The sequence below is a fragment of the Cnephaeus nilssonii genome (genome assembly GCF_951640355.1).
Source record: "Cnephaeus nilssonii genome assembly, chromosome: 9".
Lineage (NCBI taxonomy): Eukaryota > Metazoa > Chordata > Mammalia > Chiroptera > Vespertilionidae > Cnephaeus > Cnephaeus nilssonii.
The window spans coordinates 76,966,927-77,193,455 of NC_137080.1; the positions used below are offsets into that span (position 1 = coordinate 76,966,927).

At 45.0% G+C, this 226,529-nt stretch overlaps 2 protein-coding genes across 6 annotated transcripts; one reads left to right on the top strand and one right to left on the bottom strand.

Annotated features, from left to right (window-relative positions):
• Nucleotides 1-71,503: 71,503 nt before the first annotated feature.
• Nucleotides 71,504-149,369, top strand: TRAM2 (translocation associated membrane protein 2). Of its 2 annotated transcripts, none has more exons than XM_079780978.1 (11): nucleotides 71,504-71,758; nucleotides 113,071-113,134; nucleotides 130,540-130,649; nucleotides 131,142-131,258; nucleotides 136,760-136,818; nucleotides 138,355-138,430; nucleotides 139,073-139,143; nucleotides 141,827-141,931; nucleotides 142,184-142,327; nucleotides 143,109-143,272; nucleotides 144,456-149,369. In XM_079780978.1, the coding sequence occupies exons 1-11, from the start codon at nucleotides 71,639-71,641 to the stop codon at nucleotides 144,527-144,529; spliced, it is 1,104 nt and encodes a 367-aa protein (XP_079637104.1). In that variant the 5' UTR covers nucleotides 71,504-71,638; the 3' UTR covers nucleotides 144,530-149,369. The 2 variants fall into 2 exon arrangements, with proteins under 2 accessions (XP_079637104.1, XP_079637103.1); XM_079780977.1 differs by having other exon boundaries at nucleotides 138,355-138,439; nucleotides 144,456-149,365.
• A 318-nt stretch (nucleotides 149,370-149,687) lies between these two features.
• EFHC1 (EF-hand domain containing 1) lies at nucleotides 149,688-218,118 on the bottom strand. 4 transcript variants are annotated; one of them, XM_079780974.1, is made up of 12 exons: nucleotides 217,841-218,118; nucleotides 207,409-207,630; nucleotides 191,495-191,782; nucleotides 186,862-187,011; nucleotides 185,560-185,749; nucleotides 180,095-180,315; nucleotides 171,160-171,300; nucleotides 165,560-165,773; nucleotides 165,043-165,190; nucleotides 153,475-153,685; nucleotides 151,862-151,967; nucleotides 149,688-151,389 (listed from the first exon to the last, which is right to left on the bottom strand). In XM_079780974.1, exons 1-11 carry the CDS (start codon nucleotides 217,997-217,999, stop codon nucleotides 151,896-151,898), a joined length of 2,016 nt encoding a protein of 671 aa, XP_079637100.1. In that variant the 5' UTR covers nucleotides 218,000-218,118; the 3' UTR covers nucleotides 149,688-151,389; nucleotides 151,862-151,895. The 4 variants fall into 4 exon arrangements, with proteins under 4 accessions (XP_079637100.1, XP_079637099.1, XP_079637101.1 ...); XM_079780973.1 differs by having other exon boundaries at nucleotides 149,688-151,967; XM_079780975.1 differs by lacking the exon at nucleotides 171,160-171,300 and having other exon boundaries at nucleotides 149,688-151,967.
• Nucleotides 218,119-226,529: the final 8,411 nt, after the last annotated feature.

The window sequence follows — 226,529 nt, forward strand, 5'->3', positions numbered from 1 at the left end:
GTATCTGGTTGAAACTGTAGTCTTACTTCCCCACTCAGACTGACCTGGGTGGAGTTGCAGAGCCTAACCCCAGGGCACCCGCCACAGCTGACTTGGGCAGAGCTACAGGGACCCTCAGGGGCCCACCACAGGAGAAGATATATAAGTCAGAGCCTCCCCATGAGTTCAGTTCAGGCTTTGGAATTCCGCTGGACTAGCAGATCTGTGAAAGAAAGGTTAAACTTTCCTCCTTCAGAGTGCTGGCTGATCATTCTCCCGTGCATTCTGCCACAACACCACCACATTTGAGAACTAGCAAAAAAAGGGGGGAACATAAAATATTTAGAGAAACTTCAGTCAGTAAAACTCAAGCTAACTATATGGGACATTTAGTTACTGATAAAGGTCTCCTCTTGGATTCTTATAGGATCCAGAGCATTTTGACTTATCCTAAACCCAAGACCAAAAGACAACTCAGGGGGTGCTTAGATTTGGTCAGATATTGTAGAAATTGTCTTTCTAATTTTTCTGTCATGGCTCAAATTTTATATTTTCTTCTCAAGGCTGACAAGACAGAGCCCCTCACATGGACAGAGGAATCCCATGTCCTTCCTCTTCAATGAAATAAAAGGCAGTGTTTTATCATCTGCCTGCTTTAGAACATCCTAATTATCAATTGCTGTTTTTCCTTTGTGTCCATGAAAGAGAGGGAAATGCCTTAGCTGTCTCAACCCAAAGACATGAAAGCCAACACAGACCCATTGGATACTATAGTCAACAATTAGATCTGGTGCCTAAAGGTCCCCCTCCCTTTGGTGAGAGCCTTGTGTCCCCTGCCAATCTACTACAGCAAGTAGAAGAGCTAATAATGGGCTTCCCACTGACTCTTTATGAGCCTCATTAAATGGAAGCTTTTCTTAACTCTCATCATACTCAGCACCTCTCTGTTAGCAGACTGACCTCCTATGAAGTTGTTTTATTATCGTTGTCTAAAGTGACTATTGCTCACTGTTAGACTCTACTACTCTCCTTCCTGTGCCCTTCCCAGAAACCCCTTACAGCTGCCTGACATGAACACACTACTAACTCCTCAGATTGATTTACAGGAAACATTTCTCGAAAATGCTGAATTAGTTTGTTTTACTGATGTTTTTCCCCTAAAATATGAAACGGGTCACTATCAAACAGGCTATGCAGTTGCCTCTCTAAATAAAACCATTGAGTCCAGTCCAATGCCCTGGGCAACTTCTGCTCAACATGCAGAGCTCTGTGTATTACTTCAAACGTGCAATTTGGCGAAAGGTAAAACAGCTTACATTTTACTAATAGTGGGTACACCTTTGATGTGGCCCATGACTTTGGTATACTCTGGAAACAGAGAGGATACTTGACTTCTTTCAGACAAAAGATAAAAAACAGTTCTTATGATTTAGAACTCTTAAAGGCTAGTCAGCTACGTAAGTCCTTAGGAATCACAAAAATCCCTGGACATTTGATAGCAAACATGGAGAAATTAGAATTAACCATTTGGCCGATACTACTGCTAAGTTAGCAGCATTAAAACAGTCTGAGCGCCTAATGGAAGTACCTGTGCTATAAGCTAAAGCAACTGGGGATTTAGAAGATAATGTTATGTTGGGCGATCACTTTGTAAGTTATACAGACATCTAATCATTGTTGTACACCTGAAACTAATGTAATATTGTATGTCAACTGTAAATGAAAAATTAAAGAAGTATTTAAAGAAAAAAGAGCCCAACCAGCATGGCTCAGTGGTATGAATCAGGAGGTCACGGCCTGATTCCCGATCAGTGTACATGTTCAGGTTGCAAGCTGGATCCCCAGTGTGGGGTGTGCAGGAGGCAGACAATTAATGATTCTCTCTCATCATTGATGTTTCTATCTCTATCTCCCTCTCCCTTTCTCTCTGAAATCAATAAAAATATTTTAAAAAGAAAAAACAACAACAAGAAAAACGCAGGTATATTCTTCAGACTCTCTCTTTTCCCAGGTTGCAAATACTCTTGGTGATAATGCCGAAATTTCATAAAATGTGTGTATCTCTCAATATAATTTTTCCTGGCCTGTGTTATACAGGAAAAGTTTATTTTACATCAAGCTAAAAACAAGATTTTAAATAAGAGAAAACGTGTCCCAAGTGACAACAAAAAACCCCACAAATAAATAATAAAAGATAACATTATGGAAGCATAGCATTTAGCTGTTCAACAAATTAGCAAGAAATGGTTAGAACAAGGCTGTAAGTTTGACCCTAGAAGAAACTTATATGTGGGTCCAAATGTTCGACCACTTCTCCTTGATTGCATGCAACATCATATATCACAATATGTATATGACTTAACTCATTGGAACACTGACAAAATGGTTTTATGGGGCAAACAATACTACTGGAAACTATCTCCAAAGATAACTTCTCAGGTACATCCAAAATGCCAAACCTGTCCAAAGCACAATCCTGGAAGGCCCATCATACTTCTGTGGGGCATTTTCCCCTGCCTTTCATCCCCTTGAGGTCTGCAAAATGGTCTTCATTCACCGCCTCCTTCTCCAGGATACAAATATGTGTTGGTAATGATTTGTATGTTTTCTCACAGGATGGCAACATTTCTATGTTACAGAGCCCCAGCTTCAGCAGTAAGTAAAATACTCTTGGGAACGATCTGCCCCACTTAGAGAATCAATCCCCTCAGAGCTCCACAGTGACCAAGAAACTCATTTCACAGTTTCCTGGTTTATTTAAAATCTTGTTTTTAGCTTGATGTAAAATAAACTTTTCCTGTATAACACAGAACCAGTTATACTAGTACAATCTGTAAGATCCAGTCGATATTGCAACATTTCCATTGTGCTTATCATTCCCTGTCCTCCGGGTTTTTTGTTCTAATGTTTTTTTCTTTATTGATTAAGGTATTACATATGTGTCCTTATCCTCCGGTGTTTTAAAACTGACTAATGTGGTAATCAAAATTCAGTTTGCAAAACTGATGCAGTCTGTTAATCTGCCTTGGCCTCAGGCTCTTCCTTGGCATTGCTCACCCTAAGATATATTCTCTCCAAGTGATGGCTCAGTGATCTAGGTCCCTTCCATCTTGTTGCATGGCCCTTCAACACATGGCCTCTAAGGTCAATGTGAATGGGAAGAGAGTTCAGGAAAGGCACCTGAATACTTTAGACTGCCAAGCCCTGAGTGTTTCATGCGTCACTTTCACTCACATCCATTAAGCAGGATTGATCACATAGCCAATCTAGTTTCAAGGGAGGCTGGGAAACAGAAGCCCAGACAGGTATCAGTGCACACCCATAGTTTCTGCCACAAAAAACAAAAAAAAACAAAAAACAAACAAACAAACAAAAAAAAACACACAAGACCCAAAGGAGTGCCATATCTCATTATGACCAATGTGTTAATGTTGATAGAATTAAGACCAGATTCTAGATAAGATGACCTATTGGGTTAATGTGGTCTGTGGCGGTATTGGAAGCCTTCCACGGCCTGGGCATTCCGCCATCCTTTTCTGCTACTCCCCACCTGGCAGTTACCACCCCAATAAAACAAAGCTATTTATAGTTCCCCGTGCCCACTTAGCCTACATCTTTGCTCTTGCTGCCCCTTACATAGGCATGAATTTATTCTTCGACTTCTTCACTCTTTGTCTACTATTCTTTCAGTCTTAACGGAAACATCTGTTCTTCCAGGGAGCCAATCCCAAGTTCCTGATGCCTCACTCCCCAAATTGGGTTAGGTAGCTTTCTGCGCTCCCACATTGTCCCCTCTGTATCTCTAACATCATAAGTGCTAAAGGTTATGTCATTATTCATTTGTGGTTCTATCTCCTGCTCTAGACTGGGTACTTCTTGTAAGCAAAGGACATCATTTAAAATTTTTAAATTAGCATACAGTAAATCTGACTTTTTGTGTACAGTTAATGAAGTTTAACAACTGTATATTTATATTAGAATTCTGATTTTCCTGGTTCATGGTATGCTGAATAATTTAAGATTATGTTATGAGACTCTGGGTCTTGTTTAAATCCTGTGGAATGTTGAGACTTTTGTTTTAGCACAAAGCCTGGTACACAGAAGGGACATAATAGATGCTCATTGACTAAACAAAGTGAATGAATGAATGAAGGAGTGAACAAATCAAAATTGTGTGATTTATTTACAAATAACACAGGAATCAATACTATGTTTCCAAAGAATAAACTTCTGAAAACCATGGCATGGTGGTTTCCTCTCTTCTCTTCCTGAAAGAGTGAAGAATACTACACAGATAGGATCTAACCAAAGTTAATAAAAAATTATTTTTCTTGTTGAATCTTTTAAGTCATGTAAGCATTTTCAATACTCAGAGTTGTTATGTCTCTGGAAAGGGTCTGAATGGCACAGGTATGAACAGACTCTGTACCTCCCTTGTTTGTTCCGGGATTAAAACAAAATAAAATGAAACTGACAAAGTACTTCCTTTACTTGCACATGTTTACAGTCTAGTTACCACCCAAAGGGACTGAATTGTATGTTGAAAAAGAACACATGTGGGCCTCTGTTGTTCCTTCATCTCCTTCTAAATAGTCTGCGTATAAATTATTGGATGCATTTACAACCTGAATGCTAGAAACCCCCAAGTATGTGTGGATTTTGTTGTTGTTGTTTTTAAATGTATCTATATTGTTGACAGTATTACAGATGTCCCTTCCCCTCGTCCCCCTTGACTCTCTCCTTCCTGCTCCCTTCCCCTCCTCAGGCCTTCCCCAAACTATTGTCTGTCCATGAGTCATGCATATATGCACATAAATTCATTGGTTAATCTCTTCCTGCTCCCCCTCTTTCACTCTGAAATACATCAGTCTTTTTCATGCTTCAATATCTCTGGATCTTTTTTTGATCATCAGTTTATTATTAGATTCCACATATAACTGAAATCATGTGATATTTGTCTTTCTCTGACTAGCTTATTTTGCTTAGCATAATACTCTCCAGGTCTCTACTTGCTGTCTCAAAGGGTAAGAGATTCTTCTTTTTTTGCAGCTTCATAGTATTCCGTTGTGTAAATGTACCACAGTTTTTTAATCCATTCATCTACTGATGGGCACTTGGGCTGTTTCCAGATCTTAGCTATTATAAATCTTGTTGTGAACATAGGGGTGCATATATTCTTTCTGATTGGTGTTTCTGACTTCTTAGAGGATATATTCCTAGAAGTGGAATCACTGGGTCAAATGGCAGTTCCATTTTTAATTTTTTGAGGAAACTGTACACTATTTTTCATAGTGGTTGTACCAGTCTGCATTCCCACTAATAATGTACTTTTTTCTCCACATCCTTGCCAGCACTTGTTGTTTGCTGATTTATTGGTGATAGGAATTCTAGCAGATGTGAGGTGGTACCTCATTTATGTTTTAATTTGCATCTCTGATGATTAGTGACGTTGAGCATTTTTTTATATGTCTCCTGGCCATTTGTATGTCCTTTTTGGAGAAGTGTCTGTTCAGGTTCTGTGCCCACTTTTTAATTGGATTGTTTGTCTTCCTTTTGTTGAGTTGTATAAGGACTTTATATATTTTTGAAATTAGCCCCTTATCAGATGTATCATTGGCAAATATGTTCTCCCATACAATGGGTTCCCTTTTCATTTTTACTCTGATTTCTTTTGCTGTGCAGAAGCTTTTAATTTTGATGTAGTTCCATTTGTTTATTTTTTTCCTTTGTTAAAGAACCCCTATGTATTTGAATAGCAGGCTCTTTGATCTCTGCCTCTTTAATCCTAGGCCACTCTGACCCCTGCCTGCAGAACTTAGCTGATGAGTCCAAAGTGAAATTGACTCTAGCTCATCTTCTCCATTCTTGAATTTGGCTTTGACAGGGAACACAGGAGTCAATGGGAACTCTGTATGTGGATGGCATTCCCGGGAGAATCAGGAAGGGACTGATGATTCCTGATATAACACATCCCAAAGGGACTCAGCATCCCTTTTAATTTTGTAGCCAAGTGAGGAATTTTGAAAACTGATGCTGATGAGGACAAAATTCCCATCATGAGCTAAACAGGGTCCCTGACACGGAGGAAACATGAGCTTCTGAGAACCAGGATACCATTCTCTTTACATAGAGACCATGCTGACCGAGAAGGGCACCAGGCCAAGAAGATTGCTCACCCTTTTGAGTGCGCTCTCATGTGCACCTGACCCCCTGTCTGAAGAACCTTTTCACTCGGTCTGATTCCATAAGAAGGAGTCGGCTGTCTGCTCTGAGTTATCAAATGCCATTTCTCTCGGAGGCTGCTTTTCTCTGCTTCCTTTTTGTTCTCCCTGGGAGCTTTAGCTTTTTGAATGGCTTTTTCTGTCCCAGTTTAACACAGGTATGAATTGCATCCATATCAAGAGTTCTCACTTATGGCAAGTTTGGCACCAAATGGAGAAGTTAAAACCCTCTACAAGTCAAACTCAGGTCCAGGGGGATTCAGGGAACCATTCACGCACTTTGACGCAGTGGTTTTGGTTTTATCCAAGCTTTGTATTACTTACTACAACCTGGCATGTATTGGGGTATGCAAGAATTTTTATTGACATGGGACTGGTCTGGCCACAGAATCCACTCCCTGCACCCTCCCATGCAATCCCAAAGGCCAGTAACCTGTATGCCCCCTGGATCAGCTATTACTTGGCCTGAGGTAACTACCAGAGATGGCTCCTGTGGGGGCATGTTGGCCCTCTAAAGACCTGGTCTCCTTTGGAGGAGCGCCCTCCTTCTTTTCGTTCCAGTTGCTCCTGGGAGTGTTTGTTCTTTCATTTACATCTGGATTCAGCTAATGGGAAAGAGAATGACACTATCTATGTTGGGGTTTTTATTCTTCCTTTATTCCTTCTCTCCTCCCCAATGCAGAGAAAGGCAGATGAGCATCACAAATGCATCTTCACTACAAGTACTGTGAGTCCCAAAATGTCCTTTCATTGTAGAGGTGTCCCCCTTGTAAAAACTGCACAAGGACAGCATTTTGGGGTAGGAAATTAGAATAGAGAGATAAAAAGAAACACCCCAAAAGTGTTTCCTAATAAAAAGGTCAGGCTTCTCAGTCACTTCCCTCTGTTCGGCCTCTCTGAGACTCAGTTCCTGCTCACTTTCATCAAGTATTGCTCCCTGGGTCCCAACAGTGCCCCTAGCAACCAGCATATGTTGCTTTAAGGAAAGTGTTCTCCCAAATAAAGTTCAAAAGGAACATGTATCCCAAATAGAGTAAAATATTCTAATGGACAATTTAAGCAGCTCTCTTAAAGGGAAGTATACCTTGCTACTGCTTCTTAGGGTGGCGTCCTCTGACCAGCCTGGATGCGTATGTTTCGTGATCCCTGGATAATTAGGTTTTCGTGAGTGATTTTCAGAGTTCCCTTCTCAGACCCTCTGAACAGTGGTTCCTTGCCAGGCAGGCCAGTCTCTCCCAGTGCTCAACCCTGTAAGCAAAGTCCTTTCCTTGTATGTTCTTAACCCCATGCCTCTACAAACTTTTTCCCATTTTGGGGGGCAAGTGTAGCAGTTATAAACCTCAATCCACAAATTCAGGAATAAAGGAAATTTAATACTTTTTCTATAAGTCACCTTATTTCCTACTTCAACCTCCTCCATTTCATCTGATGGCAGGAGTTGAATCTGTCAATGTGGGATTTACACACACACACACACACACACACACACACACACACACATCCCTAGTTGGGGTCACTGCCTCTCCATGCTTGTGTCCCCTTAAAGCAATGCCTGCTCCTGTGCAGGTCACTGCCCAGTCACCCCAGAACCAAGGCTCCTCTAGTTCTGGCTTGTTCTCAGCTCACTTCTTTACTACTTTGAGGTGCAAAGAATGGGTCTTCTCTTCCCACACTGCTGGGAAGGTGGAAACCTCCATGGGGCTGTCTGGGGCACGTCTTTACATCTCTGCTTTTCTGGGGTGTAGAGTTCTCTGGGGCTGTTTCAGGCCTGTATGCAGGACCAGTTACATCATTCGCTGGACCCAATACAAAATGGAAATACAGAGGTGGGCGGAGGTTGAGGGGTCAACTCTCCCTCCCACAGGCCCCAAGTGCCAACAGCAGATGACGATCCCCAAGAGGTTGCAAGCTTCACACAGCTACACTCAGTCCCTGAGTTGAGGGTGAGCGTAGACCCCTCAGAGTTGCACACCTGCAGCCTGAGGCCAAAAGGGGGCTGCCTTGAATGCCACCCCCAGATGCCATGGGGTGTGTGCACCAGGCCCTGACACTCCTACCACCGCCACTACACCCAGGCCCATGCCAGCTGTGGAAGGCCAGGTGGGGCCCATGGCACCAGGGGACAGGGGAGGGAGTGGTGGACAACCCAACCCAGGAGACAGTGGGAGGCAGGACTGGGCAGGAGCCATGCCTCCAGGCCCTGGTGCACACTCCATTGTCCTGTCAAACTCTACTCTGCTTTACAAATCCCGGATTCACAGATAAAACAATGAAGAATATCAGGACAGCCACAGCAGAGCATTAAACCCATGTGCCGGGCCCTTCTGGGCGTAGTGCCCTGTGCCACAGCACTGGCCGCACACCATGAAACTGTCTTGCCTTGTACCCATATACATGAGGCCCACGACAGAGATCTCATTTCTTGTCCTACATCATCCCTTCCCTGGTGCCATGAAAATAGACCGGTTCTGGCTCTTACCTGGAATGGAGTTGGGGCAGCAGGGTAGACAGAGGAAGTTAGTTCCTGGTGTAATAGGAATTATTGGGGGGGGGGGGGGTGGAGGGGGGGGGCAACTACCCTATAATTGTATTTTTTAAATGTTTTACCAGCCCCAGTTGGGTGCCTCAGTCAGTTGGAGCGTCATCCCCTGCACCAAAAAGGTTGCGGGTTTGATTCTCAGGGCACAGACCTACGGTAGGTCGCGGGTTTGATTCCTGGTTGGTTACATATGGGAGGCAACCCGTTGATGTTTTTCTCTCACATCAATGTCTCTCTCTCTCTCTCTCTCTCAAATCAATAAACATCCTCAGGTGAGGATTTTTTAAAAATGTTTTCCCACCCCACAAGCATCAGCAGATTCAAGCACTCATGAACTCCTGGCTGTGGCCCCACATCTGATTCACAAGTGGGCTCCCTGCGGGACACCAGGGGCCCCTCCTACCATTGCCCAAGCTGCCCCTCAAGCTTAGCAGGCCTCTCTGCTGGTGCGTGGGTGAGGGTGCTTAACTCCTAGGACTAGGGCAGAGCAATGTTGAGGTTTATGTCACCTGGCCGTGCGCTCTCAGAGTTAGACTCTTCAATCTAAACACGCTCTTCAACACTGACGTCGCCTTGCCATACTAGCAGTCAGCAGCTGTGCGTCACTGCAGGTGGCCCAGGACCAAACCAGAGAGGGTCGGACCTGCATTACCACCATTTGCCCACCATCCAGAACTGAAATATCATTGCTGACATGTACACATAAGGAACTGTTTGACATTGAAATTGGGACTCAAAAGAACTGTTGGCCCAAAAAGAAACTCACTACAGACTGATTCATTTGCCTCTCAGCATAACCATTATTGCTTGTCTCATTTTCGGTTCTTATAAGTGTATTTCTAGTAGCACATGATCTCACTCATCTAGGGGAAATGATGAACAACATAGACTGATGAACAAGAACAGACCCGGAGACAAGGAAGCACAGATCAGACTTTCGGACCTCACAGGGAAGGTAGGGGAGGGTAGGGGGAAGGGGGAGAGATCAACCAAAGGACTTATGTGCATGCATATGAGCCTAACCAGTGGTCACGGACAACAGGGGGGTGGGGGCATACGTGGGGAGGGGTTTGGGATGGGAATGGGGGGATGAGGACAAATATGTGATACCTTAATAAAGAAATTAAATAAATAAATAAATAAATAAATAAATAAAAACCATAAGAGGTTGTAGATGACAGTCTAATAACTTTGGTGTAACACCTTAAATAAAAAAAATTTAATTAAAAAATAATAAAAAAAATAAACACGCTCTTCAAAGGACACTGTTGTCCAGACCTGCAGCATCAACGTCACTTGTAATCTTGTTAGAGATGCAAATTCTTAAGCCCCACACCAGACCCACTGTAGCTGAGACTGTGGGAGGGGACCCAGCAGTCTTTTTTAACGAGCTCTCCAGTGGATCTAATGCACAATGAAGTTTGTTGGGTGGGGGACATTTCTCAGGATCTTCAGTAAGTTTTCACTCCTAGTGCTCACTGGCAGTTCAGAGAATTCTGAGAAGGTTCAGCAACCCTGAAGTGTGTCCTTTAACCACATGCTACAAAGTTTGGGAATCCCTGCGTTAGAAATGTACTCCTTTGGGATCTTTTATTGTTCTTTTTGAGAAAGTAAAGGTTCTATTTGGTAAGTTCACATAAAAGTATCCGTGACATCTGTCATATTCTGCTTTCCGTGGCTAGGAAGGGAGAGATGGGACATCATAGGGGAAATGGCTGAGCAAAAGTAAACATTGCCCAGGGCTGGCACTTTTGTTTAGGGCTGGCATTTCTAAAGCTTATGAAGTCACTGGGATCAAAACATTTATTTTAAATAGGCTCTACAGCTTAGCAAGGGTGGGAAACCTTTTTCTGCCAAGGGCCATTTTGGATATTTATAACATCATTCTCGAGCCATACAAACTTATCAACTTAAAAATTAGCCTGCTATATTTGGTCAAACGTTTAATTAACTCACCCCTAATGCCTTGGCAGGACCAGACCTAATGATTTCATAGGCTTTATATGGCCGGGAGGTGGGATGTTCCCCACCCCTGGCTTAGAACATCATCCCAATACGCCAAGGTTGTAGGTTTGATCCCTGGTCAGGGCACATACAAGAATCAACCAGTGAATGCTTAAATAAGTGGAACAAGAAGTCTCTCTCTATCTGTCTATCTCTCTCTCTCTCTCTCTCTCTCTCTCAAATCAATAAATTTTTTAAAGAACTTAAAATTAAATAAGTAAATAAATAAATAAAATAAGGGGAGATAATGAAAGAGTTCGGATGAGTACATGTTAGCTGAAAGCTCAGTTCATATGCTGCCACCAACTGGCTAAAATCTTCAGTTACTTAAACTCAGTTTCTGTAGAATGTGGTGACAGAACATCTCCAAGACATTATTTCAATTAGGATTTGGTTGCAAGTGCAGAAAACCTAACTCGAAGTGGTTTAAGCCATTCAAGAAAAAGGTAATCTGTTGGCTTTTGCAAATGAAAAGCCTAGAGATAGTTCTGACTTCAGGAACAGCATGGTCAGTGTTCAGAAGAGCCCACAAGAACCCATTGCTCTGCACTTTACTCCCCTCTGCTCTGTGTGTTGGCTTCATGTTCAGACTTTGCATGTTGGCGAGATAGCAGCCCTAGCTCCAGCCAACATGTCTCCATGGTTCAAGTCTGTGTCCACGGGCACACCCAGGAGCCCAGACAAACCCGCAGAGTGAGATTGATTGGCTCTGATTTGCCTCCCTTGAGTTATGTGTCTGTCCCTGAACCCGTCACCGACCACAGGAGAAACTGATGCTTTGGCTCATATGCCAAGCCTGGGTCACACACACACACAGTCCCTGGAAGGGGGTGGTGGGGAGGTACTGTCAGTGCCATAAAAACCACGGGGACTGAAGGCGGGGAAGGCTGGTTCCCCCACAAACATTGGAGGCTGTTACTGGAAATGGGGTAAATGGATGGCCAAGAAACCACACGCGTCCACCACTAGGATCTTAATTCCAACTTCTGTAATTCTGTGAGGTCCTCCCGTGGCCTGGAGTGCTGGCATAGAAAGCCACCTTCCCCCTGCCTCCAGATGGAGCACAGACTGGGCTTGGGAGGAAGGAATCCTGCTTCTATTCAGGATGACTAAACTCATGCCCTTCAGCAGCCCTGACTAGAAAGGCTGCCCCTTCTGGTAAACCAGTCAGGCTTCTCCTTTCTCTATGAGAATACACAAACTTTCCACACTCCTCTATGCGCACCATCTCCCTACTCACCTCCACCTGTCCTTCATGCTCCTCTCAACATGTCTGTTCCTCCCTCCCTCCCTTCTTTCCTTCCTCCCTCTTCCTTTCTTTCTGCCTTTCTTTCTTTCTTTCTTTCTTTCTTTCTTTCTTTCTTTCTTTCTTTCTTTCTTTCTTTCTTTCTTTATTTTTTTCTTCCTTCCTCCCTCCCTCCCTCCCTCCCTCCCTCCCTCCCTCCCTCCCTCCCTCCCTCCCTCCCTCCCTTCCTTCCTTCCTTCCTTCCTTCCTTCCTTCCTTCCTTCCTTCCTTCCTTTCTCCCTTCATCTCTCTGTCTCCTATCAGATTTTCTTTGCTGCCTCTCTCTGTTTCTCCCCCCCCCAATCTCTCCCCACTCCCTGCCTTAGCTCTCTTTGTGTGTCTGTTTCTCTCTATTCTCTCTCTCCCAGTTTCTCTTCGTCTCATTCATTGTTTGTCTTATGTTGTTTCTTCTTTTTTATTTCTAAATACTTGCCTGTCACTTTCTCTACCTGCCAATTTTATTCTTAGTGTCTACTTCGCTTTCTCATCTGCATTTGTTACTATTTATCTTGCTGTCTGAAATTGACAGTTCTTACTGCTCCAGACAGGACTTCAAAATGTTCAGTAATATTGCTTATCCCATATGTTCCCTAGCCAATAGACAAATAGTTCACAAGGAGAAAGAGTGACCTTGAAAGGAGAGAGATTTAGAGAGAAAAATGAAGCATTGATGGGACACTTGAGGTATAGCACTTACTAGTAGAATAAAGGGTTATTCAAGTCAAACACACACACACACACACACACACACACACACAGACACACACACATTAAAGTCACAAGCTACCTTCAAGCAGACACTGGGCTTTTCCATCACAGTTACAGTTGGGTTTGGTTGAAGGTTTGTTTTCTTAGTTAATGTATCTTAACTGAATAGCTGCTTCCTGGATTTCTAAGCCGTTTGAATATCTGTAACCGATGCACAATCTCAGCGCCATAGCCTGCTAGTTTATAACTGGCAATGAAGGAACTGACCTTGCCTTAGAGTTTCTATATGCTTCCCACCCCATGGAGAGCTCAGCCCCTATTTTCTTTCTTTTTAAAAAAAATTTAAATTCTTTATTGTTGAAAGTATTACATATGTCTCCTTTTTCCCCCATTGACCTCTCCCCAGCCACCCCCCCCCCCCCCCGCCCCAACCCAGCACATGTCCCCACCTCCCTACTGCCTTCGTCCTTTGGTTATGCTTATATGCATGCAAACGAATCCTTTGGTTGATCTCTTACCCGCCCCCCACACGAACCATCCCACACCTTCCCTTCGTGGTGGTCACCCAGGTCCTGCTCCTCATCTCTGATGCCAAACTCAATAAGGGCTGACATTGACCCTTCTTAACATTAATCTGGTTTTGAAAGCTTCCCAGGACATTCTAATTCAATAGGCGACATTGCTGGGTTTTGAAGAATAGAATGTGGCATTTAAAGGAAATACTTATCCAACAGTCTTTGTACCCAGATTTATTTCCATACACATTTTTAAAATTTGCTTCACATAGCATAGCAACTACATTCTAATCTTCTAAAGAGTGTGTGTCTTCATTTAGTTGTGCCTTCATTTTTAGAGGTTGATGCATTACATTGGCTTCTGTAGTCACTAGCATAGCCTTTAGACTTCTACAATGTAAATGGCAAAAAGGGTAGAAGGTCATAGGACTTTTGATTTGGTGCTGCTTTCCAATTTTAATACTCAACTGCTCTATAATGGTAAGCAAGTCATCAGCCTCTGTGAATCCCACTTTCCACATTAGTAAAATAAAGAGTAACGGGTGCCTAGCACAGTGTCTGGTACTCCGTAGGTACTGGGTAAATGCCTTCATTTGTATCAGAGAGTGATGCTCAGCTCTGGCTGCCCATTAGAACTGGGAAGCTTTCAAAACCCTGAAGCCTGGCCTGTACATTAGGCCAATTATATGAAAATTTCCAGGTCTGAGCCCTGGCAGTAGCATTTAAAATAACCCTACGACACATTTCCAACCCAGGTGATTCCAATGTGTAGTCAAGCCTGATAACCAGTGATTTAAAAAGAGGTTTACATTAGCTGGGTGCTTGTTTTATATACTTAATAAAGGATCAAAGGCTCCATTTTTAAAAGTGTGCTCGAGGACTCAGAATTTAAACTTGGACCACAGTCCTCATAAATTATTTCCTCCAATGTCCAAAGATTGCCTATTCCTATAAGCTCATCTAAAATGAAAAATGACCCATAAAATGTTCTTTATTTGGTCAAGGAGAAGTACATGTGAAACATTCACTTTAACAACATGTATTGAATATTTTTCAGGTACTGGGAGCTGTGCTAAACCAAAAGTCTCTATTTCAAAAAGTAATCTCTAACATCCAAAGGCACACCACAAATAAAAAGCAATGTTTTGTAAAGCAAAATAAAATACAATGCAATGCAATAAACTTCCTTCCCTTAGAAGTTGATACATTTAGGTACACACCCTGCCCAGTTAATTCTCTGCTGAATATCAGCTCTCTTTCTGCCTGACTTGAGGGCCTACAAGGACCCGCAGTTGAGAACAGGAAGTTTGTAATGATGTGGGAGGTTTACTGAAAAATTCTCTGCTGAGAAAATAATTTCAATGGTCAACATGACAAAAATACATTGGGCTGACAAAAAATCAAACAAGCTTTGTTCTTAGCGAGGCACCGTGTTTTTAATCTAAAAAAAGTTATGTGTGTACGTTCCTGAATTTCTTCCTCATTTTGATGATACTCTTGGCACACTCCAGATATGATATGTGCTTCTGTTTTCCTTTGTTCTTCACACTGCATTGGTTCACAGTCTGGAAAGGAGATGTAACCTCGGTATGGAGATGTATGAAAGGGGATCAAATCCAAGAGAGGCCATCGAAGGCTCCTCTCAAATCTTCATCATTAAGCCACTGCTGTGAGGTTCAGTGCAGCCTCTCGTGTCCGGTTCCACATCCTGTTCTTGCCCCGCTACTCTCTGGATCCCCGCTATCACAGTCTGTGCTTGAGGGAAGATTACCCCAAAGTTTGTTTTCTGATGGCCCATTTAACCAATGCTACCCTCAAAGAATTGAGCCTTAGCCGGTTTGGCTCAGTGGATGGAGCATTGGCCCCTCGGACTGAAGGGTCTTGGGTTCTATTCGGGTCAAGGGCATGTACCTTGGTTGCAGACTCAATCCCTGGCCCTGGTCAGAGCACATGCGGGAGGCAACCAATCGATGTGTCTCTCTTCCTCTGTCTCTCCCCTCCCTTCCACTCTCTCTAAAAATCAATGGAAAAAATATTCTTGGATGAGGATTAACCAACCAACCAACAAAAAATTAGAAATTGGAGAGATGTGGGCCAAAGGATACAATTTTTAGTTAAAGACGAATAAATTCTGAGGCTTTACAACAACAAAAAACAACAACAAAACACAAAAAAGAATTGAAACTGGGATCTAACACTAATGACCTGTCTAATGGGAAGAGATTTAGAGCCAGAAGGCCAGGGTCCAGACTTAGCTTTATTCTTTACTTCTATGTGAGACCAAGTAAGCATATAACTTCTTGGACTTTTCATTTCCTCATTTATAAAATGAGAGATACTAATATTGTTGTAAATCAGAGAGCTGAACATAAGACGCCTTAATAAGCCAAATTAATTAGGAGTCTTTATTACACTAGCAGGCTCAGAGGAATATTGTTTCCAGAGTCTGAGCAAAGCAACATGGAAGTAGGTTTCCCTTTATACTTTTCTAATGTCTTTGTCTCCTAAATATGGGGCTTCCGGTCCCTTTTGCAAGTTTTCAAAAGAGCCCTATGCTTAGCAGATAGCTCGCAGGAAGCCTCTAACCTTGAGTACAATACAGTTCAGTAGCCTCGAGTACAGATAACTAAAAGACACCTGGTGCGGGGGTAGCTAGATACGGCAGTGGAGCAGCTTGCAAGGTCAGACAGTTGAGCTTATTTTCCCAATCATTAGAGCAAGCATGTTATACAGAAGCCAATAATAGCAGAATTAATTTACAGAACAAAGGACTATTTATGTCTAGTGGAAATTTCAAACAGCAGTTTTTACAAAATAGAGGTTACTGTGCTTCAATATGACCTATCTTGAAGATTATTGTAGATTTAGTCAACTACGTGGGCTTACATCATGTACAAATGTCCAGTGCTATTTTGTAACATTCTGAACCTGTTTTATTTTTTTATTCTTTTAAAGTTTGGAAGCATTTCACTTTTAATATGAAAAAAACTTTAAACGATGACTTAAAAGAACTAACTAAACTTTTTCTACAAACTAACTTGCAAACCTCCCAGCACACACCTTAGTGCAACCCTGCCCTTTCTAATAGGTAACCCTGAACACTCCTGGAAGAAAGTCAGATTTCAAAACACTTTACTTCGTTCTCTTCTCTTTTCCCAGGTAATTTATTACAGGGATCTGGCTGGCTCTGCAGTGGTGACGGGGCAGAAACAGATCTTGCCTTTACTAGTAAACAAAACTTAGGGAAGGGCAGAGAGTTGGCCTTTGAGACCTCTGAGTGCCGGCCTCCCTGCCCACACACGGAGCAGGAGGAGCGCTGTTCAGGATTTGACCCGAGTCTCCACTGTCAGCGAAGGGACCCAGCACACACAGCAGCTGGGATCCAGATCAGTGCTTCCCAGGGGCCAATAAAAGCAAAGGCCACCACAAAAACAAGGAGAAATGGCTTTCCAGGTAGTCTTTCATAGAGAAGAATAGAAACTGCAAACAATATTTTCATCACTAGTTATCATAAAGTGTTCATGATGCGCCAGGGAGATAAAAGGTGAAGAAGTCTCAGCCCTCCCACCCCACCCACCCCACCCACCATGATCTACCCATAGTCTCATATAAATTCCCCAAAGAATGTATCTGCCTCTGAAATGTGGAAGAAGCAGTATTCTTTATCCTTGTCTTCTACTGAGGAGTTAAGGGAAGACAGTAATATTTATTGAGCTTCTGGCATCTGTCAAGGCTTTTTCATAGTATTTAATCTTCATCATGACACTTTGGGGATGCTATTCTTATGGCTATTGATGTAGAGACCGAGGGTCAGAATGATTAAGGAATTTATTCAAGCCCTGGCCAGTGTGGCTCAGTTGATTGGGCATTGTCCAATGCACTAAAAGGTTGCTGATTGGATTCCAGTCAGGCACATGCCTGGGTTGTGGGCTGATTCCCGGTAGGGGGCGTGCAGGAGGCAGTGGATCAATGTCTCTCCCTCTCCCTTCATCTCTTTCTAAAAATCAATAAAAAATCTTTTAAAAAAAGAAATGTATTCAAGTTCATGTAGCAAATAATTGTTCAAAAAATAGCACTTTAATCCTAACCTACCTCATTTTTCCCATTAATTCATCTTCTAAAACATGAATGGAGAGAAGTATAGCATGAACTATCACTATAGTTCTTCAGTTGGTGAAACAGCAAAAAATATTGAGCCTATTTTAAAACCAATCAATCATTCCTGGTTGTTTCCTCCTAAAAGGCATTGTTGACTAGTAAAAATCTCTAAAAAATGAAGCCTTGCTGGTATTTGAAAGTGACCACATTTTTCCGTGGGTGTCAATGGGTCAAACTCTGACATTCCATTGAAATCCCCGGGAAGGCTAGAAAATATTACCATTTCTCAAACCATAAGACTTGTCAGTGGGGAAAATACAGCCTTTCATTAGGAAATGAACACACAATCATTCTTGGCTTGCGAACATGTCAGTTATGATGTGTGTCTTAAGCAATTTACTGCCAGTAACTGGAGTTAGCAAATGATTACTCAAATATGATAGCATGTTCATTCTACTATATTTTCTACATTTTTTGTGTTTGAATATTTACATGAACAAAAATATTTGTTGTTTCTTTTTCATTTTTCCCATTTTTATTAAATCATAACTTATATACAGTGACATGACAGACATTAAGTATACGGTTCGATGAGTTTCAACAGTTGCATACATCTGTGTAACCCATACCTCTTCATGATACAGAATACTGCCATAACCCCCAAAATATCCCCTGAGTCCCATCGCAGTCAATCTCCACCTGCCCCCACCTCCACAGGCAACCACTGTCCTGATTTCTTTTGCCATAGATTGGTTTTGGCGATTTCAGAACTTCACATAAATGGCACCATACAGATGTACCCTTTTATATCTGGCATCTTTCACTCACTATAATGATACTGAGGCCCATGCATGTGTTGTGTATATCAGAAACTGTTTTTTTGCTGAGTGGTATTGCTTATTCATTCTCCTGCTGATGGAGTTGTTTCTAGTTTATTGCTTTTCTAGTTGTTGAGGCCAAGACTGGGAAAAGAGAAAAGAACAAGTTAAAATTTTTTGAAATCTGATTTTCTTTCTGGAGTGTTATGAATAAAGCTGCTATGAACATTCATACACAAGTCTTTCCTATGTCCAATGTTTTCATTTCTCCAGGTAAATACCTAAAAGGGCATTTGCTGGGTCATAGGGTAGGTGCGTATTTAACTTTATGAGAAACTGCCAGACCAATGTTCAGAGCGGTTGCACAGTTTCCCACTCCTGCCAGTCATAGATGAGCCTTCTCATTTCTACATCCTTGCCAGCGTGCAGTGCTATCAGTGGTGGGATCTCGCTGTGGCTTTCGTTTGCATCTCCTGCATGACGAGGGAGCTGAACACATTTTTCATGTGCTTATTGGCAGTCTCCTTTGTGAAGTGCCTGTTCTGGTCTTTTGCTCAATTATTTGTTTCTTTAACTTAAAAATCATGTAATCTCAATAGCCAGAGTAACCATCATTAACATTTTAGGCTTTTTTCTATGAACTTACTTGTTTACCCAAATATATTCTTTACAAAAATGGGTTGACATTGTATAAACTGTTCTGTAATTTTTTTAAAAAAACAGTTGGTCATGAAAATCTTTCCCTATCAATAAATACACTTCTATGCCATCTTTTTTCTTTTACGTGAATGGTCATTTCAGCTTTATTCATAATAGCCCAAACAGGTTACTACCCAAATATCGAATTTCACCTGGTGAGTGGATAAACAAAATGTAGTGTGTATCTGTACAATGGAACACTACTCAGCAAAAAAGGAACAAACTACAGGTAAACACGACATACATATAAAACCATTATGCTGAGTAAGGAAAGTCAGACCCAAAAGTATAAATACAAATTATAGTGAAAATGAAAATATAAAAACACATGGGGCTGAGGGATGTCCTACCCAGAGGCAAGATGGAACTTTTTAGGGTGATGAAAATGTTATATAAACTGATTGTAGTTAGTTTTCCTGGTATATGCATGTGTCAGAATTCATCAAATTGTACATTTTATTTTTTGTTGATTTCAGAGAGGAAGGGAGAGAGAAAGAGAAAGAGATAGAAACATCAATGACAGAGAGAATCATTGATCAGCTGCTTCCTGCACGTCCCCTACTGGGGATCGAGCCCGAAACCTGGGCATGTGACCTGACCGGGAATTGAACTGTGACCTCCTGGTTTATAGGTCAACGCTCAACCACTGAGCAATACCAGCTGGACTCAAATTGTATATTTTAAATGGATGCCTGCTACAGCCAACTTTTAACTCGATAAAATTGGTTGCCACAAACAGTATTGTTGAGTAGATGCAATATAGGAAGCTGCCTGGGCCCTGAGGGAAGTGGGGAAGCATGGTCGACACAATTGAAGGAAAGAAAAGAATTATGGTAAGCCTGGAAGGATAGGAAGTTGAGATAAGAATATAGTTTAGAGCTCAGAAAAGAAAAAAATTTAAGTATATTTTTATTGATTTCAGAGTGGAAGAGAGAGGAAAAGAAAGATAGAAAATCAATGATGAGAGAAAAATCATTGATCAGCCACCCCCACCAGCCCCCCACTGGGGATCAAGCCCGCAACCTGGGCATGTGCCCAAACCAAGAATCAAACCATGACCTCCTGGTTCACAGGTTGATGCTCAACCACTGGGTAACACTGGCTGGGTGGGAAAAAAATTTTTTTAAGTTAAATTAGTGCTCTTAGTTAAACCCCACTAAGTAGTTTAGACCAAAAGGGAGAATCATTGCCTCATAGCATACAAAAAAGGTTGAACCACTGGAATCAGAGTCTCAAGTAGAGTCAGGACTTCATCTCCACATGCTGGGTTAGGGTGCCTCCTTCTAACCTCACGGGGGTGGAGGTCTGGCTTCCTACTTGGCCTTTTAGGGATAGGGTTATGTTTTTTTTCTGTGATGTTGGGCTGGAATAGAATAGTTATTGTCTAACAGTTTTCTGTCTTTTTAGGCTGCCCCCTTTTGGTCCTTTAGCTAGAGCCAGCAGGCCTTTCTGGGGGCATGGGCACGCCCATTGGCATTTCCAGGTTGCTGGCTTCTCCAGCATCCAGCCTGGGATGTGGGAGGCAAAATGAGAACCCAGGAACTCACCATCTGTTCCTCAGTTCTGTATCTGGTCTGTCTTCTCTCCACCTTTCAGAGTCTTCTGACCTTTATGTAAAAAGTCCAGAGTTTTAGCTGTACAGAGCAGAAATAAGGGAAAAGTATATCTACTTCATCCTTCTGGAAACAGGAGTCTTCTTGACTACTTTTTAAAATTGATTGGTTTATAAAAAAGAAGGAATTCTCATCATTTGCAGCAACCTGGATGGAATTGGAGAATATTATACTAAGTGAAATAAGCCAGTCAATGAAAGAAAAATACCACATGATCTCACTCATTTATGGATAATAAAGAACATTATAAACTGATGAACAAAAAGATAGATACAGAGACAGTAAAGCAACAAACAGACTTTCAAATTACAGGGGGAAAGTTAGGGAGGGGGGGGGAGAAAAGAAATCAAACGAAGGACTTGTATGCATGCATATAAGCATAAACAATGGACGCAAAACTCGGGGGGGTGAGGGCATGTGTGGGTGTGGGGTGGGGGGTAGTAATGGTAAGATATGTACACATATAATACCTCAATAAAAAATAAAATAAATAAAAAATAAAAAAAATAAAATCGATTGGTTTGTCTTTTTATCATTAAGTCATAGGAGTTGTTTATTTATTCTGGATACAAGTCATGTGTCAGACATGTATGTTGTGACTATTTTCTCCCATATGTAGCTTGCTTATTCAATGTCCTAACAGTCTTTTGATGAACAGAAGTTTTAATTTTTCATAAGCCCATTTTATCAATTTGTTGCTTTCATGATTAGGGCTCTGTGGGTCCTGACAAAGAAATATTTGCCTAAATCTAAGTTGCAAAATACCCCCCCTTTTTTAGAGGCTTTATGGTTTCTGCTTTTACATTAAAACTATGATCCATCTCAAATTAATTATTTTTTTCTTGTTTTTGTATATTTGATTGTTGATAGTATTATAGATATCCCCCCCTTATTCTCCTCCTCCAAGTCCCTACCAACACACCCCCAGATCTTCACTACCCTATTGCCCATGTCCATGGGCTCAAATTAATTTTTGTGTTTGGTGTGAGGTATGAATTGCAATTGATATTTTTCTGCATAGTTAACCAGTTGTTTCAGCACTGTTTGTTGGAAATACTTCCTTTCTCCATTGAATTTCCTTTGTGCCTTGGTCAAAAATCAATATGTGTGGGTCTACTCTTTTACTATATTCTAATCCAGTAATCAGTTTGTATTTATGCTAATACTGTACTCTCTTGATTACCATAGCGTTATAGTAATCTTAAAGTAGTGTACATCCACCAACTTGATTTTTTTTTCAGAATTACTTCATCTATTTTAAGCCCTTTAAATTTTTATAAAAATCTTATTGTCCATTTGTTAATTTCTACAAGAAATCTTCTGGTATTCTGATTTGGTTTGTATCAGAAATTTAGATCAGTTCTTGGAGAATTGACATAATAAGAAATAGTCTTTTCATTTGTTTATCTTCTTTGATTCTCAGCAATATTTTGTAGTTTTCAGCATATATATTTCATATGTATTTTATTAAGTGCATACTTAAGTATTTTGAATTTCTTATATTATTCTAAATGATACTGAGTTTAATTTTTCAAATGTTTATTTCCTAATATGTAGAGATACAATTGAGTTTTGTATATTCACCTTATATCCTGAAACCTTCCTAAACTTACTTACTAGCTCCGGTAGCTTTTGTTAAGTTGTTTAAGATTTTCTATGTACATGATCATGTCATCTGCCAGTAAGGACAGTTTTATTCCTTCCTTTACAGTTTTATGTCTTTTATTTCTTTTTCTTGTCTTATTACATGATTGAAGACCTCTGGTAAAAGTATCTAAAACCTTTACTAGGAGAGGTGAGTGTGCATATTTGTTCTGATCTTGATCTTATGGGAAAGTGTTTTAATCTTTCACCATTAAGTATGTTGCTGGCTATAGATATCTTTTATAAAGTTGAAGAAGTTTCCTTTTATTGTGTATGCTGAGAGGTTTTATCATGAATGAGTGCTGAATTTTGTCAGATGCATGTATGGAGCTGATCACATGATTTCTCTTCTTATTCTGTTACTCACATTAATTTGTTTTCAAGTGTTAAACCAACATTGCAATATTCTAATAAAACCCATTTGATCATGAGGATCATTCAAATTGCTGGATTCAATTTGCTAAAATTTTGTTAAGGATGTTTACATCTGTGCTCATGATCATATTGATCAGTAGTTCTCCTTTTTATATTTTTATGGTTTTGGTATCAGAGTAACTGTGGTCTCATAAAACACATTTATAAGTGTTCCCCCTCCTCTGTTTTCTAAAAAGAGGTGTGTAGGATTATTATTTCTTCCTTAAATTATTGAGATAATTAATCAGTGATGTCTTTTTTGTGTGTGTGCAGGAATTTTCCCTTCTTGTAGGAATTACAGTCTTCCCTGACGGTTGTTCAGGGCCTGAAAACAGTTGCTTTATGTGTTTTACCTAGTTTTGTGGTTGCTTCTAGTGGTAAGACTGTGTGGTACCAGTTATTCCATTATGGCCAGGACAGAAATATCTAGTAAGAAGTTTGTTTAAATAGAATTTATTATTAGGATAATTCTAAATTCAATATATCTATATTACCTCAATATTGAACCTACTTCAGTAGGTTGTACTAATTGCATTTCTATTGGATCTACCCCCAAATTAAATATTAATGTAATCACTATAATTCAATATTAGCAAAGACTAGTACAATGAGCAGCAGTCTAGATCAAATAATTAGTAGCATTACTTGTACTTACTTCAATTCTGATATGCTCTCTTGTATGAAATACAAAGTAGTAAACTTACAGGTAGAGTTATTCTGCATAACTCTGACATGCTCCAAGAGGGTATGTTCCATTTCATCCATTATGCTTATTATAAGAGATCAGAAGTTTGAAAGCCTTACATTTTTCAGAAAGGTTATTGCATAAATGTGCCAAACTTTTCTAATAAAAAAAAATGTGCATATGATCCTGATATCTTGGCAGAAATGAGGTATTTCCCAGTAGGGGATACAAGAGCTTTGCCATTGCATCTGTACCTTCCGTACGGCTTCATCCTGTTGCTTCTCGTCGTGGGATTAGACCATGTAGAAAACAGTCATTCTCCAAAGTGACACAGAATATCCAGGTTAAGTGGGGTAATTATTAGGCTCATCTCTCTCTGCATAAGAAGCCATCCTGGACACTAACACTTTGCTTATCAGGACTGCTCTGGGCCTAAACTACTTTCTTCGACAAACAATCAAATTGCTTCAACTTCCCTTTTGGAATTAAGTGGGAATATTAAACAAATGATGAAGTAGAATTGAAAACCACTGGGCCTGTGCTTCTTAGGTAGGTGAACTAGTTTAGCCTATGCCCCCTTGAAGCACCCCACCTCACCCTTTGGACCACCCAAGATCGGAAGGCTGCATCCCACTCCTGGGTTCAAAGGGAGACCTCCTCAGAGCTAGGGATTACCGTGGCTATCCCAGTGTCAACTCTGAAGGAGGAACAGATTTTTTAAAAACAAAAAACTCCTCCTGGCATTACAGATTGTAATATTGACACTGTAATTAAGGGTAAGTTACATCCTTCAAAAAATCTTAAATGATATTACAAGGTGGAGGACATGTAAAAACATGCCAGCTGATTAGCACTGGGAAAAACTGTCTTTTTAAAAAACATTATAGCCCTAGCCAGTTTGGTTCAGTGGATAGAGCGTCGGCCTGCAGACCCAGGTTTGATTCCAGCATGTACCCTGGTTGCAGGCTCCTCCCTGGCCCTGGCCCTGGCCCTGAACCCCGGGTCAGGGTTCATGCAGGAGGCAACCAATCAATGTGTTTTTCTCACACCAATGTTTCTCTCTGTCTTTCCCTCTCTTTTCTACTCTCCCTAAAGATCAATGGAAAAACATCCTCGGGTGAGGATTAATAACAACAACAACAAAAAAAACACACAACAACATTATAATATAACTAGAGGCCTGGTGCACGAAATTTATACATGGGGCAGGGGGGCGGCTCAGCCTGACCTGCACCCTCTCCAATCTGGGAGCCCTCGGGGGATGTCCAACTGGCAGTTAGACATCCATCTCGCAATCCGGGACCTCTGGCTCCTAACTGCTCACCTGCCTACCTGCCCTAACCGCTCACTTGCCTGCCTGCCAGATCCCCCTAACTGCCCTCCCCTGGCAGCCTGATTCCCCTTACTGCTCTCCCCTGCTGGCCTGGTCACCCCTAACTGCCCCTATTAACTTTTTTTTTTTTTAATCTTATCCCCTTCACACACAATTGTATTTGACTTCCTTATTGGCTTCTCCCTCTCACACAATTTTTCTTCCTCCTTTATGTAACACTTTTTCCTACTGACTCATCATTTATAAACTTTTCTTTCCTCATTTCCTATTTCTGTTCCATCATCCTTCTTCCCATCTTTCTCCTACCCTCCCTCCCCCCCACATTCCTCCTTTCCTTTATCTTTACCCCATCCCTCCCTCCCCTTTTCCTTCCTTCCCACCTTAATTTTTTTTCACTTCCTCCCTCAGACCTGCTTTGCTCCCTCCCCCATTTCTTCCTTCTTCCCATTCTCCTTTTAAGCTCTACCGGCTCCCCTTTAAAACTTTTCTTCCCTCCCTCTTTCTCTCTCATCCTACCTTTCCCATACATTCTTTTCTACTTATTTTCACTGTTTTAATATCTATCTATCTACCTGCCTAATTATTCACTATCATTTATCTTTTTTCTTTTCTGACTCCTACTTTTAAAATCTGTCCCCAGTACACAGCTATACTTGATTTTCATTATAGCTCCTACAGTTCACTCGTACATCCTCTTTCATTCTTTAACCCTGCTATCTACTGACTCCTTTATAAAGTTCTTCCCTTCCTCCTTTCCTTCTCCCCCATCTTCCCCCCTCCTCCCTCCCTCTTTTACTCTTTTACAGGCTAATTAAAAATTCTATGCTTTTCGTCCTGTCTTAGTACTGACTGCTTTCATCTCTGGGACCTGGAGCTGCCTCTGTTTGGGCACTCGGGCCCCTCTCGCACTGGCTTTGAGGGGCCGGGCAACCATGCAGTTGTGTCTTGCCTACCATGGCCCGTGCCTCCCCCCTCCGATTCAGGGAAGGTTCCTGCCAAGCCGGGGCCAGCATCCATCGAGGGGACCGCTGTGTTACGTGCACGCACATATGCATCCGTGCACGCATGAGGCTTTTCTCCCATTGCGTGCCAAAGTGGGGGAACACGGAGGCCTTTCCCGACCCCCGGCATGCCCGCTCCCACGCCTCAAGCGGCTCTCCATCTGCTGCCCTCCCGAATTCGCAGGCGACTAGAGTGCTTGCGCAGGCACAGTCTGGGCTCGGCTTGTCCTTGGGGGGCGTTCCGCCCAGAATGCGAGTCCCCATCCAGGTTGGACCCGGCAGATGAGTGGATGGACGGCTGGAGAAAGCTGCCGCGGCTTCCCTGTGATGTGAGGGTCGCCTGTGGTCTCCACGGTGGCGGGGCCGGGTCTGTGCGGGAGGAGGCTTCGAGGTTGTGCGCTTGGGAGGATCTACCAGCATCCTGGGCGTCGCGGGGCCGCCCTGTGTGTCTGTGGTGGTGGGATCCCGTGTTGTTTACCCAGTGGCCTGTCCAAGTCCGGTGCCTTACCTCGACGTCATCGCACCCAGGCCCTTGCTTCATGTTGGGTCCACACCCTCTCGGTTTGCGTGGGGGACCCCTCCCGGGGGGTCACCGCCAACTCTCGTACCCCCTGGTTGGTGTCTGCTGACCACACCCCAAGAACCAGCCTTCTGCTGTGCGGGTGTTGCCCCTTGGCCCCTCCCACCTCAGGGTGGGGGGTTGGTGGCGTCCCCAGGCAGAGTGCTCTCAGACAGGGCACAGTGTCGCAGGGGTATTTGTCAGGCATGTGCACTGGGGAGAAACAGAGGACTCCTGCACTGGGCGGGGGACACAGCCTCACTTTCCCGGCCCAGCACCAGGGGCAGGGAAGCGAGCCTCATGCAAGTCCCCCTGCTGCACGTGCAGCCTGTTGAATGGTCATTACTGTGATGCCGTATTGGACAATTTGCATATTACCTCTTTATTATATAGATGAACAAGTTAATATGTTTCATTATCAACACTGGTGAATTTTAGCTATGATTACTCTAGACCTTTTCCTAACATTAGAACAGTAGAGGGTCAAAGAATCTTGTTAATCTCTGCCTACAAATTCACAATAGAAGAAATTGATGGTTTATTTAATGCAGTGGATAACTAACCCATGATGCTTCAAAATCACCCAGGAGCCTTCAGAAATTCAAATGCCCAGGCTTCATCCCCAGATATTTAGATTTGATTGATCTCAGTAGACACTAGTATCAACATTTTTCTATAACATTTAAAAATTGAGATACAATTTGCATACCATAAAATTCACTCAGTTAAAAATATAAAATTCAGTAGTTTTTATTGTATTCACAGAGTTGTACAGCCATCACCACTCCCTAATTCCAGAACATTTTCATCTCCCCAGAAAGAAACCTGTACTGTTTAACAGTCACTCCCCATTCTTTCCTCCTTCCAGCCCCTGGCAACCACTGATCTACTACTTTCTGTCTGTATGGATTTGCCTATTCTGGGCATTTTACAACAATGGAATCATTCAGTATGTGACTTTTGGTGACTGATTCTTTCACTTAGCATAACGTTTTCAAGGCCATATTTACTGTAGCATGAATCAGTACAACCTTTTTATGACTGAATAATATTTCGTTGTGTAGCTATAGCACATTTTGTTTATCTGTTCATCAGTTGGTGGACATTTGGACTGTTTTCATTCTGGCTATTATAAATACTGCTGTTATGGATATATGTATTCAATTCTCTTGGGTATATGTCTATGAGTCAAATTACTGAGTCATATGTTAACTTTTTGAAGAACTGTTAAACTGTTTTTTCTAAGTGTCTACACCTTTTTACATTCCCACCAGCAATGTATGAATGTTCCAGTTTCCTCACTTTCTCCCCAATAACACTTGTTATTATCAGTCTTTTTTATTATCCTAGTGGGTACAAGTGGTATCTCATTATATTTTCCTAGTGACTAATAATGTTGAGCATCTTTTCATGTTTATTATACTTTTGTATATCTTCTTTGGAGAAATGTCTGTTCAAATTCTTTGCCCATTTTTAAATTGGGTCTTTTTATTGTTGAGTTGTAAGTCTTTATATATTCTGGATACTATAATACAGATTTATTAATATACTAGAGGCACGATGCACGAAATTTGTGCATGGGGGACGTCCCCTCAGCCCAGCCTGCATCCTCTCCAATCCAGGACCCCTCAGGGGATGTCTGACTGCTGGTTTAGGCCTGATCCTGGGGATTGGGCCTAAACCGGCCGTCGAACATCCCTCTCACAATCCTGTACCGCTGGCTCCTAATCACTCACCTGCCTGCCTGCCTGATTGCCACTAACTGCCTCTATGTGCCAGCCTGATCGCCTCTAACTGCCACCCCTGACAGCCTGGTTGCCCCTAACTTCCTCCCGCTGCAGGCCAGGTCGCCCCCAACTGCCACCCCGCTGCCAGGTTGGTTGCTCCTAACTGGCCCCCCCCACTGGCCTGGGCACCCCTTCCCCCTCCCCCCCCCGGCCTGGTCGCCCTCAACTGCCTCCCCCCATCCAGTCTAGTTGCCCCTCACTGCCCCCCTGCCAGCCTAATCACCCACAACTACCCCCCGCCCCCGCTGGCCTGGTCACCCCCAACTGCACCCCACCCCTGCTGGCCTGGTTGCCCCTAACTGTCCCCCTCCCCCCCGCCAACCTGGTCACCTCTTACTCCCCCCCCCTGCTGGCCTGGTTGCCCCTAACTGTCCCCCCCTGCTGGCCTGGTCACCCCCAACTACCCCCCCCTGGCCTGGTTGCCCCCAACTGCCTCCCCTGACGGCCTGGTCGTTTCTCACTAACCTCCCTGCAGACCTGGTCGCCCCACGCAGCCTGCTTGTTCAGTCATTTGGTCATTGCTCACTAACCCCCCTGCCGGCCTGGTCGCTCCACGCAGCCTACTTGTTCATTCATTTGGTCATCCCTCACTAACCCCCCTGCTGGCCTGGTCGTAGGCAGCCATCTTGTGAGGATGTGATAGTCAATTTGCATATTACCTCTTTATTATATAAGACTAGAGGCCCGGTGCATGAAATTCGTGCACTCGGGAGGATCCCTCAGCCAGGCCTGTGCCCTTTCCCAGTCCAGGAGTCCTCGGGGGATGTCTGACTGACGGCTTAGGCCAGATTCCTGTGAGGATTGGGGCTAAGCTGTCAGTTGGACATCCTTAGTGCTGCCACTGAGGCAGGAGAGGCTCCTGCCACCACCACTGTGCTTGCCAGCCATGAGCCTGGCTTCTGGCTGAGCAACACTCCCCCTGTGAGAACGCACTGACCACCCGGGGGCAGCTCCTGCATTAAGCATCTGCCCCCTGGTGGTCAGTGCACATCATAACGACCAGTCGTTCCACTGTTCGGCCGATTTGCATATTAGCCTTTTATTATATAGGATGGTATCTGATATATCACCTGCGGATATGGTTTGCAAATATTTTCTCCTATGGGTTATCTTTTTGCTTTCTTTTTTTTTTAATTTAGTGATTTGAGAGAAAGAGAAAAACATCAATTTGTTGTTCCACTTATTTATGTATTCATTGGTTGATTGTTGTATGTGCTTTGTCCGGGAATTGAACCCACAACCTTGGTGTATTGGGACGACACTCTAACCACCTGAGTACCTGGCCAGGGCATCTTTTCACTTTCTTATAGTGCTCTCTGGTGCACAAAAGTTTAAAACTTTGATAAAGTCTAATTTTTCTTTTTTCTCCTTATTGCTCGTGTTTTTGTTATAAAATCTAAGAAACTATTGCCTGGTCAGAAGTCACAAAGATTTAAACCTACATTTTATTCTAGTTTTATAGTTTTGCCCCTACATTTATATCTTTGATGTATTTTGGATTAATTTTTGTATATGGTATTATATAAGAGCCCAACTTTATTCTTTCGCATGTGGATATCCAGTCATCCTATAATTCTGTTTCTGATTTCACTTTTGATCACCAGCTACGATTCTGCACCCAATTCCAATGTGTGGTTCTTTCCCCACACCAACAACCAATTCTCTGACACCAACTGGGTGTCCTACAATTCAGTTCAGTTCTGACACTGTCCACCTGAATATAGCATCAGATTCCATAGTCCCACAGTCCCATACCCACCCCTCCACTCACTTGGTTCCCATGGCCTCTCTCCTGGGGTTCTGTTAATTTGCTGAAATGGCTCATAGAACTCAGGAAAACATTTGCTTATATAACTCTTAAACAGCCAGGTGGAAGAGATGCACAATGTTATCACCTGCTTTTTCATATAATTTTAGGTTCACTTGTCAATTTCTACAAAATAGCTAGGACTTTGGTTGATTCAGTATATAAATTTAAAGTATTGTTAACAATTCTTTAACAATAAGTCTTCCAACTCATTAATATTAGATGTTTCTGTTTATTTAGGTCTTTTTATTTCTTCTAATGATGTTTTATAATTTTCATGTACAAGTCTTAGGACATCAATATTTTTTAAAGCTCTTCAGATAATTATAATATGCAGCCATTGCTTCATGTCCCGACAGTTGTCCCCAAAATCACAAATCTTAACTTATCTGTCCATGTATGGCCCTCATAGGGACAGGGAAGTGGGCTTTACCTTGATCAGTGTGAACCACTTCTGAGAGATGTTCATTTCATGACATTTCATAGGACAAATCTGGTCATAAAATTTAATTATACCTTACAGAGAGTCCTAGCATTGCAAACTCTTGAGAGGCCTGAGAATTAATTTGTGCTGGCCCAGAGGAGTGATATTCTATCCTATTTTAATATCTGCTGAAACTCAATGTTCTTTGAGCAACCTCCATCAGTAACCCATTCCCATGTTAACTCACTTTCTTCTCTGAAAATATTCTCATCCCCACCTCTGCCTTCCTATTTATAACCAGATATTTAATGCCTTGGGCTTTCTATCCCATATGTACCAAAATTATGATATGTCTAAATTCTGATTATTACAACTTAAGGTCATTTCTCAGTGGATCTCAGTAACATCTGTTCACCATTTCTAGTACAAAGACTAGGAAGCCTTTGTTGTTTGCTTTTGTGTTGTTTGTTTAATTTGGTTTAGTTCATTTTTTTCCCCCTTTTGGCTTTTGACTTTGCCCTAACCCTGCTTTAGAAAATAGCCTTTAAAATCAAAAAATAAATTTTAATCACAATACCTATGTAGGAACTGAGAGTGATAATATTGAATTTGCTCTGATTTTTAAAAATCCCAAACTTATATAGAATTTCACTATTATCAATAAAACATGTTTCACAGTTAATTGAAACTGAGATCCTCTTGTCTAGATTGATGGTCTCCAATTATTATTTTTTGCATGCTCCCTTACCATTAAAAAATGTGGGCATGAACATCCCAATATATGTATATATAGTTATATTTATAGTATACACACCTACTACTGTGCTGATATATTCTGTACACAGCTGAAAATTTTTTAAAGGTGACATGAAAATAAATATAAATTTAAGCTCTGATATTTTCTTGCTCTGTCCATACGGATTGTATTTATTGGCAAGTTTATTTTCCCCTCCAACTTCCAACAAAAATAAAACAGGGAGTTATTTAAGGGTCCATCAGGGAATAATACAGTTTCTGGCCTCAAATTTTGCTCTGTGGTAAAGAACCTTAAAACTACTAAGGAGAGGGGCAGATGTTTGCTTATGTGTGTAATCTATGCTATGTGGGTGTTAAGACTGTTGGTTCCCTGCAGAAGGTTAGATTGGATTGATGTTGACCTCTCCTGTGAACTCTGGGAAGAAGATGAAAATAAGTCATATAGAGGCTTGGGCTTTTTCTTTTATTTCCTCCTTTCTTGGCATTGAAGGGACAGCACAGAATTTTATGCAGCTCTCAAGGTGTTTTCCTTTTAACAAAACACTGAAATGATGGGCCTTTATCAATTGTCTGTAACACAAGGTGTGTCATGAGAGTCTTCATAGAAGTATCCATTTGACTTTTGATCTGTTCTGTGCTTTGTTGTTTTTATTATTTAAGTTTCCAGTTTAAAGTGAAGGGAAATTGCAGTCAACCACAGGAAGGCTTTTATTTCATTCTCAAAGGAACAGAACCAATGACAATGCGTTTACTTTCCTTGCTTGCTTTTTAAGAATAAGGTTTTCTTCTCATTATAAAAGACATATGTGTGATTATAAAAAAATTTGGAAAATACAAAAAGCAAAAGAAAATTACAATTTCCCATGTTCCTATTAACTAGAGAGAGATAATACCAAGCTAGTCTTTTCTTTCCATAAAAGTAATGCTTTTCAAAATTAAAATCATATTGAATTTCCCATTTTATTTTATCCTTCCTAATACCTAAGCATTATGAGTATTTTTTCATTTAGATTTTTAAAAAACCATAGTTTTAGTGACTGCCAGTATTTCAAGTTATATTATAATCCAACAATTCTCTTATGATCTATACTTAAGCTATTTCTAGTTTTTTTGTATGTGCTTTATTTTTTCTCCAACTTTATTGAGAATTAAGTAACAAATATAATTATACATATTTAAAGTACACAATATGATATTATATACATTTTGGAATGATTACCTAGATCAAAATAATTAAACATCCATCACCTTACATAGTTAACTTTTGGAGTGTGTGGTGAGAATACTTAAGATGTACTCCCAGCAACCTTCAAGCATACAATAGTGTGTTAACTGCAGTCACCATGCTATGCATTAGATCCTCAGAACTTATTCTTCTTTAACTGAAAATTGTATCATTTGTCCCACATCTCCCCCAATTTCTATTTTATATTTAATATCTGAGGATATTTTTTCCATTGATTTTTAGAGAAAGTGGAAGGGAGGGGGAGAGAGACAGAGAGAAAGAAACTTCTGTGTGAGAGAGACACATCGATTGGTTGCCTCCTGCATGTGCCCTAACTGGGGCTGGGGATCGAGCCTGCAACCAAGGTATGTGCCCTTGATCAGAATCGAACTCAGGACCCTTCAGTCCGAGGGCCAACATTCCAACCACTCAGCCAAACTGGTTAGGGCAATTTCTAATTTTTTGAGGATAATGTAGCAGTAATGAGCATCCTTGTATGTACATTTTATTACTTCTCATTTTTTTTGCTTAGGATAGATCCAAAAAATCCAAATTCCTTCCTCAATAAAGAAATTGAGCATTATCACTAGTTTTGATAATATCATAAAATTGCTTTATAGAAAGCATTCACTGATTACAATCATTCACATGATTACGAGTATTAGCTCTTAACATTCTCTCGAGGAATTGACTGGGAAGGGTCATGAGAGAGTCTTCTGTAGTTTTGGAAGTGTTCTATAACTTGATTTGTGTGGTTTCATTTTGTGTGTGTGTACACATGCCTACCTGCGCATGTCATCAAAATTCATTGAATGTTACATGTAAGATTTCAGTCCTTTACTGTATGTATATTACTTCTTAATATGTTTTTTATGTTGTATTTATGTTTTATATTTAACAACTTGATAGATGGGAATAGTATATCTGTTTGTTTGTTTGTTTGTTTGTCTGTTTGTTTTCATCTTACCAGGCGGGTCATTATGCCTGAAAGAGGGATCACCAAATTTCTTTGATTAACCATCAATACGTTTTGGGGGGTTTTTAACAGTTGAAATTTTCCACTCTGGTTGATGAGTGAAAGCCTTATTGGCATTGTGCATGTAAATCAACATTAAATCTCCTTTGGGGAATGCTACTTTTGAAAGTTGTAATCATTTTCTCTTTTCATCTTATTCATCGCTTTGTTCAAATGTTTTGTTATATTCTCCAGATAACATCTATAAAATATTTCAAGAGTATCAAAGCTTTGAAACTCTAGCTGCAATGTCAAGTTTTGGTAGAATAGTGCATCTCAAACTTGAATGCATGTACCAATCCACCTGGGATTCCTTTTTTTTTTTTTTTTTTGTAAAAGACACAACATAAAATTTACCATTTTAACCATTTTTAGTGTGCAGTTCGTAGTGTTAAGTATAGTCTCATTGTTGTACATCGGATTTCTAGAATGTTCTTAATCTTGCAAAACTGAAACTATATGCTCATTGGACAACTTCCCATCTCCCCTCCTCCCAGCTCCTGGCAACCACCATTCTGCTTTCCAATTCTGTGAGTTTGACTATTTTAGATGCTTCATATAAGTGGAGTAATATAATACAGCATTTGTCTTTTGTGACTGGCTTATTTCACTTAGCTCAATGTCCTCAAGAATCATCATATTGTCTCATGTGCCAGGATTTCCTTTTTAAAAGCAGAATAATATGAAATTGTATGTATATGCCACACTTTGTTTACCCATTTATCTGTTGATGAACACTTGGGTTGCTTCCACCTCTTGGCTATTGTGAATAATGCTGTAATGAATATAGGTGTGTAAAGATCTCTTGGAGATTCTGCTTTAAAAAATTATTTTTTCTAAGACAATCTTTTTTTTTTCTCCTTTGTTTTTGTTTTCAAATTGATTTTGACAGAAAGAGAGAGATTTTGTTGTTCCACTTATTTATTCATTCATTGGTTGCTTCTCCTATGTGCATGCTCAAACCAACTGAGTTACCCAACCAGGGCCACCGCTTTTAATTCTTTTGGATGTATACTCAGAAATGGGGTTGCTGGATCATGTGGTAATTCTATTTTTAATTTTTTGAGAAACCTCCATATTATTTTCCATAGCAGCTATACCATTTCACATTCCCACCTATAGTTTACAAAAGTTCCAATTTCTCCATACCCACACTAACACTTCTTATTTTTCTGTTTTGTTTTGTTTTGTTTTTATAGTGGCGATTCTAATGGGTATAAGGTTTTGATTTGCATTTTTCTAATGATTAGTGATGTTGAGCATCTTTTCATATGCTTGTTGGCCATTTGTATAGCTTCTTTGAAAAAAAATGTCTAAGTCCTTTGTCTATTTTTAAATTGTCATTTTTTATTGTTGAGTTGTAGAAATTTTTTATGTATTCTGGATGTTGATTCCTTGTCAGATATATGGTTTGCAAATATTTCTCCCATTCTGTACATTGCTTATTCATTATGTGAATTGCTTACTTTGATGGACCAAAGTTTTAAAGTTTGATGTAGTCCCATTTGTCTATTTTGTGCTTTTATTGCCTATGCTTTTGGTGCCATATCCAAGAAATCATTGCAAAATGCAATGTCATAAAGGGTTTTCTTCTGGGAGTTTTATAGTTTTAGGTCTTACATTTAGGTCTTTAATCCATTTTGAGTTGACTTTTGTATATGGTGTAAAGTAAGGGTCCAACTTCATTATTTTGCATGTGATATTCAACTTTGCCAGCATTATTTGTTGAAAGAACAGTCCTTTTTTCTTTGAATGGTTTTGGCACCCTTGTTGAAAATTCTCTGATCATATATGTGAGGGTTTATTTCTGGGCTCTCTATTCTGAAATTCCACTGGTCTACATGTCCTTCTTTAGGCCAATAACATACTGTTTCGATTATTGTAGTTTTGTAATAAGTTTTAAAATCATGAAACATGAGACTTTCAACTTTGTTCTTTTTTTCAAGATTGTTTTGGGTACATGTGCTCCCTTGAAATTCCATATGAATCTTAGGATGGACTTTTCAATTTCTGCAAAATGCACCATTGAGATTTTAATAAGAATTGTATTAAATCTGTATATTACTTATGGATAGTACTGACATATTAACAACATTATTTCTTCCAATCCATGAACATGGATGTCTTCCCAAGCTTTCTCTCATTTATAAGTTTTTTCATATCCTTTGTCTTCTATAGGCAGTGTTAATATCTTTCATTTTCAATGTTTATGATCTTTTTATATATTAAGGACATTAAGTTACTATCACATTGTGGCAAATATTTTCCCCAGAAATCTGCCATCATTTTATAGACGTTTGGACTATAAATAAGGTAAAATCCTTTTTAAAGTAGATTAGACAATTGTATTCCCTTTTTTGAAAATTATCTGTTCATATCTTTTACATTAAAAATTTTTTTTTTAATTTCAGAGAGGAAGGGAGAGGGAGAGAGAGATAGAAACATCAATGATGAGAGAGAATCATTGATTGGCTGCCTCCTGCATGCCCCCCACTGGGGATTGAGCCCGCAACCCAGGCATGTGCCCTCAACCAGAATCGAACCTGGGACTCCTCAGTCTGCAGGTCGATGCTCTAGCCACTGAGCCAAACCAGCTAGGGCTTACATTTTTGACTAGTTGACCTGCAAGAGTTAACTTTATGTTGTAGTATGGGCTTATCCGCCTAGCACCCCTGGTTAGAAATTGCCCTTTCCTCCATCCTTATGGTTGCACCAGGGCAGCCATGGTTTCCCAGTGAGCTTCTGACCCTCACCTCCATCCTGTTCTTTTTCAAGTTAACTTATTATGATTTATTTGGTCATTGTTACTAATTTATAATTACACAACTGAGCATGAGTATATCTGCTTATAAAAGTTAAATAATATGAATAAAACTGAAGGCCTCACTTTGCCCTCATCCCCTATCCTGCCCTCATCTCCAGCAGTGACCACTTTTATCAATTTGCTATGTATCTTTTCAGGGCTTTCCCCAATATATTTACTCTCAGAAAAGATAGAGAAGTTAGTTTTATTTTCTACTTATTAATACTTAAGTATTGTCAAACTGTACACATTATTCTGCAGTTTACTTTTTTCACTCAGCTGGATGACAAGAGCCAGCCCTCCGAGTACTTATTAGTACTTATTAATGCTTCCCTCTTTCTTATGCCACAGTAGGATTACACTATTGTATTAGCCATCGCCATTAATGGATATTTAGGTTGTTTCTGGGCTTTTGCAATCACAAACAATGTTGCGATAAGCATATGTGTTTATTTCCTAGGGTGGGTGGTAAATAGTAGAATATCAGCCAAAATATTCTGATTTCTCATTGAGTTCTTAACCTGTTGGCAATATCTTGGATCATGTTCATTCTTTCTTTCCACTATTAAATAATAAAAGAGCATTAAGACTCAGAGTTATCCTCTCAGACTTGCATTGGTTAACAAGCAGGTTTGGGTCGTTGTTTTCTTTACTGGGCAGGATGATTCCTGGAAACCTCATGCGAGGGAGCTGCTGCTGTTTGTTTGTTACCCGGTGCCATTTGGTTTGGAACATTTCTGAAGCTGTTCAGTTCCTGCCGTCTAAATGAATGACTGTTTCTGGGTACAGGTTGGTTGGTGGTTTTTAAATCCTGGGCATGGGCCTGTTTTTGGAGGACTCAGTTCTGTGTCCTTGTGTTCCTCTGTACAAGGGAGCCTTGTGTAAGGAACCATTCATTACATCTCTCACATGGGCCATAGGGGAGAAGCCGTTTTACTCCAGCCCACTAGTTATTACTCAGGCAAGGACCTGAGTTGAAGTCAGTGAGAGAAACATTGATCCTACTCATTTTGCTCTCCCATATTTCATCGGTACAAATCACTCTAAAACATCCTTCTCCCTCTGACCTGGGGATCCCTCCTTTACTCCTCATTTCTATCCAATGCTTTCTGTGTTTGTTAGGTGCCTACCACTCTAGGCAAAACATGCAGTAGCCTATACATCTGGACTTACCAGAAAGGAAGGTGGAAATATTCTAAAATATTCCTAATTAATGCCGAGTAAATTTCAACTTAATGAAACTTTAAAACTACCTGTGCTTTGGAGTCAGATAGTTCTGGGTTCAAATTCCAGCTTTAGTTGTTTATAATAAGCAAATATTTGCAATTAACCCTGAGACCTCAAGCCAGTTACATAAACCATGAGAGTCTCCGCTTTCTCATTGCCAACATGGGTATAATAATAGGTATCTCACACAAAGTCAAATGAGTATATGAACATGCACTGAGCACTCAACCAGTGGTAGCTATTGTCTTTAAGACAAGTTTTTGATATGAAATACCACGAGGTGATATACTTGTCTCTATGTTGATTTAGACAAATCTCTTATATCATTCTTCTAAGGCCCTGCAGGAGCCTAAATTCTCAAAGAATGGTTCAGTTGGATTTCTCATACTTTCAGGACAAATGCAGGAAAATTGATCAAACATCTTAACAAGATCATTAACAGTAATCCTGAAAAGAAGAGACATTACTTACTAATACTCTCAAACACTCCCTGATTTATGGGACTGGAGTATGGCATTCTCTAGATGATAGCCAAATCTAGTCATGACACTCTGTGCTTAAGCCTGTCCAGTCTAAAACTGTTTTCCTGGTTGTGAGATTTCAGAAGATCTGGGCTTGTTACACACACACACACACACACACACACACACACACACACACACATTTATTTGTATCCATTCAGATTCTCTCAGTTACTCAAACTCAACATGTCTGCATCACCAGGCCATTGAATACACTGCTTTTTCTGTCTGGTACACACTTTCTTCAACGGATTGCCTAACTTCTATTCACTTTAGATGTCTCTTTCTCTGAGCAACATTCTTTGCCTCTGCAAGGCTGGATTAGGTGTGATTCTGTGTGCTCCCATCACAGCCAGTGCTCCTCTGCCATTGTCATTGCCATGGTCATTTCACGTGTCTGTATCCTTGACTACACAATAAGCTCCGTGAATGCAGAAACTTTGTTCACCATCTCTTCTCACAGCACTGCCATATGGGAGACAACCAACCATTCTTGAATATATGAACAAGTAGATTGGATTGGAGAAAGGATGTATACTCTTAGTATAGTAACCTGACCATCTTTCCAAAGAGAACATTTATAATGAGGAATTGTGGGAAGTAAGATCAAGAAATAAGTCCATTCAAGATTTTAGAAGCTCCCAAACCTAAGAGTCATTAAGAGTTTGATCTTTATACTATGAGCAGTGAGGTTATTGTAAGTTTTCACACCACAAGATGATATGTTGAAATGCATATTTAAGAATATTAATGTGGCATTGGAGTGCTTGATGGAGAAAATGAGTAAGAGATTGCAAATGAGAAATTAGACTTGGAACTTCTATTTCTCACATATGAGGAAAAGAGCTGCCAAATAGATGATAATTATGACCCCCAAGAAACTTTCTTAATGGTGAGGACTGTCTGTTTCCTATTTCTATACATCTCTTAATGGTGAGAACCATCTTATTTCTCATTTCTGTACATTTCTTAGACTTATTTCTATCCATTGCAACCAATGGGAACAGTGAGTCCAGGAATCCACAGTTTTTGTGTTCCATTTTCTTAGAAGTACAGACAAAGGCAATTCATTCTCATAATATTCTTAATCCTGAGAAGCAGTTCTTAATATCCCCACTCTTCCTTCTTACCTTTAACGGCAGGAAGAAAATTGCCAGATGGCCGAATGAGTCACCGTAGTCATAAAGCCAGGCGGGAATGTCCTAAGAACAGAAGCCTAACCCCCTCCTGACATGGTTATCCAGGGCTGAAAACACGCGCTTTCTACGTGCACTAAAAAGCAAATCCTGTCTTTGAATAGAGCATGATGGCACTCTGTATATCCACTCTTCAGCTTGTCATCTAGGTGGAAGGAGATGAAACCCTAATTGCCTGCAGTCTGGGTAAATGGCAGTAGTTGAAAGGAAATAAAAAACCATGCTGCTGTTAGTAGAATCCTCTGGTGGGTTCTTTTCTGGGAATGCTCTCTTTGGTAAAGAGGTAAAACATGGTAAATATGGTTATCTTACAACTAAAGGGAAGGGTGCAAGTGAAAAATGGTGATATGTAGCCCAAGCTGGGGTTAAGTACATGGTAATCACCCTTCATGCAGGCTTCATGGGGGACCCTTTTTTAAGGCATAAAGATGTTTACTTTCACATGTACTTGGCCTGGGCTCTGTGGACGTTGCCAGCCAGCTGTGAACCATATGCAGCCCACCCAGACTGCCTCTGGCTGGGTCACCCTCATGTCAGTGAAACTGGCTGCACATTACATTGGGCAGGCCATGGGTATTCATTCACACACAAATATTTATAGAACGCCTACTTGTATGACACTGTGCAAAGTCGACTGGAGGTGGGAGAGTGACCATGAATACCAATGGGGGCAAAGCATTCCCGGAGCCTGAAAGGAGCTTACAATCTACTCTGGTAGACAAAGGGCAACACCCGGGAAGAAAGACAGGATACAATATTAGTAAAACATTATAAGAGGTGGAGGTGTCCCAAGATACCGTGCTAGTACTTTGCCATGTGTAAAAAATTGAGAGGTGATGGGAGTTTGTAGGACAAAGACAGGGCTCACTTTTTGTTGGAGGGAAGATCTTAGGGAGGAGAAGAAAAGCTGAGCTGGACTGTTTGCTGTTATTATGAAACCTGGCCTGAGGCTGAGGCTAAAAGATGTTGAATGAGTCACTGAGAGATAAAGCAGTGAAACAACAGACTGCCTGGCTTGCACAACTCAACATCCGGTCTGAAAACCTTTTCCTCTGAATGACCAGTTGTTCTGATATTGCATAGCGTCAGCCTACTGCTGCACCCTTTACTGTGCTGGGACTTTAAAGTCACTGAATTTACTGTTGCAGGACTGGTATGGGCTTTTAGTTGTCACTATGAATGATTGGTCAAGTGCCTGGAATCTTAACCAGCAAATGGAAGCCATCTTACTCTAGAATTCTGGATTGTCAAGGCACATCGGGGGAAATGCCAGAGACCAACAGAACATGCCTGACTTGATGGGTGACCCCAGTCTAAGACTCTGAAACCAGGCAGGTCAAAGGCTGCTGCCGCCTCTTCTGTGCAGAGCCTTGGTAAGGAGGAAACACTCTGAGGTGGGAAACAAAGAATGTTCTCTGCTCAGTCCTTCCTTCTCTAAGCCAGGGAAAGGCCAGTTGGGGTAGAGAATTGTGTAAAATTGGTCATCTTCTATTCCAACCCAGAAATTGTGAGAAATTAAAAGCCAATACAAGCTTTCTAACACCATGGTTGTTATAGAACCTGGGAGAATCATCAGGACCTTCCTATTTAGGCCTAGGATGTTGATTCAGCATACTGAGAAAGGGCATCTCATCTAGACAGTGTGTGACTGAGATGGGCAGGGTGAAGGGAGTGATTGCAGATGGCAAGGGCAAGACCTCTGAGACAGGTATCACTGAGTGTCTTGTTCATCAGCAAACTTCTTTTCATTCCAGCTTCTGCTTCACTTGAAGTCCTCCCTACCTGTGTTCCCTTTGAGCCACCATGCTTCCCTGCTCAGCCCTCTGTAATTGCCCATCAGATGGCAATGCAGTGAGTCATTCACCCATATGAGTTTCTCCTTACACGGGGATTCATGTCTAAATCGCTTTCATATTCTCAATGCCTACTTTATGCCTGACTCATCAGAAGGATTTAATAAAAGTTCATTGAAAGAAGGAGCCCTTGGGAATAACAATTTGCAAAGTTGTGGCCTGGGGACATGTTTCTCAAACTGGGATTTTCAGAATCCTTGTCTCCAGAGAGTTGTCTTGGGACCCCCTTGGGAATGTGGAGAAGGGTGCTCCCAATTGTCCCTTCTTCTACAACTGTCTTTGATCCAAATAGTTCTGCTTTTGTCTGTTTTATATATTAAGGGTCTACATCTTGTTCTGGCTGAAAACAGTTTGAAAACTGCTAGAATCATCTGTAGGTGGAAGGAAGAAGAGCCTTTAGGAGTATATCGTACAATATTAGCAGGATATTGTTACAGGATAAAGAGGAGGCAGGCCACTCAGGCGTGTCCAAGCATGGCCATAGTCTCAAGACTGATTGCAGGCCAGCTGAGCGGAAACCTGAAGGAGAAGAAGAAAGGTGGCCAAAGGGATGTTCCAAGTCACTTCTCAAGGGCGTCCCTTTGGTCATTGACTCTGTATTAAACTCCTTAATGTAGCAGACGAGGCCCCACTTCCTCCTCTTGCTCTTCCCACTCTCTCCCTCTAGCTACTCTTCCCTCAAATGCAACCTGATCTTTCTTACCTCAGGGTGTTTGCATAGCTCTTCTCTCTGCCTGGAAAACTTCTTCCCTCTTTTTCTCTTCTGGCCCAGTCCTTCTTCAAGTCTCCATTGAAATGTCCTGCCTGACATCCTACCTCCCTCACCCTAGACCAGGATGGCTCCTTTATTCCCTGTATTTCTAGTTTAGTGTGCTTATCACAAATGCAATCATCTGTCTAATGTCTGCCCCGTCCCCCCCCCCCCCCCCCCAGATAGATTGTGGTTTCTGATGCAAGTGGAATGTCTATTGCTATATTCCCAGCACCTAGTAGAGTGTCTAGCAGCTAGGAGGTGCTCTATAAATTCTTAACAAATGTGATTGGCAACCTCTAAGGTGGCCCCCAATTATCCCCACCTCCTAGTATTCATAGCCTTTGGTCATTTTCTTTCATCCTTAGAATATGACAATGTTGAGGGTATGTTAAGTTACAAAAGAGTGTAACTTTCATCTTACTATTTACCTTTTCAACTTACATGCTTTGACGAAGCAAGCTGCCATGTCAGAAAAGCACATGTAGCAAGCAAATGAGAGAGGCCTCAGAAAGAGCGGAGGCCCTTAGTTCAACAACCTGCAGGGAAATGAATCCTACCAACAACCACATGAGCTTGGGAGTAGATGCTTTCCAGTCATCTTGAGATGAAACCGCAGCCTTGGCCAACACTTTGGTTACAGCCTTGGGAGAACCCCTAATGCAGAGGACTCAGCTAAGTCAAGGCCAGACTCTTGACCCTCAGAAACAAAGAGACAGTAAATGTGTATAGTTTGTTTTCTTTTTTTAACCCTCACCCCTGGATATTTTTTCTATTGATTTTTAGAGAGAGTGGAAGGGAGGGAGGGGAGAAAGAGAAAGAGAGAGAGAGAGATACATCGATTGGTTGCCTCCCGCTTGTGCCCCGACCAGGGCTGGGGATCAAACCTGCAACCCAGTCCATTCCCTTGATTGGGAATTAAACCTGAGACCCTTTGGTGCACAGGCCAACACTCTAACCACTGAGCACACCAGCCACGGCAAATGTGTGCTGTTTTAAGCCACTAAGTCTTGGGGTAATTTTAAAGGTGAGTGAATGAATGAATGAATGAATGAATGAAAGCAAAGACCTCACCAAAGAAGGAGAACTTAAGACTTGGGAGAAGTGGACTGAGGTGCTAAGACAAAGACAATTGTTAAAGCTTTCTGTTTGGTTATGTTTCCCCCAGCTGCAGAATCTGATGGGGGTTGGGGGAAAACCCTTCCAGAGTTTTCAGAATCAAATTCCCAGATCAGCAGACATTTTATATGCCCAGGCACTATCTGACATCACCCATAAGAATTTGTGTGTTTGTAAATAAATACCAAAAATACATCCTCAGTGATGCCAATTTGGGTCCAATTTATGTCAAAATATATAGTCTGGCTTGGGAGGCCTTTATTTTAAATGGCTGCATTTTAAATCTTGGTCCAAATGACTCTCTCAGAGCGTCTCTGTCTCATGTCTGTTTGGCTGCAACAGAGTCTCATGTGACTTTGAAAATGGAAACAAATCTTAATAAATTGGAATGGGTTCGTGGACTTTGACTGTGTCTATAGTCCAGACGTAAATAACATAAAATCTTAATAGATCTGTAAATATCAGCTTTATGAATAGCTCTCATAACTTATAATTTCCCAATTCATCTTAAAATGCCAACTCTCACCTTTTCCCTAGATTGATTTCCTTGCTCTGGAGTGATGAAAGGGTGCAAAAAATAATAATGTGCATCAGAGAGCATTTGTGTCCCAGCATCCAACTGTAATGAAGGTCTAAAAGGAAGTTCCTCTCCTACCTTCTTAAATCTCATGTATTTTTCTGCCCAGTTACACATGCAAAATGTAATTGGTTATGGAGTTTCCTCTGGGTTAAGCTTCAATAAGAACTACTAGTTGCTTTAGCACTGGAGCATTGTAACCTGTTCTAACATTTAAACTTTATTTGCTCTCAAATAAAGGGCATTTGTTCTTCCTGTCATTTATAATCATTTTCTTAATCTTCTCCTAGCAGCCAAATCCCATTCCAATTGCTCATTATACAAAGCTCATGTTTGCTCTGTGGAAATGCATTAATGGCATGATGTACCTTTCTGTATATCCAAAAAAGAAAGAGAGAGGCCCACTTGAAGAACTCTGAATGGTAAAGTCCTAAACTTAAAGATGAGTTATGAAGTACCTATCTGAGTTACAAACTTTTTAAAAAGAGGTTAGATATTTATAAAACTTAGGAAGTGTTCAACCCAATAAGTCTAGTACTTACCTGGCACCATACATAGTTATTACAATACTAGAGGCCTGGTGCATGAAATTTGTGCAGGGGGGCTGGGGAGGATGTGTCCCTCAGCCCAGCCTGCACCCTCTCCAATCTGGGATCCCTTGAGGGCAGTCGGACATCCCTCTCACAATCCAGGACTGCTGGCTCCCAATCGCTCGCCTGCCTGCCTGCCAGCCTAATCACCCCCTAATCACTCCCCTGCCAGCCTGATCGACGCCTAACTGCTCCTCTGCTGGCCCAATTGCCCCTAACTGCCCTCCCCGGCCAGCCTGGTCACCTCTAATTGCCCTCCCCTGCCAGCCTGGTCGCCCCCAACTGCCCTCCCCTGCTCGCCTGGTCACCCCCAAACTGCTCTCCCCTGCAGGCCTGGTCCCCCCAACTGCCCTCCCCTGCTGGCCTGGTACCCCCTAACTGCCCTCCTCTGCCGGCCTGGTCACCCCTAACTGCCCTCCCCTGCTGGCCTGATCGCCCACAACTGTCCTCCCTTGCAGGCCTGGTCCCTCCCAACTGCCCTCCCCTACTGGCCTGGTCACCCCTAACTGCCCTCCTCTGCTGGCCTGGTCACCCCTAACTGCCCTCCCCTGCAGGCCATCTTGTGGTAGCCAGCTTGTGTCCACATGAGGGCAGCCATCTCTGACCACATGGGGGCGGCCATTTGTGTGCTGGAATGATGGTCAATTTGGATATTACTCTTTTATTAGATAGGGTTACTGACTGTATTCCCTATGCTGTACTTTACACCCTGTGATGAGATATGAACTTTTAAAAATCATTTGCAGAGTGATGAATTGCACTATTCCTTAAAATGTCCAGCTTCTGCAGAAGTTGCAAGACCAAGATTCTTAAAGCTGTAGTATTAGGGGCCACTGTCAAGAGGTAATAATTTATTAATCAAAAATTAAGATAAAGCAGTTGTGAAGTTGTAATGGGAGTGTACTGGGGTTGGAGATTTGCACCCATCATGCTCAGATGGGCTGAGAAAACAGCTTTGACTCTCTCACAAATCCTCACCCACTGAGTCACCTTAGTCTGCTGCAATAATTCAAACAGGAGTGAGGGAAATGCTTAGTCTTCCCAATTTTTTATTTCATTGCCCTCTCTCTGCTTCCATAAGATGGGATTGGGGGGAAGAGAGTGTCAGTTAAGCCATCATGGAACTGGACTAGAGGGTTCTACAATACAAAAGTGTCCCTCTATCCCCACCATTGGCCACCGCCCTCCCTGCTGACCTTTGCATAGAGAAAAGTTGATTGTAGGTGTGCTTCAACATCTGGCCTTTTGGCCAGGGTTTGGGGGTGACTCCTAGCTGCCTGCATCCCCCCAGCTTCTTGCTCATGTTTAACCCCTCTAAGCCATGCCTTCTATCTAGCCCCTGGTATAGATAATTAGCCCATGCTCTCTGCTGTAGGGTCCTCTCCCCTTGTCACAGCAGACCACTCTCCATTAGCTGTCTCTTCTCACTCTAGGAGGGAACTTCAGGGGCCCTCCATACAATATTGCGATTGAGACAGTCACTGTGCCACCAAGTTTACTTAGGAGTGGTCATCTCCTAGGTGTGGTACAGGGCAGGCTGCAAGGCAGTCTGATCCCAGAGTCCAGGCCATGAATTGGAAAAAACAAAACAAAGTGTCACACCCTTGGCATTTCTCTCCACAACTCTCCCTGACTTCCCTAAGAATGGAGAGATGGAGAACATTTAATCACGTCCAGCCTCACAGGACTCTGTCTCCTCTTCCCACTATCCATTCAGGAAAGAAGGGGAAGTTTCTGTTCTTTCCCCTTTCTGAATACTCAAGTTCCTCTATGCTCTATCCTCTTCCCTGCCAACCCCAGCCTCAAGGTTGAGACTTAATGAAATGACACCTGCATATGAGGAATAGCCACTTACCCAAAAAGGCACTAATTCAGGAGGCATTTCAAAAATAGTATACATTATCTTTAAGTCAACAGGAACTATATTATCTGATTTGGAATGAAAATTGTAACTTGATTCTTTAAATACAGTTAGAAATTTATTGGATGCCAAATGTATGTCAGCCTTTGAAAAAAATTAACTTTCTGCTCCGTACTATATGGTTCAGTTTCTATGACATTCAGGAAAAGGCAAAACTGTAGGGACAGAAAACAGACTAGTGGTTGCCTGGGGCTAAGGTGGGGAGAGGGGGATGTGGGTGATGGAACTGTTCTGCATTTAATTGTGGTGGTGGAGATACGATTATGTGTTTGTTAAAACTTGAAGAAGTATACACCTAAAGGGGTGGATTTATTATATATAAATTAGACCTAAATAAACCTGACTTTTTAAGTGATAAACTTTTACATTCCCCAAATTATAACTGACACTTGTTGAGCACTCACTAAATAATTCAGGATTCTACCACTTTAATTGCATGAGTTCATTCTGTCCTCACAATAACTCTATTTGGAAGGTACTCTAATTATCATTATCTCCAGCTTGTTAATAAGGGAACTGAGCCCTAGCCAGTTTAGCTCAGTAGATAGAACATGGACCCTCAGCCTTAATGGTCCCAGGTTCAGTTCTAATCAAGGGCACGTACCTTGGTTGCAGGCTCGATCCCATGCCCCAGGTGTGTGCAAGAGTCAATCAATGTGTCTCTCTCACATCAATGTTTTCTCTCTCTGTCTCTGTGTCTCCCCCTTACTTCCACTCTCTCTCTAAAAAAAAAAAAAAGGAAAAAAATATCCTCAGGTGAGGATTAATAAAATATAAATTAAAAAAACAAGGGAACTGAGACCTAGAAAAGTCAAGTAGCTTGCCCAAGACCACACAATGAATACTGCTGGAATTCGAAGCCAGATCTGTTTGATGCCAAAGTCTGTGGGATTTATCACTATGTTAAGGTATCTATGTATATATATGACCTCTCATGATAAAAATTGAAGAGATAAATTGGTAACATTTATGTTTGTCTGTAACTTACCCTTCGTAGAGTCTCTTTTGGTTTAATCACATTTACTCCCAGATCAGAAAGTAAGTGGTACACCATGCCCCAATTTTTCACAACCCAGGAACATAGTTCTCCAATTGCCCTAGTTGAACATCCTCAGTTTGACTGAGAGACCCATTTTTGTCAATAATCTTCAGTGAGGTAAGAATGAGTCAGGTCTGGGTGACTGGTGTCTAGAGGGGTCCCCTGGAAAGTTCCAGGGAGTTGTGTGGCTCAAACTCCTGGCCCTTACCATATAATCTAAACTGGGAGTCTTACATATCCAACCCAGATACCCCACAGCCTGGCATAACTGAGATGGCAGACTTCTCTCCTGTTTACAGACAATTCCTTCTCAAGTCTGTACTCACTTGCCTCAGGTCTGAGAACTCCTTCTCATGCTGCCTCCAACAGCAAATGAGTGAAGCGTTGTGTCCATTAGCTGCTGATGCTAGCACACCTCAGAAGTCAGGATGCCGAGAGTCTGCCCAGCTGCTTTCTGTCCGGTCAATTATGGAGCTTGGTGTACGACAGCGGTAATATATCAAACTTTCTGGAACTCTGGTTGTCGCTGAGGGAAAGGAGTGCTGGGCCCCACACCTGGTCTCTGGCTCTCTCGACGTGGAATGTAGCCACAGAGCCCACTTCATTGGCAAGGAGGTCTGAGCATGCACTTCACCACCACAGAGGCTTTGGGCAGGTGCTGAATCCACTGCTGGGGAAATGTAACTGGTCTTGTCTCAATTTGCTAGCCAGGACCTTGGCTCAGAAGTAGACAATGCAAACACACCGGAAGAGCCATGATCCAGCCCAGCAAATCCCACCGGTGTTTTTGTTTGATCCGCTTCACTTAGGGAGCAATGAGGTGCTCCCTCATTGCTGATGAGTCACTGATGTCCATTGGGCCTTGGCGAAGGTGCTTTGGAATTGAGGGAAGACCTCCGAGGCCACGGCTGAACTCATCAGTCATCATCCTTTATCGGGCCCCTGGACCAGAGGGCAGGGTTGCTTTGACGGGGTGATTTGAAGGTCTTTCATCTCAAATATGCATTTGCTCCTTATTCTCACTATCAAGGGGACCTATTGGTACAGCTGCTCCATTTATAATAAAGACGCTCATGAGTGGGACAAGTTTGGGTAAGCTTTGATGGGATGGTGAGAAGGGCAGAGGAAAGGGAGTCAGGACAAGGTTGTAGATAGGGAGTCTTCGTGAGCTGATAGAGAGCCTCAGAGAGGAGCCTTTGAAGTGGGGGCATCTTGACACTGAAAACAGAGGATCAAAAATAGTCAAGTGGATCCTTAGAAGACACATTCTGTCTGCTCACCATTTGGCCTGGAGTAGGCCTATCTGTGCTACTCCAAACTGTTACCAGTTGTTCGTAGCTCTGTATAAAGAAGTTGTTCCTTTTCAATAGAGGAAGCCATGAAAATACTGGACACCTGATGGGAAAGGTCACAGTCAAATGAATAAAGAACATAGAGGAAGGAAGAGACAAAAAGCGCAAACGTTATTTATTTTTACCTTTGCAGTCAGAACATGAAGATAAAGATTATTCAAAACTGACTGGGACTGGCTGAAAAGCAGCAGAGATCAGCCAAGATAGTAACAGAAGGCAGAATTCATTCCCAAACAGGGGGGAGGGACCTAAGAAGGGAGCCCTCCTGTAATTTTATTTCCTCAAACATTAGAAATCACATGTTTGAAACCTGCAAAGCCATCTTATATCTTTACATATAAAAAGTTGCAGGCAGCCCAGCCTAGGCTCTCCTGTTGCTTCTTCTACCTGTGCCCTTTCTTGTTTTACTCTCCTAAGCATATTTTTGCTATAGTCAATAAATTCCTGCTTGCTTTTCTTAAATAAAAAAAAAGCAAGACCTGGCTGGTTTTGCTCAGTGGTTAAAGTGTCGGCATGCAAACTGAAGGGTGGAGAGTTCAATACCGGTCAAGGGCATGTACCCCCATTGCAGGCTCAATCTCCGGCTCCAGGGACCACGTGCTGGAGGCCACCAATCAATGTGTCTCTCTCACATCAATGTTTCTCTCTGTGTGTCTCTCCCCCTCACTTCCATTCTCTCTAAAAAAATCAATGGAAAAAAAATAAAAGAAGAAAAGAAAGACAGAAACAGAAAAAAACGTAACAAAATAAAAAAGCAGTGGAAAAAAATATCCTGGGGTGAGGATTAACAGCAACAACAAAAAATTGGTACCTTTAGAGTTGTCCCTTCTATGTTTCTGTTTTGTTGTTTCAATCCTTCTAAATCTCATTGTTTCGATATCCTTTTATTCTGTTTAACAAATCGTTACTGCATAACCCCATATGCAGAACTTATTGCTACCTGTGGGAAAGATGGCAATTTCCTAAAATTTCTCCATGCTCTATGCTGAGGCCATGATGAAAGAAACAGAAGTGTACAGGGTGGGGGCAGAGCAGGTTGACTGTGTGCAGGCCCAGTGCTGAGGAGAGAGGCCTGTGCTGACCGGAAGCTGAGCTGCACCAGCACTTCTGAAGATCGGGACTCCCTGGTGCAAAGGACCTGCCATAGATGCAAAACTGACTTACGCAAGTGCCATTTCCGTCATTACTCCTCCCTCTCCAACCCCCTCCCCCAACTTGCCTTTTCTCATCTGCAAGATGCACAAGATCACAGTTCATTGATTTAGATCACCTGCTCAATGATTGATAAACATAGATCGAGAAGTCATAGATCAAGGACATCATTGCTGCAAAGTGGCCTTGCTCACAGACATAGAAAGTAAAATAAACCAGGCCGTGTTTGGAGCAGCCAGCGGTCAGCGTGACCTCCAGAGGCAGAGACCGGGTGATGCTCACCAACCTGCTCTATCCTTCCTTCAGTGCCAAAAAGCGACTCAACACTGACCTGCCCTGTGGGCTTGGTCTGCTTAACCCCAGATTGGCCATCCCCTAGGGCTCAGTTACCTACAGAGTGTACCTGTATATACAGTATCAGCCCTTAGATGTGAAAGATTCATTCGGGTTTGAGCACCAGGCAAAGGGCCTGTGGATGTTCACAGTATAGGATGTTTCAAATTTAACCTTTAAAAAATAAAAGCAACGTAGGTTCTTTTGTAGAAAAATTGGGAAATACAGAAAAGCACAAAGAACAAATAAAAATTGGCTTTAACCACCTAGTAATTGTATATATACCAGTAAAAGCCACCTTTAAGAATATATTTTTAGAGCAAAATCAACATGCAGTTTTAATGCTATTGTTCTGTAAGATTGCCCAAGACTGCATGGACTCTTCTTCATCTGTTGCCCTACCCTAACCCAGACAAGCATGAGACCATTCTTGGTGGGGGTTGGGGGACAGATTCTAAATACAGTATCACAGTCCCTTCCCAATTATTTGGGGTTATGCAAGCCACTTCCAGGAAATGCAGTTTCCCTGTTTTGTTGTATTTGATGTTTTTGGTGGGGAGAGAGATGTGTGGAGGAGGCTGACAAGAAAGGCCCAGGAGTGTCACTCAGTCCAGAGTGATCTCGCGAAAGTCGGCAGGGGCAGGTCGGAAGCACAGACTCTGGACCCCACCCCAGACCTACTGATTGAGGATCTGCATTTTCTCGAGACCCCAGGCGCTTCCAAACTGTGCACCGTAAGTGCGAGAAGCACCGGCCTGTGGAGCCCCTTCCTGGCCTTCCTCAGGTGGTATTGATTGTCAGGATTTGTGCATAACATTCACACCTCCTTGATGTTGAAACCAGCAGTAAAAATCCCACCTCCAAGGGAGTAAACACCTTTTGCTCAAGCCACAGATCCCGTTCTTTTGGGAAAACTCTCAATGTGTTACCTTCTAAATGCCCTGAGAGTTGCAGGGAGCTCCAAATGGAAGTCAAGGCAGGAGGTCAACCCTTAACATTGCCCCCCCTCAAAGCCCATTCCAGGGTCAGAGTTGCTGTGTTTGCAGCCCCTTAAAGTCATAGTAAATCATTCACCCGATGGGGGCCCAGAGGGATCCACAACTGAGATCCTTCAATTCTGTTGGGAAAAATCAACAATCATCTTACCCCCCTTCTCCACCACACCTGCTTTTATTCCCTGCCTCAAATGATTCCTTTAACCTTCCCTGTCCGCCAGGGGGCCCCAGGAGGCACAGGCAGGCACGGGGATTGGTGAGGACCCTGACAGAGGGGCTGGGATCAAAGACTTTGGGTGCACTGCGGCCCAAATCCTAGCTGTCAGCCACAGTCGTGTGTATGCCTCAGGATGTATGTCACTCCAGCCTGGGCAAAGCCCCCCAAAGGGCTGCTAACATTAGGCCTTCGCTTGAAATCACAACCAGGAAGGGGTTCCCAGACAGCCATCAGTGAAAAGCAGCATTCCCCTTTCCAGGACTAGTGGCCCCATGTGAAGTATCATTCCTGTCCTCTCTTCTCTTCACAAACTTGATCAGTATCACAGAGCCTTTGTGCCTGGGGCACCGTGGCTCCCTCTGGGCTCTAGCACTGTTCTCTCTCTCTCTCTCTCTCTCTCTCTCTCTCTCTCTCTCTCTCTCTGATAGCATCAGACAATTCCCCTGGCGCCCAGCCTTTGCCTTGGCTATCGAGCACTCATCTGGCGCCTCTTGCCTCTCCACTCCTGGTCTGCCTTTTTAAGATCTGCACAGCCTCCCATGGGAGCATATGGGGCACCTATGGGGCTCCAGTGCCTGAAGTTAACAGGATAAAAGCTGAAGGATGGTTCAGAGTGGCTCCTTCCTGGCCCTCTGGGAACTTACAAATGTCACTCAATTCATCCTGGCAACCCTTAGTTGTTTACAAGGCAAGCAACTACAGTGGTCTTTCCCCCTCAGAGATCCTGGAGTGTAAGTGGTTAAAAAAATGCAGGCCCTGGGATTGGCGAGACCTTCGTTGGAAGCCTGGCTTCCTGTCACTAGCTGGGTGATCCAGCTTTGCCTTCTGAGTTTTTAGGCCTCAATTTGCACTTCGCTAAAATCGAGAAAAGAATACCTGCCTCCTATGTAGATAAGATGGTGTTCGTAAAGCACTTAGCACAGGGCCTGGCATTCGGTGAGAGCTTGGTGAACGGTAGTCATTATTATGATTAGCTAAAACTGGACAGCAAGTCACGCCAGATAACCTGACAAGTCAGTGTCCTAACCCAGAAGGCCTGGGTTTTAGTTCTCCATCTGCCCTGAATTAGCCTGTGCTAATCTGTGTGCCTCAGTTTCTTCATCTGTAAAATGTAGGTGACACTATCTGGTGTTTTGTCCTTGCAGCTAACGTTTATCAAATGCTCACTGTGTGCTGGACACTGTGGTAAGGGCTTCCTGTGTTCATTCATCTGTTCCTCACCACATCCCTGTTTGACAGATGCGGCACAGCGGCAATGTGCCCAGGGTCGAGCAGCTGGGACAGTTGAAGCTGGGATTCCTACCCAGGCAGTCTGGCCCCCGAGCTTACATGTCTGCCTTTCTTACTGTGAAGAATCAAACGGATAATGGTTATGAAAGTGCTTTGGGAGCGGGAAGTACTCTACAAATTTAAGAGATTATTGCTATGTGTCCAAGTCTTTTGGTGTTTGGTCTTCAACTGGAATCCTTAACCTTTCCTGTCAGGGCATAGATTTGGGGGCTACTTTAAGCTTTCCTAAAACCTTTTAATCATTGTCTGTTATGAGTTGAATTGTGTCTCCCCAAAAATATATGTTGAAGTCCTTGACCCTAGTGCCTCAGAATGTGACCTTATTTGGAAACAGGTCATCAAGTTAAAATGAGGTCATTGGGATGAGCCCTAATCCAATGACGGGTGTCCTTATGAAAAGGGAGAACCTGGACACAGACACACGCAGAGGAAGACCATGTGAAATCACAGGAGACACCACAAAAGGATGGAGGATTGAAGTGATCCTCTCCAAGCCAGGGAGCACCGAGGCCACCGGCAGCCAGGAGAGGGGCTGGGCAGGAGCCTCAGTGCCTTCACAGGGAGCGTGGCCCTGCCAACACCCTGGCCTCGGACTGCTCTCCTCCAGAATTGTGACACAGAAAGTTTCTGCTGTACTGAGCCATCAGTCTGTGGCACTTTGTGGCAGCCCTAGGAAATGTATACACTGACGTCAAGGAAGGGGGAGATGAAGGTGAAGAAGGAGGTGCATGGAGAGTCAAGGCTGATGATAATAAGAGGGTGCTGAGAAGGCAAATACTCCTTGGTTTATGTGTGTGTGTGTGCATATGGGAGGGGGCATATGTGTGTGTGTGTGTGTGTGTGTGTGTGTGTGCATATGGGAGGGGGGCACATTTTGACAGATCTCTCCTCTCTAAGGAGGTCCCATGAGAGGCAAATGAACACTAAATCATCTTCCATCTCCCCTGAAACAGGTGGGAAAGAGGAATCTTCTCTCGGATCATGTCATTGAACCCAACCCCTTTGTTCTGGGGCAGGAAAGCGAGAAGCAGGGGAGCTAAGTTCCCAGACCCGCGGGCCAGTGAGGAGGAGAAGTGGGATTGGAAATCGGGCTCTCTGACTCGCAGCCTGTGGTGCGGCCATCCTGCGGCACCCGCCCGCAGAGGCTTGTTTTGGGTTGGCACACAGGAATTCACTCTTCCTGTCACAGCTCATTTCACAAGATGACATTCTGTTCTGCTTTTTCTTAAGGAAACTTTTGATTGAAATATGATATACAGAAATGTGCATAGATCATAAGAGCACAGGCTCAATGTGCCTACATCTGTGGAAGCAGCACCCGGACGAACCCGCACCCCGAAGCCCTCCTGCCCCTCCCTGTCACCAGGGCCAACAAAGGAGCCACTATCCTGACTTCTAACATCACAGATTGATTTTGCTTGGTTTTGATATAAATGGGATTTCACAGTACTCTTTTGTGTCTGCCTTCTCTCGCTCCACAGTATGTTTGTGAGATTTGTGTGTGTGTTTTGCATATGGAACAGTTGGTTCTCACTGCGGTAGAGTATTCCATGGTTCTGGTCTTTTGAACCAAATCAAGAGGTCTGCAGAGAGAGAAGTGTCCTGAAATCATTCAGGCTGTTCCTTAAAAAAAAAAAAAAAGTGAAAGCAACCAAATAGCTGAGACAACAACAAAAAGAGGCTGGTTAATCTTTACAAATTAGATCCAGTTTATTAGCCATCTATTAAAAGCCACTTTTTCAGATCACTCCCCAACCGCCTTCCTTCTCTGTGGCCTGGATTCCCACAGCCCCAGCTGGGTCACACTGGCTGACCCAGTCTGGACTGATAAGACGGGGTTGGAGGTTAACTAGCTGTGTTCTACCTGGGTGAACCCATCTTGACCTCAGAATCACTCAGAGCCTGGACTGCCCCTCACGTGGCCAGGAGGGTTTCTGTGCCTTCAGCAGCATCTCGTATCTGAAAATTTAGAGTTATTCCCCTTGTCTCAATCGCCCTGGGGATAACTCCTGAAGCCCCAGGCCAGCCAGAGGCAGAACAGCCTCTGCAGAAGGAGGCTGGCCCTCCTGCTGAGTCCCTCCCCTCGCAACCACTGCTGGGAGTCACTCCCACAGCTTTCTCAGGCCCTGGCCTGCATTCCCAAGAGCAGCTTGGCTGGAAAGGGGCTGCACCCTCTCCTCTCATCTTTTCCTTGCCAGACCACAGTTGGCCGTGATTTCTTCATGCTGACCAACCTTCCTGGGGTCTCCCTTTTGCTGGTAACAATGACCTAATCCCAAAATGCAATTGATGGGAGCCCCGATGCAAATCAGCAGGGCTGTGGGTCTGAGCCTGAGTCCATATATGGTGCAGTCCCTGAACCAGGACAGGGATAGTGCTGAGTGCAACACAGCTGATTCACCAGCTGTTCGCTTCCCTTCCTAAGCTGTGCCTGCCCACTCCAGTTTCCAGTGACGTCAGCACTGCACCCATAACAAAAGGTTAAGATAGCCAAAGTGCAGGACTTGTTTGAGCCTTTGGGAGGCTGCAATTTACTTGCAATTTACTGCAATTTTTACTTAGTTCTCAGCTCCCCAATTCCTGGGAGGCTGTCCTTTCTGGAATGTAACAGGATAATAATACAACTGGTCCTTTTTCTTCAGTACTTCTCCTGTTTGGGGGAGGCAGGGAGAGAAGTCAGTTATAGCTCAGAGGTTTGCTCAAGCCCTATCGCAGAGGACTGTTTTGAACAGGAAGCAGTCGTAGGGCCCCACCCCCGCACACAGCCCTGAGTTGGAGCCTAGGCTATCCTTTGGTCTCCACCCTTAAACAGTGTTTATTTGTTTGGCCTTCTTTTAAGTATGAGTAATGAAACTAAGACATTCTCAGACATAAAAAAAAAAAAAAGAATATTGAAACCTGGGTTACCAGCTCTATTCACAGTTCAATAGTGAATAATCATATTCCTTTTATTAGCATCCTCACTCACCACTCCAGTGCCTATTGCAAGCAAAGCCTTAGAACAGACTCGTGTACTGGAGCCAGCTCAAACCAGTCATGTACAAATGCAGGGGTCCTCAAACTTTTTAAACAGGGGCCAGGTCACTGTCCCTCAGACCGTTGGAGGGCCCAACTATAGTTTAAAAAAAACTATGAACAAATTCCTATGCACACTGCACATATCTTATTTTGAAGTAAAAAAACAAAACAGCAAAAACACCCTCATGTGGCCCGCGGGCCGTAGTTTGAGGACGCCTGACTAATAGTTCAATTTTCAGGAAATTTGCAAGCCCGTTGTTAAACACAATAATTATTAAAGATTAAGTTACATAAGATTTAAAGGGAATAGATTTGATTTAAAACAAAGGTAATAATCAAAGCTCATTCACCTCCTAATTAGTTCACTACATTTTACTATTAATCTGTGCTCTCGAGGTTACTCACTTCTATTGTATCCGTAAGGTGGAAATATCATAGAACAGGGTGCTTCTACACATCTCTCCCCAGCTCCTTCTTCCGTAATCGCACACTGGGAGCTCGAAATCAGGCATGATGGTGAGACAAGCTGTAAGCCAGGACAAGTGGAATAGGGAAACTGAGCTAGATCACTGAACAAACTAGCAGAGCAATTTACAGCAGATCCAGAAGGTCACCTCCCTAGAGATTACATCTAGGCCTCAGTTGTATTTCAGCTCCAGGCCCAGAAAAGCAGTAAAACCAGGTGGCCAAGGCCAGGACCAGATGCAATGACTAATGACCCCCTGCCCCAACACTGGCCAATCAGTGGTGACAAAGGACCCAGTGCTTAAAAACAAAACTAAACAAACTAAGGACCCAGTGCTTGCTCTCCTTCTGGGGAACAGCTTCCTCCATTCCCTCTCCCTTCTTCACTCTCTTCTTCCCCCACAGGCATGCATCTCCTGAACTCTAAAGGACCCCACACAGCTTGCAACCAGGGGAGCACTGGGCAGTGGCAGCTCATCCCAGGCTAATCCCCTGAACCTCTTCAAGGCCCCCTTTTCTCTGACTTCCCAGTGAGCCAAGGCAGCCCAGCCTAGGCTCTCCTGTTGCTGCTTCTATGCTAAGCCCTTTCCTGTTTTACTGTGCCCAGCTTTAATAAACATCCCCTCACTCATTTTGTGAAATTTTTCCTGCACCAAGTCAAGAACCCACATACTGTCCTAGCTGGTATGGCTTAGTGGATAGAGAGTCGGACCTTCAGATGGATGGGTCCCGGGTTCGATTCTGGTCAAGGGCTCGTACCTTAGTTGCAGGCTCCTTCCCAGCCAGGGCCCTGGTCAGGGCACGTGCAGGAGACAACCAATCGATGTGTTTTTCTTACATCGATGTTTCTCTCAGTCTTTCCCTCTCTTTTCCACTCTCTCTAAAATTAATGGGAAAATATCCTTGAGTGAGGATTAAAAAAACAAAAAGAAACCCCACATACTACCAGCTGGCCCGAGGCAGACACGCTCAGGGCCAGGTCCCCTGTCCAGTAACAATGGCAGTATTTACATGGAAAACACTACAAATCAGGGCTTTCCCCCTCCATGCTCCCAGAGCCAGTGGTGAACATTAACCAGCACCTATAGACTCAGAGATGGGGGAGGTCAATAAAGAATGACTCACAGCTCCCTGCCTCAGGTGCTTAACATGCAGTGTGGGAGGCAGGTCCTTCAAGACTTGAGCTGGGCAGTGTCTCCTCTAAGATGTCAAATGGGGAAGTTACAGGGCATGGGCTTTGAGGTCAGAGAGACCTACATTACATTAGCATCCCAGTTTTGCCACTTATTGGCCACGTCACTCCAGCCAGGGTGTGGATCGGTCAGCTCCAGGACAGACATGCCAGTTGTTTCCAGCTGCCTTCTGTTTTGATTGGTCTGGTCATTGAACATTTTAAATATCAGCCATGGTTACAACCAGGGCGCTCTACAGACCCCCATAAATCACCCCCATTACACCAGGACCCAGGCCTGGTCGGGAGGGAGAGACTCAGAGAATGGCACATAGGTTCCCAGCCTCTGGCTGAGCTTCTAGAGCTCAAATCTGGAAAATGCTAACTTGCCATACTTCCTCAGACCTCAGGTGCCTTTACTTGTAAGGTACACCATTATTTCATGAACCACTATTAAAGAAAGGTGCTGCTAAGTAAACCATGGCATGCCATCGATTGTAGGATCAATGTTAAATGAGTAAGATGTTATTAAATGAGAAAAAGTGTGCACCTTAGAGTCAACCAAATATGATACACTATAAATCTTCCACCAAAGGTCAAGGTTGCCTCTTCAGATGCTGCTAGATCAGTCCAGGTCGGCAGAGGAGTTTCCAAGGAAGACAGAAGCCAAGGTGGGAAGGAGAGAGTGAGCTTGTGGAGCTCCTCGAAGCCCAGCTAAAGGATGCAGCCTTCCTCCTGCAGGCCGTGGGCAGTCACTATGGCTCCTGGCAGAGGCGTATGACCTCTCCGATCATATGGCCCCTGGTATCTGAAATAGTATTTATGAATCCATCTGTCAGTATAAGAAAGTCCAAACCTGTAGAGAATTTTTACAAGAGTTTATTTGAGCCAAACTGATGACACACTGGGAAGCAAGATCTCAAATGCTCCGGAGAACGATAGTCTTGCAGTTTCTTTTTTGCATTTGAAATGAAGGAAGTAAGAAAGATGACATGAAGGTGGGAGAAAGCAAGGTTCAGGGGTGTTAACCAGATTATGTGCTCTCTTGAAGGTGATTATGCCTCGGGAGCATCTGAAAAGGAGGATTACAAGTGATATTCAAAGGTGTGTTAGCCTAGATCAGTGATGGCGAACCTATGACACGCGTGTCAGCACTGACACGCGTAGCCATTTCTGATGACACGTGGCCGCTGAGGCGGCCACATGCCGAGGATGAAACATTTGCTGCTCCTGAGGATGAAACATTTGCGAAATAATGTTTTTTTCCTCAAAGTGACACACTACCCGAGTTATGCTCTGTTTTTTGGCGAAGTTTGACACACCAAGCTCAAAAGGTTGCCCATCACTGGCCTAGATGCACAAGAACAATGGACAGGGCTTGCTTACGGCAAAGATAAACCCTTTACTAAAGAAGTTGTAGGTTTGGGGTGTGACTACCTACCATGCCGTTAGGAATTGATGATCCGATCATACTGTGAAGTTACTCTCTGCCACTGAACTTGTCGGGTGTGTTACAGAGCCCCTTTTGCATTCACACTCCTCATATCAGAGCATGAACTCCCCTATTACTCAAGAGAGTTGTACTGGAGCAACTGCTGAGCTCAACGTTGACTAGCACTGGTCAGTGCCTTCACCCCTCTTACCAATGAGGGTGCACTTGAAGGACAACTCTCTTTTAAGAAGGAGCTCAGCTATAATCCAGGAACTGCACTTCTGGGTATTCCTCCCAAGAAAATCAAAACACTAACTCAAGGAGATATCTGCACCGCCTTTTCATTGCAGCATTATTTGCAATAGCCAAGACGTGGAAACACCCTAAATGTCCATCAGTGGGTGAATGGGTAAAGAAAATATGCTATATGTTATTCAGCCATAAAAAAAGCATGAAATCTTGCTATTTGCAATAGTATGGATGGACCTTGAAGGCATTATGCTAGATTAAATAAGTCAGACAGAAAAGGATAAATACTACAAGATCTAACTTATATGTGAAATATAACACAGAATAAAAAATAAAAAAAAAACAACAAGCTGATGGATACAGAGAACAGATTGTGGTTGCCTAAGGCAGGTGGTGGGATATGGAGGAAATTAGTGAAAGGGGTCAAAAACTACAAATTTCCAGTTATAAAATGAATAAGTCATGGGGATGTAATAACTATAGTTAATAATGATTGTATATTTGAAAGTACCTAGGAGAGTGGATCTTGAAAGCTCTCATCATGAGAAAATAATTCTGTAACTATGTATGGTAATGTACGTTACATGGACTTATTGTGGTGGTCATTTTGCAACATGTACACATATCATTGTTGTACACCTGAAACTAATACAATGTTATGTCTATTATACCTCAATTTTTTAAAAGTTCTATTGAGATATATATATATATATATATATATATATATATATATATATATATATATATACATATAAACTTAGGGGCTTAGATTTACCCATCCTGATGTGCAGGGCCTGCCTTGTGTCCTCTAAGTCATTGACTGATGGACAAACCCTCTTTGCACCCACCCGGAACTCTGCCTGGGACCCCAGAGAGATACTTTGCACAGATGGAGCCTTAAGGGTCACTGAAGGTCAATAGTGCTGCCCATTTCATCCCAGGAACTAGGATTGGCCCAAGCCCAGAAACTGTAGCGATCTTTCTGAGTACCTTTATACTGTAATTAGGAAGAGAGAAAAAAAATCACAGCATCACCTTATGGAAGCGCCCCAAGAAATCACCTCGTTGCATAATTTTTCTGATTAGGAAATGGAGACTTGAAGAATGAGCATGGCTGGCAGAAAGTAACCCGCCCAAGGAGTGGCAGAGAAACCCAAATCTGCTACCCTGGGGCATGCCACGCGAGGTATCCCCCAGGCACGCCTTGGGTCTGCCTTTTCTGAGCCTGAGGCCTTGGCAAGTTACTTACCATCTCTGGGCTTCCATTTCCTCCTCTGTCAAATGGGGCTGGTAATAGTGTCCACTGCCGAGGGCTGCTGGCAGGATTCAATGCGTAAATCCAGAAGAAAGACGTAGACCAGCCTTTCCAATCAGTGTGCTGTATATTTGCAAGTGCCTAGGAGTATGCTGCAAGAAAAACATTTAAAATATGTTTTTATTTATTTCAGATAGAGGAAGGGAGAGGGAGAGAGAGAGAGAGAGAAACATCGATGAGAGAGAAACATCTATCAACTGCCTTCTGCATGCCCCCCACTGGGGATTGGGCCCGCAACCCAGGCCTGTTGCATGTGCCCTGACCGGGAATCGAACTGGTGACCTCCAGATGAATGGAACGACACTCAACCAACTGATCCACACTGTCAGGGCAGAATTTTTAAAACATTAAATACCCAACTATTTAGTTAGGGGCACTGACCTCTTTTGTCAAATTAAAAAAAAAAAAAAAAGACAACAGCCAACACAATAGCCATCCACTGTGAATGAATTAAAATCACACCTTTTTTTTGTCAAATCAGCAAAAAATATAATACATTTTTTGGTGTGCCACAGAATTTTAGTAATTAGTTTTATGTGTGCCATGAGATGAGGAAGGTTGAAAATCGCTGGCTTAGACAATTGCCTGCCAGCCAGTAATTGCTCCATAAAGAGTGACTTTCTGCAGTTGTCGTTGTTTCTGTAGTTACTCCACACAATCTTAGGCTGCCTCCCTCACCTCACTCCTGCTATCAAGCTGGAGGGCTGAACTTTGAGACTTGGGGACAGAGGCATCTGTGGAATTTGCTCCCCTTGCTAATCTGGCAAAGTCAACAAATCATTTCTGTCCAACCCAGAGGTGCCTGTGGAGATGTTAGGTCACGACACAGACCAGCTTCATGTGAGAGGCACCGGGCGCTGATGGAGGGAGCGTCCGCAGCCCCGCTGGGGACAGGAGGAGGCTTTCTGAGGGCTGGGGAAGCCAGCCGCGTGTGGAGGGCAAGGAGAAGGTGCAGGAGCCGTGAGGAGCCTGGGTGGGGGGCGCTTGGCATGTGAACAGCATGCAGAGGGCCAGGACAGGGGATGTGATGGGGGCCTTCACGGCTGGAAAGGAAGGGGACTCGGAGCCCATGAAAAGAACCATTTTCTGTGGTGCTCAGGAAGGGCCTCTCACGGGGGATTTCCTACGCAGGGCTCCAGGCCTTGGCTGCCTTCCCGGGGAAAGGTGGTGGTTTGTCGTGAGGATCTTGCACACTGCCCGGCTTTAGCTCCGGACTGCCGGTGCCCACTCCTGTCTCTGGCACTGCCGGTCTCCCTGAGCCCTGTTCAGCCGGGAACAAAATGCCCTTTGCTTGAATCACACACTTCAGACGTCTTAGTGCAAGACAGGGACACTGAGGTCACGGCAGGAGGGGAATAGAAACTATGAATAATGCTATGGAACAGAGGGGCCTATTTCAAAGACATAGGCCCTTGGCACGGGGCTTTAGTGTGGCCCGAGGACTCCTGGCAGGCCCCAGACCATGGCTCATGCTGACTTAGCTATTCAAAGGAGCTCAGTGTGGTCTAAGGCGAAACCCACTTGGAGAGAAGAATTTCAAAATGATTTTTTTTTTTATAAAAGCACAATCAATGCCCTTTTCCTCTTTCTCCCAACCCCAATCAAAAAGTACAGTCTACACTATTAAAAATCACATCTCAGAAGCAGCGTGGGCCTTCTGACAGCTTCTGCCAAGATTTCCGAGGAGGCCGGTAGAAATGCGTGCCATGTTCATGTTGTTTAATGAGTAGATGGAGTCCTTGCACACCTGTTCAGGCAAGATGATGATGATACTATTACTAGAGGCATTTGGCTGCAAACACAATCGACCTCCTGCCCATATTCAGCCTCATTTCCTCTTTTTTCTCTCTTCGCTCTTCACTGTCCTGTGTCTCCCTTCTTCTCGTGCTAACATTCTTGCTATCACTTTTCCTCTTCCCTCTTCATTTCTTTCCCCTTCTCAGGGCCCTCCCCAGCTGACAGAAACCTGTGGGACAAAGTGAGGAAGTCCCATCGTGTCAGGAGGAGAGGCTGCTGCGAAGGTGGTGTGGCCAGGGGCCAGCTGCCAAGGTTAGGAGAGAGGAGAGTCTGGGACCCTCCTCACAACCCTGGTGCGTCCTACTGTAAAAGCCCTTTCTAACTCCAGCCCAGTCACAGAAACATCTGGACCTGTCCCATGTCCAACCTCATCAGCAAAGAATCAAGAGAAAGCAATGTGGCCAGCTAATTCCCACTAAAGAAACAACAGATGGAAAAGGTTTAATGCATTTAACATCCAGGAATAATTTGCATCATAACTGGACACTCTCTGAGTACATAACTGATTTATGAAGGAATGAAATTTTAATGTTGGAATATAAGCACCAAAAATCAGAATGAGGGGGTCAATTCCAGGGTCAAGGAGACCCTTCCTTGTGTTTTAAAAATCATTCATTCGTTCATTCATTCATTCATTCACTTTTATCAATAAATATTCACTCAGCACCTACTGTGTAGCACACAATGAAATTATTACTAAGGCATATAGATGAGAAGCTATGATTCTAGTCCTTAAAATCTACCCCAAGACAAAGTTCTATCCAACTTAAATATAGATATGATCATGAACTTATCTACTGTGTGAAGCAGAATCCTTCACTGTGGAATTAATTACCTTGGGCACCAATATAAAGATGAGATGGTAAAGATTCCTGCATATTTTAATTCTCACCAGAGGATATATTTTTATATATTTGATTTGAGGGTGCGAGAGAGAGAAACATTGATATGAGAAAGAAACATTGATCAGTTGACCAGGGATCAAACCTGCAACCTAGGTATTTGCCCAGACTGGGAATAAAACCTGCAACTTTTTGGTGTACAGGACGATGCTCCAACTAACTGAGCCACCTGGCCAGGGTGAGATTCCTGCATATTGATGCATTAGTCCATCCATGCATCCATTCTTCCAACATCCAACCATCCCCTTTCCAACCCTCCATTCACCCATCTATTCATCTGCCTATCTATTGAACCATCTATCCATCCCATACCTACCTACTCATTCCACTATTTACCCATCTACCCTCCCATCCATTCACCTACCTACCACCCATTCATTTATTTACCCACCGATCCATCATCCTTCCAAGCATGTGGTAGGAGGTCAAGTATAGCTTAATAGGGAACATTATTATGATAAGAAGCCATGCAAAGACAGAACCCAGTAGTTGCCTATAGTGTCCACACCTGACAATTCACATGTGAATGGCTCCTGACAATTCACATGTGAATGGCTGTGATCTGAGAAACAGACAGGATGAATTTCAAGGGCTGGTAACAAAGGTTCACAGAGAGGTGCTTAAATTTAATCAAGATGGTGTCTACCTTTCTCCCCTGTCTAGGAGAGCTGCCCAGGGACCGCAGTCAAGAAACAGTACGTCATTAAAACCTTTCTCCTTTTTTTCTTCTTTAATTTTTTTTCCATCTCCATTTATCCCCCCTACACCCTCCTCTACCTTCTCCACCCCCCTACCCAAAAAACCTTCTTTCCACCACGGTCTTGCTGTAGAGATTTTCCTCCATGTGATGGCCATTGAATCACACAGATGTCATTCTGGAAACCGTTGCTTTCTTCTTGAACATAGAAAACCAAGGATAAGCTTTTCTGTGGGCGGCTGAAGTTCCCAATATACCATCCATTAACAGATACCCCCAAAATTGGAGGACTCAGTGGAAATGGGTGCCTGAAATTGTTCCCTTGTTCCCCAAATGTGGTATTTCAGTATTTTTTTTTTTCTGGTTGTGGGAACTCTGACTGAAGTTTACTCATTTCTAATGTTAGTTTGAGCTGCGTCTCCTTTTAAAAATGCTTCCCTCTTCCCATCTGAATGTCAGGTGGCACAGTCTTCTGGAAGGAATCTGCCTCTAGCTAAAAGACAGCTGGAAAGAGGAAGCAGGGGCAGTGGTTAGAGCCCTCCACCGTCTGGTTCCCATGTCTTACGCTGTCACTGAGTCACCAGCTGACATGGGACAGGGGACTTGGTTTACTGAGCTACTGCCTGTTTGCTGAAGGAGAGCAGGCATGGGATCTAGAGCTGGTGCTGGGAGCACTGGGCGTGGAGGAAGAGGCCTTTGTTCTCACCCCCACTCACCAAACCCTTATTAACTGCAGCAAGTTTTTGAACTTCGCTTTCTCTGTCACTAAAATGAGGGGAGAGGATATATGATCTTTAAGGTAGTTTATAATACCTGGAATCTTAATTCCACTCACTCTGGTACTTAATTTAATACATGGAGCTGATCATTTAAAATATTTTTTTAATTTATTTGAGAGAGAGAGAGAGAGAGAGAGAGAGAGAGAGAGAGAGAGAGAGAGATATCAGTTTGTTGTTTTCCTTATTTATGCATTCATTGGTTGATTCTTGTATGTGCTCTGACCAGGGATTGAACTCACAACTGTGGAGTATTGGAACAACACTCTAACCAACTGAACTACCTGGCCAGGGCGTGGAGCCAATCATTTTTAACATCTTGCTCCTCTAGATGAAAAAAATTTACCTCCCCAAATCATCATGACACATGATATTATGGCAGTTTGCTCTCGGTTTCACTGTTTTAAAATGTAAATACAATAGAAGCTACAAGTGGTCACTAGAATGACAAGATTAAAGTAACAAGTTTGGTTCTTCATCTTTAAAATCACTGTGCTAACATTACTTCAAATTTTTGGTTCAAATGCAGGGTTCTGCAGTACCTTTGGGTTGGAGACATGACTGTGCTGGGAATTCCAGTTGGATATGAACTTGCTCAAAATAAATGTGTGCATCTGAGACCACACATATCAGGGTCACCTGTATATATAAGAGTTCTTAGGATTAACTTGCATGTAAAATGCTGCAATATCTATTTAAAAAATATATGATAAAAATGTGCTAAGTTAAACCTTACATATATATTAGGATTCAACAGTAACTACAATTGCTTTGGGGGAGGGGAAAGTGTTTTTTATCACTAACATTGTTTAGATTGTCATGGTGATGATAAAAAAGCAGACCATTAGTCAGTTTTATCATCTAAAAACCTTTTCAATTGTGAAATAATTTTAGATTTACAGAAGAGTTGCAAAAATAGCATAGACTGTCCCCCAATACCTTTCACACAGCTTATATAACTATAGTATATTTATTAAAACACAGAAATTAACATAGATACAATGAACCAAACTATAGACTTTATTTGGGTTTTAGCAGTATTTCCACTATTGTCCATTTTTCTGTTCCAGGGTTCAATCTAGGATACTGCATTGTCTTTAGTGGTTTATTATTGCTTTACATTTTCTTACAGATCATGCAAGCCCTTGGTGCCTGCTCCCACAGCTGCCACGCCCACCACCCTGCCCTGGGTGCACCGCTGATTCCACCAAAGGCTGTGGTACTGGGAGCAAGAAGATCTGATGCTGTGATGTTTCATCCTTTGGCGAAAGATGCTACTGAGCCTGACAGAGCATGCTGGCCTGCCAGCGCACCGACACTCCACTTTGTCACGTTGGCCATCCTTCAGCCAGGCACTCCAACAGTGACTGTTGGGTTTGTGACCTTGGCAAGGCTCATGTGCCTAATGTATAGAAACCAGAAAGCAAGGCTTGTTTGGGGGGGAAAAGGTTGGTTTTTTGGTCTCCTGTGAGACAAAAAAGCAAAAATATAGAGTAAAAAGCCTTGGCAAAAGCACAGCGCAGATGCTTCTGGATGCCTCTCCACGCCAATGCTCCTCTTTTTTCCTGCCAGCGGAATTTCTTTAAGTTGATAAATACTTATTGAACTTTACTGTATTCCAGGTGCTGTTCTAGGGACTGTTGATTGAAACGAAACAAAGATCCCTATGTTTGGAGCTTGAGTTCTGTCAGGATAGAGATGAACAAGGTTTCATCATAGGTTGTGTTGAACATGGGATCTATTGATGCACGGGGACAAGTTCACATTTAAGCCTCCAGGGTGCTTCCAGAATCCACCGTTGGCACTTGTTGCAGATATTAATTACATATATTCACCCATGAGAATTCTTACAGCAATTGCACCATTGGAATTTTAATTTTGTTCTGGCAAGGAGTAGCCAGGATCTTCAAAAAAGGTTGGAACTCTCTTCAGTGCCTCCGAGGATGCCTTCCTGGCGAAATTAATCCAATCACACCCGTTTCACTCACCTTGCCAATGACTGGTTTAGGAATGGTCATGTGATGGAATCCTAGCCAATGAGGCATGAGGAGATTCCAGGGTTTCTGGGAGCGATTTCTTCACACTTCAAAATGCTCCTCTTCTTCTTATCTGAATTTTGGGTATTGAATGCAGAATAGAATGCCTGGAGCTGCTGCAGCCACTTTGTAACCGTGAGGGAAGAGCCTGAGACAAAAGCAAACACAGTGGCAAAGTGGGAGGATATGAAGACGCTGCTAGTCTTTGACGATTCACTTATCTCTGGAAATGAAGTAATGCAGGACATCTTGTTATGTGAGAAAATGCATTTTCCACTTTTGGGGATAGAGGTCACGTTTATGCCAACCAAGGCACCTTTGCACTTATGGGTTATATATTTCAAGTTGTTCTTAGATCTTATTTAATCTCTCATTCAGCCAACACTTGATGAGAATACACCATGGGGACACTCAGTGCTGTTGGACTATGAGGGCGAGTGGCTGGATTCCTGTCCTGAACGGCCACGCCATCCAAGGGGGTAAAATTCATAGACAAACACTGATTGCAGGAGAACCTGCTGCTACCTGAGAGGTGGCACAAGGTGCCGTGTGCACGCCTCCAGCCTGGTGCCTTGAAGACAGCTTTGGGAAACAAGAGGTACCTGCTCTTTCCTTGAAGGATGGTTACCTTTTAGGCAAAGGGCTGTGGAACAAGGGAATGCAGACACAGAGAGGGGCAGATGGCGCCCGCCTGTTCAGGGCCATGCTGTAGGGAGCCTGAAAGGCTACAGTATGTTCTGGCAAAGGGAGCCCCGTGCTGACCTGCTGGTCTGCGTCCTGGTTCAGCTACCCGCTCATTATGTGGCCCTGGGTCATTCCTGTGTCTCAGAACAGCTACAAGAAGGGGTTGGTAATGACTGTCTTGCCTCCCTCACATGGCAACCAGAAAGTGCAAAATAAATAAACGTGAGAGGTTATTATCTCCTCCATCTCTAGACATGACAGTGTACTCACCCATTCCTAGGTCCCGGCCAGTCTCTGAGGAGTTTTCCTTCTGCCTGTTGTTGGAGACACCCTCTAGTCGCCTCCTTAGTCTCACCAGTGACCTCCTATATTTCTAATGCTTTCAGTATTTCAAATCCTCTCTCTCTTTTTTTAAAGTTTTAAATATATTTTTATTGATTTCAGAGAGGAAGGGAGAGGGAGAGAGAGAGAGAGAGAAACATCAATGATAAGAGAGTAACACACTGGGGATGGAGCCCACACCCATGCTTGTGCCTTGACTGGGAATCTAACCATGACCTCCTGGTTCATAGGTCAATGCTCAACCACTAAGCCACACCCACACCAGCTGGGCTCTCTCTCTCTCTCTCTCTCTCTCTCTCTCTCTCTCTCTCTCTCTCTCTCTCTCTCTCATGTTTCTTCTCTGTCTCCAAACATGATCCAATCTCAAAAAATAAATATAATTTAAAGATCCTTCCTTAGATCTTCTATAACCTCCAAACATCATCCACTTTCCTTTTTCTCACCAAACTTCTTAAAAGAATAGACTACTTTCTCTCCTCCTTTCCTCACCTTCTACCCAGTGTGAAGCCCATTCTGATGTCCAATTAAGAGTGGACTCTCAGCATTCTCCCTCCAGGAACAAGCTTGTAGCCTTCCACTCCCCTTTGTCTTTCTCCCGGGAACTTTACCTTTACGTTCCTCTCTCCTAAACTCCAAGGGCCCTTCTCTTGCCTCTGTAACTTGTTTACTGAACCCATTTCTTCTACTACTCACTTCTTCTACCTCCGTAACGTTCTAAAGAAACTTTCTATTATTTATATATATATATATATAAAAGAGTGGGCTCTCAAGGGCCACGATGCCTGCCTCTGGAGGCTTCGTCTTAGTCTCATCCTGCCTGACTTAACCTGCTTTGTGAAATGCATGTGTCATGGTTTCCTCCACCCCGCCCTTTTCCTCCTCTTTCCCTTCTCAGTGTTGGGGTTCCCTAGGATTATGTTGACCTAGGGTTTTTTTGTTCATTCAACACACTCACCAGGGAACACTTAAGCTCATGGCTTCAACAGTCCCTTGTAGATGGACCACAAATACCTTTCATTCTGGTTTTCCCTCCCTAAATCCAATCCCACAGCTTCCAACTGACCTGTGAAAGTGTTGATTTGGATGTCCTGTGACTCCTCAAGCCCAGCTTATTCAAGCATGTCATCATCTTCTCTCTTATGGCTACTCTTTCTCTGTCATTCCATTTTTTTTTTTCATGGTTGCACCATCTTTTATGTCATGCTGGCCTAAAAATTTGGCTCCTCCAACCCCTATGTCCTATATAATAAAAGCCTAATATGCAAATCAACCAAATGGTGGGAACTGGGAAAGACCAGTGGAACGACAGGTCGCTATGACACGCACTGACCACCGGGGGGCAGACACTCAACACAGGAGCTTCCCCCAGCCCCCAGGCCTCATGCCAGCCAAGGCGGGTGCCAGTGGGCACCCCCCCACACCCCCCACCCATTGCCCTGCCGGTTACCCTGCAGAGGGAGGTAACAGCGGCAGGGGGCGGGGGGTGCCAGCAGGGGCTCCCTGCCCCCATCACCCTGCCAGTTGCCCCACAGATTGGCCCTGATCACTGGCCAGGCCTAGGGACTCTACCCATGCATGTCACCAAATCCAATAAATTAACCCTTGAAATGCCTCTGAAATAATTGATCTCCCTTTGATTCTTATCGAACCGTTTTTTGTGAAGTGTTCATTTTTTCCCTGGACTGTTAATTTCCATTTGGGATTGGAGATGGTTTTGGAACTAGGATGTTGAGATGGCTGTGATGGCTGAAGTAGGCATTTAATACTTCCTCCATGGGGTTTCAGGTAGTGAAATATCAAACCATGTATCTGAGAAACCTATGTCTAACTGTTCAATAATATTTGAAAGGGCCTAGGGCTGACAGTCAGCAGTATGAGCACAGACTAAGCCATCCCCTTTACTTCACGTTTCTCATTTATGAACTTGGAGGTGTAATACCCGTCTCCCAGGACTTTCAGCCTAAACTCTTAATCTTAAGAGGTTGACAACATCCCATCTTTTGCAAGAAATTCCCACTACAACATCCTTTACAAATAATTATTGGGTAACACTCGGTAACTGTTAGGTTGAATCATCTAAAATGTTGGTATTCCAGTATTGATCTGTAATGAAACCAATTTCATAGGTTTCAGCCTAATAGATGTGGCTGCAGTTTGAAAATTTAAATACCGAGGAATAGAGTGGAGAAATAAAATGGAGTCAATCTGCTAAGTTACTAAAATGAAGTAGTTTGAGGTATGAGAAACCGATTCTATTTTTGTTTTAACAAGCCTGAGAACTTAACCTGTTGATCATTCCAGTACTGCATCAATGCCTGGATATACATGAAACCTGCTGATAACCCTCTGATCACCCCCTAGAGGACTAAGGAAAGAATATTCACATATCCAGACCACTCTACATCCATCATCCAGACCACCCATCATGTAGAGCAGTGATTTTCAAATGGTAGCCGCAATAATTTTTAAACATGCAATACCTGACTATTTAGTCAGGGGCATTGGCCTTTTTATACCTTAGATTATCAAATTAAAAATGACAATGAGGGTTGCCGGTTCAATTCCCTTGTCAGGGCACATACCTAGATTTCGGCCTTCATTCCCAGTGGGGGTCACGTAGGAGGCAGCCAGTTGATGTTTGTTTTGCTCTCACATTGATGTTTCTCTCTCTGTATCTCCCTTCTTCTCTCTCTAAAAATCAATTTTTAAAAATGACAACAGCCAACACAACAATAGCCATCTGGTGTAAATGAATCAAAATTATACTTTTTTTTGGTCAGATTAGCAGAAAATACATTTTTTTTGGTGTGCCGCAGAATTTTAGTAATTAGTTTATGTGTGCTAGAGATGAAAAAGGTTGGAAATCGCTGATCTAGGGGATGACCATTCCAGAGGCTAAGAATGCAGGGCTGATTCTTCTCAACAGTGTATTGTTTAGCCCCGCCGGTGTGGCTCAGGGGTTGAGTGTTGACCTATGAATTAGGAGGTCATTGTTTGATTCCCGGTCAGGGCACATGATTGGTGGTTTTTGCTCATCATTGATGTTTCTCTCTCTCTCTCCCTCTTCCTTCCTCTCTGAAATCAATAAAAATACGTTGTTAAAAATGTATTTTTTACTATAAAAACCCTCAGCTTTTCTTTCCTTTTCAGGAACACTCTGGATATTGCTCAATTATGTGTCTAGTTTGCAAACCCTAAGGCCCTTGAATAAATCTTTATCATTTATTTTGAGCCAAAGCCTCCTGATTGATTTAAGCTCAGATAGAAAATTGAGAGATGCTCCAGAGTTCTTGATCTTTCTATTCTTGATAACACTAAGGTCCAACTGTAAGAAAGGTCAATCTTGAAGTTAAATGAAGTTTAGTCCAATACAAGCTTTACACTCCCATTCCCTTAAGTTAGAGACCAAAGGCAGTATGCTAATTATTGAGGAGTCAAGAAACTTAAGATGTAAGATTTATCTAGGAACCCCAGTCTCAATCACATTTCATACTGTACCGTTTTTAAGAAATCATATTTACTTAGAAGTGCAATAACTATAGACTTTAATAAAAGAATGAATAAGGATTTAATAGTTCTTTTTCATATTGTGTTTTTATACATCTAAAAAGTGATTAGTTGACTCCATTACTGGTGGGAATAAATCCAATATTTGCCAATATATGTTCATTTATTAAAATACTTTTTGTGCTTTCCCAGAGGGCTTTTAAAAACACTATTAAATAGAGACTTTCAATGAGAAAGTTCTTCACTGTTTATTTATTCTTCCACTTCTGCAGACCAGTTAATATGGAAGACTTTGGCTAAGACGTGTAAAACTAATTTACCTGAGTGCAAGGGTCTCAAAAGTGAGAGCAAAACTGCACCCACCCATTCACTCGCCCTATCTGGAACCTAGGCTCCCCCAGGGCAGAGTCTTTTTTGTTTGCTGCCTAATCCCAGCCCCAGGAACCGTGCCCAGCCCACTGCCTGCTCTCCATAAACACTTGATCAACTGTCCATTCATTTATTTTCCGTGCAGAGCGCTTTGGCCAGCGAGAAGGCCGGCATTGCAGCTTCCCTCTCTCCACCGAACCCGCGCCGCTCTCAGCGCCCAGGGCTACGGCCCACAACCCCGGGACTACCCGGCGGCCCGCGGCCTCCCGGGCCTTCCCTTCCCGGGAGGAAGGAGCGGGCGCCGGGCGCTGGGAAACCCAGGCCCACTTCCTGTCGGCTCAGGACAGGCCGGGCGTCCGCGTCCCTCGCGGCCTGCTGCGTGCGCGCGGGGCCGGCGGGGCCGCAGCACCGAGGATGCGGCGGAGCGCGGGGCGCGGGGCGCGGGGCGAGGGCGGCCTGCGGCGAGGCGGGCCGGGGGCGAGGGGAACCCAGGCCTCGCTCGCCGGCTCCGCCCCCGGAGCGTCCGCGGCGGCGCGAGGGTTAAGCGCGCGGGGGCGGGGCCGCCTGGAGCCCGGCGCGCCGAGAGCGGCCGCGAGTGGGGAGGGGGCTGCGGCCGGGGGCGGTTCCGGGCGGCGGGGCGGGGGCGGGCGGAGGAAGGGGGCGGGCCCCAGAAGTTGTTGGGCGCTAGGCCGGCTGGCGGGAGGGCGGACGGGCTGCGGGCCGGCGGGCGGAGCGGGCCGGGGCTGGGCAAGTTTGCGCGGCGGCTCGTGAGCGCAGGGTGCGGGGCCCGCCGGCCGCTGCGCGCCCGCTGCCATGGCTTTCCGCAGGAGGACGAAAAGTTACCCGCTCTTCAGCCAGGAGTTCGTCATCCACAACCATGCGGACATCGGCTTCTGCCTGGTGCTCTGCGTCCTCATAGGGCTGATGTTCGAGGTGAGCGAGACTGGGGAGGGGGTGCCCTTTCTCGTGCGCCGCCCGTGGACCCCTGCAGGTCCCCGGGGTCCCCGTCAGAGCTGGGGCGCGGGGTTGCCAGGACGTTATCGGCACCCCCGGCTTTGTACACTGTACCCCCCCCTTGGTCTCCGAGTCAGCCCAGACCGTCCCCCCCCCCCCCCCCCGCCAGCTCTGCGCCTTGCCAGCCATGCCTTACTTTGCCGACCCCCTCGGGCACCCACCGTCTCCTGCAGCTCTCTCTGCAGCCCTGAATCCTAAGCCTGGCCTCGAACCAACCGCAGTGCTGCCACCCTGGCCCAAACAGTGGGGTTTCCTTTCTGGTGTCCGGGAGCCAAGCCCGGAGACTCCCAGACCCGGAGTCATTGCACAACTAACTCCTTCTCCCAAGCTGCGGCTGCCAGCTCTTCTGGGCTTTTCCAGTGGGAGGGACCCCGACCCTTTCCACCTCCCACCTGCTTTTCTGGGTCTTTTGCCTCTTCACGTGTGGCCGTGACCCCATCCCAGCAGTGCCCATCTGCTGTCCTCCTGCCCGCCTCCTACCCCCCCCCTTTTTTTTTTGCCCCTTGCCTAAAAGGCCAGTTTTCATATACCCACTATCACTCTGGATTATTCCTCAGCTCCATCTGTGGTGAACCCAGAGTTTCTCCCTATTACACGGCCAAGAAGAGGGATGGGATACCCTGTGCTTTTAGGGGCAAGATGATTCTCTCAATGCTATGGGGGGTGGGGGGATGGGGCCCTATAACTCTCACTCCTCCCCACCCCCTACTCCTACTCCCACCCCCAGCAATGTGTTGGTGCTAGCCTCACAGAGCAGGGGCTTGTACTAAGCCGGGAGGGGTCAGATCCAGGGGGTCTGGTGGGAAAGACCTAAGAGAGAATGAGAAAAATGTGATACTCAAAAGTGAGAATAACTGGAGGAAAGTGAGCATAATAGGGCATGCTGTGATCTCTCTTGTCACTATCGAGTGACACTCCCCTCACTCTCAGTGTGGTCTCCAATGAGGCAGGGCCTTGTCCTCCTTTCTGGGGAGGGTTGCTTATCTGCTTTCTCGGGAATGGGTTAGGAAGCTGTAACCATTTGTAAACTGCCTTGGAGATGGAGGATTCCTAACGGGCTCATTTCCCCCCATCTCTGTCTCTCGGTCTCGGTGCCCATCCTCTCCACTGTGAGATGACAAGGGTCCTACTTGGCCAGTGGGGCTGCCCTCAAGCTGGGGACATTCTTGTGGTGGCTGAGTCAGGGTTAGCTGTGTGAATGTGCGCTTGGAGGGTCTGTAGGAAATAAACCCGAGGCTCGGGTGGGTCTGCACACCAGCTTTTGGTAGTACTCCTTGACTTCAACCCCTCCTCCCCTCCCTCCCTCCCTCCTACCCCCATAGGTCTCATTGGTATATTGGAAAGGGCTGTATCTATTAGGGTGGTCCCTGGGTCCCGGCCCTTTCTTTGTCACTAGTCTGACTAAAAAAACTAAGCGCAGCCTCAGTTTCCCCATCATTAAAGAGGTTAGCCAAACCTCTTTCTCACTGGGGTTGTTGTAACATCTAACTGAGATCATGTAAGCAACAAAAGCCATGACAGATTCTACAAATATGAAAACAAGTCGCTTGCTCCATGAAGCCCTGTTATTATTTATCCTGATAATAGCTTAACGAGAAATAAGAGAATTTGTTTTGTCCCGCCAATACCCTCTGTCCTGTTTGTATCTATTTGCTGGCCTCCATTCTAAGCGGCCTCCTAGTGCCATGTCACCAGCCTTGGAGGGCGTGGTTGGAAAGACACACGTGACAGCTGTAGACCTCATAGCAGCACGCTCTGCAGCCGGCGGAGTCTCCTGCATGGCCTCTTGGAGGCTGTGCTTCTGGCACTGGTTAAGGTCCATGGTTCTACCTGCTTTATCTTTGCTCAGAAAGAGCTGCCTCGTGTTGGAGCTTGGTACCTCCTGCCGTCCCTGCCTCTAGTCTTGGAAAGTCCTATGGATTAACCTGGCACTCTGTGGGAGTTGAAAAGTGCTAGGAGCCCTTACTCCCAGTACCTCCCAGAAGAGAGAGAGAAAAAAAAACAAAAAACTACAAGAACACTTCCCTCCTCCCCCTCCTGGGATTGGACTGGGGAGTGTGGAAGGGACCTTGGCTGAAGTGCAGGCTTCCTACCTCCCTCATCCTGGAGAACCTTAGACCTACCCCTCTGGGCGTACAGGGCAGGAGCCTCCTTCTCCGGAAGGTGCATTGTGGGATTGCCGGTGTATGCTGGTCCGGGAGAAGGAGGGCTGTGCTGACCCCCCCCTGATGGAGAATGTGCTGGGCACTTAGTAGATCCTCATTGTCTACACCTACCAACTGACTCTCCACCGAGAGAGGTATTTTGAGGGACGTCAGATTTTCGGAACTCTGGTCTCCCGACCAGGTGAGAGCAGACACAGCTCAGTTACTTTTGGGGACCTCAGAGGAACACATGTGGGCATCTTCACATGTGGAGGACAACCAGGGTGGCACCTCATAACCCAGCACAGGACTTACTGGAGGACACTTGGGGTCTTCTGGGTTCTCCCCTGGAGGTGTGGGGTGTGTGTGTCTGTATGTAGGGATTCCTATGGGGGAGGTAACTCCAGCACGTCACACTTATTCCCAGAAGTGAGGACAGAAGGAGGTGGAAAGGGAAGGGGAGACGAGGGAGGAGAGGACAGCAGGCTCTTGGGTTTCTAACTTGGGCACGGCTAGGATTCCTCCATTCAGAAGCCGAGTCAAGAAAACTCATTTATAATTCCTCCCACAAAGAGTCAGTCCCCTGTCCAGTCTCTGCCGGTGAGCTGGGCCCCTCTCCCACCCCGGGCAGCCCAGCCCATGTGTCCTAACTGGTCTCCATGTCATTCCTGCCTGGCCCCTTCCTTCCCCAGCTCACTAGTTAGCGCGCCATCATGTAGAGGGGCTTTCGTTTCTCCCTAGGGACTCCAGGACTTCAGTTCTGTTCCTTGGGAGATGATGACTCCAAAATTCCTTCCCTTGCCATCACTTCCTTTTGGGAACACATACGAAAGGGTGACTTTCCCTCCTCCTTTGGTGTAGTTTTGGGCCATCCTAAGGTTCCTCCCCTTTCCAAGGCTGAGGGTAGGTTCTTTCCCCAGAATTCAGGTTTTCTTTCTGTCCTGCAGGCTGTTTGGAATAGAGCTGTTCTGTGCAGCCACAGCACTTGGCTAAAAAATGTCAGGAATGTGGAGCTTTATTTTCCCCTTCCTTCTCTTCCAGCTTTCTCTTTCTTAACTCTGCTTTCCTGAGAGGTGGTGCAAGGGGAGTTTTCCACTCCACAATTCAGGCCTTCAGTCCTGTCCTAGGGGCAGTGGGGCCTGACAGTCCGTCGGGGTGTGGGCGGCCAGTGGGGTGTGTATGGTGTGTGTCAGATTTAAAAGCAGTCTCTTTCCCCCACCCCCTTTCCCTTGGCTTTCCAATGTCCCTTTGAGTGCCACGTTTCAAACTGAAGCAGGCAGGGAAAGAGAGAAAACTCTCATCAGGGAATGGAGAATGAGCGAGAGGGGGTGCATGGAGCCGGGAGAAAGCCACTAATACATTATCTCTAAACCGTCCTTGTGAGACCCACACGTTGTTTGTTTATTTTAAAGCTCATTTGCAGGCTCTGCTGGCCCTGCAGCAAGGAAATGTTTCTAAAATTCTGGGCCCCGTCATTTGTTTGGTCTGTGATGACTTCAGGGTTTGGGACTGAGAGGAATTTTGGGGTAGTGGCTGGCGTTCGGTTTTTGCTTTGGCGCCAGGTGTGGTCGAGCTACCTTCCTCCAGGAACTACCTTCTTCCCCGCACCAGACTGGCTTGCAGGATGATGTGTTTGCAGCGTGTACAGTGGGAGCCCATTGCGTCACGCCTGTTAGCACGTGGCTTCTGTACACATCCTCCCAGGCATGCCTCTGGGTTTCATAACCCGGAGTGAGGCTGCTGGTCCTTTCTCATCATGTTTGTGTTAAAATGGTCCCGCTTACGTTGTGTTAATACGGGCATCTGTGGACCTGTGTTGTCTATCTTTGACTAAACCTCTAGTGCACTTTTAAAGATGCTCCTTTGCCAGCCTTTGTCGTTCCTGGCTTTATGCATCTTCCCCGCCAACCTCTGACTTGGTCCATTAGTAATGTTCTGGAGAAATTAGTCAGGGGAAACCGGGAAGGGTCGCTGATTCTCCTGGGTGCCCTTGTTCTGTGGTTAGATTTCTGCGTGCATCGCTCGGTGATCTGAGGGAGCAGCAGAGCAGAACTTGGGAACTAGTTTCTCTCCCGGTCAGGCCTCAAGCGTCGCCCTGTCCTGTGGGGTGTAGGGCACATCGGGTTATCCCCAGTTCTCCCCTTGGTACAATGTGCTGTGCAGAGAGGTGGTGGTGTTAATCAGTTAGTGGTGTTTTGACCCAGACTGCAGGATGAAGACCGACACCTGTCTGAATGCCGTGCCCCGTGCCGGCACACAGACACTCAATCAAAGGTCTCCTCAACCATGGTGGTTGTTACTGGCTTCGTTGTTGGGTCTGTGAGTGCACCGTCTACCACCAGAGCGGCTGGTGGGGGGCCCCGGCTGTATTTCATGTTAGATGTGACCTGCTTTGCCATGAGGCCTGCCCCCCCGCCCCCCGCCCCCCCGCCCCTCCAGTTCCCCAGTGCTAACCCTCTGCTTTCCGAAGGGTGCAGTTGTTCTACGCTGGGCCCCTCTTTTCCCCAGGGAGCCCGTGGTGTGGTTGCTCCCCATCTGTTTCCTCTGCCATCGTCTTATTTGAACCCCGGCTGTGGACGCTGGAGGGTCTTAGTGTGGCCACTGTCAGCTGTGCAGAGGAAGAAACACCACGAGGAGGCTGCCTCGCAAGCTGAACAAGGGCCACTTTTCTCCTGCTCCCTCTGTTGTCTGAACCCTCCATGCTCGGTTCTCGGGGGCACTGTCCAGACGGGTCGCAACAGAGCGCCTCAGTCCTGACTGTTTGCAGAGGAGCGTGTGTTGCTATGGTGAAAACTTCACTCTGGCAGGCATGCGCTCCTTTTTGATCTGCTTCGTCGTGGGCAGGGGCCCCAGAAATCACTCTGTGGCATAGCTGATGTACCTCCCGTTCCCACCCTGATAAATGACGAAGCCAGAGGGTTGATAAGACTGGATTAGAGTTTCCAAACTACAGAAGTGCTTTCTAATGAGTGAGCGCACTATTAGCAGGCTTTGGTGGGAAACTTTCCTGATGTTATCTCTCAACCTTTTTATCCAGCGCTGTGTATCTGGTATCCATTGGTACCTAATGGTTAAAGAAAGGAAAAGAAAACGGTAAAACGACTAACGTGGCTCCGGACACAGCTTCTTATTTCACGAGCAGACCTTTATCTGTTATACAGGCTAATGCTTCGCCTTGATTTACCTCCGCTGTCTCAAATGTTCCCCTATAGAAGAGAAGCAAACCTAACTTAGTCACAGCTGGTTAATGTTGTGAGTTAACTGTGTGGCTTAAAGAGCTTTGCAAGAGGCTTTTCTGGGTAATGGAGGTTCCTTTGATTTTCAGCAGAGGAAGTGTAGCAGATTGTGAGTGGGGGGCTCTGAGTCCTCTAGAGCCCCCCCCCCCGCCGCCCCCCAGAGAGTCTATGGGAGCCCAGGGTTAGGTGAGGCGCCGTTCTGTGGCTCTCCACCCAAGCCACGTTGCCTCTTGACAGCTTCCCTCGTTTGTCTTACGGGGTTGGCAACACTTCACATCTGCGAAATGCTTTACTAGCTTCACCCTGTAATCTGGATGGTTTATGGGGGTTGTCATACCCATCCAGAGCCTGGCTTCTAGAGGAGAGACTTGGCTAAGGACCATCCGCTCTGAGTTAGAGTCGGAGCCAAAATAAGAATTCAGCTACGTCTGGCTCACATTTACAGCTCAGCCCTGGTGCTTCCCCGAATGGGGCGTCTACGGAATGTAGCCACAGGCTGCTTTATTTTTCTTTGTCTGAGTGGATACTGTTTATTACCTGGAAGTAATGTCTGCGGGTCATTGTTCCACTTGGAGGCTTTTCTGCCTGGAACAGTCATTGAAATTTGCATCTCCCTGAAAGGGACTACAGGGAATGACCCAAGTGTGTGTATCACATGTGAACATAGGCAAATGGGCAGAGGCTTTACCAACTGTTAAAGTTACCCTGTTATTAGTCAACATCTGTGTGGGAATGGCTGCCTCTGGCTGTTTTATTTTCACTGCCCTTATCATCAAGATACTATTGTGGATAGCTCAAGAGCATAATATGGTCCTCCTAGTTTTACATGTTTAAGGGAAACCTAGAAGAGAAAAATACGACCTCCCTCCCCCCGCCCCCCCTGCTCCCCAGGTTGAGAGATTTGCCCAGGACAGTAGAATGAGTTTTTTGCAAACATGGGGCTTGAACCCACATCTTCAGTGCATTTTCTACACACCTGCCCACTGGAATTCTAGACTCTATCTTTAAATGCCAGTGTAAGTGTAGAAGCCTCGAAAATGAATTATCTTCCTTAAGTGTGCTGCGTTCATTTATTTGGCTGCTGTTCATTGATTGCCTGCTGTGTGCCTGTGTTGATCTCAGAATGCAGATGAATAAGGTGGGGTCCTTGTTCTCGAAGAGGTCACAGTGTGGTAGCTTAAAGCTAATAAACTATTTGTGGATGGGAATCAGGTCTTGATGTAAGTGGCAGGTGCAACTTACAGACTTACAGACCATTGGGCCTTAACCTCAAGCTATTGCTATTGGAGGAAAGGGGGTGGTTTATAGAACTGAGACCTAACACCCTGAATGTGGGGTTGTCAGTAGTCAGAGGACAAGAGTGGTGGTCACTCCTAGAAGTTTAGTGAAGCACAGCTGGTACTCTTGTACTTGACAGCTTTGTGAATAAGTGAACTGACCAAAGGCAGTGTGTGTGTGTGTGTGTGTGTGTGTGTGCGTGCGTGTGCGTGCATGTGTGTGCTCCTGCACACAGGTGCAATTTCTAGTATTTAGGAGGCCTTCATTGCTTCAAACCTTGGTTGAAGGTAGGAGAACTCTTAAGATTGTTGCCATCAAACTCCAGCATGATCTGTAATGTTCCTTTTGGGCTGGTGGAGGTGACGATCGCACCTGGGGTGAGAAGGACAGAATCCTCTGAGCCTAATTGCCCTGCCTTTGAAGTAGGGAGAGAGTTTCTTAATAAAGCTCCTGAATTTTGCAAGGGCAGAGTATTATTAGTTTAATGAGTTTGTTCCTTCATGTTTATTATAAATGTGTAGATACTCTCTTTTTATAGAGACTTTTTAGTGACTCACCCCCCTTTGGAAGACTTCTGTGGCTTTTGGGGAGGGAGAAGGGTGTGCCTACCTCAGGATGAAGGGTAGAGATCTCGTTTTTACAAACTTCCCCTCCCTCCTCTGTTGACCTCCCTGCTTGCTTTGAGGAAGGCCTAGGACCATGTTAGTTAGTTAACACGTGTTTGCAGTCTGGTTTGTGTGCCCGCAAAGACAGCCTTGAGAGTCCGTGAGAATGTAGAATGTGGCCCCGGGTTTAGCGATGCCAGGGGTGTCTTATCAGCTTCTTTTCCGGAAGGTTAAGCACAGTCTGGGAGCTCCTGACCTGGAGGAGCATTCCTTGGATAAACAGGCCTTCCCTCCACAATTCTTGGAGTCCTGCAGGAAATCACACAGGCCTGCCTCACAATGCCTGGTTTCCTGCTGAGAATTCCTCTGAATTGGGAGCTGAATTGAACTTTTTAGCCCTAACACTTCTAGAGTTTTGAGTGTGTTTAGTTTGTATTCTGACTTTGTTCTGGAATAACTTTTTTTTTTTTTAGAGAGCGGCGGGGGGGGGGGGGGGGGCGGGGGGGGGGCGGGGGGGGGGGAGAGAGAAACATCAATGATGAGAGAGAATCATTGATCGGCTGCCTCCTGCATGCCCCAAACTGGGGATGGAGCTTGCAACCCAGGTATATGCCCTGACCGGGAATCAAACTGTGACCTCCTGGTTCATAAGTTGACACTCTACCACTGAGCCATGTTGGCTGGGCTGTATTGGACCAACTTTTGACCTCAATGGGCAAGGACTAACTAGTTTGTATGGATTTTCTGACTGTTGTTTGGAAGAGGGATGTTGAGGTGGAAAGGGATGATGGATAGCTAATTTTTTATTTAATTGCAGTTTGAACTCTGGTTTGGCATGAAGTGTGAACTTGTGCTCCTCACCAGGGTCTTCGAGGCATGAGCTGCGGCCTGGGCAGGGAGGCGTGTGGTGGCCGGAGCGAGGGCGGGGGCTTGGGAGACTTTGTTCTGCCCCAGGCTCTGCCACTAAGTAACTGTGTGTCTCACACCAGCCTCTGTACCTCTTGCCCCCATTTGCTTCCTAAGGGTGTCAGTGTCCTGTGGCTCAGTTACGCCTTCTTAGCCTGGGTGTGCAGACCAGGGCTGGACAATGGATATAACACTTAAGTTGCTACTCTGAAGTTGGGAGCAAAGGGAAGGAGGCACCCTCCCCCCAGCCACAGAGATTTAGGCTGAGTCAGAAGAAAGCTGCACCTCTATTGGGTTCGTGTCTCAACTTCAACTTTTGGTTTCATTTCTTATTTGAGTTGAAGTCAGTTTCTAGCCTAAATTTGGGTTTGACATACAATACAGCTCAGCGGAACCAGTGATGGGGAAGGGGGAAAAATCATATAATTAGAAAGGAACCGTCGAGGGTGGGCGAGGGGGTCGGCTCGGTTTGTGGCTTCCATGTCGGAGGCCCTATGGCCTCTGCAGGGCTGACCAGGGGACCCAGGATGAGCCAGAAGAGGTCACTGCCCTGGGCACCATGGCCCATGCTTTCTGCTCTGCCCAGTCAGGTTTTATCATACCAGTTCTCTGAATGTGGTCTGGGGCCCTGGGTTTGAGCATAGTTCCATATTCAACGATATATATTCCCATCACACACACATGCTTTTATCTGTGGCTTATTATTTTCATTTTCCAGATCAATAGGGTGAATCCAGTGTCTGAAACCTGACCTGTGACCTGCCATCCCCAAGCCCCACACTCAACAGTGCTCCTAAGGCTTTGCCTGGCCAACTCATACTGTGGCTTCTACAAGCTCCCACTTCATCTGGAAGGCCTCTTTAACCGACCAAATGGCATGCTTTCTTCCTCAACATTGTGAGAATGAATTTAAAACAGTACATGCTGAGAGGAGATGCATCAGTTCTTAATTACATTTTTCCAAAGCCTAGTTTCAAGTGGGAGTTATCCATTATGTTGAACACGCCACAGTTTCGACTCACCCAGAGCAGTCTTCACCTGTGCCATCGAATAGGCAGCTACTAGCCACATTTGACTATTTAAATGTAAATGCATTAAAATGAAATGGAATTAGAAATCCAGTTCCTCAGTCACACTAGCCACATTTCAGGTGCTCAGTAGCGTAGATAATAGAATACTTCCATCAACACAGAAAGTTCCATTGGACCCTGCTGGTCTACACATTGCTTTCTGAGTTAGGGATCCTTGCGGCATGGTTCTGTCGGGGAACCATTAGAGGCCATGGATCACAGTGGCAAAGGCTGTGGCCCTGGAGCCAAGTTTAGATTCTGGTTTGCCATGTCCTAGCAGTGTCATCTTGGTCAATTATGTAACCTCTCTATGCCACAGTTTCCTCATCAGTAAAGTGGGGATCATAATATGTCATAGAGTAGTTGAGAGGATTAGAAAGGTTAATACAAAACATGTTAGAAGTGTTCGTACAAATACAGCATTTCAAAGAAGGCCTGGTACAGGTTCAGAGCCCAGGACCTATTGTTCTTACTGCATTTGAAAGGGTTGGAGTGACTCCTCGACTACATGAACCGCCCTTTGTGGCTGCCCATCCATTTGGAACATAACTGAGAAACGGATGCAAAGGGGAGGTTCCGGAGCAGCCAGACAATGGCCCTAAACCTGTGCCCTGATGCTGTGAGGCCACACCTAGGTTAGTCTCCCACACCTTTGCTCAAAGCCCACCTACATTTCCTTATGTGGTGTTATATGAGGCTTGGTTATCTGGTTCCCAAGGTTACAGAAGAAAGAATAAGTTAATACAGAAGTAGTGCTGGGGTAGGTAGATGGGTGGTAGCTGACAGCTGGGAGGGCTATTCATTATTAAATACTTAAAAATCGTAAGAAATGAAAAAGCAGGAAAGCAGGTGTCAGAATATGAGCAAACAGTGTCAGTAGATTTTGAGGTTATTATGATAGACTAGTACAGTGTTTGATTTTTATGTTTCATGAAAAAGTAAAGGTATGCAGTATACTCAGAAAGATTTTTAGGAAGATTTCCATCCATAGTGATTAATGTTAAAGTTTTAAAACCTTTAAATATCCAGCCCCAGAAATTTATGGCAGGCCACCATTACAGAGCCCCCGAAAAGAAGGTAAAGTTGGTCTGCTATGCATTGTACCCAAGAAATGTGAAAGAAACATTTTTTTTTTTACTTTCTTATCCAGTCTGGGAAATATATTCATTCAACACTATTCAGACACTCGGCCATTCAATTTTCTTCTTTTAAAATCATTCAGTAAATATAGGTGCTCCGTGCAAGTGTATTTCAGACTCTAAAATCTGAAATGGAAGCCAGCTACCATGTTTGTCAACATGAGTTGTATTGCTGTGGTCATTTTTGGAGTTCCAAAACAAAGATAATGAGGCATTTCTCAACCAGTGTTCCTTGAGTGTCTTTGGGTTCATGTACTTCAGATCGTCACTGACCACTGACGACACCTTTAGCCTACAGCTGTGGCTCAAGGGATACGAGTCTGAGTTGATTCTAATCTTTTGCCTCCTCATTCTATAAATATTGATTAAACAGTGCTTTTGTGCGAGGCATTGTTCTAGCTTCTGGGAACATAGGAAAAGGAAACGGTCCCCAATTACAGGGAACAACCTTACCAACTAGCAAGGGAGACATACAGCAGGACACAGGAGAGTGACTTGACGATGAGTACTCCAGTTGGGCTGCCAGGCTGGTGTTCTGGGTCCAGCACACAGTGGTGCTCACTGAGTAGCTGTCTGCTGGAGCGGGTGCTTTGGGAACGTGGCGGAGGGGCTCCTAGCTCAGAGTAGGGGTGTGATGGATGCTGGCTAAGGCCAGGGAGAGAAGAGGGTGCGGGATGGCTCTAGACAGAGTGTCAGCTGGTCCTTGTGAAAACAGAGAGGTGAAGGGGGCTGGGGCTGGTGTGCAGCACTAGGGTACTCAGCGGGCTGGGTCATAGGAGGCTCTGGAGGTGGGCGAAGGGGGAGGAGAGGGAAAGAAGAGGAAGGGCCAGGTCACGGAGGGCCTTGCAGGTCGTGCCAAGGAGTTGGGCTTTATCCTGGAGGTAATGGGGAGGGAATTTTGGACAGAAAAGTGACATGACAAGTTTGCTCTGGAGACCGTGAGATGGGACAGCAGTGTGGTCGGGAAACTGTGGCGAGGATCCACATAACTCTCCCCACTCCCAATTTTAGTTTCTACCCCCCAACCAGAAAGTACGCCCAGAGACCCCATCCAGGAATTCTCCGGTGTGGATTCAGAGACTGCTGGCACTGCAAGGCCTCCTCCCCACGCCGACAAGGCAGGCGGCACAGCCGAGCAGCAAGGCAAGTTAACGCTGGAGAGAGAAAGAGCTTTTCCTCAGACCTGTGGTCACTCTGAGGGTGTGTAGTGAGGCAGTGTTGCCCTTGCACATGCATATCATTTTGTTTTACCATGTTGTGTTGCCTTTGTGTGACTTTAGCCTTTGAACGTATTTAAAATGTATTTTTTGCATCTAATATGATTTTACATTTTTTAATAAGTAGGGCCTCAGCTAGATGGAATATCTTTTTCTCCACCTTTTAAAAAATCATCATCCAAGGATACGTTTTCATTGATTTTAGGGAGACTGGGTGTTGGGGGAGAGAAAGAGAGAGAGAAAGAAAGAAACATCGATCGGTTGCCTCCTGTATGCACCGCAACCAGGGATCGAACCTGAAACCTAGGTATGTGCCCTTACTTGGAATTGAACCTGTAACCGTCTTGGTGTATGGGATGCTGCTCCAGCCAACTGAGCCACACTAGCCAGGGCTTCACCTTTTGTATATATATATGCCATATAGAGGCTTGTATCCAAGTACCGTGGTCTTACCAGAGGAAGCTGGTTTGGTTTCAGTGTTCAGAGGAGGTCGGGGGGTGGGAGTGGGGGGCTTCTTTCCTGGAGGCCTTTCTAGGGATAGGTGGGGATGAGGAGGGACCCCAGGGACTGGCTGGTGGACAGAGTCATGTAGATGGTTCCTGAACCTTCCCTCCTCTTTCTTGCCTCCCTGCTATGGCCTGTGTAGCAATTATTACATAGTTAGCAAGCCCTCACTATGTGCTAGGGACTGCCCATATTTCGTCAGGGAGTGCCTGACTGGGGTGTCCGTAAAGAATTCTTTGAGGTGTGCTTGACAAAATGTGGACTAGCTGATCTCTCATGTGCTTTCGTCTCTAAACTTCTGGCAAATCCCTGGAAACAGATGCAGTGAGGTTTCCCCTTGGCTGATTTCTAGCACCCTTGCTGGACACCCAGGGGGTCTTTTTTAAATATATATATATATATATATATATTTATTGATTTCAGAGAGGAAGGGAGATGGAGAGAGAGAGAGAAACATCAATGATGAAAGAGAATCATTGATTGGCTGCTTTCTGCATGCTCCCTACTGGGGTTCGAGCCCGCAACCTGGCATGTGCCCTTGACTGGAATCAAATCCGGGACCCTTCAGTCTGCAGGCTGACACTCTGTCCCCTGAGCAAAACGAGCTGGGGCGAGGGGGTCTTCATACCAAGTCCTGCTGGTGATCAGCCACGATTTCATTAGACACCCTCTGCCCTGTGAGTGGCTGTAGTTTACATCGCCTCCAGAAGAAGGAATAAAACAAGTGCACAGTCAGCACAGAAACCCACAGTCTCCCTTGCCTCGTCCCTCACATCTGGTTGCTGTGCCCCACCTGAACGGTTATGGTGGATCGGAGCCTGGTCCTCAGCCTCTTGCCGCTCTCTAGTCCCTCTTTCCCATCGCTACCCCTGACGGCCCTCAGACACAGAGCTGAGCATGGGTCTCCCTGACTTCAAATCCTTCCAAGCTGCCCTCCTACAGTCTGGGCTGCTCAGCATGGCATTCAAGGCTCCCCTCAGCCTGACCAGGCTTGGTCATCTGCACCTGACTCAGGCCCTGCCCCTTGTCCTGACCCCTCATCACACACCATCTACCTGTGGTTCCTGAACCTTCCCTCCTCTTTCTTGCCTCCTGCTATTGTTCCTGCCCCACCCCCAAGGCTTTCCCTTTTCCATCTAACTTCTCGTTTCATGCCCACCTCTGCTACTATATAGTCACCCCCTGCTCAGAATGCTTTCCCTGGCTCTTCTTCCCAAACAGAGCTCATTCCTGCTTTCTGCCTGTCTCTGTGTGTCTCTTGTTTATTCATTCAGCCAGACTTAGACTGAGCATTTGCTCTCTGCCAAGCACTGTTCTTGGGGCTAGGGTAAAGGACGAAAAGGGGAAGGTTCTACCATCACGGAGCCCAGAGTCCCTGGGGCGGTGACAGTGCCATTACTGCTCTTCTGTGTAGGAGGTGCAGTGTGAGGGTCGGGGAAGGGAGCATAACCCCCCTGGGGCCTCAGGGGCAGTTCATTTTAAAAAGGAGATGGTTGGGCTGGGACTGGACCTGAGGGGCATTGGCCAGGCCGATGTGCAGTGAGAGGACATGTGTAAAGGACAGAGATGTGTGTGTGGTGTGTGTGCAGTACGTGGCTCCGTGTTGTCAAAGTAGAGGGGGGCAGGGGGGATAGGTTTAAGGAAGAAAGCGATGGAACTTGAATCCTGAATGTCAGGAAGGGTTGGGGCCACGGAGGCCCAATTTCAAAAGTTTGGATTTGTTCCTAAGCTGAGGCAGTCAGGAGCCCTTGAAAATGTCTGAGCACAGGCGTGACTCGATTAGGTTTGTACTAGGAAGGCCACAGGCACTAGGGCCGAGGCTGGCTCCTTTGCACTTGCTGTGAGCCCTCCCAAAGGAAGGGTGCTTCCCATTTTCTTGGTGTCATCCTCTCGGTGCCTGACACATAGTTGGTATGAACTGATTGAGGATAGTCCAGTGAACACACAGGATAGTGTCTTGAGTCACCTTTCTGCTGCTGCTGCTGGCCATTTGCAGGTTCTCTATGCACATCTCTTCTGGGCTCTCAGGTAACCGGGAAGAGATGCGTGTGAGCACATTAGGAATGCTGGCCCCTTTAGCATGTGCATGCAGATAGAGAACCCATTATCACAGCCTTTTAAAGCTTAAAGAAGTAGTTTTTTGAATAGGTAATCTTTGGCAGTACAGTCACATTGTTCAAAAAATCAAAATCATATAAAAAGAACACACTGAGAATTGTTCCCTCCCCAGCTCTTCTCATCCAGCTCCCCTCTCCTGCCCCCCATAACCACTTTTATGAACTTTTTTTCCAACCTTCTTGGGCTTATTTATGAAAATACAAGCAGCTATAAATATATGATGGATTTTATATATATACGCGCGCGCGTGTGTGTGTGTGTGTGTGTGTGTGTGTGTGTGTGTGTGTATTCCTGCCCCCTTTCTTAGCCAAATGAAGTATTAGCTACACTGTTCAGCACCTTGCCTTTTTCGGTTAACAAAGCATCCCAGAGATCTTTCCATGTCAGTACACAGAATGTCCTCATTTGTGTCAAGGTTGCATAGTCTCCCATTGTGCAGGTTCACTGTGATTCGCTTAAACAGTCCCCTTCGATGAGCTCTTGGGCTGGTTCAGTGTTTTGCTCTTACAAACAACGCCACGATGAATAGCTTGGTGTGCGCGTCACTTTGTACCTATGCAGGCGTACCTTGTAGCATATTTTCCCAAAAGGTCAGGATGGTTGGGTCCAAGGGTAAGCGCCTTTGTATTTTTGATAGATACTGACAAATTGTCTTTGTCCTTTTAAAATGCCATGTTGAAACCAAGCAGTCAGTTAGCCGTGGACTATGTCACGCATCCACGAAGATACACACTTGTATACTGAGAGCTGTACCATCGTCTGCATCGAGCCGTTGGGTTCTCAGCATCTAGCACGGTGCCCCATGCAGTAGGAGTCCAATACTTGTTGGATGTTTAAAATGACATTGTTGGCACGTTTGGATAACTGGGCTCTTCCCCACTGAGTGGTCATCTTTCAGCCCCTCCATGATGTTTCTCTCATACAAATCCTTCCTTCGGGACACTCTCCTGTTTTTCACTTGGTCGCTGCTCCTTGTTCCTCGGGTCACAGACCAGTTTTTCTGGAAAGCCTTCCTTTGCCACTGGACAGTACTGACTCTGCCTCAGCACCCCAAATTCCCTGTGCTTCCCTGACACAATGCTTAGTGCCCCCACCTCAGTGGAGTGTGGCCGTGCCACTCTTCACGGCTTGACCCTAGGGCAGGGAAGGTCTTGCTCACCATGTGTCTCCAGCACCCAGCACAGCACTTGGCCTTCTGGTGGTTCTCATGTTGTATTCTTTCAGTAAATAAGCGGTAAAGTAGAATTGCTAGTTGACAATTTTTCCATATTTAACTGAGAAATAATTCATCCATCATAAAATCCACTTAGATTATACATTTCAGTGGTTTTTAATATAATTCCAGAATATTTCCATCATCCCCCCCCCAAAAGCAGTCAGCAGTCACTTCCCATTGCTCCCCCACTCCCCAACCACTAATCTCCTTTCTGTCTCTTTGGATCTGCCTATTATGGACAGTTCAGGTAAATAGAATCATAAAATATGTGGACTTTTGTGACTGCCTTCTTTCACTTGGCATAATGTTTTCAAGGGTCATCTGTGTCGTAGCATATACAGTACTTCATTCCTTTTTATGACTGAGTAATATTCCACTGCATGCCAGTGCCCCGGTTTGTTTATCCGTTCACCAGCTGACGGACATTCGGGTTGCTTCCACCACACTACATGGATGACACAGCTGTGAACATTCACGTGCACACTTTTGTGTGGACATCATATTTTCAATTCTACCTGTGAGTAGAATTGCGGGGCCACCAAACATTTTTCATATGGGAAAGGAGCCAGCATCGAAACAATATCGAACAGTTTGTCTTTTTGATCTGAGACTTATATCTCAGGGCCAGCAACGCCAATATTGCTCTTTATTATCCAGGCTTCACACAATAGTGCTGGCTCTGGAGACTGTGGCCTCATAATCATCTGTGACTTAGAGGTCAACATTGTCAGAGTTTATGCAACAGAATTTACTGAATTTTTACCACGGGCACTATACTAGCTCTGTGGAGATGCCAAAATATCCAGGACACAGCTCTTGCCCTGAAGTTGTCATTCCTTTGAAACAGCCTAAATAGCCATCTGTATTGAACCAATTAAGTATGGTACAGCCACACAGTAGAATACTTTAGAGCAGTTGAAAAGAGGATCAAGTCAATATGTATTGACATAGACTGATGTCTGAGAGAAAAATAGGTTATAGATTAGTATGTATGGGACGAGCCCATTTTAATAAAAACATTTGTTTGTATATGCTCAGGCAAAACCTGGGAAGATCACAACAGCCTGTCAACATTGTTTCTAGGAGGTAGGCATGGAAGGCTTTAGCTTTCAACATATGTTCCCCTTAAACATTTTTACGCTAGGTCTGCATAGCATTTAAATTCCCTTAGGTCCCCCAATTCTGTTTCAGAAAAAAAGGAATGTGAGATAAGAATTGTATCTGAATCACTAGATACCAACATGAGATATAATACTACATATCAGCACATGACTAAATGCCAAATAAGTTTATGGTTAATGTAGAAATCTTCCAAGCTGTGTAAGCCCAGCGGTGAGAGAGCTTTTGGGGAAGCTCATGAAAGAAGAGTGCGTCTTGGCTTGGACCTTAAGGGATTGTAACATTTATACTGCACTTCAGAGTTTATAGAGTGAAAGATGACACGTGTATTGCGTTCTTACCTGGTGCAGAGCACTGTAATAAACACCTTACCTATATTCTCTCTTTCAGTCCTCACAGCGGGATAGATATGATGATTTCTCCCATTTTACAGCTGAGAGAGCTGAGATTTAGAAAGACTAATCTGACCAGTCTCCCCTCGCTCTTAAATGCCAGTGGCAGGACTCAAAGCCTTTCTGACGTCAGAGTCCGAGTCCTATACTCCATTTTAATGGGAGGAAGACTAAGGCCTGAAGAATTCAAATATCTTGCCCGAGACCACACCACTAGTAAATTGGGGAGCCAGAATCTGAACTCAGGATATTCCAAGTAATCCGTCATGTCCGTTACACTGTTTCCTGACCCGAGTTCCAGGCAGTGGACATCCCGGGGGTGGTAATGGGAGGCTGGGAAGCTCTGGGTCAGAGCGGTATGTGAAACTTCCTACCACACCCCCTTTCTTGAAGATCATGTAAATTTACCAGGGTAGTGTCCAGTGTTTCTCAGATTTACCTGACCATCTCTTTCAAGGGTATTAGTAACATCCCACAGATCTCACTTTGTGAAATGCAACCTCCGTGCTTATATAAGGAGGCGCGAGTGAAGGTGGGTTCCCGAACAGCTTCCTGTCTCTCCTTAGTAGGTAAGAGTGTAAGAGTGTGGGCCCTAAGGCTCAGGTTGGAAGACTGTGAGGAAGGTTGTACTTGTTGGAACTATTGAGTGGAGTTTCCTGGATGGATTTGGGGCCTCATGTCTAACCATCTGCACATTTTTCTGGCTCTTCCTGGAAGAGACTTTCTGGAGGTCACTTTGCTAAGTTCTACCTGGAAAAACCTACTATCATATTCGCCATCTCTGTGACTTGTCTCAGTGAGTCATGGTTCTCTATTGATAACAGTTTCATAATTCAGCCCTTCCCCACACTTGTTTTTTTTTTTTAAATATGATGTTATTGATCTTTAGAGAGAGGAATGGAGAGGGATAGAGAAATTGAAATATCAATGAGAGAGAAACATCATGGATAGGCTGCCTCCTGCACACCCCCTGCTGAGGATTAAGCCTGAAATCCCGGCATGTGCCCTGACCAGAAATCAAACCAATGACCTCTTGGTTCATGGGCTGATGTGCTCAACCACTGAGCCACACCAGCTGGGCCCCCACAGCCCTTACATGCAAATTACTCAACCCATACTTCACCAAATTTCACATAGTGAACATTAGAAGTTTCCAAGTGTCACCACCTTTTTTCCCCCTGTAATATGTGCTATTTTTTTGAGTGTCGTAAAATATACATAACATCAAATTTAGTATCTTAACCATTTTTAAGTGTACAGTTCAGTACTATCAAGTACATTCACATTATTCCTGCGATCAATCTTCAGAACTCTTTTAAATTCATTCCATAAACATTTATTGAACACCTCCTCCATGGGACCTGGAGATGATTAATGTATGCTCCCTGCTCAGGCTGACAGGGAAGATGGATAAGAAAATCAGTGGTTACGTCAGTGTGGCCTGAGTTGTGAGGTGCCCCTTACGGGACTGGATCTGGATCCCAGGGGGACTTCTGCCCTCCGGATGGGACACCATCCCCACCCATGCTGGGGCTCCTTCTCTTTTGGCTTCTTGCTGCTTGTTCCTCACCCTGTCACTCCCTGGAGTAGCTGTGCCACCTCTGCTCTCCAGCCCAGGGAGAAGTCTGGATTTTGCCCACGTGAGAGCCAAGCTCTGTAGCTGCTCCCACGTGGCCTGGGGCGGGGGCAGGGTGGGAAACGGGCGCTGCTGCCAAACCCAGGACTTCACCAAACCCCAAATCAACCGTTTGCCCAAATATAGTATCCTAGACCTTCCACTCGTCATGTTTAAGCTAAATATACTGTCCCTGAGCCTGCAAGCTCAGCTTCCTCCAGGAATGCCTGCCTTCTGTGATTCTTCCTAAGTGCCTTTGGTCCGTTTTACTTCTAAAAAAATGACCACGGTGACGTGGCCGAAGTCCCAGACTAGGGGCATATGTAAAACTAAACAGCTTGGAGAGGACTGGCTCCCTGTCTCACTTGGTTTTCTGCATTTCCATGGAGATCTCTTGAAAGTGAAAGACAGCGTGGCATTCTTGTGTAGTACATAGAGCTCCTTATAGAGAAGACGGTTTATTATGATGATTAACTCGCAGGACCTCTTTCTCCTGAAAAACAGACTGCAGACTTGAGGCCTTAGTCATCTGGATGTGTACCCTGATTCTCCATCTCCCGGTGCCAGAGTGTGCTGGGCTTATAAATCCTGGGAAGCGTGTAAGGGCTGGGAGCAGGCTTGGAATTCAGATTGCCTGGTTGCAGACATATATCTTATAGATCCTTACTAGATAACCGTGTCCCAAGTTTTTTGCTCAGCAAAATGGGAATGAAAACAGTTGTGCCTTTTTCATTGCATTTTTGGAAGGATCCAGTGATAATGCATGTACATCACTTTCCACAGAGCTCGGCATCCCGTAAGGACTCCATCGATGTTAGTTACTCATGAATGTTAATGAATTAATTGCATGACTATTGCAGCCATCATTGGGCTGCCATTTTTTCTGTGCCTCTCATTTTCATGCTGTAGTTCTATGGAGTCTGTATATCCATCTCGCACCAGGTACACCTTTTACACTCACACATTGTGTCTGGGCCACCAAGACCATTAAGCGAAGTGCAGGTGGAGTTCATTTGCTGAAAGCTTCTCCTTGGGGAGCTCCGAGCCTGAGCCCCGCCCACGGTTCTCCCCATGAATGCCCACCCTCAGGGGCCTCTCACCCGTTCCCTGTCTCAAAGACCAAGTGGCTTCAGTACTGCTGTCTTCCTTCCCCACTTGGAAGAAAACTATGACATTAAAATAAGTGAAGATCAACCGCTTGAAATGTTTTACCCTGACCTCATTGTCATTGCATTTTTTAAAATAATGGGGATTTTTGCATTTTACAGGTTATTTTTTGTTGAAGGACTTCCTTTGCTGTTTGAACGCCACTTTTATAAATAGACTTCTTTCAGGCTCTTCCGCTTAGCACTGGTTTAATGTCTACTCTGTTCTTATGCCTGGTCATTATGGTTTTTCATGATTGTAATAAACATGCACAGACCAAATTCTGCTTTTTCTCCCCACTCAGTATTACATCCAAATATTTTGAGGTGCTAGTATTTTAAAAAGATGAGGTTGTTCCTAAATGACTACTGTTAGAGAATTTTTTAGGTCAATTTAAAGTGGTGACATAATTCCGTATGCACTGTCATAGATGACGTCCAAATCAGATGGTTGTAGTTTTGGTTTTTTTGTGTTTTTTTTTTTTTTAAAAAAAAGCAGATTACAGAATGACATATTGTGGTGGCCTTTTTCTGTAAAAGTTTGGATTTGCTTTGTTTTTATAAAAAGGTATCTCTGAGGATAATCAACATATAAATCAGTGGTTTTCTCTGTGGTAGAATTTCAAATAATTTTTTTCTCCATGCATTTATCACGTGTGTGTGTGTGTGTGTGTGTGTGTGTGTGTGTGTGTTGTATTCAATAAAATGTACAGCATTTAATGATCAGAAAAGGCACGTTAAAGCTGTTTTCATTTGGAAATGGAAAGAGGGAAGGTTTGGGGTAGTGACAGGCTGTTTGGAGAGCAGGAGAGGTGGATGGAGTGAGGGGGAGAAGCTGGAGCATGGAGTGGAGTTGGGATGCAGGAGAGAGGGAGAGAGGACACAGGAGCAGGAGGAGGGGTGCGGCAGAGCGGCCGGGAGATGCTGGTGAGGTAAGTCCTCGCCCTTGGTGCTAGAGATGTCACTCCCACCTACGACACATAAAAGCTTTTCAGAAAAGCCTTTTGAAGAGTATAGCTCACAGGGTGAAATGGGTATATTTTAAACCAGAGAAGGCTATACAAAAAGCATCAAGAAAAACGCAAGTCAGGATTGACTAGAAGTGGAAATGAAACTTCTCAGTTCCAGATAGAAACTGAACAAGTCACATGAAGGAAATGGCCTGTGGTAAAAATGTAAGCTTTAGAAACAGCAGCTGGAAATGTCAAGTGTCAGTCCTGACACAGCAGCCCATGGTTGCCCCGTTGTGGGGCTGTGGAAATGTGCCACCCAGCCCGCTTTTGGGTGAGACCTGTTCACTTGGGACTCCACAGGGCCTCCCTACCCTTCCAGGGGTGCAGTAAGCAGGGGTGGGGATAGGGCAGGATGGTAACATTTGGAAACTTCTGTGAAGTTATGGGACTTGACTGCCGTGAATCGTCTCGGGACCGACAGCCTGCTGCTCAGGGCTGATGAGTTGGGCAGGTGGCTCTGCTTTCCTGCCCAGGCTGTGCATTTGCCTGCTGTCTGGTGGAAGGTGAAGCTGTTGCTCCTGGATTTATGTAGGTGGAGAGGGGAGGGATGGGACAGTGGGGCCTCCAGTGGCTTCTCACCTGGAAGATACACAGGAAATGATATATTAACAAAGCCAAGATTGAAAATAAGAAGAAAAATGACCGATTGTTACTTATTGAGTACTGGGAGGTGCCAGGCCTTGTGCTAGACTTGACCTTCTAATCCCCTCAATAGCCTTCTTTTAATAGGCTGTTATGTGTCTCTATACCGAGCAAGCTGAGCAACTCCATCTCAGATTTAGTGAGGGCAGAATTGGGATTTTAACACAGGTCTTTCTGCATTCAAAATCTAGGCTCTTAGCCATTGTACTCTCCTGCCTCTCAGCAAGGAGGTACAAGTAGTTGGTGCTTCAGGTGTGAGGGAAGGAAGCCGCATGAGCGCAGGTGATGGGATGGGGAGAAGGCTTCCAGAGGAGTAAGGTCAGGGCTGGCCCTTGAAGGAAAGTCAAGTTAGAGACACAAATGAAGGCAGAGCAGAGGGCTGTTGTTCCAGGCAAGAAAAGGTGTTCAGAAGTTCTAAGGAAGTAGTTAATAGATGAAATGCTACAAAAGTTCTTGGGCCCTATCTGCTTGGGAAATAGGTTTCTTTACTGCAGGACTTGTCAGAGCCTTTAATATGGTAGTAATGTATATTGTATATCTGCACCAAACGTATTTGTTGACCTTGGAGAGTATTTCATGGGATAATATTCTAGAATATCCTTTAGAACATCTGGGCTGTGGTACTGAGTTTCTTTGGGAGTTGTGATAATCATGGGTGGAGAGGGTGGAGGTTCAGTAATGTCAGATTAAAGAGAGAGTATCCTATAAGCAGTGTGGATCCATTAAGGGGGTGTCTGCTTATTTTACCAATAACCTGGCTATCCTATCTAGGATGGTTGGAGGGGAGGAAGGAGAGTTGACTTCCGAGGCAGAGAATCTAGCTAGAAGCCTCTTCATGGGCTGCTGAGAGACAATGGTGTGAAGCTCTATAATAGCACTGAGAGTGGAAATAATGGATTTAGTAACATAATAAAGGAAAAAGCCAACAGGTGGCTATACAGGAAGGTGGGGAGTCCTTGACTGCAGCCTGGGACATGGGCAAAAATAGGGATGTCTCCTGGACCCAGTTTTTGGAATAAAGACACAAGGTTTGCTTATATAATGATACTGAAGTCCTGGTGCACGAAATTCGTGCACTCAGCGGGGAGCGCGGGGGGGGGAAGGAAGAGTCCCTCAGCCCAGCCTGTGCCTTCTTACAGTCCAGGAGCCCTTGGGGGATGTCCGACTGATGGCTTAGGCCCACTCCCCACGCTTGCCAGCCATGAGCCCATCTTCTGGCTGAGCTGCGCTCGCCCTGTGAGAGCGCACTGACCACCAGGGGGCAGCTCCTGCGCTGAGCATCTGCCCCCTGGTGGTCAGTGCACGTCATAGAGACTGGTTGTTCTACAGTTTGGTCAATTTGCATATTAGCCTTTTATTATGTAGGATAGGATAGGAGGATTAGCTAGTGTTACCCCCAAAATGTAATTTTTTAAATGATGCAAAGTGATTTTTGGCATGTGGAATGGGAGTTGATGATGTGCTATCTAGGTGAAGATGCAGGACTGACCACCAGGACAAAGCCGTGAGTAAGAAGAATAGATCTGAATGTCACAGAAATACACACCCATTGTGGCAGGGATTTCTAAGAGGAGAGAAGGGCCAGACTTGAACCCTGCACCTATAGGTGAATCCCTGTCCTGGAAGCGTGTGGAAGACTCATGGAGGCAAAGGGACTTGAGAAGACCCTCTGAAAAGGTGAGGCCTAGTGACAGAGACGGCAGGAGGCTGAGGCTCCACATCTGGTTTGTGGCTGAGCTGCCCAAGGACAGGTCTCCTGCCCCCACCAGTGCTTTTTTCCATTTGCTCCTCAGCTGCCTGCTTCCTCTTCTCAGTAGTATATATAGCATCTGGGGTTCAGGTATTGCAGGTGCTTCCATAGGGCTTCAGGTGGCTTTCCTAGCAGGTGTGGCCACCAGTGCCCTTCAGGACTTTTGACTTCTTTCTGTTCTTGTCCCCCAACCCCCTCCCACCCTAATCCTGTCCCTGTGCCCTCTGCAGGGGGGCCTAATGGTTGGTGGTCTTGTCCAATGGGCTGTCTCCTCTGAATCCTTGCCCTCTGGGCTTTGCCTGGGGAGCCTGAAGTCTGTCTGTAGGGCTGGAGGCCAGGATGGCTGCCTGGGACTGCTGGCTATCTGTGCTCTCCCCGCCCTTGGCCTCCGTCTGGGGCTGAACGTGGCCCAGGGCCTGCTTGTCAGCACGTGGCTTGGGTTTCCGTGTTAACGTTCCCAAATTGGGATTGCAGAGGATTGAGTGTCCGTGCCGTCTGATCACGCTGAGCCTTCTCAAGCAGCCAGCTGCGAAACTTTCAAAGGGCTGTGTGTAATTGCTTTGGGGGATGTGGGGGTGGGAGTGCAGGGGGACTGAGATGGGGACAAAGAAGTCAGTTTTTTAAAGGAAAAAAATAAATGAGCTTAACAGCCTTGGGCCATTTGGGTGGGGCGTGGTGCTTGGGCACATTGAAACTCTTTCCTCTTCCCTTCATATTTTTCCACTTCCAGAGGCCAGAGCCTTACTGACCCCTGCAGACCCCCCTCTGTGTAAATACAGCCTCTGTCTCCCACCCCCTCCCTCATTACGCATGCCTTTAATCTGACCCATCTCCAGGTCCCCAGCTGGCAGAGACTCAGCAGATTCCAAACCCCAGCTGGTGCCGGAGTGTTTACACGGGCGGGGAGGCTTGGCAGACAACCCGCCCCCAGGCTACTCAGCTGTAGGAAAAGGTAGAAAGACATCCCAGAGATAAGTGGCCCGTTTGTTTTTGGACTCTCCCCCTCCCTCATTCACTCTCCCCCTCATGCCCACCCTCACTCCAATTCCTGCTCCATCCTGAAAAAATAGAAGGTAAAAGAATCGCTTTGTGTCCCAGGAGAACTGGGCTAGGGACTCCCTGGCTCATCCCTTCCACCCAAGTAACCCTTTCTGCAGCGCTTCGAGCACACAGAACAAGGGCATTCCGCTTCACTAGAACAGATTAGATATTATTTAAAAACATTATTTATCAGTATAAAGTTAGACCCTATTCATAGTGGGTGTTGCTCTTTCAAAATCAGAACTAAAAGCTGTGTGGCTGGATGTTCATGAGGCCATGCCTGGGACTCATTACTGCAGCCTCAGGTCCCTGGTGTCCTCAAGGGTCTGTGTCTCCCAACTGTGTCCTCACCAGAGGCTCCTGAGACACTGGGACAGGTAGTCACTAGCCTGTAGTGGGTGTGTTTGTCTTGGTCTGAGTTTGTGAGAAGCCAGTCCCAAGGTATCCTGCACAAAGCAAGCCTGTTCTGATCCTAGTTGTCAGCACCGTGGGTCATTTGGAACTTAGCGGGCCCTTAGGAAGTAGCTGTCTGTCCGACTCCCACTGGTTCCCCAGTATGTAAGGGAGGACCTTTACCGACGTGGAGTGGCCTGTTGCCAGTGGTTGTATAGACCAGGTTAATCATTTTCAGGTGGTGGTAGTATTAAGCTTTGTATTTGAGGAGCACAACTGCATGAGTCAGGGTCCCACAAGAGACAGATGGGGTCATTCAGGAAAGGTTGCTGAAGGCAGTACTAACAGGGGTGGAGACAGGAGCAGAGGAAACAGACCCGGGGCCCCCACCTCTTGCAAAACTGGGGCGATAGCCCGAAGCCTGAAGGGATGGGGATGGAGTAGATAAAGAACTTCTTAAGAGGTCATGGAGAGAGAGGATGAGGGAGAGAGGATGATGGTGAGATAATGCAAGCGAGCTGCAGCCAAAGGAGAGGAGAGGACCCTCGGTAGGATGCAGTCCCTGCCACATCTGCCCAGCAGGGAGGCGCCGGTGAGAACACCCTCCTCTGCTGTCGAACCGCCATCGGATTCAGGTGGAGCCAGGGTCAGGAAGCCCATTGATGTACTCCATAAAGGACATCCGTAAAGGTCATCCACTCTGTGCTCTGGGACACAGAGCAGGGCAGAGAATGGGCTTGGAGGGGCAAGTGGAGAGTCATCCAGCCCAGTAGCCTTATAGCTTCTGTTCTGTCTCCTCTTTGAATCCTGCCTCATTCACACCCACAGGCCATCGGAAAGGGTGGCACAGTGAGAGTGGTGCTTCTGAAATTCTACAAACTTGCTTTTTAGACAGATGTTTCCTGATTGCAATGAGCCAAATAGTGTAACACAGCTGCTTTAAGCTACTTATTGCCTTGATCTCTGGTGAGATAAGGATCACCCTGGATTCTTAAAAGTGACAGCACATTAAATGCCTCCACTTCCATCTTTTGGGGCTAGTTCACATCATACTCAAGTACCACTTAAACCCATTTCCTTCTCCTACCCTAGTGCTTTGCACACTCAGCCCTCAGGGACCAAGCGGTTTTTAGTGTAGCATAAATGGGATTCTAATCACCGTGTCCAGTTACCACTAGTCTTTGAATGTCTGTATCCAACAGGAAATTACTTTCTTGACAGTTTCTCTTGAAGGAGCTTAGACTGACTTGTCCAGTAGGTAATGATAAAATTTAATTGGTAAGTTATGAAATATGGGGCAGCTTTTAGAGTTTTGTGGCTAGATACAAAAACTTTGAATTTTTATAGCAGTAGCAATAACAGAATTGCCCCTTATATTCGCAGGAAGCAATTGTTTCTTTATCTGGGCTCCAATCGTTTTGGGAGCAGGTTTGAAATGCACACTATGCTGGAATTGAGGACATCTCCATGAACACAGGAGACAAAGACAGTTGACTTTGGGGCCCAGTAGCTTTTAGAACAATCGAATGAATGGATGAATGAATAAAAGCTTTAAGGGGTCTGAAGGCTGGATTTGGTTTCCTCTTCCCATTTTAGACTAGCTTGTTTGAAACAAATGGAGACAGCTGGGATCTAAAGTTGGCCCACACAGTGGATGGCCCCCCAAAGTTGCCATGACTTCATTAAGCTAGACCAGGGATTTTCAACCTATGTGCCGAGAGAACTTTTAAAACATGCGATATCTGATTATTTAGCGAGGGGCACTGACCTCTTTTCCCTTATCAGGGGTGGGGAACCTTTTTTCGGCCAAGGGCCATTTGGATATTTATAACATTCGCTTAATATAATTCACTTAATAAAATTTACATTGCTATGGAAGAAGCTCCTAAATTTATTGAATTTCGAGTTCCGCCTGCCGTTGGCTTGGCAAGGCCAGACCACATAATTTCATGGGCCAATGGGTTGTGAGGTCACCCCACTTCTGAGGCCCTTTAGCTGTGTGCCTCTGGGCAAGTGTCTTAAGCTTCCTGAACCTTATTTGTTCCGTACGGTGGGCCTATGGAAGGATTAAATGAGGTAGTTTCCATAAGTATTTAGAGCAATTCCTGGCACATGGTAGGAGTCAGTAAATAGCAGTAGTAGTTGCTTCTAGAGTTGGAGGTTAAACGAGGTCATCTTATTTGGTGTTTAGCACAGTGCCTGGCAATTAATAAGATCGCTCACATTAGTTGTTCCTTACAGGGTCATTGGGGTCCCATGAGTTAATCATGTGAAGTGCCTCAGCCTTGCCTGGCCTGCAGTCAGTGTTCAATAAAGGGTGTTAGTTTTATCACTTCTGAAATAAGGAAGCTGGACTGCATGGATGGCTTAGCTCCTGAATTTGGTGTTTGAGCCTTTGAGGGAAGGAAGTGGATTTTATAATTTTGGGCATGTCCTGTAGCTTTGTGCCTTGCCCAGAGCATGTGCTCAGTAACTATTTTGTGATTGAAGAATTTATTTTATATATTTTTAAAATTGTTTTTCCAGAGACAGTGCAAAATGAAGACATGTTTCTGGGGTGTGAAAGTGTCTTACCAGCCAGCTTTGTACACTCGCATCCACACATGTGCATGTACACATACACGTGCGCGCACACACACACACACACACACACACGAATACACACACACACATCTAATGCTTTCCTTGACACATCTGTTTGAAACCCAGTGTGGCCACTGTAAGATCCCAGAGGGAACCGTGGAACCACCCCTGTGGCTCGATGGCAGTCCCTGCAGGCCTTAACCGTGCACCCTGGCCCATGGCCAGGTGCTTATCCGTATGTCTGCAGGTTCTGATTCTGAACCCCATCAGTTCGACCAGAGACAGGAAAGACTGATAGACTGACAGGAAGCTGGCAGTCTTCTGGTGATCTTCTGGCTGGCACTCAGACAGCGTCCCGCCTTGGAACCTGCAGAATAGCCATCCTCTTGTCAGTCCCTCTTGGGACGTGAATGGGGGTAAAGTCGTGCTGAGGGTGGCAGCGTGGCACTGGTTCAGAAGAATTCATTCAATAGGTAACAGAAACATTTCCTAGCCCTGTTTCGAATAGAAGAGGGGCAGGGAGGATGTTAATTTTGTTTTTTTCCTCTCTCCCCAAGTCCTTCCTTTTCCTCTTCAACTTCCTGTTTTTCTCCTCGGAATCACATCAATTCCAGAGGGATGAATGGAGCATCTTCTCTGTATCTGGACAAGTGTCAGAACGTCGGAGGGAGCAGAGACTTTGTGGAGCGGGAGGCAGGGGGCCCTACAGGGAGCTGCCAGGGCCAGTGTGTCCCCTTCCCCCGGGCACCCCTCTCCTGTGGTCCTGGATCTCACTTCCTGTGGTCCTGGATACCCCTTAACTCGATGTATTTCTCTCTGGTTCCCGTCTTACTTTCCTTTATACCCAACCATTTTTCTCCCTCACCTCCCACCCCCTCAAGATCTCGGCCACCCAAACCGGCAGTCCAGTCCTCGGTCTCCACTCTGCCATGCCCAGTTCACCGAGTCCACCAGCTTCTGCTTTCTCCTTTCCTCCAGTGTTCACTTAGCAAGGTCCCCGGGGACCTTTGGTTCCTGAATCTGGTGGACTCTTCATGCCGCCATTCATTCCACAAATACTTACTGAGGCCCCACTGTGTGCTAAGCACCCTTCCAGCCACGTGGGACCCATCGGAAAAAATAATCTTAAGACCACTGCCCCTGTGCAGCCCACGTGCTGGTCCCAGGTTGACTGGTCCTCCCCGGAGTGCTCTTCCCCTGGCTGCCTGGGGGGAGGGGGGGGGGACTCTGCTCCTTTTCAGTCTTCTCTCCCCCCCCATTCCCAGGCCCTGGGCTGCTGCTCTTTTCTCTCTCGGGTTGATGACGCCACCATCCACACCACTCCCTGGGTAGCCATCACCGCACCTAGCACATTTTATTTCCCTTGTGTGCTCGTGCATCTGCTTCCTGAACAAGGCCAGAGCACCGCCCTTGACCACCCCTCACCTTCACTGATCGTGCCACTGAGTCTGCTGAGACCCGCCCAGCGCTGTCCTGTGCTGTTGCTGCCTTTGCCTCCGTCCAGGCCTGGTTATGCCTTCTTGCAGCAGCCTCCTTCCTAACGGGTCTGCACGCGGCCCGACTCACCTCTCCTTCCCCAGCCCGTCCCCTACACCCGTCGCAGAACGAGCTCTGCCGTGGAAACCTCGTGCTAGTCCTGCCTAAAGTCGTGAGTGGCCACCTCCCACATGTAGGATCAAGTCCAATTTTTATACCTGCCATAAAGGGCCCTTCATAGACCTGGTTCCTGGCAGCCTCTGGCCTCATCACCTTTCACACACACAGACCATTCCTTTTCCCTGGGAGTCATATTTCTCCTACTTCTTACCTTGGTGCATGCAGCTCCCTTCCTGCCCTCTTTTGCCCTGTCTGTACCTTTGGGACACAGGTCAGGCAGAACCTCCTTGCGGGCGGGGGTGGGGTGGGGTGTGCCGGGGACTCCGTCATTGTCTCGGTCAAGGAGATCCCTCTGGTCTTCTGAACTGCCTGCATGTACACTCTAGCAATGACAGTTTGCTTACTGGCTTGAGTGACTGGCTCTGAAGTTTTGTGGTGCCTTTCTTGCCTGGGATGGTGTTTGGAGTGGAAGGGTAGAGGCATTTCTGTGCCTGGGAGTTGAGGGGGCAGAGCTTGGAAAGCATGGCTGGGTACCTGTGGCGTCCCGGGATGCCAGGCAGGGGTCCTGCTTCTCTCCCAGGCACTAGGGAGTCATGCAGGACTGTGGAGCAGGGTCTCTGGTGTTTTAGGAAGGTGGTTCTGTAGTCTCTCCCAGGGCAGTCAGGGAAGATGGCAGAAACAGGACTTGAGCATAGTGCTTTAATCTACCCTCTGCAGGCCCTGGCCTTCGTTCCTGCATGTCCAGTAGGGGACAGAGCAGTGGCCGCACAGTGAAAGGAACAGATCCATGCTCCCTCTACAAGGCTTTGGCAGGGAGAGCCTTTCCTCTTTCCCTCCTCCTCTGTGTGTGTTTACGTGTGTCCTCCCACTTTTCTGCATAAAGATGATGTGTGCTTCATAGCCGAAGCCTAATATCACTGGTGTCCCAGGCAGTTCCTCTTGTTCAGCAGGCCTGGGGTGGAGGACACCTGGCCTCCAGGCTCTTGCTCCGAGGCCTGGATTCATCAGGAAGTGGGTTGTTGCACATTGAGCCTCGGGTGAGGGTGCCTAGACACTCTGGGGATCCTCAGAGAACCAGCCGTGAGTTCAGACTGAGGTCTAGCCCCTCCTCTGATGTTTGGTTTTCTTCCCGGGCTGCATTTCCCCTGTGTGAGGCCACATCCAGCCTCCTGGGGTGCTGAGAGGCTGACAAAAGCACCATGCATTTTCACATGGTGTTTGAAATACCACTTTCAATTAGTAAAGTGAAATTTTGTAGTAATGTATATTGCCATTTCTCTCTCTCTCTCTCTCTCTCTGAGAGAGAGAGAGAGAGAGAGAGAGAGAGATATCTTGGCATACGGCATTTAACAAATCTCGACATTTGACTGATTTGACTGGACTGTTTATTGGGTTTAGGGGTATGGGGGGACTGGTTTGTGGCAGAGTGTGGATTGTGTTCATCTCAGGTCGTGCCTTTGGGGCTAGAGTTGTATTTTCTGTTTATCTGTAGCACATTTTTTCTGGCAACTCTTGCCTTTTATGTTGTTGTTTTCCTTCTCCACTTTGAAGACGATTCGAAATATTCCCTTGTGAATAGTATTTGCTGACAAACAGGGGTATTTGAGTGCTGGATGTTTTTCATTAACCTTCCTGGCCTTGGTTTAAGTCAACTGAACCAAATCGTCATCATTAAGTCCTGCTTATCAGGTGCCCTCATGCAGGTGGTCCTTGGCAGGTCTTTGTGGACTCACCCAGCCTGGGCCGGATGCCAGCCCAGAATGGGGTTCAATGCCTGGCCCCTAGGAGCAGGATGCATTGGGTGACGCAAGGTGGTAGGAAATAAAGGTGAGTCAGACTCAAGATGCACATGGCCGTGTCCCTGGGCCTGACCCCACCTTCCTGCTGTGTGTGGAAGAGGAGGGCTCTTGGTGGTATTAGGATGGCACCACGGAGGCGATTTCTGGGACCCATCACCCAATCTCTTTCATTAACACCCGTTAGTGGAGTAAGGGGGTGTAGAAAGGGGCCAACAGAGATTACACATCTAAACTTCCTACAGAATGGCTTATTTTCAGAACTCGTTTATTTGCCTTCCAGCCCTGTTTGCGCAGTTTAAATAAGGGCGGAGGTGGACACTGGGTTAGGACCTGACACAAACACCAGAGGATCTGAAGGCTCCCTGTGCAAACAGGCCTGGTTTATGGCCTCCAGAGGCAGCGTTGCTTTGCTCCGACTCTGTGAACTCAAAGTTCATTTTTCTAGCAAGCTCTAATCCACATGCCTGGTTCTTCTGTCCAAATGTGGGCATCGACATGCTGATGTTTTGAGTAGGAAACATTCCAGATGGTAGAGAATAATTAAAAGTGGTTGCAGTAGATCACTGTCTGCCTACTCTTTCTTTCCCTGAGCGTAAACAGGCAAATTTAGGCAAATGCACCCTGCCTGGTCCAGTCTTCCAAGCCCCTGAATAATCCTTTCATTTCCCCAAGTACCAGGACATGCTGAGTTCCTTGGGGCCCCGGCACCCATTCTTGCCGACGGCCAGTGATTAGTGACTGGCCGTCATAGACACATCCATGATAATGAAATCCCCCCTCTCTCTTTGTTTCCTGCCTTATGGAGCTAAAGCATCTTTAAAGACAGCAGCCAAGATGATTGATGTATTGGTGCAGTGGTTCCTTTTCTGAAATCAAGTCTAAAATGTTATCTAATCTTAACTTTCCAAAAACCACTTGCAAACTAAAACTCTACACTCTGAAACCCCTTTTCCCCCCTGTTTATTTTATTATTATTAATTTATTTATTTTGTTAATCCTCACATGATATTTTTTCCATTGATTTTCTTTTTTTTATTACTCCTCACTCGAGGATATTTTTCCATTGATTTTTAGAGAGAGTGGAAGAGAAAGGGAAAGACAGAGAAATATCAATATGAGAGAAACATGGATTGGTTGCCTCCTGCACTCGCCCTGACCAGGGCCTGGGCCGGGGAGGAGCCTGCAACCGAGGTACGTGCCCTTGACCGAAATCAAACCCAGGACCCTTTGGTTCGAAAGCTGACACTCTATCCACTGAGCTAAACCGGCTAGGGCTCCATTGATTTTTAAAGAGAGAAAGCAAGGGATGGGGAGAGACAGAAAACTTCAATGCAAGAGAGACACATTGACTGGTTGCCTCTCGCACGGCCCAACTGGGGCAGAGATCGAGCCTGCAACGGAGGTATGTGTCCTTGACCGGAATCGAACCCACAACCCTTCAGTCCCAGGGCTGACACTCTAACCTCTGAGCAAGCTGGCTAGGGCTGATTTTTATTGTTAAGATAATGCATCTGAACAGGTGGCTTTTGGCCAAAAGTAAAAATTATTTGTCCTGATCAATGTGTGTGTTTTATGAATATCCACAAAGCAACCAGTACTCTAAACTTTGCCATGTGGTACAGGAGAAATACATTTAAAAAACATCAATAGACTTAACGGTTATTTTCTGTGAGCACTTCTTCATTTTTATTTCATTTTTAGCTTCCATGAGGACTGGTTTATGAGTGTGCTGTGCTATAAATAAGGGGAAAGCTATTGGGGGGAGGTGAAGAAGAATGAAGTATATAGTCAAGTAAGGGTACTGGATATATTGATCCAGGGCTCTTTTTTTGAGGGAGAAGATGAGATATATATATATAGTTCTTTAGAGAGTAAATGTATTTTATGAGAATACATATATATATATATATATATATATATATATATATATATATATTTAAATAGGTTTTTATTGATTTTTTAAGAGAGAGAAAAAGGGAGAGAGAAAGAGAGAGATAGAAACATCAATAAGAGAGAAATATCGATTGGCTGCCTCCTGCACGCCCCCCACTGGGAAATGAACCCACAACCTGGGCATGTGCCCTGACTGAGAATCAAACCGGCAGCCTCTTGGTGCATGGAACGATGATCAATCCACTTAGCCACACCAGCCAGGCAAGAGAATGTATATGTTTTATTAAAGTTGTCTGTAAGGCACATAGTAGGTCAAGTTCAATCTATGCAAGTATAGATTGCATAGATATGCAGTCTTCTGAAGTTATAATTAAGTTGTGGGTATGTACGAAGTGGGGAAGGGTGTCCCTAGGCCACCTCCTGATTGTCGGTACCTCATTTACATCCCAAATTGGGATGAATAGAATTGCAAGTTCAATCTTCAGATGTATCTTTAAAGCCTAAGTTCAAAGATGTTCAAAACTCTGTAAGTGGCTCTTTCTAAATTTCTCTTTATCGCAATATAAAGTTTAGACTTTGGGATCGATAAATATAATAAAGCAAGTAATATTTTATTGTGGCTATTCTGATTACGGGTTTTTCTCATAAATACATGTTCCTTTTTAATCTAATGTAAAACGGCGATCGTGGCATTAATAGTGAGACTATTCAGCATTGTGAACATCTTGTAGAGAATCTGTTGTGTGTGTGTTTAGCTTTGCTTGATTCTTATAGCAAGGCCGGTTTTCAAGTGAGGAAACCAGAATCTCTAGGCATTGCTAAAAGCCACACAGAAAGGTACTGTCAGCACTCAGCCCCCTGGTTTCAGGCCCACGGCCCTCCCAGCAGCTTCTGGTCATCCCAAACAGAGAATTTCAGAAAGTAAGAGTGAAAAGCATTTTTGTTTCAGCTGTATCTGCCTTTTGTTTGGAGACGGACAGGCTGCAAACCACGTACATCAAGTCCCTGCCATGGACGCGCTGGTGCAGGTGATGAGTGGGCTCCTGCCTGGGCTTCCCATGAAGCAAGAACTCAGGGAGCAAACACGCCAGGAAAGAAGGGCTCAAAGACTCTTCTATTAAAACACACACGCGCGCACACACACACACACAGCCTCTTCCCCACCAATTGGGCGTAACTTTCAAATGTTTTCCTGTCTGACCGAAATTTTCCTATCCACCACCTCAGCAGAAAGATGCAAAATCAATTTGGGGAAAGCCGGAGTCGAGACTGCTTGGCTTCCTGAGACTAGGCTGAGCGGGGAGAGGAGCTTTCAATGGGCTGCTAAGGGGGAAGGAAACGGACGTCCTCGCTGTCCGTCAGGGGGTCTGGGTCGGCCACATGCTACTCACTGTGTTTCAGCCCTTAGGTCCTGTTCATGGGACAGTCACGGCTTGGAGCAGAGCTGCTTCTGTGAAAGCAAGGTCCCGTTTCTATGCTACCCTGTTCTGGGTGGCTTGTCTGCCAACACAGCCCTTCCCAAGTGCCAGTTCGTGGCTGTGTCTGCCAGGAAATAAACAGAATAAACCAAACCAAAGGATTGGATACGATCTCAAAGGAAAGCGATGAGACTGCCTTCATCGCCGCTCTTATCTTTTCTCTTTGGTGCCCAGGTATCACCTTGCAGTGGAGAGAGAACAGATGGGGCATTGGAACCCTAGGTGTGCGCAGTGTCCGTGGCTGGCGGGCTGGTGGTTAACACAGGCGGTGGTTGACTTACTTTCTCCGTCTGTCAGACGCAGGTGATACCAGACCTCGTCTTCACAAGGTGAAGCAGTAACAGTTGAAACTCTTGGGAAGACCTCTGCGGAAGGCTGTGTTTTAGTTGTTGACAAATAAATGGAATGAGAGCCTTTTGCAGCTGAGGCTGAAGAGGCCCTTTAAGGACATCCATTCTGACCACTCCGGTCGGCCTTGTCCTTCCCATGTATCTGTAGTGGGATGTTAGTACCTACCGTGTAGGGTCACTGTGAGAGCTACATGGGACAATTTATATAAAGCACTCAGAGCCATGCCTGGCACCGTGTGAGCACTTGATAACGTTGACTGCCGTGATTGTAGTTGTTGTTAATGGATGAAAAAACAGGTCCAGAGAAGTACGATACTTGCCTTAGGTCACCCAGCTGCCCTGCAGCTGAACTGGGCCTGGAGTCCAAGTTCACCACGCTTTGCTGAAAGCCGCTGTTTCAGTGCATCCTTGCTCTCCTGTAGCAAGAGCTCAGATGCATGCACTCCTAATAGAACACAGTGTTATGGCTTTACAAGCATGCTCAGTGTCACTGCCTTTGTGCTGGATGCCCTGTTTTAGTTAAAAGTTCAGTGAAGCTGTGTGTGTGTGTGTGTGTGTGTGTGTGTGAGCGAGAGAGAGAGAGAGAGGGGGGGGGGGAGGTGGCCCCTTCTACATGATTTAGTGTTCTCCCTTTGCATTAGTGTATTAGCACATTGTCACTTTTAACCTTTCACCCACTGAGTCTGGCATTTAAAATGCTATTAAACTCAATAATGTTTCCTATAAACAGCCTTAGAGGGGTGGGAAATAATTGGAATGACATTTTTAATAGGCTTCTGTTTCTCAGCCCTCTGTGCGTGCAGAGAGGAGCTTATTCAGTGCTTTGTCCCTGGTCTGAGGTTGGGAGAGGGTTATGGAGTGAATTTCTGGGGTGCAAAGGGCCTTTTAAAGCACAGAGAGTGGATTTATGCTGGAAAAGTAGTGTTGCTTTTTCTGATAGTCGTTTTGTTTTTTTAACTAATGGACATAGTGAATCCGGGAGCTGATCACTCCCTCCTCCTTCAGGTGGCTTCCAGACAGCTTAGAGGCAACTTCCTGGCCACCTTAGCCAATGAGCCAATCTTATTCCTTGCTTCTTCTCTTTGCCTTCATAAATATTTTTTGGTCCTCTCCTGCCCCTCTTTTATTTTGCCGTTCAATTTTATGTGCCGTGCTGTATGTATCCTATGTTTATTTTTGGAACAAACTTAAAAAAAATCAAATTGAATATTGTAAAATTGTGAGGTCTTAGTAAGCCAGTTCACCTCTCTCTACCCCCAGGTTTAGCTTCTTCATCTGTAAAACATGGGAGCTGACAGCATCTTGCTCTGAGACATAGTAAAGTGGAGCGGGCACGGCTCCTACAAAGAAAGATGCACAGTTGGGAATGGTTTCTGCTGCTACTACCAGGGGTAGGGCTGGAAAAATACTGGAATCTAGTACTTTTGCCTTAATCAGAGTCTTCGATCCTCTTCTCTCAGGATCATGTTAAGAAAACATGTGTTAACCATTCATCTGTGTTTACTAAGTACTATAGTTGCTTGTGGTATTAGTTCATCAAATATGTATTATTGAGCCCTGACCGGGAGGCTCAGTTGGTTGGAGAGTCGTCCCGTGCACCATACCTAGGTTGCGGGTTCAATCCCTGGTTGGGGCGAGTATGGAGGCAACCGATTAATGTTTCTCTCACTTTGATGTTTCTCTCTCTCTCTTCCTCTCTTGAAAAAAAAAAATACCCTTCAGTGAGGATTGAAAATAAACACATATTGTTGAGATACCTACTATATGCTCAACACAGGTATGGAGCCCAGGGAGAGGGAGAGAGGACATGCACAGGAGGGTAAATGTGGGCTGAGGGTCAGGAGAGTGAACACACTCCTGGCTTTGTTACTTAATCACTCTATTCAGTTAACAAGTGCTTGCTGAGTGCTGGCCATGGACTAGGCCCTGTTTCAGGCTGTGATTGAAGATAATCAAGGCAAGTAAGATTCTTACTTTCTTAAAACTTATATTCTAATGAAGAGAGAGTTTCAAAACAAGTAAAGATACATCCCCTGAAGCTGTGTACTCACAATGGGTGAACTTTATGGTGTGTAAATTATACCACCGTAAAGGTGTTAGGAAGAAAGCTTGGCCCCAATGCATTTGATCCTCATTTTTTTGCAGATCAGGTATCTCCCAGGGTTCCTCTTCCCTAAATTTTGTAACTCCCAAACCAACACGCCCAGTGATTTTGGGGTCTCTCATGGACATGCACAGAGCAGTGAAAAGTAGTCACTCGATGCACATGTTCATAGCCAAGGTCCAGCAAGATGACGCTCTGCCTTCTTGCCTCAGCTCTCCTGTTAGTAAGTGTCCTTTCTGTGGTCCATTTAGTGCCACTTTGTGTGTGTGCACGTGTGTGTGCGCTCGCATGCATTTCTGTGCTTTCTGTTGGTGAGTTTGCTGTTTAAAACGGCCCTCACACCTGGTACTGAAGTGCTGTCTTGTGTTCCTAAGCACATGGCTGTGATGTGTCTTACAGAGAACCACACGTGTTAGCAAGCATTCTTCAGGCATCAGTTACAGCGCTGTTGCCATGAGTTGAGTGTTCACGCTTCGACAGTGTGTATTCAGTGCAGCACCTTAAAACAGAGACACACCCAAAGCACGGCTGCGCATTGATCCACTCAGGGAAGTGTGACCAGAGACTGGCAGGAGCCTAACCCTGGTTTCCCCTAGGAGCCATGGGGCAGTGTTTGCTCATTCAGTGTTCACAGTGACTTCCTGGAACAGAACTACTGTGAATGCCAAAGTTGGCTGTCTGTGCAGGACTGGGACAAGAATGTATATACAGCCTGTATAACAAATGTCTGTCTTCCTTTAAAGAAAAAGCGGGATTCTTCTTTCGATCATTGGAATAGCGGACTCCATCCATTTATATACACTCTCACAGAGGGCCTGTTTTAGTTGGCTGAGCTTTTCAATATTAAGCATTAGGGGTAACCCTGTGGTGAGTAGTAATGAAAAGCACTAGTATGTATGACAAAGATTTTATTATATAGCCACTCATTTACATGTTGGCTTTAGTAAACAACAGGTGGGCCTACACATTTTCCATGTGACTGTACTTTGAATACTGTCATGTACGTGACAGATCTGTACCTGGGTCTCTGACACTGCAACAACCACGTGCTAAAAGGGAGATTTAAATATTTAATAAGTTGTAGCTTTGTAAAAATTTTTTAGTCTTTAATTCCTTGGGTTATGTTGTGTAGTCACAGTTCAAGCTGTGATGTCAAAATAAAATGAAATAAATCTCAAAAGGATAAATAAATGCATAGGAAATTGAGAGATCTGCGCCTAGGGCATCAGAGATTGCCCCAAACATGTGGAGGGAGACATGAATATGGGCTGGGGAAAGGAAGGAAATCAAAGAATGTAGAGTGAATATTAGGTTTTTCTTTACATATTTATGAATTGTTTCACTTTTTTAAAAAATCCTCACATGAGGATTTGTTTTTTTAGAGAGAGTGGAAGAGGGTAGGAGGGGAGAGAGAGAGAGAGAGAGAGAGAGAGAGAGAGAGAGAGAGAGAAACATCTTGTGAGAGAGACTAGATTGGTTGCCTCCCACATGCACCTTAGTGGGGTACATGCCCTTGACTGGGAATTGAAGCCAATACTCTTTGGTGTGCGGGCTGATGCTCTAACCACTGAGCATCTCGGCCAGGGCTGTTTTCATTGATTTTAGAGAGAAAGGAAGGGGGGTGGGGGAGAGAAACTTTGATGTGATAGAGAAACATCTATTGGTTGCCTACATGCACACCGTGAACTCTCCAGAGAACTTCCTTACGTTGACCAGAGTCCATTTCTAAGACACATTATGATTCCATGTGTAGAGAGCGGGCATTCAACCCTGATTGCACATTTGAATCCCTGGGGGAGCTTTTAAGATCTCTATGCCTGGGACACCCCCAACCAATTAAGCCTGACCCTTCGGGGCATCAGCACGACGGCAGGCTCCCCAGAGCACTCTAACGTGCAGCCAAGTCTGAGCAGCTCGCACACAGGGCCTGTCCCTCCTCACCCCCTCAAAGCAGACTGCTCTGCCCAGTCTCTCTCAGAACCTTTTCTGTGTCTCCCATAGAATTCATTTAATCTATGTTTTAAGTAAATGTTTATTTCATCTTAAAAAAAAACACACATCCTCTTAAAAAGTGAAACAATTCATCCCTGGCCAGGTGGCTCGGTTGGTTGGAGCATCATCCCACACACCATATCGGTTCAATCAGCAGTCCACATGGTTGATGGGGGTCTGGGGCGCTCCAGCAGCACGGCTGTGGGAGCCACAGCAGAGCAATCTGGGTAGGCACACAACACTGACCAGCGCTTTCTTCATCATTGCTCAAGGTTCAGAGCCCAGGAGAGGAGTCTGATTGGCTGGTTTCCTGCCCTGGGGAGAGGCTCTGGCCCCTTCATTCTTCCAGGAGGAATGTGGTGACCAGAGTGGCCCCACACACCCCGCTCTCACAGCAGGGGAGAGGGGTTTCCTCAGGAAACCCTGATGCCATCAAGAAGGGGGATGGATGCTGGTGAGCAGACCCCACGAGGTCCACTCCACTCTACTCCAGCACCTCAAAGATGTGTGTCTTTCCTGCATGAAACTGAGTGAGAGATCTGCGCCCAGGGCATGGAGAGTGTTAGGTATTTTTTTCTTGCCCGCCTACTTGCCCTTCTCCCCTCTTCTTCCTTTCTCTCGTTTTGTCCAGCTTCCTCTGATCTCCCCTCACAGGGGTTTCAGCCTGAGAAGACCAGGTTTACCCTCCAAGGAGTCCTGGCAGACAGATGGACAGGTAGACAGGCCAGGATGACCAGTGTGAGCAGAGTGCAGTTGGGGAGAGACCACACGGCTGGGGTGGCGGCCGCAGTGAGGTGCAGGTGTTTATCAGCTAGACAGCTCTCAAGGAGAAGGCTGTGTGTGACAGGTGACCAGGGACAGCTTGAGTGACAGCATGGGGGAAACAAATATAGTCGCGTGAAGCAGCCTGGCACATACTCAGCTTCTGATTTTTTATCCTATTCAGTGAGCAGTGACTGAGCACCTACTGTGTGCATGCGGTTGGTTACTTGAGAAGGGTATGGGGACAGGTGAGATGGCACAGCCCCTGCCTCACGGAGTGCCACTGAGAATGATAAAGGAGTGCAGGAGGTGATGCCCAGTGGCGCATGCCACAGAGCACTTCCTGAAGAAGGAGACTCACACCCTGTTGCAGGCGGGGAAGGCTTCCAGGGGTTACGGTTGAACTGGGTTACAAAGATGAATGAGCCCAGCTGGGTGTTGACCCAGGAACCAAGGTTACCCGTTTGATTCTGGTCAGGGCTTATGGCCCAGCTCGATCCCCAGTGGGGTGTGCAGGAGGCAGCCGATCGATGACTCTCTCTCATCATTGATGTTTCTATCTCTCTCTGCCTCTCTCTTCCTCTCTGAAAAGAAAAAAAAAAGGATGAATGAGATTTTCTTGGGGGTGGGATACAAAGTGAGGGGGACTAAAAACTCCCAAAGAAAAGAGTGAGGAGTAGTTTTTGCTGAAATACACGTAACATACATCTGTTCTAAAGAAGTGGAGGTGCTTGGACTGGAAGGGAGGCAGGGCACCCTGAGGAAGGTCTCGGGGCAGCAGTAATGAGATTTGGGGTGGGGGTAGGAAACGCCTGCATATACGGATAGTGCTTTGTGTTTCCCAGAGTGCCATCCCACCCCTCGTCTGATTGGACTTTTCCCTGCGAGCTTGACAGAACATGTCCACGACAATAGCACCCACGAGGAGGCTCCTGCCTCATTGCACACAAAGACAGATGACACCCTGGAGAGAATCGGGGCTGGTGGGTGGGGAGAGTCTTGTTCTTCAATAGACAGAGAAGGCCGAGGACAGAGCCTGCGTCTGGGCAGCCAGGAGTCCCAGTGATGCACCGATGGGCCGTGATACATCATTTCTGCTTCCCACGTTGCTTTTGCTACACCCAGTGTTTCCCCCACACCCATGGTGCACGCTTTAGACACTTTTGTTCAGAGGAGAAGCAGTAACTCTTCATTGATGAGGTGTCTCCGGAGGCCTCTTGGGACAGGCCTGGGTCTCGCCTCCTCCCCTGGCCTCCCACGTGCTCCAGGACAGTGTGGGTGGTGCTTCTCGCCCCAGCGGCACCTCAGAAACATCTGGGGAGCTGTAGACAGAGCAGCAGGGGTGCTACAGATATCCTTCATCTTACAGGCAGGGGAAGGGAGGCTCGCGGTGTCCGATGACTCGCTGTGGTTACACAGCCAGCAAATGGCTGGGGCAGATTGGAGCTCAGGCAGCCGGTTCTCAAGTCCAAGCTTCAAATCCTCACATTGGATCATCTCTCCCCTGCAGGCTAAATTGCCAGAGCACTGATTTGCCAGGTGGCAACCAGAGTTTCTTTTTCACAGCACCACTGAGATTTTAAAGGCAGCTTTTGAAATAAATAAACCAGAGAGTGGGGTTTTATGCCTTGCCCCATGCCCCACAGTAGGGCAGATGCTTCTGATGCTCAGGTGTGGACTCAGGGCTGCTGTCCGCTGTGTAGTTAACATGCTTGGGGAGGCTGGGACCTCATCTTCTATTAGTTTCCGTCTTCCACAATGCAGGATACCCAACACTAATTGAATGAATGAATGGATTCTTGAATGGATGAAAGAATGGCAGACAGATTTGTACCCTTAGCTTGTGAGCTGTCAGCTGGCCAAGCACAGCTCATTTCATTCCATCTGCAGTGAGTACAAGTCTAGATACCACACAGGGCCCAGGATTGCTTTGTTTGTTTTTAGTGCAGGTATTAGGAGGGCTGTCATTGAATGGAAGAGGAAAAAAGCCAGTGCTAACTGTGCATTAGGTAAAACCCTTCATTGGAGAGGCCTGTGGTCTGAGAAGGAAAAGGGCTGGGGGCTGGTCGCAGGCTCCACATGACTCTTTTGATGTGACCAAGAGACTAAATTCTTTTTCTTTATTTTACAGGTCACTGCCAAGACTGCCTTCCTATTTATTTTACCTCAGTATAATGTTAGCGTGCCTACAGCAGGTAAGCAAAGCACTAGTCTCCGTCTTTCGCTGGTCCTGCTAACTCTGAAGTTCTCGCGTAACTTCCTTTTCCTGTGTACATGTATGGTCCTTTCAGATTGTTAACCTCAGCATCCAACATCCTAGGTCTGTTAAAGATACAGCTGCAGCCACATTCAGCCCTCACCACGGCTCTGCAGGTGGGGCTCTCAGGTCTCAGCACCAGGAACCAGGCACGCTCCTTTCTCATTGCCAAGCGCTGGGTGCCCTCTTGATGATAAAGAGTTTTTGTTAGCTGAATCTAATTTTCTCCTCTTCACTCTGTAGTAGAGAGTTGAGTTGTCTGCACTTTAAGGTGAGATTCCTTTCTTTGCCTGGCTCCACTGATGCCTAGATAAAGGGCTTTGGGGGCAAATCCCTTAACCCATGGCCTACGGGAGATGTAGTTTCAAATCTTTACTGGACTTGCCTACCGCCTGCAGTCTCTGCAGCCAGGCCCTGGGGAAGCCATGCTTCTGGGGCAGCCAGATCAGTTCCTTCTTATGAGAATCAACTAAGGGATGCTGGCAAGTGAGGACATAGACTCCATGCTCATGAGAGAAGAGACAAGATACTCCATGGCCAGCCCCAGTAGACAGGGAACCAGGCAGACGCCTGCCCATCCCAAGGCGCATGCCAGCCCTGGTGGGCACAGTGGACTCTCTTGCTCAGTGCCATGCAGTCCAAGGTCAAAGTCAGGCTTCTTCCTCCTAGCTCTTCCTCCTAGTTAAAATCCTAGTAACTAGGACACCTCTAGACCTAGTTCAACTTATTATTTACTGACTTTTAAGTTTCTAAAAATTGTGGTGAAATACAGATAAGGTAAAATTTAACTGTCTTAACCATTTTTTTAAGTGTACAGTTCAGTGGCTTTAAGTACATTCATGGTGTTTTACAGTCATCACCACCATCCATCTTTAGAACTCTTCATCTTGCAAAAACAAAACTTTGCACCTGTTAAATAATAACTCACAGTCCCCACCCCGGCAACCACCCCTCTCCTTTCTGTCTCTGTGAATTTGACTATTTGAGGTGCCTCATATAAGTCGAACCATATAGTATTTGTCCTTTTGTGACTGCTTAAAATTTAATTTTAAATAAACGTTTTTCCAAAATATATTTACATGATTGCTGCATGTCTTTTGGGAGAAATTTACAAAATACAGATAAACACAAGAAGGGAAAAAATCACAGATGACCCCACCACCCAGTCAAAACTGCAGTTTATATATTTTTTTTAAAATTGATTTCTTACAGAGAGGAAGGGAGAGAGAGAGTTAGAAACATCGATGTGAGAGAAACATCGATCAGCTGCCTCGTGCACACCCCCTACTGGGGATATACCCGCAACCAAGGTACATGCCCTTGACGGGAATCAAATCTGGGACCTTTCATTCTGCAGGCTGACCCTCTATCCACTGAGCCAAACCGGTTTCGGCTGCAGTTTACTTTTTAAGAGTGTGGATTCATGACCTGCTTCTTTTACTGTTAGCATGCTGTGACCCTTTTTTTCCATGCCATTAATTGTTATTCCACTCAGTAAGACATTTTGAAAAGCTATAAAGTATTTTTAATAGGGATTACCACAAGTTATCTATTCCATCTCATACTATTGGATATTTAAGTTTCTAGTTTTTATTGTAAACAGTGCTGTAGTAAAATTCTTGTGGCTAAATTTTTGCATGTATTCATGGTTATTTTCTTCATTTTTCATGATTATTTTCTAAGGATAAATTCCTATTACTGGAATTTCTGGGTCAAGTAGTTTGTACATTTTAAAGGTTTTATATATGTATAGCCAAAATATCCTCTGCCATCTAATTCTTAGAACCCATAAATCCTAAGTTTTTTTGTAAATATAAGGCTTTTTTTATGTGAGAATGCCAGTTTATTAATTTATAAAGAGATATTCAGTTATCAAATGTTTTCATTACATTTCTCCCTAAAGTCAATTTACATAGGACGCCAGATCATGACCCCACACAGCTTTATGAATTTACCGTGAGAGAGTGGGGACCACAGCATCTCATGTGCGTGTGACCCAGGCAAGCCTTTATCTGTTTGTAAAACCAGATCACAATCAGAGGGTTGGTTTTTAAGTTTGAAAACTTTCTCAGAGAAATTAGCAGACAAGTGATACCCGACACGCATCCCTTTCACAGCCAGGATGAGAAGTGTAGACTTTATGCTCCAGAGTTGAACTCAGAGCCTCTGAGCATAGAGGGCATCCCACCGTGTTTTTTGTGTGGGTTTTTAAAAATATATATATTTGATTGATTTTTTACAGAGAGGAAGGGAGAGGGAAAGTTAGAAACATCGATGAGAGAGAAACATCGATCAGCTGCCTCCTGCACACTCTCTCCTGGGTATGTGCCTGCAACCAAGGTACATGCCCTTGACCAGAATCGAACCTGGGACCTTTAGTCCACAGGCCGACGCTCTATCCACTGAGCCAAACCCGTTAGGGCATCCCACTGTGTTTTGGGCGTGTGCCAGTATTGGTCATATTATACCTTCATTTGTTTGTTTTAAATAATTAACTGATCAAGCCAGACACATATTTGTGTGCCTCCTGTGTACCAGGCCCTGGGTGTAATGTATAAAACACGTCTGCTCTCTGACTCACGGAGCTTACCATTTGGTTAGGGAGGGATCGATAATAAACAAGCGAACAACAAATAATTATAGTCGCAATAAGGGTGGAGAAGGAAATACTCAAGGTTACATGGTCAGGAAAAATAAAAGGGTGATGATGGAAGATGGTTCTCAGAGTTGACGTCTGAGCTGCGTGTGTAGGGAGTTGTGCTGAGGGTATAGGGAGGCGGGTCTGTGTAGAAGAAAGTACATTCCAGGCTGAGGGCTCAGTATGTGCAAAGGCCTCAGGAGTGAAACAGATACCTTGGCACATTGAGTAAATGAAGGCCCGTGTGACTGGAGCCAGCTAGGTGTGGCATTTTCCTAGGGGTGGGGCTGCTCAGTCCTCCTCCAGGCTACAAGGCCTGGGGAAAGGTGAAGATACATTAAAATGTATACTGAATTGAGTTTTCAGTTACTGTAGAAAGGGAGGATGAAGTATTGTTAAATAGTCTATCTTTTGTTTAAATCTTGCCATTTGGGGCCATTTGAAATATGACCAGCAAATAATCAAGAGAGACAATGAAATCAGAACAGCCTGCTTAGTTTTGTTCCTTGAGCTCTTTAGACACCAACCCAGTAATGTTTGGTTTGTATGTACCGGAGGAAAGCAGACTTCTCGTGGGAAAAAACCTGTTCACAGTAACTGGTCTGTTGAGGTTGCGAATTTTAAAACCCTCCCCCCCCATATCTCTCTAAGGCCGATGTGCTTTGTGTAACGGGGTGAATTGTGATCTCATGTTCCTCATGTATATAACATGTAACTGGTTCAACTCGATGTTTAGAGCTTGAGTTTTAGCAGGGCGGTGAGTTTTCATACACAGCTTTCCGCACTCGGCTGAGGTTCTCACGCTCTGTGGAGAATAGCCCATGGTGATGTTGAGGACCTCTCCTGCTTGTTGGGTTTTGTTCCCTCTCCTCCTCTCCTGTCTTCTTCCCAGCTCCCAGCATTTGTTTATAGGGCTGCCGTCACCCAAGTACCACAAACTGAGTGTCTTAAACAGCAGAAATATATTGTCTCACAGCTCTGGAGGCTGGGAATCCAAGATCAAAGTCAGCAGGGCCACGCTCGCTTGCAGGCTTTAGGGAAGGGTCTGTCCAGGCCGCAGTCCTGGCTTCTCTGGTAGTTGCGTGGCTTGTGGCAGCACAAGTCCAATCTTCACGTGGCCTTCCCTCTGCCTGCACGTTGGTCTCTGTGTCCAAAGTTCCCCTATGCAAGGACATCAGTCACATTGGATCCAGAGCCCATTCTGCTCCCCTGTGACCTCATCTCAACTGACGACTTCAGCAACAACCCTGTTTCCATATTAGGTCACGTTCTGGGATGCTGGGGTGGTAGGGCTTCAACATATGAATCTTTTGGGGACACAATTCAACTCAAAACAGCAGCTATAAATGCAGAGACCCTCCATTCAGAGAGATGACTGAAGGGGGAGCTGGCACAGTCGTGGCAGTAATAAGCTGTGCCTCCTGGTGGGGCGCCTGCCACGCCAGCATCCTCGCGGTTTTCTTTAAGGTCAGCAGTAATGAAGCAGGAAATGTTCCTTGTTACCAAATTCCTTTTCTCCTTATTCCCACTTGCAGCCCTGTTAGGGTTGCCAGACTTAGGAAATAAAAATCCAAGATCACCAGTTAAATTTGAATTTCAGATAAACAACAAATACTTTCTTTTATTGTAAGTACATCTCAAATTATGCATGGGACATAATTACACTAGAAAATGATTCTTTATGTGAAAGTGAAGTTTCACTGGCTGTCCTGTATTTTGTCTGCCTGCCATACACCCTGCTCAGCTCTGGCAGGGACTAAAATGTCAGGTTTCTGGTCTTGCCATTAGACATTGAGTCTTCTTTCTGATTAAAATATCACACAGCATCTGGTATTATGGCAAGCAACCTATAGCCTGTAAAAGGTCAGCAAAGACCAGCGGTTCGATTCTTCGCGCAGACGGACTCAAGGCCTGCCTGGCCGCCCTTCTGACATAGACCAGGTGACTTCAAGCAGGCTAAGTGTTTACAAGGTTGCTTGGCATTGTGCCACTGATACGCTGATTGGTCTTGGGCAAACCACTTAACATCTGGGTCTCCATCTCTCATCTGCAAAATTAAAGGTGACAGTCCCTGCCTCAACCCGTGTTTCCTGAAGACGGAAGCCCTAGGAGGCCTCCCAAACACTTGCCACTCACATTGTTCACAGACCCACTCTACAGGCCTCCCCTGGGCACTTGTTAGAAACTCAGCCTCTCAGGCCCCACCTCAGGCCTGCTGTGTCAGAACTTCCCTGTAGGCCATTCTGGTTCAAGCCTGAGAGGCAGTGCTCTAAGCGTCCTGTGCACAAAGCTCCAATAGGCTTTCAGTTGACCCCATCTTCGACCCCAAAGGTATGACAGGGCAACCCACCAAATCCTGTGACTCATTTGCATCTCTCTGTTCTCTTTGAATCTTGGTGTTTCTGTGTTTGGTCTAGGGGTGAGGGGAGGAGGGGGAACCACTGGGTGGGTGTGGTTTCAGGCTGGGGCTGCAAACCCTCACCAGAAGTCACAGACATTCCTGCAAGGCAGTGCGGGTAGGAGTCGTGGCGGCTCTGGCATTCCTGACCTGCCTGCGCTGCACACCTAGAACAGAAGGATGAGGGTGGGGGCCTCTTCCAGGGGAGGGCTTGTTTTGCAGGAATGAAAGGTGACAAGGACCCATCCCTGGCTCTGTTGGTCCCAATGGGCTTTATAGCCACCAGCTGCTGTGTGGCATTGTGTAGCTAGAGATGAAAGCCCGGTAACCACCGTACCTAGCTTGGCCATTGTTCTCACAGCTCCTTCTAGGATGAGACATACTGCCCCATAAAACAACCTCAGACAGATGGTTTTAAAGCCTCATTCAGCCGAAGGCCTTTGTCCAAGGCCCAGAGTGTGGCTTTGTTCCCTGTGCTGGCTGGCAGGAATTAGTCTTGTCTTGTGCTTGTATCATGTACTTGAAAGATTGACATCATATATCCAACTGAGCCCCTCTTTGTAAGATGAGCTTGTGAGGGACAAAAAAGGAAGAACAGGTGGGCAACAGTGACCCCGGAGGTGGAAGCCTTACTTGATGACAGACGACACTACCCAACCCAGACCCGGGGCCTGTCCGGCTGGAGGAGACTTGAGACTCGCATAGACTGGCCTGATCCTTTTACAGCAAAGGGAACTGAGGTGCGGAGCGTTGATTGACAGTCCCAAGGATGCACCAGTGAGGCAGGGGAAAGGCTGGGCTGCTCACACCTCCTGCAGCACCAGTCCCCAGGGAAGCTGTGGGAAGATTGGGTTTGCCAGATAGGCTGGTGGGCAGAGGGGGAAACCCAATCAGGGAGGCAGAGATCTGGCTCTGCCCTGGTCTCTCAGGCCAAACAGCCACCAAGATGCCCTTTGGCCCCAAGTCCTATCTACAAATAAGAGAAAGCACAGGCCTGCATTACTGGAGGCCCTCTGAGAAAGAGTGGGAGCCTCGGACCCAGGACTCCCAGCAGCTCTGGATTTGATGCTTTGTGTTCAGTAAACTTACTGTCTTAGTGCATTCAGCCTGCTATAATGCAAAGCCACAGACTGGATGGCTGATGAACAACAAAATTATTTCTTGCAGTTCTAGGGGCTGGACGTCTGAGAGGGTGCCAGCGTGGTTAGGTGGGGCTCTTTCAGATCACAGGCTTCTTGTTCTATCCTCACATGGTGGAAGGGGCCAGGAGCTCCATGGGGCCTCTTATGAGGGTACTAATCCCACTCACCAGGGCTCCACCCCATGGCCTATGCGCCTCCCGAAGGACCTACCTCTGACACCATTACATTGGGCACTAGGATGCCAACATGTGAATTTGGTGGGTGGAGCACAACCATTCAGACCACAGCACTTATTACTTAAGTCTAGCAATTGTGCAGAAAAGGGGACAAGCCCTGAGAGGTCAGCTCCATGACTTTTCACGAAGTGAACACATCTCTGTTCGTGTAGCCAGCACCTCAGAAGTCACGGCTTGCAGCCTTGATTCTGTCCAGTTCCCTGTTACAGCCCAGAGAGTTTATCCCGTTCAGCGTGGAACTTCCAGAGGTTTGAGAAGGGAGAACCACTGAGTTATTGTGGCTCATTGTTAACCAGACCCAAGTGCTGGGACAGAACCAGAAGCCCGGTGGCGACATCTTTGACCTGTGGCCTCGGTGGCCTCTGCTCCTTCCCTTCCCTCACACCCCTCTGACCTGGACCCCACCCACATTCTTACTTCTTCCCATTCCCATCCCCCCATCATCCCTTTTCTTCTATCTAGGTAGGACAATTTTTCTTCCTCAGTTGTTTTTTCTGAAATAATTTTTGTCCTTAATTTAGCAATGGGCTGTTTATATTACTTTTATCCAAGTTAAAAACACACACACATAATTTTAGACTTGTTTGGTATATGATCTTCAGGAATTATTTTTTCTTTATGACTTTCTTGATTAAAAAACAAAATTCACACCTTCCCCAGCTGTAGGCATGGTCTGCCCAGGCCGACTGTGTGTAGAAGCCTCAGGTGTGTAAACTGCAGTGGGGGCTGAGTGTGTGCCTGGCTCCTAGGAGTTGTAATTTTTGATTTTATTTTTTCTGAATGCCAAAGGGAGGTTTAAAACCTCTTACAAAGGAATGGTACTTCAAGAAAACAATTCAGAAGCGAGGCACTTTTATTTCTAAATTCTTTTTAATGCTTCTCTTACTTTTGCTATATCTTTTTGCATCATAAAAATATACTTGTCTTCCTTTAAAACTGTAGGAAATACATTTCGTTCATGCAGTGTGGGGTTAAAATGGTATCTTTGAAGATTCCTCAGCTATATCTTTAATTCTCTGAACAGCCTGAAAGGGGCGGAACGGGGGACTGGGTATGTGTGTGTGTGTGAGTTTGCTGGGGCTGCCACGACCGAAGAGGATCTTCAACTACAGGAATCTACTGTCCCATGTTTATGGAGGCTGGAAGTCCAAAATCAAGGGGTTGGCAGGGTTGGTTCCTTTGAGAGCTGTGAGGGAGGGAGCGGTGCCAGGCCTTTCTCCTTGGCTTGGGAATGGCTGTCTTTCCTCTAAGTGTGTCTGTCTCTGTGTCCAAATTTCCCCCTTTTATGAAGACACCGGTTGTGTTGGATTAGGGCCCTCTCTAAAGGCCTTATTTTAACCTGATGACCTGTCTCCAAGTAAGGCCATACCGAGGTACCGGACTTCCTTTTGTCTTTTTCTTTGTCGGGCGGAGGGAACCACAGTTCAGCCCCTAACAGTGTGTATGTGAAAACCACAGTGGGGCTTGTCATTCAGAAGCCACTGGCCACGTCGTCCAGGTTGGGAGGTCAGAGCGGATGTGGCCTGGCAGCCCGGGCAGACGGGGCCACGGGGGAGGGCAGAATGCTACTGTGTGCCCAGTGCCTGTCCTCAGTCCCTCTTTTTTCTCTGACACCCCTGGGAGCGGGCAGGCAGTGGGGTGGGTTTAATGAATGCACTCTGTGATTTGGAGGGGAGTCAGGAAGCAGAGAGGCCTGGCTGGGAGACGGTGGGCCATGGTCCCTGCCATCAGTGGCGAGATTAGATTCCTGGGCACAGTTACTGCTGCCACCGTCTGAACGGGGCTAACACTCAGGATCACTGTGAGGAGTAAATGATGTCACTTACAAGACGTGGCCACTGCAGTGCCTGGCACAGGGCAGGTGCTCAGCAAATGGCTTATAGTTGTCTGTTTTGCCCTACACGAGCCCTGATGGGAGTGTTGGTGTGTGTGCTGGATAGTGCCTGTTCTGTTCCTTTAGCTTCTGGTTCTCTCTGTTGATCTCATCTATTGATGCAGCACTTACTTTACAGTTCCTAAGTCCGCTACCTGTGTTACCCTTAGAGCTTTGTGAGAGAGGTAGATGGTACTATCCCCACTGTTCAGAAAGGGTCACTGAGGCAGAGCGGCCCTGGATCACATGAGGGGCAACTGGCCGCTCCAGGCATGAGCTTCAGGCCTTCTCATGTCGGGCCTGGGCCACTACGGGAAAACCAAACCGAACAAAAAAAACAGCAACGAAGTAGGGAAGACAGCACTGTTAAATTTCTATTTGTACAAATCAGGAAAAATTTGAAGATTTTTTTTTTTTTTAGGTTTTTGACTAGAAAATAGAATCTGTACAAGAAGTTAGCGTGTTCTCCCTTCGACACCCCATCCTGCGGGCAGTTGCGTCATTCCCTGTGTGTCCTTCAGAATTTCCATTGCACCGTCCAGTGTTTCTTTTTGCAAAAACAAGTCCGTCGTTTTCTTTTCTCCCCTTTTTTCACATGACAAGTAGAATATCATATGTTCTGTACCTTGCTTTTTTCTTCCACTAAGTATGTATTCTGGGTGTCATTTCAGATCACTATGCAGGGAGCATCAATATTTCTCCCGAAGTGTTACTGAAGTACATAGAACATGTGCAGTAAAGCACACATATTTCTCAAGAGTACCGCATGATGAATTTTTACACACGTGCACGCCCATGTAACTAACCATCTTCTAGATGGAGGTACAGCCTCCCAGCTTCCTGGTGCTCCTTCTAGTCAGTAACCCCCTCAAAGCAACCACCGTTTTGCTTCTGTCTCCCAGTGTCTTTTACCTGCTCTTGGTCTTCACTTCTCTCTGATTTTGGAAAGCAGCTTGCTTCCTTGCTTAAATGCAGTGTGCCTGCGGAGCACCGGAGATGTGGAAACACAGATCCCCGGGCTCCTCTTCGAGTTTCTGGCTTAGTGGGCCTGGGTAGGTGTGCAGGAATGTACGTCTCTGCGCTCCCGGTGACGCTGGCGCGGTTGGTCCACAGCCACACTTTGCGATGTGTTATGACGGTGGCTCGTTTAACCGGTCCCCTATAGATGAAAACAACTTGGGTTGTTTCCATTCGTTTATTGGTTAACACAGGGCTGCCGTGCATAACCTTGTACGCATGTTATTTGAACATAGCGGGTACTAACAATAAGATCAACTCCCAGAAGTGGAATTTCTGCATAAAAGGGCCGATGCATTTGTAATCTCGATGGAAACAGCCACGTTGCCCTTCCTGCGAGGTGGCGCATTTTGCATTCCCACTAGCAGAGAGCCTGTTTCTCTACAGCCTCAGCAAGAGGGCATTGTCAAGCTCCAGATTTTTGCCAATCTGATAGGTATAAAATGGTATCTCCTTGTAGCTTTCATTTGCATTTCTCTCTTCTGTATAAGGCTGTGCATCTTTTTAAATGTATAAGGGCCATCTGTGTGTGTTTTTCTGTCTGTGAATTATCTGTTCATATCCTTTGCCCATTCTCTGTCTTTTTATCCTCAAGTTCTAGGAGCTGTTTACATATTAGCAAGATTAGCCTTTTGTGTATGATCTGAATTGGAAATATTTCCTCCTAGGTAATCATTTGCCCCTTGATTTTGCTTAAGGTGGCTTTTTTCCTACTTAAATTTGGATTCATATATATGTATGTATGTATACATGTGTGTATATGTATATATTGTAAAAGATTCGAAATAATGTGAAAACAAGAGTTAGAGTTGGCTGTAGCACAGAAACCACTCAAAAATAAGTTTTACAATCGCAGATTTGCAGTGGTGAGGGAGGACACTGGGCAGGAGAGAAGCCTCTAATTTGTGCATTGATGCTGTTTAAACAGCTAGTTTTTCAGACAAAGGCAGAGCCAGCCTCATGGGTTTGGACTCTAAGGAGGTATGAAAAACACAACAAGTGGCCGCCAACCAGCTCCGGTCACAGGAAGGAGGTCAGAACGTGCACAGTGGTATCAAGATAAGATCGGAACCTGTCAAGGCAGGCAGGAGAAGCGCTTACAGGTGACACCAAATGAAACAGAAAACCATCTTGTAGTCATAGGAAGCAAAACAGGAGGTCAATGAGAATGTCAGTCCCACCCCGCCGGCGTGGAGTGGTTTGATTCCCGTTCAGGGCACATGCCCGGGCTGTGGGCTCGATCCCCAGTGTGGGGTGTGCAGGAGGCAGTTGATCAATGATTATCTCTCATTGATGTTTCTATCTCTCTCTTCCTCTCCCTTCATCTCTGAAATCAATTAAAAAATAATAATAATAATAATAAAGAATGTTACTCCGGAAAAGGGACAGAGGTCGTCAAAAGGACCAAGGCTCTTACTGATTTTTTTTAGCTGTCTTTTAAAATTATGATCAGAGATAAGCAAAGTAAGCAGTGTCACTTTTGATGGCAAATGGGATAACTCCTCTATAGTTGGAAGATCATTATTGAAATTGAAGGTGCTCTCTTTCAAACCTAGATTAATTTCCACAGCAGGGCATATTGATATACTCCGGGGGGGGGGGGGGGTGTAGGAAGAAGACTCATAGAATATTGGTGTTGGAAAGCTGCCAGCGGTCATCTAGGCTAGAGAGTGCAAATTGGTGGCCTGCGGTCAGAATTGGCTTCAGATGTATTTTCTTTGGCCAGCTTGGTGTTGGTCCATAACGTGTTTTTAAAATTTTTGGATTAGTCACCAATATTTTTAAATTTTTGGATTAGTCATCAATATCTCCCTCTTTGCTTTTGAAATATCGAGAATCTGGCCACACGGGGCTGGTACCCCTCCCGGGGCGACCGCGGCCGAAGCCCCTTCCCAGCCCCGTGGGACACTTGCTCTGCAGTTTTCCACAGTCAAACCAATGCATCCTCTCTAGTGCACCCTGCCATTGAGACTGTCACCATTTATCCCCGTTTTAACTGGTTTTTGTTTTAGTGAGATTAAAGGAGAGTGGATATTCCTTCTGTTGTTGTTGTTGTTTGTTTGTTAATCCTCACCCGAGGATATTTTTTTCCCATTGATTTTTAGAGAAAAGGGAGGGGGAGAGACAGAAAGAGAGAGAAACATCAATGTAAGAGAGACAAACCGATTGGTTGCCTCCTGCATGCACCCAAACCTGGGCCAGGGACGAGCCTGCCAGCAAGGAATGTGCCCTTGACCGGAATCAAAACTGGGACGGGACCCTTCAGTTCGAGGGCTGACGCTCTGTCCACTGAGACAAACCAGCTAGAGCGAAAGTGGATATTTCCTACACGTGTTCCTCTGTCCTGGTGGAAATGGGAAAGATAGGCCAAGAGGGTGGCACGTTGAAGGAAAAGCAGTGGAAAGTGTGCTGTGGAAGGGACCTCTGTGTACTCTGCATGGAAAGGATTTATCTTCAGACACCTGGACCACTTTGCTGGTTTGTGCTGCCCACCTGGTCCCTGTAGGCCTTTTGCTGTGACTTGTGACCAGAATCACCTCTCTGGTCTGAGAGCTCAGAGACATGCCGACACTTGCTCTTCTAAAGAATTATTCAGGTTCCTGCCAAACCACTGCCGTTCTTTTCGCGAGCTCATGGGACGGGGGAGTGGGAGCTGGAACTGGGGTAGGGAGGGGGTTTTTATAAGAATTCGTGAGCAACCAAAAGTTGAAAAAGAAAAGAATCAAAACCATCAGTTTGTGTATAGCCTCCTAGAAGAACACAGAGTTCCAGCCTCCATAACTCTGTGGAAAGAGAGCAGACGGGGTCAAACCAATTTACTTTCCTGCTCTGATCAGAAGGAAGACGGCACATAAGGGGAAGCAGAGAGAGAACGCGTATGAATCAGAGCACAACTTTAGGGTGTTTGCATGTGATACTGCTTGTTAGGATTGTAGGAGACAGAGATCAAAGGGGCGGCTTCTTACCAGTAAGTATTCAGGGCCTGGGGAGGGCATGAGGGGGCCGGGTTGACCCCAAGATGGCTTTTGGACAGTGGGAGACCTGAGAAATGGCCCATGTCCCTTAACTCTCTGGATCCTGTTTCTTCATTCGCTTTCCTTGCTTATCTTATGAGATGGTTCTGAGGATCAAGCAAGACAGCACACGTTGAAGAATTGTGAAAGCATGGAGGCCTCCCGGGTACAGATGAGATGGCAGAAGGAGCTTTGGGATCCTTCTCCACAGCCAGTCCATCAGCTGCTGCTTTTGATTCCGTCACCCACATCTCTCCGAACTTGTCTTCTCTCCACTGCTCTGCCGCCTTCCTAGTGCAGGCCCCCAGCGCCACCCCGGCCCAGGATCCCTGCAGGCGCCTTCTAACCTCTCCCTGCCTCTCTAACCCATTCAACATATGGCAGGAGAGGGATCGTTATAAATATGTGTGTAACTAATATCCTCCAGTAGCTTTCCACGTAAGCGGGCCCTTGGTCCCAGGGCCTGTACCTCTGCAGCCTGCCCCCCTCCCCCCCCCCCGCCCTGCTCTCTACCTTCACCTCATTCCTCAGCCCACCCGCCCTCCCGAGCTCTCCCCCCTGCACTCCTCGGCTTCTCTGTCCTCTTCACCCTCCGTGAGGCTTCTGCTCCTTGTTATTTCCCCCTCAGGCTTCACTCTATGTCAAAGCATTTATCACACCAGGCAGCTGGTGTCTGTTTTAAATTGTGGTGAAATGCATCCTATATAATAAAAGGCTAACATGCAAATTGTCCCCTCAACCCGGGTTCAACCAGGGGGCAGGGCCTGCTGGCCAACTGCCCGCGGCCCCTCCCCCCGGCAGACCCAACTCAATCAGCACCAATCAGAGCAGGCTGGCTGGACCCCACCCGTGCACAAATTTGTGCACCGGGCCTCTAGTATACCATACTTTCCGGTGTATAAAACGACTGGGCGTATAAGAGTTTCCTGGGTTAAAAAGTCGTTTTATACGCCGGAAAATATGATATATTGGACTATATTGGTGGGATTAGACGTAATGGATTAGATATATTGGACTACCGTATTTTCCGGCATATAAGATGACTTTTTAACCCAGGAAAATCTTATATGTCCATTCGTCTTATACGCCGGAAAATACGGTAATATAAAATTTACAGTCTTTGCCATTTCTAAGTGTCCATTTCAGTAGTGTTAAGTACATTCATATTGTTGGGCAAAGAATCTTGCAAAACTGAAACTTTGTACCCATTAAACAGCAATTCTCCATTCCCCTTTTCCCATCCCCTAGCAACCATCATTCTACTTTATTTTTTCTTGAATTAATCCTCACCCGAGGATATTTTCCCATTGATTTTTAGAGTGAGTGGAAGGGAGCAGGAGAGATAGAAAAAGAGAGAAACATTGATGTGATAGAGATACATCAATTGGTTGCCTCCCATACACACTCCGACCAGGGCCGGGATTAAGCCTGCAACCCATGTACATGCCCTTGACTGGAATTGAACCTGGGACCTTTCAGTCCATGGTCCGACACTCTATCCACTGAGCCAAACCGGCTAGGGCCATTCTACTTTCTGTGTCTATGAATTTGACTACTTTAGGAACTTCATATGATGGAATCATACAGTATTTATCTCTTCATGACTGGCTTGTTTAGCGTAGTGTCCTTTAGCTTCATCTATGCTGTTATGTGACAGGATTTCCTTCCTTTTTAAGGTGAATCATATTCTTTTATGTGTATAACCACATTTTGTTTCTCCACTCATCTGTTGATAGACACTTGGTTGTTCCCACCCTTGGCTGTTGAATAATGCTGCTATGAACAAGGGTGTGCAAATGTCTCTTCAAGACCCTGATCCCAGTTCTTTGGAGTATACATCCAGAAGTTGGATTGCTGGATCATGTGATAGTTCTGTTTTAAACTTTGAGGAACCACCATACTGTTTTCCACAGTGACTGTACCATTTTATATTCCCACAAACAATGCACAGATTCTAATTTATACACATCCTCGCCAACACTTGTTATTTTCTGTTTGTTTTTACCCCCCACCACCCGCGTTATGGCCATTCTAATGCATGTGAGGTGGTGTCTCACTGTCGTTTCAGTTTGCATTTTCCTAATGATAGTGATGTTGAGCACCTTTTCGTGTACCTGTTGCCCATTGGTATGTCTTATTTAGAGAAATACCTATTAAAGCCCATTGAATAGATATTTTTAGAGTAATTGCTTGTTTTTGTTGCTGTAGAATTCTTTGGCCTCCGGTTTTTCAGTATAGGAGAGTTGGATGCGACCTGCTAAGCTCCAAAAGGGCAGGGTCATGCCCGCCTTGCTCGTTGCCATCTCCTCAGTGCCCAGCATGGAGCCTTGGACATGGTTGATTGGTTGATGAGCAAACATGCATGTAGCTCTCAACAGCGAAGGAACAAAGTAATGTACTAATCATACATTCATTCTTGTTTCAAGAAGGATTTAGGGCTATAGTCACATCTCTTTGCAGCCATCTCTTTGGGCACTTGGGGTGGAGAATGGCGTGACCCTGAATAGATTTTAAAATGGATAATTCAAAGTCTTGAAATGTGTGATTTCACTGCTTTTGGACTGTGCTTTTTTTGGTGTTTAGCATGACTCCCATTTTGCCTAATTATGCTGGTCTTGATGATTAAACTTCGCTTGTGGCTAGTGATTTTACAATTCCAAAATATGCTGCCATCTAATTAATTAGTCTCCTTTGATCCTCCCTTCTGAAGGAGGTGGGGAAAATGTCATCGAGCTTTACAGATGGATGACAGGAAGGAGGCTAGCCCCACACCCATCTTTCCTCCCTCTGCTGGTCTTCTCCTCCATCCTCAGTGCCTGACTCACCACCCCGCCCCCCAGATCTCAGGCCCTTCGGAGGGTCACCAGCTAATCTTATTAGTTCTGTCCCTGGCAGCCTCCCCTCTCCCGCCCTCTCTTTCCTGCTCTCTGAGCTACTCACTTGGACCACTCCTCACCTGGACCACTCCTGCGACAGCTCCCTGTGGTGTCTTTACCTCCTGGCTCCATGCTGTTCACTGCTACCAGAGTAAACTTTCCAAAACCCCCATTTTATCATTTTCTTGTTGAATTTGAATTCTTCAATGTCTCCATCTAGCCTTCAGGATAAAGCCCACACCCTTTCACGTGGCACCCAGGCCACTCTCAGCGGCCCCATCACCTGCCATGACCACCTCCCCATTCCTGTCGCATTCCAACCTCATTCCCTGCATTCTTTGCTGATGCCACCTCCTCTGCCTGGGATGACCCCTACTTACTCCCGGGATTCTGTTCACCCTGACCTGCTACCTCACTGCTTCACCAGCCGGAGTCAGGCCTGGCCTGCCTTGGCTCCCTGTGTTTCTGTGTTTACCTCTTGGTACCATGTGCCTGTCTGTAGGTAGCGGGACATTTATTTCAGTCTCCTTGTGGGTCTGTGCATCCTGCGGCCCGGGCAGTCTTCTGTCCCTATTTCAACAGCTAGCCCAGTGCCTCTCACAGAGTACGTCTCTGTGGAAAGGAGCAGGGAGAGGAAAAAGGAAAGTGTGTCTGGTTTCAGAGTTCATGTGCTCCCTGTCCTTGCCATCCCCCTCACCCCTGCCCGCTGTCACAGTCCCCCAGCCCAGGGTGTCGGAGGCTGCGGTTGACTCTCAGTGACCTAACGGGCTCTGCTTTGAGGCCACCCTGAAACTCACCTTCCTGCTGGTGACTGCATCCCAGCAGGGCGATGACTCATGCGTGTGACTCAGCGAGAATGCAGCACAGCTGGAAGGGCGGCCAGTGTGTCTGCTGGTGGGAGGGCAGTTACCGAGCAGCAGCCATCCAGGCCCAAGTTCACAAACTCTGGCAGCCCTGCGCCTGCTACTCAGACGTGGGTGTAAGTCCTCTGTCCACGGAGAAAGAGACTGTACTAGCCGAGCTTCGGAAGACTTACTATATCTAGGATTCCAGTTGATTACTATTAAATAATATTTTCATAAACCATTTATTGCATGTTCACCATCGTCATAGGCACTGTGATAACCATCTTGCCTGCAAATTATCTCATTTTATTCTCATAACCAGAGGCCCGGGGGGCGGGTTCCTCAGCCCTGCACCCTCTCACAGTCTGGCAGCCCTTGGGGAATATCCGACTGATGGCTTAGGCCCGCTCCCCCTGGGCCTAAGCCGGCAGTCGGACATTCTTAGCGCTGCTGTGGAGGCAGGAGAGGCTACCGCCACCGCTGCTGTGCTCACCAGCTGTGAGCCTGGCTTCTGGCTGAGTGGTGCTCCCCCTGTGGGAACGCACTCACCACCAGGGAGCAGCCCCTGCATTAAGCGTCTGCCCCCTGGTGGTCAGTGCCCGTCATAGTGACTGGTCGTTCTGCTGTTTGGTTGATTTGCATATTAGCCTTTTATTATATAGAATAGTGTACTTCTCCTAACATCAACAACACAAATAGTAGCAAATACATATGTAGCAGATACTATTCTAAGCACTTTGCATTAAGTCATCTAATTCTCACAATAACCTTACGATACAGAAACTGCTGTTACCTTCATTTTACAGATGAGGAAACTGAGGCACAGAAAGGCCACACATTAGAGGTGCCCCAGAGTCACATAGGAAGTAAATGGCAGCTGTGATACCAACTCGGGCTTCTCAGTCCACACTCTGAACCCCTGTGCTGTGCCTCCCTGATGAAGTGTAACTACAGTCCTGTTCACAGGGGAAGAAACTGCAGCTCAGAGAGGGTGGTCACTTCTCCGTAGACACACAGCCCGGGAGTGATCGTGATGGGCTGTCTCCAGCCCCTGGCTTGTGACCACTGTGCTCTCCTGCCCAGGCTCAGGAGGTGGAGCCATCACACATTGGCGTGTGTTTGGTTCCCCTGAGCCCTCCCCGTGGGCACTTTCCCAGGGTCAAGGCCAGAGGTAGGATTCTAGGGAAGAAACTCTTTCTTCAAAAGGAAAGCACTGATGACGCATCCAGGTCTGCTTTCAGTTTGGGGTGCCAGAGCGCTTCCTCGCCCCAGGAATGCTGACGTGCCTCTTCTTACCTCCTCAGACAGCGAGACCGTGCACTACCACTACGGGCCGAAGGACCTGGTCACAATCCTGTTCTACATCTTCATCACCATCATCTTGCACGCTGTGGTTCAGGAGTACATTTTAGACGTAAGTGAGGCGTCTAGATTCCGAAACCAGAAACGGGGGAGATGCGTGGGCCGCAGGAGCTCACCCGGGAGGAGCTCTGGACCTCGTCACCCCCAATTTCATGCCCCGGTGGGTCCTGTTGACTGGCCGTCTCTCACACACTTTGGTCTCTGTCCCTCTCACAGGCTTCTTTAGCCAGCGCACGAAACAGCAGTGCTTATTGTGCGGAGAGAACTGCCTGAAATAAGACAGGACAGCGTCCCTGTGGTCTGTCCTGCACAGGCTGGTTGGGTTGCTTTCTTTACATCTAGGCTGCGGACACTAATCTCGCTGCTTCCTCTAAATGCTCGCTTCACGTAGCACTCTGTGCACACAGTAGTCCTACACTGAACAACGTGGATTATGGCTGGCTTCCAACTTTAACCTTCTTTTGTGGGAAGAAGCAGGAGTTTGAAAGCTGCCCATTACCAATACACTTGCATATTAATATGTGGGATTCTCTTTATTCTTTAGAAAATCAGCAAAAGGCTTCATCTCTCCAAGGTCAAACACAGCAAGTTCAACGAATCTGGACAGCTGGTTGTCTTTCATCTCAGCTCGGTGATCTGGTGCTTCTACGTGGCGGTGACGGTGAGTGGTCCTCGCGGCTTCTCTCCTGGGGAAGGAAATGAGGAAGGAGCTGTATGGAAAACCTGGGGCCGTTCCTTAGAACTGAAGCCATCTTTCCGTCCTCACGGTACCGTGAGAGAGGGCCAAAGTGAGACAAATGCCATCTTTACAGCTGGAGAGAGTCATCTTGTCCAAGGTGAACACTTGTTGTAGTTACTGTGTGAGGTTACAGTAATGGTACTGTGTCTCTGGATGGCCCTGTATCATGTTACGGGGCGCCCTGCAAAAACAGTCCCACCAGACAAATTTATGTTCCTTCGGGCGCCCGCCCATGTTAAGAATTGCAGAAACCCAAGCTCAGGTTCCAAAGCGTGCCCACAGTCACGTGCTTCCGGAGTATCCGGGGTGGGGTTCTAAGTCGAGCGTGCTTTCTGTTTTACTGCATTGGCCTCCTGCAGGCAAGTCCAGCGGCCCTCTGTCCGCACATCAAGTCCTGTGAGGGTCAGTGCCGTTCTCACAGATGCCTGGCGGGCCAGTTACCCACCTCCCCTTCCAACCAGGGGACTCTTATTTCAAACAGCCTTTGATACAGCAGAATTCCTTCGAGCAAAAGAATGTGGACAGCCCTTTGGGGTTCACTGTAACGAGACCCAGCCTGTGCTGCTAGGAAGTGTTTAATTAGCATCCCCCACCCCACTTCCCAGCCTGGAGCACCACCTGCCTGCAACCTGGCCATTTCTCAGGGGCTGCATTGTCCCGTGAGAAGCCCAGCAGCCCCGTGGCGTTTTAGACATTTCCTTTGCTGCGTCCTGCTTCCTGCACTGACGGTGATGAGCACTCACTCCCTGCGGGCGCTCTGCCCCAGAGCGGACCGCTCACGTCATCTTCTCTAAGAAGTGGACCAGTCTTCTGTGCGTTGCTTTTATTTCCGTTATCGTTCAATCACAGAACGGTTCTCCTGAACAGAACGCGGGGGATGTGAAATGCGGGACCTGAGATGCCTGTCCTCCTGAGCAGGGCTGTCCTGTGCTCTGTCCAGGGCCGGACTTCCAGGCAGCCGTGTGAGCAGCGCCCCCTGCTGTTGTGCGGCACACATCCTGGCCCCAGGAAGTCTAGGTGCTTCTGATTGCAGACTCCCCCGGCCCCGGTGGTTGGCTCATGCCTGTCTCTGGAGACCCTGAGCTTCTAGGAGGCAGAACAGCTCGGGGGCCACGTGTAACTGGTCTTTCAGCAGCAGCATTGCCTCATCTCCGAGTGAATCACTCTTACCCTTTCTGCCTCCCCTGACGCCGCACAGCACAGCTGTGACACATCGAGGCCAGATTGGAGGCCCACAGCCAAGTTACTTAGCACCCTTCCAGGGTGTGAAATGCGGCTGCTCTGTCTGCTTCTCTCTGCCTTCAAGGGCTTGAAAATGATGATGCTAATTAGTCTGGGAGAATATAGCACTTTGAGGGGGAAAGCTCATAACAGGCTTTTATTACGGTGACAGCCGGTTCCCCACTCAACATGTCGACAGGAAATGGAGACCTGGGGGACCCTGGACTACAGTGACTCCACCCCCTAACACCCGTAGCTCCTGGCCCTACCCACCCTGCCTTTCTCACAGGACAGTTCTGGCTGGAATGAGAGTGGCTGAGGAAGAAGAGAGGGCAGTTTTGTAAAAGGAGTGAAAACAGCTAGTTTCGTTTAAAAATCACATTTTTATGTTACGACACACATCTTTCTGGATTCTTCTCTTTCTTTTACCCTCCACAGTCAGTTCATCAGCAGGTCCCCACCCCACCCCCAGAACACACCGAGGTTCTGTCAGCTGCCCTCCACCTGCGCACGCGCGCGCATACACACACACACACACACACACACACCCTCCCTCCCTCCCTCCCTCCCTCCCTCCCTGGCCAGCATTCTCTTCAGGGGAGACTCTGCCCCAGGGCACGGTTGGCAACATGCTAGTGGCATCTCGTGGGTACAGGCCAGGGATGCTGCTGAATATCCTACTGTGCACAGGACAGTCCCCACAACGAAGAATGACCCAGTCCCAGATGTCAGTGCCCAGGTTGGGGAGGCCACCTGTAGTCCCGGCCACCATCATCTCTTGCCTGGATCACCGCACCTCCTCCTTCTAGAAGGAGGCTGTTTCCACGCCTGTACTCTCCCACCCCTTTCTGCTCAGCCAGACAGATCTTTTCAGAATGCAAAGCAAACCATGCATTTTCTTGCTTAAAAGTCCCGTCCTTCTTGCAGTGAAACCATTTTCTTCCCGACTCCTGTGCTCTGGGCCCTGCCGGCCCTCCCATCTCATCTCACTGGCCCCATCTCATCCCACTGCCCTTCCCTGGCTCCTCCATCCCGCCACCCCTGCTGGCTCCTTTCTGCTATCGAGTCTCCACCTAATGGCACCTCCTCAGAGACCCCCCATTTGTGTTTTCTGCACTGTGCCCATTGCTGGGGTGTTTGTCTTGTTCATATGTGTATTCTCTGCTGTCTGTCTCTCCCCCTGGACCTCGAGCTGCTCCCTAACTATTGGTTATGAGAATGAATGAACTACAAAATGCATCTTCTTGCTCCAAACTTCAATGGTTTTTATTTTTTCCCCAAGAGGTTTTAAAATAATGAATTATTTTTATAAACATCATAGACGATTACTTTTTTAAAAAAGTATGAAAAATGAAAGCAAAAATTTACCCTCAAATTCCTCCCTCCAGAAAGAACCAGTTTTATTTCAGTGTTTGACTCAGATGATTCTTTCTGCATTTATTTATACAGGCAGAGTGATAGGAGCGTGGCTGGGCCAACCAACCGTTTTATAAGAATCTCACCTCCGACTTTTAACTTACCTTTGAACGCCTCTTCATTGGTCAGGGCAAAACACACACACACAGCCCCGAGGAAAGCGGGGTGGGTGGGCATTTGGCCTCCCTGCCTGCTTCCTGGGGATGCCTCACTTCACATTGTGAACCTCAGGTCCAGCTCTCAGGGCGAACCTGGTAGAGGGGAGACCTGTAGTGCTGGCGCTTGGGTCAGAGCTGGCATTCGCTGAGAGTGGCGCTTTCGTGCGCGGTTGTTCCGAGGACAGATGTTACAGGGTATGTCGAGTCTAGGGAGCTGACTGTGTTACACGGGATCCCGCTGTTTCTGTGGTTCTTTTTCACAAGCCAAAAAGGAAGGCTGCGGGAAAGGCAGCGATTGTCCCCGCTTGCTCAGGCCTCCCTTAGCTCACAGGTGGAACTAAAGAGGACGCGGGATTGCAGAAGCTCCCAGACCCTCTGCCGGTGGCCCTGTGGAGGGCGGGGCTCGGGGTGGATTGCAGGTGCTCCCTCTGCCACACTCGGCCCCAGGGCTCTCGGTACTTGGATGCCTGAGCTCTGAGGGTGCCCCAGCCCAGGGCCCCCCCTCCCCCCCCCCCCCCCCCCCCCCCCGCAGGCAGCTGCCTGGCCTGAGGTCTGGAAAAGGCTGTTCCCAAGGTGGTGAGTCATTGGTCCCAGGCTCCTCCTGCTCTCCTGCCCCAGCCCCTCCTACAGTCCCCAGGGACTGGCCATTTGCAAGCAGGCAGCATTTTTCTTTGCTTGTTGGCTTCAAAGTGCTGACCTCCTTGTCTCCTGAGTGAAGGGGCCAAGCCAAGGAGGGTTCCTGTCTAAAATCACATGATCAGCTGGGCTTTCATTTCTCCCAGTGCTGTCTCTCTCGGCCCGTCCTTTTGGGGCAGACACTCCTCTCCCACCTCCCTTCCCTCCTTACATCGGTGGCTGCTTCCTCTAGAAAGCAGCATTCTCGCCTCTGTGATTTCCATGGAACGAGGTGGAGAGAGTGGGTCTGATGTTCTGGTGAAGGCAGGCGAGCGAACGGCAGGGGGATAGCAGCCGTGTGGGTGTCGGAAGGCGTCCCTACCACCCCCGAATGCCCAGAACCCCCCACCTCTGTGCCCCAGTCTGTGTGTGACTGAGGAGGAAAGGACGGTGGTCGTGAGAAGAGGCTAGAAATGAAACCATGAGGGTTTGGGGTGAGACCCTTTCCTTCACATCTGCGTTACCATGGCTACACTGGTGCGTGCACCTGATCAGACTTGTCAGTTAGGTCGCTGTGCTATTGAGGCCCCAGGTTGTGGGGCTGGGGCTGAGGAATACTCCCGGGCATTTAGCGCCACGGAGGTGGGTGGATCGGCCCTCACTTGGGAATAAACTGAGGATCCAGTAGACAGGGGTGGGAACCTTTTTGCTGCCAAGGGCCATTTGGATATTTGTAACATCATTTAATGTAACTCACTTACTATAAATTAATGTTGCTATGAGAAAAGCTCCTAGGTGTGTTGAATTTTGAGTTGTGCGGCACACACAAGGCCTGCGGTTGCCTTGGCGGGGCCCGACCACATGATTTCTCGGTCTCATATGGCCCACAGGCCGGACGTTCCCCACTCCTGCCATAGACAGGATGCTGCCTCCTCCTCCTCCTCCTCCTCTTCCTCCTCCTCCATTTATGCTCCGACTTACTGAAGCAGCTGGGCCTGAGGCCATCCGACCACGAGGTTGGTGGCTCAGCTCAGGTTTTCATTGTGCTACTGAGAAAGCACCTTGTTTCAGGAGATCCTTCCTGCCTGGCCCTCCGCTTCCCTGCTTCTGAAATGCAGTCATGCTAGCATAGCCCCTCTGCCCTCCTAGTGCAGGGTCAGCCAGCATGCTCGTGGTGGATTGATGCCTCCATGCTTTGTAACCTGGGATTATAAACGCATCGTTAGCCAGGGTTTATGTATGAGAGTCCTGCACGGCCGTGGATGAGAGGATGTCCCGATGGTATCTCTGGCCCACAATATTGTTGCTGCTTCCTTAGCCAGGGGGTTTACGGACCACACAGGTGGTATAGATTTGAACGCCAAACCCCTATGAAAGCAAACCTCAGGTTATGCATTGTCAAGGGATAATATTTCTGTTTTCAGCCTCCCCCCAAGGTGAGCAGACATCGTCTTCATCTCTTCTTTCTCTGAGGCTACAGTCCTTTCAGGTCCTAACTTACACCCTAGTGTAGGGTCTCAGGCTCCTCCTCCCAGGCGCCATCTTCTGTTCCCACTTGGACATGAACACCTTGGCCCCCAACCTCACCTCGCTGCTTGTTCCTTCCACGAGCATTTCCTGAGTGCCACATGCCAGGCACAGTAGTAGACACTGCCACATGAACATACGCTGGCCCATTGATTTCTAACAGTAACTCTGGGAGGGTCAGTATTTTTATCCTCATTTTACAGGTGGGGCAGCTAAAGCTCAGGGTCCGGCCTGCTCAGAGGCCAGTGCAGCTAGTGAGAGTCAGGCCCGCCTGCAGGGCAGGCCTCTGACCCACAGAGCTCCTCCTGCTCTGGCCAGCGGGACCCCACAGGAAGGCCCTACATTTCACGGTTCCTCTTCTTTCCTCTTTCTGGCACCTGGGTGTTCGATGTGTCCCTGACCCCTGACCCCTGGGTGTGCCCAGGGCCCCAGCAGGTCTTACTTACCTTCACCTCTCTAAATGCCGTCTCTTCTCGCCTACCACAGGAAGGGTATTTAACAAACCCGAGGAGCCTCTGGGAAGACTACCCACACGTGTACCTCCCGTGAGTATTCTCATGGCTTGGTCTCCGGGGAGGAACCAGCCGGTCCTCTGGCTCCCTCCTCCCAGAAGGTGTCCGGAATAGCTGGGAGCCAGCTGGAAGGAGGGCCCTCACACCGAGCCTGTGAGGGCGCAGTCTGGTGGAGGCCGCCGGTCTCCCAGTCTGCTGGCCTGGAGACTCCCACCATGAAGTGTCGTCTGCACCTGCCCCCGTCACAGAGGAGTCTCCGCTCGGCTGCTGGACAGAACACCGTGGGCTGGGGGTGGGGGTGGATGAACCACAGAAATGTGCTTCTCAACGGTCATGCTGGAAGTCCAGGGTCAGGGTGCCCGCAGGCCAGGGTGTGGTGAGGGCCACTTCCTGTTCGTAGACAGCATTTCTCTCCCTGGTCCCCCCAAGGCCGGGTGGAGGGGTGCTTTCTGGGGCCTCTTTCACGGGGACATTAATGCCACTCCCAAGGGCTCTGCCCCCATCACCAAGTCCTCTTCTGAAGGCCCCGCCTCCTAATACCATCACACTGGGGACTAGGGTGTCCGCCTGAATTCTGAGGGGACCCAGTTCCATCTACAGCAGCCTCCTACACCACGTGAGGCACAGACGCAGGGCAGCTCCAGCAGGCTCTCTGGCTTTGACCCCCTCACACTCAAGCACACCTTCCTTCCGACCGTCCACGGCTGTGCCCTTCCTCCCTGCTCCGATGAGATGCAGGAGGGCAACAGGGGCGCGGTGCCTGGGAGGCCACGCCTTGCTGCTCCTAGGCCCGTTGAATAACACCGAGTCAGACCCTTTGCTCCTGAGGTCCTTTCACCCTTAAGTATATTCCTGCCCTCTGCTCCACCGAGCTCTCTAGCGTCAGCTCTCTCCTCCTCCTCCCCTCTCCGGGCTAAGACCCTCCTCCTCTACAACCTTTTCATCATTTTTGTTTCTTAATTTTTAAAAAAATTCTCACTTGAGGATATGTTTATTGATTTTAGAAAGAGAGGAAGGGGAAGAGAGAGAGACATTGATCAGTTGCCTTCAATATGTGTCCTGACTGGGAATCGAACCCACAGCCTTTCAGTGTGCTGGACGACCCTCCAACCAGCTGAGCCAGTGGCCAGGGCTTGGTTTGTTTTAAAAAATACATATGTTTTTATTGATTTCAGGTATAAAGGGAGAGGGAGAGAGAGTTAGAAACATCAATGATAAAATAGATCAGCTGCCTCCTGCACACCACCTACTGGGGATCGAGCCCACAACCCAGGCATGTGCCCTTGAGGGGAATCGAACCTGGGACCCTTCAGTCTGTAGGCTGACGCTCTATCTACTGACCCAAACCAGCTAGGGTGGCCAAGGCTTGTTTTTGCTTCTTTCTGTGGACTTTCTGTGTCCTCGAAGTGGTCCTGTCTGTGGAGCCGGGTCCCCAGGCCCAGGAGCCCAGTGCTCGCTGACCCCCTTCCCTCCCTCGCTCCTGGCCCTTGCCCTTCCATTCTGTGCTTGGCGGGCGCCACAGGGACGTTTCCCTCCATCCCTCCCTGTGACTCGCTCCCTTGTCTCCAGCTTCCAGGTGAAGTTTTTCTATCTGTGCCAGCTGGCCTACTGGCTGCACGCACTTCCTGAGCTGTACTTCCAGAAGGTACGGAAGGTGAGTCCTCGGTCCCCCGCTTGAAGCCATGTGGCCTCCCCTCCCCCCTGCTGTACCCAGCCATCTCAGTCCCTTCCTGTAGAAGCCCAGAGCTGGGTGGTGATGGGAGTGTTGGTGGGTTGAGTAAAATGCTGAGTCGGCACCTGTTGAAGTCCCCCAGGAAGACAGACCTCCCTGAGAGGAGGCCCCCAGCACGTCTCATGCCTGCCTCCCACGCTTACATGTGTGTGGCTGGCGGAGGTGGGGGGGGTGGGGGGGAGGGGAGACATCTAACTGTCATCTCTGGATGGCGGCTAGAGAGGTTTATGCCTTTCCCACACTCTTTTTTTTTTTCTTTTTACATAGCATCCCTCTGAATCATTTCCAAAAACCCTGTTCCTTAGTCCCTGTCCCTGCTCTCTCAACCCAACCCTGCCCTCTGACTGTGAACCTGAAGCTCTGCCTGGCCCTCAGACTTCGCAGCTGCCGGTCCTGGGGTCATGGGCCTCTGCCTGACTTGGGACTGTGTGTTAAAGCAGCCCAGCCCTGGGGCAAGGAGGAGGAAGCCTGGCCCGCCCTCCCCCCTCCCCTCTGTGTTCCTGCCTCTGCGTTTGGAGAGCCAGCACACTCACTGTCTGCCTCCCTTGTTTGCAGGAGGAAATTCCCCGCCAGCTCCAGTATATTTGCCTGTACCTGCTCCACATAGCCGGCGCGTACCTCCTCAAGTGAGTGAGACCCGCCGGCCACATCTCCTTGCCCCTCATGCCCTCATGTTCGCACGCCTCTTCCACACATTGATTCAATGAGCAGGCATTTATTAGACGCCTTCTGTGTGCTGAGCCCTGGGCTAAGGCCTGGGAGTACACAGATAGATGGCAGGAGGTTCCTTTGTCTTCATTGGAGCATCCTCAGTCTCGGAGAGATAGACAGGAGAGGCACTGTGACGTGTCGTCTGTTACCGGAACCCAGAGAGTGACCGCCCCAACCCAGGACAGCCAGGCAGGGCTTCCCAGGGACATCGGCCCCGGGTCCGTGCTCTGCAGGTGGGAGGCAGCGGAGGCGGGGCCCTGCCTCAGCGCGTCCGGTGGCAGAAGCTGCCAGAGCTCACAGCGCAGAAACCCCTTCCCTTGGATTTGTCACCAAATGTAGAGTGGCCGCTGTGGCTGATCAGAGGCCGAGAGAGTTGCTGCAGTGTTTGGTATGGAGTGTCTCTCGCGAAAAGATTCGTATTGAGGGACTGGATATGCCATTGCTAACTTGGGTTTTTCTTGAGCGTTGTCCACGCAGGCCAGGGAGCAGCCTGGGCTTTGTTTGGCCGGCATTCTGCGAACTTCCTGCTAAGCGACCTGGGGGTCCTGGGGCCCGGCATCTGCTGGGCCCTCAGTGCGTCCTCTGAGAAGGGTGGACTTGGGGGAGCAGTCAGAGGAAGGCGGCTCTCAGGTCTGTCCTGTCTCGGGGGCCTTGGGCAGTGAGGATTCCTGGGTCTTGAGGGGCGAAGCCGTGTGGCAGGCCTGGCTCTGCTCTTGGGTTGGATGCTCCCGTGTCACATGCAGAGTGGGTCTGAGGAAGCCAGTCTGTGCCGTCACCCCAGCAGTGTGTGACGAGGGCTGGGTGAGCAGGGACAGGCAGGACCCCCTAGGAGAGCTTCCTGCTGCTAGCAGGTCCCTTCTCCCTCCTAGAGATGTGAGGTGCACCAAGGTCCGTGTCTCTCCGCATCTGACATGTCCCGGGGAAGGACAGGGCCGGTGTCTGACCCTGTTTGCACTGAGTCCTGTGAATGCTTGTTCTGTAACGAGAATCGGACGGAGAGGACAGGGAGCAGCAGATCCTTCAAATTCGCCCCCACCCCGTTCCCGGTTCAAGGTGCAGCCACCTCTCCGCTCATTTAGGGAGCGTGAGCGCCTCCCCCCTCCGCCTTGTTCTAGTTTTCTGAAGTGAATCCAGGGAAAGGAGTGGCCCCCGGCTGCAGGGTTTCCCAAGGGAGACAGACCTCTGAGATGCTGGATGGTGTGGGGTCTCGTTTTGGTAAAGAGCTTGGCTTTTGCAGGCCTTCACTCACTCAACACGGACCTCCTGTGGGCGGGCGCTGCCTCAGGAGCTGAGTTGCATCGGGATGAAGGAGACAGCCCCTGCTCCCCTGGGGTGTCCGTTCTAGCGGGAGGCAGACCATCAACAAGGAAATAAGTGCACAGGGTTTCCCATGGTGGTGCGTGCGCTGGAGGAAATAAAGCAGGGCCATAACAGCCCCGTGTGCTCCGGGCACTGTGGGTGTGGGAGGGAGGGCCTCCGAGCAGGTGGCTCAGGTTGAGGCAGGAGACAGCCAGGTACGTGGAGATCTGGGGAGAGCTGTACAGGCGGAGGGGACAGCAGGTGCACAGCCCTGAGGCGGAGGGAGCGTAAAGTGAGGTTTGAGCCGAGGTCACGGGCAGGATCGTGTTGGACTTTCCAGGCCACGGGAAGACACTGGGGCGTTTTCACATCGTTCTCTCCACCATCCTCAGGATCCAGTGAACTTTGTGATGATTTTGTCTCGGTGGGTGGAATCGGCCGGACCCTTATTTATGGCCGCCTGGGGGAGGGCTCCCACGTTATCTCATGACTTCCTGCTGTTCAGCCGGGGCTGAGCTTTCACTTGCATTTGGACAACAGCTGACCATCGGCAGCAAACTGCCCAAGGTGGCAGTGTCATGCCTGGAATCGAGCAGAGGTGTGTCTCAGTGGTGCTGTTGGTTTTTATTTTTTTATTATGTTTTTATTGATTTTTAGAGAGAGAGGAAGGGAGAGGGTGAGAGAGAGAGAGAGAAACATCAATGGTGAAAGAGAATCATGATCGGCCGCCTCCTGCTCGCCCCACACTGGGGATCGAGGCCGCAACCTGGGCATGCGCCCTGGCCGGGAATCGAACTGTGACCTGGTTCACAGGTCGGCGTTCACCCACTGAGCCATGCGGCCGGGCGGTGGTGCTGTTTTTTAAGAGTTCGGTTCACTAGCATAGGTTTCTGCATTAGGTTGGGTTTTGCTTCTTTGTGAACCTGTTAGCTGTGGAGACGGGGTAATGAGAGATTAGACGGTAGGAATCCCTGGTTCTCCTTGCAAAGCTCAGCATCTTGTTCTGAGCACCTTTCGTGTGTGTGGTCCATGGCCAGGTGCTGAGCGCAAGGTGACGCGCCCTGTGAAGAGCCGCAGCCGGTCACTGTGGGAGCGGGTGGGGTGCCTGCCCCAGGCAGCACAGGCGAAAGGCCGCGGGTTCAGTGTTAGGAAAATTCTTCAGGTGTGACAGCGGAGCTGAGTCCTGAAGATGCGGCGGGCCAGCCGGGGAAGGTGGAGTGGGGAGCAGAGCCGGGGCCGCCGCACCTCTGCTCTCCGTGGGTCTTGGGGGGACTGAGAGGCTCATCTCTCCCTCCCCAGCCTGAGCCGCCTGGGCCTGATCTTGCTGCTGCTGCAGTACTCCACCGAGTTCCTCTTCCACATGGCCCGGCTCTTCTACTTTGCCGATGAGAACAACGAGAAGCTGTAAGTGTGAGGCTGGGAGGCCAGCCTGCGCAGAGGGTCGGGGGGCACGGGAGGGGCCTGTCCTGGGTGTCAGCTGCCCCCTGCGCTGCAGGCAGCACCCTCGGGTGCTTTATTGTCCTGGAGCATCTTATTCTAGATACCTCCTCCCTCCGCCACCCTTGCACCTTCTTCCACTTGGGTCCCTTCTGGCGAAGGGGGTGAAGGCTCCCTCATGGCCCTAAGGCTGCTGCCCTTCCCCACCTCTGCGCGCAGGTTCAACGCCTGGGCTGCTGTGTTTGGGGTCACCCGCCTCTTCATCCTCACTCTCGCCGTGCTGGCCATCGGCTTTGGACTTGCTCGCATGGAAAACCAAGCTTTTGACCCCGAAAAAGGGAACTTCAACAACTTACTTTGCAGGTGAGTTGGGCATAAGGGCACGACGATAAGTCGGGGCTCCCTGAGAGCGGCCAGGAGCCTCCTGAACTTGGCACGACTTCTCGGAGGGTCAGGAGGCAGCACACCCCTGCGTCCCCTGCGTGTTGACGTTCATGGAAATCTCTGGACATTAGGCCATCCTCACTTCCTGGCCCACAAAGACTGTCAGGACCTCAGTCCACAGGGGAGCCCCCTCCCCTTTGTGGTGCTCAGGAGGTTTCTCACCCAGCCCCGCGGGGGTCACGACAGCTACTCGGACTCTTTCCAGCAGAGTTCTCATCAGGTTGGCAATGGCTCCCGTGGCAGCCAGGAGGCCACTGTTCCTGGGCGACCCTTGGGCCTGGGAGGGTGTGTGCTTGATCTGGGGCTGCACAGCTTTTAAGTTTCATGCTAGGTAAGCCACTCTGGAATTATTTCTGCTGTATCCTAATTTATTTGAATTCTTCGAGTTTATATGGAGCTGAATGAGCTGTGTTCTGTGCTGTGGGTACAGAAGGGACAGGGCATGGGTCCCACCAGGTGTGGGGACAGTGTGACTGTGTGTCGCTGCCTCCTTCCCCGCCTCCCTAGCCCTGTGCATCCATCACCACCCCTGAGTATGCTAGAGCGGAGATAAGCAGGAGCTCTGTGACCCTCCGGGTGGTGGGGGCCTGCTGGGCTGAGGCAATCGATGGGCCACGGAATCGGCAGGGTCCCAGGCCTCGGGAGTCCCTGCCCTGGGCTGTGGGCCCAGCCCCCTGAGCCCCGCTCTGCCCCTCTGCAGGCTCTGCGTGCTGCTGCTGGTGTGTGCTGCCCAGGCCTGGCTCATGTGGCGCTTCATCCACTCCCAGCTGCGGCACTGGCGGGAGTACTGGAACGAGCAGAGCGCCAAGCGGAGAGCCCCCGCGGCCCCCCGGCTACCAGCAAGGCTCATCAAGAGGGAATCTGGTAAGTGCCAGGGCCTTGGCAGGCGAGGCGGAGGCTGTCTGGGGCGGGTAGGAAGGAGGCAGGGCCCTGGGCTCTACCCAGACCAGTCCTGCGGCCCACCCTCCGTCTGGCCTCCCTCCCTGGGCCTGGGGCTCCTGGGCTCCAGCTGCGGCTGCGGCCCGGCTGGCACGTGGCTGGGTGTGGGCCAGGGACAGGCTGTGGGTGGGGCTGGCCCTGACTAGGCGCGAACCCTCTGGCAGTGGTGGGGCAGGGCGTGCTGGGTGGGGAACTCTGGCACGAAGCATGTCCTCAGGGTGGCTTCTGGGCGCCAGCCAATCTCTGCGCCTGCTCTGTGCGGCACGGCTCCTCTGTCCTCACCTGCCCTCTGCTCTGGTCGTGGCCGCCAGGCTGCTGGCTCCTCTCCGTCTTCGGGAATGACTCGAGATGGCACAGTACAAGGTGGGCAGGGGAGGGATACCCACTTCTCTGTGGGCCCTGCCCCTTCAGCACCCGCCCGCCCCCTCTGGGCCGGGGGCACGGCCAGCTCTGCACTTTCCGACAGCCTGAGGCCCGTCTGCACCGGGATGTGTTCTGACTCACTCGCCTTCTCCAGGTGTGGCCTGCTTGGCAAGGGCTCATGTGTTAGAACAGACACGTGTGCGCTGGGCGTGCCGGGAGCCAGGCCTGGCTGGGTGGGATGGGCTGGAGGCGGCAGCCAGATGTGCCTCTTGGACTTGGAGCAAGCACACGGACATGCTTTTGACAACAATGAAAAGATCTTCCTTTTCTGCCCTAATTTTTCTGCCAGAGGAGTGTCGGGCATCTGCGTAAGGCCTTGTCCCTACAGCCCCTCCGCCCCTCCCCTCTGTCCTCCCCTTCCCCGGGGTGGTTGCTGATGTGGGTGGCTGCCCTGCAGGGGCCAGGAAGAAACAGACCCTGACGGTGGCGCAGTGATTCCAGCAAGGACCTGGCCCAGCCTCAGGCCAGGCGCAGGCTCCCTGGCCCTGGGTGACTGTCAGAGACCCACCGCCTCAGACAGCCTTAGTAGCAAGCCCCTCGGGAGAGCAGGAGCCCGGGGCACCTGCTGGGTCCTCGCAGCTCATCGTGGGGCAGCAGCTGGGCCGGGCTGCCTGGGCCCGCCCTCCTCTCCGCCAGTCCCAGCAGAAACGCCATGTCTGTTTGTCTGTCTCTCTTTACTTCCTAGGTTACCACGAAAATGGAGTGGTGAAGGCCGAGAATGGAACCTCCCCACGGACTAAGAAACTCAAGTCTCCTTAAGGCCAAAGTGCTGAGCACAGGAATGCCCTTGGGGGCCAGCGGGGCAGCAGGACCCCGGCCTCCATCACTGCCCCCCTTCCTGCTCCTGACGCTCCGTCAAACAGCAGGAACCTGTCTTTAAACGGGGCTGTTCCTCCTCCTCTCTTCTTGGCTTTCTCTTCCTCTTCCATACACCATTCTCAATAAAACCAAAAATCTCCCTCCCCCTCCCCGGGCCACGCCCTGGCTGCAGCTCTGCGCTCTGTTGGGTGTCCTGGACGCCCAGGTTCTCACGCTAGCTTTCTGCTGGCCACCTCTCCTCCTACACCGCTGCTGCTCTCTCTTTTTCCTTCTTTGACCGTCTTGTGCAATTTTTCTCCGTCTTGATTTTGACCACGAGAGGGAGCGAGGTCCTAGTCCTGGCCGTCCAACCCCAGCGTCGGTCCGGGGCCTGTCGGAGGGCAGAAGCCTCGTGCGCGGAACCTCCGCCCGGCCGGCGGCAGCCCCCGTGGTCCCGTGTGGACGGGCAGGAAGAGGGAGACGGCCTCTCGGATCGCAGTCTCCTAGGTGCTGATTGACTGACGAGGTGTGACTGCAGCTCTGGGCACCGTCTCGAGGCCCCGCCGTGCCGCTGCTCCTGGTGAATGCCAAGGCGTTTGGCTTGGGGACCTCATGACTGGGTCCAGGAGGATGGTGTGAACTGTGTCGGGTCCGTGGCGGGTCCTGCGCTGGAAACCGGCCTGCCTCGCTCGGCCGGGGAAGCACTGCTGCAGGACAAGGTTCCCACCCCAGAGCCAGAGCACGTGGGCTGAGCAGCAGGCTCTTCCGGAAAGTGACGGCGGGGTCGGCCCTGGCCTTTCTTCAGCAGCCCCGGCTGCACTGCTTTTTCAACCGTTCACCAGCATTCAAAACCAAATCCCACAGCCTTGAGACCAGCCGGACCTGTGCTGGTCTAAACCTCAGACCCAGGCAGCCCTGACGTCCTCTCTCTACCCACAGGCCACCAAGCCCCTGCTGGCCCCGGGCCCGGGAGGGTCACCTGTGCCATTCTCCCCAGGCCTCTCTTGTTCTTTGGCATTGGCACCGTCGTCTGCTGATGCTTGTTGGGCACACCTGCAGCGCTTTGGATGGTGTGCACCAGGACAGGCAGCTCAGGTGAGCAGCACAGCTGTGCGAGCTTCCTGCCCTGTCCCTCGTAGTCTGTCCCCTCTCTCCCCAGGCATGTCCTGATGGGCCTGTGGGGCTCCCACAGAAGGGTGAGGCTCCCAGAGGGCCTGAGCTCTGCGGTGACGGGAGCGGGTCTTGGTGGTGCAGGAATGTCAGTGTCATTTGATGGGCTGGTTCCCTCTCTGGCGTCACAGTAGAAGCCAAACCTTGGGTTATCATCCAAAAGGGAGAGATGGGTCTTTTCATCGCGGCCACAACCCTTCTGTGCATCACTTGCATCAGAGATCAATTTTAATTTCCCAGAGAATGAGGGATCTGTTTCCTAACACCTGTGGGCCCTCATCGCTGTCAGATGGCTGAAAAGGAGCAGTTCCCTTGGCTTTTGGTTACTCTTAGGAAGAGGACAGTGTTTTTGAAAACAGGCGTCTCTCCCATCCTCCTCTGACCATCTCTGGGCTGCAAAGCAGAACCTGGTAAAAGGGTGGCCTGATGGCTGCTGATGGCTGGGTGTTCAGCCAGCAGCCTCCTGCACCTGCCCCAGCAGCCAGGCGCCATCAGGAGGTCCCCGGGCCACGCGTTCCTGCTCGAGGCTGCGTCCGCAGCTGAGCCCCGTTCAGCTGTGGAGTTGGGCCTTCAGCAGATGCACGTGTGCTTGGGCTGGGGCGGTGCTGAGAGCAGGCACGTCCCACCCACAGCAGCCTCCCGGTTGCGTGGAGGTGTTCTCAGCGTGCGTGTTCCCCAAGTGCCCTGCAGGCTCCATGCCGTGTGCAGTGCCTCCGAGGTGAGTGCACCCTACCCCCCACCCCCCACCCCCGTGACCCGGCAGCTCCGGCTCCGTTTCCTAAGGCGCAGTGATGGGAGTCAGATCTCTGCCCTGAAAACCTGAGACAAGGCAGGCTAGCATCTCACCAGCTGGGCCTCACGAGCAATTTGAGGGGGTACGAGGGTCATTGTGGGGGGCTTTGTCACATTTCTTTTAGAGCAGAGCCCAGTCTTTGGCAGTTGGCTCAAACCATGTTGCCAGGGACTGAAACAACTCGGTCCCACCTCATCCCGTGAGCTCACTGGGCTGGCTCGTCCTGATCTGGCCACTTTGGTGGTTTTTTCCGTCTTAAACACTCTCTTCTGTTCCCAGCGTACCACACCCTCTGTAGGGGTCCTGTCAGACACCCCACGTTGGGGAGGCCAGCTCCGCACCACCCGCCAGAGCAGGAGGGCACAGGCCAGTCTACCTCAGCAGCCGCGGCCCCTCCACCTCTCTGAGGGGCCCCATGAGGTGGAGGCGGCCCCCAGGCAGCCGGGGCAGGAGCGAGAAGGGAGGCCGCGCTGGTGGGATGGAGGATCTGTGCTGCGATTCCCCTCCTTGGAGCTCAGTGATGGGAGAGCTATTTTTACCGCCCAGGCTCTGGGAGCTGCACTATTAATAAGTTGCATGTGTCCCTGCTTCAGGTGGGGGCAGGGGCAGGCTGAGCGGGGGTGGGGAGTGGCTGCTGCTCCCTTCTAGTCTGCTCTAACCCCGAGTGTCTGGGCCACCAGAGAGAAGTGGTTGCCCAGGGAACCTTTTCCATTTGCCTGAAGTTAGAACTTACCAACGTTTCAGAAACCAAAACAGTCATCTGTGCTCCAGCCTCTGCAGATGCAGCCCCTCGGACCTGGACCCCTGAAGCCCGGGGTGCTGTTCCAGGGCGTGTGCTGCTGGGCCTTCTTGAGGGACCTTCCTCAGTTCCCTTGACCTTTGGCTAAGTGGTGAATGAGGTAGGGCAGAGCATCCCCTCCCAAGAGGCCTTTGTAATTTGAGGTGGCTGGCTGTGCGGCTAGGGGCTGGTTTGGATTTCTTTCGTGGCTTCAGCCTGCCCTGGTGGTTTCCCAGGCCTGGTGAGAGGGCAGGGAGGCCAGGGCGTGACTCCCTGCCTAAGACCTTGGCTGTGATCGGACATCCACTCCTGTTCTTCACAGGCTTCCGCTGTTTTTTGGAGAGGGTGTTGAGAGTCAGACAATTGTGTGGTCCTTCCCTCTCCTGCCCTCCCAGCTCAGCCCCATCTGTCAGGAGGCACTTTGGGCACAACTGCAGATGTGGGTCATTGTGGGATGGCTTGGAGCCTAAATAGAATCCCTCTCCCGCCTGGGTTGGCCTATGAGGAAGGCTTTACCAACTTCTCACTCTTTAATCCCAGTTTTTGTGAAGATTTAATTCCTCCCCAAAGGCTGAAGAGGACCTACTTGCTGCCTCGTGTCCCCACACCCCACAACCTTTCTATGGAGGCCTCAGGAAAGCGCTGGGCCCACTGGCTCCAGGTAGCCTGTCGGGCAGCCCATGTGAGTTTTGTCCTCAGCAGATTCCTGTTTCTGTAAGAAGTGCCTTACTTGCCGTGTGGTCCCGGCCTCCGCTTGCACAGTATGGCCAGGGCGCGGGCTGTCTGTCAGGAGCAGCCCAGGACACTGGCCCCGGTGCAGCCACATGTAAAAGGGATACTGATTGTGAGTTTTGCCTCCTTTGTCTCAACCTCCCCTGCTTCATTGTGTTAGGGTCTGGGGTCGATTCCGTTTGGGTTTTGGTTTCTCCCTGGAGTTGGTCTTCAGGCCTGGGTGGCTGGGAAGTCAGGGAAGGCCCATTGCAGGCACCTGTGCCTCCCACCTGTTCACACGTTAGAGAAGCTCAGAGGGCCAGGGGCACTAAGCCCATGTATGTCTTTGGCCCCAACATGGTGAGACCTGCTCTTCCAGTCTGTCTCCTGCCACCCCCCAGATTATAAAGAAAGGTACCCTTGCTACAACCTCTTCTGATATTTTTGCTTCCCATTCAACCCAAAGTGTACATGACAAAGGTGTTTACTTTGCAGTCACAAGTGTTAACTCACACATCCCTGTTGGACAATGGGTCTAGGTCGGCTGTTGCAGAACTTCCTCCAGCTCCTAATTCAGTGTTACCTTGTGTTAGCAGCTACCCACTCCCTCCCCCCAAGCCTGCCTGCCTTTCCCTTGCTCTTCCGGGTTGTGCAATAACCCTCCCAGCCAGTGGTCGGCCCACAGGCCTTGCTGTCCCTTACAACGCCCTGCGATTGGGAAGGGAAGGGACCCACGGGAGGGGCAGTCGTCACCCCTACAGAAGAACTGTTAGCCACTTTCCCTTTGTTGCTGTCATTCTCGTGATCCTGGGTGGGTTTCTGTGGCACTCTAGTAGAACATTGTAGCGTCATCTTAGAAGTCCATATAATTTTTGTATAATCTGTTGAAAAGGAAAAAAACTCTCCTCATGAAGGGGCATTAATAAGTCAGTGTCTGAGAATAAGATCTGGGACACCGAGGCATGACCATCACTCTGCCTGGAAGCTTCGAGTTTCTTGTTCACGTGGAGATTTTCCGAGTCAGCCACGGCTGGACAGCCCTGTTCACCTGGTAGGCTCCACCTGTGCTTGGAAGTGCCACCACTTCCTTGGGTACAGATTCAAGTGTTCATGGGGAGATTAAACCTCATTTTTCAGTTCCTCTTGTTTATAATAAACATCTGAAGGATAAGCGGAGGCTGCTGGTGCCCTGGGCAACTCATAATGCAAATGTGGACAAAAAGTGTCTTTTTGTTTTTCTACTTTAGCCTGTTCATGTTATGGACCAAATTTCAGCAAGGAACTCAAGGAAATTTTGTGCCTGCCGTATTTATGCTCATGTAAAGGTTCTAGTTTGTGTGTTTTTTTGTTTTTGTTTTTTTTTTTTGGGGGGGGGGGGCTTTTTACTTTCAGTGAACTTTTTTCAAAATCTTTTTTCCACTGTTTCTGTCTGGTTTGAAAACAAATTACAGTTTTGTATGGATTTTTAAAATGTACATTTTGAAACAAATGATCAGCAAATATTTTTGAAATAACAATAAAATTAGAATTATCAGTCTAATTGTCTCTGGTACAATTCCTTATATTGCTTTTTGATCAGGATGCTTACCTTTGCTTTTACTTGAAAAAATGATTGTGTCAATTTTAGTCTAATTTCTAATAGTTTTCACTTTATTAGCCATTTCTTGTATATCTTTTGCAATATGGTTGTTGTACTCACATGAATTAGGGAATTGGAAGTAAGGAAGAAGAATTATATTGAATAACAGGCATCATTTTTTTTTGCGTCTATAACAATAAGGTACGAAAGTGGGAAGGAGTGGTCTCGACATGGGTTTGTGGGTAGGAAGCTTCACAGAGGAAAGTACACCGAGCTTGATGTCTACTGTGTTATGAAGTCATTTGGCTGGGAGAAGACGGGATTAAGTAAAAGCCACCCAATATTTGTGCTGGTAATGGATACATGTCCAAGTATTTGTGATCATGTGGGCAGTGGGGATTGCTGTTGTCGGGTAGATGGTCTACTGCCTGCAGCTGTTCGCTGTGTTTTCCAGACCATCTTCAGAGAGAGCTCAAGACATGAGTGCAGTTACAGGTGGCCGTTAGCCAAGGACACCCACAGGGAATGAGGATTAAACAGGAAACCTTTACCTGAGGCGCAGGAGAGTGGTACTGGTGGAGGGCAAGCTTTGGTGCAGACTCAGGTTGCTGTCCTGCTCTGCCATGAGAAGCTAGGTGACCTCCACCTTCTGGTGTCTTTGAACCAGGTAGAGCAGTGGTTCTCAACCTTCCTAATGCCACGACCCTTTAATACAGTTCCTCATGTTGTGGTGACCCCCAACCATAAAATTATTTTCGTTGCTACTTCGTAACTGTAATTTTGCTACTGTTATGAATCGTAATGTACATATCTGATATGCAGGATGTCTTAGGTGACCCCTGTGAAAGGGTCGTTCGACCCTCAAAGGGGTCGCGACCCACAGGTTGAGAACCGCTGAGGTAGAGGAAGGGGTTCAGAGTCTGAGACCGCAGATCTGACAGTAGAGCGGTGAAGGCTTTCCGGAAGGGGAGGAGGGGGAGGCAAGGCAGTGGAGTGGAAATGCAGGTAACCTTTCTGAGCTGTTTGCTCACCTGTGCTCTACAGTTTTGGGGTTGGTTGGTTGGCTTGCTTGTTTTTGCAGGGAGTGGGAGTGGTAAGATTAAGGGACAGTGAATGCTAAGTCCATGGTACAAATAAAGTATTCAATAAATTAATCTTTTTAAATGAATATACGTGCCAGCAGGATATTCAGGAGTCACTCACCCAAGTGACCCTCGATTCTCGAAACGTTTAGAAACGTCTTCTTTACCAGCTAGTCCCAGATACCCTCCAAACCTATAGATGAATTTGACACATTTGTGTACACCCTTAATTAGATGGTATTTTCAAGGCCCTCTGGTGGTATAAAGTATAGGCCTAGGGCCTGAGCAGTGGTAACTCACAAGCCAATATTCATACAAAGGCAGATTTTACTAGCCCTAAATCTGTAAGCCACCCACCATCTCACCAAAACATGTGGTGTATTTCCCTGTAATCCTGGGGCAAGCAGGCAGGTGGGGAGCAGGCATTGGCTGAGCAGCAATACCAGTGCTGTGTGCTTATTTCCAAAACCCCAAATGATGCTTCTAGCAAATTCTATCTTTTCTTCTGCTCTTACTCATTGTACACCTGTATTAGTCAAGGTTCCCTAGAGAAACAGAAACAATGGGATCTATAGAGAGAAAATAAGATTTATTATAGGGAATGGTTCACGTGATTACGGAGTTTGACTAGTCGGCCAATGAGGAGACCATGAGAGCCGACGGTGTAGTTCCAGTCTGAAGGCCAGCAGGCTCGAGACCCCGGAAGAGCTAATGTTTGAGTCAGAAGACAGGAGAAGGCTGATGTTGCAGTTTGAAGGCATGCAGGGGGAATTCACTCTTACTTGGGGAAGGTCAGCCTTTTTGTTCTATTTAGGCCTTTAATGAGTTGGAAGAGGCCCACCCACACTGGGAGGGCAGCCTGCTTTACTCAGTCCACCAACTCAAATGTTCATCCCACTCAGAAACACCCTCCCAGACACCCAGGAATAACATTTAACCAAATATCTAGGTTCCCCAAGGCCCAGTCAGCACAACACATAAAGTTAACCATCACAACACCCCCATCTCTGCCTCCCTCAATAAGGCACCCATCTTAGTTCTTACAAGATGCAATCTAACTTAGACTTCAGAAGAAGTGAAATATAAGAAACAAAAGAGAAAGGAATATACTTTCAAGGGCTTGATATACTTTCAAGCCTCTACAAAGAGTACAAGGTATATTTCAAAGTGTAGGTCCAACCTCAAAACACTATTGCATCCTCTCCTCAGCCAGGTCAGTTTGAGAAAGCCCGGACAAAGTTGTAGTAGTTGATCTTGTCTTCTCCATGAGAGCACATCCTGATTAACTGCAGGGGAGACAGAGCAGGTGGGACAGACGTGAGGGCTGCCTGCTGCGTGACTGCAGGGCCCTATCAACACTGGTCCCACCTTTGCAAGCCAGTGCAGTTTTGATACCCTCAGTTGGTTCTGAAGTGATCCTGTGAACCCAGTACACAGGTTGGATATTACCCCCCGCCCCCACGCACAGTTAATAAAATCAAACCTCAGATGGAGTAAATGGCCTGGCCAAGATTTCAGAACAATATTTGCATTTTTAAGGGCACTATCACTTTCAATTATTAAAAAAAAGCAATTTTTATTGTTCTTATATTCAAAGACAAGACTTTGTCCACCCAGTCTGTGCAGAGTAAGACTCAAAATAATGAGTTGCTGTTATTGCAGTCTAATAGAAAAACCTAGTTATGCCACTGCCCAAACCATGTCCCCTGAAACTCAGTTGTGAGTGGCAGTAGACTGACTTGCTGTGGCTGCCTTCATAAGACACGTGCAAATCCACCCACCCACCTTCCCTGTCCCACTCCCACTGACTATAATTCCTCTCTCTCATGTCAGCTCACACATAATACACATCACTTAAAGTCTGGGGATGCTGTCAATCTGAGCTTTGGGAAGCTAAATGGGCATTGGCCCATGTGAACAAATACCCTTCTTCCTGTCTCCCCCACTCCTAGCTAATGTCCCTGCCTACAAAATATCCTCGTCTCCAACCTAGTCACTTTAGCCCTAAGCAAAAGCCCTCCCCAAATGAATTTTACCTCTGAACATTCCTTTTTGCTAAAAGATCTTTAAGGTCTACAGCAGTGGTCGACAAACTGTGGCTCGCGAGCCACATGCGGCTCACAAGCCACGGTTTGCCGCTCTGTTGACTGATGAGTTTGCCGACCACTGGCTACAGCAACTCAGTCTTCTTAATCAATGAGAATGTCTCAATGATAATAAGTCATAGTCATTGGCAAGGTGGGAAAAATTCTGTCTGACTTCTAGGGGAACCCTGGATAAAGGGGTCTATAATGAGGAAAGGGTATGAAACGCTCTCTTCAACTCATGAAAATTCTAGGAGAATGTCCATGTCGCCATGGGGCCCCTACTGACAGGCCACTGTCCCTGGGCAGCCATCACGCCTTCTTCCATGCTAGTCCTCCAGATGGGCTAACGTACTTACCACTGTGAAGGATGTCACAGGCTGCCCACCAACCCACTCAATCCAGTGTCTGTGAGTTGCCCTGGGTGGCCGCCCCTCCAGGACCACCTCTGCTGCCCTCCTTCAGCCCCGACATGTCTTATTAGCCTCTCTGTGCTGCCTCGCGCCACACCACTTAAAAGATGCCTTGCAACAGCAATGAGAACAGAAAGCCAATGAATCGAGGGAAAACCATAATCAGGACTGAAGGAGACCTGACTTGAACATCCTAGATCTTCCCCAGTTGAAATGAAATACATAGGCAATTGTCTTTAGGAGAGAATGAACGGTGCACGGCCTTGCAATTACCTGGGAAAAGAACTCATACTGACCTCCTTAGTCAAGGAATCGTCAACTGGGACGTTAAGAGTGCTACAGATTTTAAAGAACACCTCTTTGTCCACGTATCCTGTTGCTTCCTTGTCATAAACTTGGAATGCCTCTCGAATGTTGTCTCTACAGGGATGATCTTTCACTTGCTTCTGGATTCTGTCTATTAATGCCTCAAGTTCCTGCATGCTTGGATCCACTCCCGTTGGTTTTCTGTGGAGGAAGGAAGGAAATGATGGGCTATGGCATTTACTCTTGGCTACTCTTATCTTAGTGACCAAAGTTCTCACTTGGTGCAGTCCGGGAAGCTTCTAATGACAAACAGCTTCGACACAGAGCTGACCAATCGCTGAACACTGGCCCGCAGTGGCTGGCTGGTGGGTGACCTCTGCCTCAGGACAGCCTACCAGGGGCAGTGTCTGCACTGAAGCTCAGCCTCCCTGGCTGCCGCTGTCAGAGCCAAATCTAACACCACTACCATCCTAAGTGCCTTGTTTGTGGGAGTCGCATGATCTACTTCATCCACATGACATCATCTAAAAATAAAGGTCTGAGTTTTAAAAATATTTCTCTATTACTATGCAGTCTGGGGTCTCTTGTACTTGAACACTCTCTCTCCAATTCACTCTTGAGTTTTGTGCAAGGTTATCTATGAAAGCTAAGAGACTGCTCTATGTGATGGATTGAGTAGTTCAGGATTAGCATTTCCTGAAATGAAGAGAGATCAGTAGCCCAGAACGTTAGGAAAAAGGTCTATCCTTTCAAATCACAGCCAGGATAAGCAAGAGCCAGATTTTTATTTCCTTTGAACATGATGGTACAGTTATAAAATTAGCAGAAGGAAGCAAATAATAAAATCAAAGCAGAAATAAATGAAATAGAGACTAGAAAAATGATAGTAAAGAGCAATAAAACTAAGAGGTCTTATCTTTTATTTTTTTTAAGATAACCAAAACTGACATACTTTTAGCTACACTAATTAAGAAAAAAAAGAAAAGACTCAAAAATGAAAGAGGGAACATTATAACTGATAGCCACGGAAATACAAAGGATCTTAAGAGACTACTATGAACAATCATACATCAACAAATGGATAACCTGAAAGAAATGGCTAAATTTCTAGAAATAAACCAAACAAAAAATTCCTAGAAACATACAACTTACAAGATTGAATCATCAAGAAATAGGAAATCTGAATAAACCATAACAAGTAGGAGATTGGATCAGTAACCAAAAATCTCCCAAAAAAGAAAAATCCAGGACCAGATGGTTTCACTGGTGAATTCTATCAACATTTTAAGAAGAATTAATAGCAATCCTTCTCAAACTCTTCCAAAAAAAGTGAAGTGGAGGGAACACTCTTAAATTCACAATACAAGGCCAGTATTACCCCGATACTAAAGATAGACAAAGATGCTACAAGAACAGAAAATTCAGGCCAGTATCCCTGGTGAACACAGATGCAAATATCCTCAATAAAATACTAGCAAACCGAATTCAACAATTAACTATGATGAGTAGGATTTATCCTTTGTATCAAGGATGGTTCAACATACACAAATCAATAAATGTAATATATCACATTAATAGAATATAGGGTAAAAAGCATAATTATCTCAATAGATACATAAAAAGCACTTGACAAAACCTATCTTTTCATGATAAAAGCTCTCAACAAATTAGGTATAGAAGGAATGCAGCTCAACCTTTTAAAGGCCATATATGACAAGCCCATAGCTAACATCATACCTCATAGTGAAAAAGACAAGGATGCCCACTGTCACCACCTCTATTCAACACAGACCTAGCCAGAGTAATTAAGCAAAAAAAAAGAAATAAAAGATATCCAAATAGGAAAGGAAAAAGTAAAACTATCTGTTTGCAGATAACATGATCTTATATGTAGAAAACCTAAAGACACCCCTAAAAAAAACTTTTAGAACTAGTCAACATATTCAGTAAAATTCCAGGATACAAAAATCAATGTACATAAATCAGTAAACTATCTGAAAGAGAAATTATTAAGAAAATAATCCCATTCACAATAGCTTCTAGAACAATAATATACTTAGGAATACATTTAACCAAGGAGGTGAAAGACCTGTGCAGCAAAAATGATAAGACAATAATGAAAGAAATTGAAGAAGACTGTGTTCCTGGGTTGGCATAATTAATATTGTTAAAATATCCATAATACCCAAAGTAATCTATAAATTTAATACAACCCCCATCAAAATTCCAATGGCATTTTTTCGCAGAAATTTAAAAAACACTAAAATTCATACGGAACCATAAAAGACTCCAACTAGACAAAGTGATGTTGAAAAAGAACAACAAAGCTGGGGATATCACAGTGCCTGGCTTCAAACTATATTATAAGTTATAATAATCAAAACAGTATGGTACTGGCATAAAAACAGACACATAAACCAATGGAACAGAATAGAGAGCCCCCAAATAAACCCATGCATATATGGTAAACAAATCTTTGACAAGGCAACCAAGAATACACAATGGATAAAGAATAGTCTCTTCAATGAATGGTGCTGGAAAACTGGCTATCTACATAATGAAATATATGGAGAATATATATATATATATATATATATATATATATATATATATATATATATATATAATGGAATATGTGGAATGTAATGGAATATTATTTGCCATAAAAATCCTACCATTTGAGACATGAATGAACCTAAAGGACATATACTTAGTAAAATAGCCCAAATAGAGAAAGACAAATACTATATGATCTCATTTATGTGTAGAATCTTTTAAAAGTCAAACTTATAGAAACAGAGAGTAGAAATATTGTTGCCAGGGGCTGGGGGTTGGGGAATAAGCGGGTATGTTGGCCAAAGGGTACAAACTCAGTTATGAGATGAAAAGTTCTAGGGAATCTAATGTATAGCATGGTACTTATAATTAATAATACTGTGCTGTATACTTGAAATTTATTGAGAATAGATCTTAAACATTATACCACTTGTGTGAAATAATAAGTGGTAACTATATGATATGATGGATGGGTTAATTAACTTGATTGTGTTAATCATTTCACAATGTATGTGTAGACTCTTGTGTACTTTAAATATATGCAATTTTATTTGTCAATTATACCTCAATAAAGTTGGTGGGTGGGGGCTACCGTGATGGGTTTGGAGTCAAATTCTAGGATGACTGGTTTGGTAACTGTGTGAAATTGATGAAGGTAGAGAATGGAGATGGGAAAGTGGTTAGGAGACATTGTGGAAGCCTAGGTAAGCAATGATGGGAGTATGGCAGATGCTGGGGGTTACCTGTCCCATATTCATCCTCTCCTTCTTCCTAACAGAGCCCTTCTTTTGTTTGAGCAGCAATTAGGAGTGGCCATGTGACACAGCCCAGACAATGAGCTGCAAGCAGAAGTTGCTAGGTGGGGCTTCTAGATAAGCCCTTTAAAAACAGGAAAGACATGTTGAGAATGGCTGTTTGGTCTTTTCCCCTTTGTTCTTCCTCTTCCTCCTGACTGGAATACAGATGCAGTGCTGGAAATGGAACATTCGCTTTGTGGCCACAGAATTAAAGAGCATGTGGACAAAAGCTACTTGCTCAGGATGTCAGAGAAGAGAGATAGAAAAAGTCAGGTCTCTGTCATAGAACCACCATGCCAGCTTCGGACTGCTCACCTCCAGGCATTGTGTTCCATGAGAAACATATAATTCCACTGGCTTAAGCTAATTTCTAGTCTGCTTCTGTTGTTACGGCTGTTGTTATTATGTGCAGACTGATTAAATTAGGAAACGGTGGTGAGAATGAAAAGGAGAAGTCAGAGACAAGAGATATCTATATATATAAAAGCCCAGCGACCAGAAGGGCGGAATGACCAAAACTACCAGAACGACCAGTGGCTATGACCCGCACTGCGGCAGCCAACCAGCCTGATCCAGGTCCTGATTGCCCACGCCCCCCAGGGCCACCCGGCCCCTGATCAGCTCCCAACATCTCGATCAGGGGTGGGGCTGGTTGGCCAACTGCCCACAGCCCCTACCCTATGCCAGCCCAGCCCGATGGACCCCCATCAGGGCGGGCCGGCCAGCCCCCATCCATGCACAAATTCGTGCACCAGGCCACTAATTGTAGAATAAAATGAAAAGAAATTAGCAGCTAATTGAATATGGTATCTCTAAGGTCTTACATTAAGGGCAGTGGAACTCTGCTATGATTGAGAGAAAGAGAGGAATGAGCATTAATTGTTTGCCGCCTGTGTGCCAGACACTATGCTGGTCCTTTACATATGTTATCACAACTCATTGTTATCACAACTTTATGCAACAGGTAAACAAAAAGAAGAGAGAAGAAGGAAGATCAGGTGTACTAGAAAGATGAAAACAAAGTTGTACCAACTAGAAGATGCTGGTGATTCAGCTGGATGAAGGTACACCCAATAGGCCGACAGGAATCTAGGAATGGAATCAGGAGAGAATGGTCTGGATGGAGAGCAATAGATACCCTGCAATGAGATAAGAATTTAGAGAAAGCAAACTACAGGACCATAAACAGGATATTGAGAAACACCAACCCAGTAGACAGAAGTAGGAAAAAAGATTCAAAGAATAGGTTTCCAGAGAAGTAGGAAAAATAATAGAAGTTCTGATTTATTAGAACTCAAGAGAGGATTTTAAAAAGGAAGTGGTAAAGAGTAACATAAATGTAGATGAAAAAGGCTAAACAATAGACCAGAGAGTTGGCAAACCACAGTCCACAGGTCAAAGCCAGCCTGCTGCCTGTTTTCTGAAATAAAGTTTAATTATAATACAGCCATACCCATTCATTTATATTTGTCTGGGCTGCTTCCACCCTAGAAGAGCAGAGTTGAATAGTTACAACAGAGCTGGTATGGTCCACAAAACTTAAATTATGTACTACCTGCTTCTTTACAAAAGTTTGCCAACTCCTGTCCTAGATTATGAGCTACCTTCTATATTTGCCTAAGCATTTATTAAGGTCTGGCAAATGGTGCAAGCTCAAATAGCTGTTGAATTAAGAGATGATTAGATGTGGAAACAGTAATGTTCAAGAAAAAAATTTATGAAGAGTTCTAAGGAGCAGTCAGAAAGGAGGTGGTTACAAACTTAAAATAGAAGAATTAAATTTGGAGAAGTGGGGGTTACTTACCTTTGACAACAAGCTTAAAAGAAAATGAGTGATCATACAAAAACATTCTAATCTAAAGTGTGGAAAATTGAAGTAGCTCACTTTGGATCATTTATTCTCATATTGAGACCAACTGCAAAGTGAATGTGAAATGAGAATATTTGGGAATGTCTATATGGGAAAGATGGCTGGAAGTGAAAAAGTGGGTATTGAAAGGATCCTTGAGCAGGAGTGGGAAGGCTTCTTGAAGCTGAAGAGCACACATGGGCATGCTAACAGAACAAGAATAATATATATGAACATGTGTCTTTTCATGCTATTCATACATGTAGATTCCCCATAGATGGGTTATCTGCAAATCTGAGTTTAGTATATTGCAATGAGGACCCAAAACCCAAAAAGAACTTCAGATGAAGACAATAATTACCTATGCAGTATTTTTTGTTTTGTTAATTCTCACCTGGGGATATTTTTTCCATTGATTTTTAGAGAGAGTGCAAGGGAGGGGGAGAGACACAGAAACATCCATGTGAGAGAGACACATGGATTGGTTGCCTCTCACAGGTGTCCCGACTGGGGCGGGGATAGAGCCAGCAATAGGTAAGTGCCCTTGAATAGAATTGAAACCCCCACCCTTCAGTCCACGGACCATGCTCTAACCATTGAGTAAACCGGCTAGGACACCTATGCACTATTTTAATTTTCTGGCTCAGAAAGAGAAAATGGCTAACTCCCAATTTCACCATCCTGTAATTGACACTTGATATAAAAAGACTTAGGCCTGGCAAGTACTGGGGATCCCTTTTCATTACTCTTAGCAATGATTAGTCAAATAAAGGATTTGTGTTTCCTTCCAGCTAGTGGATGGATTCTTTACCAGATGAGAGGAGTTAGAAGCCAAAGACAGAATGGCTAGAAGGCATGGAAGGCCTGACACCTGGATTCCAAGCATTTTTCTATCTGAGTCATCACAGGAGCAGGGGAGGAGAGAAGGTGAGATCAGAATAAGGATAGCAACAGACCTAACCCAGAACTTGAGTTCTCTTTATCTGTATTGTTATCTCATTTTAAGTGCCTCAGCACCATCTTTTTATCATTACTAACTCAGAGAAAAAAATAAAAAAGATCCTACTGGTAGTACGCCAAAGGAGGAACTTACCAGTGTTGCTGGTACTTGCATAGACATGAAAAAATTACAGAAAAGAATTCTGAGAAGTAGTTGAATTAAATGTACAACCATGAACCTCAACTCTGCCCTTAATGCTGCCACCACCCAACCATGCTTCCCCAGTCCACTCAACTCCCACTTTCCCGGGAGCTGCCATATTTCATCAGTCCTGAGACATTTTTTCCCCACATTTTTACATCTCTGAATTTAGCATGTGGTTTTTAACTGATGGTGAATTACAATTATAACTGTTTTTTTCTTTCTTAGTATAGATAAAATAATGTGATATATTTACTTTTTATATTTATTTAGTCAATAGATGAGAGCATTTTACAACCTTCCTCTCTCCTGAAACCTCCAACATCTCCCCAACCTCATTCTTCTTACTCTATAACTACATTGAGAACACAACCAGCAAAACCCCTCAACCATATCTACCCACCTACCAGCATCTGTACCCATACACTCCGCCTTCCTGTTACCGCAGATCAAGGTTTCAAAGAGCAATCCCAGGACATCTGGAGGTTCCTGAGACCCTTTAGGGGAGGGGAGGTCTGTGAGGTCAAAACTATTTTCATAATAATACTAAAACATTATTTGCTTTTTACGCATTTTCTCAAAAATGCACAGTGGAGCCCTGACCGGTTTGGCTCAGTGGATAGAGTGTCGGCCTACGGACTGAAGGGTCCCAAGTTCGATTCCGGTCAAGGGCATGTACCTTGGTTCCGGGAACATCCCCAATAAGTGCAGGAGGCAGCTGATCGATGTTTCTCTCTCATCGATGTTTCTAACTCTCTATCCCTCTCCCTTCCTCTCTGTAAAAAATCAATAAAATACATTTTAAAAAATGCACAGTGGAATTTTCCAAAGGTTACGTGATCAATGACATCGCAGTAGGCTCATCACAGAAGCAGATGAAAATAGAGCTGTCTTCTATTAATAAAATCAGATATTAAAGAGACTTACAAAATAATTTATAAAACAGTGCTACTCTTTTCACTGAATTTTTTGTTTGGGAAAATATAGTCATTTTTCAGAAAATCATGTAATTTATATTAAAATAAAATGAGTTTATTATTGTTCTTAAAACATTAATAAATATTTTAAATGTCAGATATAATTTCTAACATGGTATATTTAATATATATAAACCACATAAGCAAAAACCCTTTAGGTTCTGAATAATTTTTAAGAGTATAACGGTGTCCTGAGACCAAAAAGTTTGAGAACTACTGCCAGAGATAGCTAGTGCTTCTCTTTAAAACCAGTTCCTCCACCTGTGTACTGAGCCCCACCCTCTCTCACATACTCCACAAATCCCCCCTCTCTCACACACAGTTGTCTATGTTTTTCCCTCTCCACAGAATCATTCCCATTCACATACAAACATGCTATTTTAAAAACAGAACTCTGAACTCCTCTTCCACCAGCTACTACAGCATTTCTTTTGTCCTTTGCATCAAGCTTCCTCAAAATATTTGTCTATCCTTCCATTCTCAAATTCCTCTCTTCCCCCTTCCCTCTTAAATCCATTCCCATCAGGTTTTCCCACCCTCCCATTCAACTGAAACTTTTTATGAAAGTCCTGGATGTCCCCTACATTGCTACATTTCCCAATGGGCAAAATAAATTATTCTGTCTTCATATACAGGTGAGTTTCACTTTGCACAGTTCCAACGTGCACAAATTTCAGTTACCACTGTTTAAGTAGCCCAGTCTCTCAACAACATGGTTCACATTTCAGTCACCAAGGTTTATTAGCTGTGAGTAACTGCAACAAGTGCAAACTCACTGTCGGGTTGTCAGCCTACTAAATCGCTACAGAAATAACAGGTGCACGTCACGATAATGGCCATCACATCACTTCTTTCAGAGTCTGTTAGTGATTGGTCGCTGGGCACCTGTTTTTCAGTTCACACTTCGCAATTGTGCAGCTAAGTTGCCTCCTTGTCTCTCAGTGATAAACCCACATGACATTTTACAAAACAGAATTGACCAACAAAGACGAAAATGCAGCAATGAAATAAAACATGATAATGCTAGAAATATTATGTACTTAAATTATTATCTATAATAATAAAAGCATAATATGCAAATCAACCGAACAGCAGAAGGACCGTTGGACAACCTTCTGGATGACCACGCTATGACACACACTGGCACCAGGCCAGCCAAGGTGGGTGCAATGTGATTGGTCAGGGGGCCCCACCATTGCTCCACAGAGAGAGTCCCAGGCCATCCAGCTGGCGGCTCTGTGGCGGATGGGCAGGGCTGGCCAGCAATCGCCCCAAAGAGGGAGGGAGGCCCAGGCCAGCAAAGTGATCGCACCCCATGCCTGTCACCTGCAGAGGGAGGTGACCGGTGGGGGGGGGGGGAGTGCCACACAGATGGCAAGCAGTGGAAGCAGTGGGGGTGGGGGCAGCTGCTGGCAGCTGGGGCAAGGAAAGCCCCGATAGGCCCTGATCGCCAGCCAGGCCTAGGGACCCTACCCGAGGGGTCCCAGATTGCGAGAGGGTGCAGGCCGGACTGAGGGACACCCCCTCCCAGGCATGAGTTTCATGCACCAGGCCTCTAGTCTAAAATAATAAAAGCATAATATGCTAATTAGACCAGATAGCCAGATGACCTTCTGGACAAAGCTGGGGCTGCGAGGGCCGAGGCAAGCCACCGCAGCTGCAAGGGCCAAGTCTCTTGCACAAATTTCGTGCATTGGGCCTCTAGTCTGTATATATAAAAGCCTAAATTACCGGATGACCAGCCGGTAGCTATGATGCACTGACCACCAGGGGGCAGATGCTCAATGCAGGAGCTGCGCCCTGGCCGTCAGTGCGCTCCCACAGCAGAAGTGCTGCTCAGCTGACAGACGGGCGCCAGACACAGGGCCGACAGCTGGTGAGCGCAGCTGCTGCGTGAGTCTCTCCCACGGACACTCCCCCTGTGCACCTGAGGCAGCTGTGGCAGGCACAGTGGGGCCAGGATAAGCGTGAGCAGCACAGGGCCCAGCCCGGGCTTGGGCCCCTCTCTGGCCTCCTGCTGCTTCGCACGCTGCTTCGCGCACTACTTCGTGCTGTGTGGGATTGACACAGACAGCGGGCTGGAACTGGAAAAGGTGGCGGGTAAGGCCGGGCTATGGCGGCATGGAGGTCCACTGATCCCCGCAGGCCAGGCCGAGGGACCCCACCGGTGCACAAATCCGTGCATTGGGCCTCTAGTGAAGTATAATGGAGTTATAGAGGAAACAGCTCACTGGGGCTGCTAACACTGCCTCCATTCAAGTGACTCTTGCTGTGCAGCCCGAGGAACTCAGTGAAGGCCAACTTATTGACATAAGCAAGGAAAGTAATTGCAATGAAAAGGATGGACATATCCCAGATACTAGCAAAAAGCTTCACATTAAAATAACTTTCGGAGATATTTCACTGTCTGTAAAGAAACTCTAGGAGATACTTCACAACATCGAAAGCAAAGATAATAAAATGTTGGAAGCTGATCCAAACTTCAAAAGCAATGTGACAATTTGCCAAAGCATAGCAAAGATGTTCGCACTGTATCATAATAAGTTATACGATGAGAAAAAGGCAGCACTGTTCAAACTACTCTTGATAAGTTTTTTTACAAAGAAATGGAACACTTTAATTCTCAATGTTGCCAATGTTTTAGATTATAATGTACTAAATAAAAAGTAGTTTTACTATTTTTTTTATTTCCCTATATTTATAACCATCAGATTTTTCGTGTTTATACAATAATTTTTAAAGGTCACAGGACAATAGTAAATTTCCCACTGCTTATTAAAATTGTTTGCACAGTCGTTTTTATAGTCCCACACTGCTGTGCAAAGGGAAGACTATACTTTCCTTATTTGGTTTCCAGAATACCACACCCACTTGGTTTCTTCCTGCCTCACCAATTGTCCTACTCAGTTTCCTCTTCTCAGCTCTGAGTGTTGGAGGACCTCAGGGATCAGTCCTTGAAACTCTTCTTTTCTTTATCTGCACTGACTCCCTTAGATTTCGCTAAGTCCTGTGGCTTAAAATATTATCTATAGGCCAACACTTCCACATTTACATCTCATCTAGAATTCTTGCCTGAACTCCTGATTTATACATCCCGCAGCCTATTTGATACCTTTTTTGGATATCTAATAACTATCGTAAACCTAGTATATCCAAAACTGAAATCCTCCCCTCCCAAAAAACCCTCTTCTACCCCAAATGAACATCTTCCCCATCTCAGATGATGGCAACTCCTTCCTTCCTGTTGTTCAGGTCCAAAACTTTGCAGTCATCTTAACTACTCTCTCTCTTATATCCCCTATGTAATCTACCTTCAAAATACATCCAAAATCAGACCATTTCTCCCGCCTTCACTGATACGACTCTGGTCCACGCACTATCATCACTTGCCTGGATAATGGCAACATTCTCCTAACTGATGTCGCTCCTAACCTGTTCAGAACACAATAGCTCTTTAAGACATGTGTCAAATCTTGCCACTTCTTCTATTCAGAACCCCACAATGGTTCTCCATTTCACTCAGAGAAAAGCCAGCATCTTTCCAAAGACCTAGTAGGTCCTACATGATCTAGCCCCTTGTTTATTTTCTAACTCCACCTTCAACTCCTCTCCTCTCACACGTTTCATTCCAGCCACTTCCACTGGCCTTCTTGCCAGTGTTTCTTGCATAGTCTAGGCATGCTGCTACCAAGGGCCTTAGCAGTCACCATTCCCTCTTCCCGGAACGCTCTTCCTCCAGATATCCACATGGCTAACTCCTTTACCTTCAAGTGACCTTCCCAAGGTGTCACCTTCCCTGATCCATTGCAATCCAACACCCCTCCAGAAACACTTATCACCCTAATTTTGCCCCACTTTTCCATAGCACGCATCACCTAATATACTGTATAGTTTACTTGTGCTGTTTATTGACTATCTCCCACTGCTTAGAATGCCAACTCCATGAAGGAACAACTTCTTTTCTGGTTACTATGATAAAAAAGCCCAAGGGCCTAGTGATAGTATTCGACCCATATGAGGCATTCAATAGTTATTTGCTAAATAGATGAAGTTGGAAATGTTCTAAGTTACTACTTATTATTTTGGACCCAGAAAACCTGTGTGTGACTAATAACTCCTACATGGTGAGGGAAATCTGAAAATCTAAAATGGGATTACCCATTCAATTTATCAAGAACTATTTCCTCAATATCTCACATGTGCCAGAGCCAAAATGCACCCTAGATAATCAAACATACTTTTCCAACTCTGGTGCAGGAGCTTCTCGCTTTTGAATGCGGTTCTGAATCGACAAGAGTGCCTCTGGTGAATACTGGGCAGCATGGCTTTCCATATATTTCAAGACATAGTCGTCTGTATCCAGGATGATGAACCGGTGGCCAAACACTGGGGAGAAGGCAGAGATATACTTCCCTTGGTTATGCTTTTATCATGCAATCAGGAGTAAAATAATACTGATTCTCCAATGACAAATTCACAGACATGCACATGCATGCATAGTGAACTTACAAAGCTCTCTAAACTTATATGCAGTCGTTTGTTCAGTGTTAGGAAGCTCAGGATCTGTATTTATAGCCCCCAAAATGCAACCAATTCACAGTTTAATTGAGAAGGAAGGAGATTAAGACATTGGACCACATATGTAAGGATATTAGCTTTGTCTCTGCTAGAATGCAGCCTACTTGTCTCTTACAAGGGTTATTTAAATTTAATTCACTTGGCGAGTCAGAAAGCCTAACCTGGGTTTAGACCTACCGTCAATCACAGCGCCAATGAAGAAGTCACTAGGGCTATAGTAGATGGGGTTTCCCACTGAAGAGTGTGGTTTGGTAACTTTTGTTCTGCCAAGGTACTTGCCCCCAATGATACCAGAATTGCGAACAGGAGGCTCAAAGATACTGATCATGTCAGTGGCTAGAAAATAAGAGAAGACAAATCGACGGCCTTTGTCTTCTGGGTAGGGGGATTCCTAGAAAAGTGGGAGGAAAAAAGATATTATGAAGGTACATGAACTACCTAGATGCCCCCAAATAAAATACCTACAGGGATTAGGTTTATTATGTACATCTACTATATAAAGTATAATATAAATGAATAGTATGGGAGGGACTCTGGTGGCTAGGAAAGAACACCCCAACTCAACTGCAGTTGATTGTTGCTTCGTGGGAATGTAGGCCCAATGTTGCTAGATCTTGCGTGAGAAAATAGAAATCTAGAGTACTGTATAAAGCCCTGGCTTGAAAACACTGATCTCAATTCTTTCAAGCACTATGCAGACCAACAAAGCACGTAGGTCACCACTCTGCCCATTGGCTGCCATTTTGAAACCTCCTGGCTGACATTAGGTTCAACTTCGTGGGCACTATGATGAGTTTAGTTCTTGAAACAAATCCATTTATATACATAATTTTAAAAGAAAATTTAAGAAGGGAGGAATCATAGAGTTGAAAGTGATTCTGAAAAACTATCATGTAGACAACACTTTTCCTAAATCAACTCGCTGAGAGTGATCACATAACCCTTAAGCCACAAATTCCAGATGGAACAAGCTTAAAAACAGACATGCTTATTCTTGACTAAAATCTTCTCATATCACACCTTTTGCACATGTCTTCTCATTCAGACCATGGACTTGTGTAATAATTTCTCATTTACTGCAGAAAGACATTGGGTTTCCTCTTAGTAAAATAATTTCCACATTCCCTAATCTAATAGTTTCCAAACGTTTTTGATTGGATACCCCTATAAAATTAAAAAACAACACATCCACAATCCTATCTAATAAAAGAGAGATATGAAAATTAACCATCACTCCGCTACACCCACAAGCCAAGCCCACAGGCCACGCCCACCAGCCAATTAGGAATGAGTATGCAAATTAACCCAACCAAGATGGCTGCAGCCACAGAGAGCAGGAGGGAGGCTTGGGTTTCCCCAGTGATGGAGGAAGCCAAGCTTTCGGCACACCCTGGCCGGCCCAGGCCTCCACTCAATGCTACAAAGTTTCAATTATAGAAGGTAAATAAATCCCAACAGAAATGGCGGCAGCCATGGAGCTGGAAGAGCAGGAGGCTAGGGTTGCCCCCGGCGATGGAGGAAGCCAAGCTTCTGCAGCCCTGGCCAGCTTAGGCCTCTACTCCAGGCTACAAAGTTTCAATTATAGAAGATAAATAAATCCCAGATACCAGGGCCTCCACTTGGGTTGCCGGGAGGTGTGGCTGGCCTGCAAACCACCACAGGCCCCTCACCCAGGCCACCCCATGCCCCAAGGGAACCCCCACCCTGATCCAGGACACCCTTCAGGGCAAACCAGCTGGCCCCCCACCCATGCACCAGGCCTCTATCCTATCTAATAAAAGAGTAATATGCAGATTGACCATCACTCCAACACACAAGATGGCTGCCCCCATGTGGTCAAAGATCCTGCTCCCATGTGGACACAAAATGGCCGCCACAAGATGGCCAGCAGGGGAGGGCAGTTGGGAGGGACCAGGCCTGCAAGGAAGGGCAGTTGTGGGCAATCAGGCCAGCCGGGGAGGGCAGTTGGGGGCGATCAAGCCTGCAGGGGAGGGCAGTTAGGAGTGACCAGGCCAACAGAGGAGGGAAGTTGGGGGCAAACAGGCTGGCAGGGGAGCAGTTAGGCATCAATCAGGCTGGCAGGGGAGTGGTTAGGGGGTGATCAGGCTGGCAGGCAGAAGCGGTTAGGGGCAATCAGGAAGGCAGGCAGGCGAGCAGTTGGGAGCCAGCAGACCTGGATTGTGAGAGGGATGTCTGACTGCCTGTTTAGGCCTGATCTGACCAGGAGTCTAAACGGGCAGTCGGACATCCCTCGAGGGGTCCCAGATTGGAGAGGGTGCAGGCTGGGCTGAGGGACACCCCCCCTGCACAAATTTTGTGCACCGGGGCTCTAGTATCCTATCTAATAAAAGAGTAATATGCAAATTGACCATCATTCCAACACACAAGATGGCTGCCCCCATGTGGACACAAGATGGCCATCCCAAGATGGCCAGCAGGGGAGGGCAGTTGGGAGGGACCAGTTCTGCAAGGGAGGGCAGTTGTGGGTGATCAGGCCTGCAGAGGAGGGAAGTTGGGGGCGATCAGGCCTGCAGGGAAGGGCAGCTGGGGAGGACCCAGGCCTGCAGGGGAGAGCAGTTGGGGGACGATCAGGCCTGCAGGGGAGGGCAGTTAGGGGTGACCAGGCCTGCAGGGGAGGCGAGTTAGGGGCAAACAGGCTGGCAGGGGAGCAATTAGGCATCAATCAGGCTGGCAGGGGAGTGGTTAGGGGGTGATCAGGATGGCAGGTAGAAGTGATTAGGGGGAATCAGGCAGGCAGGCAGGCAGGCGAGCGGTTGGGAGCCAGCACTCCTGGATTGTGAGAGGGGTCCCAGATTGGAGAGGGTGCAGGCTGGGCTGAGGGACACACCCCCCATGCACGAATCTCGTGCACCGGGCCTCTAGTAGTTAATAAAAATCAAACCACATCACTCCTCTGTTCTCAAACTTCCAGAGACTTCCCATCACACTTAGAATAAAATACAAAGTTCTGAGCGGGGCCACAGGCAAGGCCATAGCAAGGGGGTTGGGGACTCATCCTTCAGGGCAGCAGTCACCAACTGGTTGTCCATAGACCACTGGTGGTCTGCGAGGTCCTAAAGATTGGCGACCACTGCTTCAGAGTGTTTGTGATGAGCTGAATAGATATACCCTCTATTTTTTACCAGGCCAGGGAAAACCCTTTGAAAATTACCACGACCAGAATATCACTTCTTTTTTCCTTTACCTATAGCAGTGATGGGCAACCTTTTGAGTGTGTCAAACTTCGCCAAAAAACTGAGCATAACTCGGGTAGTGTGTCACTTTGAGGAAAAAACATTTCGCAAATGTTTCATCCTCAGGAGCAGCAAATGTTTCATCCTCGGCATGCGGCCGCCTCAGCGGCCGCGTGTCATCAGAAATGGCTACGCATGTCAGTGCTGACGTGCATGTCATAGGTTCGCCATCACTGACCTATAGGAAGGTACAAACCAATTCTTTATTAATAGTCCTATTGGTATTCTTTTAAATGATTTTTTTACTTTGAACTCTTAACACAGAGAAAGTGACCAAAATAACACAGAAAATGTACAGTTCAAAAATTTTTCATAAAGTGAACACCCATGTAACCACCATCCAGGTCAAGAAACATTGATAGAACCTAGAAAGCACCCTCCCAATTAATATCCTATCCTTCCCCCACCCAAAATGCCACTATCTTAAGTTTTATGGTTTTCTTTAGTTTTACCACAAAACAGGCATTCCTAAACAGTTCTGTTTTGCCTGTTTTTTTAAAATCTTAATATAAACAAAATTATATAATATGTATTATTTTGTGTCTGAATTCTTATATTCAAAGTTATATTTATGTTGTTTGTAACTGTAGTTCATTAATTTTCATTACTGAACAGAATTCAAATCATTGTATAAACATGCCACAATTTATTTATCCAGACTCCTATATATGGACATTCAGGTTTACTTTTAGCAATCATGGATTATGCTATTAGGGACATTCTTATCTCTTAGTGCACATACTAGTATGTGTATTATTTTGGCACAATCTGGTATGTTTGATTAGGCCAAACTATTTTCCTAAGTGAGTGTGTCACTGATAGTATATTTCCTATTGTTCCATATTGTCACCAACATATTAATCATCCTGGTAGGTGAGAGCAATTCATTGTGGTTATAATTTGTAGTTTCCTGATCATTAAAAAGGCTGAGCACCTTTTCATACATTTATTGGCCTTCTGGATATCCTCTACTGTAAAATGCCTACTCAAGTTTCTTGCTTATTTTTAAAAATGATTTTAGATTGTTCATTAGATATTTTGGATATGAGTTCTTAGTTGATTTATTCAATAACATCTTCTCCCACTCTGTCTTTTCCTTTTTTTACTTTCTTATTGGTGTTTTGTTGAGGAACATTAATGTCCATTTTAATGTAGTCAAATTTATCAGTTTTTGAAACAATTTTGGCTTTTTGTGTACCACTACAGAAATCTTTCCCTACTACAAGGGTAAAATTTTATTATTATTAAGAAATTTTGTTGCTTTGCCTTTCACATTTAAATCTTAAATTCACCCAGAATTGATTTCTATATTTGGTCTGAGGTGAGTCATATTTTCTTTTTTTCCAAATAGGTATCTAATTGTTCTGATATAATTTATTAAAAAGGCCTTCCTTTCCTAATCCCTCAGCAGTGCCCTTCGTCATGTATCGAAATGTGTGTAGGTCAGTTTCTGAATTCTCTAATCCAGCGGTCGCCAACCTTTCGGACCTCACGGATCACCAGTGGTCCGCTGACCACCAGTTGGTGACCGCTGCTAATCTCTTCCATTGGCTTAATTATCTATCTTTGCACAAATACTCTGTTATCTTAATTATTTTATATGACTTTTTAATATATGTTATATTTTGTTAACCAAATCCACCAATCTTGTTCTCCAAGAATGTTTTTACCATTCTTGGAAGTGCTTTACATCTCCACATAAATAAATAGGATCAGTTTGTCAATCTGCAAAAATTAAAAACCCTTTGGGATTTTGACTGTAATTGCTTTAAAACAATAAATCAATTTGGGGCAAACATCTTTATAGTACTAAATTTTCTAACTAGTTAATAGTATCTCCAAGTCTGCCTGTAGTTTGAAAAATCACCTGGTCTACCCCTCCCCACTCCCAATACCTATTCCCAGAAGTAACTTACTTCAATTTCTAATATTTATGTGAATAGTTCTAAATAAAATGTTTATATTCCTTTTTCTACATTTTTTTTTTCATTTTTAAAGACATCATCCTTTGAATTCCTATCAGTAATTTGCCTCGGGGAATTCAGGCCATGAGTGGAATATTCAGAATTTAAATTTATGTCTGTTTCCAGACCTATGTTCTCAACCACTAGCCATATGACTTCTCAAAGGCAACATCTAGTTAACTGATATCAATAAATGAGTCCCTTTATTATAATTAATGACTATAAAATACATCAAGCTAGACATGACAGGTAATACTAAAAATTAGTAAGACATGGTCCCTACCCTCAAGGAAATCAAAGTACACTGGAAAGGCACACAGACACATAAATAAATTGAATATAAATCAGGCTTTCATAACTACTTAATTAAAAATGCAAAAAGGTCTGTCAAAATTTGAGGGGCAGAGGGGAAGATCAATGATCTAAGAAAAGATTTTTGTGGGAGATTGGCCTTGAGCTAGGTCTTGGTTCAGGGACACCATACTTAACAGCATCCAACATGCGTCAAGGCATGGTATGGAGACAGAACAGAATCTTAGTATATAAAAATTAACCTCACCAATGAAGCCAAATAACGAAGCACCTTGTTCTCATTCATCAGCATTTTGATAACATCTTTTTTCGGAGCTTTTGGAATGAGAACAAAACAATTCTGAGCGGAATCCTCGACTGGTCCAAAACCATTATAGGGAGGTAATTCCTGAAGAAATACAGAAGCAAGAAGCAGATGCTATTTGTATTAAAAATTATAAAGTAACTAACTTTCTTTGAAAAATCTAGAAAACATTTAAAAGATATTTCAATATTTACAAATGTAGTCAGAAAAAATAACACACCGCATATTGCATTCCTCTTATTATAGACTAGAGGCCCGATGCATGAAATTCGTGCAAGAGTAGGCCTTCCTTCCCCCGGCTGCAGGCACCGTCTTCCCTCTGGCAACCGGGACCCAGGCTTCCCTCTGGCCGCCAGCAGGCACCTGGGAGTCAGGCTTCACTTGGAGCCCTGGCTTTGTCTGGAAGGTTGTCCGGAAGGACATCTGGTCTAATTAGCATATTATGCTTTTATTATTATAGATTTTTTTTTTTTTTGTTAATTCTCACCTGAGAATGTTTTCCATTGCTTCTCAGAAAGAGTGGAAGGGAAGGAGGAACGGAGGAGGGAGGCGAGAGGGGGAGAGAGAGAAACATTGATGTGAGAGAGACATATAACCAGTTGCCTCCTGCTCGTGCCCTAACCCAGGGCAGGGAGCAAACCCACAAACCAGGTACATGCCCTTGACTGGGAATCGAACCCACGACCCTTTGGTGTGCAGGCCAATACTCTAACCACTGAGCTCACCAACCAGGGCTTATTTATAGATTTTGTACCTTGATCATTCCTCATAGAAGTAACTGCTGATGCTACAAAGTAACTCTCAGGGCTACAAGTGAAACTACTGCTGATGTCCACTGACCCTTACCTGGCCCTACTCCCGGGCCCAATCCTGGCCCTCGTGACCATCCTAGCATGACTTTGTTACCGGTGGAAGTGGGGCGGGGGGGAATTCCTTGTCCCTACCTGTTGCTCATGGAAGTGGAATTCTTGCGATATCTCAAAAAAAAAAAAAAATTTTTTTTCTGAGATTCATATGGTAGAATGAGTGATTTTTATTTGTGTGGAATTACAACGCTGAGTTTCCAAGGTCCCCTCTCCCTCAGTCATGCCATAGAAGAAGTGTAGCTCTGGCTTTAGCAGGGCTAAAATCAGAGCCAGTGTCCAGAGTTTCCATTCCATGTTGGCACAATCCAATACAGCATCAGGATAGCTTAATTTGTGTTTCCTGCTGCAGTCCATCAGTCCATTGCATGCGGGGTTTCCAGGGCCACATGGCTATGGAGGAAACAAGGGCGAAAGCAAGGAAGAGGAGCAAGAGTGCCCCATGAGCCAAGAGTCACAAGAGCAACATGAGAGCAAACTCCTTTAAGGGATTATGCATCCCCAAATTTTCGTGGGCTTGCATTAGCCACACTCATTCTGTTCCCAGGTGTGACCGACAGGAACCTTCCCTAGTCATATGCATCTATCTCCCCTTTGTTGGACCCCTTCCCCCCGTGTTCTGCAGGGACTGGACCAGTGTTTCTCTAGAGAGTGTGAAATTGCAGCTTCCTGGTTAATCTTCCCAAATGGCCAAGCTTATCATTTCTGGCTTCCCCCTTTGCTCCTCTCCTACTATTAATAACTAGTTAATTATAACGGTATCAACTTGATTCATTTTCCCTCTTTACTTCCATATTTCTAATATTTTTATTACTTGAGTTTTGCCTCACAGAAGAGGGATGACAGCCATACTTACTGAGAACTCTGATTCCTTGTTCATACAGAACTCTCCTTTCCTAGTGAAGGAGCAAACTCCAAATCAATTTCATTGGTGAGTAGTGTAGAAGTATAGGATGAGCTTATATTTCTCATTCAGGTTCCACGAAGAGCTGAAAGCATCACTCTAGGATGCTAGGATTTGTTTGTCTCAAAACTTAAGTAGTTTTGAGGGTGTTATCCACTCTCTCATCAATACTAGCTAGAAAGCAGCAGAGTTCTTTTTCTCTGATTCCTTGCTATGCTTTCTTAGCAAACTCAGCTTGTACCTTGCTTTTCACTTGTGCTAGTAGATACCTTACCCAAATCTTTTTATAAATTATGTTCAGGCACTCTAACAAATTAGTCTATAAAATCCCTGTAATAGGGTACTCCCTCAAAACCCAGTAACTCTGCCATGCTCATTCAAGGTGTAGTGATCGGAACACTGACCCTGCACTCCACTTGCCAGGGCTGCAGTGATGTGATAATCATGGCTGGAATATGACAGAGGATGCGGTGGGTGGGCAATGACCTAATTTGCTCCAAGTGCAACACCACTGCTCAATAAATATACACGCTGCCATGGACAGAGGGACCTGTGTGAGATGCCAAATACTGGTAAGTTTTGCATTACTCTGGAGGCCAGGCAGAAATGCAGTGGTGGGATCTAAAGTTGTTTTGCATCCGCAATAACACAATGGCAGCAGCCTGGTTGGGGGATGGGAGTGGAGGTTGAGAGATTTTGAAACAGGAGATACCTATAAGCCTCTGAGTGCCTTCCTCTCAAATTCCTTTTGTGTTTCGACAGGATTCTACCTGCTTTTCCTGAATTGCACCTCATTTGCTCTGCTTGGAATGAAGACCTTCCCTAAATATCAGCCCATATACCTGGAGTCCTGGCACCGGGCTTCTCATACTCCAAGTTACTGCCTGGGTCCTGTTTAAATCTAGATGAGCCACTCCTCTGACTGTGAACATTCTTACTCCTAGTAACTCCTGCTCATATGACCCACCCACCAGAGTTTCTGCCCAGGCTTTCTAAACAAAGCAAGTATACGATGAGCGTGGGAGTCCCATAACCCCTCACGTACTGCTTTTATGGGCCATCTCCATAGCAGATTAGCTCCCCTAGTCCTTGGTTTCCTCCTCTGCCCCACCAGCACGTCTCCATATGGAGCCAGCTTGAGAGGGAACACATCTGGCCATTGGACCCATGTTTACTTACTCCCAGTCTAGCAGATCAGCCTGACCTATGAGTGTCATGATTCTCAAACTGAATATATCTCCTTCATATCCACTTCTGCCCCTGCCATTAGCTTGGCTCTAGCTTTATCCCTCTAGACCCTGCTACTGTGTCCCATCCCTGCTTTACAACTACGTTGTTCAGGGTTTAAATGACTGAAGTGTCAAGACTAAGGAGAGCTAAATGTATTTGCTGTTTGGTAAGTGGAGCTCTCTTATTCATTTCCAACACAGACTTTTATGAATAGGCAGAGAGAATTTATTTGTAATATAGAGAATTTACTGAAAATAAACTGACCAAACACTACAATTAATGTGCCACATATATGGAGGTAGTTATAGTATACAGAGTGACTGAGATAGGCAAAACAAACATCTACCTAGTTCTTCACTTCTCTCTGCTCTCTATCCAAGTCTTTACTTTCTTTGGAAGACAGGTTAGGAGGAAAAAGTATGATGGTAATGAGAGTGGAATGGGAGAAGTATTCTAGGGCTCAAAAGCTTTTATCAACTCAAAAGATGGATCAAAGGGCTCCAAAAGGTGCACCACTCTGTGACAATCCCTCCCCATTCTACCCCCTGCTTAGGTAAAGCTCGCCCTTGCACTTTGCAATATGACCTTGGGAAAGTCCCTTGGACTGCTATCTTACACTACACTTATCTGTAAACTAAAGTGGTGGAATAGTTTGCTTGATCGGAATCTAGATGTGTTCCCATGGTATTTTTTCTTATATACTCCATCAAATGCTGCCAAAAATTTGAGGGTGAGGCACATTCAATGGTACAGAGTTCTATCAGGAAAAAAAACTGATAGCAAGAGGTACAGTCATGTATCATAATGATAGAAATATGTTCAGTATCGTGTGAACATCATAGGACACACTCACACAAATCTAGGTGGCATAGCCAACTATACACCTAAGCTATATGGCATAACCTAGTCTCCTGGCTACAGACCTGCACGTCATGTTACTGTACTGAATACTATAGGCAAGTGTAACAGTGGTATTTCTGTATTTAAACATTTCTAAACATAGATAAGGTATAGTAAAAACATGCTATAAATATAAAAATGGTTCACCTGTATGCAGCACTTACCAAGAACGGAGCTTGCAGGACTGGAAGTTGCTCTGGTTGAGTCAGTGAGTGAGGGATGAGTGAATGTGAAGGCCTGCACATGACTGTACACTACTGTAGACTTTTCAAACACTGTACACTTAAGCGATACTAAATTTGTAAGAAAATATTTTTCTTCAACAATAATTTAATCTTTACGGTAATGTTTTTACTTTCAAATTTTTTGAATTTTTTAAAAAATTTCAACTCTTCTATAATAAAACTTAGCTTAAAACACAAACATTGTCCAGCTGTATAAAAATACTTTTCTTTATATCCTTATTTTATAAGCTTTCTCTATTTTTAAAATTTTTTCCAAATTTAATTTTGTTTTGTTTTGTTAAAAACTAAGACACAACCACACACATTAGCCTAGGCCTACACAGGTCTGGACCTAAATATCACTGTCTTCCACTCTACATCTTGTCCCCTGGGAGGTCTTGAGGGACAGTCACACACATGGAGCTGTCCTCTCCTCTGACAGCAATGCCTTCGTCTGGAACACCTCCTGCGGGACCCGCTGGAGGCTCTTCTTGAGGAGGTGTCACTGTTTTCAGAAACATGCCCATGATGGTTAGCTTGGATTGTTTCTTTTTTTACATCATAAATCTGCTTATAGACCGATAATGCATCATGAACATTCCTCTCTAATAATACAAACCTTTGGTGTTGGGGGTCCATGTTTTCAAACTTTCTAAGGAGTTTGTTGAAGTCTGCAAAAGCTTCTGCTAAAACCTTCACTGTGAATTTTCTTGGGGGTTCGTCTTTTTCTTCTCCTGCAGTTTCCTTTTCTCTGGCCTCTTCACCTATGCATTCCAGTTCCAGTTCCAACAACTCTTCATTAGTTAATTTCTCAGGCTCCACCTCTAGGAGCTCCTCAATGTCTTCTCATCCACACTGAGGTTAAAGTCATTTGCCATCTCAACCATAGAGTCTTGATTTTTGCAACATCCTCATCCTTGATAAATCCGTTGAAGTCATGGGTGAATCTCCTGAGTGTCTTCTTCCAGATGCCATTCATATACTCCTTGGTGACATCACTCCAAGTTCAAGTAAGGTTCTTGATGTAGTCAAAATGTTGTACTCCCTCCAGAATTACATCAGTGTTTTCCTCAGGTGCAGCAATAGCCTGGTTCAAGATCCTCCTCAGGTACTAGGCCTTAAAACCTGCTATAACTCCTTGATCCATTGGTTGCATCAAAAAGGGGGTTTTAGAGGGAGACACAGCACTTGGATATTAGGATGAAGGTTACCAATAAAAGGAGGATGTTCAGGAGCATTATCAATAAGCAAAATCTTGAAGGGTATGTTATTGTCTAAACAGTACTCCATTTCACTGGCATAGCAATTCAGGAGGGCATCTTGGAAGGAGTTGGGTCACCCATGACTTCCAACTGTCCCTGTAGGAAACTGGCAATGTGTGCTTATCGATATGCTTGAACGCTCAGGGGTTCTCACTGTGCCAGATTACAAGGGTTTCGATTTGTAGCCAGCAACATTGCCCCCAAGCAAGACTGTTATTTTGTATTTAAAAGCCTCAGAACCTGGCATTGACTTGGCCTTCTATGGAAGGAAGTCCATTCATGCATCTGTTTCCAGAATATGGAGGTTTCATCCATATTGAATATTTGCTCTGGCAGATAATTTTGCTCCACAATCAGCTTATCTAGAGTTTCCAAAAATTCTTCAGTTTCCTTCACATCAACACTCATAGAGTCAACACTCACTTTCACATTATGGAATGAATAACAATACTCGAATAATTTAAGCCACCCAGAGCTAGTGATAAATTCACATCATAGCTGGGACCAGCCTTTTCTTTCAACATCAAAAACAAATCTTGCGCTGTGGCTGTGAGCCTCGTGGTGCCGACAGGACACACTGCTGTGTCTCCTCTTCCATCTGGGTCATTAGAAGTTTCTCCATTATCTAACACAGGCCCTTCTCAAATTTTCATTAGTCTCATTACCCTTGTTCTTGCTCTTCAAGATTGTAGCTATGGCGGAATGGGACATGCATGACTGGAAAGCTGTAGCCATCACTAATTGTCTACCTTTGTAGTCTTTAATCATTTTCATTTTGCACCCAGATCAGTCACTGGCAATATTAGCAGTGGATTTGTATGCGTAGGGACCACAATGAGCAAAACTACACAAGATTAATCACAAGAAAAAATGATGCAGTCAAGACGCGGTAAACACAACATGTATCAGGCTGCTGCTGGCATAACACTGTTTTACAACAAACTTTATTTAAATAGGTAGAACAAGTACACTCTAAAATAATGATAAGAAGTTTACTACATTGAATGCATAAGTCAGTGACATAGTCATTTACTATCATTATCAAGCATCAGGTACCATACATAACTGTATGTGCTGTAATTTTAAATGACTAGCAGTGCATGATTACACCAGTGTCACCACAAACACGTGAGTGATGTGTTGTGCTGTGACATTATGACGCCACTAGGTGACAGGAATTTGTCACCTCCATTCTAATCTTACTAGAGGCCCGATGCATAAAATTCGTGCAAGGGGGTTGGCCTCACAGCTGCAGAGGCTGCCTCGGCCTTCGCAGCCCCAGTTTCGTCTGGAAGGTCATCCAGAATGTCGTTTGGCTGTCCAGTCTAATTAGCATATTACACTTTTATTATTATAGATCGCACCACTGTTGTACATGTGGCCATTGTTAACCCAAACGTCATCATGTGACGCATGACTGTATTATTACCACCTATACTTGCTTCCAGAAGTTTTATTGCCCCTGGCACACACCAAACTCCAAATTCTTCTTTGTATTGTTTTTATGAAATGTTGGTTCTAAGAGGCTTGTTTAAGAGATCATTTGTCTTTTGGGATAGCAAACACCTACTAAACAGGCAGTCTTCTTCAGCCTACTTCAAGAGACATACTGTATACATACCTCTGATTTGCTGGGCACTGTGTTAGTTGCTAGGAGCACAAAGATGTACAGAATATAGTCCCTGCCCTCAAGGAATTTACAGTCTAGTTGAGAAAATGCATCAACAGATATTTTAATGTAACAGATAAGTGCTAGTGGAGAGGCACAGAGCACCCCAGGAACACAGAGGAGGTGGCCAGCCCTGCCTGGAGCTTCAGAGATACTCTCTTAGAAGAGAGAAAGCCTATACTGAACCTTGAAGAATAAGAAAGAGCCGTGTGAAAAAAAATGATGGAAAAGTGGTTTAAGCAGGTGAAGAGCATCAGCTAAAGTCCAGGGGAGTAAATCAGAATGTAGCACCTGCAGAACTACACAGAATTCAGTATAATGGAGGCTAAGTGCACACAGAGAGGTAGCAGATGGGGAGAAGGTAAAGGGCCTGGGCTAGAGCAACTCAATTCCATCCTGTTCTCTCTCTTTTGAAAAGAAATAGCCCAGTGACATTATTTTACACACACAGTGGCAACAGAGATGAGTCACAGGTCTGATCACCCTTCCTTATACATGGGCAACAAAGAGGTTGTATGACTCGCTCCTAATCCAAAGAGGTATAAAAACAATCACGCTTTCAGTCCATGATACTGTGCTACCTTAATACTTCAGACACTTCTTGAATATTTTGTATAATGTGTAATTTCAAAATGTGCAATTCTCACTTGAAACTCTAAAATATGTGGCTGAGCCACTCTGAAGGCTCAAGTTTCTCATTTTACTATCTCAGTGCATTAAAAGCACCATGAACTTACTCTCATGTCAGAGTGGACTTCTGTGGTGCTCAGAACTGAATTTTGTAGTTCAGTGTGATTCTAAGGGAAGCTATGTTGCAATGAAAGAAAGTCATCTCCAACATCTTCAGTTAATCAGTTTTTGCTTTACTGTCAACCAGGTTTTCAGTGAAAGGGTTTGATAAATAGGCAAGAAACAATGAAATGCCCTCAGGATCTAGAATGTGAAAAGATGTCTTTTTAAAAAATCTAGATGAAAAAAATATTATAAAAGTAATACAAGACTTGGTATAAAAGGCGAAATTAAAACCACACACAGATTTTCTGGGTCAAGAAATATGTAACATTTTATTTTGAATAAATTAAAATGATGACAAACTGACTTCAGGAAGGTTTTTCTTATTTATTTATCTATCATTTTTAAATATGTTATTGATTTTTACAGAGAGAGGAAGGGAGAGGGAGAGAGAGAAACATCGATGAGAGAGAAACATGCAAGAGAAACATCGATGAGAGGGAAACATGCGAGAGAAACATTGATGGGCTGCCTCCTGCATGCCCCCTACTGGGGATTGAGCCCAAAACCTAGGTATGTGTCCTGACTGGGAATCAAACCAGTGATTGATTTGATTCCCAGTCAGGACACATGCCCAGGTTTTGTGCTCAATCCTTTTGGTCCAAGGGACAGCATTCAACCAACTGAGCCATTCTGGCCAGGGCAGAAAGCTTTTTCTTATTGGTCCTCCTTTAACAGTACATGAAAATGCCCATTTCTTCACACCAGGGCAAACATAAGCTATCGTGAGTCTTTCAAAATCTTTCAAAAATAGATCCAAAACCTCATTATTTACATTCTATTTCTTTATCAATTAAGTTGAGGGTCTTTTCTAATGTACATTATCCATTTATATTTCTTTTTTGTGAACTGCTCTATTTTACATGCTTTGTCGTTTTGTTTGGGGTTTTTTTGGTGTTTTTTTGTTTTTGTTTTTTGCTTTTTTTTGTTTTTGTTTTTTTAACTGGATATTCACGTCTTTTTTTCCCCTTTTTCTTTAACTTTACATCAAAAGATTAATTCTCTCACTACACTCAGAACTAACGTTCCATTACCTGTTTTACAGGAGGTTGTTCCTTCTTGCTTACATCAATACATGGTAAATCAGAGACTCCAAACTTTTCTTTGAAATAGTGTCGAGTAAATGGATCACAATCGTAAATGAAGAAGGTTCTCCCGAGGATAGTGAGTGGCTTCCCAACGATGAAGTCTTTGGCAGTATACCATTCCAACACCTCCTGATCAGAGATTTCCAGCACACACTTAGGGAAGTCCTCTAACATAAGAGAGCAGGGAGAGAGGAAAGAAGGAATGAGGATAGGACACACAGCAGCAAGGCATTCTTGAGAACCTGAGGGAGTGCAGTGTTTGGCTCTGGTCAAGGGTCAGGGCCTCCTCTATATTCCCAGAAGAACACATGCTGTGTACTTCCATCTGTTGACCGGACACATAAATAATACCCCAGATGGCTTTTGTAAAGTCTCTCTCCCATGTTCAGTTCCAACTATCACTACAGGTCACTGATCTTAACAGAATTAATGTTCAGAAGAAATCATCACTGGAGAAAAGAATAAATGTCCTTGTGTAGAGTATTAGATCTAGAAGGAACCCAACGAATTATTAGTGATCACATATACCATGTACTAAGTACACTACAAGATACTGAGATTACAACAATCTCTATATATAAAGAGCCAGGGTCCGTAACATCCAAAACGACCAAAGGAATGACCAAATGCCAGGCTGCGCACACAGCAGGCTCAGGTGGGTGGGGACTGGCAAGCGGGCTGAACTGCTGACCTCTCGGGGGGAGAGAGAGAGAGGCAAGGCTGATCAGCAGCTGCCACGGCTGCTGGCAAGGCCCCGTGAGAGAAGCAGGGTCTGATGCGCAGCCTCTGTGGCAGCTGCGGATCAGCCCTTGCCTCCCTCTCTCTCTCTCTCTCTCTCTCTCTCCAGTCCTTGCCAGCAGCTGCGCCTCTCTCTCTCTCTCTCTCTCTCTCTGAGAGGTCAGCAGTTCAGGCCGCTCGCCAGCAGCCTGGGGCAGCTGCTGATCAGCCCTGCCTCTCTGATCAGGCCCAGAGACGCTGACTGGCTTAGAAACCAAGCAATCAGAACCAAATCTGGATGAAATGTGAGGATCCAATGGCTGCCTAGAAGGTGGAGCTTTTGATGCTGACTGGCATAGAAAACAACCAATCAGAACCTAACCTGGGTGAACTGCGAAGGCAGAATCTAAGGTGGGGGGTGAGGAGGGGTTTTAAAGGCAATAGCTGTTTGGTGTAAGGTGTAAGAAAGCAGTTCAATTTTTTAATGACCAGTTTGGCAGTATAGTGCATATGGCTGGCTATCAGTCCAGATATAGGGATTATGTATTTTTGTCTGCCAAGAGCATCTCTTCTTGCTGAAAAAGGATCCCCCCCACCCCCATTTAAGCAATCCTCCTATATAATCTATCTATACTAATAAAAGGGTAATATGCTAATTAGACCAGGTTGACCAGCCATCTTCCAGACATCTGACTTCCTTCTGAACAAAGCTATGGTGGTGGGGGCCGAGGCAGAGGCAGTTAGGGGCGATCAGGCCGGCAGGGGAGGGCAGTTAGGGTGATCAGGCAAGCAGAGGCAGTTAGGGGCTATCAGGCAGGCAGGCAGAGAGGTTAGGGGTGATCAGGTAGGCAGGCAGAGGGGTAAGGGCAATCAGGCATCTTAAAAGCCCCTCCTCCCAGTGTGCAGTGCCTAACCCTAGTAGATCTCTTTGAGTTACCCCAGTAAGTGATGGGCAATGGGGGACACAGCTCGTGACTCCATGAGTTTCCCTCAGTAAACAAGGTTCCAAGAGATCTGTGTGTGTTCCAGCCATTTATCTTTGTTTGCTCAACAATTATCTTTTTCATATAATGCTGGATTTATCTTACTGATATGATATTTAGGATTTCTGCACATATGTTCATGAGTGAGACTATAGTTCTTTTTTCTCATGGTGTCTTTAGTTTTAAAAAAAAAATCAATGAATTAAGTTCTTTTTCTTTTCTATGAGTTTATATGAAGCTTGAAATTATATGTTCTTTAAATATTTAGTACCCAGCTCTGCCACAGAGCCTTCTTTAGTCTTCAGTTCACACCTCTTCTTCTGAGCTCTGTCTACATGACATAACTAGTTATATAATCAGATAGTCTTGGACACTTGTGTTATTGTTTAATGGCTTTGTGTACTAATATGACCTGTTTCCCAAGTCACTAGAAGGGACTTAAGGACAGGGGTTCTAGGTCTGGAAGTTACATTTTCATTTTATCCTCCACAGCAGTGAGCACATGAACTAGTTTCCATAGCAGACACGTAACTCTTGTTTAACTGAATTTAGTAAGAATCATCCATTGGATAAATGCCTTTGAGAGTTAAACATCAACTCTACACTCCTTGTAGTTAAAGGAATTATTTACTTAGCTGATGGAAGCTTAGCTTTTCCTGTCCTGCTGCATGACTAACAATAACTTTTACAGAAACATATGTTTCCCGCCTCTTAAAAGAACCCTTCACATGTTAACATGCTGCCTCTCCATGTAACTGATGAAAACTTTGTTCCAATTTGGGAAGTTATAGAACAGGATGATTATTATTATTTTTATTAAACTGATTGGGTTAACATTGGTCAACATGCACATACAGGTTTCATGTGTGGGTTTCTATGTTAAAAAATCTGTATATTGCACCATGTGCCCACCACCCTAAGTCAAATCTTCTCTCCCCATCCCCATCCCTCTGGCAACCACCACACTACTGTTTGTGTTCATAAGTTTCAGTTTTATATCCCACATATGAGTTAAATCATATGGTTCTTAGCTTTTTCTGACTGACTTATTTCACTTAGCATAATGTTCTCAAGGTTCATCCTGTTGTTGCAAATGGCGCTATTTCATCCTTTCTTATGGCTGAATAGTATTCCATTGTGCATATGTACCACATCTCCATCCAGTCCTCTATCACAGAACACTTTGGTTGTTTCCATGTCTTGGGTCACTGTGAATAATGCCGCAATGAATATAGGGGTGCATATACCTTTGCAAATACATGATTTCGAGTTTTTTGGGTATATACCCAGGAGTGGGATTGCTGGGTCATATAGTAGCTCTATTCTTAATTTTTTGAGGAATCTCCAGATTGCTGTCCATAGTGGTGTACCAGTCTACAATTCCCACCAGCAGTGAATGAGGGTTCCCTTTTTTTCCACAACCTCTCCAATACTTGTTGTTGCTTGTCTTGTTGATAACAGCCACTCTAACAGGTGTAAGGTGGTATCTCATCATAGTTTTGATTTGAATTTCCCTAATTGCCAGTGAGGTTCAGCATCTTTTCATATATCTATTGGCTGTTTGTATGTCAGGTGTATTTTCAGGTCCTCTGCCCACTTTTTATTGGATTGTTTATTTATTTGGTGTTGAGTTTTATGAGTTCTTTATATATTTTGGAAATTAAACCTTTGTCTGAGCTACTATTTGCAACTATCATCTCCCATCTGGTTGGCTGCCTGTATGTTTTGTTGTCTGTTTCTTTTGCTGGGCAGAAGCTTTTTACTTTGATATAGTCTCATTTGTTTATATTTGCCTTTCCTCCTCTCTCCTTTGGGGTCAAGTTCAGGTCCATAAGTTTGGCACCTATATTTCTTCTTTGTAACTTATTGTTTCAGGTCTTATATTTAGGTCTTTGATCCATTTTGAATTAATTTTTGTACTTGGGGACAGAATAGGATGATTATATATTGAAAATTTTAGATGTAGGCCACATTGATAAAGCAGAGACAAGCGTGGAACCTGAGAGTTCAAGGAATTCAGTTTTAGTGACACTTTTTTCCATGCTCCACTGACATTTCCATTCTTTCTTTTAATTTACTTTAAATCTAACTTTATTAGTTCCAGATGGCAGAAATTTCAGGCTCATTTAAGTAATACGAAAGGCCAAAATTAGTACCTCAGTCCTAATGTCTTAGGACTCTAAAAGGGCTGGATAGGAGGCTATATATAAGAATATGGCAGGCAGCGGCCAGACTCTGTTGAACCAGGGCACAGATCCAGTTGTTGCTAGCACAGAATACAAGCTGTGTTAGCAATTATTCTCATTTTTTCAAAAAAAGAGATTTTAAATGTTAACTCTTAAAACAATTTTACTCCCTTTTATTCTCTTCACCAATCTCATTCTCTTCTACCTCACATGCAACCATTCTAACGTGCAGCTTTTTTATTATAGTGTATTATATATGTTGTTTTGTGTATATTTTACTTTATGCAAACATTATTACATTATACATCTTTTTACTTTTTTTTCTACACAGCACTATGTTTTTAAGATGCACCTATTTGCTTTCTTATACATTCTGTTTATTGCTTCTAACACTACATATTTATCAAGGTATACCTTCATCACATTTTGTTTATCCACTCTCCCAATGATAGAAATCTCCAACTCCTTACCCCCAAATAACACTGCATTCTTTTTTAAACACTGCAGGCCAAGAATTTAGCCTTCAGATGGCCACTTTGTTTATAACCTTTAAGACAAACCTCTTGCTCAATACCTGGAATTTCTTATCTCATAGCTCCCCCCAAAAAAATCAGTGAACATTTAGAGTTCTGTCAGCCATCCAACCATGAGGTATGTCATTATATGCCACCAATATGGCATTTTTATAATAAAACATTCTTTTTAAAATATATTTTTATTGACTTCAGAGAGTAAGGGAGAGGGGGAGAGATTTAGAAACGTCAATGATGAGAGGGAATCATTGATCGGCTGCCTCCTGCACATCCCCTGGGCATGTGCCCTGACTGGGAATCGAACCATGACCTCCTGGTTCAAAGGTTGATGCTCAACCACTGAGCCATGCACACCAGCCAGGCTAAGAGAACATTCTTAAACTACCAAGTCAATAACTAAAGCAAGCCTACGTATCACAGAGAAATACTGATGTAAGGCAGGTGCCACCTGCATTTTGTTGCGCCCTCACTCTCCAGTCCAGTAGGTTACTTTACACCAGCAAAGAGCAAGCATTCACACAGTGGCGCTACACTCTATGAGCCATAGACGTGACTTTTCCAATCTTAAGTCATCCCACATAGAAACTCCTTTTGTCAAAGAGTGAGGCAAGAAGCAAAGTCAAAAAAAGCACATCAGGAAATGGAAAGCTGTATCTGTGAATGAAAAAGCTTGTTTCAGAAATGCACAAAAATCTGGATAAGTTGCGTTAGTTCAGAAGCCTTGATCTCCCACACTTTCATGAATCTCCCACTGCTGTTTGGTTTTGTTTTCTGACTTGGATATCAGTCCTCTCCACCAGACCATTTCAGAGGGGAGCCTGGACTAAGGGGGCAAGTAGAGGACAGAAATTAAGGGAAAGCAGTTTTTAGTCCCTTTAAGAACACACCAAGAGCCTCCTAAGTGTAAAGGGAAATGACCACACTGGGTTAGAAACTCCTCTAAGATCCAAAAAAAGGTCCAATTATCAGAAGATAAACCCAACCAAACGTACTTGCATTCACCAAAATCTTGGGCATGCGCTGGCGGTTCATCAGGACCGGGAAGGGATCACGCCCATCATTCCGTTCATGGATCTCTCGAATTTCTACTGTATCATCCATAAGATAGTAATGAATGATGTACTTGCGACATTCACCGAACATGCTGTCTGTATCATCCCAGATCGCATAGAATCGAAGAACCTTTGAGAAATCCAAAGTAGTGACTTAAATACAAATTCTGTAAGTGGAGAGTTTAGCTTAGCTACTTTGGCATTCATATATCAGACAATAATGAAAATATTAGCTAGAAAGACAATGAAGCAATCTCAAATGGTTAAAAAAAAGAAATTTTTACCAAACATACGAAAACATCTGAAATTATGTATCAGATGTCAACAGCTGGAAAATATTAATAGGCTTATAAACCTGTGCTGAGAAAAAAATTCACTTTGATCCAAAAATATTAGTCAGGGAAAGAGAAGTTGAATTAAAAGAGCAATGGATCCTTTATACAGTTACTAATAAAGGTGCACGTGAATGGTTTATATGTAATTAATATGGAAAGAATCTTCATTTACTTATCAATCTTTTTTTAGTAGCAGTATCAACAACACAATCTTTAAATACAAAATAATAATAGATATATGATTGATATAAAGAACATCCTTAAAAGACTATGATAGTGCTAGGTAAAATTTTCTGAACTAAAAGGAATTACATTTCTGAAAGAAAAAAAAGCAGCAAAGAAGCATTGAGGGTGATCTTTCCATTTTCTTTCCCTTCAGCACACAAAGGAAGATTGAAATCTCCTACACACCCTGCCCACCAGGGGGAGCATAGAAAGGCTGGAACAGTTGGAAAATACCCAGAACATTCTGTATTCACACATTAACATAAAACTTAACAAGAATCATCTGTAATGGAATGCTTCTGTGAAATTACTATTTGAACCTTAGAAATCTACATATATGCAAAATAAATAATCCATTTAAGGTTTCCCAAAGGGTTCTGTTGAGGTTAACTCACATTTGAGAAAGTAGCCAGCTGGAAATATAAAGTGGAAAGAAGATATAGCTCAGGGATGCTCTAAGATTTAAGTTTGGTGGAAGTCACAAGACTTACTTCCACAATCTTCTTTGGATCTCTATAAAACTTTGGCATTCCTAGCCCTCTAACTCTAAAAATAGCACTGTATCCAAATGGTTATACTATAGGTGTGATGTTTCAAAACACACACACACCAAAATAGTTTGCTAATAAACACTTACACGTTTGGAAACGAGTTAACTTACCAAGGTGCCTGAGTCACTTACTTGTTTGTCAAAGGTGAGAAACTGCTTGAGTTGATCAAAGTCCGATGGAGTGACATACTGATGAAGAGGGCGTTTTCGAAGTTCTGTGTAAGGATCGAGAGCCATCTTCCCAGGTGGATTTAATTCAATTCCTTGACTTTCCAAAAATTCCTAAATAATTCAAAATTAATACTGATCACCTTTCTTGAAGCTTCTTCAAGTATTAACTGATGGAATAAAAATAAGTGTAATAATTTCTATACCAGTGCCCGGGTTAACCATTAATTTGCAGCTTGAGCCATGTCTTCGCAGTACTGAGCCTCCAATTGACCCAACTGAATAATGCAGACAGTAACTGATTACTACCTTAAGTGTTCTGTATTATAAAAATGACGGGCAATATGATAAGCTCCAAATATAACCTCAGATGAATGGAATTTAGTTAGGTGCCTGAGCACAGAGTAAGGATTACTTACATACACAAATGTGAAACCTAACCATAGTTTCAAACAATATGTAATTCATATCAGGTATAGGGACAAACTGCACAATGGCAAAGTTCCGCTGAAATCAAATTCTCAACTTTCCAACTCATTTAAAACAAGTCTATGATTAGGTCTCCCCTTCAAAATAAAAAAAGAAAGCATACCCATTGGTTTAGATCAGAAAATGTTATAGCAAAACAGGAAAGGCAAATCAAGTATTCAAATCTCACCAGAAAAAGTTAAGGAAAGCATTTGGACATGATATGATTTTGAATTCTATTTTGCTAATTATGAATAATAATATTATTTTCAGAGTCACTATATTTTTTAATACAACTTAACATTCTTTTTAAAAGAACCATAATGGACTATGCTTTTTTGAGAATCAGAAAAGAACAACTTCATGGGTTCTGTTTACATTCTGGAACTAGAAATTAACCTGAAATCTAGGTTTCTTTGGGGAATTGTGTAGTTTGCTTTTGGAGAATTCAATAGAAAATATAAAGAACACAGAACCAAAATATTTGAGTTCTGGTATTAGCTCTGCAGCTAACTTGCTTGTAATCTTAGTATTTAAAGTTTACTAGGCAGTCTCCAATATTCTTTCAATATTAAAATATTATAGATTTTAATGTCTACTAAATCAACTAAGCTGGAGATACTGACTGGCAATAAAAATTCTCCTCTCCTTTGAGGTGGTGTATTGGTTGAGGTACTTAATGAGTGTTTTACTCCTTCCTGTTGCTTTCAATAGATAACCAGGCCCTTTGTTAACCTTACCTTAGGGATTTGGGCAGGAATATAGAAGCTTCCTAAGGATGACAGTACTTCCTATCTCTTAGATAAAGCCTAAACTCTTTGATGAGATTATTTTAAAGGAGGGGAGAGAAGGGAATGTCTTTGAGAGTAAGAGGAGAGAAATGGGGAAATTCCCCCCGATTGGAAAACAGACACAGTTGGTGGGTCTCGGAAGAGCAACACTCTATACGTGACCTGTAGGGACGCTCCGAGCACCTGTGCAGCCAGGTACATTCAATCTCAGGCGTTCCGAGTCCCAGTGTCTTACCTAGGACCGAACATCAGGGTGATGTCCTTGGTCAGTGGACATGTGAGCCCTGCCTATATGACTCCTTTAAGTCTGGGAATGCTTCCTTGTTCTTAGGGCTTGAAAACTTTGGTAAAGCTGAGGGTGAATAGAAATACGAGCTCAGTTGGACTGGGGCTCAAGTAGGTTTTAAGTCACTTTTTAATATAATATTTTTTGCACACCTGCATTTGTGGAGTAGAGTTCATATCTACTTTACTAGCAGTAATACTTTAGTGAAGAGCCCGGCTGGTGTGGCTCAGCGGTTGAGTGTCGATCCAGGAACCAGGAGGTCGCTGGTTGGATTCCCAGTCAGTGCACATGCCCTGGTTGTGGACTTGATCCCCAGTGTGGGGCGGGCAAGAGGCAGTTGATCAATGATTCTCTCATCATTGATTTTATTCTCTCTCTCCCCCTCCCCCTTCCTCTCTGAAATCAGTAAGAATATTTTTTAAAAATACTTTAGTGAAGATAATAAATTCTGTTATCTCTGATTTCTGGAACTTTATTTTTTAATGTGTTCAGTTCATTCTGTCTATAGGTCCAAACATTTATTTGGAGTAATGAGGAGGAGTTAGAAGGGATGGTGGTGATGATGATATGTTTAAAGAGAGGTGATTCCTTATTCAAATCACACCCTAAAGACAGCTATCTTCCTTATCCATCCATAGGTCCAGCCCTAATGAAAACCATCAAATTAAATAAGATGTGCATACATTTTAAACTGTTAAAGGAGCCAACTTCTCACCTAACAGATCAATTACTGAAAACATAATTCAATCTAATTATCAGTGCCCAAAATACACAGCTCTAGTCTATTATCAGTCATTACAATACTCACAAATTCTGTATTTGCAAATTTATCTACTTCCTAAAATGTATTGGTCTTTCAGACAGACATGCATGCAGTGATGAAAATCTGAGTTGCCTAATGCACACATTCCTAGCTAAAGTTGAACAAGGTGACATTCTGCGGTGTTTCAGCTTTTGTACTGAAAAAGTATCTTTTTTGTGGTCTCTTTAGTGCCACTTTCTCTCACTTTGTGTATTTGTTGGTGATTTTGCTGTCTAAAATTCCCCAACCTTAGTGCTGACGTACTGTCTCATACTCTACGTGAAAGAAGGCTGTGATATGTACTTAATGTCACTAAACTATACATCTAAAATTGTTAAAATGATAAATTTTATGTTATGTATATTTTACCACAATTTTGTAACCCTTTGCACTCGCTTGCTTTTTTCTCGATTCCTTTATTCTAATGCTAACCGTGTCAAGTCACACTCGACATCCGAGTGCAAAAGGTTAAAAGTCAGGCTGATGTCCCTGAAGGAAGAAATACATTGTGTTAGATAACCTTCATTCGTGTCTGAGTTTGATGTTAATGAATCAACAGTATATTTTAAATGTGGCATTCTAAAACAGAAACACATTAAACAAGGTTATGTATTCGACAGGTTGGTGAAAACGTTGTGAACAGAGACTTGTAGGAACCTCATCCTGTATTTCTCCTCGGAGCAATGATGCAGTGTTTGCTAATGAAGTGTTTGTAGTAACTTTATAGAACAGAACTACCATGAGTATTAAGAACTGACTGTAACTGGTTTAGATCAACTGCTCAGTGATCAACTTGCAAATGTTCAAATTGTCCATAGAGACACAATTGTGAGAATAAATTTAGTAACTCAACTTAAAGTAACATTTTATAATTTCTCATTGCTGGAACAATTCTGAAACTGCCTATGATTTAAAGGACCTAAAAAACCTAAACAATAACAGAACAAAACATGCTTGAAGGGGACACTATCTCAAAGATGGTCTAGCACCTCAACCTTCTATAGAATTTCTCTGTTGCTTTGGGATGACACAGATGCCGTGGCTCCTTTTCTTACTTCCTTGAGGTCTTTGTTCACCTGTCACCTTATCTGTGAGGCCTTCCCTGACCAGCCTTCATATATAGCAACTCCAACTCCCATCACACTTAATCTGATTTAGTTTCTTCTATAGCTCTTATAAGCATCTGACACATTATGAATTTATTGTTTCCTCCTCCAACCAGAATGTAATAACCTCCATAAGGGCAATTCTTTATACTTGGCACCTATGACAGTGCCTGGCACATAGCAGGTACTCGATAAGTATCTGCTAAATAAATTACTAAATTAAAAAGATAAATGAATGAATTTACTCAGTGCATGGTAAAAATTAATCTTATCTGGCATTAGGTAACATGAGATTAAAGGTATAAAATAATTGAGAAACTATATTTGCTTCTAGTGCTTTTATTTATTTTTTTAAATATATATTTTTATTGATTTCAGAGAGGAAAGGAGAGGGAGAGAAAGAAATTTCAATGATGAGAGAGAATCACTGATCAGCTGCCTCCTGCAAAACCCCTATTGGGGATTGAGCCCAAAACCCAGGCATGTGCCCTGACCAGAAATCGAACCGTGACCTCCTGGTTCATAGGTTGATGTTCAACCACTGAGCCCCATGCATACATTTTGTACTTTTAAAAAAGGGGGCCTTCTCTTTCAATGGCAAGAAAATCCATATTTATGAAATAGAGAAAGTAGAAGATTTTTGTCAATATAAAAAAAGTGTTTTCCTTTAAAAATGGTTTTATTTTAGGAATTCTTTAGAGAGCAAGTGTCCCTATATATAGCAAGTATGATTTACAGAAAAAAAAAAAATAAATTACACAGAAAAATTTAGGCTCATATCTGCTAATAGAGGTAGTACTATTTTTGTGAACTCAAACTTCAGGTACATTGTCCAATGCATCTTTCCGATTTCCACCCCATCAAGGGTGCTACTTCCCCTACTCGCTATTTGAACTGGCATGTAAATTGGTTTCTTATCAAAGGATTCAGCTATGATGGAAGTTGAATTTTATTTGAAGGGCTATGTATCAATATCATTGTGAAAAAATTATATCACTGCATACTTTTGGCACATATACAAATACCAAATCAACCTATATAATAATCCATACAAGGCAGATTATCTTACTCTAATAAGTGATATGTATCCTTCCATAAATTAGAATGTCTCAGAGACCACAACTTCCAAAAATATATACTATACCTGTGTGAATCCATCACAGTCAACAATGTGGAAAGTTTTGCCATAAATTGTAATGTTTATTCCTCGGTTTAGGTCTTTCCAATGGTAATGGTCTCCCTGGTCATTCTTGGGTAAGCGCTGACGTTTGATTAGCTTGCCTTGAGGAATTCCAGAGTTTTCCACCAGGGGCTCTATGACTGACATGCTGTCATCTTCCAGGTAGTAGTAAATGTGCACCTGACGGATCCGATAGTGTTCCTCAGTGGACATAGAAACATCTTCTTGAAAATAGGCATCAAACTTCAGTACCTATAACACATAAGGAAGAAAAAATGGTGTTATATTAGTTTCTCATCCAAAAAATGTCAAGTACCCTCCTGTAAAGAGAAATCACTCAGAGAGATTTCAATATTCACAACTCCTATCTACTAAATCAAAGATTGCCAAATTATGGTCCATGAGTTAAATATACCGCTGTCACCTGCTCTTGTATACAAACTAAGAATTTTTTTTTACATATTTAGGTGATTAAAAATCAATAGAATAAAATTTCACAACACATAGAAATTATATGAAATTCAAATGTCAATATTTATAAATAAAGTAATTACACAAATAATTAACACTTATTTGCTAATGGCTGGTTTCCCATTACAAGGGCAGAGTTGTGAGTAGTTGTGATCGAGAGACCATTTGGGCTGCTACTATGGTCTGAATTGTGTGTCTCCCCTCCCAAATTCATATTGAAGCCCTAACCCTTGATGTGACTATATTGGGAGATAGAGTCTTTACAATTTAATTAAGCTTAAATGAGGTCCTAAGGGTGGGGGCACTAATCCAATGGAAATAACAGCATTCTCCCCTGCACCCCATTCTCAGCACATACCGAGTAAAGGCCATGTGAGGACAAAGCAAGAAGGCAGCTGTCTGCAAGTCAGGAAGAGAGCCCCCATCAGAAAGCAAATCAGCAGGAAGCTTGAACTTGGTCTGCTAGTCCCCAGAACAGTGAGAAAATAAAGTTCTATTGTGTAAGCCACCTGTTATTTTATTATAGCAGTTCAAACAAACCAAGATACAGCAAAACCCAAAATATTTTCTATGGGCCCATAAAGAGTTTGCTAACTTCTGCTCTAAGTGCTCAAACTATGTGTAGACTATTTACTAAAGTGTTCCTTGATAAGATGGCTTAAAGACCTTAACTGTACTAGCAGCACGTCCATGCCAAAAACCTCTCTAAAAATTTTTGGAAAGAGTAAAAAATTTGGACAAGATTATGACTTTTTATTTCAAAATGAAAATAAAGGCACAAGTCCGTTTCTTTAGAAGTGGAACCCCTTAAATATGCACACTAAAAACATATTTAGTATTAGAAAGTTTATATGTATAACTCTCAAATCATCAATCCACCACAAAATCCCCCATGGTTGGCATGTAAATTGTACTCAGAAATATATAGGATAGAGCAAACCCTACATCCTCTGGAGAACACCAGTGTTGGTGTGAAGTCAAAATAGCATGTCTACTGTACATTTAAAAATATGTAAAAACATTATTAAAAGTCTGTGTTGACAGGCTTTGGGATGAATTTTATAAATATGTTATTCTGTTTCTTTTCTTTTTTTTTCAATATATTTTTATTAATTTCAGAGAGGAAGGCAGAGTGAGAGAGATAGAAACATCAATGAGAGAATCATTGATAGGCTGCTTCCTGCACACCCGACACTGGGGTTCAAGCCTGCATGTGCCCTGACCTGGAATCAAACCATGACCTCCTGGTTTATAAGCTGACACTCAATCACTGAGCCACGCTGGCTAGGCTATTCTGTTTCTATTTTTAATATTCTTTTCAGGGAGACAAAGTATTAGAATGATGTTTTAGGGAGAAACCAAGATGGCAGCATAGGTAAACACCTAAACTGCTGCCTCACACAACAATTTCAAAACTACAAATAAAAGACAAAACGGACATCGTCCAGAACCACAGGAAGGCTGGCTGAGTGGAAATTCTACAACTAGAAGGAAAGAGAAAAGCACACTGAGACTCAGAGAAGCTGCAGAAGGCAGAGGTACCGAGGTGAGCGCGTGGAGAGGGCTGGCAACTGAGTACGTGGCTGGCTTTCTAAACTGGTAGGGAGACAAAAGCTCCCGACTGTGCTGAACTCCAGTTCCGGGCAAGACTCTGGGGACCCGGACTCATACGGGGAGAAACTGGACTGTGAGGAAAGAGAAAAGCACACTGAGACTCAGAGGAACTGCGGAAGGCAGAGGTACCAAGGCGCGCGCGCGTGGAGGGCTGGCAACTGTGTACATGGCAGGCTTTCTCAATCGGGAGGGAGACAAAAGCTCCCGACGGCTCTGAACTCCAGTTCCAGGCAAGGCTCTGGGGACCCAGACTCATTTGGGGAGAAAATGGACTGTCTGGCATCAGACAGAACTCGAGGGAGGCTTTCTCTCAGAGGTGCTTGCAGCGATTACTGCTGGACATTCAGACCCAGGGGCCTCTTAGGGCAGGGCTGATGAGAAGCCATTTCTGTCTGCTCTGTCCTGAGACTCCACCCCATCCAAGCTGAGCACAGAGGCTTTTGCAAGTCTTGTCTCATAAGGGTGTCTCCGGCACAGAAGTTCTCCCAGCATAGACACAGCTGATCCTCACAGCCAATTGGCCTGGAGGTCAATTCCTCCCAGTGATACCAACAACAATCCAGGCTTAACTACAAGACTGTGCACACAGCCCACAAAGGGGTGCACCAAGAGTGTCCACCTCAGATAACTGGGGAGGCTGAGCCACTGGGCCATATAGGACACCTAGCACACAAAGCCACTCTATCAACTCAGGGAAGCAGCCAAAATGCAGAGACAAAAAAACAGGTCACACACGAAAGAAATGGAGGAAAGCAAATGACTTGACACAGAGTTCAAAACCATGGTTATAAGGTTTTTCAATAATTTTCTAGAAAAGGCCGATAAATTTAGTGAGACCCTCGAGGATATGAAAAAGGACCAACTAGAAATTAAGCATACAGTGACTGAAATAAAGAAAAATAACATACAGAGATCCAATAGCAGACTAGAGGATCGCAAGAATCAAGTCAAAGATTTGAAATACAATGAAGTACCGTATTTTCCGGCATATAAGACGAATTTTTAACCCAGGAAAATCTTCTATACACCCAGTCGTCTTATACGCCGGAAAATATGGTAAAAAAAACACCCAACTGGAAAAGCAAAAAGAAAAAAGAATCCAAAAATATGAAGATAGTGTAAGCAGCCTCTGGGACAACTTCAAACGTACCAACATCTGAATTATGGGGGTGCCAGAAGAAGAGAGAGAGCAAGATACTGAAAACCTATTTGAAGAAATAATGACTGAAAACTTCCCCCACCTGGTGAAAGAAATAGACTTAAAGTCCAGGAAGCACACAGAACCCCAAACAAAAAGAATCCAAAGAAAACCACACCAAGACACATCATAATTAAAATGCCAAGAGCAAAAGACAAAGAGAGAATCTTAAAAGCAGCAAGAGAAAAACAGTTAGTTACCTACAAGGGAGCACCCATACGACTGTCAGCTGATTTCTCAACAGAAACTATGCAGGCCAGAAGGGAGTGGCAAGAAATATTCAAAGTGATGAATAGCAAGAACCTACAACCAAGATTACCCAGCAAAGCTATCATTCAGAATTAAAGGTCAGATAAAGAGCTTCACAGATAAGAAAAAGCTAAAGGAGTTCATCACTGCCAAAACAGTATTATATGAAATGCTGAAAGGTATTCTTTAAGAAGAGGAAGAAGAAGAAAAAGGTAAAGATAAAAATTATGAACAAATACATATCTATCAACAAGTGAATCTAAAAATCAAGTGAATAAAAAATCTGATGAATATAATAAAATCAGGGGCATAGAAAGGGAGTGGACTGACAATTCTCGGGGGGAAAGGGGTGTGGGGAGTGCGGGAAGAGACTAGACAAAAATCATACACCTATGGGTGAGGATAGTGGGGGCGGTAAGGGCAGAGGGTGGGGTGGGAACCAGGTGGAGGGGAGCTATGGGGGGAAAAAAGAGGAACAATTGTAATAATCTGAACGATAAAGATTTATTAAATAAAAAAAAGAATGATGCTTTAGGTAGAAAAGTGTTAACCCAAACCTCTACTAGAATAAGAGCAACACAACAAGGAGACCTCTAGTAAAGACTCAAATATGGCTCAATGAAGAGAAAACACAAAGTAATTTTATACAATGAGTGCTGTAGCAAAAATGGTATAGAGTCTATTGTGGAAGAACAAGATAAAAACCAAAAGAGAGCAGGCAACTTCACAGGAGAAACATGAATATAATGGAATGAAGGCCTTAAAATCCTATATAATAAAAGAGCAATATGCAAATTAACCACCACCCCACTACACCCACAAGCCACGCCCACCAGCCAATCAGGAGCAAGTATGCAAATTAACCCCAACCAAGATGGCTGTGGCCACGGAGCGAGCAGGAGGCAGGCTTGGGTTTTCCCAGCGATGGAGGAAGCCAAACTTTCCACACACCCTGGTGGGCCCAGGCCTCCACTCAAGGCTACAATGTTTCAATTATAGAAGATAAATAAATCCCAACAGAAATGGCTGCCATCATGGAGCAAGCAAGAGGCTTGGCTCCACTCCAGGCTACAAAATTTCAATTGTAGAAGATAAATAAATCCCAGATACCAGGGACTCTGCTTGGGTCGCCGGCCCTCACCCAGGCCGCCCCACACCCCAAGGGAACCCCCACCCTGATCCGGGACACCCTTCAGGGAAAACCAGCTGGCCCCCACCCATGCACCAGGCCTCTATCCTATCTAATAAAGGAGTAATATGCAGATTGACCATCACTCCCACACACTACATGGCTGTGGTCAAAGATCCTGCCCCCATATGGACACAAGATGGCCACCACAAGATGGCCAGCAGGGGAGGGCAGTTGGGAGGTACTAGGCCTGCAAGGGAGGGCAGTTGGGGGTGACCAGGCCGGCAGAGGAGGGAAGTTGGGGGTGGCCAGGCCTGCAGGGAAGGGCAGTTGGGGGGAGACCCAGGCCTGTAGGGAAGAGCAGTTGGGGGGGGGGGGGGGGACCAGGCCTGCAGGGGAGGGCAGTTAGGGGCAAACAGGCTGGCAGGGGAGCAGTTAGGCATAAATCAGGCTGGCAGGGGAGTGGTTAGGGGGTGATCAGGCTGGCAGGCAGAAGCCGTTAGGGGCAATCAGTAAGGCAGGCAGGCGAGCAGTTGGGAGCCAGCAGTCCTGGATTGTGAGATTGGTCCCAGATTGGAGAGGGTGCAGGCTGGGCTGAGGGACACGCCCCCCCCCATGCACGAATTTCATGCACCGGGCCTCTAGTTCATAATAAAAAGATGAAATAGGTTAATGTTAATAGAATGTTAAAAGGGAAAAATAATATGCTAAAAGCAAAATATAAGTCATTTTAAAGTAACATTTTAGATAACTGCAAAGAACTGAAATGGGGACATGATCACTGAGCAGGGATAGGATCAGTAATTCATATATGAAATGGTCTTTATTTGAGCTGCAGATTTATAAATACACAAATGTTAGAGCCAGACAAAGCTATTCAAACTTCCCTCATGTTACAAGTAAGGAAGCTGAGACTCAGGGTGGTACCGTGGCTTGTCTGAGGCCACAGAAGGGGTTAGGGGCATAGCTGGAACTTGAAGCTCAGTCTGTAAACTCACAGCCCAAAGTTCTTTCCATATACCTCACTACTTCTTAGATAACAGTGCCAAAGTGGTTCAGAAAAGGAACTGTGTAGCTAACATGGTCAGAAAAAGTGTAAGAGGAGGGGACAAGGGTGTATGCTGGCAACAGCAGCAGAGGAAGGAAACCCAGAAGCAGTATGCAGACGGTGATGGAGGAGGAAGGTGCTAGGCCTGGTGATCAGACTGAAAGCCCCTCCAATAGTCCAGGTCTATAGCAATAAATGACCAGGGATGAAAAAACAAAGAGTTGATTGGGGTGATAATGAGGAAGCAGGAGGATGGAAGCCAGATGAGGTATTGAGAAAACACAGAGCTAGGAATATAGTGATGATTCTCACAGAAATGGAGATATTAAGAAGATAATTTTGGTAGGATAGATGATGAGCTCAATTTCAGACTTGCTGAGTTTAAGTTGATATTGCAAGGGGCAATTTGGGATGCGGGACTGGGTCTGGAAAATAAGTCAATATTAGAGAAAAATCAGGATGATTCAAACATTTTGACTCAAGCAAATGAAAGGACGGAATTGCTGTCATACTGATATTGGTAAGACTGCAGTGGAGCAGATTTGAGGAGACAAATCGGGAGTTAAGTTCTGGACATGTTTAGTTTAAGGTGTCTATTAAACATTTAAAAGAGATGTCAAATAGGCAACTACAAATTATAGGCACAGAACATCATCATGTAAAGGACATTTCAAGCTATGCATCTAGACTAAAAGAATGAGCATAGACAGAGAAGTCCAAAGACTAAGCCCTATGGCACACCCATGTTCCGATGCCTTCTGCTTTCTAAGATTGGAAGGGATGAAAATGCCTTTGGCAACAGGAACTTGGCTTCAGAATGGGAGGCAGGGAGGAAATACAAACACACTCTTTAAAGAACAAACTGAATTTCTTCCATTTAAAATAAAAATTTTTAAATGATATGCATTACTTAAAAACAAGTCTAGCACTAGCCGATTTGGCTCAGTGGATAGAGCATTGGCCTGCGGACTGAAGGGTCCCGGGTTTGATTCCGGTCAAGGGCACATACCGGGGTTGTGGCCTCGATCCCCAGTAGGGGGTGTGTAGGAGGCAGCCGATCAGATTCTCTCTCGTTATTGATGTTTATCTCTCTCTCTCCCTCTTCCTCTCTGAAATAAAAATATACTAAAAATAAATAAAAGGATAAAATCTCAATTAAAAAAAAACACAAATCTTCTAGACCAGTGGTTGGCAAACCGCGGCTCACGAGCCACATGCGGCTCTTTGGCCCCTTGAGTGTGGCTCTTCCACAAAATACCATGGCCTGGGCGAGTCTATTTTGAAGAAGTGGCATTAGAAGTTTAAGTTGAAAAAATTTGGCTCTCAAAAGAAATTTCAATCATTGTACTGTTGATATTTGGCTCTGTTGACTAATGAGTTTGCCGACCACTGTTCTAGACTATGTCACATGATCATTACAATTGAATCCTAATTCTATGTGCATCTACAGTAGTGATCTGTGACCACATGATCATTTTGTAAAAACTAAATTCCTTTTGAAACAAAAAGAAAAATTAAGGAACAGCTCAGTTTTTCCTTTATATTCACTTTAGTATATTCGATTGTGTAGAGAAAAGAAATAACTGGTTATGTATATACTGGTGACCTGGTGCATGCATTTGTTCACATTGCAAGGAAATTAATTAGAAGGTGGCCAGTGGGGTGGGGCTGGGCGAGACTGGCCAGATACACCCTGAAGCCAACCTCCCGCAGTCCCTGCCCAGTGTCCACAGAGTGAGCGGGGGTCCCTCCAGCAGGTGGGGTCCCTTGGCTGGCCTGCGGGGACCGGGCCAAAACCAGCTCTCCAACATCCCCCAAGTGGTCCAGGAAAGGAGGGCCCTCTGCAAAGTTGTTATTGTACGAGGGTGTGGAAAGCAAATGCAAGTGTACAGTAAACCAGATTCAGGGCCAACAATGCCCCAGCAACAACATAACCCAGAGTCAAAGGCTGCGTTGAAGGTAGAATCCTGTGGACCTGCAAGGAATCAAGCTCCCTCCTCTCTGGTTTCAGGGTGTGTCACCAGAGAACCGCCGGTGCCAAGTCACTGCAGCTCGGTAGCTCCTGTGTTGAGCATCTGCCCCCTGGTGGTCAGTGTGCATCATAGTGACTGGTCGGATGGTTGGAAACTTAGCATATTAGCCTTTTATAAAAATAGATGGTATATTTGGTACTAACAGAAAAAATTGACTATTCAGTTAGTTAGGGCACAAAATTTTCAAGTTCTCTGGTTATTTGGGAGTTTGTTTTCTGACATAAATGGTAAGTGGTAAAAATTTTACCTATTAAAACATCCCCTAGAAGTGTTTTTCTCTTTACATTCAGCTCTGATCACTTAATATGGATCAGTTTGTGCAATAAACATTTGGATTTTCTCTGGCACATGACTTACACATATAGCTAAAACTACATGTTTTCAATATGTAATTCATGTTACAGAGAGCCAAGTTAATATGTGAGGTCTCTTAAATAATACTCTAACTCCTAAAATACTTATTTATTTGATTGTTAATCAAAAAAGTACTTACTGCCCTAGCTGGTTTGGCTCAGTGGATAGAGTGTCAGCCTGCGGACTGAAGGGTTCCAGGTTTGATTCTGGTCTAGGGCACAGGCCCGGGTGCTCGATCCCTGGTCGGGGGCATGCAGGAGGCAGCCAATCAATGATTCTCTCTTACCATTGATATTTCTATCTCTCTCCCCCCTCTGAAATCAATAAAAATATATTAAAAAATAAAATCAATAAATTTTTTAGATGTGGTACATTTACACCATGGAATACTATTCAATTATAAAACAGAAGGATTTCTTACCCTTTGAGACAGTCTGGAGGGACCTGGACACATTGATGTTTTTCTCTCTCTTCCCCCTTCCCTTTCTTCTTTCCCTCCCTCTCTCCTTCCTTCCACTCTCTAAAAATCAATGAGAAAAATATCCTCAGGTGAGGATTAACAACAACAACAAAATTCATCTCATTTTTAAAACTAATGTTTATTGAGTATCAATCACAGGAAAGCTAGTCCAGAAGGGGGGGAAAAGCATGTGCAAAGGCCCTGTAATGGGGGAGGGGAGTATGCTACACTTTCAACAGGATAAGGAAAACAAATCCATTGTGATTGAAACACAGTGCGTAAGGAAAAGATAGGCCCAAGAGAAGGGTGGAGAAAAAGCAGGGAGGGCCAGACCGAGTAGGACTGTGAGAACCTGTAGAGTTGGATCTTAGCCTATACACTGGGAAAGCCATGAGAATGTTTTAGGTCAGTACGTGATCTGATACCTACTTTTTTTTTTTTTTTTAGACTAAACATCTTTATTACATGAGCTAAGATAGGAGGGCAGATGATTTATTTGCTTTTCCGGGGCTTTGATTTTCCTCAAATAGAACTCCAGCTCCTTGTCCTCGAGCACATAGCCAACTGCTCGGCCACACTGGCCTGGTCTTGAAGCGATGCATGCAAGAAGCTTGCCTGGCTGAAACTGCTTCTCCAGAAGACTGCTGATTCTGGCATTCTTTTTCCTTTCATCATATTTCTTCTGAATTTTCTTTGATCGTTTTTTGTTCAAAATCTCTTCCTCTTCAGGAGTCAGCTTGGCCCCCTTCTTGCGGCACAGGGGCAGTGTGTAGTGGGACATAGTGGGACTCGTACCACGGTCGGTACGTGTGCGCAGTTCTTTACTAGGGTCTTGGTGGGGACCAGTTTGTTGTTGGATGCATTGTAGACATCAATAATCCTTGTTTTGCGCGTACAGCACTCTGAGCCCTGGAGAAGTTGCCCACGTCCAGCCTCGAGGCTATGTACTTCTTGTTGCCTCCGGGCACTCGGACTGTGTGTATGCGGCGGGGTCCAAACTTAGTGTTGTTTCGCTTCTTGTGGTAGGGCTTTCTCTTGCCCCTGGTCTTGCGGCGCTTGTGCCCGTTGTCCCAAGTGACACTCACAGCATGGCGCCGGCTGGAAAGAGAAAACGCAAAACTGATACCTACTTTTAAAAGATAAGCCTGTCTGCTAATTGGAAAATTAATTGTAAGACTAGAGATGAAAATAAATGAGCAAATTAGTTATATATTTTAGAGATAGATATGATAGAGCTTGTGAGGGAAAAGAATTAAGGATGACTTTCAAGTTGGGGGACGAAGGGAGCGAAGTGGATAGCGGTAACATTTATTATACTGGTTAAGAGAGTCTGAAGGCATTTTCACAGAAAAATGACATAATGCACTTTAGGTACTAAACCAAGCACTGGACATGTTACAGGCATAAAAAAAAAACAGGTGTGGGACTACTACAAAGGTTAACAATATGCTAGCAGTTAACATATTGCTTGTTTGAACTATGACAATGTAAAGGAAATGGAAGTGAGATATACTTGAATTGGCAACTCACTGAAGGGGAATAAAACCTGAAATGGCTTGGGTTTCACGCTTTGATTACCTAGTGGAGCCATACAGAAAGAGCACATCAATGTAGGGGTCTGGGTGAAAGATATATAGAATCTGAGGTGCCCACAGGTCATCCAGGTGGAGGTATCTCATGGCATTTTCAAAAAGGTCAGAATTGGAAATATCAATAGTTGTCTACTGGACAGTTGAAACCATAAAAATGGGCGAGATCTCTAAAAGGAATCTTATATATAAAAGGTTAATATGCTAAGTGTCCGTCCGGGTAATGACATCACGTAGCAATGCCCAACTTCCTCTCCCTGGCGACAGCTAGCCTCCTTGCAGTTTCTTCAGCCCAGGAACATGACTTGCTTTATAGCCAGGTGCAAACATTTCACACTTTAACCAAATGTCTGTGAAGCGTTTTCCCGTGCCTCATCTCATTTGATCCTCACAGAAGTCCTGGAGTAGGTAGATAGGAGACTCAGTGGAATCCGATTTTCTTTTCATTAGCCAGAAAATGGTGATTTAGAAAACTTAGAAACTTGACCCGACTGAAAAGAAGTAAGAAATGGTGGACTTTGGAAATGACTTAAGGTTTTCTCACTGTGCAGAATATAGTGAAACACTGCTGCAGTTAAATATTTTACCCTTTGTTCTCTCTGCGTGATCTACAATAATAATCTGCTTCGTGTTGATATTTACTGCTGTATTGCTTACAATTACCTGAAAGAGAAGTTGGGGTGCTTCACTGAGCTGGAAAAAGTTTAGCTAAATCAGAAAGCAGGTCTAATTAAGCAAGTTTACCCTATATATAAAGGGCTAAGTTGACTCGCGCATGCACGATACATATAAAGCTCTTGCTGGCACCAATCACGCGTTTGTGTTTTGAGCTGTCCTTGTCGATCATGAAATTGGTTGATACTTCTATTATAGAGGAAGGGCGAATAGTGATATTAAAATATTCTAATTAATTTCCTTTCAATGTGCACGGATTCGTGCACTGGGCCACTAGTATAAAATAATGAGAACAGACCCTTTACAATGCTTACAGTTAAAAATGAGAGGAGAAGGGGAGGCCAGAGTAGGAGCAGCCAGATGGAGAGAGAGAAGAAAACCAGAGGAGTGAAGATTCAGTGCAGCAAGAGAAAAGCAAAGTTTCAAGAAGGAAGAGAGGATCAACAATGGCAAATATTACAAACAGGTCAAAGGGAATGCTGGCAAAAAAAAATTCTGGGCTTAAGGGCAGAGAGATGTCAAATTGTAAGTGATCTGACAGTCAAGTGAGAAAGGAAGTTGTTAAAGGGGTCACAAGGTAGAAAGTTTTTTTAGGACAGCATACTTTGACCCTAGGTAAAAAACTTACTAGCTGTTTGAAATAGAAGTAGTATGAAAGTTAAAGATAAGAGAGATAAAAGAAGAATAACATCAAGAACACAGAGTGGAATATGAAAGTGGGAAGTTGAACATAGGGGGTGACAATGAGAATTGTATGGGAACAAAGAAAAAAGATGAGGGTACTCACAGCACATGTCCTGGTCATTATCACCTGCGTAAGGAATGAAGTTATATTCTAAAGATAAGGGACAGTACAAAGACTGTCCAAAAGGTGGACAAATATGGTTGCTATTAATTTGACTATGGGTATTTCTAAAAAAATTTAAACCTATTTAATTCAGAAAAACTATAAATTCCTCTTCTAAAAAAAAAAATCTTAGTTTCAAAACAATGGGTTTAACTACTCTCTACCTTATTATCTATGGTAAGGATTATTTATCTAGAAATTTTGATGATCCAAGTAAAATGAATAGGAAATTTAAAATGTAAGTATACTTCTTCATGTCTACTATCTTTTAAAAATGAATTATGAATACTATTTTAAAAGCATAAATTAAGTAATGACAATAAGCATAAAATAACATAGAAGAACAAAAGTATAAAGAAGCCTATTTTCTATTCAGACACAATTTCCCCCTCTCTGCATTTCATTAACACTTTCCATGACATATATAACTTTATTACTTTCTAGTTTATCATAGTTATTTGCTATTCTTTTCAATAAAAATTGAACCTATCAGGATTTATATCTTGATATTAACAATACCTATCTCACTCCTCTCTTGTATTTTCACCCCTCTCCCTTATCTACTGATTTTGCAGTGCCTGTCACAGCTGTGAATCAAGAAGAGAAACAAGAAACAGGTAAAGAAATAGCCATATGTATAACTGATACCAGTTAGTGGATATTAGCTTTAGCCTATGAATGGATATGTGAATTGTTCCTATCAAATGTGTTAACTGAAATGGGGAAATGGGGGTTATATTGATTCTGGCTGATACATTAAAAATTGTGTAAATTAAGTGATTATTAATGTAAATAGCACAGTTCTACCACCAGACTAATTTTTATCCTGAATTCCTTTAATATTTTAAAAAATATGTTTTTGTTGATTATTTTAGAGAGAGAGGAAAGAAGAGGGAGAGAAAAATACTGATGTGAGAGAAAAACATCAATCGGTTGCTCCTGCATGTGCCCCAACCTAAATATGTACCCTGATCAGAAAATCGAACTGGTGACCTTTCGATGCATGGGATATGCTCAATCAGCCACAACAACCAGACTATTTGTATCTTCCATAGGCACTCAATAAATGTTGACTAGCTGGATGAAAATAGTATAGGCATTGAACAAAAATAGCATTAAATAAGACCAAAAAAATAGGTTAGGAGTAAATTAAGAAACGTAACTTATAAAAACTGGTCAGTAATTCTCCGACCCAGTTATACATAAAAATCACTGGAAATCTGAATCATTGAGGATTGGGGAAGCATCTACGTTTCTTGAAAGTCCCATCAGTGCCCAGGCTGTGGCTCAATTGATTGGAGCTTTGTCCTACATACCCAAAAGGTGCGGGTTTGATTCCCAGTCAGGGCACATACCTAGGTTGTGGGTCTGATCCCCAGTTGGGGTGCACATGGGAGGAAACCACTCGGTTTCTCTCTCACCATCGATGTTTTTTTCTCTCTCTCCCTTTCTCTCTCTCTCCCCCTTCTCTCCCTCTCCCTCTCCCCTCTCCCTCTTTTTAAAAACAATAAAAAGGATACTATACATAGAAAACCCCAGAGACTCCATCAAAAAACTACTAGACCTAATAAATGAATTTGACAATGTAGCAGGATACAAAATTAACACTCAGAAATCTATGGCCTTTTTATACACCAATAATGAACTCACAGGAAGAGAAATGAAAAAAACAATCCCATTTACCATTGCACCAAAAAAATTAAGATACCTAGGAATAAACTTAACTAAGGACGTAAAAGACCTGTACTCGGAAAACTATAGGACGTTGGAAAAAGAGATAGAGGAAGACATAAACAAATGGAAGAACATACCATGTTCATGGATTGGTAGAATCAACATCATTAAAATGTCTATACTACCTAAAGCAATCTATAGATTCAATGCAATACCTATTAAAATACCAATGACATATTTCAAAGATCTAGAACAAACTCTACAAAAATTCATCTGGAATAAAAAAAGACCCCGAATAGCCACAGCTATCCTGAGAAAGAAGAACAAAGTTGGAGGAATCACAATACCAGACATCAAGCTGTATTACCAAGCCACGGTTCTCAAAACTGCCTGGTACTGGCACAAGAACAGACATATAGAGTAATGAAACAGAAGAGAGAACCCAGAAATTGATCCAAGCCATTATACTCAATTAATATTTGACAAAGGAGGCAAGAGCATACAGTGGAGTCAAAACAGTCTCTTTAATAAATGGTGCTGGGAAATTTGGTCAGATACATGCAAAAAAATGAAACTAGATCACCAACTTACACCATACACAAAAACAAACTCAAAATGGCTAAAGGACTTGAATGTAAGACAGGAAACCATAAAAATCCTACAAGACTCCATAGGCAGCAAAATTGCAGACATATGTCGTAGCAATATCTTTACAGACATAGATCCAAGGGCAAGAGAGACTAAGGAGAAAATAAACAAATGGTACTACATCAAAATAAAAAGCTTCTGCACAGCAAAAGAAATCATCAACAAAACAACAAGAAAGCCCACTGCATGGGAGAACATATTTGCCAATGTTATCAGGGTTTAATCTCCAACATTTACAGGGAACTCATACAACTTAACAAAAGGAAGATAAACAACGACAAAGGATCTAAATAGACACTTTTCTAAAGAGGACATTCAGAAAGCCAAGAGACATACGAAAACATGCTCAAAGTCACTAATCATCCGAGATGCAAATCAAAACAACAATGAGGTACCACCTCATACCTGTTAGAATGGCTATCATCAACAAATCAACAAACAACAAGTGCTGGAGAGGATGTGGAGAAAAAGAAACCCTCCTTCACTGTTGGTGGGAATGTAGACTGGTGCAGCCATTGTGGGAAAGAGTATGGTGTTTCCTCAAAAATTTAAAAATGGAACTACCATTTGACCCAGTAATACCACTTCTAGGAATATATCCCAAGAAAACAGAAACACCAATCAGAAAGGATATATGCACCCCTATGTTCATAGCACAATTTACAATAGCTAAGATTTGGGAACAGCCTGAATGCCCATCAGCAGATGAGTGGATTAGAAAACTATGGTACATCTACGCAATGGAATACTACGCTGCTATAAAAAAGGAATTCTTACCATTTGCAGCAGCATGGATGGACCTGGAGAACATCATGCTAAGTGAAATAAGCCAATCAGTGAAGAAAAATACCACATGATCTCACTCATTTATGGATAATAAAGAACATTATAACCTGATGAACAAAAAGAAAGATACAGAGGCAGAGAAGCATCGAACAGAGTGTCAAATTACAGTGGGAAAGATGGGGAGGGGTGGGGGGTGGTAAGAGATTAACTGAAGGACTTGTATGCATGCATATAAGCATAACCAATGGATGTAAGACACTGGGGGACAGGAGGGGGGGCGGTGAGGGCATGTGCAGGGGAGGAGGGGTTGGGTCAATGGGGGAAAAAAGGAGACATATGTACTACTATTTGTAATATTTTAAACAATAAAATAAAATAAAATAAATTTTTAATGAAAAAAATAAAATAAAAACAATAAAAAGCATATCCTCAGGTGAGAGAAAAAAAGTCCCATCAGTCATTCCACTGCATGGCCATAGTTAGGACCACTTCACTTTAGTGAAAAGAGGAGACTCACTGACAAGAAAAACCAAAGATGATGTGGAAATGTCAACAGATGGAAATAAGGTAACACCCAGTACAAAAGCATAAGAGTAAATGAGACACAAACACAATGTTATACCACCCTTGGGTTATGCCATGCCAAGCCCGAAATGTTCCCTAAAGGACAGAAACTTCGGAAGACAGCCCAGAGAAAACTGACAACAGATGGAGTTGTACTCATGATGACGTCTTGCATTCATGGAGGTTAAGGATTTGTCATCATTACAGAATATAAAACTTTAAAAAGTAGGAAACACAGAGCAGGTAAACATAAAGCAATATGAACTCAACAATTCAGAATTCACCAAACTTTTCCTTAACTGTATTTGGAAAATATTTCAGTGAAGCCTATGGGGAATTATTTTCTGTAATCAGCTTCCTGACTAAAGAAAGGCCCTTTCAATCCTGAGTTCAGCTGTCTATGACTAAGGGTTGAGGCATTTGAATCATTTTCTCTTCAGAGTACACTGGAAAAACTTTGGTTTATTGTTGACTTTTCTGCAAACAGTTGGCTCTCAGAAATTTGAATTCAAGGAGTACCCTAAAATCCCATATGGTACCTTTTTGTCAAAAGCCACATGCGCAGGAATAAATTCCGGAGGTGCAGCCTGCTTAGGTTCACCATAAGTTAGAAGTGGTGCCTTATTGGCCAACTCATCCAGGTCAGCCTGGGACAGCTGGTTGACCTGGAGCTGGTCCCCGCCTATTCCAACCGTTGGACGACGAGCCATTGCATAGCCATGCGTGTAGTTCAGTGTCTGGCTTCTATGGAAGTCTGTTTTCTGAAGAAGAAAAGAAGTACGTAATTAATAAAATTGGTTAGGTAAAAGGGCTCACTTTCAAGCATATCATAACTCAAACTTTTGCTTATAAATAACACAAACCTTCTATCAAAAAGTATACCTATAGCCCTAGCTGGTTTGGCTCAGTGGATAGAACATCAGCCTATGGACTGAAGGGTCCCAGATTCAATTCTGGTGAAGGGCACATGCCCAGGTTGCTGGCTCGATCCCCAGGGTGGGGTGTGCAGGAGGCAGCCGATAAATGATTGTTTCTTCTTACTGATGTTTCTATCTCTCTCCCTCTCTGAAATCAATAAAAAATATTTTTTTAAAAACAGTATGCCTATATTTTAAGTTTCTGATATTTTTGGCCTGGAACAAGGAGGGAAGCAGCATCCTGAGTTTAAAACATAAAGCTGTGCTCAGGAACACCCAATTCATTACCAGCTCACTTCTCACGAGAAACCAAAATATTAACTTCAGTTTCTTAAAATACTATTATTTCACTGGTCTTCCCATGTTTTTTGTCTTTTCTAGTGGCCACAGACTATGGAACCTAAAAGAGCTGGTTCTGCAAAATCAATTTTTACTTGAAAAGAAAGATCTTTCTTGTTACAATGACACTGATATATTCACACAACTCTTTGGAAAGAAAGTAGACATTATATATTTAAAATCTTGAACTCAGTAATTCCACCTCAATACTTTATTTTAAGGATATAATCTAAAATTATCAGAAATAATAATATGTCTAAAGTTGACCATTATAACTTTAATTACAATAAAAACACTGGAAACAATCGAAAATCATACATATGAGTAAATGACGGAAAACTCAGTGGACTACTTATTATGCAGTCATTAAAATACTGGTTTTAAAGACTATGTAGCAATCCGGGAGAAATGTTTGATTTAATAAGCCCCCAAAAGCAGCCTATGAAAGTATATGTGTACTACAATGACAAGCATGCAAACATGTACCTGAAAAGAGACTAGATTTGGTGAATGCTCTCTGTCTGTATTATACATTTCTGAATGATGTCAACTTTTTTTTCCCCAATGAACTCATTTTTATTGGGGATTTGGGGGAAAAAAAGATTAAATAAAAAATAAAGAAGTGTAAAGGAAATAAATTTGAAGATAGAGGGGGGCCAAAATGGTGACACAGGAGGCCCTAGTGTCCTCATACCCTCACAAAGATCAACGATTAGTCAGCTATCTATAAACAACACAGTGGAACAAAAAATCTGACAGTAATCTCACAAAAAGAGAAGGCAGACTTCATTTTGCCAGTATCATCCCATCCCCCAGCACCAAGAGGGAGCTACCCAGCTAGAAAGATTTCCCCTCTCCAGGAAAAAAAAAAAAAAAAAAAAGAGGGTGACAACCAGTTTCACCCCAGAGCAGCTAAGCTGAAGTGTATAAAGCCGGCTAGGAACAAGGAAGAAAAACAGGAGCCGCTGGCAGCAGCCACTGAGTAGGAGTGACTGCGCTTCACAGAGAATTGCTCAGTGGAAAAATCCAGCCGATTTTGCCACTTACCTGAAGCCAATAGCAAGTATAGCTGTAGCCACTGTGTACTTCCTGCAGATTTCACCCCACAGGTATTCACGTCTGCTGACACCAGCCACCTGAGTCCCTCCACACTCCCTCTCTTTCCCGTGTCCCGACCTGCAGCGGTAGCAAGCTCAGGTCTCTGCAGCTGCTCAAGCATAAGATCCCAGCATAAACACCCCCCACCCTCACCCCGGCTGACACCCCTACTGCTGTGCATGAGCTTGGAGCTAGCCCCTCCAGCTGTGCACCTGCATGTACCTGGCCTTACCTCATCACAGGCCTCCCTTGCAGTGTGCATGCCCAGGGGTGAGTGTGCACCTGAAGAGAGTGTGCAGCCACAGAGAGCATGCCGACAACCAGGGCCTCCGTAGCAGCCAGTGAGGCCACAGTTGGCCCCAGACCTGCTGCTGCTCTGGCCTCCACCACTATCACATGTCTGCAGACAGCCCCTGCCACTACACCGCCACCTGCATTTGGACCCCTGCAGCTGAATATGTGCTCACCACTGGTTCTGGGTCCCCAATGCTGCCTGCGTTGGTCCTGAGCAGCTGGACCTGGAGGTGCCATGGAAGATCCCAACAGCCTTTGCAGCCACTGCACAACACTTACAGTGCTTGCCAAGAACCACAGTTGTCAATGTGGTACACACCAGTGGCCTGAGCTGAAGAGACATCATACCCACCCACAACCCTGCCAGACCCAGTACTGCTACACAGAACACTTGGTGCCCTGCAGCACTAGACCCAGGATCGCAGCATACTTCAGCATACTTCCACCAGCAGTGAAACTATTCCCTTCCCAAAGCCAGTCCATAAAGTCTGGCAGAGGTGACTGCTTTTTCAAATGGAAGGCACCTGTGCAAGACGGCAGGGATCATGAAAAATCAGGAAAACATGACTCCACCAAAGGAATACAGTAAACCTATAATAACTGCCCCGCCCCCCCCCAAAAAATGAAGAAGTAGAAATTACCTGATTTAAAAAAACCTCAAAACATAGTAAAACTTCGATATAACAAACTATTTTGGGCAAGGAGGTGGTCTGTTAAAGTCGAAAGTCCACTATATAATAAAGTAGGGTTTCCAAATGCGTATGTTAAAAAACTGACAAGTTAGTTTACCATTTTTACTTATGTAGACACATTTGTGTAATTAAAATTATGTATGAAAGTTTAATTTCACAGAAAAGCTTTCTATGTGTATAACAGTAATTTTAATTTATACTAAATAGGTCTAGTAAGTGCATGCATTCACCCAGTCACTGGGAGTAAACAAATGCACACGGCGGTGGTGTGGCTTAGAGCAGTGGGAACATAGGCCAGCATGAGTTAAAACTGCTACAGAAAGTAATGCCATGAAACAACAGAGCCAATCACAGTGCAATGCAGTGTGATCATGTGCTAATCATTCCCTGAACATTGTTTCCAAGCAGTGACTCTTGGATTTAAATATGTAGACTATAGTTGTAGATATGCAATATTTATGTTGACAAAATTACTAGTGTTTTTTCCAACATATGGCCTATTCACTAAAATTTGTTAAAAATAACAGTGAATTAATTACATAAAAATAACCTGTTAATTTAATTATAAGCAAAGTAGAGGCCTGGGGCACGAAATTTGTGCACGGGGAGGGGGGTGTCCCTCAGCCTGACCTGCACCCTCTCAATCCGGAAGCCCTCAGGGGATGTCCTACTGACGGCTTAGGCCCGCTCCCCATAGTTCTCTGCTCTCTGCGGGGCCTGCCTGCTCCACACCACGGCGACTGCCAAGCAGGCCGTGCTGGGTGCTGTCTGCAGGCTGCACTTCACTGCTCCTGGGTCGCTGAGGCCATGCTGGGTGCTGCCTGCAGCCGCGCTTGCCTGCTCCTGGGTCGCCGCGGCAACAGCCAAGCAGGCCGTGCTGGGAGCTGCCTGCGGGCTGCTTGCCTGCTCCTGCGTCACTGTCACCACAGAGACGACCAAGCAGGCCAGGCTGGGAGCTGCCTCCTCCCTGCTGTCAGTCTCCACGGAGGCCATGAGGTTAATTTGCATACTAGCTCCTGATTGGCTGGTGGGCATCCAAAGTGATGGTCAATTTGCATATTTCTCTTTTATTAGTGTAGATCTTGGTTAAAAGCTATCTTAAGTTAATGCTAATTTTCACATATGACATACAGACTGAAAATTTTGTCCATTAAATCTGTAGTTCATTAAATTGAGGGTTTACTGTAATTGTCTTAAAGATGTTCAGAAAGTTACAAGAGAACACAGAAAAATGACTTAACAATATCAGGAAAATAATACAAAAACAAAATGAGAAATTCAACAAAGAGATAGAAAACATTAAAAAGAACCAAACAAATTTTGGAGCTGAAGAATAAAATGATTTAACTGAAGAATTCAAAAGTAGCTTTAACAGAAGACTTGAACAAGTAGAAGAAAGAATCTGAGTTAGAAGACCAATCAATTGAAATTATCCAATCAGTGGAGCAATAAAAAAAAAAAAAGAATGACAATGAATGAAGCCTATGGAACTTACAGGACATTAATAAAAGGAATAATGTATGCATCATGGAGTAGATAGGGAGGAAGAGGTAGAATGCTTATTTAAAGAAATAATGGCTGAGAACTCCTCAAACCTGAAGAGAGAGAGGGATATCCAAGTTCATGAAGCTAATCGGTCACTCCAAAATTTCAAACAAAAATAATCTCCAAGATACATGACAATAAAACTATCTACATCAAAGACAGAGAGATAATTTTTAAAAACAGTAAAAGAAAAAAATCTCTCCTACAAGGGAACCTCCATAACCCTATTACACTATCCTTGCAGGCCAGGAGAGAATGATATGATATATCCAAAGTGCTAAAAGAAAGCAACTGCCAACCAAGAATATTTTACCCAAAAAAGTTGTGCTTCAGAAATAAAAGTGAGATAAAACTTTATCACCACTAAACCTAACTGAAGAGAAATACTGTAAGAAGTTCAAGCTGAAATAAAAAGGCATTAATTTGTAACATAAAAACATAACACACAGGTAAAGGTAAGCATATAGTCAGATTGAGAATACCCTAATACTGTAATATGGTGATGTGTTAACACGTACCTTTAGTATAAAAGTTAAAGGACAAAAGTATTAAAAACAGCTATCTGTTAATGGATACAGAACATAAAAATTTAAATGTTGACATCAAAAACATAAAGGAAGGAAAGCAAAAGGGTAGAGTTTTTATATGTGATAAAAGGTGAATTGTTATTACTGTAAAAAATATATATAAATATGCTTTATGTAAGCCTCATGGTAACCACAAAGCAAAAACTACAGTGGATTCACAAAAGATAAAGAGAAGGGAATCAAAGCATACAACTATGGAAAATCATCAATTCATAAAGAAAAGCAGCAAGGGAGGAAGAAATGAACAAGGGAACTAAAAAACAACCAGAAAAACATAAACCAGTATTAGTGCCCAGTGTTGCCCAGTGGTTAAGAGTGTTGGCCAGCAAACCATAGGGTTGCAAGTTCGATTCCCAGTCAAGGACATGTACCTGGGTTGCAGGTACAATCCCTGGCCCCGGGGCACATACAAGGAGACAACCAATAGATGTGTCATTTTTCTCACGTCCATGTCTGTCTGTCTGTCTGTCTGTCTGTCTGTCTGTCTCTCTCTCTCTCTCTCCCTCTGCCCCCCAATGAAAAAAATATCCTCAGGTGAAAATTAACAATAACAACATCAAAAGATGGTATTAGTAACTCCTTATCTATCAGTAATTACACCAAATGTAAATGAATTGATATCTTCAATCAAAAGGCAAGCTGGATGATTAGGGGAAAAACCTTAACTATATGCTACCTATAAGAGACTCACTCCAGCTTTAAGGCCACAGACTGAAAATGCAGGGATGGGAAAAGATATTCCATGCAGATGAAACGAAAAGAAAGCAGGGGTAGCTATACTATGTCAGACAAAACAGACTTGAAGCCAAAAATGGTAATGAGAAACAAAGATGGTCATTATATAATAAGCAGGCCAATTTATCAAGAAGATATAACAATTATAAATATTTATGTACCCAACATCAGAGCACCTCAATATATTAAGGTAATACTAAGAGATTTGAAGAGAGAAATATACCCCGCCACCCCAAAAAAATAAAAACAAAACTAAACAACAGAAAACAGTAATGGTAGGGAATTTCAATACTGCCACTTTCAACAATGAATAGATCAGATAGAAAATCAACAAGGGAATGTTGGACTTGAACTATACTTAAATCAAATGAACTTAACAGACATATGTAGAACAATCCATCCAATAGCAGAATACACAATCTTCTCAAGTACATATAGAACATTCTTCAAAACAGACCATATGATACGTCACAAAACAAGTCTCAGCAGATTGAAATCATACCAAGTCTCTTTTCTGACCACAATGATATGGAATAACAGAAAGCAAGCTGAAAAATTCACAAAGAAATCAAAGAGAAATAAAAAAAAATGCCATGAAACGAACAAAAATAGAAGCATAACTATGAAAGCAATTTAGATGCTGCAAACACAGTTCTAAGAGGGAATTTTTGTAGCAATAAATAAATGTATGCATTGAGAGAGAAGAAAAATCTATATTTATGGTGTCTGAAGGATACTTAGACTTATCAGGGTAATTACTTAGTAAAGTATGGAAATGTCTAATCACTATGTTGTACATTTGAAACTAATATAATATTTCATGCCAACTGTAATTGAAAAATAATTTCTTAAAAAGGAACAAAAAAATCTCAAACCACCTCACTTTATACCTCAAGAAACTATAAAAAGAACTAAGCACCAAGTTTGCAAAAGGAAGGAAATAACAAAGATCAGAGCAGAAATAAATGAAATGGACAGAAAATGATAGAAAAGATTAACAAAACTAAGAGCTGGTTTTCTGAAAAGATAAACAAAACTGATCAACCTTTAGGTAAACTAAGAAAAAGAGAGGATTCAAATAAATATAAACAGAAATGGAATGAGACATACTGATAACACAGAAATACAAGGACCATGAGAGACTACTATTAACAGTTATATGCCAACAAGCTGGATAACTGAAAATAAATGGATAAATTCCTAGAAGCATACAACCTACCAGGACTGAATTATAAAGAAATAGAAAATCTGAACAGAACAATCTATAATAATAAAAGCATAATATGCTAATTAGACCGGACAAAGCCAGGGCAATCTATATATTCAATGCAATCTCTATCAAAATTCCAACAGCAGTTTTCATAGAAATAGAAAAAATCCTAAAATTTGTATGGCACCACAAAAGACCCCTATTAGCCAAAGCAATGCTGAGAAAGAAGAACAAAGCTAGAGGCATTACACTTCCTGATTTCAAATTACAATGACCATTGAACAACATAGGTTTGAAATGTGCAGATCCATTTATACGTGATTTTTTTTTCAATTGACCCTTGCAGTTCAAACCAGTTGTGTTAGAGGGTCAATTCTGTGGTTAGAAAGCCATATATACAGAGGGCCAACTATAGTTATATGCAAATTTTCAACTGTGTAGGACGTGTGTGCCCTTAACCCCTGAGTTGTTCAAGGGTCAATTATAGTTTGTATATTACAAAACCATAGTAATTGAAACTGTGATGGTAATCATTTTGCAAAATATGTGTAGCAAATCAACCAGTGGTACATTTTAAATTTACACAATGCTATATATCAATTATATCTCGATAAAGTTGAAAAAATTTATAGGCTAATTTGATGGAATATTTTTTCCTTTTTCTGTTCTTTGTAATGGTAGGTTACTTCCAAAATCATATGTGTTATGTATGTGTGTGTATATACCTGTATGTATACACACAAAAATACACATACACATATATACATATACATAAAATTTAGGATAAATCATAAAATATCCTTTTTAAGAAAACTAGAGGCCCGATGCATGAAATTTGTGCAGGGGGCGGGGGGTCCCTCAGCCCGTCCTGCACCCTCTCCAATCCGGGACCCCTCCTGGGGGGATGTCTGACTGCCTCTCGTAATCCAGGACCGCTGGCTCCTAACCGCTCGCCTGCCTGCCTGATTGCCCCTAACCACTTCTGCCTGCCTGCCTGATGGCCCCTAACCACCTCTGCCTGCCTGATGGCCCCTAACCACCTCTGCTTGCCTGATTGCCCCTAACCACTTCTGCCTGCCTGCCTGATTGCCCCTAACTGTTCCCCTGCTGGCCTGATCACCCCTAACCGCCTCTGCCTCGCCCCGCACCTGGGACTCAGGATTCCCTCCACTGGCCAGTCACAGGCACCCGGGACCCAGGCTTCCCTCCCTCTGGCTGGCCGCAGGCACCAAGGACCCGGGCCGGCTTCGCCCGGGCCAGCTGCAGGCGCCCAGGACCGTGAGGCAGGCGGCGTGTCCCTCTCCCGGGCCACAGGCTGGCTGGTCCCCATTCCTCTCTCCCCAGTGTTGTATGTCTGAGCTGTTGTGGCATGACAGTGTGATGACCATTTGCATATTAGCTCTTTATTATATAGGATGGCTTACTTATCTACCTCCTAATTTGTTTGCAGCCCAACTTAACCATCTTTCAAGATCTGTACTAACATAAAAGGTACAATAAAGTAAATTACCTTTGCTAGAAGAGTTATGGATTGTGAATTTTATTTAAAGGTCACACATTCAGAGTTGTAAGTAAGCTGACAAGTGCTGCTCCAGATGCATAACACAAATGACATAGAACAAAATGGGCTGAGCTGACTTCTTATCTAGGTAATTTGTGTAACTTCAAGCTCCTCCTCTTTCACCTCTAAAGACAGACACAAATCAGCTGCTTCATTTGCTTTCCCATTTTACACATACGTCACTAACACCTCTCAACATATGACCTTTATTAGTGGATCCTCACAGGCATCCTAAGCAAGGAAAACTAAGGCCTCCCCTCATCCTGCTTAGTCATTATGGTTTTGAATGCTGTGAGAGATATACATATGTAGTCCTTCAATGCTGAAGATAGTAACCATGTTTTTCAAATTCCAAGTAAGGCAAATGAGTTGATATTTGCGCAAGGTATTTAAAATATGAAATATGTCCAATGCAGAGTTCATCTTACATATGGTACAGCAATATGTTCTTAGAGTCTGGCACCTCCAGTCACACGTCTGTTATCAATACCCCTTATCAACTCAAACCTGCCTTTCGGGTAACCCACACTCCCAGCACCAAATGCTTAGGCTGCTCCTGCACATGGGCAGGAATGTGCCTACAACGCGGAGAAAAATCTATGATGGTGTGTCTTAATGCAGGAATAATTTAAAAAAAGAGATTCAGAATCCAAATTCCCTCATCAAAATTTCAATTCATCTCCCCCACCCCAAAAATAAATTGACTATGTGTTTTATCTTACCTTTATGACCATGGAGAGGAACTTATAGCTTAGTCAACTATATAAATATAAATTGTTATTGTCTCACCTATGATAATCAGCCTACTGAATCTCAATATTGATCTTCCAACATATATTTCAGTCACCCTACTAGAATTAAAACAAATACTAAATCATTGTGTCATGGGCTAAACTATGTTAGGAGGGGGGAAAAAATGTTTCTTCTCTCTTCAATTTTGTCTAGAAAATGCAACTAAATACATTTAAGGTCAGGAAAGGGCAAAACAAAATCTAAACATGAATCTTTTATTAAAATGTTAGAGAGAAAATAATAGGGCTAGGGGTAGAAAAAAATTAATCAATTGTGGTGGCCTTGAAGGAACTGGAATGGAATTATGTTCTACAAAGCAGGGAAGGGTGGTTTGGGAGGAAAATAGGCCCGTGTTGAAAGTCTAAATTTCGGAGAAACAATTGAGAAAAAAGATAATACAGGAATGGGGAGAAGATGGGAGCAAATTATAGAAAAGGCAGAAGAGCTGGACAGAAGAGGGAAGGAGCTGCGTAGAAGCATAAATGAGAAGCCTGCCGACTGTGGAAAAGAACCTGGTAGGAAGAAGAGGATGAGTGGAAACGACACATAAGACAGAAAATGGAGCTGCGAGTGAGGATGATGACTGGGTCCAGGATTCAGAAGATGGAGGCGGCGGGGAGGATGGGCCTGGGGAGAGAGTGGGGTGTGGCTGTGGGGATGAGGATGACGGTGCAGGGATGCTGAGTGGGAGAAGGGGCCGAGGCTAGTGCGGAGGCGGTAAGTGGTTAAGGATGGAGCTGCGCAGAGAGGGGTACAGTGTGGGAGAATAAGGGGGGGGGGGTAGACAGAGAGCTTGGGGGTGAGGTGGAGAAACGGATCTAGAGCGAGAAGAAGCAGAGGCTAGAGCAGCAAGGGGCAGCAAGGAAGACCCTGGCTACGCTAACAGACTGAACGAAGGAGGCCAACAGGTGGAGTGGAAAAACTAGAAAAGGATGGAGCGGAAGATAACGAATATGAGAGGGAGGGTGAAGCTGCGTGTTGCGGGGGGGCGGGGGGGGGGGGAAACCGACAGAATCGTGGTGGGTAAGAAGGAACAGGGTCAGGGCAGAGGCCGGGTTTGAAGGGCAGAGGCCGGGTTAGAAGGGCAGAGAGAACAATCGGGTGGAGGAGGAAGGAGGTGCACTAAACGGCCAGCCCTTCAAAGCCTCCGGAGGGTGGGGGCAGGTAGCCATGGGTGGGGGTTGGGCGGCTAGGTCCTCACCGTGGGGTCCGCACCGGATGTGCCCGGGTGAAGGGGCAGACCAGGCTCGGGGTTGGACATCATCGCATCCGCTACGCCGCCGCCGCCGCCTTGGAAAGGCTTTATCGTCCCTGGTTGCCCGGGCGACGTGCCGCGATCGTGGGTCTCTCGGCGTTCCATGGTGATACCAAACAGCGCAAGCACCTGCGTGTGAAATGCAGGGCCGCGGGCGCTGAGCGACGGGTCGGCGCGTGATCCCACGGCGTGACTCAGCGGCCTCGCGATAAGATGACCTCATGAAATGGGCGTGGCTAGTAGGCGGCGCGGTACTGGCTCCGCCCCTCTGGGTGCCTGGGGAGAGGGTGGGAGGAGTTGTTTGAGGGGAGGCTGTAGTTCTTGCCAGGAAGTCCAGTGGCCGGAATGGGCATTAGATGAGTTGAAGTAGAAGGGAAGGTCCTTCCTTCCCGCCTCCCCAGGCCTCCCCGCGCCCTGGCGTCCTGAGCGCAAGTGCTCTTTCCTCCCGGCGCTGGGAAAAGGGCGCTGGTCCCACTGAAGTGCAAGTGGACAGAAGAGTCCCAGAGATGTAAATTACACAGCATAGAGAATATAGTCATTAAAATCTAATAAATATGTGTGTGGCCAGGTGGGTTCTTGAAATATTGCGGGAACCACTCTGTAAAGTACATGATTGTCTCTGCTGTAACATCTGAAACTGGTAACAGAATAATTATTGAATGTAAATTGCAATTGAAAAAATAATTTAAAAAAAAAGAACCCTGGCCGGTGTCTCAGTGGTTAGAGCGTCAGCTCATGGACTGAAAGGTCTCGGGTTCGATTCCAGTCAAGGGCAAGTAACTCGATCCCTGGACCTGGTTGTGGCCCTAGTCGAGGCGCCTACAGGAGGCAACCAATCAATGTGTCTCTCCCTTTCTCTCTCCCCCTCCCTTTCACGCTCTCTTAAAAAAAAAAAAAAAAATCAATAGAAAAAAATATCTTTGGGTGAGGATTAACAACAAAGAAGGATGTTACCTACCCCAATGGTGCTTCCTGGGGGCAGGAGCTCTGGATTATTCATGACTGTCTCTATGCTGCTTAAGGATGTTCAATGAACCAATGCAACCTCGTTGCCCCTAATCCTCCCACCGGCATTGTCTGTTTTTCCCCATTGGCTTTTCTTTATTCTACTGCCAACCCCTGCAGTTCTGCACCCTCTCAACTCTTGCAGGCAGGGCCTTGCATATTTGCTTCAGGACACTCGATATTGGTTGGCTGAAGACCAACAGATGCTCATCTCTATTCTGATCTCTAGATTATGCCTGCCTGTGGCAGCAATGGAAAGAGCAGAACCACGAGGGGAAACACATCTTCAAAGAGAAAACTAAGTCAGAAAGACTAGCAATAAGTGAGGTGAAATACTCTCGGGATCATATGTATTCTCACCTTTGGTGCTTTTTATAAAACTTTATTAAATTATTCCTTAAAATAAAATGTAACTCTCTCCTAACACATTTGCAAGAAGACAAAAAAAAAAAAAAAACACAAAAAACACACCCACAAAAATTATTTATCAGCACCAACGAGCTTAAAAATAAAAAGCCACCCAAACCCTGGACCCAGACCAGCCCAACCCAGTCGCTGGATTCATTAGTTCTGAAATGGAGCCCAGGAACCTGATTTTTATAACAGCTGTTTCTGTTCATGTAAACAATAACATAAACGGAGCCACTTTAAAATGGAGCTGTAACTGCCACGTCAGAGGAACTGCTTTGCAGGTCTTATGTCCCGAATCTTTGGAATGTTAAACAGGGCAAAATATCCTTTGGACTGGATCTAAGCAACACTGTGCCTTGCAAAAGAACTGTTAGCAAAGATAACAAGAAAGCGATGGTTATGACTACTAAACTGCTGACTTACTGGACTGAAAAAATTAAAAACATTGTTTAGGGTTAACATCACTGTGTTATGTTATCTGCACCAATAGAAATGGGTTCCTCCTATTGATGTAATTGTTTTCCTTCCCTTTCTCACAAACACCCATTGCCTTTGTCTCCTAGTCGGAACATTACTTGGGATTCTGCCTCCATTAATGATTCCTGAATAACCATTCTTATTTATGTCAATAAGTGCTTGTTGTGTCTCACTGTGAAAGGCCTTTTTATTTTTAGGTTAACAGTAAGCCAATTTAGGAACATGATAGAGAGCAAGCCTTACACAGAAGGCATATCTCCCATGTCATGAATAGGTTATTGTCAATACAGATATCAGCTTTAATCTTATTGCTGCTTGTCAGAACAAATCCCCCAGTTCCATGGTCAGCAAACTGCGGCTCGCGGGCCACATGTGGCTCGTGGGCCCCTTGAGTGTGGCTCTTCCACAAAATACCACGGCCTGGGCGAGTCTATTTTGAAGAAGCTTCGTTAAGAAGAAGTTTAAGTTTAAAAAATTTGGCTCTCCAAAGAAATTTCAATCGTTGTACTGTTGATATTTGGCTCTGTTGACTAATGAGTTTGCTGACCACTGGCCTAGGATGGGAGCCAGTCACTGGGAAAATATTTCAAGTTGGCAAGTTCAAACTTCAGAGCAAGAAGATGCCTCTCTAGCTCATGGATGCTGTGTACCCAGAATCACTGGTCACTAGAATCCTTGCTGACTCTTAATGACAACCTAAACCCTTACCAGCTGTATGATCCCTCTCTCTGTTCTCTTGGTAAAAGTAAATCCGTGGCATTAGCATACAATTTGAAGAGCCCTTCTGGACTAAGTGCATGGTTGCACTGGGGTCTATATCCCCTACGTTGGGTAGTGAAGAAGCCCATGGGAGCTGGAAAGGGTGAGTCATGCCTAAGCCATTCCATGTCATCTGTTTCTGTTTAAGGAGTACCCTCTGCTCAAACCTTTCTTTCCCGGAAGAGCACAGTAGTTAAAAGGTTAATAGAATGCTTTTAACTACTTTCGGAACCTAGGAAAGCATGGTGAAGAAAACTTTTCTCCATCTATGACATCAGCAAAAGGCCATCACCTCTGATGAGAAGGGGGTGGGGTGGGTGGGAAAGACAGGGCTGTGAAGAAGGGGGGTGGGGGGGGTGGGAAAGACAGGGCTTCCGAAAACTGCTTGGACCCTGAGATTTGGCATGATTAAGAGTTTATATGACTCCAAAACATGACGACTGAAAATGGATTGCACTTCAGTCTGAACTCACCCTTTCCCACTTTGTGGAACAAATAGGAGAGGGCAGGAACCTGACCATCCCTGTTAGCTGATGTAGAAAGTGCCATGGTTTGAAGACTGCGTAAAGCCTGGACTCAGAAGACCACAGAGACATTGCATGACCTTAGCAGGTTGTTTCAAAGCTTGGGGAATGGACAATATGGAAACACCAGACTGCCAGAAGGCCAAGCCTGAAACAGGGCATCATGCTGCACCATGTCTCCCAGGGACTCCTGAGGCGTGGCAGAGGCTACGGCACTTACCTAAAATAAACATCTCCTTTTGCAGCATTTTGTCCAAAGCTGGCTTCATCCAGAATGTATTTTTAATCCTGTGACAGTATTCTTCAATATCTAAAAATCACAGGGCAAATATCAAGCTGAATAGTCTGTGTGTGTGTGTGTGTGTGTGTGTGTGTGTGTGTGTGTGTGAACATTGGCGTTCTGGATATTTCTGCACTGATTTGGCACTCTACTTCCCTCTGCTGGATAAAAGTGGTATACCATGACCCTGGCTGATGTGGCTCAGTTGTTTGGCCCTCATCTGGCCATCAGGGCTCATGCCGGGATTGCAGCTGGACTCTGGGTAGGGAGCATACAGGAGGCAGCCATTCAATGATTCTCTCTCGTCGTTGATGTTTCTATCCCTCTCTCTTCCTCTCTCTGAAATAAATAAAATATTTAAGAAAAAAAATATGTAAACTGCTTTTTAAAAAAATGTACAGCATGGCCCTAGCTGGTTTGGCTCAGTGAATAGAGCATCAGCTTGCAGATTGAAGGGTCCCATGTTCGATTCTGGTCAATGGCACATGCCTGGGTTGTGGGCTTGCTCCCCAGTAGGGGACGTGCTGGAGGCAGCCAATCAATGATTCTCTCTCATCATTGATGTTTCCATCTCTCTTTCCCTCTCCCTTCCTCTCTGAAATTAATAAAGATATATATATATTTTAAAAAGGTACAGCATGGTTTCTGAAAAACACACCCATTTACACACCTCTAAATTTGAAAGGGTTGGCGGTCTGGCTAGTGTTTGACTATGGAGACCTTGCAGGGGAGTGTTCCTGAATCAGAATGCTCCCTACCTTTCATTTGCATCAATCTGCGGTCTCTGGAATCTCTTACCTAGAAAGAGTGCCCAGTAAACTACCTCCATCTTTGCAAAGGGTGCATAATGATTTCCAAGCAGATTCTGGAGCAGATTTAGGACCCACAGGAAATCTTCATTTGACACAAGATCACTCAATTTGGGTTTAGACTATTTTAGTCTTGCCATGGGCTCCTGCCAAGCATTTGAAAACTTGTGTTTCTGCTGCTTTTTCCTCCCTGAAGTCAAATCGGATTCTATGACTTTAGCTGATTCGTTTGGAATTCCCTTCCCGCTGAAAAAAGCCTATCAAACGTTACCTGAACCAGCTGTGAGAGCTGAGCAGCAGAGGCAAGAATCCCGGTGGGCAGTTGCCGAGGCGAGGCCCAGGAGCACCTGCTTCAACAGGGCAGCGTCAGATGGGAAACACGTGTTGTTGTTTTTTAACCACACTGAAACTGACTGTTCTGATTTTTCTCTCTATATTTAACATCCTCCCACAGAAGTTCTACTGCATTCACGCATGTGATAAGCTACCCCTCAGCATGTCCTCTGTGTTTATGTTTGAGAACAGCAAATCCCATTTCTCTCTTTAATGCAGTCTAGGTGGGAGAGAAGGGTATCCGCCGATGCCGGTGATAGTCTGTGACATGCGGAGTGTTGAAGAAGGAATGTGGAGGACAGCAAGAAATTCCCCACGAAAACACATGCAGAACCCTGGCAAAATAAAGCCTGTCTTAATCCGAGGGGAGAGAAAGCCCTTCCAAGGGCGAAGAGCCCCCACTGTGGTGAGAGACTTCTGAGAGCCCACAGAGAGGGCGGATGTGTTTGTAAGGAACTCACAGTACCCTGCTTGCAATAAAGTGATATAAATAATGACAACAATTGCCAGTGCACTTATTGAACACAAGGTTTGTGTCATATTCCCACAGTTAAAATTAGTCAGGTTCCAAGATAACTTGTTCTTGGCTGGAAAAGAGAAACAGAGCGAGATGTTTCACATGTTGTCATGGGTGTCTTTAAGACATCGTTTGAGCTTGGAATAGTGCCCAAGTTCACTTTAATGAGGAATAGGCTGTATTTAATAGGTGGAAAGACCCACTAGAGAAGTGTAGGGAAATAATTTGAGCATAGTCAGTGGTTCTTAAAACTGGTTTCGACTTCCTTGAAGGGCTTTCAGATGGTTACAGGTGGCCTCTGAGACTAACATTTGTAATGTGACCAGGTCCGCTCTGGATTCTAGCACAATACAGTTAAGAATCTCCCCATTGGCCGTGGCCGATGTGGTTCAGTTGGTTGGAGTGTCGATCCCGTATAACAGAAAGTGGCAGGTTTGATTCTGGCCAGAGCACATACCCAGGTTTCAGGTTCGATCCTAAGGACTTTTGCTTGACCAAAATGTCTAGAAATAAAACAAGGACTGCATCTTTAGATTTATTTCATTTTTCAGGGCAAAAGGAAAATGGTATTCCTTTTCCCTCTCATTTCTACACTTCTAATTCACACAATCAGCAATGGAGAAGCTAGACCCAGAGACCTTTGTATTCACTTAACTTTGGTGCTTCAGAATATGGACTCTGGATCCAAAGATCTGAGTTTCTGTGAGATTTCATCATGCACTAACCAGGTAGTCTCGGGCAAATTTATTTACTAGTTAATTTTGGGCAATAATAGTACCTGCCTGATAGGGTTGTATGAGGGTTAAAGAAAAGAATCTAAGAAAACAGCTCAGCTAAGGACTTTGGCAAAGAGTGAGCGCTAGATAATGTAAACTGTTATTGTTATTTTTATTCCTAGTTTACAGACTCTGCCCTGGATGTTTCATTGCATTTTGCCCAGAAGATTACCCAGACTACAAACCAGTGTCTGCAGAACAGGGAAACATTCACCGCCTCTCTGGGAGGTGGAGTCAGCCTCTGGGCACTTAAAACATGCCGAGAAGAATCTAGGAAGAGTGTGTCCACAGGGCCAGGCCCACAGATAGAAAATACCTTGATGATAAAGTTTTGTGTAGATTGCAGGGAGCAGAATTTGCTCTGTTTTCTAAAGGAAAGGTAATATGCAGTTCATAATTAGTCCATATAAACAACTACCCTGAATTTCCTTGGGCAGAATTCTTGCCCAGCATACCTCATCCTGATGTGACAATAAAAGCTAAAGTCCTTACAAGGCTCTCACAATCTGCCCTCATCTCCTCTTCTGTTCCCCCTCTCTGTTCTGCTGGCCACAGGGCCTTTGCACTTCTTTCCTTGCCTGGAAGAGAAACAGAGCTGGCTCCCTCTATATAGAGGACTTCTATATAGAAGACTATAACTTCCCTGATCCTGTTTAAAACTTCACCCCACCCCTCTGGCCTATTCTTCCTTGCTCTGAGTTTCTCCTTGGCACCTTCACCTTCTAACTTCCTATACCATTTATTTGGTTCATTGTTTGTCTCTCTCACAAACCTCCGATGTAAGATCGCCAAAGGCAGGGATTTGTGTGTTTTGTCTATTGTTGTATCCCTGGTGCCTCGAGCAGGTGCCTGTGCTCAGGGTTGGTGGAGTGACTGGCAATGAATTCACACCAGTTCAACAGGCTGGGCCTGGCCTCCAGGGGTAGAGTACTCTCAGAGGGCTTAATTCAGGAGAGGCATTTCAACACAAGCTAATGTTCTCATCGGCTTTGTTTCATGGCCAGCGTCTCATCCACAGCATCATCAAACTGCCTACATCATGGAATGTCAGAAGGGAAGTGTACTCTAACCATCTTGGTATTCCTGTAAACTGAGCCAAAGGCTGTTGATTTTGTACTTTATAGAATGAAAGTATGAGGTTGCTTAAAATTTCTAGTTTCCAATTTCTGTTTGTTTTTTTTTCAGGAAGCTTTATGTGACTCTGCTAATTTACGTATCATTGACAATATTTTGATAAAGCCTTATTTTTCTCCTGAAGGTATTTATTTTAGTGATGAGTTCATTGATTATCTTTTCCCATATTTTCCTGCATTTTCTTTAATAAGCATGTTACTTGAAAATGATAAATGACCAAAGACTTTGGGGGGAGGGGCTTCCTACTAACCCCTTTATAAGGCAGAGAAACATTTTTTTCAAATCCCATGTTCAAAGTCCCATCAGTCCTCAAAATCCCTGGAGAGCCACTTGTTTGAAGAACTGACAATCCCAGTGAAAGATGAGAGGGAGGGCTTGCATAATCTTGGCAAGATTATTAGTACTAGATGAGCTTCTCATCCAAGGATTCAAAAGTATTTTCAAGAAGCCAGAGAGTGAGATTTGACATTACAATCCAGGCCGACAAGGGCCTGTGGCCAACAGAACTTTTGGGCTTCTGAGAAGACTGTGAGGTGCAAAGGATGCTTTGTTTGGCATCCAAGTGGGTGGTGTGCAGTCACTTTCCCTCGAAAAGAAATAATACAACCCCGGCTATTCATGAGGTATTTAGGATCACACAAAAGTTAAAGTGAGATTAGGTTAGAGTACACACAATACGTAAAGGTGCTTTACACACTGTAAAGGGCTCTGTGAATATTTGGTGTTGATGTTTCTGATTACCTAGGTCCTGAACTTATCTATAGGAAAAATGAGTTTGAGTTTAAATACAACAATGAGTTGTGTGCCTTTGAACCAATCATTCCATTTTTTTAGTGTTTCCTAATTTAATGGCCTTGCCGCACGTGATTATTTAAAAGCTCCAACGGATGTGGAAATGTTGGAAAGCATGTAGGATCTGAGGTGTTATATTCTGTAGGCTTTGAGTTGGTCAAGGCCTCCTGGAGTCTAAAATGCAGTGTGTATCTCTTCCCATGAGAATCGTGTTAGGTTAAAAAACAAACAAACAAAAAAAACCTATATTTGAGATAAATATGCTCCCACAGTTAATATCTAAATGAATTCATTTCTGCAATGGTTTCCCTTCCATATTATTTCCAAAAAATATTCCTTAAGGGATAAGGTGTTTTTTGTCTGTTTTCTTCTTCTTTTTTAAAGCAGGCAGCCAGAGGGCAGCTGTTTCCAGTTTACCAAATCAGGAACCTCTACACAAGCTGGAATCCTACATAGCCTTCCCTGAAGATGTACTTGGGAAGTCTATACTATGTATGGAAATATAGGGCTGCTCTGTGTATGGAGTATCGAGGATATCTAAAACTGAATTAAAACGCTAGAGGACAGTAAGAAGGGCTGAAGAGGCAGAAGGATTAACAAGGACTGAGGTGGCCATAGTGATAGGTTTGCTGGTGGGAAGATGTTTCTAGCCCCTTGGAGGGGGTAAGGTTCTGGCCCAAAGCAGATCCAGCCTCCTGTGGGTTTGGCAGGCCATCTGGCCTCCAGTCTGTGATTGGGGCCAAGGCCCGGAGAGGAGAACCCTGTTATGGCCCAAGGTGGGAAGATGCTGATCCTCATTCAACAGACTGCAAACTCTC

Bases quoted from the DNA above. Each gene is read 5' to 3' on its own strand.
- TRAM2 (XM_079780977.1), top strand. From the start codon at position 71,639: ATGGCTTTCCGCAGGAGGACGAAAAGTTACCCGCTCTTCAGCCAGGAG. The intron at 131,259-136,759 runs GTGAGTGGTCCT...CGCCTACCACAG, and splicing joins GCTTCTACGTGGCGGTGACG to GAAGGGTATTTAACAAACCC. The intron at 141,932-142,183 runs GTAAGTGTGAGG...CTCTGCGCGCAG, and splicing joins GATGAGAACAACGAGAAGCT to GTTCAACGCCTGGGCTGCTG.
- EFHC1 (XM_079780974.1), bottom strand. From the start codon at position 217,999: ATGGAACGCCGAGAGACCCACGATCGCGGCACGTCGCCCGGGCAACCA. The intron at 171,301-180,094 runs GTAATGGAACGT...GTATTTCTTCAG, and splicing joins AACAACCTCCTGTAAAACAG to GAATTACCTCCCTATAATGG. The intron at 151,968-153,474 runs GTCAGTATGAGT...TCTCCCCTGCAG, and splicing joins ACGATTCCTTGACTAAGGAG to TTAATCAGGATGTGCTCTCA.